This window comes from Psittacula echo (assembly GCF_963264785.1).
Source record: "Psittacula echo genome assembly, chromosome: 20".
Classification (NCBI taxonomy): Eukaryota; Metazoa; Chordata; class Aves; order Psittaciformes; family Psittacidae; genus Psittacula; species Psittacula echo.
Window position 1 is genome coordinate 4,330,249 of NC_137756.1, and position 282,929 is coordinate 4,613,177.

The 282,929-nt window shown below is 48.9% G+C and overlaps 5 protein-coding genes across 11 annotated transcripts; 4 read left to right on the plus strand and 1 right to left on the minus strand.

Moving 5' to 3' along the window:
• Positions 1-577: 577 nt before the first annotated feature.
• SLX9 (SLX9 ribosome biogenesis factor) lies at positions 578-60,949 on the plus strand (the record flags this gene model as incomplete). 4 transcript variants are annotated; one of them, XM_080632088.1, is made up of 7 exons in its annotated part: positions 578-715; positions 2,399-2,507; positions 36,972-37,040; positions 41,554-41,707; positions 45,906-45,974; positions 48,568-48,680; positions 49,065-49,181. In XM_080632088.1, 7 exons carry the CDS (start codon positions 578-580, stop codon positions 49,073-49,075), a joined length of 663 nt encoding a protein of 220 aa, XP_080488214.1. In that variant the 3' UTR covers positions 49,076-49,181. The 4 variants fall into 4 exon arrangements, with proteins under 4 accessions (XP_080488214.1, XP_080488216.1, XP_080488213.1 ...); XM_080632090.1 differs by lacking the exons at positions 48,568-48,680; positions 49,065-49,181 and adding an exon at positions 60,706-60,949; XM_080632087.1 differs by having other exon boundaries at positions 48,568-49,172.
• Positions 60,950-61,736: 787 nt separating this feature from the next.
• ADARB1 (adenosine deaminase RNA specific B1) lies at positions 61,737-119,289 on the plus strand. 2 transcript variants are annotated; one of them, XM_080632004.1, is made up of 11 exons: positions 61,737-61,869; positions 82,162-82,198; positions 88,646-88,720; positions 95,733-96,664; positions 102,259-102,373; positions 104,307-104,475; positions 104,983-105,131; positions 105,736-105,904; positions 111,836-112,017; positions 117,570-117,748; positions 118,438-119,289. In XM_080632004.1, exons 3-11 carry the CDS (start codon positions 88,693-88,695, stop codon positions 118,612-118,614), a joined length of 2,100 nt encoding a protein of 699 aa, XP_080488130.1. In that variant the 5' UTR covers positions 61,737-61,869; positions 82,162-82,198; positions 88,646-88,692; the 3' UTR covers positions 118,615-119,289. The 2 variants fall into 2 exon arrangements, with proteins under 2 accessions (XP_080488130.1, XP_080488131.1); XM_080632005.1 differs by lacking the exon at positions 82,162-82,198 and having other exon boundaries at positions 61,777-61,869.
• A 5,861-nt stretch (positions 119,290-125,150) lies between these two features.
• Positions 125,151-137,634, minus strand: POFUT2 (protein O-fucosyltransferase 2). 3 transcript variants are annotated; one of them, XM_080631989.1, is made up of 11 exons: positions 137,185-137,634; positions 136,591-136,694; positions 136,149-136,493; positions 134,784-135,034; positions 134,104-134,248; positions 133,905-134,015; positions 131,488-131,554; positions 129,271-129,396; positions 128,632-128,812; positions 127,697-127,820; positions 125,151-126,909 (listed from the first exon to the last, which is right to left on the minus strand). In XM_080631989.1, exons 1-11 carry the CDS (start codon positions 137,521-137,523, stop codon positions 126,756-126,758), a joined length of 1,947 nt encoding a protein of 648 aa, XP_080488115.1. In that variant the 5' UTR covers positions 137,524-137,634; the 3' UTR covers positions 125,151-126,755. The 3 variants fall into 3 exon arrangements, with proteins under 3 accessions (XP_080488115.1, XP_080488114.1, XP_080488113.1); XM_080631988.1 differs by having other exon boundaries at positions 136,149-136,464; positions 136,626-136,694; positions 137,185-137,540; XM_080631987.1 differs by lacking the exons at positions 136,591-136,694; positions 137,185-137,634 and having other exon boundaries at positions 125,151-126,613; positions 126,725-126,909; positions 136,149-136,453.
• A 3,388-nt stretch (positions 137,635-141,022) lies between these two features.
• On the plus strand, positions 141,023-163,553 carry MCM3AP (minichromosome maintenance complex component 3 associated protein). Its single transcript, XM_080631985.1, has 24 exons — positions 141,023-141,142; positions 143,440-143,579; positions 144,067-144,264; positions 144,482-144,750; positions 145,230-145,392; positions 145,949-146,109; positions 147,697-147,941; positions 149,184-149,374; positions 150,319-150,419; positions 151,410-151,541; positions 152,111-152,224; positions 152,737-152,889; positions 153,810-154,007; positions 154,313-154,381; positions 155,153-155,287; positions 155,686-155,839; positions 156,298-156,556; positions 156,915-157,012; positions 158,045-158,435; positions 158,578-158,835; positions 159,571-159,700; positions 160,617-160,823; positions 161,441-161,591; positions 162,069-163,553. Exons 2-24 carry the CDS (start codon positions 143,499-143,501, stop codon positions 162,225-162,227), a joined length of 4,017 nt encoding a protein of 1,338 aa, XP_080488111.1. The 5' UTR covers positions 141,023-141,142; positions 143,440-143,498; the 3' UTR covers positions 162,228-163,553.
• Positions 163,554-190,086: 26,533 nt separating this feature from the next.
• Positions 190,087-196,102, plus strand: FTCD (formimidoyltransferase cyclodeaminase; the record flags this gene model as incomplete). Its single annotated transcript, XM_080632108.1, has 14 exons — positions 190,087-190,140; positions 191,114-191,297; positions 191,552-191,680; positions 191,840-191,928; positions 192,140-192,319; positions 192,408-192,545; positions 192,830-192,961; positions 193,561-193,622; positions 193,950-194,082; positions 194,202-194,363; positions 194,951-194,994; positions 195,066-195,204; positions 195,747-195,842; positions 196,016-196,102. The coding sequence occupies 14 exons, from the start codon at positions 190,087-190,089 to the stop codon at positions 196,100-196,102; spliced, it is 1,629 nt and encodes a 542-aa protein (XP_080488234.1).
• Positions 196,103-282,929: the final 86,827 nt, after the last annotated feature.

The window sequence follows — 282,929 nt, forward strand, 5'->3', positions numbered from 1 at the left end:
CTGCTGTTCTAACTATGGAAATAACTTCTGGCGGTGTGTTTCAGAGTTCGTTTCTTGTCCTGCCACGCACCTCGGTCTCTGCTTAAGGCTACCAAGAGGCCTCGACTCTTTCAGGGGCTTACACCAGGTCTTAACTGTGTTGCAGAGCCTCTAGGTTTAACCCAACCACACTCAATGACACCCCGCGGCTGCTTCCAGGAGCCACGGGAGGCCTGAAGGCGATTAACCCCCAGGCTGCCCATCAAAGTGACCGGTGTCATCTAAGACGCCACCATTAGGCTTCAGAGTTAACGGCTGCAGGGTGGGCTGGCTTGGGCGCCCATATGTGGGTTGGAAGGGACCTTAAAGCCCATCCAGCTCCAACCTCTGCCACAGGCAGGGACCCCTTCCACTGGAGCAGCTTGCTCCAAGCCCCTGTGTCCAACCTGGCCTTGAACACTACGGGACCCCCAGGCCGCCGGGGCTGCAGCCGCTCTGGTCCCGGTTCCAGCCCTCCGCTGTCGGGGCCGCCCCGCGGCGGGCGGGGCCCAGCTCAGGCCTTCCCTTCCCGCCTCCTTCCTTCCGCCGCGCCGCCGCCATGGTGGGGAAGGTCAAGCGCCCGTGGCTGCACCGCGCCGCCCCCCGGCCCTGGCCCGCCAAGGATCCGCTGCCACTGGCTGAGCCCCAGCCTGGCTCCGGCCGCGGCCCCGGCGGCTGGAATGCGGCGGCGGGCAAGGTAACGGGGAGCGGGGCGGCGACACGTGGGGCCGAGGTATCGCCTGTCACGATAGATGGGTCTGGCCCGGCGGCTGAGGCCGTGCTCCCCGCCTGCACCGGGAAGGCCGCAGTTCTGTTCGGTCTCTTGAGCTCTTGGAGTCCCCACACGGCGGCCTCGCGGCTGTCCTGGTGTGGCCTCACAGGGTCTCTGAGGGCACCCTGTGGGCCTGGACGTGGTGAAGCGCTGGTGGGAGCTGACAGGGTCTTCATAGGGGCAGGAGTGAACTGAAATGATGACACTGGCTTTGGACAAGGGCCTGTAGGGACAGGCCAAGGGGAATGGCTTTAACCTGCCAGAACAGGGGAGACTGAGATGAGCTCTTAGGCAGAAGCTCTTCCCTGTGAGGGTGCTGAGGCGCTGGCCCAGGGTGCCCAGAGAAGCTGTGGCTGCCCCATCCCTGGCAGTGTTCAAGGCCAGGTTGGACACAGGGGCTTGGAGCAAGCTGCTCCAGTGGAAGGGGTCCCTGCCCATGGCAGGGGTTGGAGCTGGATGAGCTTTAAGGTCCCTTCCAACCCAACCCAATCTGTGACGCTGTTTCCTGAAGCCTGGTCTCCTTTTCCTGCTTGGAAAAATCACCTTACACCCTTAATGCTGTGCTTGCGGCCTTGAAGCCGCCGTGGCACTGTGCTGGGCCTCACACCACTTGTCAACACACTTCTCATGGCGATTAAGGACACTGCTGGTCGCAGCAGGCAGAGCAAGGGAGCCTGAAGCTTCAGGGCTCCAGTGCGAGGTCCTGCTTTGCACCACCAGCGTCCCCGTGTGCTTCTCAGCATCAGCCATGGCGATGGATGTGCCGTGTGCTGGTAGTTACGGCAGCCACCAGCATGCGGTGAGAGTGGAGGGGTCGGGCCTGCCTGGCTCGTTTTGCACTGGTTCCCTTCAGTTCCAGGTTAGGGCAGGTGGAGATGAGCTCTTCATACACAGTCATTTAGGAGGTTTGGGCCATGTTTGGCTTCACCAGCTGTGGCATTAATAACGCAGTTCAGGTTAAAGCTGGTTGCCTCCCCCAGTCCCCCTTCAGTAAATGCTTTTAATGCACCTACAGCTTTCCTTTTAAACAGGGCGGAACAGACTGTGCCATATACAGCTGGTTTTATACCACTATGAAGTTATGTGTTAGTGCTGGGAGATACTGCTAGCTAAAATGATCGATTCCAAGCCAACCAGAGAAGCTACTGCAAAGCTTAGGACTTAGAGAGCTATTGCATGCGTAAAGGAACTAGATGCTGAAGATTTGGTTAAGTTGCTGGTAGTCACTGAATCTGCTTAATGTCCACTGGTTTAGGATTCAGGCCCCTGATCTGCTCATTTGTTGCTTATTTGTATTGTCATGTACCTGTAATAAATCTGGCTTTTCCTAAGGATGCCATTCACATTAAGTCCAGAATTCACTTGAGTCAGGTGAGCTTGGGTTGAGGCAGAAATCTGTTAGGAATAAAACAGTCTGAAGCATGACTTTGTGAAGCTGTCTTCTGTGTGGAAGAGCCTGGGGGGGCTCTGGCCAGTGGGGTGACTTACTCACCCCTGCCTGCTCAGAGGCACCCGCCTGCCTGGAAGGTGCTGGGGTTGCTTTTTGTTTTAATGAACGTGTCTCGTGGTGTTTGTACTGACTCCTGCTTCATGTTCCTTTTGGATAAGGACTGGGAATTCTCAACGTCTGCTGTTTTTTCCGGGCTGAAGATTGACCCTGATACTCTTGTCAAGAAGCTTGACTTGGACTCCAGAAGCGTCATTTCCTCCAGAACAGGTTTGTTGTTGTATTGCGAATGAGTGCGAGTGGTTAAGTTGTGAGCAAAGACACCGAAGACTGTATTCTGCAGTGTCTGTCAGAACTGAACCCAAACCACAGCTCCCTGTGTTCCTGCAGGGGCTTTCCCAAGTGGTTTCTGTTTGGGATTGGAGGAAGCAGAATGGCATATGTGTGGGGTGGGGAATTAGGCTCCTGGTCCTCAGGGGCTGAGAGGACAGCGGAGCCCAGGCTGTGAGCTGATCTCCAGGCTTCCTCTGCAGCTGCTTCTGCCTCACCAGCCGCTGCCATTCATACTCTGTTTTGCCAGCTAGTTGCTTGTTGTGCATCAGCAGTGCTTTACCCACAGCAGGCTGATTGCCACCCATTTTCTCCTGTCCATTAGTGTTTCTAGATCTTCTGGCAGGAGAGTTCAGCTCATCAAGGATTACGTGGAGTAAGAGTAGGAATGGTGAGGTAGTGATAGAGGCTTTTGTTTCCTAATCCCACAAGGAAATGCTCCCTGCTTAGTGGCAGACACAGCTTTGAGTCTGAAACTGGGTTTCCATTTCACCTCAAAATGGAAACTGATGGCACACTAATCTGTCCTGGTGCAGAAGACATGTGGGACTCACAAATACCTTGCTTACAAACTGAATCTCTTCTTTCCATGCAGATTAATACCACTACAGTGACTTTGTTTTCATGTCCAGGGCTGCAAAGCAACCCAGTAACCACCTCAAGGCTAGCGGTTACGTGAGCTGCAGTGGCCACAGCCCATCAGTCACATTTAGTCACAGTGTGAGGGAATGGGAAGGTTGTGTGAGGACGCGTTTGCTGGGGATGCTTGCCCTCTGCACAGAAACCTTTGTGAAATGCCTTGTTTTCCAACACTGAGCTCATTGTTTGTACCTCTCCTGGGAAAAGGACATGTGTGCATACATGTGTGCACGTAAACATAGCCATCTCTTTAATTAAGTGAGCATGTTGAGGGCTGACAGCCTGCAGTCCTTGTCTTTCACTGCAGGCTGCAGCTGCACAGATCTGCTTTATAAATAGCTCTGTGCCTCTGGTCCCTCTGCAAGTGCTGATAATGCAGATGTGTGGTGCCTGACTACATTTAACCCTCTCTTGAGGCTGCGTGCTGGCTGCCTGCAGCGATGCTGACCCCAATGCTTTGTGCTGCCTTGCACTTTCCAGATGATCAGCTAAAAATAGCTGTTTGTCTGGAGGCCCAAAACTGCAGCTCAACGAGGCAAAAAGTGGTTTGATTTTATTCTCAAATCTTCCCAAGCTGCTGTGCCCTTTCTTTTTGTATCATTCTGGAGCCATGTGGAGGCCTTTTCATTATGGAAATCAATTCATTTTTTGTGTTAAGTCAGTGAACTGTAACTAGACTGTGCATACAATAGCAGACACCCTGGAGTTAGAAAAGAGATTCTAGACAGGCTCTGCTTTGTCTCCTGGGACCCCTGGTCAGCTGAGGCCCTGTTCAGCAGCAAATTCAACTTGACTCCAGCCCTCATCCCCGCTTTCCTCCCACCCCCATTAGCTCTGTGCACAGGGCAGGAGGGTAGGATTCTCCTACACATTGTTATATTTAGATTTAATAGCAAGACAAAAAAATGTCTCTCTCCCACTTGCATTTCAAGCTCTGAGAAGGTCAACTCGGCAGACTGTAGGTAGGCTTTATTTCTCTGTCTCCTGTGCTTTTCACAGCTGAGGATTTTATTCTGCCCAGGAATGTGTGGCAATTGAGAAAGCTGGTATCTTTGTCCTCCCTGTGTGTGTGCTTGCACTCCTAGGGTTGCTTCACATTATCTAAGGTTACTGGTATCTCTGTTTTGTGTTACAGTCTGGTCTTGTGCTGTGACACTTTAGGGACAGCCAGGAAGACATCAGTGTGGGCTTACTGAGGCTTGCAGGGCATAAGTGAAACAAGGGATCAGTTACAGGGGTTGGACCTGGCAGGAAACACTCTGGGTTACTCTGCTGGCTGCTGTGGGTTTTCGCTCTTTTATCTCTCCTCCTTAGACCCTGCATCCCTCTGCTTTTGGAGGTGTAGTTCCCAGAAAGCCAGCATCTTACTGCATGCTGATAATGCTTTCATGGCATTGCAGCGCAAAGGTATCTGCACAAGATATTTCCTTATAGAAGACATTTGACCATCCTTCTACTATCCTGCCATGTTCCTTTCCCCACTTGGTCTTTCACATTTTGGCTTTGTGCTTGAACAGGGGGACCCAACTTCTGTCTTGACAGAGCCTGAGCACCAAAGTTATGTGCTCTGGTGTGCCTTCTGCTAACTGTGAAGCTGTCAGACATGGAGCTGGCCTAGAAGGATGTGTGAGGTTGAGAGATTGCTTATTGCTGGAAAAGGAAGGCAGAATAGGTGGTGACATTGACTTGTGGCTTCACCTGTCTGCACCCCCCATACTGTTTAAGAGAGGATAGTGGCTGGCTGAATCAGTAGAAGACACCTGGAAAGCCTGCCTGGTCTCCTCAGGGCATGGTGCAAGGACAGCAGTTGCTCCTGAACGAGGTTGAGGTGGTGGTATAGGGGGAAGAGCAAGCCAGGAGCACTTTCTCTCTACCTTTTGTCCCTGTACCTTTCCTTAATTTCTTAAGTGAGGTTGGCTGTGGTTATTCTGAGGGAAGAGGGAGAAGCATCCTTCTCAAGTTGGAAAGTTCAGCATCTCTAGTGAAGTTAGCATCTTGGTTAACACAAGTGATTGTATCTGCCTGAGCAGGTATGTGCTGGCGCTGAGAGGAGATTTGGGAGGATAAGCTGGTGGTGTTGGTTCTTGCCAACATTTTCCTGAGGATTCCTGGTACAGCTGGTGGAGGCAGGGTGCCACACTGGAAGTATCTGCTGCTCTCGTGGTAATGGTCTTGTTGCTTCCCTTAGATACAAGGCTGATTCAGTGTGCTTGTTTTGATTGGGGTGAGGTATCAGCTTAGGCTGTTCTGGCATCAATGATTCTGGCTGCATGAGAGGGAAGGGGTGGAACCGTCATAGAGAAATGGAATTAATATTTGGTGAGGCTTGCATGTGTGATGGTAGGAAGCCAGTGGTCCAAGATGGGAAGTATTTTAGTATGGGGAGCTCTGAGCCATGTCATACTGCAACCTGCTGCAACTACTTTCTTCGGCTCTGCTTCTTGTCTTTAATCATTAGCTCATCTCAACACCAGATTCCGGATGACTTCCACATGCTAATAGGTAACAAAAGCCAGCGACATCGCTGTGAACACTGGAGCTAAGTCCAGGAGCTTGCTCAGTGATTGCTTTCCATCAGTGTCATTTACTTAGTCACTGACGTAATGTAAATCAAATGCTTTGCCATAATCTAATCCATGCAAGGACCTCTGCTACTAGTGTGAGGGAATAAATCTCCTGTAGCATGGGAATTAAGTGCTTCCAAGTCAGTCAGAACTAACGGCCTGTCTTATGGGGGGGTGTGTGTGTGTTTGCTTTTTTCCCCTTTTTTCTTCCCTTTGTTTCTCCCTGCTTTAGGTTTCCTTCCTCAGTATTTGCCTCCCGAAGCAAAGGCCTGTTCAAGCGTGACTCTGGCAAACCAGTTGCCTGGGAATGTCTGGGGTTTTTTGGAGCAGATGATGAACCAGTTGTGGAATGGGATGAACAACTAGACTGGCATCTTCCTGCTTTATTTTCAGCTTCTCCAAAAGGGCACTCTGACAAGATGCATTGTTGAGAAAGCAAAAGGGCAATGGCAGCAAGTGCTACCAGGTCAGAATTGCTTGCAAACCCTTCGCTGGTCACCTTGGTTTCTGAGGTCGTGCCAAGAGTAGCTTTTCCTGCAGATTGCTTTAGCTCCTCCTGTGCCACTGGTGAGCCAGGAAAATGTGATTTGATACATGGATTAAAGCCATTTGCTGCCTCTGGCCCCAGACCAGTTAAGGGTCCCTAAGGACACCGTAACAGTAGGTTTAGATTGGACATAAAGAAGACATTTTTTACAATGAGGGTTGTGAGGCTCAGGCACAGGGTGCCCAGAGAAGCTGTGGCTTCCCCATCCCTGGCAGTGTTCAAGGCCAGGTTGGACACAGGGGCTTGGAGCAAGCTGCTAAAAGGTGAAAGGGGGATTAGACTAAATGATCTCTGAAGGTCTCTTCCAACCCAAACCACTCTGCGAGTCTGATTCTGTGCCAAGCCTGGATCTGCACACTGGGATGTAAAACTAGAGGGGACTTCCAGGCATGCTGTAGTATCTCCATGTTACCTCTTTGTATCTTGAGAGTTTCATCCTCTGGTGACAATGTCTTGTAGCATGGGTTCATCTGTCAGTCGCACAGAGGGGAGCAAAGGAGTGAAATTGCTGAGTATCTGGCAAAGAAGGAAGTCCCTTTTCCTGCTGAAGAAATGCAGAGACAGGAGAGAATAAATCAGGGCAAACAGGAACCTGATAGCTTGGAATTGCTGGAGTCTGCAAGCCATGTACAGCCTTGCTTTGCCCCTTTCTTACGTACTCTTGAGTTCCTTTTCTTACCAAGCCTTCCTCTTCAGAGTCAATGCTTATGTCCTTCTGGTTTGCACCTCAGCTTCTGGTCTGGTGTTCCAGATTAGCTGTCCCTCTCACATATCTGCTTCCTTCTCTTTGGGCTCTGCAGCCACTTACCCAATTCTGTTCTCCTTTTGTAGCCTCAAGTGAGAAGCAGAAAAGCTGTGGTTGGTTGGTGTCATGGTCCTGCTGTGCACTAACTTCATGGGACATGATCTACTTTTCTGGTTTTTGCTTGTAATGGGTCGTGTGCCACAATCCAGGTGAGACCCTTCCTCTTCAGCATCGCTGTTCCTGCAGTGTCTGGACTCAGCGTTGCCACTGCTGTGGATGCACTGCTGTGTTGCTTGAAGAATTGCAGCTCTGACAGGATGCAGACCTTTGTGTTCCATAGTTTATTCCTTTCTGTTCATAGAATGATAGAATCACTGGATGTCTGTTTGTTTGTGCCCTTTAAGTATTACAGTTCTTCCTCTCCTGTCCTCATCCCTGATGATGTTTCTCCATGAAATGCTTCTGTGCCAGTCCTGGAGCTGTGCTGTTGGTAGGAGCGGGTTACTTCTGCTGGGAAGATGTTTGCTGTGTTCCTCTGCAGTGCATGGTGTGAGTCTGCCCTTCTGCTGTGTCTAATCCTAGCACTGTCCACCTTCTTCAGGCAGATTTTTAGTGATGTGAACAGAGGAAAGATGTTGGCACCCTTTCTATTGCCTTCATTTTGGGCTTCTTCACCTGCTGGACAGCATGCTGCTTGCCATCCCCTTCAGCTGTGCCTTCCTGGCTATTGCGTAGTGCTGGCCTCGTGAAGCTGGGAGTTCCTGTTTGGTTTGGAGGTTATTTTGTTCTAATGAACACATAATTTCTGAATACCAGTTTTAAGCCTTTGCTGCTTTTTGGGGTGTTTTTAAATCAGCTTATGGCGGTCGTTTGCCACGTCCGCACTGTGGAAAGCTGCTGCATCTTCACAATTGCACTGCTGTTGCTTTTCTTCAGCATCTCATTCTGTGCTGGCAGTTGTCATGCGTGTCTTGTGTTTGTTTTGGAGCACCCTGCTCAAGCTGTTCCCCACTGTAACACTCTTCAGACGGAGAGGGGTGCAAACTGACGCTGACAGCGAGCGGCCTGCAAGGAGCAGCTGTAGCATCTCCAATGTGTGTGTAAAATGCGACGTGCTGTGCTAGTCCCAAATGACAAGATGTTCCTGCTCCATCTGTCTCTGGGCAAAGCTGCCCAGGCGTTGGTCTGTGTGAATTTGGGGAGCACTGAAATGCTTTCTCTTAAAGAGGTGTCAGTCAGATACCTATTGGTGATGCCCTCGGTGGTGTGGCACTGAAACGATTTTAACATAGAAGGCTTTGGTTTGGAAGGGACCTTAAAGCTCATCCAGTTCCAAACCCTGCCATGGGCAGGGACCCCTTCCACTAGAGCAGCTTGCTCCAAGCCCCTGTGTCCAACCTGGCCTTGAACACTGCCAGGGATGGGGCAGCCACAGCTTCTCTGGGCACCCTGTGCCAGTGCCTCAGCACCCTCACAGGGAAGAGCTTCTGCCTAAGAGCTCATCTTAATCCACACTCCTGTGGTCATGCTGAAAGCACCTGCCTGCTTACCTGCAATGCACTGCAGTATTTCTTGTTAGAAAATAATCTTTTTTGTTTAACATGCTTGAACATCTCTGTTTGGCACATGGATGCTGCCCTAAGAGGAGCGGCTGCTTGAGTGGCATTTGAGCTGGGATTTCTCATTCTCATGGGTGAGGTGAATATCATGTCTTTCAAACTGGGCATTCAATCTCCATTATCTGTCGTATCTGAGAAGTTGTGGCACTCAGGTTAAGGTCCTGCTGACTGGAAAAGGGGAAATACAAGCCCCAGATTTAAAAAAGGAAACAAGGAAAACCCAGGGAACTACAGAGCAGTCAGTCTCACCTCAGTGCCTGGGAAGGTCATGGAGCAGAGCCTCCTGAAAACTATGCTGAGGCACATAGACAATAAGGAAGTGATTGGTGACAGCCAACATGGCTTCGTGAAGGGCAAATCATGCCTGAGAAATCTGGTGGCCTTCTACAATGAGGCCTTGGAAGTGGTGGATAAGGGAAGAGCAACTGATGTCATCCACCTGGACTTGTGCAGGGCATTTGACACTGTCCTGCACTACATCCTTGTCTCTAAACTGGAGAGGCATGGATTTGACAGGTGGACCACTCGGTGGATAAGGAACTGGCTGGATGGCTGCACGCAAAGAGTTGTGGTCAATGGCTCAACGTCCAAGTGGGGACCAGTGACAAGTGATGTTCCTCAGGGCCACGGGGATCCTGCGAGGGCTGGAGCAGCTCTGCTCTGGAGCCAGGCTGAGAGAGCTGGGCTGGTTCAGCCTGGAGAAGAGAAGGCTCCTGAAGGGGAGACCTTAGAGCAGCTCCAGTGCCTAAAGGGGCTACAAGAACAAAAGGGTGTAGGTTGCAACATCGTGCTTGGAGTGGGAATCCTACTGGAATCCTACTGAAAGCCAAAGGTGCCTGTGTCTTAAAAATGATAGTAATTTCTGTTAAAAAAGTGAAAAATCCACACTGCTTAATAACACTTTGACATTTACTGTGCAGTGTGGTGCTGGCTGTGAGAGGAGCTGAATGAAACTCCACTTTAATTAGTCAGTGTAATTAAGTGAAAAGAGCTAAATGAGTGTCTGAAACTTGCACTGCTTCAAGTGCTTTGACTTCCCTTGTGCAGATAGAGCATTTCCATGTTGTGAGTGCCTTCTGCCAGCTCATGGGCATCAGTTGTGTTCATATTTCTGAAGTTAATGAACATTTTGTTTCCTTCCCCTTCCTCTAGCTGGGGCTAAGTCCTTCTACTTAAAATTAATGTTTTGTTGTTATGTTTTTAACTGCTCCAATTAGCCAGTGGTCATGGATACTGAGCACTACACAAACACAGGAACGCTTTCCAGAGTGGCCAAAGCTGCCAAGATGTTTGCAATCTGCTCCAGAGGGAGGAGGCTGTTGGTAGTGGGAAGAGCCTGAAATGAGTCTTAGGAGCTTGAACGATGTGTCAGATCCCTCTAATTTCTTATGGATGGTTCCTGTGGTGGCTGTGTCATGCTCCCCGCTAACAGTGGTAGAAGGTACGTGCTTGCCTTGGAGCAGCCTTTACATGTGTTTCTCCTTTGTTTCCGGAGAAGAGAAGGCTCAGGGGGGACCTGATGGCTCCCTACAACTGCCTGAGAGGAGGATGGAGCCAGGAGGGGCTGGGCTCTGCTCCCAAGGAACAAGGGATGGGACAAGAGGAACCGGCCTCAAGCTGCACCAGGGCAGGTTTAGATGGAGCTGAGGAACAATTCCTGCCCCAGAGGGTGCTCAGGCATTGGAAGAGGCTGCCCAGGGCAGGGCTGCAGGCACCGTCCCTGCAAGGGTTCACACCCCGTGGAGACGAGGCCTCAGTGCCATGGGTCAGTGGTGGCCTTGGCAGTGCTGGGGAATGGTTGGACTGGATGAGCTTAAAGGGCTTTTCCAACCTGGTTGGTTCTGTGATTCTATGGCTGTGTTGAAGCTGAGTGGGTGAAGAGGAGGAGAGGGCTCACTGAGGAAATGGGAACTGCTTTGGTGAGGCTTCTGAGGTGTTGCTCTGGGCTGTTCAAAGCCTTCCTGCAGCTCTTGTACAAATTGAGTGTTCAGGCGTGTGGTTTTTAGGTCAAATGGGTCAGTCCCTTGTGCCGCTGAAGGGCTTGCTGAGGTTGGGGTCACTGTACATCCTGGCCTTCCTGGCTAGGTGTGATGGGGCATGGCAGTTTGCATGTCGTGCTGTGTCTTGCTCTGTGTGATTATGAGTCCCAAAGCTTTCAAAGGATACTAATCTAGCCTGGTATTCTGCTAAATCAGTTTTAAATGGTCAAACATCCTTACTTAACGCAAAAATAGATCAGCCCTGCTTAGGAGGGTACTGACGCTGCAGTGTTACAAAAGAGGGTTGTGAACTGAAATCCATGCCTTTGCTGTTCTGATGTTACAGCTTTGGCATAATCGAGTTATAACATTATAAATGCTACAGAGAGAGAGGGAGGACGCACTGTTCTGCACTGGTGGCAAAGGGCTGCACCCAGCACAAATCCCAGTCATGAAAACCTCTCATGGGGCATGAGGAGAACAGTTTAACACTGCATGACTTAAGGAACTGAATCCCAAGAGGGATGAAGAGCTGCCTGTGGAGAAGGCAGATTGACAGCTCTGGGAGTCAGCACCCTTCACTTGTCACCAGCATTGGTACAGAGTTGTGTCAGGCTGTCAAAGGTGTTTCTGAAATATGTGTCCTGGGAGTTTAATATTTAATAGGTGCTCTAGTTAGAAAATTGGTGGAGCCTGGTACAGTGTGGGTGAGATGAGAGGTCTCCTTCTTCTGGGTTGCCCCTTCTGGCTTGCCTTGACGTGCTTCTGTAGTGCAGAGTGAATCAGCCTCCTCTTCCCTCTGCTGACACCCCTGGGAGATGCCCATGTGAGGAAGCCCATTTTGCTTGGCTGTTTTTTCCCAGGGTTTCTACACTAAGACTGTCATCTACATAAATCTGATTTACCGAGAGATACATCTCTGCTAATGTGGGTCTTACCTGGATGACAGGGTGAGTGTTTAATGGTAGATCTCCCAAGACTTTATGTCTATAATTCAAAGTGGGATCTATAGATTTATTCTATGCAAGTTACCCTTTACTGGAATAAAGATCTAGCTTGCCTAAGGTTTTATTTGTTGTTTAAACTATATTGTCTGTTCATAGGGGCACAGATAACCCTTCAGTTACAGCACTGATGGCCCACAGGTTGCAGTTACGAGAAAACATGATACTCTGCTGGAGCTCTTCTCCCAGGCCACCACTGACTGCAGTGCATGTTTGAGAAATAGGATGTGGTGCTGGTTCCTGTGCTGAGGGCTGTTTTGCTCAGCACAGGGGTCCTCAGGATACAGAGGATCAGAGAGTCTTTGTGAGCAGTTTATGGACAAAGGTTTTCTTTATGCTTGGGTCAAAATGTGTGCAACACCTGAAGATCTGTTTACCCAGTTCACATGTGGCATAACTGATAAAGGCACGTAATCTGGGTTTAGCTTTTTAGGCAAAGGGTTTATAGGAAGAAAGCAAGGCTTTAGGGGCTTTTGTTGGGGTTTTTAACACCGTAAATCTCAATGGACACTGTCTAAGCTAAATGTACAAGAAAGCTGGAGAGGGGCTTTGGACAAGGGCCTGTAGGGACAGGACAAGGGGAATGGCTTTAACCTGCCAGAACAGGGGAGATTGAGATGAGCTCTTAGGCAGAAGCTCTTCCCTGTGAGGGTGCTGAGGCACTGGCCCAGGGTGCCCAGAGAAGCTGTGGCTGCCCCATCCCTGGCAGTGTTCAAGGCCAGGTTGGACACAGGGGCTTGGAGCAAGCTGCTCTAGTGGAAGGTGTCCCTGCCCGTCGCAGGGGTTGGAACTGCATGAGCCTTAAGGTCCCTTCAAGGCCAAACCAGGCTGTGATTTTATGACACTTAAGCAAGTCATTCCTCCATGTTTCTGTTGTGCCTCTGTACCTGTAACAGCATCATACCCTTCTGTGGCAGTGCAGCATATGGTCTAACTCTGTACCATGAGGTTACAGAATTTTCTCTGCTAGGCTGGATGAAGAGATCTAACATATGAGTAGCATCCAGACAGACCCAAGCAAGGGACGCAGAAGTTGAATGCAGCAATGTACTTGGGAGGTAACTTTAGAGGGAGGATAGTCCTTGTGGAAGCTGCAGCGGTGAGCTGATAAACCGCCTTGTGTCCTGAAGGTCGCAGTTAGGAACCTTTCCCCTCCTCCGTCTATTTGAGGAAGGAAGGAGAACGGAAGAGTAGACAGCCATATACTCTAAGCTCAGGAAAGCACAGAATAGGTCGTGTGTCCATCCAGATGGTTTTTCTGCATGTTTGCTGTGTAGAAGATTCTGTCTTGCTCCAGCTGTGACTGCATTGCTGACAGCTCTGCAGCAGAAGAGGCCGTGCCTGTAGCAGAACAGAACGTTTCTGTTGGAGTGCTCTTTTTCAGATGTGAGATGTGCTCATTAGAGGGCAGCAGCAGAACTCTGCCTTTTTCTAGGTCAGTTCTGTATTTTTGAAGGATATTTTTCTGCTCGGCAGGGCACAGAACCCAATTTTCCAGTTCCTCCTTCAGTTTTTCCTAGTGCACTGTGTGTATAAGCCAGCGATGCTCACATGAAAGCGTTAGCCAGTATAAAGTAACATAGAGGAGTTGGAGTAAAAACCCGCTTCTTGGAAGCTTGGAATTGTTGCAGGCTCAAACGAAGTGGAGCTCCTCAAAGCTTAAACCGCAAATGGCTAGCACCATATGTGGAAAAGCAGCCAAGTTGCACAGCTAACTTGTTTTTCCCTCAGCCTAATTCTTGTGTGACCTATATGTCCATATGCATCTATTGATTTGTTTGCTCTACCCCAGCTGCCGCTGCCACCTTTTTCTGCTCGAAGAAAGCGTTTAAGAACCAGACTTGCTTCATCTGAGAGTAAGCTTTAAATGGGATCTGATAGTACTCTGTATTGTAAACACTAAAAATAATTATGGCCCAATGTTTAAAGGCTCAATGAGGCTGGGATTTGGAGCCCAACATCACAACACTTAAATGCATTGTTTATTATGTAACGGTGATAGGAGAAGGCTGTAGTGTTGTTTGATGTTGCAGCTTGTGTGTTTCTGGCTTCGGCACGTCCAAATCCTCACCAGGAGCAAACGTCAACAGTGCACAACTTCATTGCAATGTTTTGGACACTGTTGACCTTTTCTGGGGGGCGTGAGCTGCTTCCAGGCAGCTGGAATAGCAGGAAAAACAGATTCAGCATTTCCATCAGCAGCATCAGCCATTGGTTTCCAACAGATGGCTCTGATTTTGCAAGGGCCTCTGTGGAAGTGAAACTTGGAAGAAAATGAGTATTTCAAAAGATGTCCAGATAGGTTTTGTACCTTGCGCACCTTTGGTGTGTCCTCCCCTTCCTGAAGCTCCTTGGCCTAGGGCAGTGGAGCATGAGGATTGGCACGGGGAGACACAACACCTTCTTCTCTTTCCCAGAATGTGTTTGGTGTTATCACATCCTGCGTATTTCCATATCTCCCTCTGCCCTACCTGAAGGAGCACGTGTCCCCCCATAGGGGCACATAGCTGTAGGTTCCTCAAACGCTGGGGCCCCAGCCCAGCAGGGTGTACTTGGCTGCTGCTTTCTGTCCTACGTTATTTTTCAGGATGGCAGTATCCAGGCCTGGAAACCACTAAGATGGATCAGCCTTCTTGATACTGGCAAACATTCCTGGTGCAGTGGCTTGGATCAGTCCCACCTCCTGGGGAAGTCCAGATTGTGCTTTGAACTCTCACTTTGGGATCCACTGGCAAGCTGGCATTTCTTCGTGTCTTCGCTGCGACACCTCAGTAAAGGAAGGTCCTCATCAGGAAAGGAAAGCTGAACAAAGCCAGAAAAATGTCTCACAGTGCTTGGCAGCTCTTGCTCCATTAGGTAAATTTAATACCCTGTCAGTAGGATAAAAGAGAAGGACGTGGAGCTGCTGGAGCGAGTCCAGAGGAGGCCATGGAGATGCTGCGAGGGCTGGAGCAGCTCTGCTCTGGAGCCAGGCTGAGAGAGCTGGGCTGGGTCAGCCTGGAGAAGAGAAGGCTCCTGAAGGGGAGACCTGAGAGCAGCTCCAGTGCCTAAAGGGGCTGCAGGAAAGCTGGAGAGGGGCTTGGGACAAGGGCCTGTAGGGACAGGCCAAGGGGAATGGCTTTAACCTGCCAGAACAGGGGAGACTGAGATGAGCTCTTAGGCAGAAGCTCTTCCCTGTGAGAGTGCTGAGGCGCTGGCCCAGGGTGCCCAGAGAAGCTGTGGCTGCCCCATCCCTGGCAGTGTTCGAGGCCAGGTTGGACACAGGGGCTTGGAGCAAGCTGCTCTAGTGGAAGGAGTGCCTGCCTTAGGACAACTGGATGAGCTTTAAGGTCCCTTCCAACCCAAACCACTCTGTGATCCTATGACCTAACACAATATCTTGTTGGGGGTGCAGGTGTTCTCAGCAGCTGTATTTTAGGCATGGCAAGCCTCAAAGACTACTGCTTGGGAATGGGGGGCTAGATTTTTTGTTGGAGGAACCCTTTCTTCCCAGGAGCGATGCCCGACCATGTTTCCCTGTATGTGTAGGGATACTGAAGTGTAGAGAGGTGAGGGGACAGGTAGGTCTCAAGGCTCTGGTTGGGTGCTATAGTCCCAGACCCGATAAGATCAAGGCAATGCCCGATGTCTGGCAGCTCTGCAAGCTGACAGCAGAGAGTGTCAGAGGAGCGACTACCAGGGTTTGGTCCTTCCCCACCCCCTGTTTACTTCTTTCTGTTCTTGCAACACATCTCATGGCTGCACTGGGTAGATGGGGCTGTGATAAGAGCACCCGTTGATGCCAATGCAGGTGCAGTGTAAGTGCTGTTTGCTGAGGCTTGGTATCGTGTTTGTGCTGCTGGCAGGATGAAGAGAGCATGAAGTGCAAAGTGGTGGAGCCCTGGAGTCACTGAAAACCTGCTTGCTTTAGAACAGATTCTACCGGGAGAATGTTGTTCCAGGATGTTCCTGTCCTGCAAGTTTTGAATTGAGAAAAGGGGAAGAAGTGAAGGGATAGAGATAAAAAATAGCTTCTGCTTCTCCTGTAGGAGCCCAGATCTTGATTTTTCATTTTGATTAAGATTTCATCTTCACTGAAGTGAGCCAAATGGGCATATTGGAGCAGAGTGGCTTGCTCTAATTTGAGACTTGTTTGAAAAGAGGGAAATGGTCTTGTGTCCCTGGCAGAGTGGTCAAGGCCAGCTTTGGCAGGAGATGAAGAATGCTGTAGGAGGTCTGTAGTGAGGTAATGTTCACCGTGGTCTGTCGAGGGGCTCGGTGAAGCTGCAGGATGGTGCCTGTGTGCCCCCGCGAGCCAAGCAGAAGAGGAGCAGGGGACTGGACGTGAGGCTGTCCAGGGGAAAAGATGCTGTGGGAGTGTTGTGCGTTGCATAAGATGGCAGAGCTGGTGATGATATTGGTGCCTCAGGGCTTTTGGGCGCTCTGAAGTGTTTGCTGAAGCAGAAGAGCAGTTGAGACAGCACAAAAGCGTCAGCCACCAGAAATGTCAGAGGCTGTAGGAGGAGGTGAAGCCATGTTTGGACCAGTTCCACTTGCAGGGCAGTCTGTGAACCCATGAGGAAGGAAGGAAGGAGCCTTGAGGTGCTTGGGTACCTCCTGGAATGAGTGTTTTCATGGGTTGGGCTCATTGGAGTGTGTAATCACCATCACCAGCACAAAAGAAAAGGTAGTTCACAGTGTCACGTTGGAATGCTAGAATTAGTAAGGCCTTTCAAGGTTAGAGGGCTGTTACGATCATGCAGTCTTCATGCAGACACTGGGTCAACTTTGCTTGTGCTTTAGGGGCTTCTGCTTGGCATCTCCAGTCCTGATCTCGTGGTGTAGCATTTCCTTATGAATGGTAGTCAGTTTTATAGTGCTTGTTTCTGGGCAGGACATAACTTGTCAGCTCTTTGAGCTGGGAGGGCTGTGTGCTCCTGATGGGCAGGAGTGGGTACGTGGGTGCAACAGACACTGACCTGCAGCGGGTGCTTGGTACTGGAGCTGAGTTACCTCCACCATAGAATCACAGACTGGCTTGGTTGGAAAGGACCTCACGATCATCAATTTCCAACCCCCTGCCATGGGCCTCACATTAGACTGTGACTCCCAAGGCTCTGTCCAGCCTGGCCTTGAACATCATAGACCAGAGGAGCATGGATTACATGCCTTGTGCTTCCCCAGGTGATTATTTGTCTAGTTCCATTCTACAGATGCCTTCCAGTTTTGCAATCTGCTCTTTGTGCTGCAAAAAGAGGGTTAGAATAGGCAGAGAGGCTCCAGCAGCTGATCCTGCGTGCTGGTTGTTGCCCAACTACGTGCAGGCAAAGCTAAACAGTGAGCTGGGGGCTGGAGGTCAAATACATGTCACAAACAATTTGGAAGGCTTTCCTGGGTGCCTCCTTCTTACTTTATGTTAGCGTTGCAGTCCCCTGTGCGTCCAGCTGTTTATAAAGCCACTTAGAATGCTAATGTTGTTGGAACCGACTCATTTTGACCGGGGTTGAGCTAGTAATTCTTTGATTATGTAAATAATAAGTCTGCTGGCATTATCCAGGCTGAGTTGTTGAGCTCTTTTCAATGTCTAAATCGAAATGATCTTGTATGTGTTGACTGAGCGGGCTGTTGGGTAAAGGAAACGAATGTGATTACATTTAACGCACGGCTCCTCAGTGCTATTAGATGCGGTTGGACTTTCCTGGTGCTTCTGAACTGTTAGGTGTTGGGGTTTCCTGGAGTGCAGGAGCTGCAGATGGTGGGATTAACTCCTTGACGCAGGGCTGTGCAATAGATGGGGAGGGGGAGGGTGCCACATTAATCTGCCACGGAGACTTAAAAACCAAAGGCGAGCTCTGACGTGATTAGGTTTTTCATTTCCCTATCAATGCACGGAGTGTTGGGAGTGGGGAAACAAACCGGCACCGTCGGGATCCTGAGAGCAGGCATGCTGAAGAATCCAAGGAAATCTGCCAGGAAAGGGGAATTAATCAACGGTTAAAATAACCTAGTGGAAAATTTGCCTAACGAGCTTTGAGTAAGTTCCAGAGTAATTACTGCAGGAAAGCTCAGACTGGAGCAGCAGAGAAGTATCTCTGGAAACTCTGCTCCTGCAGTGCCCGAGTACTTCTGGCTCCGAATATGTAGGAGGTGATGCCAGGGTTCACTGACCTTCTTTAGCACATGTGCCTCACCTCAAAGGAAAAGCCATTCTCCAGACTGGATATCTGAGCTCCTAACAGTGTCTGCGGTCAAATGCAGTCCTTTCAGAGCATCTGTGTTTATCTGTAGATGGGTTTTTCAGCACTGATGGTAAAGGCATGGAATGCGAGCAGTGATTAAATGGATCTGAGCTCTCTTGCCTGGAAAAGATGATGGTCTGGGAAAAGTGATGCTGGTGAAGTTTAGTAAGGCATGATTGCCACAGAGCTGAGGAGATAACTAGACTTGTTCCCAGTCCCTATCTTCTAGTGAGATAAGTGGGAGAGATCAAACTAGGAGATGCTGGGGTCAGGATGGGAAAAGATCCTTCAAGGAAAAGGCAGTTAAGTTTTAGGACTTCATGCACTGAGGTGGTCTGAGTTTCTGGTACCCATGTGGGCTTCAAAGCAGCTGGTCAGATCCCCAAAACAAACATACATTGGGGATACTACATGTGCACCCGCTCTATACTTGGGCATTCTTTGCTGACCCCATGGGATACATGGGTATTGGCTTGCAGGAAGCTTTGGTCAGGCCTGGTATGTTCTTAGCCCAGTGATACTATTTACTAGTGGTGAAGCTGGACGCCGAAGCTCAAGTCCTCAAAGTGCCTTCTGTTAAAGCTCTGTGAGGGTTTTGTGTGTAGCTTCTGTTGATGCTTGGCAGGAGCAGTGCTCGCTCACTGGAGAGAGCGAAAGGCAAGGAAGGGGTTGTCCAAGGCTGTTCCCAGAGAACTTTATGTTAGGCTGGCTGAATCCCTCGTGCATGTCACATCTTTGATGGGGCATTGGCACAGGCTGCCCAGGGCAGTGATGGAGTCACCGTTCCTGCAAGTGTTCACAAACCATGTAGATGAGGCCCTCAGTGCCATGGGTTAGTGATGGCCTTGGCAGTGCTGGGCAATGGTTGGACTAGATGAGCTTAAAGGGCTTTTCCAGCCTGGTTGGTTCACTGATTCTATGAATGTGGGGTTCCTGTTGTGTTTGCAACCCTGGCTTGCAGTTGCGGGTGATGTTCTATCTCCTAATCATGCAGATGCTTTAATCACATCTATTGCATAACTGGTCAGCTGGGTTCGTCATGCTGCAGAGGGGACTTTTCTTACTGAAACACATGGGCTGCAAGTCTTGATTTACTTGTATGCCTGTCAATCTCCAGGGAGCCTTAAAGGGGAGGTATTCCAACGAAAACCACCAAAAGAATGGAGGCTTTCTGGAAATGTGCAAGAGGGATGGTGGAGACTTTTCCTGCATTCATCTGTTCTGCTAGTTAGGCTTTGCAGTAATGCCTGGAAGAGACATGTAGCCACACATGTCACAGCAGCAATACTCTTGTCACCCTGTGTGCTGCGAAGGATCCTCATGTTTCCCCCAACCCAACAGCTCCAGTGGCTCTTTTGTGTCTCCTGAAGCTGCGGACACCTACAGCTGGGGATGGAGGCAGGGGGATGCCAGTGGCACTAAGCATTGCCAAACCTTACTGTTTCTCTCCTGATCCCAGTCCCAAATACATTCATGCAGCAGTTCTGCCCTTTGGCTATTTTAGCATAAAGTTGTTTCTAGTGCAATTTAAAAACTGAAATGAAAATGTTAAGAATCTGACCCTGCATAGTTGCCTTTAACACAAATCTGTGGCAGACCTGCTGGAATTGAGAGGAGCTGAGTAAAATGTTGCAGGGGTACAAGCTGAGCTTTGGGGGGGTTTTGTCCTTTCTGTCTGTAGTGCTCTTGTAACTGGCTGAAAACTGCTAAATCCTCCCAGTCTGTTTCACAGTCATTAGTCTGTACTTACTTTCTTCTCTCCTGCTCTTCCTGCTGGCCTTTGGATCTACCATGGAATTAATTGGTGAGGAAAAAAAGAACAGGGAAAGAAATTTATCCACTGCATATGGCAGGAGATTGCTGGCAGTGCTGTCTCAGGTTAGGTGCAGATAGGTAACACACAGCCTTTCTGTAAGGTAGAACCACAGAACCAACCAGGTTGGAAAAGCCCTTTAAGCTCATCCAGTCCAACCATTCCCCAGCCCTGCCAAGGCCACCACTGACCCATGGCACTGAGGCCTCGTCTCCACGGTGTGTGAGCCCTTGCAGGGACAGTGACTGCAGCCCTGCCCTGGGCAGCCTCTTCCAATGCCTGAGCACCCTCTGGGGCAGGAATTGCTCCTCAGCTCCATCTAAACCTGCCCTGGTGCAGCTTGAGGCCGGTTCCTCTTGTCCCATCCCTTGTTCCTTGGGAGCAGAGCCCAGTCCCTCCTGGCTCCATCCTCCTCTCAGGCAGTTGTAGGGAGCCATCAGGTCCCCCCTGAGCCTTCTCTTCCCCAGACTGAACCCCCCAGGTCCCTCAGCCGTTCCCCATCACACTGTGCTCCAGGCCCTGCACCAGCTCCATTGCCCTTCTCTGGCCCCACTCCAGCACCTCAATGTCTCTCTTACAGTGAGGGGCCCAGATATGAGGCATCTCCTCCATGTTTCTTGTTTCCAGATAGGGTGTGCAGGTTTTGTCAGGAAAATAAGGCCTACAGCCAGGACTGGAAACATCAGCTACTGGGGAGGAGAGGAGAAATTACAGTTAAACAAGGGTGGTGAGGCACTGGAATGGGTTGCCCAGGGAGGTTGTGAATGCTCCATCCCTGGTGGTGTTCAAGGCCAGGTTGGATGAGGCCTTGGGTGCCATGGTTTAGTGTGAGGTGTCCCTGCCCATGGCAGGGGGGTTGGAACTAGATGGTCTTAAGGTCCTTTCCAACCCTAACTATTCCATGATTCTATGATAAACAGGGCAAGAATATAGCAGACAATAGAAATGCTGACTCTGCTGGCCTGGAAGGAGCTGTTTGGAGACCCGGTGGGAAGCAGAGGCAGTATCAGTTGGAAAGAGGGAGAGGTTGGATTAACTAGGGCGGCATTGAAAGGCAGAACTCATCACCAGTTAATCATGCCCCACCTGAAAGCAAATAAGGTGGGGCAATTCCTCATTGTTGTTCAGTCTCACCCAGGATCAGGCATTGGGGTAAGAACTTTCTTCCTGCCCCTTTGTGCCAGCAAGAGATGTGCTTGGTTAACCTCTCTTCCTGGAGCCTGGAGCTTTGCTGTCCTGGGCTTGTGATAGTGGGAAGCACAGCAACTTGTTCAGTGCTTCAAGGAGAGGTCAGTACAAGCTGCTGTGATGAGAGATTCCCGCTCTACAGTGTGTGCCAGGACTGTGCAGCAGTTCAGGTCTGGTTAAACCTCAGACTTCAGTCTGTCAGGGTGATGGTGTGTCACATACTGCCTTGCTTGGTCTCTCCACCACCAAGCTGGAGGCAGGGGATGTCATTCAGTGTCAGTGTGCCTGCGCTCCGGCTCCTCACTAGCTGAATTCATCACAAACTCCCAGTGTTACGTGAGGTTACATGGAAGTGGGGTTCAGCCCATCCCAGAAAAGGCTGGAAGGACACGAGGCTGCCCAGGCTGGTTAACAGTGGTGAATAGTAAATGGTCCTCTATGGTCTTCTGCCTGACCCCTCACAGCTGCTCCTAAAGCAGACTAGAGAGTTTTTAGGCCTCTCCTGTGCTTCTCTTCCCATTCTGTTTATTGGCTTATTCCACAATTCAAGCTGTGTCTAATTCCCATGTGCACATCCCAAGGGAAGTTTGTCTCATGCTCAAGTCTAATTAGTGGCCTCGTACTCCTCTCTGGCTATGTACTCTGGGCCAAACTGGGCAGTGGGGTGGCTGATGCTGTCCGAGTGATTTTACGTGTATCCTGCATGTACCCTGTATGTGCCTGGGGCCAGTTCTGAATCTGCTGGTTTGTCCTGTTAGAGTGCTGGGGTGCTGACATACCAGAAGGAAGGAGCCCATTGCTGCTGTCTTGTAGTCTGGGTGGCCTGATCTCCTACCAACATTGACCTTCTGGGTACTGAGATGGCAGTGTTGACATCCCAGTACTCCTACAGCGAATAGGAAAGGAAGAGGCAGCACCCAGCTGATAAATCTGTAGCTGGAAACATTAAAGGAGAAGGTGAAACTGGGGAGGAAGAAAGCTATTTCAGGCTATTGATGAGCCGGTATTGAAGCAGGTCAAAACCTGCCTCTTCGATGTTGACCCAAAAGCTGTTTATGAAGCCACTTCTGTTGTGCACTCCCAGGCTGCTGTCAGGGTGGGAATTGGTGCTGGAGTGTTTGATGGTGAGGTTTGTTTCTTCCCCTCCTTGTCTGATGGTGAGCAGGACACATTTCTATGGTTCCAGGGCCTGGGCTCCTGGCAGCATGCGGAGAGCGGAGGAGAGACCTGCGCTCTGCTTACAACAGATGTCCTCGTGTCGTGGCAGCTCATCTCAGAGTAACTGAGGCACAAGGCAGTAGTATTCCCAGACTGCAGTCCTTCATCCCTTTTCTTAGTGTGAATTCGGTAGATCATTGAGGGGTTTCTGGTCTGGGCTCTGTGAAGGAAACTTGAAAACAAACCAAGATCTCCACTCATCAAACTCTGTACTTGGTTTCCAGCTGCTGGAATTCCCCGGTTAGATCTTTATGCCAGAGGCATGAAGCAATGATTTTCAGGTTTCTCTTGTTTCTTGGGGTTTGGTTGGTGCTGTGACTGCTGAACCTCTTACTGTGACAAGATATTCCCCACCTTCCCAAGTAGCTTGGTACATGAGTTGGTGTACCTCGTCAGAATGAAAGGGTAGCCAAGGTGGGCAATTCCCATGGGAAAAACCTGGGGAATATAGCAGTACTTTCCTCAAAATGCTTAGATGAGCACTTAAAGCTTCCAGTGCCTAATAACTATTACAAACCACAAACTAGTGAGATGAAGAACTATTAGGTTGTAGATACCAGCAGTGCCAACTCCTTGGAGCACATCTGTTCTTCCAGCCCCAAAAAGTTCCGCAGGCATTCCCTCTGCCCTTGCTTGTGAGCCCATCTGGGGGACTTGGAGTGCTTGTGTGCTCATTCATGTCAGGCTGGAATAAAGACAACACTTGGCCTAGAGATCTGTTGCTACTGATAAATACTAACTTCTGTTTAAAATAGATGATGAGCACTTTAGGGCTGAAGTCTGAAGATCAGTGTGACTGTCTCCAACACCTTGCCACTGCTCAAGAGGAGGAGGCCTGCTTCCTCCTCCCTGTCGTCCTGACCATGTGTGCTCCTGATCTGGTTGGGCTCACTGAGCTGGTGGAAAACTAACCTGGATGGCAGTGAGTGAAGTTTTCCTGCTGGAGCTGCGCAGCAGAGCTGGGGCAGGAGGCTGTGGGGCAGGCATGGTGGAAAGCTGCTGCTCTTGCAGCAACAAGCTCTTAGGTAAGCAAAGCTTAACCTGATGTCTGGCTTGCTCAAACCCTGCGCTGCTCTGCGTTGGAATCTGCCTGCTGTTGTCTCTGTGCCAAGTTTCCAGATGTGATGTGTAGATATAGTATGGATACTGCTCCACTTTGCATGTCGATCTTTCCAGAGGAAGCAGCCCTGGCTGTGTCATTAACTGACAAGTCGATTACAATTGATTTAGTTTTTTTTCACTCCAGTTCCATTAGACGAGCAATCCAATATTGCATCCAGTATTCCCTGGAGCAAGTCAGCACCTTCCAGACCTCTTCCCTGCTCATCAAACCACACCCGAGCATCCTGCCAGCATCACAGTAGAGCTTGAGGAATATGTCTGCACAGGCAGTCTCCTCTTATCATAGAATCAAGGAATGGTTTGGCTTGGAAGGGACCTTAAAGCTCACCCAGTTCCAAATCCCTGCCATGGACAGGGACACCTTGCACTAGAGCAGCTTGCTCCAAGCTCCGTCCAACCTGGCCTTGGGCGTTTAGTGTACATGAATGTAGATGCACTCTTCTTCATAGACTTGCTGGAGACTTAAGTTATCTTTCTTCCATCTGCATTAGAAGGAAGTTACTGTGAGTCTTAATGTGAATACAAAGCCTTTGTGCAGCAGCGGCTGCTCTCGCTGTGCTGATGGATGCTTGCTGATGGATGGGAGCAGTCCCTTTAACAGTAGGTGGGGTGTTGGCACAGGGAGACCTTGGAGTGGTGTGCTGGAACTGTTGCCTGTGCAGGCTTGTAGTGCAAGAGGCTGTTGGTGTGCCAAGAAGGCAGATTTACTGAAGGAGAGTTTATTAAACTATGTTAAGGCTCCTTGTGCATAGTGTAGCAGAGGCTGAGGACTGCATAACCTTAGGTGTGGCTGGCTGCACTTCAGGCTTTTTGGCTGTTGCCTGACATGTTTTTCTGGAGCATGTGTTTTGGTGGAATCCCAGCTTGATTGTAGATGCTGAAGCAGGGGAGTCTTCTGAGGGGGGAAGGCAGAGGAGGAACATTTCAGCTTCCTTGTCACCCCTCTGCCGCTGTGCTCTGAACTCGATGGGCCACGTAGCAAGGTGGTCCTTCCTACAGACTGAGCATCCTCAAGGCTGCTTCCCGAGAAGCAGCCGTGTTGTAAAGGCATCCCAAGATAGCTGCTTGCCGTGGAGAGTCAAAGGAATGCATTCAATCAGGGCCATCCGGCAAATCCCTTTACTCAGGGTTAGGTTGACAGGGACTAAAGGGCTCCCCGACTGGAAGACAGTGCACACTTCAGACACTGATAATAGCAAATCTGCCAGGGAGAGGCAGGGAAGCTGTCAGCCTGGAGCAGTTCTTGTGTGGGTCTTCAAGCGTTTTCCTAAGATTTATCCCAGTTTCACACATGTGCTTCCTTTGTGTCCTTGTATTTCTGAATGCCTGTGAAGCACACAGGACTTCAGGAAGACATTTTAGGCAGCCTTCTCTTAGTTCAGGCAATTTCAAGTCCTTGTCGCCATTGGAATAGTGGCTGTCACGGGGAATGGTGGGATGCAGTGGTCAGGCTTGGACATTACTGTTTAAAAAGTACTAGGTTTGGATTTTCCTGCAAAGCACTCATTTAATGAGCAGGGTTATTTCTGAAAGGGAAGGCCATAGAATCCCAGCCTGGTTTGGGTTGGAAGGGACCTTAAAGCTCCTCCAGCTCCAACCCCTGCCACGGGCAGGGACACCTTCCACTAGAGCAGGTTGCTCCAAGCCCCTGTGTCCAACCTGGCCTTGAACACTGCCAGGGATGGGGCAGCCACAGCTTCTCTGGGCACCCTGTGCCAGCGCCTCAGCATCCTCACAGGGAAGATAATGAAGTACCTGATACCCCTCTAGCAAACTAGAGACTGAGAAGGTAATGGTGGGGCAATCCTCTCATCTCCCAGCCCTTCTCTGCCTTCTGCTCTGCCTCTGAATACTCAATTCTTCTCCACTGATGAGAGCTTGCCCAATCTGTTCCTCGTGTCCCCCATGGAGAAGAGAAGGTTGAGGGAGCAGCCTCTTCATGTCAGCGGGCTGGGAACAGAAATGGCCTCCTGCCTTCCTGAAAACACCTCTCTCCCTGTCTACCCCGGAGGGCTTCCTGTGTGCTTTGGGTTTGCTGTGACACCAATGGCCTGGGAGCCCTGCCCTTGTCTATTGGAAGACAAACCTCACTCTACTCTTAATGGTGACTTGAAGATGTCCAGCTTCCCTTAACAGCCTTGTTTCCACCTCTTCCCTAGCTGTTCCTGCTTCCCCCCTCTCTGGGCAACAGCTTCACCCTTATCATTTTAAACTGTCAATTCAGCAGTTTTGACATTCATCTCTTGACCTTCACAGCTCAGTTCTTCCTGCTTCCCTGTGAAGACATCTGTGATGTGATCTGTTCTCTCCATGCGGCTTGTGCTACTGTTGAAACTCCTGTACATGTCCTAGTTACTGCTGTTCTGGGGATGGTTTTGTTTCGACCCTGAAGTTACGTATCTTCATTGTCTGCTCAACTCAATTTCTGGCTGATGTTGTTGTATTGCCTGGAAATATAATTAAGTATTGATCACAGTGCACTCCGCAGTCAAATTAGTTAATATATTAATTATGTGTAACAGTAATTCCAGCGATGGTTGTTACCTCCCAGTGCAAGTAGCATCATGTGTGCGTTGAGAGGAAGGGCACAGAGAGACCTTGGGATGGAAAAGCTGCGTTTGCCTTTGGTTTTGCCTTTTTATAGTTGCAAGTCCCTTGGCTAGTGGTGGTCTGGGCATTGCTGGTTTGCTGGTCCTGTTGTTTTTTGCCTGTTCCTGCTAGTTATTGGCTGCTGGTCATAAATTGCCAGAAGAAGCCTTACACCACCTCAGTGGTTCCTGCTAAATCCTCTCGTCTGTTGGGAGCCAGGCTGCAGTACTTCCAGTTAACATCCCGCCTTCTGGGGGCCTCCTGAAAAACAGCAGCATCTCCCTTTCTCAGACAGAGCAAGTGTCTGTCAGCAGTACCAGAAGTGCTGAGTCCTGGGATTCCTCCTGCCTCTTTTCCTTTATCTTTATCCAAGGAAAGATCCAGCTGCAGCTCTTCCTACTGACCGCATCCCTGCCTTGTCAGGCAGTTGAGGTGGAGGTTCCTGCAGGCACTTGTTTCACCAAGTCATACTGGGATGTGGTCCCATTGCCCATCCTGACCCATTTCAGCTGAAAGAAATCATTTCAGACTATATTGTGTGCCTGCATCACTCCCATGTCCTGCTTTTCCCAGTTGTGGGAGGGGAAAATGGCTTTAGATGCTAAACCCGGAGCAAGGTGTCATGGTGAAATCCCAGCTGGCAACTAAGTTCCGCACTCCCCCCTTCCTCCTTCAGTGGGATGGAGGGGACAATTGGAAAGAAAGGTAAAACCCATGGGTTGAGATAAGAACAGTTTAATAATTGATATGAAGTAATATAATAATAATAGTAATAGTATTGAAAAGAGAGACAACAAAGAGAAAGAAGACCCAAGACAGATAAGCGTGTTATCAACATTACTGACTAAATCCAAACCACACAGCACTGTACCAGCTACTAGGGAGGAAATTAACTCTACCCCAGCCAAAACCAGGCCACAAGGAACTGAGGAAAACGCAGTGTTTCTACCAACAAACTCCCGAATCCATGAAATACATTGTCTGGAGATGCTGAGGGGAAGGTGGGACTCCAGCAGCAGCTCCACAACTTGTTCTAGGATGTTCTAGGCAACCTTCAGTGCACGGCTGGGCTGCTGCCAGTGCTGCAGTGGCCCCTGACAGTGACATAGCTGTCTGCCTCAGGCGTCTCACACTCTGTGCCTTTGCAGTTCCTCTGAGCATCTTTAAATACTTTAGTTTTTCCCTCTCTTGCCTTTTGTCTGCCCTTTCTCCCCCTCCAGCACCCCATCAGGCAATGGCATTGGCACTGAGGGAGATGCAGCAGAAAACACAGAGCAGCCCAGTTCTCTGCTGTGTGTTTTGAGGAGAAATACCTGCGGTTAAAACACAGGTATAGCGAACATGAATATGGGTGAATGTCAGTTGTGTCCAAATCTCCCATGCACCACTTGCAGGAACTACAGAATTGTCTGAGGTGTAGGGTGGCTTCAGCTCTATGCAAATGTTCAATGGTAAGATCAGTATTTTGGATGGAACAAGTCTTTTGTCTGCAGTCCCATTAAAGAAGCTCTTCAGAAACTAAGGAGGGAAGTGAAGACATTCAGGTGGGAAGAAATCTGCCTGTTGTCAAACCTAGGGAAGGAGCTGGGGAGTGATTTGCAGGATCACCACAAAATCATTGCATTGAGAACGTAGTAACAAGTGAGCAGAGCAGGCTCCTCTGAGGAGCTCAGAGAGCACGTATGGAGTGGTAGGTAAGAATATACATGTAAGAGAAATGCCAGGTACCAAAACAAGTGCAAATTATAGGAACCAGTGGCAGGAAATGGAAAACGTTCCGTAGAGAATGCCCGTTTAATTGTCTCGTAGCTAATATACAGCTCAAAGAGGACATTAAAGTAGATTGATGCTTCCTGGCATTTTGCATAGATGACAAGCACCAGGTAAAATCAGATTGTATACCACTTCCAGCTCTAGAGCTTTCATCGTGTCACACTGCAGAAGGTATTGAACTTGTCCAAGGACAGTGTAGGCAAAGGCAATCTTATGAGCAGGAATGGAAAGGATATTTGGGGGGAAATCTCTTTAAAATAGAAACCTGCAAGGCATTGTCAAAAAGCATAGGGGTGTTTCACTGCTCTGTCTCCCTTAGTAAGCCCTGCGGAGAGAATCTGCCCGTTGATAAATACGGATTACTTGTGGGCTCAGAATAAATCTCATTCTAGATGTTTGTTGCTGTTCAAGCTTTTTATAGGGTTTTATATTTGATTCTTCCCACTGCTCCCCACTGAAACTGCAGTATCCACACAAACATCTCTTGTGTCTGGATCTGTTGCTAAAATACACATTTTCATCCCCTGTGGAAGGGGCTGTGCTGACTGTCCAGGCTGCCTTGTGCTGCAGGTTCCCTGGGGTCTGCTGCAGTGGTCCCCCTTTGTTGTGGCTGTGGTTTTGTATGAACCTTAAAAGTACTTGCTGCAGGAGGTAGACAGCTCAGAAAGACACCTCCGCATGCCCCCAGTGCTTTGTGGTTTTGGGTTGTGATGGCAAACCTGTGAGTCATTATCGCCTTATAGATGTGTGCTGAAGGAACCTGGTTGCCAAGGTGACTTCAGATTCTGGTTTGGCAAGGGCAGGTATTTTCTGACAAGGGAGCCACAGATCTGTGTGCTTTCCTTGCTGCACGGAAACTGAGGGTGGGCTCACAAAGGAATCATCATAGAATCCCAGACTGGTTTGGGTTGGAAGCTCATCCAGTTCCAACCCCCTGCCATGTTTTTACAAGGGCCTGTAGGGACAGGACAAGGAGGAAAGGCTTTAACCTGCCACAACAGGGGAGACTGAGATGAGCTCTTAGGCAGAAGCTCTTCCCTGTGAGGGTGCTGAGGTGCTGGCACAGGGTGCCCAGAGAAGCTGTGGCTGCCCCATCCCTGGCAGTGTTCAAGGCCAGGTTGGACACAGGGGCTTGGAGCAACCTGCTCTAGTGGAAGGTGTCCCTGCCCGTGGCAGGGGTTGGAACTGGATGAGCTTTGAGGTCCCTTCCAACCCAAACCATTCCATCATTCTGTGATTCTATGAGAAGAGCATAGTAATGAGGCTGCTTGCAATCCTGCCTTACTCCCTGACTGACCTGGGCTGCAAATGCATGGGCTGCTGTGAAGTGCTTCATGCCCCAAGCTTCTGTGCTACTTCCCAGAACAGTGTGAGTGCTGGCTGAGAGGAGGAGGAGGAAGCTTGCTGGGCTTCCATGACAACAGAGGAGGCCACTTTACCTGTGTGATAATGCTTAATTGCAGTGTACACCTCACCAGCTTTCCAACCTGAGAGCTGGCAGAGATGCACTTGTTCATGTTTCTTAAGGAATATCTTGAGCAGATTAGACTTGTATCCCTTAGGTGAGGGGGGCAAATGCATTGTGGGTCCAGGCTCCCCAGTGCTGCCTCAAGCAGCATTTGGCCTGAGCTCCACTGTCTTGTACTTCTTCTACATGGATGATGAAAGCCAAGCAAGCCTGCTTGGTTCTCCTCTCTCAGGTGCCTCAGGCCATGAAATCACCCTCAGAAACTGGCTAATGGGTTTCTGTGCTAGCAGTAGCGAGGCAGGTTAGAGATGGTTGGGTTTCTTGGCTGAGTGTGGAAAACAGGAGGCTTTGCTGCAGACCTACATCTCCTTGGATCAGCTTGATTACAAGAAGGCTTTGCAGTTCACTCTGCCTCACGTGCAGACACGGCAAATCCTTATCTTCTGTGGCTGTTCCCTGTCTAATTTGCTGTGATGAGAGAAGTGTGTGCAGGAAGGACAAGATGGCTTGTGATGAAACACAAAAGAAATCTCATGAACTGAGCTGCTCCGATTGTCTCAGATGTGCTTTGATACCCTGCTCCCTTTACTTTGCTCCCAGGTTTCCATTAGTGCCTTTCTTGTATTACCTCCATCCTGCTTCTTTTCTGTTTGGCCTGGGTGACCAGTTGCAGCAGCAGCACTTGCTGAGAGCTGCTGCTGGCCATACAGTTCACTGTGGTGACAGGTACTTAAACTGTTTATGGGGCTGCACAGAAAGCAAATACATGCCAGAGGAAGCGAAGAAGTCAGCCTTTTCAAATGTGCCATTCCTTGACAAATAAGGATATCTTAACTTGTGCTGTGGGACTTGAAGGTACTTGTGGAGGACTTCTTGCTGCTTTGTTGGAAGAAATGCACACACACTTGTTGCATGTACATCCCCCTGCTTTTTGTTTCTCCCTGTGGACATGAAGAGGGGTAGGGGGGATTGAAATGGCTTCTCTTCAAAGCAAACTAATTCTCACAAAGCTGGAAACCCCTGTGTCTTACATAGTCCCTGACATGGCATGTGTCTCCCAGGGCCTCTGTCTGCGGGTGAGCCTTTCTGCCTTTGTTCCATGGGGTTTGAAGTACTACAGCTCAGGGAGTGCTGAGAACTGTTTTGTTTTTCTGGGTGCAGAAAAGATACGAAGGGAAGTTAAAACTCATCCAGCATCTTTTCTTGCAAAGCTGTGTTGAATCCAGGCAGAAGCTGACCTGGCTGGGTGGTGAGGATGCGCTGCTGGGGATGCTCTTTCTTGCAAGTGATGCGGAGCTCCCGCACTGGTGCAGTCACATCCTCAGCAGTTGCGCCTGTTGCCAAAAGGTGTTTTTCTCTGAGCAGGGAAGCATTTGAGGAAGATGTGAGGAACTTCCTTCAGTGGAAGAACAGCAAGGGAGTACTGCCCAGCCTGCTGAGCACAGAAGTTGGTTTGGCTGTTGCTTGTTGTAGTCATCCAGTCCCCCAGAGAAGGGGCAGCCAACTGTGCAAGCGGCAGGAAGAAAGGGTGCTGAGTGGTACCACCTGCGTTATGCAGGCAGAACTACGTATCTGCAATGTAATGAGGACAAATCAGTTTGAAGGTAAAACTATACCAGAAAGGGTACTTTGTGCATGCAGAGTTTCAAGAGCTCTAGCAGATGTCAAATGGTTCATCCCCTTGGGTTTGCTTAAAGCCAGGTTTACTGAAAGATGAGTTCAGTGCTTGGTTCACTTTGTCTGCTGTAGGCAAGTCCTCCTCCTGTAGGTGCCAGCCAACATTCCTACAGCTCCTTTGTCTCCTGTGGCTCCTAATGCTTGTCTGGCCAGGAAGGGGAGAAGTAGCACGGCGTGTCTGATATCAGACAGTGGCACTGTCTGTCTGGTATCCTGTGTTTCATTCTCCCTCTTCAGTCTCACCACTACCCAGTGACTCAGCAGGATGTGCCAATAGTAGATGCACAATTTCTTTTCACTTCTTTTTATGCTAAACTTTCCCAAACCAGCAAAATGCATGTGAAAAAAAGCATTTTGGTGTCCTGGACTGGGGATGGGTCTGACCTAATTTGCTCTCCTCCAGTGTGTTAGCAGCAGGACGGAGGTAATATAGGAAAGGCATTAATGGAAATGCAGAAACAAAATGAAGCAGGACGTGGCTGTCCTGCTGTCCCCAGTTGGTGTTTCTGCCCTAAGGAGGCTGCGTGTACAGAAATCATGGTGGGGTATTTCTCCCTCTGACCCCACAATGTTTGTACCCTGCGTGTGTTTTACGGGGAGGATAACTCCCGAAACAAGCTGACCTTCTTCTAGCAGCAAAAGATAATGTTTCCCAGGGAAGAGCCTGCAGGCTGGCAGATAAGATGAGCTCCTTGTGACAGCCACAGATTCTCCATCAGGAGACTCACAGTGGTTTCTGGGATCTCCCTGTGCCATGAAGTGGCAATACCAAGCACCTGCCTCAGACAAGGCATTTCACAGTCCTTGTGGCCCGCTTGGGTCAGAAATCCAGGTTCCCTGAGACATGTCACCTCTTTCTGCCTTGGTTACGGAAATAACCTTCCAGCTGCAAAAGTAGCTTTAAGGACAGCGACACACGAGCATCCTCTGCGTGCCTGTCAACCTCCATGCTGGATTGGGCACGTGGGAGCACCAGCGACTTCTGAAGAGTGAAAAACGCCTGGGGCAGAGGAAGAGAAGGTACTTTTACTTAGTGGCAGGGACTGAGTGTGCCTGTGGCACTCCAGACATTGCTTGGAAGGACAGACTTTGTCTCTGGAATTGCCTTTCACAGGTTGCTGTGCAGATTGTGACTTCCCCATCACCTCCTGAGGGGAGCTGCTCCCGCTCCATGTGGCATGTCACTTGTGTGCTGATGCAGCTAACTGGAGATGAGTCTTGGCTCTTCTGCAGAGGGAGGTTTTGTGCCCTTGTGGTAGCTGGTCAGGGCCTGGGGATGTTTACCAGGCCTGACAGAGGCATGACCTTGGTGCGAGGACGTGAGGCACACTACTCCTCCGGGTCTCTGATGGGAAGCTGGGCTTGGGAGTAGGCTCTGCTTCAAATACCATGGGGATCTGGGAGGGTTGAGAATGCAGATCCCACTTTAAATAGGATGCCTTCCTCAGAGGGGGCAGGAGGAAAGCCTACGTGTTAGTGTAACGATTAAGCGTGAACAAAAATAATATAGCTTGTTTTGGAACACAGAAAGCAAATGCTGTATCCATGGTGAAGCGTTGCTCTGTCCCAGCAGGGCTGTCATCTCTTCCAACTCTGGTTCCTGAGCCTGCTCAAGGTGGCAGGGCTTGGACTGGGTAAAGCCTCAACACCCCCCTACCATGGGCCCTGTTCACCACATACGAAGCTGTCTCCAGGGGCTCCTACAAGAGCAAGGGGGAGCAAAAACCCCAGAGATCCACCCCCTGCTTCTGTCCTTGCCACCTCCCACTAGTGATACGGACTCCCTGGACACTTGTGCATCAGGGAGAAGTGGAGCTGGAGTCACTTGGGTGGGAGCTGGGAGCAGGGCAGAGCACCGGCTGTGCTGCTGGGCATCTGCAGGGCCTTCTCCCTGGCCTGTGTTGTCCCTCAACCTTCTTCCCAGAGGAAAAAGACCTGGCCCAGGGTGCCCAGAGAAGCTGTGGCTGCCCCATCCCTGGCAGTGTTCAAGGCCAGGCTGGACACAGGGGCTTGGAGCACCCTGCTCTAGTGGAAGGGGTCCCTGCCCGTGGCAAGGGGGTTGGAAGTGGGTGAGCTTTGAGGTCCCTTCCAATCCAAACCATTCCATCGTTCTATGGTTCTGTGACCCTCAGTGGTTCTGCACTGTCATCAGTCAGGTCGCACCATGGTTGTGTTCACCCCAGGAGCCTGTGGTTCCCATTTCCCAGGCCCTTTCAGTGGACAAAGATATGAGACAATTTACAAGTGACACAGTCTAATTTCAAACAACCAAACAAAACCCCAAACACCCCCAGTCTTCTGCTTTTGGGGCATCCTCCTTGAACTTCAGTGAGCTCACCCCACAGCTGTAGGCATAAGCTCCTTTTTGCTGCTGTTATACAACTGAGGCTAAAATTAACACAGCTGTTGTTATTTAACTTCGATTTATACCGTACCCTGTTTCGCCAGAATATTATGTTTCGAGCAGCAACAGCTTTCCTGGCTTGTCATCGGAGTTCTGGGACTAATACTTAATACTACGTGCTGTTTCTTAATAGCTCATACCAAAGCGGGGACTTAATGCTTCACTGCAGCCTTGCACAAGGGGAAGCAGATGCCCAGGGCTGAAGGACCCTTCTCTGTTCATGTAGCATTGCACAGGCACAGGTTTATTTGCTGCTTCTGCTCATAGTTGATACTTCTGTTCGTGGCTGAGTCGTCAATGTGGTTTCCTGGTATGGGAAGCCTGTTTTCACCCTCCCGCTTGTGGGCTTAAATAGTGGGATCTTGGGACGGCTTTAACGCAGTCCGGCTCCTTTCTGAATGCCTAGAAAGGATCAAATGAAGAATTCTGAGGTCAAAGAAGTCCTTTATGAAAATCAGTCGTATATATATATATAAATATGAAGAATTTCTTTTTTCAGTCTAAGCTGTCCTTTACCAAATAAACCCCTCCACCTTTCTCCTGTACTCCAAAAGCCAAAGCTGCTGGTCCACCAGGAAAGCAGGATCCTGACAACTGGGGGGGTGGTATCAAACGCTTGATGTGTAGGAGGCAAAAAACCTATTGGCTTTTATCATCTGTTTGTAGTTGAGATGTTTTGTACCGTGCAGATCAGAGGGAAGAAAAAACACATCCTTGCCAAAAGGAGTAATTGTCAAGTTTAGAGGATGTGAATTGCCCTCCGCTGGTGCAGGAGGGGTTCGCTCACCTTTCTTCCTTGAGCCGGCTTTCAAAGCCACGTGCTGTTAAATTACACGTGCAATGGGTTGGAGGGGGGGAACCCAAACCCTTGTGATTTCACAGGAAAATAATTAAGCTGGAGCTGCAGCCTGGCTTTGATCTCAGTGGCGCTTGGAAGCTAAATGGAAATAAAAGACTACCTTGGGGACAGCCCGTGCTGTTATTTAACCAGCTAAACTCTGCCTTCGCTGCTCTCCAGTGGGTTTCCAGTGGCTTTGGCACTCGGCATCATCACTGGAAGCTGCCAAACACAACTTTGGCACCTGCCAGCAGCAAAACAGCCTCCGCAGAGGTAGGTGGGGTACATAAAGTGGAGGTGTCCGGGGACAAGGCAGCGCAGAAGGGCAGAAAGTGGCCTCCCCATGTCCCTCTGGTGATCTGCTGCTGCCAGCCTAGCCACCGGCCACCAGTCCTGGCCTGCAGCGAGGCTGGGCTCCTGCCAAGGAAACAGCTTTTGTGTTGCCTTAAATATTCTGCTGCTGTTTGGGAGGAAAAATAAAGAAAAGGGAAAAAAACCCCTAAATGTGAGTTGCTGTTGGTACTGGAACTGGCCAGCTGGCTGGCTGCTTTATTTAGTTGTGTCCACCAACAAATCCCACTGAGCGTTCTTTGCCCAAGGGGGTAAGTAGCTTGTTTTCAGATCAGGGGGCACATCTCCCCGGCTGAAAGCTGGGCAGGCTCGGGCAGCCCTTCAGAGAGCATCGGGCACGGTTTTTGTTCTGGACTCTGGTGATTCATCTGGTTTTTATCCCTGAAACCACAGCAGTGTGGGGTGATCGCATTCTTCCCTGTGAGGGTGCTGAGGCGCTGGCACAGGGTGCCCAGAGAAGCTGTGGCTGCCCCATCCCTGGCAGTGTTCAAGGCCAGGTTGGACACAGGGGCTTGGAGCACCCTGCTCTAGTGGAAGGGGTCCCTGCCCGTGGCAGGGGTTGGGACTGGATGAGCTTTAAGGTCCCTTCCAACCCAACCCAGTCTGGGATTCTATCTTTGAGGTCCCTTCCAACCCAAACCATTCCATGGTTCTATGATTCTATGACCTGGGGTTTGGTTATTGGAACATGCAATTACTTGTTTTAGCATCTCCTTTGATACCACAGCAAACAGATTGAGGAAATTTGCCCTTAACATGATGAGATACTTGTCTCTGTTATTGCCTGGTCCTATGGAAGAGCGGGGAGCTGTTCTGGTCTGGGTGCAGCAGGGTTCCTGTGCATTGGTGCTTTATGCAGGAGATGGAAAAATGAATAGCAGCATCAGTCACGTGCAAACCCTTCAAGACATCCGTGAGCGTTCTAAGTTAGTGATGGTTTTATTTCAACCTCTTGGGTGCATTGATTGTAGCAACGTGTTTTTCTGGGACTCGAGGCAGTGAAAGCTACAGCTTCATTCTCTGTGCCCTATAGAAACTGATAGATTCATAGAACCACAGCCTGGTTTGTGTTAGAAGGGACCTCAAAGCTCATCCAGCTCCAATCCCTGCCACGGGCAGGGACACCTTCCACTAGAGCAGCTTGCTCCAAGCCCCAACCACCCTGGCCTCAGTTCAGAACGTGGTTGTGGTTATTGGCTTTATGAAGAAGTCCTTCCCTCCCCAGCAGGCTTGTTCTGATCTTAAGCCACTGAAATGACTGAGTTAGGATACTGTGTTTGTTTAAATCACCTTGAAAGGTTTGCAGCTTCAGAGTTGTCCACAATAAGTTATTTTCAGAGTTGCATTGAAATCCTTTCTCCTGGTTCTTCTGGGGAGAAAATGAGTATTTATTTTCTTTTCCAGGCTTAAGAATAAGGGAAGAGGAGTGGTCTTTGGGGAGCTTGTTCCTCCACTGGCATTCCTGTAGCAGTATTCCCAGCACATTTCAGGAGGGAAGTTGACTAAAGTCAATTTTGGTTTGAACACCAGAGATAAGATAAAATTGTATAGCGTCTGCAGCGGGACTCTGGTAAATCCGTTTGTGACGTTACTTTACTTGGTGCTGGATCTCAGCCACCAACAGCTGGGTTCAAGTACTATGTTTGGTTAGAGTAGGCTGCCTGCTATAACCTGCTTGAAAAGCTGTTTGTAATGGGCTGTTCCTTAGGGCTGCCACAACATCTGGGTGTTTCAGACCCTTTGCAGTCCTTCCCCTGCCTGACACATGCTGTCCAGGCAGGCATTGAGGCTGTTGCTCGGGCAGAGGGATGCCAATAGCCATGTCAGGTCACCATTCCACCTCCTACATAGAATCATAGAATAGTTAGAGCTGGAAAGGACCTTAAGATCACCCAGTTCCAATCCTCCTGCCATGGGCAGGGACACCTCACACTAAACCATGGCACCCAAGGCCTCATCCAACCTGGCCTTGAACACCACCAGGGATGGAGCATTCACAACCTCCCTGGGCAACCCATTCCAGTGCCTCATCACCCTGACAGTAAAGAATTTCTTCCTTAGATCCAATCTAAACTTCCCCTGTTTCAGTTTGAACCCGTTACCCCTTGTCCTGTCACTACAGTCCCTGATGAAGAGTCCATCCCCAGCATCCTTGTAGGCCCCCTTCAGATACTGGAAGCTGCTCTGAGGTCTCCATGCAGCTTTTCTTCTCCAGGCTGAACAGCCCCAACTTTCTGCATGTCTGCAGTCCGTGTTTTCCTCTTTCTTAGCTTTATCAGCCTGAGTGTTTTCAGATTAAAACTTGCTTCTTGCTCCCAGTTATGGGACTTGTAGGTCTTTCCATCACTTGAGAAGAAGCACCAGCTCCCAGACCAGGTTCATGCAGGACACTAGGCAAGGGTGTCTCAAAAAGCTTATCTCAAAGAGCTACTTGGTCTGATCTACTTGCCCATTCCTCATTTCTTAACTGAGAGCAAGGTGGGTTTGATTGTTCAGGTAGAAGTCGAGGTGTAGCTCCCAGCCTGCCTGCAGCCTGCCCAACCTGCCAGCAGGTTCAAAAGCATCAAGGGCTGAATGGTGCCTTTGGGAAGAGCGCAGCACTGAATCAGTGTGCAGAAGCCACGTCTCATGTCTCTCTTCTCTTCTAGGTTTAGAAGAAAAAGCAGTTCTTTCCAAAAAAGAGAAAATGAAGCTGAGGAAGGAACGATGGCTACAGAGTAAGTACTCCTTTGGAAAACAGCGCTACTGCAGGCATCACTGTGGAGCTGTTGGATCTCTCTCTGTGTGGGGTTTGGGTGGCAGTGTGGGGTTTGGGTGGCAGTGTGGGGCAGTGCTTCCCAGGACCCTTCACGTCCGCCCCATAGGACATGGGGTAAAACTCTCCCAGCTGTTGTTTAGCCACTGAGATTGAATCATTGCCCCAGATCTTCCTCCATGTGTAATATAAGGGACTACATAAAGCCTTTATTTACCCAGCTAGGACACTGTTCCCATATAGGTTTAGCATGTTTCTCTACCTTTTAAAGTTCTGGTACAGATGTGAGTAGCTGTGTAGTGGAGCTCCCCATCCCCAAGGAGCTGTGGGGACGGTAGGAGAGCTTGGAGCTGAGCCCCACCAGCTAATCCAAGCCTCTGTGGTGAAAGCCTGCAGTGGGCCCTTCAACCCTTCTGTAAGGGAAGTCTCTGGACACTGCTGTCTGTGTTACTGCTCTTTCCCATGTGCCACAGGTCAGTGAACCCACTTACCAGTCAGTCTGGCTGTGAAATATGAGCTAAACAAAACCAGCCCACAGCAGAAATGTTTGTGTTTCCTGTGGGAAGCGTCTGTATTTGTGCTTCAAGTGTCTCAGCACAGTAAAAGACGATGCTGTGCTACCCATTGTAGCAAAGGGATTCCTCTTGCCACCTGGAGCTGTTCTTGGGACAGGTTTTTTCCCTTAACACCTTCTTGGTCAACAGATTTGCTGACAGACTCTGTTTGGGACTGGGATGTGGCTTTCTGCCACACCATATGCTCTCTGCTCCTGAGGTCTGAGCTCAGGTCCATCAACCTGTGATTTCGCCAGCTGCAGTGAAGTTATCTCTGTCTCCTTTGAAATAAGAAGGGGATAATTTAGCACCATGAGTGTGAAGGAAACTCCTCCTCCTCCCTATCACCAACCAATGAGTGCCTTTGTCATCTGCAACCCTTGTGTCCCTGTTGGACACAAAGCATAGGTGGCTGCGCTAGTCCTAATGTCTGACCTGCCGCCTGCAACTGTGATGCTCCTAAGAGGAGAGGGCTGCTGGAGCATAGCTGAGCTTATAGCCGGGCTTGTACCAGGTGCCATGGGGGAAGCCATGTCCTCAGTAGCATGTTATGAAGGAATCCAAAGTAAAAAGGGTACATGGGACTCGTGTCATCTGCAAGAAACAGAGGGCATGCTCCTGCAGTGAGGTGACAGCGCTGCTCCCATAGGAAAAGCCCAGGAGCAGGGTACCTGCTCTCCTCCACATAGCCCTTTGTAGCATCAGTCTTTCTCACAATAACGTATGTTATTTTGTCCTTGCTGTGGCCTCTTTCCTCCTCTCTTGGCTCTAAACTCACTAAGCTGAGGGAACGCGAAGGAAATGCAGAGGCTTTGCTTTGAGGAGAACTGCAAGATGGAAAAACTTCAAATTATCTCTGTCTTAAAAGATACTTGGTGTTAGAAGTGCTTTACAGACACAGAACTACTGAAATTGCTGGCTCCCTTACCTCCCCCTCTAAACTGTGGCCAGTTAGTTGGCAAATCCTAGCATTCCCTGGCAAATGCTTTGTTAAGGGTAGCAAATACCCAGGGATTTGTGCATGTAAAGTCAGGAAGGGTTAGTACCAGGTGTGCAGCTTGTTATTGAGGCAAATGGCATAGCTGGAAAGAGCCTAGGTAAACATCATTAAAGAAACTGGTATTATTAGCTGATGGAGTGAAATGAACTGGTATTTCCAGAAATGGAGATATTTCAATGAAACTTGGCATTCTGACGTTGTGACCTTAAAGAGCTGGAGTCAACTGAAACGCATTGATTTTTATTGGATGCAGATAACTCTGCCAGCTCTTCGTGGCCTTTGCACCCCAAAAGAGAGCCCAGCTTCGGCTGGAGAAGTTGAACCTTTAGGAAAACATCCCTGTTTCCCTAAATCTTCCGAAGAGTTTGTTGTTTCTTCTTGTCCCAGAGCTGCTTTTGTGACGCTGGATGCCAAGACCCTGGGAACTGAAGTTCAGCCCAGTAGTGCAAACGCAAAACTTGGGAGATTTCTCCCATTCCAATAAATAATCTCAGGAGAGACACGAGAGGGGGGGGGAAAAGATTTGTAATGCTTCAGCCATTAGAAGTATGCGCATTTAAAAATACATCTATCTCATGGCTCCTCAGACGAACAAGACTTCATAGGAAAAGAATTTGGGATGTTTGCGCAGAATCAGGTGTCTGATAATTTTGAGCGCACTCTGTTTATGAGAGCACGGAAGGAGTCGGCTTCATAAAGCCAGACCAAAAAAAGAAGTGATGCAGAACAGAAAGCTGGGTTCTTGGCAGGGATTGCTGTCAGGAGAAGCGTTTGCAATGCAGATTCGTCACAAACAGCCGTGAACAGCAGAATTGCGCTTCGTGAGAAGCTGGGGCTCTTCGACGCAGCCAGGTTGGGGAGCGAACAAGACAAAGGCATTAAAGCAACTAGTTGGGTTTAAAGTTCTGCTTTCTGAAACGTGGGCGGCAGGATTAGACCCAGAATTGCAGGAGGCATCTTTCCTGCGGTCTGTAACTGGGACTGGCTGCTTTCATGTTCGCACCAGAAATACCTGTGCCGACTGGTCCTGCTGCTGTAGCCATGCGGTGTTGGAAGCTGTTGGCCTCCCTGTGTCACCAGCTTGGCCCCATGGCCACTGGCACTGTGCTTTGCCATAGAATAACAGAGTCAACCAGGCTGGAAAAGCCCTTTAAGCTCATCCAGTCCAACCATTCCCCAGCCCTGCCAAGGCCACCACTGACCCATGGCACTGAGGCCTCGTCTCCACGGTGTGTGAGCACTTGCAGGGACGGTGACTGCAGCCCTGCCCTGGGCAGCCTGTTCCAATGCCTGAGCACCCTTTGGGGCAGGAATTGTTCCTCAGCTCCATCTAAACCTGCCCTGGCGCAGCTTGAGGCCGTTTCCTCTTGTCTTGTTACCTGGGAGAAGAGACCAGGACTAGCTCAGCACTGAGGCTCATCCTTGCAATACACTTGTCCAAGACAGTAAACAGAAGCCACCTCTTCTGCTGCAGCCTCCACTGGATGCACGTGGAAGAGGTAGACTCCTCCATCATGTATCTCTTGTACTTGTGGATGTCGGGGAAATGCAGTGGGTTTCCAGGCCTGGTGATAACGTTGCAGAAGGAAGAGGAGCTCATGGATCCCACTGAGCACTGACTGTTTCTGAGGGCATCATCAAGGCTCTTATTGGACAAGTTGGAGCATCTCAAGGAAGACCTTAGAGCAGCTCCGGGGCCTAAGGGGGCTACAAGAAAGCTGGAGAGGGGCTTTGGACAAGGGCCTGTAGGGACAGGCCAAGGGGAATGGCTTTAACCTGGCAGAACAGGGGAGACTGAGATGAGCTCTTAGGCAGAAGCTCTTCCCTGTGAGGGTGCTGAGGCGCTGGCCCAGGGTGCCCAGAGAAGCTGTGGCTGCCCCATCCCTGGCAGTGTTCAAGGCCAGGTTGGACACAGGGGCTTGGAGCAAGCTGCTCCAGTGGAAGGGGTCCCTGCCTGTGGCAGGGGTTGGAGCTGGAGGAGCTTTAAGGTCCTTTCCAACCCAAACCAGGCTGTGGTTCTATGATCGTGGAGGTCAGCTGGTGGCTTGTAGCAGTGCTGGGCTGTTGTGGGCTGTCTTAGAGAAGAACATGTTCTGCTGGCGCTCAGCCCGGTGGCTGCTGGCTCTGTAGGGCTTGGGCAGCCTGTTTCTACACCGAGGAGCCTCAAGGACTGAGGCAGAAGCTTATGGCTTTAGGTGCTTCTCTCCCATGGCCAAGAAGGGAGATTGCTCTAACATGTGTAGAGCCTTGTGTGCCCACAGCCTTGCTCAGAGCTGTTGCAGGGAGACTGGTGAACATGGTCTGCAGGAAAAGCCAGCGGCCTCTGTGTCTGCACTTGGTGCAGTGCTTTTCTAAGGGCCCAGTTTATCCAGCATCTGACTGCTTGAGCTCCACCTTGAGTCGTGAAAGTGAGACCTTGGCTTGCTCCAAACCAACTAACCAACTGCAGTGAAGTCCATCTGCTGTGCCTGTGCTAGGAGACCATTGTTTGGTCCCAGCAGCAAAGCAGAGATGGGGCTGTGACTGTTCAGTGCTGCACGTGGAGATGTTTGGTTCGTCCCTTCCCCTCTTGTTTCTTTCTCCTAATACCATGCAAGGTGTCAGTGGGGTTTTGTCCACCCCACAGCTCCTGCGCCATGTTGCTGTGTGCAGTGAACAGTGCAAGGGATGGAAACAGTTCAGACAAAATCCGGCTGGGAATTTCACTTCCCGTGCATATGTCAGTAGAGATATATAGTTAGCAGCAAGCACAACAAGGGAGAGAACTACCCAGCTGCAGTATTCTTCATTCTTTCCCTGGTTTAAATGAATTCTGGCTTGTTTTTCTGTCAGTGGTGAAGCAGCCTGTGAATTCCTTAGCTCAAGGGTTATCTCTTGCAAACGCTTCCCCTTCCTCCAGTAATGTCCTGTTTCTGATTTAGAAATAGAGAGTGTGAAGTTAGCCAAGCAGAAGCAAAAAGCCGAAGCGAAGCGGAAAGCAACACCCGTGGTGGGAGACATGCAGCCACTGATGGAAGCCCTGCCTGAGCTCTCTGAGCTGACCACCGGTGGCAGGGGCAGGAAGCCACCCAAGAGGTATGTGCCATTTAGGGATGGGCTGTGTATTTCCCTTCTTCCTGCAGGATGGAGCGTCCTTCAGCTCAGCTTGTTGCTGCAGCCAGTGCAAGCTCAGTGCCAATGGTCAGAGAACAGGGCCTCGTTATAAATGCCGTTTCACCCCTTTCCATGCTTCACTTGCTGCAAGGAAAAAAGCTTAAATGTATCTTCTGAATCTACACCTAAACCGAGAGTTGTATCGCTCAGGGACGGCTTGGCAGAACTTCCAGGCTTGCTTCTGTGGCAGTTCAAGCCCTTTAAGCAGAGATTAACACTCTGGCCAGACTCCTTGTTCACTCTGTTGGCTTGCAGTGTGATCCTGGACGAGAATAGAAAGATGGTGTTTCTGTTCTCTTTATTCTACTGAAAGAGAAGGGCTATTTCTGATCTCTTAACACCCACAAGTCAACCATCCCAGCCAGCTGCAGGGTGGGTTCTGGCTGCCCTTATGTTTTCTCTTTTTTAGTCATGGAGTGGTTTGTGTTGGAAGGGACCTTAAAGCTCATCCAGTTCCAACCCCTGCCACGGGCAGGGACCCCTTCCACTAGAGCAACTTGCTCCAAGCCCCTGTGTCCAACCTGGCCTTGAACACTGCCAGGGATGGGGCAGCCACAGCTTCTCTGGGCACCCTGTGCCAGCGCCTCAGCACCCTCACAGGGAAGAGCTTCTGCCTAAGAGCTCATCTCAGTCTCCCCTGTTCTGGCAGGTTAAAGCCATTCCCCTTGGCCTGTCCCTACAGGCCCTTGTCCCAAGCCCCTCTCCAGGTTTCCTGCAGCCCCTTTAGGCACTGGAGCTGCTCTAAGGTCTCCCCTTCAGGAGCCTTCTCTTCTCCAGGCTGAACCAGCCCAGCTCTCAGTCTGTCTGCAGTGCTCTGCCTGACCATCCAGTCAGTGTTAGAGCTGCTTTTCCATCTCCTAGTGCAGAATGAAAGTGCTCTGTGTGCTGCACAATCACTTGTACCTCCTTTCCAGTTGCTCACTAGGGGTTGGAACTAGAAACTTGTTTTGACGTTAATAAGCAAGTATTTGGATTAGAGAACAGCCAAGAAAAAGGCTGTCTGGCAAAACATCCGCTTCTTTAGTTGTAGGTCCAGGCTGGAGATGCCATGAACCCTCTTGTGACTTGCTCAGTTCCCCAGCAATGAACTCTAACCCAGGTGGGGCTCCTACCTACAGAGCATGGCTGAGTTAGCAGCTCCCTGTGCTTCTGGAAAGCCACTCCTCAGACAAACAGCAGCTCTGAACCTTGCATCTAAACACGGGAAAATATTTCCTCCCTTAACTTGGCTTTCAATTCTTTGCATAGCATTTTTTCCCCTTTCTGTAGCCATTCAGTCTGCCTGAGCCCTCTCTTGCAGTGGGAATGAGCAGCAAAAGTGCACGCAGAGGTTTCCAAGTCTTGCAGAGCACTGACTGTTGGTTGGATGGAGTTCTGGGCCAGGGCACAGCCTGAGCCTAAAGGGGTGACTTTGCCCTCTTTCTGTGGCCATGTGCCACAGCCGCATGTGGCCTCTGACTCCAAGTGGTGATCAGAAGTCATTCCCTCTCATCATTTCCCCCCAGCCCCCTTGTTGCCTGAGCTTCTCCTATCCAGGAGGGTGGCTTGCACAAAGTACATCTAGGGGAGTGAGGACAGGTAGGGTCCTTCCTTTGGGAATTCCTTTTCTGGGTGTTTGCATCATCCAGTACAAATACCCTGCAGCTGCAGTTCTGGACCAGCTCACAAGGTAGAGTAGAGCTGGAAAGACTCAGAGATGGCTGACAAGGATGACAGTGCAGGATCTGGCACAGTTTGGTGGGACTAAATGAGCTGGGGAGTCCTCAGCCCAGACAGGAGATAGAGGCAAAGAGCTTGGGAATGTAATAGTCTGTAAAATCAAGTGTGATGTGGTTAGGAAGTAACTTGTTCATCTTCTTTTCCAGTATGAGAAATAAAGCACATGGAACATAGCTAGCGAGTAGGCAAGCAGAAATCTCAGTGCTCTGCACAGCTCCTTGCTGCAGGATGTGGTGGCTGAGGGAAGCCTGTGGTGAACCTGACAAATGCAGTGAGGAGAGCTCCATGGAAGGTTACTGCATGTCTATAAAATGCAGCTGGCACAAGCTGCAGATGCTGGAGAGGGTGTAGCTATTTGCTTGCCTTGGTCTTATCTGTGTCTGTCCGTCTGCTGCAGGACGCTTCGAGGCAGAACGCTGGCCAAAACAGCCCTTCCAGCTCTTCTGTAGTATGCTTCATGGCAGAAGATGCATGGCACATTTGGAAGCATTCAGTGGCCTTGCACAGATCTCCAGCCTGACATCCCCAGAGCAGCTCCCCTGAAACAGACCTCCTGCAGCAGGGTGGCAGCCCTTCTCTCCCTTTGGAAGCCTGAGCACAGGCTCCAGCTCTGGTTTCAATTTGGCTGCAAGGCTCTGCTGTCTAGAAAGCCCAGTGAGCCTGTGGTACAACACAGGCGAGAAGCCCATTGAGAACTTCAGGACTGTCCATCACCAGTTGCTGTGGGCACAGTGGAGGTGGCAGATTGGCATTGCCTGTGACATGCCAACCAAAAAGTAGCCCTTGGTACATGGAGGAGGTACAGGGCTGTTCTTCCCCCTTTGCTGGCTTCCTGAGCTGCATGAGGATGTGTGTGCTTCAGTGTTTGAGATAATCAGAGGAGGCTTTTATAGGATTTGAATCATTACATAAATGGAGGGTAATACTCTGGTGATTTGTCAGCATTATTAATAAAAGATTAGATTCTCCTGGAATTTGATCCCCTGCTGGGTAAGAGAGCATTACAGTGAAGGTTTTATTCTGTTTTATAATGAATGAAGGCAATGAAGTGTCATGAAACAGGGCTACTAACATGGTCCAAGTGAACAGGCCCCATCCTGGTGGCTTGATAGGGGACATTCAGGCAGAGCCTTTCGAGCCTGCTAGGCCAGTGGGGCGGAGCTGTTGAGTGGAACTAGAAAGCCATCAAGAAGGGACTGTCATGGTGACTTGTGGCAAGCCCTTTCTCTGGTGACTATGGGTTGCCATCCAGCTTGAGAAGGGATTTCTCTGTGCTTCTGGGAGGGATTGCAGGCAAACTGGGACAAGTTGTTCCTGTGCTGAGCAGTTAATGGACATGAAGACAGCCGAGATGCTTCTTGCTCCTTCTGTGTCTTGCAGTCCAGTGGACACAGCAGTGTGATGGGAGCTGCTCAGACCCCTGGAGCTCTGTGTGCTCTTGTTCCTTGTGAGCACTCAGGCAGTGCCAGGGTGACCTTGAGGGGTCTAAAGGGTACAGGAGCAGCATGCAGGCATTGATCTGCCCTTTCTTGGACAGGCTCTGTGCTGCGCACCCTGGCTGACATCCATTTCTCTGGATGGGAAGGGAGCTTTGATGCTGGAGCACACTGTGCTGGGCTGAGGGTCATCTGCCTGGACTCATGCGAGGCATTTGACACTTACATATGGCATCCTTGTCTCTAGACTGGAGAGGCCTGGATCTGATGGATGGACACTGGCACAGGGTGCCCAGAGAAGCTGTGGCTGCCCCATCCCTGGCAGTGCTCAAGGCCAGGTTGGACACAGGGGCTTGGAGCAAGCTGCTCTAGTGGAAGGTGTTCCTGCCCATGGCAGGGGATTGGGGCTGGATGAGCTTTAAGGTCCCTTCCAACCCAAACCAGTCCAGGGTTCTATGCTTCTGTGATCTTAAAACATAAGTAACAGCTGATACCCCAGTGGTCCCACTGCAGGATCCGAAGCAGGGCTGGAAGTTTCTTCTTGCTGAGCAACTGTGACACTGTGTGTGCCTGATGTGCGCCAATGCTGGCACCCTGCATTGCTAGCAGGGAACATGAGATGTGCAGAGATGGTGAGGGGAAGTTCCATGGCATCTTTTCTCTAAGCAACAGTATCAGTTTGACCTGGAGGTTAGTGATAAGCAGAAAGTGATCTGGGCACAGAGAGCTAATGACCAGGTCTAGGCGTAAGTGATCTGATTTTAATTTACCTCCTGCCTGTTCAGTCCTGACTCCTAAGTTGTGGTCAATCTGTGTCAATCTCCATTACTGGCTGCCTAGTGAAATAATTGCCTTTCAGGACAATTTCCATACAGGACAATCCCTGGGCTCTTCCCATCTCCACAGCAGTTGCTAAATTAACATTCTTCTGTAACACTCACTCGCTTTGTTTGTTCTTTCCACAGCCATGTAAAAGCAAAGGCAGCGCCAGCAGACTTCTGCCTGATGAAGCAAGCTCAGAAATGCCAGCTCTTGTAAGTATCCAGTTATTAGTATCCAGTCCCTGCTGAGCATTATGGAGTGGTTGAGACTGGAAAGGGCCTCTGGAGGACATCGGGTCTAATCTCCTTGCCCACCAGGGTCATCTAGAGCTGGTGGTCCAGGTCCACACTCACACAGCTCTTGAGTATCTCCAAGGATGGAGATCACACAACCTCTCTAGGCAGCCAGTTCCAGTGTTTCAGGCTTGCAGTCCTGAAGGCCTTAGAAGAGGTGGCAGCTTTGGTTTTTTTCCCCTTTCCATACTGCAGGATGTTTGTGGGTGTCCTTCTGGCTTAGTCCTTATTAGACTTGGTCAGTTCTAAATGGGTTCAGCCTGTTTCTGCTTCGGTCTCATGTAAAACTTAAGCTAAAAGAGCAGCAGAAGCTGCACTTGCTCCTTTAAGTGTTCACTTTCACTCTCTCAGGGAAAGAAAGTGATGGCTGGGGCCTCCTGGGCATGGTCTCTGGGCTTTCAGGACAGCCCCCCCCTAACTGTCATCTTGTTCCTCCTGGCCACAGTTGTAAGTTCTGGCTTTACCAAATGAGTATGTCTGTGCTGTGTCCCTCTGCGTGGCACGGCCAATGTGGTTATCAGCCCGGTGGTGGATCCCTTGCCTTGGCTTGCTGAGTTGGAGCTGCAGAATCCAGCTGTGGTTGAGTCTCTTATGACACCAGGCCCATGTAGCTCTAGCTGATACCCTTCAGGAAAGCCTCCTGTGGTGGTGTAGTTGAGGAGCTCCTGGAACTCTGCACAGCATCAGGAGCTACAGCTGATCTGTCAGAACACCTCTGGGATGCTGACTGACATGTCCCTTAGGAGTACAGCTGTCCATTGGCATCTGCCAAGCCTTTTCTTCTAAAATATACCACTAAATGCTGTGGAATGACCCCTGGACTTGGTCTGACAACTCCTTATTCCGCTGTATAATCTGCTGGATATCTTATACTGGCACCAGGCTTCAAGAGCCCCCTCAGCACAGCACCCCTGGGGCTGGGCACTGACAGCTGGCAGTGTTGGCTTTCTGTGGACCTTGTTTCTAGAATATCTTGTCAGTTCTGAGCCATTCAACTTCAAACTGAGACTGAGGAGAGCAGCCTTCAGACCCCAGCACTGCTCTCCAGCACACTCTGAATACCCCCCTCTGTGTGGAACTGGTCAGTGGCTATCCTGGGGTGCTTTTCTTGTTCGGTTCTCCTTTTCTGGAGAAGTCCCTCCTTGCTTTCTTGCAGAAACCCAAGGATCATGGCCTTGAGTGTCACCAGTGGGTCTGATTGTGCTAAAACTCATGGGTGAGGAACACTGCTTGAGGAGGGACTTGTATACTTGTATTGGGGGGCCTGTAAGGATGCTGGGGATGGACTCTTCATCAGGGACTGTAGTGACAGGACAAGGGGTAACGGGTTCAAACTGAAACAGGGGAAGTTCAGATTGGATCTAAGGAAGAAATTCTTTACTGAGAGGGTGGTGAGGCACTGGAATGGGTTGCCCAGGGAGGTTGTGAATGCTCCATCCCTGGTGGTGTTCAAGGCCAGGTTGACCCTGACTATTCTGTGATTCTGTGATTCTGTACAGATCTGCAACAGAATAGGCAACCACCACAACCTTCTGTCTCGGCAAGATGGTCCCTTGTGTGCCCCCCTCCTCTCCTCTGCACAAAATGGGGCAGAGGCACTGAGTATCCTACCGGAGTGATCTGGGAAGTCTGTGCTGCTTGGGAGGGAAAAAACTGGGAGGAAGGTCTTGAGTTTGCTTTTCCAGGATGTTAGGTAGGACTGGAGGTTCCCTGAGCCTCCCCTTCCTGCCCCAACTGCCACAACCTGAGTTTCAGGTTTGGCTTCTCTTTCTGTTCCAATGACAGGGGCAGGGCTGGTGTTGAAGGGAGTGAAACTTAGCTCCAAGCTGAAGAGCACTCTGCTGATCCACAGCAACTCCTGAGGATGTGGAGATGGGTATCTGCCTGGGCTATGGAGAGCCTGGTAGCCTGTGAGAGCGAGATGGGAGGCTGCAGTGGATGTGACTGGTTTATGCACTCCTGCTCTGTTCTTATTCCTCCCTGCTTGCTTGGTTTTCAAGACAAGGCTATTTCCACAGCAACCAGCCATTGACCAAGCATGCAGAGACAATTCTGTCATGCTCCTCCCATGGTGGCTAACTTAGTGTTGCACACAGTATTACCAAGCCTCTACATTGAGCAATAGAGTCGGTAGATGAGCTCTTCAAAGCAGAATCTGCTTCTGTGCTAGTGCAATCTGTAGTTGTTTTCATTCCTAGTGATTTACCAGATACCCAGTCTCTTTTTCCTGATTTACTAGGGAAAAGCTCCGAAAAACCTCATTTCTAAGTGATGCTGGACACTGCTGTGATTGTTTCTGTCTGTGTGGCATGAGATCAAATCTCTGGCTCCTGTGAAGCTGGCAGCAATTTGAGCTTTGCCCTTGGGTAAATGGGCTTTATTTCTTAAACTGTTTCTTTCTGAGGCAGTTCTGTCTCTACAGAAACCCACTGCTTTATGAGTGCCTCTCTTACCTGCTCAGTTCCTTTCGCATGAGGCACTCAGCATGTGTGTGTTCTTTTTCTTTCCTCAGAGAGGAGGAAGTGGCTCGGTTTCACGAGGTCATCGCCAATCCCAGCTACAGAGCCAACCCCCTCCTGGCCATCAGTGAGCATCTCTCCAAGAGGCTGAGGCAGGAGGAAGGAGGTAAACCCCTCTAGAGTGTTAAGCTGGGACCAAACGTGCACACTGGAGCTGGTGCGAGGGCTTCAGGCTGCAGAGGAGCACATCACTAACGTGACCTCTCAGCCACTTCAGGCCCTGGAAGCGGCCCAGCAGATTATTAAATCCAACAGCCCTGTTTTCTGTCTGCAGGAATAATGCAGTTCTCTCCTGACAGTGGCAGCTGCTCCTTGGCAAGCAGCCTGCAGAGAGCAGGGTGATCTGTGAGATCTTTGTGCAGACATAAAGCTCCCTGCAATGTGTCTTGACACCTCTTTCTCTTGTAGCAGGCACAATGTCTTCAGTTGTGCCACTGGCAACATATCTGTTTTCTGTCATTTCTCTCCCCTTTCTGACACCTCTGACAAGAGAACCTCTAATGCTCTGTTGGTATGGTTCAAGACCCCCAGCCCTTGAGCCCAGAAGGCTGTTGGAGATCTGTGTAAAGACCAATGCTGCTCTTCAGAGACATTGTTTTATGGGAGAACTTTAGCTTTGGAATAAACACACTTTCACACAATACTCAGTTTGCCTTATTTTGGTAAATACTAATAGAAATATGAACTTATTTCCATCACTGGTAAAATGACTTAAAAGAATATCTCCTGTCCATGTGTACAGTGAAACACCAGACTGCTGCTGCAGGCAAACCAGAAGCCATGTGAAATCATTGCAGATCACATCTAACTCATTGACTTGCTTCCTGTGGGTGATGCTGATCCTTTTTGGCTTGGGTTGTGTTCCCTGCTCTGCTTGCCCTATAGGAAGCATCCCAAAACATGTCCTGGCTGCAGGCTATGGGCTTCAGCTGGTCATTTCCATGCGTGGCTTTGGGAAAGGTGAGGCTTTTCCTTCTACCAAACTCCAGTGAATTTTCATGGGGACGGCTGGAGGCAGCGCCGTTCCCTGTTGGAGATGATCCCGATTTGACACCCCAAAATGTCAGTGCTGTCTTTTGTGAACCATACAAGTGTTCTGATGCTTCTTAACCTTGGAAGTGCAACCAACTCTGAGGAACATCTGAAACCTTTAAGAAAGAACATTGAAGCTGGAGCTGACCCTTATGTAAGTTAGTGCCGAAGAACAGCTTCAGTGAGAGTGGGGGGCACCTTGATCACACCTATCTCTTGGGTCACTAGTAATGCTCCTTTTTCTCCCTTTAGGCTGGTAGAGGCCACATAGAGGAGTTGGCTATGTCCCATCATCCACCCTGTTGCTCTCAGGCTGACAGAGAGCTGGCAGGGCTTTCATCCTTTTTGGAAGGTTGGAACTGGATGATCTTAAGGTCCTTTCCAACCTAAACCATTCCATGATTCTGTGGTCATCAGAGCTGAGAGGCAAGCACTACTGTGCTGGAATGCCCTGCAGGACCCAGGCTCTGGGAAGCAGAGGGTTGTGGTTGGGTCAGACATCTCCAGGTATCTCCCCACCTCCTGGCTGGTTCCTGCTTGCTCCCTTACCGCTGTCTGCTTGTGTTTCTTTGAGGCCACGTTGGATCTTGACATCTGAACGTCAGCCCTGCTCATGTTATGTAGGTTGGGCACTGCACTGGAGAGCTGCACCTTGAATGGGGTTGTGCACTAAGGGCACCTTCTGCAGCCGCTGTCGCTGCCAGTGGCTCCCAACAGCCCAAGATATGACTAAAACTTGGACCGAGGGAAGGTGTTCTCCCTACGCCTGATCTTTATCCCTTTACTCTTAGCTACTTGTCTCCTGAGAAAGGCACCATCCTTGTGCTTGAACGGAGAGGGAGGTGAGAGCTGAAGAAGGTCAAGACAGCCAAGCACAAAGGAGGAGGAAGTTTGCTCCTCTTGTTGGTGAACAGCACACTCGGGGATGGAGAAGTGCATCTGGAAGGCAGGAGGCAGAGAAGGCAGCTTGCAGGGCAGGGTTGAGAACTTGTGCTGCTTGTTTTCTGGTCTTTGCAGGTTTCTCGTTGTCTTGTGGTTTACAAAACACCCTCCTAGGTTGTGCACCGTGGGTGGGATCATATCCCTGCCCTCAGAGCTGCGTGCGGTACATCATGACTGTGCTTTGCAGTGATCAGCCAGAGGGCTGATTGCATTTGACAAGCACCAGTTTCCTGGGGACCATCTGTTTTCCACAGAGCAAGACCAGCCTTTCAAGCCTCTGGAGAGCTGGATTGTCCCATGCACCTCTTAGTAACTTTCTCTAGGGTGATAACAAATATCAACTCCTGCCTTCCAGGACCACTTAATTCTCTGTTCACAGTCGTAGAGTGGAAGCAATGCCTGGATGGCCTGAATTGCAGTGTTAGGGGAGGTACTGAGCTGGTAGAAGGGCTAGGTATAGTTAAGATCTAGGGTAGATGTTGCTGTGGTTTATGTGCCAAGAGATGCTGCGAGGGCTGGAGCAGCTCTGCTCTGGAGCCAGGCTGAGAGAGCTGGGCTGGGTCAGGCTGGACAAGAGAAGGCTCCTGAAGGGGAGACCTGAGAGCAGCTCCAGTGCCTAAAGGGGCTGCAGGAAACCTGGAGAGGGGCTTGGGACAAGGGCCTGTAGGGACAGGCCAAGGGGAATGGCTTGAACCTGCCAGAACAGGGGAGACTGAGCTGAGCTCTTGGGCAGAAGCTCTTCCCTGTGAGGGTGCTGAGGCGCTGGCCCAGGGTGCCCAGAGAAGCTGTGGCTGCCCCATCCCTGGCAGTGTTGGATGGGGCTTGGAGACCTGCAACAGCAGGTCTGGATGAATCCCAGCCTGGTTTGGGTTGGAAGGGACCTTAAAGCTCATCCAGCTCCAACCCCTGCCACGGGCAGGGACCCCTTCCACTGGAGCAGCTTGCTCCAAGCTCCTGGGTCCAACCTGGCCTTGAACACTGCCAGGGATGGGGCAGCCACAGCTTCTCTGGGCACCCTGGGCCAGCGCCTCAGCACCCTCACAGGGAAGAGCTTCTTCCTTATATCCAATCTAAACTTCCCCTGTTTCAGTTTGAACCCATCACCCCTTGTCCTATTGCTGCAGTCCCTGATGAGGAGTCCCTCTCTGGCATCCAGCACTCAGCTTTGTTTCTGGCTCCAGTCCTATCCCTTCAAACCATTGGGAGCCAACAGAACTGAAACTTGATGATCTGGGAAGCAGAGGGGTGACTGAGCACAGGGAGGTGTTGAGCTGGGCAGGCCCACCTGGTCCAGCCGGTAGCTGGTGGCCCTTCATCTCCATGCCCAGCATCGCTCGGCTGTGTCTGTCTCTTACCCCTCTGTTTGAAATTGTTGATCTCCTGGGTCCTGAGCTGCAGTTAAACATGGGATTGTTTGAAACCACCGTTCCCAGCCTGCTGCAGGCACCTCCTGCCCCCGCCAGCCTACCAGTTGAGCAGAGGACTTAAGATCTGCCAGGAAACAGGCGTCTGCAGCACTGAGTCGCCTTCGCACTTGGCGCGTGTTCAGGAGGATGAAGGCTGCCGTGCCAACTTTCCCGGTTTTGTTTGTAAGATAGCAGGTTGGGAAAAAATAGCTCCAAGGAGTGCTTGTGCCAGAGGGGAGGGCAGGAGCCTCCCCAAGCTGCTCTGCGCTGACTGGAGTAAGCAGTGAATGCACCACACTGCAAAGAGCTACTTTCACAGCTCCTTCCTTCCTCGGTGGTGGTTCTGCCTTTGACGGCTGTTCCCAGCAGCGTGTCTCAAAGCAGAAGCCGGGGTATCCTTGTCCATCTGGTGGTATCCTTGGGTATTTTCTGCTACACACGAGGCACTCAAAGAAGCAGTGGGTGGATGGGGATTCTCCTCTCGCAGCAGCTCAGGGGTAGAGTCTTTGGTTTGCAGGTTGCAAAGGGAGAGGTTTTTATAGCAGCTCTTGCAGCTCCTGTGTTTCTCCTCGGTTCTGTGTGTGCTGGGGCAGAGCTTGCAGCAGGGCAGCAGCGTGTCTCGCATCAGCACAGTGAGTCACAGGCCTGGCTCCAGCCTGTGTTCTAACCCAAGGAAGTCCCTAGTGTGAGTATGTAACTGCCGGCTCCTTCCTGCCGCTCCCTGGTTTCTCTGCCCTGGAAAGTTTTCCTTACAGCCCTTGGTCGAGTGAGTTCCCTCATCCCTTCGCATATGGAAAATATGACTTGGGCCAGCTCAGAGCACTTCTGTTCTTCTTTACTTCTTACAAGGCCAAGTGCAAGGTCCTGCCCCAGCGTTGGGGCAATCCCAGCACAAACACAGGCTGGGGGAGACCGGATGGAGCAACCCAAGGGTACGCACCTGGGGGTGCTGGTCAATGAGAAGCTCCCCATGACCCGGCTTCAGTGAGCGCTTGAGCCCAGAACCCCCCCCTGTGCTGGGCTGCACCCCCAGAGCGTGAGCAGCAGCTCAGGGAGGGGATCCTGCCCCTCTGCTGTGCTCTGGGGAGATCCCCCTGCAGCCCTGATCCAGCTCTGGGGCAGCAGCACAAGAGGGACGTGGAGCTGTTGGAGCGAGGGCAGAGAAGGCCATGGAGATGCTGCAAGGGCTCATTCTCCCTCACCTCGCGTGTCACCAGGATAGGTGTGAGCAGGAGCTGAATCACACCCCAGACCACGGGAGCATCTGCCGGGGACCCGACTGGCTGTGACTCAGCCTGGGCATGGCTGTTCTTGCTGCAGCCAGGGTCCTGTCATAGAATCACAGCCTGGTTTGGGTTGGAAGGGACTTAAAGCTCATCCAGTTCCAATCACCCTTCCTAAGAGCTCATCTCAGTCTCCCCTCTGGCAGATTAAAGCCATTCCCCCTTGTCCTGTCCCTACAGGCCCTTGTCCAAAGCCCCTCTCCAGGTTTCCTGTAGCCCCTTTAGGCACTGGAGCTGCTCTAAGGTCTCCCCTTAAGGAGCCTTCTCTTCTCCAGCCTGGCTCCAGAGCAGAGCTGCTCCAGCTCTCTGCCACAGATGCTTCTGCCCATTCAGGGTCTGGATCCCAGCACTGCAGCCACTGGCAGGAACCCCTGTGATACCATGGGGGACAGGAGTGGCTCCCCACCCATGCAGGGCTGATGAGCCACCCTGAGCAGATCCAGGCAGCCCTGTATGGTAATGGGAGCAGTTCATGTACAAATCACAGCGGGTTCAGGCAGGGTCACCAACACACCCTATCTGGCACGAAATGCCGATCGTTAGAGCAGAGAGAAACCCAGAGATTATACTTTATGCATCCTGCTTGGAAACAAGTGATCTGGAAAATCCCGGAGCGCTCGGATGCAAAGGTCTAAATCTTAACAACGCTCCTGGCAAGGCTCCTCTGTGTTCGCACTCTTTAACAGCTTCTTCGTAAGGAATCAGTCAGTTTGGTGAAGGACAAAAGCCACCACAGAGATCCCAGCCCTGCTGCTTGGACAGCAGAGCCCCATCAGCAGCATCACTCTAGATGCTGGTCTCAGTTGGGTTGCTGGAGCTTCTGCACCCAGTGAGGTGTCTGGACCACAGAGCTGAGCGTTGCAACCCCGGCTGCTCAGGGACCAAAAGGCAACCATTTGTTTTTGCATGGTTTTGGATCCACTTCCTTCAGCCTTTAATGTATTTTTCTCCCATCTGTAAATCATGTCACCCTCAAATCTTCGTTTCCTTTTGCTACAGGTCTAACTTTGTTACATCAGTTTGTGCTTAGGAACTGTAGCCTACTTCAACACCTCGTTTCCTTTCCCTTTGTGGATGGAGGCAGTGCTTTTTCATGTGAGAAGCCCAGCCCTGATCACTGCTATGCACCAGAACCAGCACTGCTCATGTGCCTCCCTTCACCACTGTGCACGACAAGGGCAGGAGGGGCATCCCAGAGGCTTCATGAAAACAGACGTTTCATGGCCAAGCATCTGCCTATGGCCAAGCTACTGGTGTCCAGGTCCCCGGTGCCGCGCTGAGGGGATGCTGCTTCCATCCTGGATCGCAGCTCTCAAGGGGTGATGGCTGAACAGGATTAAATTGCTTAACACAAAGCCAGGTTTAACACTTCCCATTGAAGGAAGCCACGGTTCAGAGAGGTTCAGCAGTCACCCGGATGGTTACCGCTATCCGATAGTTGGGAGATGTTAGCATTGCAGGGCATGGTTTTCCCTTGCAAGCATGGGGATAAAGGTGATCCAATTACCCAGGCTTGATGTGGATTTCCGACCAGCATGTGGCAATGCTCTTAAGCACTTAAAGAATGCCCCAAAGCTCTTACAGTGGGGTGAGAGGTAGAGGCCTCCTGGGATTAGTAGCTGCTGGAAGGTCAGGGAGCAAAGAGCAGGACTGCATCTGTCAAGAGAGTCTGCCCCATCCTGCACCTCCCTGAGCACCCAGGACCCAGCAAGGTGATGGCAGGATGCGCACCAAGGGCAGTGGGAGCAGCAGGCAAAGGCTGCCACAAACAGGCTGTGATGAAACTGTCGCTTCAGGGCAGGGATGTGAGGGTTTGGGCTCAGGGGCGAAGGCTCAGGGAGGTGCTGATTCACATTGTGCAGCGGGGGGTGAAAGGAGGAGTTGCTGGTGCCTGATGCCGTCTCCTCCCAAAGGCAGGGAGCAGCTCAGATTTGCATGCAGTTGTATGTGCTGAGGTTCCTGCTACGGCTGCAGGAACAGGGCTTGGGTTAGTTTCAGATGTACCCATGCTGTAGATAAAGGGCAAAAGAAGGTTTGGAGCAAGCTGCTCTAGTGGAAGGTGTCCCTGCCCATGGCAGGGGGTTGGAACTGGATGAGCTGTAAGGTCCTTTCCAACCCAAACCATTCCATGGTTCTATGATTCCTGTGGTTTAATCTAGTGTGGATTCTCCTTGCAATCAAGCAAGCTGTGGCCTGGGAGATGGAGAGAAAGGTGTCAGTGAGGCATCTGTAGGCATCTGTGAGGCTGCTGTAGCTGTTTGCTGGGCTGCCCCATGAGCGTATGGGATGCAGTGTGCTGTGGAGGATGCTGGCAGCACAAAGAGCAGCATGCAACACCTCATTCACTGCATGTTCCCAGGACAGTCGCCTTAGTTTCAGTGGCACAAGTAGGAGAGGAAGCTGAGACAAAGGAATATCCCAAACAGGAAGCTGCTGGGAAGGGAACAAATGTCAGGGCCCCAGTAGGTGAAGGCAGATGATGCCAGGATATCCTCCCAGGGGAAGGAGATGGAGGAAGTGATAACAGCCCCCGCGCTCATACCGCTTTGACCCACGCTCATGGACAGATGGACGGCAGGAGGTGCCACGAGAACAGACTGAAAACCTCATCTTCATTTGAACGTGCAGATGCTTTCCCAGCTTTAGCAGGCACTGGGATGGGGCTGCAGCTGATCCATGCTTCCCACAGCCTGGCCGGTGTTTGATGGGTTTATGAGTGTGTCAGTGGCGCCACGGCCCAGAGATGAGGCTGGAAGAGCGGTGCCAGGCCAAGGAGACGTGAGTGTTTGCAGCTATGCTGGATATATTTCATCCGAGTGTGTTTACAGCCAACCTGGATCCGTTAATCTCTGCTCAACAGCGAGGAATTCAACAACACTCCACTGGCTCTAGCAGCCACCACCGGTGTCCTGAGCCTGTTCAGTGGTTTGGAAGTGGAGAGGTGGGAGCAGCGCTTAACTCTTACAAAGCTGTTGATGGTTGTAGCAAGGTGGGGTTGGTTTCTGCTCCCAAGGAACAAGGGATGGGACAAGAGGAACCGGCCTCAAGCTGCACCAGGGCAGGTTTAGATGGAGCTGAGGAACAATTCCTGCCCCAAAGGGTGCTCAGGCATTGGAAGAGGCTGCCCAGGGCAGGGCTGCAGTCACCATCCCTGCAAGTGCTCACACACCGTGGAGACGAGGCCTCAGTGCCATGGGTCAGTGGTGGCCTTGGCAGTGCTGGGAAATGGTTGGACTGGATGAGCTTGAAGGGCTTTTCCAGCCTGGTTGACTCTGTGATTCTGTGACAACAGGAAGGATGCTCTGCTTGGTCCAGCAGCCAGCACCCAATTCAGGGTGCTGGCTGCACCCCCCAATTCAGCTCAGGGGTATGTGCAGGTCTGGTAGCACCACCCTGCCTGCAGACCCTGCTCAGGGCATGGTGAAAGCACAGGTCTGCATCTCAGCATTGGCCAAGGGGCTGCACAAGCAGGTGACTGCAGGTGGAGCTGCCAAACTGCATTGAATCATGCTCTGGCCTTGGAAATCCACGTTCCAGACCATCCATAAAGCAGCTCTGTTGCATACTGCCACCTGCACATGTGTAACATCAGTCCCATAGGAATAAGGCAATGCAGGCACACACATGATGTGAAGTAGGAGCTGGGTCTCGGCAACCAGTGCCAGTTACACCCCAACCAGTCTGATACCTCCATTGCATGGAAGCCTCAGCAGCTGAGCTGGGGCCACGAGGAGGGTGTGTGAATAATCAGAGCAGGGATGGCAGCTGTGCTTCCCGGGTGTGCTCCTGCAGGCAGGCATGCACTGCCCTGGCGAGGATCCTGTTGTGCTTCCATAGGACAGAGAGCTGGCCACCCATTGCATAGTCTGGGTTAAACATCCTCCTTTGGCTGAGTCCCTTTGGAAGCAGGGTCCCCAGAACCAGCTGCTGCTCCATGAAGGATCACATGGCAACAGTGAAGGGAAAGTACCAAGCTTGGATCTGCTGTTTAGAGCTGTCTGGAGATGCAGTTTCTGTTGGGTTGGTGGCATGGACAGGATGGAGGAGGTGACAGGTCCGGCAGTGGATCCACCATGTCCCACAGGTCTGGATGAATCCCAGCCTGGTTTGGGTTGGAAGGGACCTTAAAGCTCATCCAGCTCCAACCCATGGGCAGGGACCCCTTCCACTAGAGCAGGTTGCTCCAAGCCCCTGTGTCCAACCTGGCCTTGAACACTGCCAGGGATGGGGCAGCCACAGCTTCTCTGGGCACCCTGGGCCAGCGCCTCAGCACCCTCACAGGGAAGAGCTTCTGCCTAAGAGCTCATCTCAGTCTCATTGCTCATGGGCAAGTTGCATGCAGGAGATGGCAGCGCATGACGTGGAGGGCACATGCAGACAGAGCCATTAAAGGCAGCAGGAGGCTTCAGCTGGAGGTCAGACACAGCAGCAGGGCAGGATTGCAAGACCCAATTCCCTGAAATCACTGCAACACTTCTGGGAAGATGGCTCATTGGTGCAATCTGTGGCTCTGGCGAGCCCACAGTCACCTCAGCTCTTGAACCCCACAGCCCTCAGGGACTGCCAGTGCTGCACAAGCCACACTGGTGACGCTGGTGGCACATAAGCTGTGGCTGGGGAATGGTGTGGGAGGATCAGCCTGGTCTTACAAACAGCCTAGGATTTCCAGTGCCCCAGGGCTCTGATGAGAAAGTTGGTGTTAAAAAGCCATAATTTCATTAAAGTTAATTTACCAAGAAAATGCCAACACAAGATTTGGATGAAAATGAGGGAGAAAAAGAGCAAATGGTTTGGAAAAATGTGAGATTTCATAAACACCAGCAACTGTGTCACAGCTCAGCGCTGCTCAGGGAGCCACTGGGAAGCTGATGTGCAGTGGAGTCGGGCTGGATGTGGAACTGGGTAAGGACCACGGGAACACCCTCATTCCTGCCCCATTTGCCCAGCGTGAGCCCTTGTCACCCCAGCGGTGATTTTCCTCTCCAGTTCAGGGCTGGAGCTGGAAGAGACCCCCCGAATGGTCCCTTGGGCCAAAGTGGATGTCCCTGGCTACGTTTCTGGCTATCCAACACCTCTCAGCCTCCTCCAGCCCCGTGGCTCTGCTATGATCTTCATCAGTGATGCCTCTCAGCCTTGTCCCCCCCAGCTCCAGCAGTGGTTTCCCCAGCATCCTGCGAGGACACAACCGCTTTGGTCCGTGCCGTAGAGGTGGAACTGAGGAGCGCAGCTTTGTTCTCGCCGGCTTCACTGCTCATCTTCAGGGGGCGAGGAAAAGAAGAAGGAGTAGCTGGTGTTGAATGCCGGGAGCCAAAAATAAACCAGGATAAAGAGACGCAGACAGGCGTTCCCGGAGGCGAAGGCTTCGCCAGGCAGGAGCTGCCCACCGCGAGCAGGGCAGAGGCACAGGGTTGTCTCTGAGAGGGAGGAAGGGTAAAAATAGATGGGTGTTTCCAGCACGGGCTTTTGTGCTGGTCCTCTGCACCCTCCCATTGAACATCCCTATGGGTCCTTACCCTGCTGGGAGTGACTGGGGAGAGGGAAGAAGCCACGTGGGAGCCTGTGTGACAGTGACACGAGTGCTCTGGGGAAAGCACGCCAAGTTCTCAGCACCAGGTTTCAACAATACCGAGGTGGTTGCTGCAGCAACGTGCATAGGGTTTGTCTGATTGGTGTCTGTGCAAGGCCCCTGCCATGGCTGGGCACAGCCCGCTGTGGGATGGATGGGAGATGCCAGAGGCGCTTCCCACTGGCACATCTGTGGGTTGAAGCCTTAGAAAACTATTGGGTTTTCTTTAAATATCTTTTATGTCCTTAAATTCCCTTTTGGATCCTAATTGCTTTAAGGGACAGTTTCCTCTTCTGGCAGCCACCCGTAGGTCTGTGGGCAGCCACAGCAGGATGGCCGTCAGGACATCAGGAGTTTCCCCACCTCGCTTCCCGGCACGTTTGGCTCAGCGTTGGCTGCTGCAGTGCTGGGTGTTCCTCTCCTGCGTGCAAAGGTCAGTGGTGCCTGCGTTCTGCTCATGTCAGTCAACAGCAGGCAGGGACTTTGAGCTCATCCGTGGTCAAACTTCGTGGGTTTTATTAACTGTGGGTGGAGAAATGCATCTCTGCTTGGGCAGGGGGGTGGGACGGGGGAGCTGCTCCAGCTCCTCTAGGTACCTCTGGTACTCTCTGTATCTTCAGTCTGGTCTGACCCACTGCGGAGAGTCCTGGGGCTGGTGCTCCCCATGGTCCTGTGTCCCATTGAGCCTCTGGAGGATCAATCTCAGACTGGTTTGGGTTGGAAGGGACCTTAAAGCTCATCCAGCTCCAACCCCTGCCACGGCCAGGGACACCTTCCACTGGAGCAGCTTGCTCCAAGCCCCTGTGTCCAACCTGGCCTTGAACACTGCCAGGGATGGGGCAGCCACAGCTTCTCTGGGCACCCTGTGCCAGCGCCTCAGCACCCTCACAGGGAAGAGCTTCTGCCTAAGAGCTCAGCTCAGTCTCCCCTGTTCTGGCAGGTTAAAGCCATTCCCCTTGGCCTGTCCCTACAGGCCCTTGTCCCAAGCCCCTCTCCAGGTTTCCTGCAGCCCCTTTAGGCACTGGAGCTGCTCTCAGGTCTCCCCTTAAGGAGCCTTTTCTTCTCCAGGCTGAACCAGCCCAGCTCTCTCTGCCATATGGGAGATGCTCCAGCCCTTCTGAAGATGTTTCCAGCACTTACTCTGCCTGTCACTGATTTCACATTTAACACCTCGCTCTTCTCTCCAGAAATACCCGAGTGCAGAACAGCCATTACCCCTTTACCACGAAGAGCACAGCTTTCATGGGGGTGCAGCTGAATCTACCAGCTTGCCCTTTGCTCCTGGGCATGGAGCCTTTGTGGCTGGATCCACCTCCACCCTGAGTCCTCCCATGATGTGTAGCTTGGAGTGAGGGTGTCTCAGGGTGGGTGATGCGTGATGGGTGACTGTCTGTCGCTGCACTCCAGGCACATAGGTTGCAGTATATAATGTTTAATGTGGCTTCTTAGAACGAAACGTATTACCCGAGGGCAAATTAAATCAGCTGCTGGTTTATTTAATAACTCTGTGTGTTCACTGGGTAACCTCAAAAGGACAGGAAGCTGGGAAAGGCAGACTTGTGCTTGACCAGTCGATGTCTGTGGTCAGCTGCGGCCGGGAATGAGATTCTGGGACGTGATGAAGTGCTCTGAAGGACAGAGGAGTGATAGTGGCCATGCAGAGCGAGGCCAGTGCTGCATCCTGCTGTGTCCTGCTGCATCCTGCCGCATCCTGCTGCATCCCACAGGCTGAGCTGCCTTTTGAGACCTGCAGATGCCAAGAGCAAAACACAAGCCCTTGCTCAGAAGCCTGCTCCCCAGGTGACCGCACGCCTTTGCTCTCAGCCTTGCTGCCACAGCCAGACCATGTGAGAGACGGGCTTTCAAGTAATTATTGAAGCCTTTTTGTGTCCTCTCTTCTAGGTTGAAGCCTTAATTTACACCACGAGCTGTGAGATACACGCGGCAGAAGCACTGATGAACTTGGCTGCTGGTGTTTGAGTGGAAAACGCTGTCTGGCCTTCCCATCTTGGCGTGGTGGGACACAGACGTAGACAGAGGCTCAGTCCTTGGGTCCTACTGGCTCTGAGGACATGGAGGACACAGGGAACCATTTTTCCTCCCCTCTTTTGAGCCAATGTCAGCATTTCTGCACCTCATGACAAAAAGTGACCATTTGGAAAGATAAACTGAAGACATTTAGGTCTAAAATGCAAAGCCAAAGGGACAAAGGCTCCTCAGCAGTTTGTATGCTGAACATGATGAATGTCGTGGTGGGTGCTCAAACAGTGCTGCAAGTAGGCATCACCTCCCAGTTACAGTGTCCCTGTGGGGCTGTTTTAACACTTCTTAAGCTGCTGTAATCACTTCAACTGTATTTTGGTTCCTGCTTTAAGTATTTGCTATGGGCATCTTGCTTGCAGCCACCCCAGTTTGGTTTATGCCACTGGGCTCCCCAGACCGTGTGAGCCAGGCTGAGCGCAGCGCCAGGCCCCAGCAGCAGGTGACAGCAGGGTGGCCCTGCCCTGGATGAGGAGCTGTGCCCAGCATCAAACTCCTTGCTGAGGCTGCTCCTGGCACACACCGCACTGCATGGGAGGGTGCGGGCACCAAGCCCAGCACCTCATGGAGCCGGCTGAGCCCTGACACAGGGCTTGGTTGGGACGCAGGTGGGGGTAAAGCGGCCAAACCCCAGGCCCTATCCCTGCCTCTGCCCCTGCCTCACGCTCTGCCCCAGGCCCAGCCGCTCTCTGCCCACGCCCGCCCCGCCCAATCAGCGGCCGCCTCTCCCCAGGCAGCCTATCCGCGCCCCGCTCCGGCTGCCGGCTCCGCCCCTCCATCTCTCCGCCAATGAGAAAGGCGGCGCTGCCGCGGCCCCGCCCCGCCCCGCGCGCGGCTGGCGGGCCAGGCGCGGCCTGCACGTCGTCGGGGGCGCGCACGGGGGTCGGTGGCGCGCAGGCGCGCTCGGGAGCCGGTGTCGGCGGCGCAGCGGGGGCCGCAGCTCGGGGCTCGGCTCGGCCGGGGCTGCGGATGGCGGAGCGGCGGTGGCGGCGGCGGGGCCCGGGCAGCGGCGCGGCGCCGGGCGAGGTGAGTTGCGGGTGCTGCGGCGGGAGCGCCCCGCGGGACCTGTCCAGGTCCTGACGGGGCGGCAGGTGCCGGTGCCGGTAGCGGCGGCCGCCCCGCACCTGTTGATGGCGGAGGGGCGGGCGGTGCTGCCCGGCGGTGCGGTGGGGCGCAGTGCGGCGGCAGGGCCCGGCCGTGCCCGGCGGGCTCCCGGGCGGGGTGACCCGGCCAAGGGGCCGAGGCGGCGGCGGCGGCGAAGCCATTTTGAAGGGGGTGCGGGCGCGGCGGGAAGTTTGGCCCCGGTGCGTGCCCTGCCCGGGGTGCGCTGCCCTAGCGCGGGTAGCGGGGCCGGTGAGCGCGGCGCCGCGGTGGCCTGGCCGCCCTCCGCTGCTCCCGGGGCCGACGTGCCCTCTCCGGTGGCTGGCTCCCCCCCCGCCGCCCGCCCTCTGCAGTGGGGGGAAGGCGGGCGCGTCCTTGCGAGCGGAGCTCGGGCGTGAAATGCGGGTTCACCTCTCGGCGCGTTCCCCCCCCGGCCGCTTTAAACACCTCGAACCCCGCTTTATTGTGCCGTGCCATCTGTTGCTTTGGGGTTGGGTTTCGTGCTTCCCCCTCGATTCGGGTGGGTTTAAGGCTGTGCTGGAACAAAAGTGTGGCTGCAGCGGCTTGTGCAAAAACGTAAAGTCTGGTTTGGGGAAAAACACGCGGTTTTAGGGATTGAGGCGCGCTGGGATGCCCCCGAGGGGTGTCAGGCTGAGGGGTGGCTGTTGCTGCCTGCATCCAGCCCCGCTGCCTGTATCCGTCTTTGCCTTGTCCGTCTCCAAACTCGAGAGGAGTGGTGGGAGAGCCGGCTCAGCCTGATGAAACCACAGAAGAGATCCGTAATGGATCGCCGAGCAGCCAACTGCAGCCGTGCTGGTCCCAGGAAACACGCTTGGCCTGGGCTTTTACGTAGTTGTTCAGGCAGATACATCTGCGTGCAGGAGCCTAACGCCTTTATTTGTCGTGTTTATCCCATCTCCAGGAGGTTCTTCTAAGCAGCAGGGAAATGCAGTTGATGTTTCTGTGTTGCGCTGTTGGAGTCCCAGGGCTCTGAATGTGGGGCTGCTGCGCGAGGGCTTTTGGCACTGTTTGTAGCATGTTTATTCCTCAGGGAATCACAGAATGGTTTGGGTTGGAAGGGGCCTTCAAAGCTCATCCAGTCCAACCTCCTGCAGTGAGCAGGGACACCTTCCGCTAGATCAGGTTGCCCAGAACCACATCCAGCCTGGCCTTGAATGTCTCCAGGGATGGCGCATCCACACCTCTATGGGCAACCTGTGCCGGTGTTCTACCACCCTTATTGTAACCAATTTCTTCCTCACATCCAGCTTGAATCTGCCCTCTTTTAGCTTAAACCCATCACCCCTCATCCTATCGCGACAGGCCCTGCTTAAAGTTCCAACTCCCCATCTTTTCCAAGGGTGAATGAAAACTTCCTGTTTTCCTGGAGCATAAACAAGATCCTGCTCTCATTTGATGTCTCCCTTTGGCACGCACAGAGGGTGATGCGCTCGTGGGGCTCACAGGGACACGCTGCTTGCTCAGGGAGCGATCTGTCACCCCAGTGTCGCGGGAGGGAAGTCGTAGCATCATTCTGCAAGCCCTTTGGCTGGGCAGTGGCAGCGGGCCAGCCCCCAGTGCACAGGAGATGTTTGGAATAATCAGTGATGGACTGCCCTTTTACAATAACTGTTTGGGTTTATCTAGCACTCAGTTGTAGTGATATCTACCTCTATAAATAGGCTGGCCTCCTGTGTAATGAGTCTCGTAGTATAAACAGCCGTGTCTTCAATGACTGGTGTTGCTTTAAAGATGGCCAAGACAGATGCTTTTGGGGGGGTTGCCAATTTCCCTGTTTTAACTTTCTCCCTTCAGTGAATAATGTGGTTCTTGGCCCTTACAGCAGGATGACCAGGGGGAAGGCTCAGTACAACCCTTGCTGCTCAGAGCTGGCGCAGCTTCCCACTGTTCCTCCGGCAGCCCAAGGTCGAGGAGGCCTGTCTTCTCCATGAGACTCCTGCTCTGTGCACAGCCACCTTGCTGGAATCATGGGCAGCGCTCAGCTCTGACAGGTGACGGTGCACTTTTGCTCTGGGGCACTGTTAATTCAGCACAGAGCTCCCTCAGCTACATTTATACTGGGGCAAGCAAGAGGTGATGCTGTCCGTGCTGGTGAGTCCTTGGCTTTTGTGTGAGGAGGAGAGAGCAGCTCGGGTGTGATTATGGTGGCACTGCTTGCTCACCCTGTGCTCAGTGTCACCTTCTGGGATGCTTTCCCCCTGTTTGCTGCATGAATTCACAATTCCTGCTTTCAGGAAAAGCATTGGGCAAGGAATTCTCTCGTGTTTTGCCGTGCAGTTTATCAGGGCGTAACAGATGAGCTGTGGGCCCTAACCCCTCCTGCAGACGTGCTGGCCAAGGTCTCTCTGACATGGCTTGTGTGTGAAAACACTGGCTCCTCAGCTCAAGGGAAGGCTTTCCAGCCTTCCTTTCTCTTTTCCAGCAGGAGGAGAACTTGCTTTATGAAGCCTTGCTTGTGTGAGCGGACATTGCGCTCAGCGTTTGAAGCAGGAGGTGTCTCATAGCATAGCTCACACTGTGCTCACAGACCTCAGGCTGGGTTTGAATTTGCTCTGGGCTTGTTCAGATTTATCCACTCCAGTGCAAGTTTAGTGCCATTTTGTGGGCTGTATGTGGTTTGGGAATGGAAATGCAATGCCTTTAAGATTTCAGTGCTCTCGTGCTTGCTGTGAGCATGTAAGAGTGCCTTTATCTTGTTTATTATATGCAAACGGTGCTTATTTTCTCTTTTAAATGCCAGCTGTGTTTTGGCTTAAGTGAGTGAAACCTTCTACATGGCTGGGCTTAAGACAGGACATCATCACTGTGTGGGGCTGCAGCCAGGTCAGGCTCTGCTGCTCCCCAGCAAACTCACTTCTGTGCTTGGCATACCCCACACTGGTGCCTTCAGTTGCTTGCAGTCCCCCAGGTCACGTATCCTGCATGGGAATGGGAGATTCCTGTTGAACAGGGTGATGGCAAATGCTCGTGTGGGAGAGCCGTGGTTCAGACCAGGAATATAACATGTCCTTGTAGCAGCTCAGTGTCCATGCTTTCTGGATGTCATCTGTGACTTTGGGGATGGCAATGGTGGGTGAAGAGCGTTCCATCGGCTGAATGAGTATGTTGCTGCTTCTGTGTGCTGGGAGGATTTTAGGCAGTGCTTAAAGAAGCTGAAATAGGCTAAAATAGACTGTCTGCAGGTGCAAGCAGCGAGCATGGCTTGTCAGGGTCATGCCTCTTGTGTCTGAAGTCGGTTCAGGGGGTGCAGGACCAAGTTAGGTGAGGATCTTCATGCTGATCTTTGGGGATCAGAGGACGTGCTCTGATGCAGACAGAGACGCAGCACTTGCTGTTTCTGCTACTCCTGAAACCAGTTCAGTGCTTGGCACCTTTGAAACCCTGTCCCTCCAGCTGCTGTACTATGGATTTCAGTTTCAGCACCAAAGATTAGAACTATGGTTTGGGACTGTATTTATCGGTAGAAGCTGTTATTTATGTACCTTGGCTTTAAAGGAAATACCTTCATAATCTAAACGTTGTGTGACTGCAAAAAAGAGCTCGATGAATGATTATGTAAGCTAATGAAATGGCATTTTAAAGCAGGTTTCTTTCCCGTTTGCATACAATGTGGATGGTTTTTTTCCTCCTTCTTACCATTTGACAACAGAACGCATTATTTCAATCCTATCAGTGAATGGTTTTTATGTGGTAGGTGTGAGAAATACTTGGTTTTGCAATTTGAATCCCTGAGGAGAGCATCAGCAGGCTCTGATGGTGAGTGTTGGAGTGTGTAGCTGCCCAGAGCAGTAGCACATCTATGTAGCCAAAACATAATAACTAAAACCAAAGAAGAAACCCACGTAACTGATATTACTGTTGTCTTGGAGTGATGCTCTGGAGCGATCCTCTCAAGGATATCTGGTTGCAAAAGGGAATTGGGATCTCTTTACACTCAGCCTTTGTGCTTTGTTATGGGTTTATATCTTCGTGGGTTGTGCTGTTTGGTTTATTTTTAACTTCATTTCAATGTATTGATGTGCCTTGTTTCCTTGGGGAAAAGCCTCCCTGACGCTGTAGGGTAAGGTCTCTTTGTGTTCCTGCCTCTTAAAGTGAGCCTGCTGTCCGTGCTGTGCAATCAGGCTTGCCGCCTGCTACCTCGCTGTGTTTCTGAGCTCAGTTTCCCATTGCATAAGCGCTGTCAACACATTGACAAGCACATCAGTTTTGACAGGAGGGTAGAGATGTCACAGGTAAGTGCCGAGAAGATGCGCGAGCACAGGAATCCGCGTGGAGGAAACTCAAATTAGTGCTCTGCTGGGAGCAGAGCTGTTGGCTGAATGCAGATGTATTGTTAGACATCAGAGGATCTTTGCGGTAGGGAGACAAATCAAGTTTCGTAAGGAGTTCCAGTAGACACTGAGTGTTCCTTTACTCTTCCTTTGTGAGAGTGGGGAGGAGTGATCTGATGAGTAATCCTGCGTTGCTGTAGGTAAGAGAAGAAAACAAAAGGGTTTGGGTACAGGCCTTCACCCTGCCCCTTGGGGCTGGGGAGGGAGGGAGATGAGTGGGTATTTTTAATGTCACGGTAAAGGCATTTGTGGTTGGCCTGATAACGGTGCCACGGATTCGCTGGGGCCAGGATTTCTCTGGCAGAGATGCACAAGGCAGCTCTGCTTGGGGATCACCCTTTTCCTGCGTGCATCAATACACATGTAACATACGTATGCAGATATTCTTGACCGTTTTGGTCACTCAGGCTTTTCCTTTTTGAGGCCTCCTGAAACAGGAAAATGTATTTTTTCATATCCTCTTTCTTTTAAAGAGATTTTAACAGAATGGAGCCGTGTTTGAGCCTTGCAGGTGAGAAGCTGAGTATCCTGAGCATTGTCATTCAGAGACAGTGCGGGAGGCATACACCTTATATTGAATTTAAAGGGAAATAGAAGCCTCCCTCGTTTGGTGATGAGTTTGGTGCTCGGTTACTTTCCTTCAGATGTTCTTACATCGGATTGTGAGGCAGCCTCAACTGGAAGTCTTTTTTTTTTCCCTAGTTTAATCTGTTTAAGTTTGGAGATTGGCAAATATAATTAGTACCTGCCTCTGCCATTCTGAAGGGCTTCTGCTGAAAGGATCCAGCACGTCTAAAATTAGGTTGGTTTTTATTTGGGTTGATTTACTCAGCTCCTCGCCTTTATTAGCCAGTAAGTCTTGAAGTTTAAACTGCCTTTTTCCTTGCTTAATTATACTCCAGTGTTTGGGCACAGTCTGCTGGGAAACAGAGGGGGGGAAATAGCTTTGACTTCTTTCTTTCCATGCAGAATTTAGGGAACTCTGTTTACAAATGCTCATCCTGGGTCAGAATAAGTTTTTATCTTTCACCTCAAATGTTGAGCACAGGTACTGAGTACTTAATAAAACATGAAGGCTTTATAGGATTCCCAATAAGAGCGTAGTAGAAGCTTTAGTTCGAAAGCATGATCAGCCCTATGTTTTCATTACTAAAGTCTGCAAATTCAGATTATCATAGAATCCCAGCCTGGTTTGGGTTGGAAGGGACCTTAAAGCTCATCCAGCTCCAACCCCTGCCACGGGCAGGGACCCCTTCCACTGGAGCAGCTTGCTCCAAGCCCCTGTGTCCAACCTGGCCTTGAACACTGCCAGGGATGGGGCAGCCACAGCTTCTCTGGGCACTCTGTGCCAGCGCCTCAGCACCCTCACAGTGAGGAAACTGAATGTGTTCAAGGCCACGTTGGATTCTATGATACTAAGGAAAAAATGTTTCCTGGTCAAAACCAGGCTGTGGTAATGTGTTTTCAATGCTGCTTTTGCCCTTAGACTTGGATGTTTTTCACAGCTAAAGGTAGAGGATCAGTACAGGTCTATTTACGTCTCTGAAAAATGAGAAGAATGAATGTAAGCTGATGGCTGACCTGTGCTTTGTTAGTGAGAAACTTGTGATTGAGCCATGGGGAACTGGGTTTTATGTCCCTCCTCTGCTGCCCGAGCTTGCTGTTGTTGCACACAAGTAGCTCTCACTGGGAGACCAAAGGAGGAGGAGATAACTTCTGTTTTGTCAGGTGCTTACTCATGTTTTTTTATCCTGATAGGCTTTGGTCAAGCTGGAAGGAACTTTGTAGCATTGTGTATTTTATGTGTTTTCCACACTATGGAAATTAGGAAGTTTTATGTAGGGAGAGATCTCTTTTGGGATAGCCTCTTAATCCACATCAGAAATAGCATTTTCTCACTTCGCTTTTGGCAGTTTTGGTAGCTGAAGCTTGTCATCTGGTTGAATGTCCCCTTTTGGACAGTGACTCTATGAGGGTTTGCAGCCCTTTGGACCTGTTGCTTGTGGAGCCTGTGGAAAGCCTGGGTGGCATTTTGAAGCTGTGGAGCCAGGCAGCTGTAAGTCTCTGTCATATTCCATGTTGAACCGGAGTCATCTCTTCCAGCTAGGTTAAAACCATAGAATCATAGAATAGTCAGGGTTGGAAAAGGACCTTAAGATCATCCAGTTCCAACCCCTCTGCCATGGGCAGGGACCCCTCACACTAAACCATGTCCTTAAGCTTTTTGGAGCAGCGCTTCCATTTTCTCAGCAGCATTGGCTTTGATGTCTTCCCTAGACCTGCAGCCCCTCTCTCGGTTACAAGCACTCTTACAGCCAGCAAAGTCATCACTGGAGTGCTGGGAGCAGATGTGCTTTCCTGGGATTTGATGTGTGTAATACAGGCATTCTCGTAGTTGTATTTTTACAGATGCTTTTTATCTCCCGCTGCTCACCAGCGCCAAGTGGTGTTCCGCAGTTTGATGCCATGTGATAACGGTGTTTTGATAACAAAGCAGAGCTGGAAATTAATGCTTAACTGGAAGCAGGGATCCTGGCGGTTGGGTGCTGGCTGTGTACCCTGAAGCACGTTTTACTCGGCTTCAGGAGCGTGCTTTTGACAGCCTCCTGCTTGTCTGCGCCTCTGTGCTTCAGAGCAGTGTGGGACCATGGGCTCCCGCACGAGTGCAGAGATGAGCTGCAGGGGCACGCTGGCCACCTCTGTGTTTGTGACTGCATTGTGCCTCAATCACTAATGAGCACTCAGACTTAATCAGAAGCTAAATTGGGACCCTGTGCTGAGTTTGCAGCTCTTAAGAACGTGAAGCAGGAAAGTGCTGCTGACTCAAGTGAAGGCATGTGGAGGTCTGCTTGGGAGAGCGTGTGCCTGTGCTTTTGGCAAAGCGCTGGCGGAGGGGAAAGTCTCCCACACTAAAGAGCTTTCAAGAATATGCAGAAAATCCTCTTTTAACTCTGTAAGCTACGTTACATGCTTGGACTGGTGGGAGCTGTAGCATCCCCGCTGTCATGAGAACTCTCGGGTCCTTCCAGTACACTAAAGCCTTGATTTTCCTCACATCTTTGAACCTCTTTGCAGCAATCTGGGGAGCTAGCTTAACCCCAGCTCTGCTGTTTTTTCCATGCTGATGATAATGAGTTGGAAATGCTTCCTGTCTGTGCCAAGGGTGCAGTAGTCTGAAAGCCTTTGGGTGGTTTGTCCCCGCTGGGTTGATTTCTGTAGACCTTAGCAGTGATGGATGCAGATGACGAGGGACAGGAAGCACTACTGCAGCTGGGTCTGGGTTTTTTCTGGTGCAGCCTAGTTTCTCTTATCCCCTGAAAGCTATTTTTAGTAAGTGGTTGGGGTTTTTTTTGAATCGAGAGAATAATCAGTATTTCATTCACTGCCCTTACATATGCTTAAATATAGTATTTACATAATCTTCTTATATGCTTTTCCTCCTGCTGCTCCGGAGTCCATAAAGGAACCAGGTTCACCGTTAATAAGATCTATGAATGAACTTGCCCAGAATGGCTCTATTGGGCTGTGGCTCGGATTTATTGCCAAAATGATAATTTATTTATGCTGCTGGAAGATGGCGTCATTCTTCATGCATAAACGGCTTCTTCTGCACCGGCCCCGTCTGTTTCCTTTGCTGCTGTCAAGAGTAATTTTTCCGTGTACAGATTCCTTGGAATCTGTGAAACGGGGGGGGGGGGGGGGGGGTTCCTGCTTTGAAAGCAAAACGACTGATGGCAAACTTCGATATTTTCCCTTCTAGGCAGGTTCATCGCCTTGAAAAGGCCGAGGCGGTGATTGCCATCTGTCCGCCTCCCCGCGCAGGAGGTTCGCAATACCTCCCCTCGGGCCTCAAGCCTCGCTGAGCCGTCGGGAAAGCGGCAGGGAATGAGGCTGTCCCGCAGCCTTCCCCGGTGCTGATGCTGCGGCGATGGAGGGAGCGAGGGAGCTCTCCGTGGTGCCGAGCGGGGCCGCGGCTGCCCGGTCCTTCCTTAGGAGCCCTGCACGGAGGCTCCAGCCTGCCGGTTCCCTCGTATTCCAGCGTTGGAGCTGTGTGTGGCATGGGAGCAGACCTGATGTCTCGCTTTGGATGTAGGTGGCTCACCCCAGTTTGCCAGAGGTACCAGGTCTGGTTGCTGCATGCAGCAGATCTCATGATGATCCTCATGCTCCTGGGAGCTTCAGCACGCCAGAAATATGAACTTTGAACGTTAGGCCATGGAGATGGGGTAAATATAATATACCCTAAGTAAATACAGCTCGTGTTCCTATAATTCCATGTTCTTTTCTCCCTTCACTGCATTTCAGCTCACGATCGCTGGCTTTTCTGTAGCTCACATAGTGCTCAACACTGTTAGAGTGTTCCCAGCTCCACTGTTCATTTTCCATTTCCTTTGGCCTCCTCGTGCAGTATTCCTTAGGCAAAGCTGCCTGCTTTTTGCGTAAGGTCAGTCTGGTCCAGCAGTCAGGAGGTGAGATCCCAGTCCGTGAACCACGATACTTCTGAGGCTGGTTTTGCCAGCCCTGTTATGAACATACCTGGGTTCTCTCAGCATTAGAGCCAGAGAAGCTGTGGCTGCCCCATCCCTGGCAGTGCTCAAGGCCAGGTTGGACACAGGGGCTTGGAGCAAGCTGCTCTAGTGGAAGGTGTCCCTGCCTGTGGCAGGGGGTTGGAACTGGATGAGCTTTAAGGTCCCTTCAACACAAACTAGTCCATGGTTCTATGATTTGTGATGTCCTGGCTGGCTCCTTCAGCATTGAAAAAGTTGTCCTTTGCTCTAGTTTTGGTCTTTTGTTCCTTGCCCATAATTCATTCAAGACTTTTACTTGAAAGAAAAGTTGGCTTTCCACTCTTAAGCAACCTTCTGTGACAGCTGTGGAACGTTTTCTAAGTAGCTGCTCCTGCTTGCGTTGTGTGGAAGAGCCAAAAATAAAGCATTTGATTCTTGCAGCGAAAGCTTTGTTGAGGAATATGGCTATTGACTTTTATTCTTTAAGGTCCTTTCCAACCTAAATCATTCTGTGATCCTAGGATTCTCTTGCCAGGTATCACCTGGTCTATAGACAGCTTGTATGAAGCAGGCTGCTTTGAATCCTATAGGAAAAAAGCCAGTATTTTGAAGGTCATAGCTTCTAGGCTGTGATGGCAGGAAGTAGGGAAAGGAATTTTTCTCCTGTTATCTTCAAGTGTAACATAGCTTCTCACCATTAGGGAAGGTTTTGGCTTTGGCATTCATGCTTCTCCCTGGAATGCATATCTTACTGCCTTCTTGTGGTTTCTTGCTTAGGTTGAGTACATTTGCTATAATCCAAATGGGACATAAGTTGTATTAATCAGGACAGGGTAATTCCTTTTCCTGGGAAGATGTAGGCATTCCACTGTCCATTTAGCTGCAGGCTTGCTTTGATAAGGAGACCCAGAAGAACAGCTAGACATTGGCCTGCCCTAACAAAATGTGAGTGAATTGTTCAGTATAGAATACAGCACTGCCTCTGTAAAAGTATCTCCTGCTCATGCCCTTTACCTATAACCATGTGTAAGTCTTAACTATACCCATAACCCGCTTTTTGCATTGGGGAAGGTTGACAGTGATGGTTCTGAGACTGGTATAGGTCCCTCTGATATGGTTGTCCTGTGAAATATGGGCACAGCCCAGCCCTCTGAGCAGTCTGGAAACGTCATCTCCCCCCACGTGTGCAGAAGTCTGGGAAAGTGAGTATAAATGTGTATTTTTACCTCCCGTGGCACTTACAACACATGCAAACTCCTCTTGCTGGAGCAGTTTGCTGGGCTTCAGGTGTCCTTTATCCTGGCAGCACTGGTAATGGACACTACTTAATTGCGTGGTGCAGAGGGATAGCTTGAATCAATGACTTTTGGAGCTGTGTTAGGGTGCTGCTGGTATGTTCATTGGAGGTTTTCATCTCACAGAGCTCAAGTCTTGGTTTCTTGTTTAGTGTGCTCATGTCGCTTAGGTTGTCCTTCAGAGGAAAGCCAACTCCCTGTGTTCCTAAATCAATAGCTGCTTCTTTACACCGCAGAAGAGGTGTGTAGTATATGCATGTATATGAAATACATGAATATGTATAATGTTTTATGTTGGATGCTTTGTCCAGAATAACGGTTTCAGTCTAAAAATAACTCAGATGCAGTGGAACATTACTAAAGTAGGTGCATAATCTGAATTGCACTCACTAACGTGGCTTCTTCATGTATGGACTGAGATACTGTTTGCTTTGGTGGCTGGGGTGGTCTTAGTGTGGCTCTTCCACTCTGCCATTCTGTTGTCATGGACTTGAAGCAAGCTTGATGTCTTCCCTGTGTCTGTGTGCCAGGGGAATGGGGAGTTTCCACCCTGGTGCAAGAGCATTTGCAGCACAGCAGCAGTGCTCATTCCTCCGTTCATCTCCTGCCGGTTTTAATTCCTTCAGGACCTATTTAGACCTTATGTGCGTGTTGGTGTATGTGTGGGAAGTGGCAGAGAAGGAGGAGGCCTGTGGTGGTGGTGCAGCTATGTCCATGCCCCGTGAGGTGGGGAGGATGGCAGCAGCATCCCGTACCACAGCAGGCAGCTTGGATGCCACCACACTGCTGTGGTTTTGGCTGCAGTGGAAGGAAATACAACCAAGAGATGTAGCTCAGCAAGGTGCCCTTTGTCCCCACCTTTCCATCCTTCCTTCCATGGCCAGCTCCTGCCCTCCTGGGGCCACTTGGAAATGCTTTCTGAAAGGCTGCAGAGGAGTAAAGGTGCTCATGGCTTAATGCAGCGAAATCCCTGCTCTGCCATCACTTGCAGCAGGTATAATTTTGCCTGAAAAGCATTGATTATTTCTTGCCTTCAGACAAAAAGCCTCCTTTGGTTCCGTGCAGCGCTGCCTTCCAGGACACATAATTGCTTCCATTTCTTTCTCTCCCTTCTGTATTTGGAACAGTCGTACTCTGATTTGTGCTGTTAGAGCAGCTCGTGGGAGGCTTCCTTTGAATTCCCTGTGCCCTGTAGTCCTTCCCTACTTGCCTTCTGCTTTGACATGATGCTGATTTGCAAGGGATGGCAAAGATGGGCAGGGTCCTGTGTGTGATTTTGCCGTGCAAGATCACAATATAAATAATCCTCTTGTATTGGTAATTTCACCCCCCCTCCCCAAGAGAGTGTCCCCTCTGGCAGGACTCTGGCCTCTCTCCTTTTGAGCCCTTTCAATCTGGTGGCCCACAGAGATGCTGCGAGGGCTGGAGCAGCTCTGCTCTGGAGCCAGGCTGAGAGAGCTGGGCTGGGTCAGCCTGGAGAAGAGAAGGCTCCTGAAGGGGAGACCTGAGAGCAGCTCCAGTGCCTAAAGGGGCTACAGGAAAGCTGGAGAGGGGCTTGGGACAAGGGCCTGTAGGGACAGGCCAAGGGGAATGGCTTTAACCTGCCAGAACAGGGGAGATTGAGATGAGCTCTTAGGCAGAAGCTCTTCCCTGTGAGGGTGCTGAGGCGCTGGCCCAGGGTGCCCAGAGAAGCTGTGGCTGCCCCATCCCTGGCAGTGTTCAAGGCCAGGTTGGACACAGGGGCTTGGAGCAAGCTGCTCCAGTGGAAGGGGTCCCTGCCTGTGGCAGGACGAGCTCCTGGATGAGCTTTAAGGTCCCTTCTAACACAAACCAGACTGTGGTTCTGTAAAGTTGCCATCGTCTCTGCAGAATTAGTTAATTACGATGATGTTATATCAAATACTGTATTGATGTACAAGGATGCTGGGGATGGACTCTTCATCAGGGACTGTAGTGACAGGACAAGGGGTAACGGGTTCAAACTGAAACAGGGGAAGCTTAGATTGGATCTAAGGAAGAAATTCTTTACTGAGAGGGTGGTGAGGCACTGGAATGGGTTGCCCAGGGAGGTTGTGAATGCTCCATCCCTGGGGGTGTTCAAGGCCAGGTTGGACAGAGCCTTGGGTGCCATGGTTTAGTGTGAGGTGTCCCTGCCCATGGCAGGGGGGTTGGAACTGGATGATCTCAAGGTCCTTTCCAAGCCTGACTATTCTATGATTCTATGATCTATATATACAAGTGGTGTTAACTCTAACTCCATCCTTTCCCATCTGACTGCTGGTTACTGTTACGAAAGATGTGCCATTTCTTGACAGGGGAACATAGTCCAGATGAGGTCAGTACTGCTGCTTCTAACCAGTGTTTCCCTGATGCACTGCATCTCCAGTAAACTGAGGATTCATAGTTTGACCACTGGTGTCCTCCCAAAGCTCGATCTCCTGCTGTTGCTCAGCAAGGCTTTCTTTTTGGCCAGTCTTACTTAAGAGCTGCCTCTACTAATATATAGAGGAATCAGTTCCCATTGAAAGCGGGGGTTTTTTTACTTCTAAAAATCAATTTTTGCATCTTCCACCAGAAGTATTTCTGCAGCTTTCCCAGTTAGCATAGGGATAAGGCTGCTAATGAATCAGCAAACCACATTTGTGGGTTCAAAATGAAGTCCCGTCACAGGAGAAGAAGTATAGACTTTACCACTATGTAGGGAATACAGACACTGACAGCATGGAAGTACTGAGGTTGAGGAGCTGATGTGGGAACAACAAAAAACCCCACCAGGGTGTTGTAATTACACTAAATTGTATTAAAAATAGCATCTGAAGGTCAATATGTGGAACTGAAACACCTCTTCTCTCACCCAGTATTAAAGCTTAGATTGGACTAGCTCGCGGAGGGGGGAAATGAGACTTACACTTCTGTCCTTTTACTAAGACTAAAGTTTCTTCACCCCTCTTTTCTAACATGACTTCTAGTAGCTGTTCCTGCCTATAATTCTGGGGGCAACTACTATTTAAGTACCTATAACCTCCTGCTTTCAAGGAACAGTAATGAATTCGGAAAGGGCTTCTGCCTATAAATGCACAAAGGGTGGAGAAACCATCCCCCAAAACCCATATGGAAAAGGGCAGTGTTTGACATAAGAACAAAGAGATTTGCTAGCTAGGAACTGGAAACGGTGTTTGCTTTGACCTGTGGTAGTTAAGTCAGAGAACTGGTGTTTTCTCTGTTAATCAAGGGGAGAGTCAACCCCAAAGTTCCCATGAGGTTATAAGAGGCTTGTACTTGGAGAAGCGAAGCTTTGGTGGCAAAAGCCTGATCTTTGTGCCCTGCCATTTCATTGTTTTGGTTTATGGGATCAGCTGGATCCTGTATTAGGGGGTTTTGCTGAGCTCTGTCTTCAGTCTTAAACAGTGTATTTTGTGTTTACCTCTGTTTTCACAGAGTCCCAGACTGGTTTGAGTGGGAAGGGACCTTAAAGATCATCCAGTTCCAATCCCCTGCCACAGGCAGGAACGTCTTCCACTAGGCCAGTTATTTAGTAGGTATAGTAAGTGTAGGTATTTCTACTCATTAGCCTCATTTCCTTTGACTATCAGGAGCAACTTTTACTATTCAGCAAGAGATGTTACAGTATCTGAAAAGGTGTTTATCTAAACTCAGAAAGACAAATGAAGATGCATGTATGAGTTACCTACTGACAACTCAGCCTATGGAGCACTGAATCGAATTCATCTTCTGCAGTCTCAAGTCACTGTCTTGATACATTCACAAGTTCTGGTCCAGTTGCCCTCAGCTGTGGCTTCTACTCAACAATCAGGACACACAAACCTTTTCCAACCTTTTCCTCTATGCAGGTAATGCAAGCCAAGGGGTTGTTCAGGACATGCCACCCTGAGCAGAGCTTGGGGCATGCCAGCGTCCTCCTTCTTTAGAGAAGAGATTCAGAGCAGCCCTGCAGAGAAGGACTTGGGGGTGTTGGTCGATGAGAAAATGAACATGAGCCGGCTGCAGTGTGCGCTCGCAGCCCAGAAAGCAACCGTATCCTGGGCTGCATCAAGAGGAGCGTGACCAGCAGGTCGAAGGAGGTGATCCTGCCCCTCTGCTCTGCTCTCGTGAGACCTCACTTGGAGCATTGTGTGCAGTTCTGGTGTCCTCAACATAAAAAGGACTTGGAACTGTTGGAACAAGTCCAGAGGAGGCCACGAGGATGATCAGGGGCTGGAGCACCTCCTGTATGAAGACAGGCTGAGAAAGTTGGGGCTGTTCAGCCTGGAGAAGAGAAGGCTGCGTGGAGACCTCAGAGCAGCTTCCAGTATCTGAAGGGGGCCTACAAGGATGCTGGGGAGGGACTCTTCATCAGGGACTGTAGTGACAGGACAAGGGATAACGGGTTCAAACTGAAACAGGGGAAGTTTAGATTGGATACAAAGAAGAAATTCTTTACTGTGAGGGTGGTGAGGCACTGGAATGGGTTGCCCAGGGAGGCTGTGAATGCTCCATCCCTGGCGGGGTTCAAGGCCAGGTTGGACAGAGCCTTGGGTGCCATGGTTTAGTGTGAGGTGTCCCTGCCCATGGCAGGGGGTTGGAACTGGATGATCTTAAGGTCCTTTCCAACCCTACCTATTCTATGATTCTATGATTCTATTTCCTGCTCTCCTCCTGCCCTATCCAGTCTCTACTGGGTGTTTCCCTTGCTGGTCTTGTGAGACTCAGGGATGTATTACAATTTCTTGAGTAAGAAGGTGGTAAGTACCATTTCTGCACAACGTGGCTGTAAAATGTCTAATGTTCTGTGATGGCAAACACTCTGCCCACACACCAGAGTGGTGATGAAAGTCAGATTTTACACCATAAGTGTGGTTGGTGGTGGTTTTTTTTCTAACATGCAGATATTTGATATTGAATAACACAACTACTCTGCAAGTAGTTGTTTCAGGTTTGAATCACGCTTGGGTTAGAGAGATCCCAAACAGCCAGCTGCAGCCGCTGGATCCAGAGGAAGGCTTCCAGAAGACTGACAGAGAGTGGAGCCCTCTCAAGAGTTAACTTGAAATTTATCTACTCCATATGATAAAGTTCATCGTATTTGTCATGGGGGAAAAGCAGAAAGGTGATTTTAGAAGTGAAAGGTGATGCTTTCATGTTCTTAGAAGTCCAGCAGCTGGTTCTTCCAGAAGCACTGCAGTGATACACGCATCCAGAATCCCACCATGGGAATGCAGGCTGCTGGTTAGACTTGAGTGATAAACACGGGGTGCTTTGAGTTCAGCTTGCCGAGGCTGCTGCCGTGTGCTCACCGTGCCTGCTGTGATGGTCCGAGAGCAGGCCTCTGTGGGGAAGTAGACCCAGTGTAAGATGCAGACACAGGTCTCTTGGCTCCCTTTTCCTTGCAAGGACCACCATGTGCCTGCGGGTAGGTCAGAGTCCTTGCTTGTGGCTGAGCCCCAAGGTTGGGCTTTGAGAAGAGCTGCAGCTGGGCTGGGATGCTGGGGGAGACTGGTGTGTGCTGGGATGGGAGTGATCCTGCGTGCAAGGGAAGGATACAAGTTACGGCTCTGTGCAGCCTTTGGCAGCTCTTCCCTTCCCAGCTCCCTTGGGGCTCTATCCCTGCATCGCTCTCCTGCAGTCTCCAGCTCAGCCTGGAGCACAAAATGGGCCTGTATGTACAAATAGGGAAGCAGGGAGAAAGCAACTGACCCGGAAACGTGATTTCCAGCTACTCACACCCTGAGCCTTTGTTTGGGAAAACAACGTGACTCATTTTTCTCCCACAGGCTCTTAACTTCCCTGTGCATGGAGTTCCTGTCATGTGCAAGGTAAAGCCAAAGGATTAAGGAGCTTTGAAACCCTCCTAATGTTAAATGCATAACATTTATTTGAATAATAATAATAGTAATAACAATAATCATCATACTATAGCAGGCACGGGCAGGGACCACAACCTCTCTGGCGGGGTAGGGTGGCTGCTGCTGTTGGGTGCCCGGGCTTTTGGTACACACACGCAACCCAGAGCTTTTGTTTCCTGGTTTAATTTGTGCTTCCTGGCTTTTTGTGCGCAGTGGATGCAGTTTCGTGCTGTTTCTCCCGGTAGGGGGGGAAGCTGTTGGCGAGCTGCAGGCTCATGGGGAATGGTTAGCATCGGGATTCAGCTCAAAGGCTAACCCCAAAATGTGCACAAACAGTATCCGTGTTAAGCCCTGTTTCCAGCCTGTATGTGTTATCTCGGCGTACGCTTTCTATTGAAGTCGCAGCACCCTCTTCTGCTGTTTTATCTTCTTAGAGGTGCTATAACCTGCAATCAAGTTGCCCTCTAATCTTCCACTGATAAAGCTAATGCAATTTATCGGCTGGGCTACATAAGATGCTTTTTCCTGCAGTTGTTTGTGTGTGTGGGGATGCCTGTGCCCCTTGGATCTTGTTGGCAGGAGGGGGGTTTAATCTCCTTTGTGTCATTTGATCTCTGTCAGGTAACCTTGGTTTCTGTCACAGCGAGCATGCTTCATCCCACCTTTGCTCATGGCTGGTCCATCTCTCAGCTTGCTGCAGCAGGAGGCTGGAGGGAGCTGACAGCAGCACTTTGCTTTTCTCCTGGCATCATGTGTTTAAAAGTCTCTGAATAAAGTGTGTTGTGGCGGAGGTCCTGAAGCAGTGAAGTCTGTGGGGAGTGACTTCCCATAGTAAAGGCTAGAGAAGAGACTCATACATCCTTAATGCAGGGTGCGATCTCACAGTTTGGAACACTTGTTAAACTCGGTGATAATTATTTTGCATCTTTTACAGCCATTGATTTGTGAACTCTAATGTTAAGCTATACAATCATAGAACTATGGAATGGGTTGGGTTGGAAGGGACCTCAAAGCTCCTCCAGCTCCAACCCCCTGCCACAGGCAGGGACACCTTCCACTGGAGCAGCTTGCTCCAAGCCCCTGTGTCCAACCTGGCCTTGAACACTGCCAGGGATGGGGCAGCCACAGCTTCTCTGGGCACCCTGTGCCAGCGCCTCAGCACCCTCACAGGGAAGAGCTTCTGCCTAAGAGCTCATCTCAATCTCCTCTCTATCATCTAAGGCCATTCCCCTTGTCCTGCCAAAGGGAAGCATCTATGACTTGTGCAAGCCTTGAATTACCCATCTGCCTCCAGGCAGGATGTGCTGGAGATGAGAGGTTCATCACTGTCTTTTGTAACATAGTGTTACTTCCCTTTCTTTCCAGTTTAGCATCTTCACTGGTTTAAGGTGTCCCAAGTCTCATTTTTCATCTCTACCCATCTTTACTGCTCCCAGTCCTTGAGCAGTGAAGCTGGCTTTGTCAGCCCACGCTTGCCAGTGAAGGGGGTTAGTGCCAAACTACAGGCTCTGGGCTGGAGCCTGCTTCACAGGGGCCTTTTCTGCTGCTGACATTGGTGTGAGCCACAAGAACTGGGGACAGAGCCATCCTCTGCTGAATGAGCACCCTTGGAGCCCTCAGCTGGCGTCTGCCCGCATTGCCCTGCCTGCTGCAAAAGCCGAGTATGATGGAGATTAAAATAGAAGTGGTTTTCTAAGCAAGAAAACATAAAGCATCTTCTTTCCTGAAGCTGAGAAGGAACGTGGTGTCTTAAAGTTCAGCATGGCTGTGCCATGCAGAAGAAAGCAATACCCAGCTCTTGCTCTTGGACTGCTGCAGTTTGCCAGCTAGAAAATGAAGCGTTAGAGAAGAAACGTCTGGGTTTTCCCTATAGATACGTTTTTAAGCTGGACTTTAATGCTGTTCCTTATGCCTCATGCCTGTGGGCTGGTTCTTACCCTGTAAAACTGCCCACAGCTGTCAATATATAAAGGCTTTTTGTACTTAGTTACAGTAAACTTAGTTTAAGTTCCAAGTCTCATGAATTCTGTTTGTTTGAAACTCAGGGAATGATTGACTGGGGTAATACAAGGAATAACAGTTTGTGAAGCAACTGGATGTTGTAATAGCATAAAAACCTAGTTAAAAACTACTAGCAATTTGTTGTCTCAGGTTTAATTATGACTTTATTTAAAGCAATGCTCATTGCTTTAAATGAAAGAAAGAATTATTATTAGAAAGGGAATTATCAAAAACTCTTTAAAAATAACCCTTTTTTTGGTGCCACAAATATCAGAATTCCATGTCAAACATTGTTTGTAGCTTATATTCCAAGGGTTTGGAAGAGGTTTTAGTGGATATAGGCTGCTAGGTTGGGAAAAATTAGAGGAAATGGTAAATCATTGCGCTGTAAATACAGTATTCCCATTTGGTGGGCTTGAGTGTAGTCTGTTGCAGCACGGGAAGCTGACTGCAGTTGAGGCTGTGTTGGGCTTTCCAGGTATTTTCACTACTTCACGCTAAAACCCAATTATTATTGGCATCTTTTCCAGGATTATTGGAAAATGCCACCATGAAATGTTGGGAAATTGAAATGTCTTTGGAAAAAAAACCTGGAGACTGAATTAATGCAACTGTCACAGAATCCCAGCCTGGTTTGGGTTGGAAGGGACCTTAAAGCTCCTCCAGCTCCAACCCCTGTCATGGGCAGGGACCCCTTCCACTGGAGCAGCTTGCTCCAAGCCCCTGTGTCCAACCTGGCCTTGAACACTGCCAGGGATGGGGCAGCCACAGCTTCTCTGGGCACCCTGTGCCAGCGCCTCAGCACCCTCACAGGGAAGAGCTTCTGCCTAAGAGCTCATCTCAGTCTCCCCTGTTCTGGCAGGTTAAAGCCATTCCCCTTGGCCTGCCCCTACAGGCCCTTGTCCCAAGCCCCTCTCCAGGTTTCCTGCAGCCCCTTTAGGCACTGGAGCTGCTCTAAGGTCTCCCCTTCAGGAGCCTTCTCTTCTCCAGGCTGCCCCAGCCCAGCTCTCTCTGCCTGGCTCCAGAGCAGAGCTGCTCCAGCCCTCGCAGCATCTCCATGGCCTCCTCTGGCCTCGCTCCAGCAGCTCCACATCCCTCTTGTGCTGTTGCCCCAGAGCTGGATCAGGACTGCAGGGGGGGTCTCCCCAGAGAGCAGCAGAATCTTCTAGTATACGGTATTCAAATATCTTGTCAGATCTCTTCTTGCTTAAGTTATCCAGTCCGGTTTAAGACACTCTTGATGCATCCATCAGTTTGTATTGTCTCGCTGCGTAACTTGTATATAGGGAAGGTTTTGTAGGGTGCCAGCACCCTCTTGTGGGCAGTGTCACAGCGGAGGATTTTTGGCTTCCCAAGGTGCAAATACCCGAATCCTTTACCGGTACAGGTGATGCTGGCACTCTGCTCAGCTGTAACGCTGTGTGTTTCTCTGCAGGTTGTAGCTGCTTGACTGAAACAGCCTGTTCCTTTGGGAGCAGCTTCTGGGATTTGCTGGGCCGGTTTAGAACAGTGTGAGCTGCACACTGATGAAGTCACGTATTTTCTTATAATTAGGAGGTTATCTACAAAAATAAAGCCATCTGCTCCTGTTGGAACAGCCGGCACTCTATGTGTATTCATGGAAATAAAGACAGTTTCTTGTATTATTAGTCCTTCCCGTTACCCTGTATCCTCCTTACCCTACATCTGCCGTTTCTTTCCCACCCCATTGCTGGTACTTGAGGGATCTTCCAGTTTTGCCGTCACTGATGCCAGCAGCGTCAAGAAACTGGTGTTTGAAAAGGGGGTTGTACTGGAAGGTGGTGTTTTTCCTGCGGGATACGTTGCCTGTGCTAACACGGAAGCTGATTTTAGTCTTCAGCTATTACTGGCCACAGTTTTTGCTGACCTTTACGGCTCGAAGGTGCCGAGGTTGCACATGGTGTTCTGCTCGACAGCTGCTTGTACTGATGGGATGTTTCCCCTGGCCCCACGCATCTCCAGTCTTGATTAACTTGGTTTCATTACTGTTTATTTTTCCAGCTGGGAATGTCCACAATTGTTTCTTCCTCTCTCTTTGCTGGGATTACAGGGGAGGTGGCTCTGGGACTGTGGATGTGCATTAGGTACTGTTTGTTCTTGCAGAACCAGCAATTTGTCGCTTTTAAGGTTTGAGTTGCTATTTGTCATGCGCTTAAATCTGGAAAAGAAACAAATCCTGTGTTTCCTCTTTTTCCAGGTTGCAGGATCAGCATGTGTCTCTAACAGTTAAAAAGGTAAGCAAAGCTCTTATCATGATATTCTTTGTGTTCTGATTGCCGCATTCAGATCAGAACTTGGAGCAGGGGATTCATCTGAATGCATTTAAAGAGCTCTTTTAAACTTTATTACTCGTATAAAACTGTTGTGTTTGTCACCGAATCCCTTCAGTGGATCAGTCCAGTTCAGAAACAGGAAAACACTGTTAAAATAGCTCACTCTGTTACAAAACATGACTTCCCTTTCTGCCTGCAGATTGGCCCCAATAAAACTTCATAATAGATCTACATTACAAGCCAGTTTACTGCAGAATGCAGCTATAAACATTGTCAGTTATTCCTAATTTGGGGCTAGGCTCTGCACTGGGTCAAGGGAGCAAGAGGTGTAAAATCAGTTCTTTGGGTCGTGTGGCAGTAGATGGTGCTGTTGGAGTGGGTTTCACCCCCCGAGGAGCTGACCTGCAGGCTGAGGCACACGGTATGGGGGCCCCTGGGGTGCCTGGTGCCCCAGCAGCTTTGTGGTTTAGGTTGGCTGTGCTGAGCGATGCTGAGGCTGTAATTAGCCTGTAACAGTGGTGGTGGTTGCTGTAGTTTAGCTTCAGTATTGCTGCAGTACACGAAACTTGAAGCACTCATAGGATCATAGGCTGCTGCCTTGCTTTCTGCAAAGCGTGCTGTTTGCTCCAAGGAGCAAAATGAATTCTCCCTAAGGAGTGTTTTCCCCCTTTTCCTCTCTATCAGTGGTGCCTTTCCTTCAAGGCTGTGTAGATACAGATACCTCACCCTCCACATAATCCACGTTATTATAATATCCCATTATCCCATAATGTCACGTGTTGCTTTTTTTGTTTGTAAACAGGCTGGGAAATGCCACAGTTAACGTTGGCATTGGCAAGTCTCTTGTTCAGACCCAGCATACAAACCCTCATCTGGAAAATGTGTGACTAAAACATTGCTCTGTAAGATTTCCATAGCTTTGTATTCCTGCTCTTCAGGCAGCGTCTGAAACTGCCTGAAGAGGAAAAATTACCAAGGTCACTGAAGGCGTTTGGTTTCATGCATTGGGATGTGCAAACTTCCCCTTACTTAACGTCTCTCTTTGTTTCTGAGATGCGCATGAGGCTGAAGCCACACCAAAGAGTTGCCCTCCTGTTTTAATAACAAGATAAAGAGGAATTTGCCTTTCCACACTGAGTAGTGAGGATGTCTTTGCTATTGTCCTTCTAAGAACACTGCCCTTCCGTGTCCCTTTGACTTACGGAAGGGTTAATTGTCACACGTGCCTCTTGTGGTGGGTAGGGATGAGCTGCAGCTTTCATTCATTGGAGCATCCTGTGCTTGGAGCAGCTGGCCTCAGCTGGGTGAAGGGATCTCAAGGCAACACAGGGGCATTTTGAGGGTACACCTCTGCCTCGTGAGGGGTGCTGGTGGTGACCGCAGGGCTGCTCATGGCACCTCCTTTAGCTGCGGCGCTCAGCATGGGGACCGTCTCCAGCGCGCTCCGGCAACGCTGCAAACGCAGGAGGAGAAGGCGACGAGCAGAGCGGAAAGGTAGAGTTTGAATTGCTGTGTGCTCAGAACAGGGTATGGACGGGGGCTTGTACTGTAGGCATTTTCAGGGGAGGTTTGAACCTGTCATTGCTAAGTGCAACTTTAGTTTGGGTTTATAAGAAGTATTTGGAACAGGATCCTTCAGCATCTCCCAACATTTCCTTTTATTAGCTTTCAGAGTTTGGAAGGAGAGCACTTTTTAACACATATGAAACATATCTAAAGCTGCAGCTTTCTGACTTCTACTCTCTTCTGAGTTTGGCTCATCTGTCAGGCTATGTTTTTCTTCATATATGCCATTCTCTGTTAACATAAAACGTTGGGTAGTTGCTGTATTTTCCATTCAAGGTAATCTAGTTTTTTCCATGATGATGAGGATAAACCATGGCATCTGTTAAGAGCCTTTTACAACTTCTTTTTCTTGCATTGAATACACAATATTCAAACAAAAGAAACACAAGTTTTATCTCTCTTGTACTCACGTAGCACATCCTTGCTATAGACAGCATTTAGTTTGAAATCTTTCAGTTAGTTTCTTGGGGAAATAAAACAGACACTGTTGTAGTCTAAGGTTGCAGAGTGTAGTGCTGTGCAGAATCCCTTGGCTTCAGTGAGAAGGTTGAGCCATCAAGTGGGCTTGGGTCTGTTGCTCCATGTTAAAGGCAAAAATTCCCTCTGCTACACTAGCGTAGTACAGTTGAAACCTGAGAGACATTGAGGTGCTAGAGAGGATCCAGACAAGGGCAATGGAGCTGATGCAGGGGCTGGAGCACAGTGTGATGGGGAACGGCTGAGGGACCTGAAGGGGTTCAGTCTGCAGAAGAGAAGGCTCAGGGGGACCTGATGGCTCCCTACAACTGCCTGAGAGGAGGATGGAGCCAGGAGGGGCTGGGCTCTGCTCCCAAGGGACAAGTGTAGCTATGGACCACATTGGGAGCAAGTTTGGAAGATTAATCTCCAATCAATATGTGTATGAAAAGTGCTGAGAAATTCTCTGCCCCAGTCAGGTACTGTGTCCTGCATGTTACACATACTGTTTGGATGCTTTTTGCTAGGAGAAGTAGATGTTATTTGGACTTCATGAATAAGTATATCTAATTCATTCATTTAAAAGTTGAAGGAGGTGGTTAGAAGTTAATTGTAATGGAAATCAGTGGGGTGGCACTTCTCTAAAATGCACGCGGTTGTCTTGCTTTAGTGATGCGCTTGGAATAGGGAGTCATAGGGAAAGATACACAGCTTCCCAGGATAGCTTCCCACCTCTGCTGCTCTGAGAGACTTCAAGTTTACTTTACAGCTTGCTTTAGGCATCAAAGTCAAACCCGAGCTGTGGTAGGCCAGTTTTGGAGTAGGATCAGTTGAGCAGTTGTTTGCCGAGCAAAGGGAGGAGTCTCTGGATCCTTGCAGAACCCATGCACCAGGAATCTGTATCTGTTAGTATGTTAAAATATGATATATATGTTAGTAGTTCTTTTTCTAGCTCTTCCTTGCCTGGGAAGGTAGGTATGCCTGCAGTGGGAACGTATGTTGTTGAGTTGAAATGTGATGGGATCACATAGGCGGCATAGATTCCACATAGGTGGAACCCTTCCTGCTCTATGCAGGGTGAGTTTTGGTGCTTAGATGACAACATCTGAAGAACCAAAGCACTGGAAAGTATGGGCTTACTAGTCTGGGGTCTGTGCTAGGTGTCTCCTGCAAGAGAGCAGGTCAGCAAGCAGAGCAACACGGGAGGTGATGGGCTGTTGCAGTGCTGGGTGCTGGAGGAAGGTGCTGAGCACCACTGACTGCTCTCAAGTGTATTTCTGTATAAGGAAAGGACTGGGAAAAATGCGTTTATTCATTATATACAAAGAAGAAATTCAGACTCACTCTTAAGCAAATGTGGTTAAACTGTGAAAGGACACATCATTAGGAAATGTGGTCAGACAGCTAAGTGTTGTTTGGTTTATTACTCTTCGCATCACATCTCTTACATACCTTATAGCTCTTCTGTCAACTGTCCTTCTTCCAGGCTATGTTAACTGATGCTCCCAAATCTGTTTAGCACGTTCATTTGAGTTAATAATAATAAAAGGTATAAATTCTGTCTCATATGAGCTTCAGTAATGCCACCAACAGTCTCCGTTAACTTATACACATAGTGATGCAACTGGCATTCCTCTTTACCTATGCCTTCAGGGGTTTTATGCTTTTCCTCTGCTTTACGCTGGAGAAACAGGATGGTCAGATGTGGGGAGGTGGTGCTGAACCCCGACTCAGAACCCAGCTCCTCAGGAGGGTTTCTCTCTGAGTCTGGGGCAGCTGAACACTGTTGTGTGTTCTCACCTCTGTAGTAACTCAGCATTGTCCAAGCCTTCTGCCCATGAGCACAGAGATGCTGCAGAAGTCATTGGAGCCAGTTTGATGGGGTACCTAAAGTGACAATTACAAGCCCTGTTGATTACGGTCAGCTCATTTCCTCTTGTTACACCGGAGTTGTGCTGATGCTATACAGTGCAAATGTGGCAATGCAGCTTTAGTACTTCAGTATGAAAAAGGTCTCTTCATACTGTGCTGCAGAAATAGTCACCAAGGCTAAAATGAATGGGAAAATGAAGCGAGGTCTGAGCCTACCTTACAACAGCCCATTAATTTATCCTGAACTCACATGCTTGGCAAACGGAACATCTTCTTGAATACAGTACTTACAGCAGCATCCCACCTTTTTTCACACATACTTGCTGTGCTTGCATTTTTAAGCGATGAATATGCTTTGGTGTCAATGAATAGTTAAAAAGGTTCTTATTCATCACTTTGGTTTTGTTGTCTTCGCTGATAAGTTCAAGGGAAAGTGCATTAAGTCTTCATACTTGCTTCAGTTGCCTGTTTTAAAGCCCTGGATGTGGTTAGACAGGACATACAGTTTAGGTGGTGGACAGTACATGGTACTAGCAGGGGTTGTTTGCAGACTAGTGAGCGTCCCTTTCCTAAATTCAGCACTGTGTACAGCAGGCTGGTAACACTATGGAGATGTTGGAGTTTGATTCTGGTTTCAGAATGCCTCGTTAGTCCATGCTTGCTATGAAATAGGTATCATCCCGATGCAATACAATCCCAGTGCTTTCACGGAAATGCATAAACTTTGGTTTTCATGGGCCACAAAAGAAGTCACCTTTTTGTAGGCACCGTTTTTTATACCTCTTTGGCACACCTATTGACTGGTGCTGGTGGTGTCTGAGCTGTGTATCTATACAGAATGGGTGCTGCTGCTGCTTCTATTTCTGTAGAGGAATGTTTCCTCTTTGCTGCTACACCAAAGTGTGCATTAAACAAGGGAAGTTTAGATTGGATATAAGGAGGAAGTTCTTTACTATAAGGATGGTGAGGCACTGGAATGGGTTGCCCAGGGAAGTTGTGAATGCTCCATCCCTGGTGGTGTTCAAGGCTGGGTTGGATGAGGCCTTGGGTGCCATGGTTTAGTGTGAGGTGTCCCTGCCCATGGCAGGGGCTAGAACTAGATTATCTTAAGGTCCTTTCCAACCCTGACTATTCTATGATTCTATAATACTGTCCATGATACACATCATAATCGGGTGGATGATAGTATTAGTATGCCCAAAGTCATAGACTTACTGATAGTTAATTAGTGTCAGAATCAGCTTTCTCTATGGGAATAGCAAAGCAAATTTAAGCAGCTTTTATAGAGCAAACGAAAGTAGCCTGGTTAGTAAAAGTTCTGCTTGAATTTCTAATCTCTTTAAGGCAAAAAAGCTGATTTGCCTTTCCATCTGCTTTAGCCAGGACAGCAACCAGGGCTGAGAGATGCCCAAGCTAGTGCTGCTGCAGTGGAACCATGGCACACTTTGGCCTTAAAAATTGATGTATTGGGGGAAAAAAATGGAATGGATTGTGACATCTGAAGTATTTCCAGGTGTGATGGGGACCTGGATCAGACAGGGCTGTGATCCTGCCCATCCTGCCTTGAGCTGTTGCACTGACTAGTGGCATAGGTACTCCTGCATGTATCGTGCTCACGTTCGGGGCATGCACTAGCACAATGGCTCAGACCTTCTCAGATGGTGTCTTCTTTCCAAAGTCTGTTGCTTCCCAGCTGGGACTGAGGAAATCTCAACAACTCAGTGTCTCTGCCTCTTTATTTGTGGAGCACTCCACGAAAATCAAAGTAAAGTGCATCCTGTCCTCCTTTCCTCCCACATCCTCTGTGAAATCATTGTCTTCAAGCCGTAGGTGTTTCTTATGACTTTCTCTGGAAAATAACTCTCTTCCTTTCCCAGTTCTCTCACTCATCCCTTCTTCCTCGGTGAGGATTTCTGTTGTTCATCAGTTATTGCTGGCACTTGGGTACTTGGCATTGATGTACCAGCCCCAGTGACAGTGAGTCTAGGAACGGGTGGTACTGCAAGAAAAGCAATAAAATACACGTTTTGCTTGCTATGGGGCCACATCTTTCAGTTGTTGATGATCATCTTGGTTTTGGGAGGGATCTTGGCTCAGTATTTAACCAAACCAGACATTCATCAGTTTGGTGCTGGGTAAGAAGCTGCACCTGCAGTGGTCTGACTGCTTGAATTGTCTGTGTGGTGACCTGCAGAGTGGATTGGATGTTGTTTTCAGTTTAACCACCCCCAGAACAAACAGCAGTGAGCTAAAGTAGTTTACATACTCTGTCAGATCAAAAGCGTTGCAGTTCCTCATACAAACCCCCAAATTCTTGCAAACCTGATGGAATTTGCCATTCTGCAGAGCGCGCTTCAGCTGCAGAAATGGGCACTTTGGGGAAATAGTGAGCAAAACCCACGGGCAGCCCAAAGCAAAGCCAGTGCCCAGGCTGCTGCTTTGAGAAGAGATTTAATACTTCACATGGCATTGTCGGTACCTTAAAGCTGAATTATCCCACTCTCTCTTTTCCAGACAGAAGCAGTCTCCGCCAGCCAAGAAACCAGCAAAAGTATTTCACAATGGATATAGACGATGAAGAAAACATGAGTAAGATGTGTTCATTTGCACAGTAATCACTTATGTAGTTGTGTATGGAGGTGACTTTTTCTCCTGAGCACAGGGATGGCTGTGAAGAAACTTGGGAAGCACAAATTTGCTTCTTCATATGTTTTAAACCATGGCATAGAAGAGTGAATCAGAGCTTTTGCCTTAGGTGTGTTTTAAATGGACATGATGCTAGTCTAGTTATACCTTGTGTCTCATATTTTAATTCCAACAACTGACTAATCAAGGAACATACATCCCTGGTTGGAACCAGCAGTGAAGAAGAGAGGGAGAATCCCAGTAGTGCCAATGCCAAGGGGGAGGGACCAGTCAGAAGGGAGGAGTGAGATGAAGGAGATGGAATTTAAGTGTATAAAAAATGAGGGGAAGCAGAAATGGAGGAAGGAAAATCAAAAGGAGGAGCTAGGGGAGCTTGCGTGGCTCATTATTCTTATTCAATACTGATTGTTCCAGCCCTGAATGATTGAAGCGCATTTAAGCATAGAAATAGTCAAGTATAGTGATCATCTTGATGCATATGCTAATACAGTACTGCTAACAGTACCGTGGTATAATTAAGATATCCTGTGGAGAGAAGTGTTCTCACTAAAGCATACAAAGATTTGAACTATTGTTGGCTTTTTAACTCTCTTTTTTGATGAATAAGAGAAACGTTCCATTGCTGCTTGCTGACGTGTTGTGCCTGACTGTAAAAATATGCTATAATAACAAATGTGCTCCTCTTTCGCCTAAGTGACCATGGCTAACCAGCGCATCACTGGCAAAGCCCAGCAATGTAGGAGACCTTGGAGCAGAAGAGTTGTAGTTCAGGCTGAAGGGGTTACAGACTCTTTTTATAGGGAGATAAGGAAATTAGGTTATTGTGTTTAAAAATACAAAGCCAAAAATTAAACATCACCACCCCAAACCCCAGAACTCTTCTGCTGACGAGAAAGCATCTTCTGTTCTTTGAGTGCAACAGTGAACTCAACTGGAAGATGCTAGCTAACACTTTCTTTTCCTTGCTATAAAAGAAATGATTTCATTCCTTTAGCTGTTTCTAAAAGTGGTCTCCGTAAGGAGGACCCCATAAAATGCAAGAGATGGAATTGAGTAATTCACATAAGAGTTTTTTTTGATGTAAAATGTCCCCTTATCTCAATAAGGAGTGTATCTGAGCATGTATAGAAGCTCCTTTGTAAGCTGGAGAAAACATCACTTTACAGGGGCATTCTGTAAGCAAAATAATCAGGTTTTGTCTGCTTTTGGGTTGGTTTTTTTTGGTGTGTGTTAGTGCATCCCTATGGGAAAGCATTCACTGAACCTTTTGTCTTAGCAGGAGCCTGGGTCCATGGAACTGGGAGCCAGAGGTTTGGGACATGCATTGTTGTCTCCCAACCACTGTTGTCTCCCAGAAATACATTCTGAGTTGTCATCTTTGCCATGGTTTTGAAAGGGAGCTACAGATACCAATGGTTACTTGGATGAGCCGGTCAATAGGAGGTGCCAGATCTTCCTGCATCTCTGTGCCCACACGAACGTCATGAATTTGAAGTGTTAAATCATCAGATTTGAGGGGGAGAAATCCAAGGTGAAAGGAGAAATCCAAGGTGAAATCACTGAGTTCTTCACCTTGGTTTGTGCAGAGATCCTGTAAAAAAATTAATAATGCTGTATTTTTGTGTCTCTGAAGGTTAAGAAGTTTGGTATCAAAAGTTGCCTATTAATTTGTTACTGTCTTATGTAACTCCTTTTTGGGGAGGTATCGTCCGGGAGAGGAAAGTAGGCATAGGCAATATTTCTAGCCTGCAGTTGCGTAAATAGAATTGCTCTGCAGAAGCCAGAATTAGCTGAAATCTTGGTTCAGCTAAACTGTAAGACAGTGACAACCTCCCTGCAGTCCTGATCCAGCAACAGCACAAGAGGGACGTGGAGCTGCTGGAGCGAGTCCAGAGGAGGCCATGGAGCTCTGCTGCCCCATCCCTGGCAGTGTTCAAGGCCAGGCTGGATGAAGCTTGGAGCAAGCTGCTCTAGTGGAAGGTGTCCCTGCCCATGGCAGGTGGCTGGAACTGGATGAGCTTTAAGGTCCCTTCCAGCCCAAACCCTTCTATGATTCCATGATTCTACATTAATATCCTGGATAAAATGCAGTGTGTCGGACTTCAGTTTTTAAGGTCTTCCTCCTTTATCCTTTGAGCATAGAGAAGATGTTACAAGAGATTTGGGAAAGATGTTTTTTTAGAATGCTTTGATTTGGTTTTCTGTTGCTTTGCATGGAGTTCATGTCTGCAGCACTCTGAACACCCCAGGAGCTTGTGCCAGAAGCCATCTGCCTATGATCTCAGTGCCAAATCACTAGAAATAACTGGTTTGCCAGGTGTAAATTCATGCTGTAATAACCCTTATCGATTATTACAGGCAAGGTAGCAGTGGGGCACTTCGGAGGACATTTGGGCCACTAGCACGTGGCTGTCCTGACCTTCCTCTGTGATCATTTTCCACCTTTTTCTGAAAGGATGCTTGGAAGAGATCACATGGGATATTTTTCTGCCTGTTGTTTATGCAAAAATGACTCGATTTGGAGTTTCCCAGGCAGTAGATGAGAGCAGCAGTATAAGGGATAGGTAGAAACATCTTTCAGGTCAGCTAAGAGTAATCTTCATTTAATTAAGCGTGTTCCAGATCAGACAAAGCAGGGAGAGTGTTGTCTCTCAGCAAGCAGGTAAGTTCCCCCATGGATAAACCATCTTAATTAGACAGTGTTTAATTACAGGGAGTAAACCCAGAAATAACCCAATGCACTCAGATGGAAGATTTCATTCTTTAGCGGCATGAAAACTTCATGTGCCTCTTTCCTTCTTGAATGGCACTCGGGTTTGGCAGCCTCTCAAACAGGATTGCAGGGTCAGGACTTCGCTTCCACTGACATTGTTGTCCTATGATCCTGTCAGCTATGATTTTTACTAAGGCTTCTTCCCCAGACATCAGTGAGGCTGTTTTGAGTGATTAGAAAATAAGCCAGTCTTATGAAAAATGCCTTATTCCTCAATCAGGGGTAGTATTAATGTTTATGAAAACAGGATCCCATTATGAAATGTTAATATCTGTATTAGCGTTGAAGTATTGCATACACAGCAGCCACGGTGGACCTCAGAGGGCTCTCTAAAGCATTCACTCCTTGAAAACTTCCTTAAAGACTGGAAAACACGTAGACTGGACAGTGTATTTCAAACCTAGGGTTAGGCTGGTTTTAAACCTGGTTTAGGGTAGGTGAAGAGATCCACCAAGACCGTGTAACCTTTCTGAGGCCAGATGCATGATGTTAACATATGGTCGCTTGCCAACCCCTATCAAAGTTCAAGGTAAAAGGAAAAAAGGTAATGCAGAGCAGACATATTGCATGTTTTATAATTCAGATGGGAACTTCTCTGCTTCCAGCTCTCTCCTCTGCTTTATCCTTTCCGAGAGTGTTTTAACATTCACAATTCCCATTTTCCTGCCTTATTTTAGCTGCGATGCTGGCAGCACAAAGCTTAACACTGGTCTCTGAATCAGACCAATAGACTTCAAAATGATCTAAACTGGTTTTTAGAACACATATGGAGTGGTGGTCTACATCTGCCATGACCTCTGCTTTACAGCAGCCTAATTTCACTCCTTCTGAGTACTGGTGCTCTCAGCTTGAGCTATGATGGGGTCCTGAATCAGCCACAGCTTTCAGGGGATGAAGGTGCCTTCCTTCATGCTCCTTGCAATGAGTAAGAGACTCCCCAAAGTCTTGTGGTCTCTAAACCAGCATATTACCACAATGAAGAAGCCTGCAGAACAGAGCATGAAGAGTAAAGGTACAGAGCTGTGGGTCTGCTGAGAAGAGGATGACCTCGGGACAAGGCCTCCAGTGTAGAGGAGGGACGACAAGGTTGGAGACCACTGTAAAATCATGTGCAGGACGGGTTATTTAATATTAGAATCATCAAACTGACAAAACAGCAAAGAAAACCCAATAAGTGCATTAAGTGAGACTAGAAGGTGGGGGTTCAAAGCCAGCAATGGGAGATATTTTCATGCAATGTGTAATGTGTTGCCTGGGATACTGTGGATACCAAGGGTTTTATGGGGTCTTGAGAAGTAGATAGACAAATCTCTGGGGGAGAAAACCCCGTTTGTGGCTCCCTGTCTTGCTCTCTGAGATAACCCAGAGCTGTGGCTTGTTCTGGGGAAGGGCTGCTGTGGCCTTGCTCTGCTTTGATACCCTCTCTTAGGGTCTGCTGGTGGCCCTGTCACAGGCAAGAACGAGTTAGTAGAGCTGTTCTTAGCTTCTCTAACAAGGTGAGATGCTTGGGGAAAGGGAGAGCTGTTTCTTGACAGCAGAGAGAGGCTGGGCTGGAGGAGTTACTCCATGTCTGAATATGGACAAGATTAAAGGAGACGACTCCTCTAACATTGCGATGATAGCTAATCTTTTTTGACTAATCTGTCGGATCTTCTCCAGCCCTAAGGACCTCACCACTGCTGGCCAGGACAGGCTAAAGGAAAGGTCCAAAAGCGCGTCTTCACTCTCAGCCTGCGAAGGAGTTTCTCTTTCTTGCAGTCCAGTGGCTCTGTGGGTTGAAGCAAACCCAGGTCCTGGTTCTCCCAGAAAGTCTTTTCCTTCCCATCACATGCAAGGCTTCGATTTGGATCACCTGCATAATACAGAAACTTGCTCACCTTCACGGTCCCTGCCTTGACTTGGGCTCCTAGCTCCCTGCTTGCTTTCTCTCCTAGTTTCTCCCACCCTGCAGGTTCTCAAAGCTCACAAGCCTAGTAGCTCTCAGGCAAGGAGTAGTTTTCTTCCCTTCTTCCATACTGAGACAAGGTAAGCGTGCAAGTTTCTTTCTTGCTTCCTACAAGTCCCCTCTCCCTGTCAGGGCATCATTTCCCCTGCCTGTGTCCGGAGATGGATTAAGGAGCTCCTCCAGTGCTGTACTTCCATGAAGAAGTTCAGGGGGGTTGTTATGGGGGGTTTTAACATTCAGCTGGAGTTGTTCAACTCATATTTTCCTCTTATGGTTTCCACAGGCACTTGTAGGAGTCTTCGTATAAAAAGAAAGATAAAACCAGATTTAGTGTTAACGAAATTACTACTGTTTAGTGTAAAAGTCATATTGGTTGATGGCACTAGCTGCCACGAGTAAGAGCAATGTTCCGCAAATGGTAGTTTAGATAAGATATAATTTTTGGAGATGACAGCTTCAGATAAGAAACTCACTACAAGGAAAATTTAAAATGTCACTCTATTATCCTTAGATTCCTTCACCATATATATATGTATATATAAAGAATATATATATGTGTATTGACAGTTGTAGCCCTCTAGTAGGCATTCCGCAGGCAATATAATTTGCGGGTGAATGTTACAAGAGATATTCATTAAATTCAGCAGCTTTCTAGCAATGAAATGCTTCAGAATATTGAGTGTTTTATTCTTGGCTGACTTTAATTGAATTGGCTGACTTTAATTCATCGTTCAGTACTGTACCATTTGTTGTGCTGTTGTGATTTAACAAAATGCGTTCCTGCTCTGGCTTTTTCTTTTGATCTCTTTCTTCTTCTTCTTCTCCTTCTTTTCTCTTCGAGCACCGAAAGGAGTAACCTATCGAGCTTTTGCTGGAGGATGTTATAAATGAAAATTTAGTAACCATTCCATCAGCTTTGTAATCTGGGTGAAGTGATGTGTGCATGGTAGGGGCTTCCTAGGGAGGGCTTCAAGTGTGGCTGCAATTTGTCGCTGTGAATGAGAGCTTCCACTTGAGTTGACTCTCATCTCAATCCATACTTAGCATCTAGTTACAGTGTAGATGTAATATAAAGAGTTAAGGTTTTGGAACAGAAGAGTTAGAAATATTTGACCTACTAGATCTGCCTTTTCATTCACAAATGCCAGCATAAAGCACAAATCATTAATCTCCTTATTTTCTTTAACAGGGTGAAAATGAGGTCCTTGCAGTTCTAGCAACTAGAATTCTTTAAACATATGTCTGACATACAACACCGCCAACATTCTGCTTTAGAAAATAATTCATTAAGTTAATATTACAATCCCACCCTACATTAAAACATCACTGGGATTGCTCAGCTTTTGTCACACGTGTTGTGTTCTGTGTGGCCTTAATTGAGGATCCTTATCATGGTGTTTGTAGCTGTGACAGCAGCCTTCTTCCTTTGCAAGGAAGTACAAAATAGCTTGTAAATGACAAATACAAGGCTTCTTAATAAAAAGCTGTATAGAAATACATAATACTTTATATATATGTAAAAAGTAATATCTAAAGTAGCCTTGTGGTGATGCTGGCACAGTGGGCAGCTGACATTCCTGAGCAAATGGGGGTGAGGTGAAACGAACATCTAGGAAAGGTGTAAAACCAATTAAATTCGGAAAATCCAGAGTAGCTAAGGAGAACCAAAAGCATTCAAACAGCCTCCAGCCATGGTGCCTACCAAAGAGCTGCCTGATTTTTCATGGCTGAGGTTTTATTTATGCCATTTTTCAATTTGAGCACCTAAAATCACTAAGAAAAATGTGGCACAAAGAAAATCAGGATAAACTGAAACTAAATATCCATCTCCTATTACTGGTCTTAAGCATTCGTTTTATACTTTACTAGGGGTTCTTTGTTTTATAGGCGGATGCTGCTATTTCTGGTTTAAAACACTCTTCAGGCCAAACACAGCGTGTCAGTAAAAGTTTTATTCCAGCATGATTTAAATGCAGAACACCAACAAAACAGCTGCGGTGCTTTTTGCTATCTGATCGTATCAAACGTGTAGTTGGAGAATCAATCTTGAGTGTGTTATTTCTCGAGTTACCGACGTTTCCGTGCGTTGTTATCGTGTCTGATCGTGTTGCGAAGCTTTAACCTGTGAGCACACATCACTTAACCAGTTACAAAGAGAGATAAAGGAATCTATAAATTTTGCATTTACAAGATCCTGCACCGAAGGCATTGTAAGTTACTCTTTCTGGGCACCACAGGTTCGAGCAGCACCGACGTTAAAGAAAACCGCAACGTGGACAACGTTCCCCCCAAGGAGGGCAGTGGGCAAGGTGCCGGGGAGGGGACACAGCTCTCCAACGGTGGTGGCAGCAGCAGCAGAAAGCGTCCTTTGGAGGAGGGCAACAATGGCCACTCCAAATTTCGCCTGAAGAAGAGGAAGAAAACACCCGGCCCCATTCTACCAAAGAACGCCCTGATGCAACTTAATGAGATTAAACCCGGTTTACAGTACAAACTCCTCTCCCAGACGGGCCCAGTTCATGCCCCCATGTTCGTGATGGCAGTTGAAGTCAATGGGCAGGTATTTGAGGGGTCTGGCCCGACAAAGAAGAAGGCCAAGCTTCACGCTGCCGAAAAGGCTCTCCGGTCTTTTGTCCAGTTCCCAAACGCTTCAGAAGCCCACCTGGCAATGGGGAGGACTCTGTCGGTCAACACGGATTTCACCTCCGACCAAGCGGACTTCCCCGACACCCTTTTCAATGGGTTTGAAACACCCGTCCCTTCCGATGCTTCCTTTTACCTGGGGTCCAACGGGGACGGGTCCTTTAGCTCTAGCGGGGACTACGGTTTGCCATCGTCCGCCGTAGCCAGCAGCCTTTCCCAGTCGCCTCTCCCTGCACCATCACCTTACCCCTCGGCCAGTGGGAAGAACCCTGTCATGATCCTGAACGAGCTGCGGCCGGGGCTGAAGTACGAGTTCCTCTCGGAGAGCGGGGAGAGCCATGCCAAAAACTTTGTGATGGCCGTGGCTGTGGATGGGCAGACTTTTGAAGGCTCAGGAAGGAATAAAAAGCTGGCAAAAGCTCGTGCCGCTCAGTCAGCCCTCGCGTCCTTGTTTAACATGCAGCTGGACCAGACCCCATCTCGACAGCCCATTCCTAGCGAAGGGCTCCAGTTACACTTGCCACAGGTGAGAAGCCCTTTGGGTTTTGTTGATGTCTTTGGGTAATGGCCAAGAGTAGCCAAGTCATGAGTATTGAGTCAGCTTGAACAGCATTTCTGCTGTTTATTCTGCTTCTGTAGATGTGTGTGCACGTGTCTGCATGTATATATATACACATCTATATACATATATACCCACACATCTATATATATGTTATATATACATGGATGTATGTATATATATGTTATATATATAGATGTATGTGTATATATATGTTATATATAGAGAGATATGTATGTGTATATATACCTCCCATATGAAGACAGGCTGAGAAAATTGGGGTGGTTCAGCCTGGAGAAGAGAAGCTGCGTGGAGACCTCAGAGCAGCTTCCAGTGTCTGAAGGTGGCTATGAGGATGCAGAGAGGGACTCTTCATCAAGGACTGTAGCAACAGGACAAGGGGTGATGGGTTCAAAGTGAAACATAGAAAGTTTAGGTTAGATATAAGGAAGAAGTTCTTCCCTGTGAGGGTGATGAGGCACTGGCACAGGGTGCCCAAAGAAGTAGTAAATGCTCCATGCCTGGCAGTGCTGAAGGCCAGGTTGGACGGGGCTTGGAGCAACCTCGCTTAGTGGAAGGTGTCCCTGCCCATGGCAGAGGGTTGGAACTGAAGGAGCTTTAAGGTCCTTCCCAACCCAAACTATTCTATGATTCTATGTATATATGTATTAGGTGATTTATCTACTTATGACTTCTGACAGTTGAATGAACTCTTTGTCTTCTGTGGGGACAAAGAGGAGACTTTATTGCTGATGCTTTCAGCCTTGATCATGTCACATAAGAGAGCACCAAGGCCAGTGCAGTGCCAGCCTGGATTATAGTTTGTGCTGAGGAAAGCTTGACTCACATCTTGCTCATCTTGGGCAGCAAGGCTTTGAAGGAGTTCAAGTCAGAAATGCTGCTTTGAGTAAAACTATTATTTGATACAACAGTTTTTAGCAGGGAAGAAAATCATTCTGTTCTGCAAACTGAAGCTGTTGGCATGAACAGAGGTGAATAATGGTAGTCAAGGACAGATTAAGTGAGGCAGTTGCCACATGTTTCAAGGGTCTAAATGACACATTTGCAGTGCATGTATCCAAGACTCATGGTTAGGTAGTTGACATCTAAGGGATCGTGCTCTAACCTAGTTAGTTAATAAGCATATCTAAGTTACCTAGACAAGTAAATATTGAAGAGAAATAGTTTAAATCAAATAGTTGCTGATCTAGGGAAGGTACCAAACATCCCAGACATTTAAAGTAACTAGAAAGGAGTAAATTCCATTTTTTTTAGTGAACAGAAGTTCTCCCTTATTTGCTTGCTTGTGTTTCTCCCTATGACACTATAGTGATGTTTGTTCAGCTGCCCTCTTTCTACTTGTCTCTCGGGTCTTTTTGATGATATTGTATGCCTGTTTAAATTCAAATACTCGCCTTTGACTTTTGTAACATTCTGTGTATTTATTGAGATAATGCCAAGGCTTTGACCTTTTCTATCTCAAAAACCACGGGTTTAGATTTCATGAAAACGATGAGATGCTGATCTGATTTGATAACGTGGGGTTGAAGAGTGTAAGTAGATGTTGTGACTATTTAAAGTATGTTCTGTTCTCAAAATGTATGGACCACATGCATAATGTAGGAATTCCTAAGCATCCCTGGATGCTTTGTTTTTTTAATGGTGCAAAATTAATGCGTTATTGATGGATGTTTTCTTCATTTTCAAATCTAGGATCGTGCTATTTCAGGTAGTTACGATTTCTTCCGTAGATCCAGTCATTTCAGCCTGCATTTTCTGCTGTGCCTTGAAAGGCAGGTTTGGCCCCAGGCCCCTGAAAAGTTCACTGCCAGTAATTTATGTGTTATTGGTTCTTGAATCAGTAAAACAGTGACAACTGGAACCAGAACAGAGAAGTGGGAAGGAGGAGAAGGTGAAACGTGAAAGAGGAGTCATTCTAAGAGGGTAAAGTTGTTTCTCTGCCTGGTGTAGAACAGCTTAAACTGCCTCTTTTCTTTCAGGGATTTCCATGGACTGCTGTCAGTGCTGGGTTTTTGAGCTCCTTGCTATTGCCAGGTTTTCACTGAGTCCCAGGTAGAGCTTATGGGATGCTCAGTGCATTTGAGCCTCAGGTACAGTTCTAAATGACAAAAAAGCAACACATGCAAGCACAAATCTTAATTTTTCCCAGCTCTCCTACATTGACATTGATACCCAGATTGTGTACAACGAAACATGCCCAGGGATACTTGTGTTTCACCTCTTGTAGGTGGGCACTGATAAAGGCTGCTCCAGTTTGGAGGAGAACCCAATGGGCTTTAGGAGTAATGCCAGCAATACACTGGGTGGGAAGGCTGCTGGTACTGCCTCGTGTAGACCCGATTCCAAGTCAGTTATTTATTGAGAGGCTTTTGAGGAGCTTGTCATCAGGATGTCATCATCCTTTCTGCACTTCACTGTGTTGGATCACACTGCTTTTAAGTATAATTAGCTGTCAAGCTACTGGAATGATATGAGGTCTGGTACATATTAGTGATTTTGGTCTGGTATGTATTAATCACAAAATCACAGACTGGTTTGGGTTGGAAAGGACCTTAAGATCATGCAGTTCCCACCCCCTGCCACAGGCAAGGACACCTTCCACTAGGCCATGTTGCCCAAGGCCTTGTGCAACCTAGCCATAGTTAATGATAATTAATGATTAATAAGGATTATGTTAAGGGTTATTATTAATGATTAATAAGGGGTTTAAATGTGTGGTGTTTTCAGATTTATATGTCTATAAATCTGAAAGGTTTATATTGATAATATATTTATTTATATATATTATATATATATATTTAAATCCAAATAATAAATGTTTAGTGGAAATAATAGAAGTAGAAGGTGTCCCTGCCCGTGGCAGCGGGTTGGAACTGGATGAGCTTTCAGGTCCCTTCCAACCCAAACCAGCCTGTGATTGTACAACACAGCGCGGTTGCGCTGATGGAGATGCTGGAATTGACTGCCTGGGTTGCAGGTTCAGCACTTGCCTGTAGCTGGTGTGTTACTTTGTGGTGCCTCAGGAGAGAAATCAGTAGAGCAGAGTTGAGAGGAGAGATGATCCCTGCTCCAGTGGTGGTGGTGAGTATCTGCTGCAATGCACATTGGTGATCCCACACCTCCCGACAGCCGCAAGAGCTCTGGGGAGGATGGAATGCAAGCTCTCAAATGGTACGGAAGGGCAGCTGACATCAGGAATCAGTTTATAAAATGGGCATAGGTATAACTCTATGGTCTGTAAAGTTGGTTATTGAGGTGCTGATCCAATGGCTTAATACTTTTAAAACCAGTCTCTGCAAAGCGAGCTGCCTTTGGTTCCACCACATAGATAATCACCAGCGTTCATCCAGAGTGGTCTCTGTGGCCTGCCAAGGTCTTCCTTCAGCTCCAGAATCCTTTAAAGCATGGATGGTTGGGGGGTTCTACAACACTGTTGCTGCGAGATATGTATTAACCAAAATCAGTCTGTGGATTCACTGTGACTTCATCAGAGACAGGAAAAGTGCACCCAAAGTAGCTTTGAGCGCACGTGCCTTAACGAGTAGAGTGTCAGCTATTTTAGGTCTTCCCTTTTTGGCATTACCCAACTTTGAACAATGATGTAATGCAGGAGTGGGGGTAGAGGAGCTGCGTGTTAGATGTTAGGGCGCTCACTGGGAAGGTGAGACACGAGCTCCATTGCTGTTCCAATTAATGTTTATACATGTGAAAGGGAGTCGAGTCACAATGAGAAGTTAAAGATCCCTACCCAAGCCAGTCAGTGCTCTGAGCTTGATGTGAAGACAGCTTCAAGTCCTTGGTTTTGAGATGGGGACAGCAAGGATGTCATTTGAGGCCAGAAAGTCTCATAGCTCGTGCTGCAGTGGTGTATTCGTAGCCTGCCTTATTCCCATCTCTTCCATGCTCTTAAGGACTCTTAACTATGTTAATGTAACGGGGAGAAAAGGGTAATGCTTCTAATTTAGCATGTGAGCATTCTTATAAAAGACTAAAACCTTAGTAAGTAAATCTGTAGACATTTAATAGTGTTTGTACTTCACCACCCCTCTGTTGTTATGCAACTTGAGTTGCAAAGAGAAAAAGAGAAATCTTTACTACATCTGCCTATTTTCTGGCAGTGATTTTCTTCCTCCTGTGTTGTTTGAATCTCTAGTGGCCATTGTGTCTCGCTTGAGTTGTGCTTAGTCCTTTCTTATCAGCCTCTCCAGTGTCTGACTTTGTGTTCATTCAAGCGCTTCTTGGTTTCCTTGCCAGCAGCTTAGTTCCACACTGCTTGAGCTGCAGCCCCGTCCCATCCTTCTGTGCCAGCTCGCATCTTCCCAGGGGGACTCGCTGTGTTCTCACTTGTATACCAACACCACAGTTTCTTGTGTGAAAAAAATGATCATTTTGGGAAAAGCTAATGTGCCCACCTTGTATGCACTTTCAGTTCTCGCCTCTTGATGAGAACCTATTGAAGGCAGTCCTGGTTCCCCCAGGGAATGGGCGACCACATGGTGTAGATCAGCCTCCGTTTGGCTGGGTAGGTTGAGGATCTGTGTAGTGATTTACCTATGTTTGGTGACCTGGAAGGATCACAGAATCACAAAGTGATTCCACCTAGTGTGTAACTTGCCTTCCTCAGCAGCTCCCTTGGGAACAACCAGCTGTGCTAGCATAGATTGCTGTGGGGTTCAGTTTCTTTTCAGGTGAAAACTCGAGGATTTGAGTTTTGGCTCATCTTCTCTAGCTGTTATGGTTCCAGCTTCCTTAAGAACAACGGGTGAGGTGAGCTGCAGTGTTGAACTGAACCCTTGTTCGATGGGAGCAGGACTGCTGTTTTCAAGTGTTCCTTACTATTAGAAGTTAGCCCCCGTACAGCCTGATCCACATTGCTTGCAAGATACAACAAGGCTGTGGCTGTTGTAGTTCAAGTTTTCCTGAAGGTGAAAGAGATAAACCCTTCCTCATACTGAGATAGCTTATTTGGGGTTATATGATGACGTCTTCTATTCCTAGATTTATGTGTGTCTTGTAAAAATGAGGAAGAGGAAATGTTGAACCAGTGTGGAAAACAGACTTTTATAAGACTTTTAACATTTATATGACGGGTAATGAATGTGATTGTTATCAAAAGCTTACAATGTTGGGTTAAGGAGCCTGGTTTTTGCACTTCAAACTTCTTGTCAGGTTGCATGTTGAGGAAACTGAAATGATGCAGTTTGAGGTTTGAGCATGAAAGTAGCGACTTATCTGTCTGTCCAGTTGTTCTCCTCAGCCTCAAATGTTCATGACAATATGAGCATTAGGTACTTTGATGCTTGGCTTTGGGCTGTCTGACCCTGTTTTAATCGATGTGGAAGAGCTGCGAGTGCTCAGGATGCCTGAAAATCACATCCTTGACGTCCTGCTGATGCCTCCGTGTTGTCTTCAAAGCGAACCATAAAAACTCCTTTGATTTCTTGTGTCAGATCAATGAAAAGTGCAAATCTATGACCTAACGCTGCTGTGATGTTTACGGTATTTGTTTGTCTAACGTGCATTTCTGTGTGGTCCCACAGGTTTTAGCTGACGCTGTTGCACGCTTGGTTGTAGATAAATTCAGTGATCTGACGGAAAATTTCACGTCTCCACATGCACGTAGAAAAGTCCTTGCTGGAATTGTCATGACAACAGGTAAAGGAAAGGTCCCGTTTTTGCCTGCTTAAATCAGAGAGCTCTCTTTGCGTTCTAGGAAACTCCCTTTTTGCCAATCAATCAGTATTGAAATACACTTTCCCAGTTTAATCTTCAAGGTGCACTAAATAGAGCAATGAAATCTTAGCTGAAGTTAATTACAGGAAAATTAGAGCTGCAAATACTATCTTATGCCTGATTCAGACATGTAAGATAACTTAAGGTCTACGAAATACTTGTATCTTTTAAGATCTGACATTAAATCTAACATGAATTGTACTGCAGTGGTCACACAGATGGTATTCTTGGGGTTTGGCTTCTCTAGTAAGAAATGATGCTTGCTTCCCAAGGTTTTTAGGTTTTGCAGTTTGTTAGAGTTATTCTTGCTCTGTTTTATTCTTAGTGCTTTCTGTCTCAGTCATTTTAGTCAAAACATCTGAAAAAGCAGCTTATGTTTTGGCAGCTGACACCATCATGTATGTACAAGCAGTAGGAATGTTGTAGTTCTGACTGCAGGCGGGAGATCTGCCAGTGAAGTTCTGCCTGAAGCTGATCTGCGACCACCCAGCTGCTGAGCTTTCCTCACACTAAGATTGCTTTTGTTCTTCAGTCCATCTGAACCCTTAACTGGACATTCATTTTGGGCCCATCATGAAATGATTCTGGAAGCCCAGGCTGGTTTGGGTTGGAAGGGGCCTTAAAGCTCATCCAGTTCCAACCCCCTGCCACGGGCAGGGACACCTTCCACTGGAGCAGCTTGCTCCAAGCCCCTGTGTCCAACCTGGCCTTGAACACTGCCAGGGATGGGGCAGCCACAGCTTCTCTGGGCACCCTGTGCCAGCGCCTCAGCACCCTCACAGGGAAGAGCTTCTGCCTAAGAGCTCATCTCAGTCTCCCCTGTTCTGGCAGGTTAAAGCCATTCCCCTTGTCCTGTCCCTACAGGCCTTGTCCAAAGCCCCTCTCCAGGTTTCTTGTAGCCCCCTTAGGCACTGGAGCTGCTCTAAGGTTTCCCTGGATCTCCTAAGGTCTCAGCCTGTTCCAATTAGTTGTGTGAGTCAGATGGATAGTGATAACTGTACAGCCTTCCCATGCTGATTTGGGCAATCCCAGCCCTTTCCTCTTGCAGGGATGTTTGTAGGGGCCTCCTCCAGAGCAGAGAAGTCTGGTTTAGGTAGATAACTATCATAAGACATCCATGGTGGGCTGATCCTGGCCAGCAGTCAAACCACCAGTCCTTGCTTGCTGCTCTCTCCTGGGGCATGGAGAGAAAAGGTAAGGAGGGCAAGAAGACTCATGGGTAGGCAAACACTGTAACCTCCAACACAGAATCACAGAATCAACCAGGTTGGAGAAGACCTTTAAGATCATCCAGTCCAACCATTCCCCATCATTGCCAAGGCCACCACTGACCCATGGCACTGAGGGCCTTGTCTCCACGGTGTGTGAACACTTGCAGGGATGGTGACTCCACCACTGCCCTGGGGCATCCTCTCTTCCTTTCCCTGGGCTCCTGTTTATTCTGTAGTATGGAATGTTTTAATACCAGGAACTACACTTGTAGAGGCATTATACTGTTGAAAAGCTTTACAGTGTTTTAATCATTTAAACATCTTCATTCCATATTTTTACCTTTCCTGTTGTTGATTTAATACACTTCCATAACATATTTCTGCTTTAATAAATCAGTGACTTTCAGATATCTAAAGTCACTGTGAATATCTGCAGAGGTAGCAAGGAGGCACATGCTGGAAACTAGCTGGGGCTCAGGAATAAAGCACCATCTTCATAGCCCAGGCTTCAACAACTCTTCCTGAAGCAGCACTTTTTCCCTTCGTGTTTTCTATTTCTAGCTAGTTTAAGTTCTGCACTAAGATGATTTGTTAGATTAGTTGTGATTTTAGTTGCATCTTCTTCCTGAAACTTTCTTTTGCAGGTACAGATGTGAAAGATGCCCTGGTAATAAGTGTTTCTACAGGAACAAAATGCATCAATGGTGAATACATGAGTGATCGTGGTCTTGCATTAAATGATTGCCATGCAGAGATTATAGCTCGCCGGTGCCTGCTTAAATTTCTCTATACACAACTTGAGCTTTATCTAAGGTGAGCTGGAGGGAAAAGAAAGCTGAGCTGATCACATGGAACTGGAAAAGTGTCTGTGGGAAACATCTATGAACATTTCAATGTGAACCATTTGTTCCATTGCATTAGGATGTTTCGTTTAGAACTCAGGCTCTTTGCCCTAAGGTTTGACTTAAACACAACACATATTCAGTTAGCTGTCAATCATGAGATGGGAGGACAGAAAACATCATTGGGAATCATTTTGGAAGCTCCAACTATGCAGATCAAAACAACCTCAAGTGAGCTAATGGGTGGTGATGTTTCATGCTGTTAAGTGCCTGAAAGCTTTTAACATCTGGGGGTGTCAAGGGCTCTATATTTCCTGTCATGGTGGTCTTTTCACTTTGTTAATTGTAATACTGTTACCTTTATGCTACACAATTTCCAGACACCCTGTGGTTGTTTTAATGCCTATTAAGACTGCCCAGTTTATGGTTCTTTACGTGTTCATGTCAGTTCTGACTCTGGCTTTGTTCTCCCTTTCAGCAATAAAGAAGATCAACAAAAATCCATTTTTATCAAGTCGGAGCGAGGTGGATTTAAGCTGAAGGAGAATGTGCAGTTCCATCTCTATATCAGCACATCTCCTTGTGGCGACGCGAGGATTTTCTCCCCCCATGAAGCAGCACAAGAGGGTAGGACAGCAGCCCTGCTCCGGCAAGGAGGTTTAAAGTATTCTTTGAGCATGTCCAAGTGGTACAGTTAAAATGTAGGTGTCTTCTTTCCTTTTAGCGTAGATGTGTGTTTAGACAAAGATCTCTTCCAAACAAAATCTGAGCTGTTCTTCCTGTGTGATAGAAGTGCAGTGTAGACTGATCCACCATGTGGTCTTGAAGAGGCTGAAAGCCAGCCGTGATATGCCAGTGAGTCAGCAAGTATTTGTACAGAACTAACCAAACCTTTTCACTGTTTCCAGCTTTTAACAGTGGTTTTCTGCCTGCCCCTTTCTTGAGCTGTCGGTTAACTTTGTTCTAATGCTGTAATACGCAGAACAGAATTGAAGAGCTCCCTGCTGTGTATTGCTCCTTTGTGGAAAGCTTGGGCTCGTTGTAAGCGTGTTTTAGAAGACCGTATCTGTGAGAGGTGTCTGATGCTGTAGCTCGTTTTCAAGGAGAAATAGAAATTCTTATGCGAGCCAGCAGGCAAATTCCTTTAATTGAGTCCTGTTGTTGTAGTGCTGTCTGTAAAACACTGAGAACGTTCCTCAGCTGACTGTAAGTGATTTTTTTAATCATTTAGATCAAGGGGACAGGCATCCGAACCGCAAAGCAAGAGGACAGCTACGGACAAAGATAGAATCTGGGGAAGGGACCATCCCTGTGCGCTCCACTACCACCATCCAGACGTGGGATGGTGTACTGCAAGGAGAAAGACTACTTACCATGTCCTGCAGTGACAAGATAGCGAGGTGAGACATGGAACGATTGCTTTCTTTGTTATTGCTTTTTATTGCTGAACAAGGAGGGTTGCATGATACCTGTAGTGAATGGGCAGGTTCTTGATTTGCTTATTTCGCTGCTTTGATGTAGCATGGGGGTGGCTTTAACTCCAGTGATAGAGCTCTGGTTCTTCACCTGCACTTGGTATCAGACCTTTTGCTGGCTTCAGAGGCAAGGTGATATCATGATGTATCATTTCCAGCCACTTCAAGTCATGACAGCTTTGGTTTGTATTTATATCACTAGGAAATAGCAGAGGAATGCCTTTTTATCCCCCTTCTCCTGAGAGTAGTAAAGCATTAGTAAAACAATGCAATAAACACATTAGTTATATTTGGATAGCTTCCTCTGATGATATACTTCCTTTACCTCCTCCCTGGCAGTGTTCAAGGCCAGGCTGGATGGAGCTTGGAGCAAGCTGCTCTAGTGGAAGGTGTCCCTGCCCGTGGCAGGGGATTGGAACTGAATGAGCTTTAAGGTCTGTTCCAACCCAAGCAATTCCATGATTGCGTGATATCAAAAGATACATACATTTTGCATGGACAGATGTAGATTTGGATCATTTTATAGAGAGAAAAATTGTTCCAGTTTAAAAAAAAAAAGATGGGCACTTAGAAATTGAAACTTTAACATTATTTTAATTTAAATACTTTTATTACCATTAGAGATTTGGTTTCCAACAGTAGTGCTTTTATTTCTACTTTATCCAGTTCCTTCTTCTTTGTCCTTTTTGACAAAGACTGTAAGATTTATTCTTTTTGTTCAAAACCATAAATGGACAAATATCATGTCTCCCAAAATAAGTTTACCATTAGTGTCCTTTAACAAGTATCAGAACATGGGAGAGTTGCAGCATCTTGGAATGAATCCATGTGTTTGCAGCCTCCGTGTTCTTGCAAAGCAGATGAGAAATGAGTATTTCAGCTGATGGTATTTTAGTTATATTTTAATGAAAATAGCTCGGCTGTTTCGGCAAGTCACAGTTGGCCTGAGTGTATTAATTTGCAGCTGTTCTTGTGAACAGCGTATGCCACATCAAAAATGCAGCAGGAAGGTTATGGAGTCACTTGGTTCCTCGAGTCTTGCCTCAAGTTATCAGCATCTCTACTGAAGGAAGACGTTTTACTTTAGTTTAAAACTAAACATAACTGGATAGGGCCTTTCAGAAGCCAGGACAGGTAATGCTGCAGAAATGCCATTTCAGGTTCTTTTAGGATCTTTTCCATCAAATCCACCAAATAAATTCCCCAGCTTCACGCCGGGGACTTCTCCCAAGCACCCCGCACGGTAATTGCGCCCCATTCAGTTGATTTCTTTTATCCCATCATCCTTGCTGTTAGTGCGAATGACAAAGAAATGAAGGCAGTTGCCGAGCTAGAACCCATTTGACTATTTTGTTGATTTTGTGTGATGCAGAACAGACTCATCTCTCGCTTGCCTAGCTAGCTGTCACCTCTCCTTGGGGCTAATGGGAGTAATTTTGTTTGTGCCAGTGAAGGAAGCAGATAGAACCCCTTGACACAGAACACAGACTGTATGACGGGTAAGGAGGCCCAAATTTTCCTACTCTTTTTTTCCTTTTCCTTATTTTTTTACATTTCCCTGACACTTCTGACCGTGTTTTGTCCATTTTACCTTTTAAAGAATGCATTGCTCTGGAGTGTCCGGCACTCAGCCCTCCAGCATGCCTGAGCCCTGTGAATTTCCACTGTGCTTTCCCAAAGCTTCACAGTGCCAGCCTGGAGAAGACGTGGGTAAATTCAGGGTGCAGGATTGCACAAGCAGGAAAAGTCTTGTATCTGAACAGCCTCATCGCTGTGGATTATATGTATAATCCAAGCTGTTATTTCCAGCCTCTGAGTGCTTTGATGCAATGTGCTGCTGAGCACCCTCCTGAGCCTGGTAGGGACATCCAGGAAAACCATGGAATGGCCATGAGTGTATTCCCATGTGGGTCAGAAGCACTAGAACAGGATTATCCTGGTGCATTAGTGCCTAGTGGCTCTGCAGTGTGGTGTTAAGGCACTTTCTGTGACCAGAGTAACTGTTTTGAGAGATTAATATGCATGCATTTGTTTTCAATGTATCCTAAACTCATTCTATGGTACTTTATGATGTCTGGTTTTGTCATCCTCCTTTTGATGTGTTTTTCCACCCCTATTCATTTTAAGCTACTTGGCTTCAAATAATTACTTAAATTCTCATGAAACATTCCGAATGGAAGTTTGTAACTCAGTCTTTCTCTTTGAAGTTGCACCAATACATCTTAAAATCCTATGCATGCTCACTAAAGGCTGCATGTTCAGCAGCTGTGTCCATGCCCATTCATCTATCTTCAAGTTTAAGAGTTACTTCCAAGTGGCAAGCTCCATGACAGAGTCAATGGAATTTCTGGACAGCAATAGATGGAGCAGTTCTCATTAGTTCTTAATCCAAGTGACACTGGCCCATGTGAATGTATTCACTTGGATATTCTTCCCTCTGAGGGTGGTAGATGCTGGAACGGAGAAGCTGTGGCAGTGCTCAAGGCCAGGTTGGATGGGGCTTGAAGCAACCTGTTCTAGTGGAAGGTGTCCCTGCCCATGGCAGGGGTTGGGACTGGATGAGCTTTAAGGTCCTTTCCATCCTAAACCACTTTAGAATCCTATGATGCGTGGTGGCTGCATGACACCTAGGCAAAAAACCTGTGGGGAAGGGGTAGCAAAGCACTACCCAAGCATCTAAATAACTAGAAGTAGCATCATGTAACCTCTCAAACCAGTGACCTGAGTCTTGACCCATGCTCACTGGGGTATGGAGCAATGCAAGAAAAGCTGGGACAGGTCAGAGCTGTGTGGTTGCCAGCCCAGGAAGAGCTACAAGAGAAAGCAGATTCTCTTGGCTGTAGCTGCAGATGTGACCTCAGGATAAGTAAAAAGATGTTTGCAGGAAGTCGAAGACCATGGACTTTGTGCACTTACTGATTTATAGTGCGAGCCGCTGACTAAGCCACTTGACGTAGAAGAAGCTCTTAATCCACTCCACATAAAAGATGTTGCTGCCTGTTCATTCTGTGACTCATGAAAGGCAAGGGCTGGTCATAGAGATGCAGTTAATCTCTTAAGGAAACAAAGAGAAATCGGATTTAAAATCAGATTGCAGTCAGCTGAATGCAAAGTCATCTCTGCTCCTTCATTCTGCCAGGTGATGACCCAGCTAGATGGGTTCCACAGCAAGCAGGCTGCCCAGCCTGGGTCTGAGTTGATACCGAGCAGCAGAAGTGTCCCTGCATATGAATGATGAGCCTGTGGAATTAGTGGTGGGAATGTTGTCTTCTGTAGTCACTTTCTTGAGCCATCAAATGCTCCTAAATGGGCACTGTGCTGTGGCCAGGGTCTGTCTGCTCTAACGCAGTGTAGCACAGCAACAGGAAAGGTTCATTTCCATGTTATAAACTACATCTGCGCACTGGAAGGTTGGAGTTTTAAGCTAGATTTCAGTTGTTTCAGTTCCTTAACGCTTTCCTGGTACTGTTTTTAATGTGCAGAAAAAAGCCTTTGGTTCATTGTTGCACTGGGAAGTCAACACTGACTTTAATCAAGTTTTCTGTGATAGAGTTTGCTTTTTCTGCTGGTTTCATGGTTTGAAGTGTAATACTGAATTTGGCTACAAAAGAAGTTGTGGCTTCAGTAAACGTTTAGTACCAGATTGACAGCATTTGTTCACATGCGTTCTGACAAGCTGTGCTTGTAAACTGGAAGGATGAGGGAGTTTTACCATTTCAGGAGGCAATCGATGCCTGTGGCCTTTGGAAAACTGATGCGTGGTATTGGTGTAGCTTCTTCTCAGTTTATATCTAGAAAGGTTGTTTTTAGTATACATGCTAATGGAAGTGAGAAATTACTGCTTGACAGAAAGAAGTACAGTATAAAAAAGGAACAACAAGACATACATCCCTCCCTTTTGACTCTGTTACAATCTGCATTTGGGTTTCATGTTTACTGCTGCATTACTGACAGTTTCTGATACAAGTATACGGTTCTATAGCTAAGTATATGTTCTTTTATTATAACAATTGACATTTAATGCTATTCTATGAAGCTAATCACCATCCAACCCTGCCTAATAAATAGTGAGAGCTTGAGGTTTTGGTTGTATGAATGGTTGCTGCAAACCTTGTCCTTGCAGCCACTCTATTCTGTGTCCACAGTCCTCCTCTTATAATCAAAAGAGGCTTGCAAGGCTGACTACAGCTTTCATTTTCAGTGCAGAGAAGGGCACTAAGTAACTTGTCTAGAGAGGGGCTTTGGACAAGGGCCTGTAGGGACAGGCCAAGGGGAATGGCTTTAACCTGCCAGAACAGGGGAGATTGAGATGAGCTCTTAGGCAGGAGCTCTTCCCTGTGAGGGTGCTGAGACGCTGGCACAGGGTGCCCAGAGAAGCTAGTCATGGTATGGTCCTTAGAGAAGCGTCTTGCTCCTGGGAAGCAATAATTTTCACTTGATCTCTTTGCTCTCACGTCTGGTTGCTGATTGCCTTTTCAGTGCTATACAAAATAGGCCTTTATTCACTGTGAAATCTGCTGTATTTTTCATTGGCACAGTGTTTTTATTCATTAGGGCCAGCCTTTTTAGTGACAGGTGAGTAAGCTAGAGCACGCTGCTCCATTTCATCCTCAGTGAACATACACAAAGCAATTGTTTCCTTGGATTCCAGTTTTTCTTTTGCCCTTTTTTCCTTTCAAACATTCTCGTAGTTCAGCTTTTGCAGTGGTGAAGCAGTTGTGTAGGGTTCCTAGCCTGAGCTGTGCTGATGTATAAGCCGTGCCATCGCAGCACAAGCTGCAGGAAACACTGTTAGCAGCATCCACATTCCCCGTTTCCCTAAAGAAACCTTGCTGCATGGTTTAGGATGGGCCTTTAATAAGGACAAACCATTCAGTATGAGTGTGAGAGCTTCGATTGTGCTCTGTTTTATTCAAGCACCAGAAGAACTTTCCTGCTGCTTGTGTCTGGCTGCTGCAGTTGTACTCAAGTGTGCTGTTCTCATAGGGCCAAGCTGCTTGCAGGTATACCTCAGAGACAAGGACAGTGACAATACTCCGCAGTAAAGCCTCTTTGAGGTTTGAGAAGGTGCTTTGTATGGCTGTTAATGCAGGCTGAGAGCCAAAACTTGATCAAATGAACACAGCTACAAAAAATCCTTCTCTGTTTTGCTCTTTTGCTTGCTAATATCCCTGCCACCAGACCTGATTCAGTGTAAGTCACACTGGTGCAGACAGGGATCTGTGGCTGGAGTGAACAAAGAGTATATGCGCTCTTCTTATTTTCAGGTTTCAGAATCAGTTTTCTCCCTGCCCATGGATATTGCAAGCAACTACTTATGTCCTTCCTGGCAGCAGGATGTGGGCAGTTTGGCTGGGGTGTTAAGGGCAAGCTTTCCCTTATGGTGCTGAGGTCTTGCAGACACAATCCTTGTGTTCTGGAAGGATGGTTTGCCTGCTGCCAGGTGTCTTTTGGAGGCATCAGCTACTGTTTCTGACTGAAAATGTCACAGTTTGGCTTTCTCTGATTGAAGTATCCTGTCTATCTGTTTCTGGCATTAGGTTGCTGGAAAATGCATCACCAGATGTGTCAGTGGGGAAGTAAAGTTGAGACTGCTCCTGAAGTGGATGCTGACAGTAGACCTGTTGCTATAGGTCATCTTGCTCAGGATTTCATTGAGCATCCTATAAGCTGATCTCTGATACTCTGGCAAGTGTCACAGCTATGCTACCACAGTCATGTGCTGGTCAAGAGGAAGGGTTCAAAGTCTAGCCTGTTGTGATTGACTGCTGTTATGTCTGGCAGATGTTCCTTGTTCCATTAAAAAGAAAGTGTTTTGTTTTGTTTTGTTTTGTTTTGTTTTTCCCTCCCTCTTAGGTGGAACGTATTGGGTATTCAAGGAGCCTTACTTAGCCTCTTTGTGGAGCCAATTTACTTCTCTAGCATCATCTTGGGGAGTTTATATCATGGGGATCATCTATCCAGAGCCGTATACCAGAGGATAGCAGAGATAGAAGATCTACCACCTCTTTATACACTCAACAGACCTTTACTTAGTGGCAAGTATCTAATGGAGAAGGCCGTGCCGGTAACTAAGTCTGTTCCCGTAGCAATGTGATTTTGCAGTTCTCAAAACCTTGCAAATTATGTACTGTGAGTAAACTGCTTTCTGATTACAACAGAGAAGTTATGTTCTAAACCTAATATAGATACCTGGTCAGAAATACCATAACATCTTCATGAGTTAAAAGGTGGAAAGAACCGGGGTGTGAACCTTTGGATGCAGGTTCACATAATTGCTCTCTAGAGCATGCCCTAGCAATATGAGGCAAGTTGAACACCCTGGCTTAGTGAAACCTCTTCCTACCCATGAAATAACGTGTTAGCTGTCACTGTTGCTTCTCTTGCCATTGCAGATATCTGTTGAACAACCACATCTTTAATCAGTATGTCAAGATAGACACGTTTGATTCACCATTTCTAGATCTATAAGAAACTAAAAATGGATGGGGAGAACGTCTCAGCTGCATTGGTTGTGTTTTCTTTTTATCATCAATCTGTTGGATGCAGCATTAGCTTTAATTCGCATGGCACCCAACTTGTTTGTGTGACCCCGTAACCATAATACTGTCATTTCCACTTTGTGGAAGGTTAAAGTAATAAAGGTTAGAGTATTAAATATACCTGTCAGACAGCAATATGGCAAGCCCCAGACAGGGTAGTTAGTGGTTGTCTTCTGCAGTTGCTGGTGAACATTTAAATACTGCTCTTTGGCTTTAAGCTGATCCTAGGCTCTAGTGTGGCTAAGAGGAATGGCAGTGTTTGAATGAACAGGTTGTAACTTCTCATTGAGCTGTGACTTTCAAAGGGAACTTTGGAAGTGTCTTAAATCCTCGAACTGCTAATTAAAGTAATGCTAAACCTGAGATTTCTCATCCTCCCTCTCGTGGGCATTGCTTTATTCTGTAGGACTTGGCTTTTGGCATGTGTCTGTTTGTTTTCCAGAAGCAAACAGATAACACCCCCCAGTAAAAACCCCACCAAACCCAAACCCCCTCAGTATTTTAAAGCTTGTTTCAAATTTGACGTTGACATTGAATTTTTCCAATAGATTTAAGGAGGGATTTAAAGAGGATGTTGAATAACGAGCAGTTCTTTAGGTAAGCAAGGTAATGAACAAGATGTCCTGAACTAGTATGCGCAAAAGCGTTAAGTAAAACTTTCTCCTTGTATTAGCAAGTAAGTAACAGTTAAAAGACTCACCGTACCAATCATTTAATAGTAGTATGGGCATAGTAGCTGGCGTATGATCTGATTTGGGGGAATTTGGGTCCAGAGGAGGGCCACGAGGATGATCAGGGGCTGGAGCACCTCCCGTTTGAAGAGAGGCTGAGAAAGTTGGGGCTGTTCAGCCTGGAGAAGAGAAGGCTGCGTGGAGACCTCAGAGCAGCTTCCAGTATCTGAAGGGGGCCTACAAGGATGCTGGGGAGGGACTCTTCATCAGGGACTGTAGTGACAGGACAAGGGGTAACGGGTTCAAACTGCAACAGGGGAAGTTTAGATTGGATATAAGGAAGAAATTCTTTGCAAATGCTTCTCTTATTTACCTTGTTAAATAACTTAGTGTCATCACCCATCTTACTCACCTTGGCTTTTCCCCCAACACACGCTTTCCAGATCTACACAGAGCTTGAGGGTCTCTATCTGTGTTGACTCTTCCCACGTAGACCATCTTCATCCAGATGTCCATTAAGTCTGTTTTTAAGGCAGACATTGAAAAGACAGGCCTTCTGCTCCCTGGGCTCTCTAAGAACTAGTGTCACACTGGCCACCTCCATTCTTCTTTGTTGAGTCTTTCCCAACATTGTTGTGTTTCCATCAGTGCCCAGCAGGGCAGAGTTGTAGTTCCTGCAGCCTTCCTGCTGTAGAGATCGTGTTTATGGACTGGCAGTCCCTGGCACACCTCTGATCTCCTTTAGAATTGGAGTCGTGCTGGCTGCCTTCCGTCCTGCAGAACTGATGCGGTTTGTGATGAGAGGTTACGTACCACGGCCGCTGTTCCTGCTGCTTCATCTGTAGTTTCCTTGTTGGAAGCTGAAGACTTCAACCACCCCAGCAAGGGTGGTTATTAGGAATGTTCATGCCCCAGCACTCCTCTGACTTCTGCCTACGTTTGCAGTTTTGTTTTCTTTCAAACAGAAATAAACCCTTCAGCAGAACCTTTGGTGATTTTTCCGGCTGTTTCCTTGGTACCTGATCCTCCTGTTCACATTGGTGGTTTTCAGCTCCCTGTCTCCTTTTTAATGAAGTTTTTTGGAGCTCTGTCCTCAAAGAACCTCAAGCTTTATTATTTATGTAAGCCCTGGCACAAAGAGCTATGACTTTTGCTTATTATTCCCCATTATAATGGTATTCAACAGTAAGTTCTGAGCAATGTTCTCTAAATAGCTTAGTTTTCAATTAAGTTTCAATATCAATTTTCAAAGCAGAGCAAAATATTTTACTTCCTATCCTAGCTTTCTCTCCCATTACTAGTTTCAGCTTATGTTCATATGTAGGTTTTGAGGGGGAAGATACAATCCACCTGAAGCGTTATCAGATGCTTTGCTTTTGAGATGACCTTTATTCCTTGTCAATGCTACCCGTGATCCACCTTCAGGGACTCTTTTGCTGTCTCTCCAGGGTTCATGCACATCATGAAGCAGCTGCGCAGGGTGTTGTTATTTTAGGCTGTTTGACATTCTCTGTAAGAATGTATTTAATTCATCAAGATAACCTAAGGAATGCAATTGTATAACTGCCATGGAAATGTGCGTACTGGATGGTCAGCTTCCTTGTGGTTTGCTTGTGTGGCTCCTTGTGATGATGTCTGAGTAGCTGATAGGGCTGTGGTGTATGGAACAAAAGCACAGGCATCATTAGATGAAAGAAAACCCATGGCTGACCCGCTTGGCGTGTGGTGGCAGCTTCTTAAGCCCTCTTGCCTCAGTAGTTTTTGATCCAGAGTTTTGTCAGCTTGGTTCTGTTTCACGTGAGCTTCACAAAAGCCACCTGAATTGATGTGCTCTTGAAGACTCAGAGCTGACATTCGTTTTCTGTGCACCCAAAGTTGACAACGTCTGAGGTGTTTGGGTGCAAGCCTTGTGTTGTGTAGCTCGTGGAGTAGTAGTGTTTGTACTTGAGTGGCAGAGGACAAGTTGCGTTGTGCGTGAGCAGCTCCAGTTTACAGGAGGTGCGATGCACGTGTCCATTGCCAAGCACTCAGAAGGACCTCAGATGTTGTGGTGAGGACTTCTTGACTCTCATCTTGTCGTAAAGCCCTGTTCTTGTTGGGTCTTCCTCAGGTATTGCTTGTGTGATGTTCTCAATGGTACCTGCTCTCCTGGGTGGGTCAGTATGTGGATCCCACAGCCCGATGTACAGATAGCTGAGTATAGGTCCATGGCATCCTGGTGTATTTTAGCTCCTGGATGCATCTCTCCTAAAAGAATCCAGAAAATACCTCTTCAGGAAACTTCTGTTCCAATTCTTAATTTTTTTTCATCTTTTATTTTAAGAGAATGAGGAATAATGGAGTTATTTTTTTATTATTTACTTATTCATGTAATTACTGGTTATCAGTCACAGTGACCAGGTTGACATAAACCAAGCATAAAGACACAACAGCTTCAGGAAGTTCAATGTGATTGATACTTCAAAATGCTGATTTATGAAAGGAGGAACTGATTGTGGCAAGCAAACTGAATGTTGCTGTGTTGCTCAGACCGCGTAGGTCTTACATGAGACCTGGCCTACATGAGCCAGTCCTGTGCTCTTTGTGTATTAGATTGCATTTCAGATATCAGCAAGAAAGACACCCTGCTGCAACACTTAGGTTCAGTTTATACAAGTTCACTAGATGTTATGAAGTGTAGGGCTTAGCAGAACCTCAGAGTACATTTGAAACAGGCTCTCAGTGAGAGTTGTGCTAATGTAAAAATGGGATCTTTACTTACTAGAGAGAAAAACTTGCCCTGTTCCTTTGCTCTCCCCTGGTGAGAAAACTGAGATATCTTAAAGGTGGAGTTTTTCTGCCTCTGTAGAATCACAGAATCAACCAGGTTGGAAAAGTCCTTTAAGCTCATCCAGTCCAACCATTCCCAGCACTGCCAAGGCCACCACTGACCCATGGCACTGAGCCCTCATCTCCACGGTGTGTGAGCCCTTGCAGGGACGGTGACTGCAGCCCTGCCCTGGGCAGCCTCTTCCAATGCCTGTAATGTCTGCAGGATCAAACCTGATGTGTTCCTCAGGTTTTCCATTGCCCACACAACCCAGGCTTGCAGCCCTGGGTGCTGCTTGTGGGTGCAGAGCACACGCAGGACAGGAGTTGCCCGTGGATGGCAGCAGCTGCCATGATCTTCAAGCATGGTACGGTGGTCATTATATATGGTGCATCTCTGCAGTGCTGATGTCCTTCACCCTTGGGTTAGGCTGCTGGTGGTTTTGCTTCTCCAGCAGCAGAGATTTAAGCCATAGTTGAGAGGTGTTGCCCAATTTAATATCTGAGCAAAAATGATCTGAGTCCTGTGGTTCACCATTTGTAGGCACTGTCAGTAGCAATGGGCATGTGGAATGCGGAGGCAGCTGAAGCACAGCTGGATTTATGCTGACAGACCAGTTCTGGCATTCTGCAGAGGGTGCTGGGGATAGGGCTCACTCATCTCAACTTGAATGCCCACAGCATCAGTGCTGCTGCCTGTGCTATTCAAGCCACGTCCCAGCGTCATAAGGAGGAGGAGATGGATCGATAGATGGATAGCTTTTAAAGCAGTTCACTCAACTGCTACTCAGCTGTAGGCACCTTCGTGCCTTGGTTTGTAAGGCATTCTGCTGTCCCTGCTCTGACCTAACTCCGTTCTTATGAGGGAAAGTGAAAAAGCACATTGTAGGCGCTTCCAAATCAGCACAACCTCTCTGAACAAGACTGCAGTCCAAGGCTGCTATCTGAATTGTAACTGTGTTTAAACATGGCCAGTGTTTCACACTCACTTTGAAATAAGTGACATGCACCTAGGTTTTTACAGCAGCAGTGAAAGGGAATCAAGTGGAGAGTTACAGCTGCCAAAACCTCACAGTATCTGCTCTTGCCTATGCCCAACTCATCCCATGACTGAGTGGGCTCTGAGAGCAGTGATTTCTTGTGCAGGAACAGCAACTTCTTTTCCCTGCTTCATGATTGTTGTCATAATAATTAGTTCATTGGTTTGCCCTATCAGCAAGACCAGATCCTCCTTAGATGGCTGTGGCGAAGTACCCATGTTAGTGTCCCCATGGACCCTTGCCACAGACCTCTTCATGAACCCCTCCGCTGAGGAGGCTGGTTTATCCCAGCCCTGCTGGGAAGGACAGGAGGAGAGAGCACTTTAGGCAGGATGAGAATGAGATGTGCATGGCAGGATCTCCAAGGTTAGTGACAAATCTACAGGAGAATGCCCTCAGAACAAAAGATGTGCTTGTAGGGCTCTGAGGGATGTGATTTCATAGCTCTGCCTTACCCATTACTCCCCAGTAAAGACGAAACTCCTGAGTTGGTATTTCTTGTTGCCATTAACCATCACTTTTCTTTCAGGTATTAGCAATGCAGAAGCCCGTCAACCAGGGAAAGCACCAAACTTCAGCGTGAACTGGACAGTAGGAGACACTGGTCTGGAAGTTATTAATGCTACAACCGGCAAAGATGAAATGGGTCGTGCATCTCGCCTTTGTAAGCATGCTTTTTACAGCCGCTGGATGCGTATTCATGCAAAGGTACATGTGCTGGAGTGCTGGGGTTTCCGCTGCTTAATTCCTAATCAAGTATCTTCGAGTATTCAGAAGCCTCTTTCTGAGCCTGTTTTAAGCTAAGCCTGATGTTAGCTACTGCTCCATGTAGTCATGGAAAAGAACAGTGGTGGTTTGGAGCTTGTTCTTCAGTTTGATGATGTCTGATCCAACATACATGCAAGGATCTAATAATGCTTGGTTTCTAGCTAAGTAAACAAAGGGTGCTATCTCCTCTGAGCTTGCCTTCTCATTTTAATGTATTGGGAAGGATAATCCCAGTTGCATTGCAGTCCAACCTACTGAGGTTCTGTCCTCCCACAGAGAAAAGCTACAACAAAGGATCTCTCGGTGGCTTTTAAATGTTGAGATCGCTTCCACCAAAGGAAGACAATAACCCAGAGAAGGCAAAAGGCAGGCTAGTGGTGATAGTGGTCAGGGCGGCATGGTGCTTTGGAAGAGGCAAACAGTGCAGTTGGGTGCTGGGTACAGAGCCCTGATGGCTGGAAGGAGCAGTGTTGTACGTGTCTGCCTTTGAACATTTGCTGTAGCAGTTCGTTATCTTGTTTCAATAGTGGAGGGGTTGTTAATAACTCACTAATAACTAATTAATCACTCATTAATAACTGTTTGGCTTAATAGGCTTTTGTCTCTCTTCCTTTCTTTTGTCCGTACAGCTTTCCTCCAGCTTGCGCTCAAAGATCCTCAAGCCTAACCTGTACCACGAAACCAAGCAAGGAGCCACTGAGTATCAAACTGCCAAAGAGTGTTTGTTTAAAGCATTCCTGAAGGCAGGACTTGGAGCCTGGGTGGAGAAGCCCATCGAACAGGATCAGTTTTCTCTGACGGTTTAATCCACAGGCTGCACATCACTTTGGAAAGGGGGTTGTTCTGGAAATTCCAGGTGTCCAGCGTTGCTTTCTGGCGTCTCCTCAGCCGTCAGAACATCTTTTATCCTGTTTGGAGTTGGGTTCTTCCTTTGGTTTTCATTTGAAACTTCATAGCAACTGGTTCTGTTTTGCCTGGCTGTGGAAACTCCACGCTGGTCTGACCCATCCTGTCTTTTGTTACGGGAAAGTAGTTTCTGGTGTATTTCTAGGAAGACTTTCACTGTAGAAACCTCGCGGTAAGGCTGCTCCTACAGGACACGGCAACTCATTTTTTCTGGGTTAAAATCGTTTCTTTTTTAAACCCAATGGCATCAAATGCATGAGGAAGTGGAAGTTTCTCCAGGTTTTCCACCACGTTTTTAGGAAGTAGCTGATTTTTTTCTTATCAAAGAAAATAGGTGACAAAGCTGAGTCTGCTCCTCCCTTAACTTGGTTTTGAACTGCAGATATTTGTAGCCTGTAGACCACAGAGCCAGAATGGAGTCTGGACAGCTAGTTTTTCCCCACTTCCTTGCTCTTGAAAACCAGCTGCTGAGAATCTCCTGTCTTTGATGTATGTATTTATTAGTCTGTGACCCAGTTTTTAACATGCAGCTTTTTATTCTGTTTTTAAAAATACATTTCCCTCCCATTTACACACATTGTGAAGTCGTCATGGTGTATTTTTTACCACTGGAAACTGGAAACAGCAGAATAATTCTTTGTCAGTTAAGAAGTTTAGTCTATAATGTGCAGGAACGTGTTTAGAAGTAGGTGATCTGTATATCCCAGGAACCCATCACAGTACAATCCTAGCGGTAATATGACAACTTGAAAAGGAAATGGCTTATTTGAAGGGCCTGAATTGCCAAAACCAGGCACTTCCTGGGTATTAATTGCTCTCCTCTTGGAAATCAGAAGTTCTTGTATGGACAAAAAGTTGTTAAAACTTCTTTCCTGTGTTACACCTGCTTTCACCCAACTTGCTGTGTCTCTGGGGTTTCATTGCCTTTTGTGTTTACATGTGTGATGGTCTTCATGGAGCTGATTAGGTAAGTTGCTCTCAAAACGGGCTTTCGTTTGCTTTGATGATTACTTAGAAAGGTGTAGACACTTCTGCTTTATGTAAAAATGTAGGATAGAAAGGAAATATTGTGAGATCCGTTCGATTAACTGGTGTAGAGAAGGCATTTTTCAGAACACTTTTTAGAACCTGATATTTAGGGGCGGAAGAGACAATGTCCATTATCGCTCCTCTGCTCACATGGTGTGTGTCCAAACGCTCGGCTCATGCCCATCCAGGTAGCACCTCTGCTTTCCGAAGAGCATCTCAGAGATCCTCCATCAATCACCTTTGCAGACCATGAAGGTGATGCTTCGTGACATGGGAGCCTGCTTGACAGAACCCAGTCGGTGCTCCGCTGCTCCTGCTGTTGGGTCCTGTCCCTCTGCTCTACTGCCCCTTGCCTGTGCTGCACAGGACATCAGATCAGCGGGCTGGTCCGTGCTTTGGAGTCGAGTCAAGGGTTACTTTTAGACCCACATTGGGTCAGAGATCCAGTTTAGAGTTGTGCCGGTGCATCTGCAGAGGCAGTGGAGAGGAGCTGTGGGTCCCTTCAGCCAGCTTCACGGGCAGAGGCTGTCCTGAAGCTGTAACTGGATTTACTGTCCCTCAATCCCAACACCTCCCGGGGGGGTTAGCAAGTACTTGGGGTGTTGGAGATGTAAAGCCACTTGTACCAAGCATGAATGCCAAGAGATGTGCTGCCTCATTACTGCTCAAGTAGGAGCCCATTTCCAATCTGAAAGAGTGATCAAGCCTGAAAATCACTCGTGCATTAGTTGAAGGCTCTGGGTTAGTGTCTTTGGAAGTAACACACTGAGGTTCAGACAATGCAGTTTTGGTGGTGTAATGGGTAATAGCTCTGGGAAGGCCAGCAAGGCTGTGGCTTACTGATCCCCTTGGAAAAGTCTGATGCTTCCAGATGGCTCTTCCGGATGCCGCAGGACCGAACGTCACAAGCTGCAGTAGACAGGCTGTGTTCATCCAGCTTCCTCCTTGACTTCAGCCACCCTGTCCACTCCTCATTAAACCCCGAAGCATTCCCCTGGCCTCTGCAAGCCTGACAAAGCTTTTGTCCTCCTCATCCGACTGAAGCTTAGACTGACCTATTCTCAAGGTAAAGGGGTTCTAACCGTATGTGGTCAGATTTCGCGCACCTGCCTTTGAGATCAACCTTGTTCGTGGTGCGGGAGTTGCGTTGGTGGCTGCAGTTGGGTATGGGCAGGATGGAGCTCACATCGTGTGCTGTTCTTAAAGTCATTACTGAAGTTCTGTGAAACACCCACTTTGAAGGGGCTCAGTCTATTGATAAATGAAGCCTGTTGAGAACCTCCAGCCGGTTACTTTCACCCATCGCTCTGAAGTGCTCATTCAAAAGTTGGTGTCTCTCTGGATCGTCTGTTTCTTTCGATGACGAGGAAAGTATTAGCTCAAGCTATTTTTTTTATGAAGTCACAAATATGAGCAATATATTTAAGTATTATTTATAGACATAGTTTTTTAAACTGTTCTAAGGAACGACTGAACTGAAAACTGTAAAAGGAAATAATGTTCCATGCCAAACCCTTTTGATGAAGGAATGGTGTCAGGTTATTTATGAGGAATGAGTTCTCTTGTTTATAATTCCGGGATTTTAAAAAGTATAAAGTTTTCCAGGATTGTATGCAAATCTCTATCTGTCCTTTGGGAGTCAATAAAGTACTGCTTGGCTTCCTTCACTCGCTTCTTCCTTTTTGCGCACCTCGTACGTGGCAGGGTCGTGCTTGCTGATGCTCCCGTGTTCCTCACAGATTACTCTCTCCGAGCAAGAATCCAGTGATTTATACAGTGCCCAGTGACTGCAGAAGGCAAGGCAACTGCTGAGCTTTGTTGTGGCTGACCTTTGGGAGCTGCACGTCTCCATGGTGGGTTGGGGTCTTGTCTGAAAAGCCTGGGGTGGGTGGGAGGGAGCTGGCTTGCACTGGGACCTGCAGTGCTGCTCTGGGAGCTGCTTTGCTTCTTTTAAATGTGTTCATTTTCCCCTTCTCTTTGCATATGAGTGTTTGCCTCAGGATCTTCAAACGACTTAAAGCAACAGGTTCCGTGTTGGTGAACACTTGAAATCTAATTGCAGGTGTTTTTCTCCAGGTGACAGTCTGGATGAAGTCTGTAGGTTAGTAAAATAGATCATTTTAAACATAGATGTTTGAAATATATGTGTTCCATGGGATCGTTTTAAGAAAACTTGGGTCTAATGTTGAACACTTGAAACACGGGTCATGGCTGTACTCAGGACCTGGCAATATAACTACAGATCGTGTCTTACCATTTGAGTGTGAAGTGTATCGTGTGTGGGACCTTGTTGGCAACTGTTCCCCCAGCAGCTCAGATGTTCTCACACTCACAGTGCCCACCCGCCCTCATGTAGTGATGGTAAATGTGACTCTCTGGGCTTAGGAACATCCAGCAGGGGTTTCTGTGCAGTTGGCAGGTTTGGCCTCCTCACCATAAAGCAATCTTTTCATGACTGGGTACTGGCACAGGTTGCCAATAGAGATGTGGATGCTCCATCCCTGGAGGCATTCAAGGCCAAGCTGGATGTGGTTCTGAGCAACCTGGTCTAGTTGAAGATGCCCCTGCTCATTGCAGGGGGTTGGACAAGATGAGCTCTGAAGGTCTCTTCCAACCCAAACCATTCTGTGATCCTATTCTATGATCCTATTCTATGATTCTACAGCATAGGAAACTCAGGAGTAGATGATTTGTGTGTGCCTGTACTCTGTATATCCTCTGAAGTGGCTTGTGGCTGAAAGCCTGAGGATCTCTGAGCTGGTATGGCATTTCTGTAGTCCCATTCTGGGATGCCTGAGTACTACCTGTCTGAGGGAAAAACCCAGCTCTCACCCTGTTCTCCCACTGAAAGGTGCTTTATTTCAAGCTGTTGGTTCATAGAGCTTGGTAGCACAGAGCAGAGCATGTGTTTGATGGAGGAGCAGCGCTGCCTTTTGAAACCTGGAGAGGGGCTTTGGACAAGGGCCTGTAGGGACAGGCCAAGGGGAATGGCTTGAACCTGCCAGAACAGGGGAGACTGAGATGAGCTCTTAGGCAGAAGCTCTTCCCTGTGAGGGTGCTGAGGCACTGGCACAGGGTGCCCAGAGAAGCTGTGGCTGCCCCATCCCTGGCAGTGTTCAAGGCCAGGTTGGACACAGGGGCTTGGAGCAAGCTGCTCCAGTGGAAGGGGTCCCTGCCCGTGGCAGGGGTTGGAACTGGATGGATGAGCTTTAAGGTCCCTTCTAACACAAACCAGCGTGGGGTTCATCTGTGATTCCAAAGCAGGAATGATGGCATGGGATGGGATTTCTGCTCCCTCCTGCTCTCTGCTGGAGAGGCCCTTGGGCAGGGAGTGGAGAGCATGTGGCACATGAATTGTCTGCTGGCCAGTGGGTGCTTCTCAGCCACTGCCTTTCCCGGAGACACTGCAGCACAGGCAGTCCCACCGGCTCTATATCCAAGGCTTTTAGGTGTGTTGGACTTGCTGCCATTCCCGTAAGGAAACAAGTGGTCTGAAGCACTTTCAACAAGTTTGGTTTGATCCCCCAGGGAAATGCTTCTGACAGGACAAATTCTTGCCCTGGTTCTGTTGAGCTGGTTATGGCCAGAACGATGCAAACCAATCCAGGCTGCAGAAACAGGCAGTGGCTGAAAGCCTGAGCCTGTCAGAGCTGCTGGAGAAGAGGTAGGACCCGGATTCCTCCTTGGATCATGTCAACGTAGAGTGGTTTTCAGAACCTTTGCAGCCAGAGGCCTGTCCTGTTGCCCATTAACTGTGCCAGCAGTATTTGGATGGTTATGGGGTAGATATGTTTTGTAGGTACATGGTTATGTCTGGAAAAGAGGCACTAAGAGCCATGGTGTCAGTACCGAGGGCAGAGGGAATGATGTAGAAGAGTTTGTGTTCTGTGGAGGGACAGATCCACAGCTGAGGGCGCTGCAGTGGTTTGGATGTTTTTAATACCCTCAATATTCTCATACCCGTGCAAGTTTTGTTGTCATTTGGCTGAGCTGTCTTTAACAAATTTAGGATCAAATGTGTGTGTGAATATGTATTTATACATCCAAATATATAGATCTTGCTGTATATTATTTGCATTAAGCAGTTACTCTTCCCAGTCTTCCTGTGTGACAGTGTGAATACAATAGTTTTACCTACCTGGTATAAGGATATTAAAGGCTACTCTCAGATAACAGCACAACCCAGCGATTATCCTAAGCAATGACTGTTTTGCGTATTACCTTGCTTTGTTTAGTTCATGTTTGTATAAAGATTGAAAATATAAAGAGCTATCTCCTTGCTAAGTTTCATCATTGTTTCTGTATGGTGCTATCGCTATGGAGCACAAAAACCCTAAGGGAAACGTCACAAAATGCTGTGCGTGTCCTTAAGGTTGTAGTGTTGGTTACGTCCTGAAGAGCTAAGGGGGGAGTAAGCTGAGGGCAGAGTGCTGAAGCTGCCAACCTGATCTCTGAAACTACAGCTTTTGCGAAGGGAAAGCAGGGGATGGATGGAGGGGTCCCGGGCTTGGGACTGCACAGAGCAGCCTCATGTGTTGGAACTGAATGAGTTTTAAGGTCCCTTCCAACCTGAACCATTCTGTGATTCTATCATCCAAAACCTGGGCTCTGAATTGCATTTCCAGGCTTTGCAAATGCCCAGAATCCTTGTGATTCACCTCCTGGTTTGGGTTGGAAGGGACCCTAAAGCTCATCCAGTCCCAACCCCTGCTACAGGTAGGGACACCTTCCACTGGAGCAGCTTGCTCCAAGCCCCGTCCAGCCTGGCCTTGAGCACTGCCAGGGATGGGGCAGCCACAGCTTCTTCAACAACATCTTCAATTCCCTGCAGGAAACTGTTTACCAAAAGAGGGAAAATCACTCCTGCCTCAACACCCAGCTCTCAGCAACCAGTTAACTTAGTCCATAGGCACTATCATCATTCAAAGGCAACCATGGCTGCTTTGATTGGATTTATTCATACCCGCAAACCCTACTCCAGTACTGGTTGCAGGAGAAGCTGCTCTGGTCCAGCATGGATCTGGAGACACGGCTCTGCAGCTGATCCCGGCCTAGTCTATCTCCACGTTCTGACAGAAAGGTGATGCTGGCAGCCCAATGGCCAAGAACAGAGCCTGTATTAAAACCAAACGCAGCAGGCTCCTACCATGGCTGTGCAGAGTTCCCCTGTGGCAGGGTTTAGCAGCCTTCTTCTGGACTCTCCTGTCTGCCTACATCCTTCTGGCAGTGGGGGGCACTGAGATTTACCAGTCTCCCAGTGCCAAGGGCCACGAAAGCTGTGCTCGCTAATGCAGCCTTGCCAGGACACTCAGATTTTATCCAGGTTACCTATGCTGGATCCAGGAGACAGCAAAATGTGCAGTGAGAAAGAAGCAGCACAGACAAACACATCACATGAAATGCTACAAAGCTTTTTATTGTCATACTGAGGTATACATAACACAGAAGATGCCACCGCCGCTTTCCGTGTGCACAGGTTAAAGGAGAACATTTGACTTGGTGGAAAAAGGCACTGCTTTGAAGGAATACAGGGGTAAGAACAGGAGACCTGGTGCTGAGACTGCCCGAGAAGTCTGCCCAGCTTCTGCTGCACTCGCACAGGAGGAAGTGACAGAATTGTGTGGCAGCATGTGGGAGATGTCCACGGCAGGACTGTTCCATGTGCTCCCACTCAAGGCAAGAGGAAAGAGCAAAAGGGTCCACTGGCAGTGAGGTAATTCGGTAATACTGACTTTAAGGAGCAGTGTCTGCTTCACCTTTTGAAACCTGTCTCCTGGTCCACTTTTGAGAAAGGTTTGTCCTGCTTAACAGAGCTATGCAGGCCTGCAGGGTGAAAAGAGCCACCTGAAGCACAGCGTGAAGCAGAATACTGCCCAGCAGCCAATTCTACAGAGCAGGAGACTGCAAGAGCTGCAACAGATACCCCTACAAAGCCCTCCTCACACGGGAGCTGCATTTCACTTGTGGCTGGTGGTGTAGCAGAGGGTTCTTCCCCTGTACCAACAACCAGCATCTCCATCAGAGCACAACCTCGCCTACCACGTTCCTGATGGCTTATGCACATCACCTCAAGGCCCAAGGACCTTCCCTGTCTGTGACTGTCCTCAGTTTACTCCTTTCAGTTTGTGCAAGGGAGAAGTGCAGAAAATCTCTTTGCTGCATCACTGGGACAACCCACGTGACTGACATGGAAACTTCCCTGCTCCCCAGCAACCCATCACCCTCGCTGACCTGAGCAACTGGATGAGCCCAAAAGGGTGCTGACATCTGCATCAGTGCAGCTGAGCAGGCTGTTGGAAGGACTACGATGGGCTCAAAGAGTTTCCTTTGTGAAGGTAAAACATAGCAAGAAACAGAACCTTTCTTTTACCAGCCTACAAGCCCTACATCATTCAGACCCACTGAGGCTGCTGTTAATGCCGTTGGTATTCAGGTCAAAACACCTCCTCCTTTTCTTTTATCAAGCACTGACTGCATTGGACAATTTAAATGTTCACAAAATACTGCTCGAAGAGGGAAGATTTCCCCAGAGAATGACAGAGTTTCCACACAACCTGCAGCTCACGTAGTGCAGGTCACAAAAGAAGATGGGGTTTTTTTGCCATCAGAGAGGCAAACAGTAAACAGGACAAAAAATAAAGACAGAAATAGAGTATTTTAACTCATAAAAGTTAAAACTGCCCCTCTTCCTCCTCAGAACTCAGTGATTTACTTCGTTTGGTACCTGGTTTCAGGACAAAGTTTTACCTCTCAAGTCTCACTTGCAGTGTCTGGTGGTTGTCTGTTCGTGGCTATGCCAGGTACTGGATCCCAGGCTGACTGCAGTTTTCTTGCTCCCATCCCTGCCTAAGAAGGTGAGTATTGCTTGTTCTTCAAAGCAAAAAGATCAAGTAACCACCAAGAAGAGGGTAGAGGACACAGCTGTAGTTTGGTTAAAGGGAGGGATTTCCCTGGGGTGTTTCCTTATTCTTTTGTGCTCACCAGTGCTGAAGTCCTTGGAATTCTCTGTATTTTAGTACACAATTTTCCAGTGAGTTGGCTGCTCACAGTTTTTCTCCTTTTCGCCACAAAACCGGTTGTAAGTTGTTTTTGGATCGAATCCCAAGATCTCCCTTTCCTCATGGATCCGGAAGGAAAAGGTTGAAACTGAGGTGCCTATAAAATACCTGGGAAAAGCAAGCAAAAAGAGCCTGTGAAGGAGCAAGGCTTTAAAATGGAAGTGATTCATTTCACTCCAATAAACTTTAATGATCATTGAAATTATATGAAAATGAAATTATCAGATGTATGATGTATAAACACATAATGTAACTGTTATCATAGAAATGTAGACTGCTTTGTCTAGAAGGGACCTTAAAGCTCATCCAGCTCCAACCCCTGCCACGGGCAGGGACCCCTTCCACTGGAGCAGCTTGCTCCAAGCCCCTGTGTCCAACCTGGCCTTGAACACTGCCAGGGATGGGGCAGCCACAGCTTCTCTGGGCACCCTGGGCCAGTGCCTCAGCACCCTCACAGGGAAGAGCTTCTGCCTAAGAGCTCATCTCAGTCTCCCCTGTTCTGGCAGGTTAAAGCCATTCCCCTTGGCCTGTCCCTACAGGCCCTTGTCCCAAGCCCCTCTCCAAGTTTCCTGCAGCCCCTTCAGGCACTGGAGCTGCTCTCAGGTCTCCCCTTCAGGAGCCTTCTCTTGTCCAGGCTGACCCAGCCCAGCTCTCTCAGCCTGGCTCCAGAGCAGAGCTGCTCCAGCCCTCGCAGCATCCCCAGGGCCTCCTCTGGACTCACTGCCTTCTTCACCAGCTTGGCAAGCCTATGACCTATTAGACATCTATTATAGGTGTAAATCAATTATATAAAATCATGCCGTTTTTGATTTGTAAACAACTACATCTGGATCAAAAGCAATACTCAGTTTTGTGACACTAAGATTTGGTTCCTCAATAAAGTCAAATTTGCTACCTTGCATGTGCACAGATCCACTGGTCAATCACAGCCAAGCCCCCATCTTTGTAGAGCTCCAGCTCCTCCCACGAGGGTTCAAATCTCACCATCTCAGGCAGCAGTTTCTTGAGCAGTTCAACCTCTGGAAAAGGAAAAGATACAAATCTATTTGGCATTGTAAAGAGCAATTTGCTGCTGACATAAAATGTGTTCAAGGAGACCCTCGGTGGGCAGTTACAAAGCAAGAGAAACCAAAAGCTCCCTTACAATGTTTGCCAATGTCAGAGTATTGCAGAGGGAGAGGACACACTGGGGCAGGAATGTGCTGCTGAGAGGAGCAGTTCTCAAGGGTGGGGAAGCCTGCAAGGGTACACCACTAGTCTTGCTGTCTAATCCTACAGGGTAGTTGTACCAAGAGGCCTTTCCTGACAGCAAGCTTCAGATTTGCTATTGCCAATGCCATGCCCTGCAGGGTTACTTTAACATCCCACATTGAAACAGATCCTTAGATATTATGAGGAGGGAGATGCAGCCCTGGGATAAGGCCTGAGAGGTGAAGCCCACCCTTGGGGGTGTCTAAGCCTTGGCCGCTCACAGCCTAGTGTGGCACTGGGGGAACCAAGGGGAAGGCTGGGTGGTGACTTCAGAGGACCCTTCCCACCAGCACATCCAAGACTGTCTGCAATGCTAAGGAAGAAGGTGAGATGGAAAAATTGGAATGAGGAACAGGCATATTCAATTCCGAGTTTCCCACTGTAGAGACCATCAAACCTCCTATAGGGAACACCAAATGAATGGTATTCAAGCTGGAAGGAAGCAGCTGCCCAATCCTGTTCAATTCCCCATTCAGTGATGGAGGCACACGAAGTTCCAGTCATTTATGAAAGCAGAGTGGTGATTGCAGCCCTTGTTGTCAAAAGGTATCAATCCTGAACTGACTATAACCTGCTTACCCTCCTCGACAGCATCAGTGGCTACAAAAACTCTTTCAAGTTTAAGCATCTCCAAGAGGCTGTGGATTTTCTTTACAGCTCCTTGCAGGGAAGGCACGTCTTCTCTGTGACCCCAGATGAAGTCTTTCCTTCTGAGATGAACCCCAAGGTATGGACCACCTAGAGCTGTGCCCATCTTAACCTAAGAGAGAAAGATCAATAAGCCCTAAGACTCAAGACCACCACTATTCATTCACACTGAAAAGGCCTGAATCTCTGGACGTGGCACTGAATTACACCAGCTGCAGAAAGTAACTTGGACGTGTGGGGTAGCGGTATTTTGGGACACATGGTGATGTTTTGACCATGGCTGACCTGCATTATGCAAGAGAAACTAGAGTGTGAAACCTTTGTATGCAAATACTGCTCTCCTTGACCACATCCCACGAGAGCAACAGAAACCTGGCACTCGGAAGTCTCCATTAACTCATGTCACAAGGGAGAAGAGGGTAAGTAGAAACAGGCACATCCACCTCAACCTGAGCAGGGAGAGCCAGATTCACATGGCTCTTCCAATATTCCCTGCAGTGTACAGCCAGGAGTACACAAATGAAACAAATCATTACATTTGGTACGGGAAACAGACTGCTGTGATTTTACCTTCATCTGTGTCCAGTCCTCATTGTAGTGAGTCCTGTCTGCCTCATCGGTGGACTGAAGGTGTTTGTTCCTAAACTCATCTCCTGCTACACGGAGGTGTTTAGCAAACACCATGCTCCGACGGGTCTGTTGGAATAAGAGCAGATGTGGAGTAAGAAAAAGGGAGAGCTGAAAATGACTAAATGGAGATGGTTTCACATACACAAAACTTCCAGGATGCAGTTACTTCTGACACATCCATACAATACTACAAGCAGCAATTTCTAACCTTTCGTCTGAGCTTTGACTGTTTAACCCTACTCATAACTATGTTTATAACCAGCACACCTGTCTGACCCTGCAATACAGTAGTTATTTACACAACAGAACCTAATATACCAAATTAAACATTCTAGCAATACACTTCACCTTTGGAAACACAAGCTGGGCAAAGACTTCAGCTGGCAAAACACCTGTGAGACAAAAACCACCTATGGCAGGGGGATGGATGTAGATGATCTTAAAGGTCCTTTCTGACACAAACCAGTCTATGATCTATGAACGTGCCAGCCTCTTTTCACCTTCTCCCAGAGCAGCTGTTTCTCAATATGCCAGACTCACTGTGGCTGAACTGGTTTCTCCAGACCATTCAATAAGACACAGAGCAGTTTAAGGCTTCTCTTAAATCCATCACACTGGTACCTGGAGATCTATGCCCCTCTTGATATTTAATGGAATTAAAAAAGCCTGCTCTTCTAGCATCTTTAAAGAGATCAGCGCTGCTTTTCCAATTCCAAATCCTCCAGCAAAACATTTATATTTATACATTTTATATTGTCCCTCCCCATGGCACGGGGTTGGAACTGAATGACCTTAAGGTCCTTTCCAACCCAATCCGTTCTATGATCCTATGATTCTCTATCGAGGGAGGATGCACACAGTGTCTGCTGCAGAATGCTCACACTGCAGTTCAGAGACATTTTCACTTCTTTTTAGAACATGTCAACACAATACTCCTGTCAAGTCAAGCCTTTGGGTACCTTACCTGAGCTATGCTGAACCTGCTATGCCCAAGGGGCAGCAAACATGTACACAACCCATGGCAAGTGCAGTGCACTGGGAAGGACAATGAACATCTTTGAATGCTGTGCTTGTGTCAATCACCTCCAGACCTGGCTTGTTCCAATTTGTCAACTTCCTTGAGACAAGAGGGCATCCTTCAGCAAGATTAACAAGAACCTCAGATGTTATCCACAGAGTTACTGAGGAAAAAGCCAACACCAAAACCCATGCAGGTTGTTAAAAACTGAAATAAAAGAAAGAGGCCTGTTTCTAGTGTTAAATAATTTTGAGACAAGTTTAAATCGCTGAGGTGATGTTTACCAGTGCCACTGGTAAGAAATGTGTGTTATGGCTTTCACATCTGCTTTTACAGGCTCTGAAATGATACCTGGGTTGCCTTTCTCTGTTTGCAAAGTCACTTTCAATGAAAAATAGTAATCAGCAAACTACTGTTCGGTCCATTTCTGACAAAATATGCCATATACCAAGTGAGTAGTCAGATGTGGGCATGGTTTAGTGGTGGGCTTGGCAGTCCTTGGGTAGCAGTTGGAGTCCATGATCTTAAAGGTCTTTTCCAACCTAGTGGATTCTATGATTCTATGTTTGTATCTTACAAGACTGAGGTCTATGTAAGTTATCAGTAATACGAGAGTCACTTTCTCCTAGAAATGCTACAAATATCAAGCACTCCACACTGTGTTCAGTTTTGCCGTGGCTGAACCTTTCACTTCGCCTTAACATTTTTCACGGAGCAATTATTTCACCACAGACCCCTTGGCTGAGGCCTCCCAAAGTGCTCAGTGTTCCCTTAAAACCTGTGGGAATTTTGCCTTTGAAGCCAACGGGGAGACAGTTACAACAAACAATATTGAGCATGTTCAGTAATTCCTTTGAAAACTCTGATCTGCCCAGGGAAGAAACTGCACAAAGGCAGCTCCCTTCTCGCTACAGATGTGTTGTCCTGTGCCACTGAGTCTTTGGGGACAAGACACCAGGACATTATTGCATTACATTGATCCACAGCAGCCTGAAGACCATCTTTAGCATACATTGCTGAAACATAAGACACAAGTTACTTGAAAAGAAACCCAGAGCAAAACTGAAGCCCGTCTCAGTCACTGAATTGTTATCAGAACCAAGCGGAAAGGCTAGAGAAGCTGGCTGGAAAATACTCACGTTCCAATAATCTCTCCCTCCGTAGTGGTCGTGAAGAAGGTTTTCAGCTCTGTCTAACATCACTGACCTATTAAAAATTGTAAAACTGAGTGCAGTGCCCTTAGGAATTGAGCGTGCATTATGACGATACAGTTGCTAGGACAAAACACAAGCTACGATCTGTTTTCAAAGGGAGCACAGAGGGGAATGAGGGACAGGCTGCCAATCTGTTCTGTGTAAAGCACGTTGTGACCCATTACTTGCTGGGAGAGAAGGGAACTGTGCCACTGTGTGTTCCTGCTCTCCTCCTTATTAAGTGGTGCCCTTAATTCTGACCGTTAAACACAAACAAGCATTAATAATTCCTCACATAGTCCTCACAGTAGTTGCTGCTGGAGAAATAAGATTGCCAACAGGGAGAGTGATCCAAAGGGGAAAAGCGACCTATAAGATGATGCTTGGCCTCTCTGAGCATGTGAGAGCCTCTTGGAGGAAGCATGGGTTACGCTCACAAGAGTAAAACCAGAGATGATGTTTTCCACGTGTGGAATAAATTATCCTACAGAAAAACAACAGATCAAAGAAGACACAGACACCACAAGAACATGTGTTAGCACTAATATTACAATGAACAGTCTTTGCTTTTCATGAACACACACAGTTGAGGATCATGTACTGGAAACATAACTGCACTATCTAAGTTTGAAGAAGCAGGAGAGTTTTGCGTATCCAAGAACACAGGGGATGTAGGCTCAGTCTGTGCTCCAAGCACACTGAATATGAGCGAACACACAGAGAAACACTTCTGCTGAAGGGGGTCAGAGTCATTATCTGGACCTTCTATTAAAATGAGAGGAAGCAAATAACAAATCAACTTCATTTTATCACTGCTGATAATCAGCTGGACACTTGCACATGAGGCTAATCTGGAAAACAGGCCAAGTTGTGCTGGTGGAGAAGCAGCACTGCATTTAACAGGAAGCTTGGAGATGAATCAGACTGCACACCTGAAGAGTTATAGTATAGTACTAGGACCACACAACTAATTGTCTGCCCAAAAGAGCAATAAGGGAGATCAGAGAGGTGCAGGTCACCATAGCCATCAGAGATTTCACCTATCCACAGGTAGGCAGGGCAAGTGTCACAGCAGGATGTGATTAAGCAACCGCAGTTTGAGACACTCTCAAAGAGTTCCATAACCAACTGGGCAGGGAGCAGCTCCTGACATTGTCTTGAGCAGAAGCAAGATATGGCCCAACATCTCACAGTGGAAGAGCTACAGGGGCCATAACTCATCTTCAGCATCCTACTGGATCAACAATGGCCAAAGGAACGTTACTGCAGTTGCATTCAGCTTCAAACAGGGGACTATGCAAAAGTGCAGAAGTGTCCAAGTGAAGAAAACAGAAAAGCTCATAAACTTCATGAAGTTAAACAGTAAAAGATGATAAAGTAAAAGAAGAATTTGAGCATGAAGAAATAAAAGCCTTTAATCCTAATGACAGGTCTTCATTCCAATACAAAGAGAAAGGGAATTAAAGGCTTAACAAGCACTTAGAGACAGTAACATCACAACAGAAACATCTCATGTGAATTTTTGCACTAGGTGGTGAAGCTGGGAAGATTCACAAGCCAGAACTACTTTTTCCAGGGGAACTCATCAGAGAATGTGTCTCAAACCAAAGCATCCATAGGAAATGTCCAGGAATGGAACAGCAGGACAAAATGAACCAACAAATGGCCAACACCTAGCACGCGTTCAGCCAACAGTTGTCAAGTAACCCAAGGATGAAGCAGCTGCACCACTCATTCTGGTGTGCAGCTTCTTGCTTGAAACTGCAACACAGCTTTTGCTTTGCTTTAGTGTCTTCAGTTGTTACAGGGTCACAGCTGACTGGAAATACTTCACTACTGGGATAATGTTAGCTCCATCTCTCATGTAAGAGCTTTGCCTTCTTTTCCTCTGGTTATCCTCGTGGCATCTCACAGCAGAAAGACAAAGCATGCTGCTTGCTTCTCTAAACCCAGCTTGCACTATCGAGGATGGACATCACAGGAGACCAGGCACTGCACCTCGTGATCCAAGATGTGGGCTTGGGAAACACTGACTCCACTCTGTTCGTTCCCTCTTAACCCAGCATTGAAGGATAAAGGAAAGAAAGATAAACACAAGGTGGCAAGGACATTTAGCTACTGGAGAAAGAATGTGAAGGAGCTCAAGGCTACTTCCTCTTAGCTTTTAGCACTGCAGCATTTACCCTAACTTACAGTTAGGTGTTTCTTACACTGTAAATTCCTCTGTAATGCCTTTAATGGTTTATAGTAACTCAGTGAAGAAGCACCACAACAGTGACACATAGCCTGTGACCTCCCCCTGCTCTTCGCACCTGGCGATGTTTTTGTGGGCACAATACAAGTAGTAACACAAGGCAACTCACTGTGCTGAAGTGTTCTTCAAAAGGATGGGAGCCACGATAGAGGCAGATCCTTGGACAGACAAACAAGAGACATTTAGGCCCCGCGTTTCCTCGTAACCCCAGAACCATCCCCTGAAAGGGAACACAAAATACTGATTCACAGGCAAATGTCTCACTAAATACAACTAAAAAGAAGACTAAAAGGACCGCTAAACGTTACCTGTAGTACTCGTGTTTGTCTTTGGAGTACATAAGCTGATCAATGCATGGCCTTTCATCTATTTTTTCTTCCCATGTTCCTTCTTTCCATCCTTCTGCGTAGCCTTGTAGGACGTAAATCTGTTCAATAAAGGGCCCACCTGACTCTGAGCAGAAGGCAAAGCACTTGTGAGCATGAAAAACCACATGATAAAGGTATGAACTAGCACTGCCTGCAGTTACAACTCTGCTAGAAATGCTAATATTAGACTACTCTCCCCTGTTTTCCCTATAAAAGAAAGTTGTTCTGTGTGAGCCAGAAAAGCTCAAAGGGCCAGGGGATGTGACAACCTGTTACTCTCACTCAGCTATGAGTGATTTAATGTGCCACAGAGAACTGAATCACCATGGGAATGTACATTTAGAAGCTAGGTAAAACACACTACGAGGCACAGAGGTTTTCAGGGCTGTAGGTAGCTGCTGTGGGAAGACTGCCTCCAAGAAAATGACAAGTAAAAGCCCTTTTCCCCAAAACATCAGGGTTTCTTAATGCTAAGGGACAGAGATCCCTTCAGAGCTCTTGGCAGAGATGTGGCGTTTTATTTCACATATAAGGATAACAGCATATAGATAGGGATAAACCTGTGAAGAAACCACCTTAAACATTTAGTCCAGTGTAGACTGTATGATTCCATACTCTACCTGCAAGGAACTGCTCGTATTCAATGACAGGAATGTTCCTGTTGAGGCTTGGGAGATCAAAGAACTCAGACCAAGGGAGCCGGACCTGAAGGATGTCGGGGCTCTGCCAGTGATAAAGACGTCCCCAGGGAGGCAGAACTAACACCCAGTTTTCACTTTTCAGCAAGGTCTTTAGAAGGGAAGCAATGCGAATGTACACATCTCTGCGGAGGTTGAACCCTTCGGGAGGATTTACATCATACAGAAGGTATCTGCGGAGAACAAAGCAGTCTAATTACTTCAAGGAGCTTAAAACTTGTGTGTTTTAATCCTTACCCCACAAACATGCCACACAACTGTATTAAGGTGGAGGCTGTTCCTCTTTCATGAATTTGTGGTACTCAGAAGATGGAAGTGGACGAAGCAGAGGAAGGCCGTGGTGCGCACTGTAGTGGCTGGGGGTCTCCTCATGGGACACCATCAAGGTGACACACAGAACCAACCAGGTTGGAAAAGCCCTTGAAGCTCATCCAGTTCAACCATTCCCCAGCCCTGCCAAGGCCACCACTAACCCATGGCACTGAGGCCTCGTCTCCACAGTGTGTGAACACTTGCAGGGACGGTGACTGCAGCCCTGCCCTGGGCAACCTGTTCCAATGCCTTTGGGGAAGGAATTGTTCCTCAGCTCCATCTAAACCTGCCCTGGTGCAGCTTGAGGCTGTTCCTTCTCGTCCCATCCCTTGTTCCTTGGGAGCAGAGCCCAGTCCCTCCTGGCTCCATCCTCCTCTCAGGCAGTTGTAGGGAGCCATCAGGTCCCCCCTGAGCCTTCTCTTCTCCAGACTGAACCCCCCAGGTCCCTCAGCCCTTCCCCATCACACTGTGCTCCAGCCCCTGCACCAGCTCCATTGCCCTTCCCTGGACCTGCTCCAGCACCCCAATGTCTCTCTCGTATTGAGGAGCTCAGAACACAGCATCATCAGCCTTTCCTGCAGAGCGGCAGGATGCGGGCCTTCAAGGAGCAAACTCTCAGATGTCTTGCCTGTCCGGGGGCAATACGGTATGTGGTATGACTGGTGAAATGACGGGCACGTTACTCAGCCTAACTCCTGTGCACCAAACGTGAAGGTGTGAGTACACATTCAGGAGGGACAGGGGAAAAGGCTGCAGCTGGGGCCAAACTCAGAGCAGGAAAGCCCCTGTGACGGCTACAGCACCTTCCAGAAACCAAACCCAGCACCAGCAGACGATGGAAGACCTCTATATGCCCACCAGCCCACGGCTCAGGGGGACTCCCTCGGGACACCATGCAGGGAGGCTGCGCTGACAGGAGAGCCCCGGGGCCGGGTGTGCTGCGCTGAGGCCCGCAGGGGGGAACCCGCTCTTCACCTGGTGCGCGGCGCGGCCGCGGCGGCGGGCAGCGAGGAGGCGGCGTGGCCAGCGCGGAGGGCGGCGGGAGGCGGCTGCGCGGCGGCGGGCGGAGAAAGGACGAGCACGGCCAGGCCCAGCAGCACCAGCGGCGGCGGCAGGCGGCATCCGCAGCCCTGGGCCGCCATCCCCGCGCCGCGCCACGTCCGGGGCGGCCCCGGTCGCGTCCCGGCCCCTCGGGGCGGCCCCCTCAGAAGAGGCCCGCGGTCAGGGGCCGGAGGCTGGCGCCGGTGAAGCGGTTCAGCTCCTCCAGGATCTCCACCTCCTTCCGGTACATCTGCGGGAGAAGAGACACCGTCAGCGCCGCTGGGTTAACGGAGTCCGAGGCGAGCCAGGGCCGCCGGGCCAGCGGCTTCCCGATCACAAAGGGGGATGCTTTCCACGACGAGAGACAGCCGCACACCGCACACCGGTGAGGTGTGCCGGGCATCGCCGTACCTGTTGCCACTCGGCTTCTGTGTTGTGCTGGTAGCCAAGCAAATGGCACAGTCCGTGGGCTGCTGTCACCTGTGCGAAGAGACACAAGAATAAACGACGTGCTGAAAGGGGCTCGGAGCAAGCTGCTCTAGTGGAAGGGGTCCTGCCCGTGGCAGGGGTTGGAACCGGATGAGCTATAAGGCCGCTTCCAGCCCAAACCATTCTGTGATATTATGAAACTGCACCCCAACGCTGTCAGCTCCCTTGCACACACCGCACAGCCGCGTGGTAAGAGAAATGACCAGGGCTAGCCCCGTACCCCATCGTTTCCCATGTTGCCATTACTTGCAGCAGGGAAAAGCCGGTACTCTGCCCTGCAGAAGGACGAAGCCCAGGCAGTGTCCTCCCGCAGTTAAGCGAGCTTTAAAACACAGCGTTAACCTTCCAAGGGTAAACCTCCTTATTCAGCCTGGCCGGGCTAGGAAAGCGGCAGCCGCTACCCTATCCCCATGGGACACCGCACGCTGCCCTTGTCCGCAGCGGGAGGCCCGGCGGCCCCGCTGCCCGCGGCGGTGCTCACCGCCAGGACGCTGTCGAAGTCCTCCCCGGTGTCGCGGCACTGCTGATGGATGTACTCCACCCCCAGGAAGATGTCCCCCAAGTTGTACTCGTCGCGGCAGCGCGGCCGCGGCAGCTCCCCCGGCGCCACCCGGTGGAAGGGGAAGGAGAGGACGTCGGTGGGCTCCGGGCAATGCCGGTACGCGCCGTTCAGGCGCTTCATCAGCCCGTTGCCGGCGCACACCACTCCCACATCGAAGCGGGAGGCGCCCAGCGCGGCCCGCAGGGCGCACACGGCGCGGCGGAGCGGGGCACGGCGCACCGGCACGGCCCGCTGGGCGTTCCGCAGCGCCACGCTCATGATGGCGGCAGCGGTGGCGGCACGACCTTGCCCGCCCCTTCCTTCCTTACGGCCCCGTTCCGTCCCGCCCCGCCGGCGGCGCCCCGCCCGCTGAGGGGAAGCGGCCGCCCGCCCGCCGCCATGAATGCCGGGGGCCCGTTCCGCGGGCAGCTCGGCTTCCCGCCGCCGCTGCGCTTCGGGCAGGCCGCCGTTTTCGGGCAGGCCGGACCGGCCTCTGGCCTCCCCTTCACCACCGGGCCCTCTGCCTTCGGGCCGCCCATCGGGCTAGGCCAGGCGCCGGCCTTCACGGCGGCGGGCAGCGGCAGTGCCCCGGCGGGCAACGCGGGGTTCAGCTTCAAGCCGCCCACCAACCTGGGCAGCTTCCCGGGGCCGAGCGAGGCGCCGGGCGGCGGCGGGGCCTTCGCGGCGCCCCCCGAGTTCCGCTTCAAGGCGCCCGAGAGCGCCGCCGCCTTCAAGCCGCTGACGAGCAGCGAGGCGGAGAAGGGCCCCGCTGCTGCCTTCACTTTCTCGCCGCCCTGCGGCTTCGCGCCCGAGGCGAGCCCGGAGGTGACGGCGGGGGGACCTTTCTTCTCGCGTCCCGCCGCCGCGCTGGGCCGGCAGGAGGAGAAAGGCCCGCGGCCGCTCTTCGAGGAGCCGGGCGAGCCGGCGTCCAAGGGCCTGAAGCGGAAGGAGGAGCGGGAGCGCTCTCCCCGGCGGGCGGCGGCGGGCGGGCGGGCGGCGGCGGCGGCGGCACCGCCGGAGAAGCGGGCGGTGGTGTTAAGCCGGCCCCGCGGCGGAGCGCTCTTCGGCCGCATGCTGAAGGAGATGCTGCGCAGCCAGGGCCGCGGCCAGCGCGACCGCGGGGAAGCCGCCGAGGCCGAGCGGGGACCCACAGAAGAGACGCCGCCGGTCGAGGCCCGGGACGCCCCTCGGGAAGGTAGGATGGGACGGGGGAAGGTCCGTGTCACCCCGTGTCCCCCCGGGTCACCGCGCTCTCTGAGGTCGCTGCCTCCGTTCTCATAGATGCCGCCGCCGTGACCCCTGCCCGCCGGGCTCGGGGCAGCGAGAGCATGGAGGGGCTGGGGGGGCTGTCGCCCGGCGACCTGACCGCCATCCAGTGCAAGAACGTCCCCGATTACCTCAACGACAGGACGGTGCTGGAGAAGCACTTTGGCCAGTTCGTGAAAGTGCGGCGGGTCATGACCAGGCGCAATAAGAAGATGGCTATTATCCACTTCTTCGATCATGTGAGTATTGGAAGTGGTTGGCACAAGGACAGGTTCAAGTCTGAGTGCTTGGGGATGGGTGCAGTGAGAACTGCATCACTGTGGTAGTGCCGGTATGGTTTTCACTTGGCAGAAGGCTTTGTATTGTGAGCACTGTGTTACAGACAGGGGTAGAAGCACACTGAACTGCACCTAAGGCATGGTAACTACCAGAGTTCTGCCTGGTTTTAGCTGTCCTGCAAGCATCAGGCTCAGATACCAAATGGATCTTGTGTTTGTTGGCTCTTTTAGACCCAACCTGAATTACACACAGTGCTGTGCTCTTGCTTGGGCTCAGCAGCACTAAAGGTGAGGTGAACTCGTGTAATCTCTGCAGAGTGACCTTTACCTCAATGCTGAGGTGTGTGGAGGAGCCAGTTCAGAGACTGCGTGGTCTGTTCCTGTCTTCTGCTTAAAAACACATCTTTGGGCTTTAAGGTTACTGGAGCTCTTGGAAGTTTTGTGGAATCTTTGTAGAAGCCAGTCCTGCTGATTGCATGCAGGTCTTAAGTGAGAGGCTAAAACGCAGTAACCAGAACCTTATAGAAACTGGTGAATGTTTCTCTGGTGAAACCTGCGCTGCCTATTTTGGGGTGATGCTCATGGGTTTTCAAGTTTTCATGCTCTGCTTTTGTTTTCTTTCAGGCCTCTGCGGCTCTTGCCAGAAAAAAAGCAAAAGAGTTGCACAAAGATATAGTAACGTTTTGGCAAAAGAAGAAAACAAGTAAGTCTGTGTTTGCAGATAGGATTACTGGGTGATACATGAATGGTGTGCCTTCTGCTCAGTTCTTGTTTCCTCGTGTGCTAAAATGATCTCCATACAGGAATGCTAAAGCTCCCGAAGTATAATTATTGAATCACAGCCTGGTTTGTGTTGGAAGGGACCTTAAAGCTCATCCAGCTCCAACCCCTGCCACGGGCAGGGACACCTTCCACTAGAGCAGCTTGCTCCAAGCCCCTGTGTCCAACCTGGCCTTGAACACTGCCAGGGATGGGGCAGCCACAGCTTCTCTGGGCACCCTGTGCCAGCGCCTCAGCACTCTCACAGTAGAGAACTTCTTCCTAATGTCTAATCTGAATGTACCCTCTTTGAACTTGTTCCTCCTTGTCCTGTCCTTATGGGCCTTTGTCAGAAACCCCTCTCCAGATTTCTTGTTGGCCCCCGTTAGGCTGTTAAGTGTTAATATTAAGGCTGTTAACCTGTTAAGGCTGTTAACATATGAGTGATGTTAACTTTGTGCTCCTATCTAGAAGTAGGGTGATCTTTGTGGGTGTAAGAAAACCCAGTTTCAAATGCCTTGCTGCCCACTTCAGAGCTTGGTCTGGCATGTGGGCTTCCTGAGAACTGAAGTAAAGAGACCTCTGGAGTGTCTGTGGTGTTGAGCTTGCTGTTTGGCGTATCAACAGTTGCATGCTACTTGAACCAAGAAGAGAACAATCTACAGAGAACTGAGTTCAGCAGTGGGAAACCTGAATTGGAATTAGGGCAAGAGGAGATGTCAAGTTGGCTATTCATGCCCTAGGTGAATGCTGGAGTTGTCAAGTGCTTCCTTTTCCTTAGCCTTAAAAGGGCTGCATGTGTGCTTTGGAGATGCTAGCCTGGGGATAAGCTTCATCTGTCAGCAGATAATGGTTCACCATAGCTTTGACCAACCACAGACTTGCCTTCAAACAATGAATAGCTGCGAAGTTGTCTTCCTGAGAATGAGCATCGTGAAGCAGCAGCTGTAGGGGTGCCTGTTTGCCTTTGTAGATGTAACTCTTGAGAAGGCACGCCAGCCTCAGCCTAAGCTTGGGTATGTGAAATAAGTGCTTAACATGCTTCAGCAGGAGCACTGGGAGTTGTGGTTTATTGTAAGTGAAATGGATTTCGTATCCCATAGAGAGTTATGGCTTGTGAATTATGTACCAGACCTGAGAGGATTTGAATTTGGACAATGGTCAGACTTCAGCTGCTGACCAATTATAGTTATTGCTACGTGGTGTTTCACTGAAAAATACTTCTTATAGGACAGTGAAGCTGACTGGCAACCAGTAGACTTCCTCAGTACCGCTTCAAGTTGTCCTGAAAGTTTTGCATACATGTCCAAAACTGACTCTTAGTTTTATTTTCTATTAGTTTTGATATTTTGTGCTTTGAAGCAAACTGTTCAACGGTACCACAATAGCAACCAGGTTATTGTTTAAAGTGGCAAGTACCCGGCTTCATGTTTGTATGTCACTTCAGGTCCAGCAAAAAGAGAGTTTTCATCCAAGGAGAAGAAAGCAGGTGAAGATGAAGGAAGGCAAAGCAGTGAAGAGCAAAACTATCAGCATTCCCCTCTTCGAAAACCTTTAATAAGATCTTCTGGCAGCAGTGTGATACCTGGTAGAAGGTATGTCTGCTCCTCTGGGAGCCATCTGGCAGGAAATGGAGTGCACAGGGAAAAGTGATGATCTCTGTGTGCCAAAGAGTCATATTCTTGTCAGAGAGTGTGCTTCCCTTGTCTTTTCTGGTTTGTCTGAATTACAAGGTCACAAACCTTACACTTGGTCAGAAGAACACTTCTGACTGCATTTTAAGATCATTTACTTTAATCTACATATTTGTTCTGAATATTTTGTTCATCACAGCATGAGGAACAACACCTGCAATAGTGAGGCATAAGGGAATTGAATGAAGCAGGGCAGGGCCAAACTAGGACCGAGTAGTAAAGACACTTTTCTGTGGTCATGATTAAATGAACCTCTGAAATGAACAGTTTCATTTTTAGGCAATTACAGTTCTGTGGAAAGAGAACTCCCTTTTCAGAGGTGATGGTGAGTTTGGATCGTTGCCTTGTCTCACTTCAAGTGAATGGTCTTTGTAGAGGAATCTTCCTGGTTTGTGTCAGTTGCTGAAAGGGCAGGGTTGTCATCTTTCTGTGGCACCTTAATGGTGTGTCCAGTTTGGTATATACACTAATCTATACCTATTTGGTATAGGTAGTCATGTAACTATAGTAATATCTTGTGAAGGAACGAATACGCTTTGATTTACAAAGTATGTTTGTATCTGGGCCCTGTAAAATCTTTTCATAATCTGTTTCTATAGAAAACACTTGGTGATGTGGTTAATGGTGGACTTGGCAGTCCAGAGGTAATGGTTGAACTTGATGATATAAAGGTCTTTTGCAGCCTGGTTGATTCTGTGATTCTCTTTCTTCACACCAAGCAGCAGGCTAGCTCCTGGTTTAAAATGCAAAGTGATGTGCCATAGTGATGCAAAAATGCTGCAACAGCCATCTGCTTTTATCCACTCTTAAGAGACCTTCAGTAATACCAGACTTTATTGTACAAAGTTTGATGCTTTCACCACAGTCCGAAATGCTTGGCAGTGTTGTCAAGGCAATGCTCAGGATTTAGGAGGATTAAATCCTTGTGCTAGTGTTAGCTTGTAACAACTGCAGTATGTCAATACATACTTGCTTACTTGATGCATCGCCTTGTGAATAAAATACTCTTCTGAACAGAGATGTTGATGTTCTAAAGAAAAAGTGAACTGATTAAGGCTGGGGTATGCATTAATAGATTACTGATGATACATTTTCTGGTTTTAGTTCTCCAGCAAAGAAGTCTGGTCTTCGAAAGGCACTGCAGTTTGAAGCAGAAATGTTTGATTCTAGTGCTGAAGGGCAGAGCTCGGAGGCCTTGGGAGCTTCACTGTCGTCTCTTAGTAACCTGGTAGGATTAGTGGCTGAGACATCTGAAGAGAGATACCGTCTTTTGGACCAAAGGGACAAAATCATGCGACAGGGTAATCACACAAGTTAATGAGTGTAACGTCTGCTTCTCTGTTGGAAAGAAATGAAGTGTTTGGTGGCTGTTGTGGTACTGTGGAAATGGCTTTAAATAGAGTAACATGGAGCAGGCTAAGATACCCTTCTGTTGTACATATATACGTTAATTTCTTGTAAAACATGCAAAAACCTGTTTTACTTACTGCACATGTTTATTTCTTGTGGAAAGTGAATAGCAGACTGTTCATCTGTGAAGGAGGCTGTGTGGAGAGATCTGCACCCCTGCAGGCTCGCTGAAGAAAGCTATGCAAGACTGTGTTTCTCTAAATTCAAACTACTAATTATTTCAAGAGATGGCACTTTGTTTGAGTGCTGGGTTGTAAACCCTTCCATCCTCCTCTTGCCATTTCAAAGCTGAGCCTACTCTTAACGTCTTATTTTTAATATCCACAAACAGGTTTCTCACCCACTTCATGTGGGATTGGGAAATTGCCAGTGCTTAGTCTAGACACAAAACATTGAGTATCTTTTAGAGGTTTCAGTCTTCTCAATCTCAATATCTGGGTGGGACTGTAGGAGAAACTTATCCAAACAAGTGGTGCAACCCTGGGACAGGTCCCAGCGTGGGAGACCCTCATCCTTGTGTGATTCTGACCCACTCCAAGTTGTGGGGCATAGCCCTGCCCTAGGTAGAAGTAGGCTGGGAATCTCTAGAGACCTTTTACCACCAGTTCTTTCTGTAACTGTTTCTCCAGCAGTGTATTTCTTGACCAGCATACAGATCCCAGCTGTGGGGCATGTGGCATCCTTAGGCCTGTGTTGATAAACACAGGATAAAAGCTCATTATGAAAACAGACTAGTGTTTGTGTTTCCTTAGTGTTAGTTCAGTTTTATTTATTTTTCTCTTTTTTAGCCCGAATCAAAAGGACTGATCTTGGCAAAGCAAAAACTGTTATTGGTACTTGCCCAGACATGTGTCCTGAAAAGGAGCGCTACATGAGGGAGACAAGAAACCAGCTCAGTGTCTTCGAGTTGCTTCTAGGATCTGATAAGGTATGAGCCGTCTGCGTGCGGGGGTTTGTTGTTCCCAGGTCATCTTGCTGCTTACATAAAGCTGTCAGTGTTGTCTAGCTTGCTTACAGGGTTAATTCTGGTGGAAAAATTCTGGAGGTCATTTCAATAACGTCTCACAATTCCCAGTTGTAAAAGAATGAGGGTAGAAAATTGCTTTTTCACTCTGTCATGGCTTTTATTTAGCTACAGGGGGGCTTTCAGAACTATAGTTCTAAAACTGTAGGGCAACAGTTTATGTTGTCTTAAAGATTGTGAGATGGAGTCAACACTTAGGATCCTGTCATAAAAGAAAATGTATTTGCTATTGTAGCAGAATGGACCTGAACCGTTAGTGTAAACAGTGGAAAAGCCCCTTTAATAATCTGCTCCTTACTACAGTAAAGGCATGGATGGGATGAAATCCTCTATACTCCTGAAAAGTTGAACATACTCCTTGGACTTTGATTCTTTTCTCCATATCCTGCAGGTAGATCATGCGGCAGCAATCAAGGAATATAGCAGGTCTTCAGCAGATCAGGAGGAACCTTTGCCCCATGAATTGAGACCCTCTGAGGTGCTGAGCATGACCATGGACTATTTAGTGACAAACATTATGGATCAAGGAGAAGGAAACTACCAAGAATGGTATGACTTTGTCTGGAACAGAACTCGTGGAATACGAAAGGTAAGTGCTGGTGGATGGAGGTGTTTGCTAAGAGAAAACAGAAGATCATGTAATGCTGTAAAAAGTGTAGCAAAAAGCAGTAGTAATTTAAATGTTTTGAATTGCAAAGTGACTCGGAGAACAGTTGAAATGTGTTTTCCAAAGGTAGTGCCAGTTGACTATGCTCTTCACCTGTAGTTTAAAGACACACGCAGTGTGTTCTGTATCATTGTGCTAGGATATCACCCAGCAACATCTCTGCAACCCGCTGATGGTGTCTCTGATTGAGAAGTGCACTCGCTTTCACATCCATTGCGCTCACCACTTGTGTGAAGAGCCCATGTCTTCCTTTGATGCCAAAATCAACAATGAGAACATGACTAAATGCCTGCAGAGCTTGAAGGAGATGTATCAGGACCTGGCTAACAAGGGGATTTACTGCAAGAGTGAAGCAGAGTTCAGAGGCTATAATGTCTTGCTGAATCTCAACAAGGGGGATATTCTCAGGTGGGAACAACAGATATCACTTGTTTTCTCTCTTTGCTTTGTGGAAGAATTGTGATTAGGATTAAGTCCTGAGAAATTGTAATGGAAGCAAATAATCTGAGTTGCAGAGGGTTTTTTTTGCCAAAGAAAGTGTACTGTAGTAATGTTTTATTTGATATTTTCAATAGGTCCTTTAAAGAAGTTTCACTGCTTTATCTGCAGTAGAACCAAGGAAAAGGGAAAAACCATTTCATGGGCAGAGGCATACTTTGCTCTTCTGGTCAACCTTTTGCCTGCCTTCCTCCCTAGCCGATGGAGTGATGTACCTATATAATAGCATGCTGATGATGCAGGCATCATTAGAAGATTAATGCTACTGCAAGTTTAATTCACAGCCATTTGGTTTGGGCAGGAGTTGCCTGTCTTGCTTATAGCTCCTTATTTTAATTCCCTTTTGTTTCAGGTTGCAAAAGGGTTGTCTCTGTCTTTTGTCTCCACAGAGAAGTACAGCAGTTTCTTCCAGAGGTTAGAAACTCTCCTGAAGTTAGATTTGCTGTTCAAGCTTTTGCTGCATTAAACAGCAACAACTTTGTGAGGTTTTTCAAGTTAGTGCAAGCAGCTTCGTATCTGAATGCCTGTCTCTTACACTGTTACTTCAACCAGGTGAGAAAAAGGCAGATGTATGTTTTCTTAAGTATTTACAAGAAAAAACAGTCTGGGATTTTGGGGAGGAAATCTTAGCAGAAAACTTGGTGGATATTTAGCCTTAAAAATAATCTTAATTTTGCTTCTTCAGAAGCATTTAAAAATATATCAAGAGTGTTCAGCTGTGATTTAAAAGGCAAATACTAAAATGCTCTTCTTGGCTTTTTTGCTCCATAACTGTGTACAAATACATAGTATTTTCCCTGAAAATAATTGGGAAGCAGAGAAGTGAGGCTTTTGCAGAGGAAGCATGAACCTGCAGTTTCAGATGCCTTTGCAAGCTTTTTCTTCTGTACAAGAGTCACAAAGGGATATGCTCAAAATGAGCATCATCAAAGAGGAGCAGAAACTAGAAAGCAAGCTAAAGCTAAATCTGCATAGTTGTTTGTGTGGCTGTCTGACAGAGTACTGGTTTATTTTAAACATGATTTCACATTTATAGTTACACTTGATAGTAAATTTTGGGTTCTCTAACTTAGGTAGTTACAAGGCTTTTTCTTTTGTCTTCCCCCAGATCCGTAAAGATGCTCTCAAATCTCTCAATATTGCCTACACTGTCAGCACCCAAAGATGTACAGTGTTTCCCTTGGATCACTTGGTCCGCATGCTCCTGTTCAAAGACTGTGAAGAAGCAACTGATTTTATAAGTTACTATGGCCTGAGTGTATCTGATGGGTAAGTGTAAGGAGAAGGGCTCTGTGCCTCAGTGGAGTAAAAGCAGTGTTAGGTGAAGCATTAATGTAGATAGGCTGCTCCTGCTGTTTGCAACCAGGCATAGTAAAGAAGAAGTGAAGGAGAAGGGCTGGGCTCTGTAAGCAAAAGCACAAGGACAGTGATGGGTACAGATTATAGTAATCTGTTCGTTATTATAATTATGAAAATGTCTTTAATTTTACGTCTTTCCCTCAAGAAACGGGGTTTGTATCCCTGTAACTAGCATGACTTCCCATGATAGCCTTTTTGCACTTGTACATTTACTGGTTTTTACTTGGTTTGATGAGGTGACACGGGATTTCAAGGCACCAAAATTCCTTCAGCCTTCTGAAAGGTTGAATTGGGAACTCTGTCTCCGTTGGATTCCAGGGTCTTTCTCCCTGGATAGAGACATTGTGGATAACCCTGTAGAAAAAATAAATAGTTTCAGGCTCTTATCTTGCAGCTGAATTGTAGGAAATGAACGAGGATACAGTTCTGCCTTTCAGGAAACTGGTGTTATTGTGATGTATGTAGTGCAGGATAAAGGAGAACAGTGCAAACTCAGTTGTTCTGAGGATGTTGGAAGCCAGCAGTTTGCAGATAAAGAGTATCTGCCATGGAAATATGTACAGGGTAAAATGTGCTCCTGCAGACTGCCAACTTCAGGAGACTGGAGAAGACAAAAGCACATGAGCATGCCAGCCAGTGTTCGATTTCCTGTTAACATTCTGGTTTGAAAGAATGAATTCATCAGACTATAGGTTCAAAAATTAGAAGATGATTGTAGCTTTTAAAATTACTTCTGTAGAGAGCCCTGCATCTGTGATGTGGGATGTATCTGTCCGGAGGATGATCACGGGCTGGAGCACTTCCATACAAAGACAGGCTGAGAGCATTGGGGCTGTTCAGCCTGGAGAAGTGAAACTGCGTGGAGACCTCAGAGCAGCTTCCAGTATCTGCAGGGGGCTACAAGGATGCTGGGAAGGGACTCTTCATCAGGGACTGCAGTGATAGGACAAGGGGTGATGGGTTCAAACTGAAACAGGGGAAGTTCAGGTTAGATATAAGGAAGAAGCCCTTTACTATGAGGGTGCTGAGGCGCTGGCACAGGGTGCCCAGAGAAGCTGTGGCTGCCCCATCCTGGCAGTATTCAAGGCCAGGTTGGACAGAGCCTTGAGCAACATGGTCTTGTGTGAGGTGTCCCTTCCCATTACAGGGGATTGGAACTAGATGATCTTAAGGTCTTTTCCAACCCAAACCATACTAGGATTCTATGTAGTCTAGGTAAAACTACAATACACATAGTGGATAAAGGTTAAATGGAGAAAGACACAGAACAGTCCACGAGGGTGCCCAGGAGCATTAGTACAGTTTGTACGCTGGGAGGATAGGTGTGAGGACAGTGCTCTCTGCCTTCCCTGTTCTGGTTCCAGCCAAAGACTGAGATCTAGGCTACAAGGAGCAAGCCAGAGTGCCCAGTGCCTGGCTCACTTTGCCCCCACTAACTGAAAACCTATAGTTTACTGGAGCTTTGAGGATGTACTCCTGGTTTTTATCTTTCCCCAGGGCTTACGTGGAGCTGAATCGCTCGGCTTTCTTGGAGCCAGATGGATTACCCAAACCACGGAAATCCATGTTTGTCAGCCAGAAGCTAACTGTCTTGGTTGGGGAAGTCGTAAATGGTGGCCCATTGCCTGTGGTACCTCACCATGTGCCTGTGTCCAGCTTCAACGGACAGAACAAGTACATTGGTGGAAGCACCTCTGTGGATCAAGCTAGTACTAGCCAAAAATCCAGCGTGGAAGCAATAGGTAAGAGCAGACATGCAGTTTTAGATACTGCTCAGGAGCATACTACTGTGTTGGCTCTGTGAGGAGTTCTGTTTTACAAAGCAGGAACTGTTCTTGGCTCGTGGGTTGAAATTGCATGGAAATTTGGATGTAATGGAAGCTTGCTTTCATTTAAATGTACTTTGGTATCTGTAAAAGCTAAGAAGCAACCTGATTAATAAAAGACATTCCCTAGTACAGGAAACACACTAAGGGAAATGAGCAGAATTTTGCCAGCATGGGTGATAAGCAGTAGCAGTCGTTTTTCTCCTTCTCAGTAGCTGGTGCAGTGCTGTGGTTTTGACTTTCAGCCTGGTAACAGTGCTGTGATAACACCAGTGTTTTTAGTTGTTGCTAAGCGATGTTTACTCTGACCAAGGACTTTGTGAGTCTCATGCTCTGCCAGGGAGGAGGGGAAGTTGGGAGGAAGCAGAGGCAGGACACCTGACCCAAATTAGCCAAAGGGGTATTCCATACCACAGCACGTCATGCCCAGGATATAAACTGGGGGGAGTTACCTGGAAGGGCTAGATTGCTGCTCGGTTTGGCGTGTGATGAGCGGTTGTATTCTCTTCCCTTGTTATTTCCCTTATTGTTATTATTATTGGTGGTAGCAGCAGTGGTTTGTGTTATACCTTAGTTACTGGACTGCTCTTATCTCAACCCATGGGAGTTAAATTCTTTCGATTCTTCTCCCCATCCCTCTGGGAGCTGGGGGGGAAAAAAGGGGGGATTGAGCCAGCGGCTGTGTGGTTCTGAGTTACTGGCTGGGCTTAAACCACGAGAGTGAAATAACCAGGTATTTACTTCCTTCAGACAGCCAACTTTCCTTTTCAGTTTGCAGGTTTTGTATTGCAGCTGTTCACAGTGTGTGTATAAAATCATGTTGGTTTTCAAGTCTGCTGAGCATAGGGTTTTTTGTTGAAAGTACAGCTCTTCTGTGTATTCAAGAGGGGGTGTAGGTGCTGTGTGTATTTGACTTAAAACAGGCGTTTTATTAGGAATGTATATAATGTGCACTAAAAATGTTAATGTTTTATATAAAATAGTCATAAATTAGTTTCTATGATGTGACTGTATTTTTAACTTCAAGGCAGCAAGCCTCTGTTGTCTGCTTGTTTTACGATGAGGTTTATCAGAGAAGCCAGCTTTTGAAGATAATACTTTTGCTTCTACTTGTGACTGACGTGGCTTCCTTGATTTTTCTCCTCCCGCCATCCCAAGAGGGAAGAGTGGAAAGCAAAGGTGTGGATTTAGATGCCGCAGCAGTAAGAGTCCAGCCCCCAGCTCATCTTCTGCCCTCACTGTTACCTCGCCAGCTTGTGCCAGTGCTGCCTCCTCCACAGACCATCTCCCAACCTCCTGGACAACCTGAGCCTCTCTCTTCAAAGCCTCAGCCTGTCTACACAGACATAGTAAGGAAATCTAGATCCATCATGAAGTATGTGGGAAAGATCTGTGAAAATAACTAAAGATAACTGAGTTCTTAGGTTGGTTTAGTTCTCCAGAATCTGCACGTGTTATGTGTAGAATCAAAAGGAGATGCTCCTTGCTTCAGTGCTTTGGATACCTTGAGAACTTGTTTCCTTGAGCTATTCTGAAAAGAGAAAGTCTTGCATGATTTCACATGCCAGCCTGACATAGGCTAAAGAGTCCCATATGTTCAGCATTTACTTGAGAAACCTCTAAGGAGAGAGTCAGAAAGTGATAGTAGAAAGTGAATATCGTTGACTTAGTAGGTAAGCTTTGCTTTCGTGAACAATACTGAGCTGTTTCTTAATGACGCATATTTCAAATATGAGACATGACAAAGTTTCTCCTCGTGGGTCTGTGACTATTGATGTTAGATCTTGAACATGTACCTGTGTATCTGGGCTATTCCTCTTTTTGTACCTTCCACATGTTTAGATACGTACTAATGCTGAACCCGTCTCAGAGTCTCTCATTGCTTTGTAAGCTACAGCTGCCTGTTCTACCTAAACATGGCTGCATTTCAGTGAAGGTTAGACCTGGTCATTTGGAATTAAATCAGCTAGAATGAGAAAAACTCTCAAGTAAGAAAAGACGAATCCCTCTCAAAATTCACTTTTAGCTACTGTTTCCTAACATGACTTGCCCATATTTATTACAGAAAGCTGCTCCTGTTTCTGGGCTGTTACTAGCCTTTTAGGTAGTCTTAAATTTCCAGGCTGTGTGTTTGATGAAGTTAGCTTAGTTTGTAAGTAGAAACACAGATAATATTACCAATTCCAGTCAATTAAACAAGGCTGAAAAGCCTTATTCCCAATTCGCATCTGTGCCCAGGCCATCCTGAGCAGGGCTGCATCTTGCTTCAGCTGCTTCCTCTGCTGTGTTGTAGGACATCGCAGAAGTGGTGGACGTGCTGTTGCAGGAGGTCCTCAATGGAGAGTGCAGCGACGTCGGCAGAGCAGGAGTGGCTTATGTGACTGCTGCCATCTGGTAAGGAACATTTTTGCTGCTACTGCTGGGGTCAGTCGTTAGAGCTGCAATTTGCCAAAGCAGCACCATGTGTGAAGATCGTAAGAGTTAAGGCAAGGTCTGTAGTGGAGATAGCCATACTGATACAGCTGAGGGAAGAGCAGACCTTTCTTCAAATGCCTGCCACCTCCCTGTTACACACGAGCTAGGCTAATGGAAGGCTTACTGCAAACCCCTCTACACCTTGCCTTGCATGATACTCACAACACTGCTGCAAGAAGTGTGTTTTGTGGGAGGGAAGGGGCCTGAAGGGGGAAAAAGGAGTGAGTCCAGATCTGTCTGCTTCTCTGCTTCATATAACGTTTCCTCTCCAAGGCCATTGGTAGTTGTAGATGTGAGATTGTAACCAAAACAGTGTTATTTATGCCCCAGTGTTTGGACTATTGCTGAACAGCAGAGAGGCAAGGCCTTCCTTGTTTCCCCCTCTTGCAAGCCTGTGGGTAGGCTGGAGGTGTGGCAGAGGCTGGTAGGAGACACAGCAGGGACAGCTGACCTGGACTGAAGTCCATACAGTGTGGTGTCATGGTCAGCAATAAAACTGGGTTTGAGGAAGAAAGTGGATTTTCTGGTTTCCAGGGTGGCCACTGGCCTGAAACTGTCAGGCACTAGACCATGTCGGCAAGGTCCTATCCAACCTTGGCCTTGAACACTGCCAGGATGGGGCATTTACTGCTTCTCTGGGCACCCTGTGCCAGCACCTCAGCACCCTCACAGGGAAGAGCTTCTTCCTTATATCTAACCTGAACTTCCCCTGTTTCAGTTTGAACCCATCACCCCTTGTCCTGTCACTGCAGTCCCTGATGAAGAGTCCCTCCTCAGCATCCTTGTAGCCCCTTTCAGACACTGGAAGGTGCTCTGAGGTCTCCACGCAGCTTCTCTTCTCCAGGCTGAATACAGGGCTTTGAATGAAAACTTTCTCGCTTTGAAAAGAGACTTGCTCTTCCTACACAGCACCTCGGAGGCTGCTGTAGAGGAACTCGTGACTGAAGTGACAGGGGAGATCCTCAGACAAGTGGCTGGAAGCGTGCTTAATGCGGAAAGGGAGCGTGTCAAAGAGGAAAGGCGCAGAGTAGAGGAAGAGAGGTGAGTGGCTGTTTTTCCTGTGCATGGTGGGCTCTATTCATCCTTAGGCAGCATTAACAACAGCTGGTGCCACCCTGAGGCCTTGCCCAGGGGCTCAGCCCCTGTGTTTTTCTGCCACACCAACAGCACTCAGTTTATCTCACGCTGGGATTGTGCCGGCAGGCTGCCCCTTCCACACGTTCAGATGTGCTAGCTCATATTTTGGGGACCTCAGAGCCACTATGAAAATCATGGCTCGGGATTTTGGGAACTTTAATACCCACAGAGCTTCCAGAGAGGGAGGTGGATCCCAGCTATGCTGTTATGCAGGAACTTTTCCTTCCGAGTGAGCTACTTGTCTTTAACTTACTGTGGTAAGAATAAAATCACCCTATTGTTATGTGTAGTTTTGAAGGAAAACTGGCTCCATGCAAAGCTGTTTAAAGAGAAAAACTAGCTGGTGGCAACTCAAGCTGTACGTGAATTAACTGTCTGACACTGCTTGTAGCACTTGTGTAACTAAGCAGCAGGTTTGCAAGTGTAAAACTGCAATCTTGCCACTGGTGTAAATGTTTTCTCTGTCCTTCCAGGAGAAAGCAGGAAAAAGAAAAGTTAATAAAGCAGTGGAGCCAGTTGGTGGGGATGGAGTTAATGGAAGAAGTAATAAAGGAGAGTGTTCAAGAAGCTTCAACCGATGAGTTAAAGTAAGTACAACATACTGTTATGCTGTACTTTCCTGTAGGATGCTTTCCTAAGGGTAAGAATTTGTCAGGGAGTGGTAGGATTCCTGCTTGGATTTCTCTGAGGTCATCTTCACTAAGCTACTTGAGAAGGAAAGTGTAGTTGATTGTGCAGCAAGTGCCAGTTTGCAGTCATGCTGTCAGCCAGTGGTGGTCCTCCAGGGTGAAGGGGATAGAGGATTGTTTAGGGCAAAGCAAGGCTGCTCTGTGTGCTTTTTCTTCATCCGACTCCCTTGTGGCTCAGCTGTGGTCTCTCTTGTAGACCCTTTGTTAGAAGCTTGTGATCAGTGTAAAACTTGAATGACTTCTAATTGATCACAGGTCTTATTCAGAAGAGCTGTAGAATAGAAGTATGGAAAATCCCTTTCCATTGCTTAATGTGAAGGTCTTCCGTGTGTGCACCTCAGCTAATTGTATGGGCATTTGCTGCAGTCTCCACCTCACTAGAGGTCTTGGTTTGTTTCATTTTGAACTAGATGTGCCTTAGAAAAAGACCGGCAAGCCCGCATTGCTCGCTGTTCAGAAGAAGTCTGTGGTCATGTCATGGAGCTCTTTCTGGAGGATGAGATCTTCCAGATTGCTAAGGAAACCCTTCAGGAGCTCCAGTGTTTCTGCAAGTACTTACAACGGTGAGTTGCTGCCCTGTATCAAAACTGCTTTTCTCAGGAGCGTAAGTTACTACATGTGAGGAGGGGAGCACACCCTCTTGGGCTCAGCTTGGTAGGAGATTTCAGCTTCATTTTATTCAGAGACTTGTAATAATTCCTCCTTGTGGTCTTTCTGTTGGACACTTCTTTTTCTGGATATGTGGTAAGGGTTATGGGGCTGTTGTGGTGTTCCAAGGCAGAGATTCGTTCTGTACTGCCCCAGTACAGTCAGGTTGAGGTGGATTTCAGGTGGGATCTGTCACCATTAAAGAGGAAGGAGCAGAGTAGTCCCTTTTCTGTGGAACACCTCCCCTTGTAGAGTTTTCTGCCCTAAAATTGAGTTCATGTGTCTCTTCAGGGCACGTGTTAATAGTCTTCAGTGCTCCTTTTGTCTGGATGGGTTTTTTGAATGGGGCACACGGCCACCCCTTTTGGGTGCTGCATATGTACAGCTGGCAGGTCTCGTCCTGTGCATGCTCCATTTGAACTCTGGCTTTGCTGCTGTGTGTGTGCAGAAATACAGCCTGAATCCACTGCAGCATCCACATGCACCACCTCACACTGTCCCCTGGGCAGGCTTACGTGAGTGTTTGAGAGCCCAGTCCAGTCTGAAGAACGAAGATGAGAAACATAGAATCACAGAATGGTTTGGGTTGGAAGGAACCTCAAAGCTCATCCAGTTCCAACCCCTGCCACAGGCAGGGACACCTTCCACTAGAGCAGCTTGCTCCAAGCCCCTGTGTCCAACCTGGCCTTGAACACTGCCAGGGATGGGGCAGCCACAGCTTCTCTGGGCACCCTGTGCCAGCACCTCAGCACCCTCATAGAGAAGATTTGTTTCCATGACAGAACCCATTTGGTCTACAGAAGAGTTTAGTATTGTGACCTATTCTCTTCCAAAGGTGGAGGGAGGCAGTGGCAGCCCGAACGAAGCTGAAACGTCAAATGAGGGCATTTCCAGCTGCTCCCTGCTGCACTGATCCAGAAAACAAGCTGAAAGCACTGTCCCCCAGTGCAGAGTGGCCTGTAGCCATGGAGAGCTTGTGCAAGAGGATTGTAAACCTGGGGAATGGAGGAAAGCTGGGAGTCTCTTGCACAAGGTAAGGATACTTCTAGTGACAGCAGTTTGCAATCTGGTTGGTTTTTGGAAGGTAAGTTCCAAAGAAGCCCTCTTCTTCCATTGCAAATGTTAATGGTTTTGCAAAACTTAGTTCTTAAACAGCCACCAAAAGGCACTTCAGGCACAAATGCTGTGACAAAGACTGAAAACATAACTAAATCCTTCTTCTATTAGCCACCACTTTCTAAAGTGTCTGCAGTACTTCTCAGGTCTTAGTGTTCCTTAAAATTGGTTAAAGTACCTGCTTTACACCAAGAATTACAATCAGGTGTCTCTTGTTTGCAGATTGAATTGGATGAGAAACAAGACAGCACATGAAATTAAAGTTCAGCACTTCTACCAGCAGTTGTTAAGGTATGTTGGTGTTTGATCCTTGGCAAACTGTAACAGAACTATCAGAAGGTCAGCAAGGAATGGCGAATCATACTGGAGTGTGCACTGGCTTAAGCTATCTGGTCCTATTGCCATGGGTTTAAATTTAAGGAACTGGTAGATATTACGGGGTTTTTTGTACCTGGATAGGATGGGATGTAAGAGGAGAGGAGTGAATGAGCTGTTACCAGCCTGGCAGTGCAGCAGGAGGTCTGCTTTCTCATGGCTCATCATGCATTCTGGTGGTCTGTGTGTTTATTAGGGCAGCATATTGAAGCAGTGTGGAAGTGGAGCATTTCATATGTGGTCCACAATCCCCAAACTAAGGCTCGTGTATCAGATTTAGCAGCTGCAATTCTTGAAGGCACCTTCTCTGTGGTGAAATAGATGGACAATACATCTGAGGAATTGGCTCTAATTTTGGACAGTTTGAACTGGACAGTAGCTACTTCCAGTATTGCAAGATACAGTAAAGAACTCAGGTTAGATGTAAGGATGCACTGGGACAGGTTGCCCAAAGAAGTGGTAAATGCCCCATCCCTGGCTGGCAGTGTTCAAGGCCAGGTTGTACGGGGCTTGGAACAACCTGATCTGGTGTGAGGTGTCCCTGCCCATTACATGGGGTTGGAGCTGAATGATCTTAAGGTCCTTTCCAACCCAAACCATTCTATGATTCTATGATGAAAAACATTCGCAGGTGTGAATGAGCACTAAAGGGGTGTCTTTTCACAAGTTTCTCTTTCTCTTTTTAAGTGATTTAGCTTGGACTCCCCTGGATCTTGTCTCATTAATCACTGAACATACTCCACTTCAACAAGAACAGGTTTTTTGGAAGGTGATACTGGTTTTGCCAAATGATGATGAATATGTGGAGGATGATCCCAGCAGGTGAGTAAAAGAAGCAGGTTGCTGGGTCCCTTTCTCAAACAAGACAGTCACACAGAGAACAGTAGTAGTATACAGTCCTTGATGTGTTCTTGTTATTACCCTGTACCATGGGAAATTTCCAGGTGGTGTTGTTTTGGTTTGTGTTGTTTTTTCTCCAGAGTGCTGTAAAAGAACATAGCTCTAACTTACTGCAGTGGTCTGCATCTTCTCCTGACATTGTTCATTGAATTCCTTTTGCTTATACTGAAAACAGAACCCCTTGAAATACGTAGCAGTGTAGGCCATTTCAGGACATTTAATAGCTATTTAATAAAATCCAAGCAATATGAAGGTTGGGATCATGATAGATTGTGGTGTTGGAAGGGTGTTTGGTGCTTAAACTCTTTTTTGTTTGCCAGGGTATTGGTGGATTGGTTGAAAACCAAGTTTACAGGAGACAAAAGCTGGGAGAGAAAAGCTTCACATACAGAAGGTAGAATTCAAACACTAACATTATTTAGCTCGCCTGGCATGCAGGGGAGCAGAAGTATTAAAGTCAGTGTGTGTGTCAAGGTAAGTGAGAACAATTTCCTGATACCTAACAGGCTGTAAAAGCAGGATGTGCTCTTTTCCAGTAGCTTTTGTGTAGAAGCTTTTCATCCTGTGTCCTTGTCAGATGGAGAGAGATGGTGCTGGAGGGGTGGGATTGTTAAAAAGATCTGAAAAAAGATGGATTTTTCTTCTCCTTGTTTCCAATCAACTGAGTAAATACCTGCCTAAACACACTGCAATAGTTAGAGCCTCAATCAGCTCCATTCCTGATGCCAAAGCAGGTGCTGAAGTTCACTTTTGTGCTCAGCTGCATCTCTTTGACACATCCATGTTTGTCCCACAGCTCATTGTCTTAGGATTCGTGAAGCTCCTGGTAATGAATGTCGAACCTGAATGCTACTGATAGTAAACTGCAGATTTTGGTATGAAAATACCTTTGTTTAGCTACCTTATTGTTACCATCTTTGTTACTTGTATAGGTAGCCTATGGTGCGCTCTCTAACTCTGAGCTTGATGCGGCTGAGATGCAAAAAGACTTGCTTGGAACCAGTGGTCTCATCCTTCTCCTGCCGCCTAGAGTTAGGAGTGAAGATGTTTCAGAAGATGATGTTTATTGGCTTTCAGCTTTGCTGCAGTTGAAACAGTTGCTTCAGGCCAAACCTTTCCACCCAATAGTTCCACTGGTTGTTCTAGTCCCTGGTCAGGGAGATGAGGCCATAGAGAAAGAAGTAGAAGAAGGTATGTAATTATTTCTATGTCTTGTAAAAAAGCAATGTGAATGTGTCCTGGGTTGAGCTGTAGCAGTTATTTTTCTCCTACGTTTAGGGCTGCCCTAGTAGAGCTATTGCAGCCTCTCAAGCACATCATCTAGTAAATGGGGAAGGCTTTGCAAGAAATTCTGAGGCCTTAAGAACTGATCAACATGGAAAGAGATGAACTTTCTTTTGATTTCCAGTTTTCCTTTGCACACAGTATTTGATCCTGGGTGTTTGTGGGCGAGGAAGGAGGAGAGAAGTGATGCTGTGAATTTAGGCAGTGTGTGGTCAGAGGTGTGTTCTTTTCCTGTGTATGTTTGACAGGTTTTCTTCTTCTTAAGGTTTGATGCTGCAGGACTTGATTTCAGCCCAGCTTATTTCAGACTACACCATTGTTGAGCTCCCAGGTTCTATCAATGACTTACAAGGCACCACAAGGGTAAGAACAGCAGCTCACATAAAGAGATAGTTGGTTTATCATTAACTTCTCAATTGCTAATGCCCTAGAAGGAATGATTATGTCCTCAGTAGCTTAAATTACTCTCAGTCCTAAAATACAAAGGACCCTCTGTAGCAATTCTGGCTGCTGTGAGTTCACCAGTATTTTTCCATCTGGGTGAATGGGACGAAGGGATGCCCATGTCATCTCACATTTGTGAAGGATTGTATGTATCTCTCCCTGACAGCCTCCAGACACCAGCTTCTCCCCTTGCCCTTCAGTTTGGTCTGTGCTTGGCAGTAGTGGCCTGGAGAAGACTCAAAAGCCTATGGTGGAAAATGATACTGAAGTCTAAAACAGTTTTTTGTGGATGGTTTGGAAAGGCGGGAGAGAGTAATGGCCAAGAGCAGCCAAGTTGACTCAGACCAAAAGCAGCTCCAGCCCTGTATTCCCTTCTTAAGGTGTCTAAAGAAGACGCCTAAGAGAGAAAGTGAGAACAAGCCAAGCCCAGAGTGATTTCCCCCGCAAACCCTCACAGCTTGCGTCTCTCTGCAGTTAAAGGACTGCCAGGATCAGACATGGCTTCTTTGGATATAGTCCAAATCCCCCAGATAAGTTTTTGACATCCCCAGTGTCTTGCAGCAGGGAATTCCACTGCACTTGCGGTGAGCAGCCTTTTTCTGTTCCTGAGCCTGCTGCACATGAATTTAGTTTGTGACCACCAAGTTAGAGAATTACTATTGCAAATATTGGGATAATGAGAATTGATTTGTTTGTATTTTGCTGCATAGTATCTTGGATAGTGTTACATGAGCAGTGTTCAAGGCCAGGTTGGATGGGGCTGGGAGCAACCTGCTCTAGTGGAAGGTGTCTCTGCCCGTGGCAGGGGGTTGGAACTGGATGAGCTTTAAGGTCTCTTCCAACCCGAACTATTCCATGATTCTACGTCAAACTTGGGGTAGCAGGATTGAATCCTTTGTGTCCTGATCGCTGCAGACCAGTTTCCAACCGCCCATGTGTTGTGTGTTGTAGGTCTCTGCGGCTGTGGGCTGGCTGGTTTCCCAGTGCCCTGAGTCCCTTGAGCTCTGCAGTCAGACCCTTCAGGAGTACATTGAGGATGGGATTGACGGTGAATTTGGGAAGCGCTTCTACCATGACTGGAAGGAGAGGCGGTTAGCTGGCCTGCCATCTCAGGAGCCTGGGGTCATCATAGAGCTGTACAACAGCGTGCTGCAGTTCCTTTCTGATGTGGCATCCTCAGAGCACCTTTGTGACTTGTCTTGGCCTGTTACTGAGTTTTCAGAGCCTGGGGGTAACAAGCAGTTGCCCCACCTGCAGTGGAACACGACTGAGCACCTGGCCTGGCTGAAGAAGGCTGTGCTGTCCTTCCAGATCCCATACCTAGATCTGCCTCCATTAGGTGGTATGTACTTCAGGCTGCAGTATCCTTCTCTCAGGTGTGCCTGTGCTATGTTGAACTACCAGCTTGTAGGGTGGGTAGTTTGGCTTAGTCACAGATTCTTGCCATTTACTTGGTTGGTTGGTTTGGTTTGCTTTTTCCATAGCTCCTTGGCGTCCTGTTTGCCACATGATTTTCCAGTACGTGACTCAGATTGCAAGTTCTGCCCATACCCAACCACTGATCCAGTCTCAAGTGGAGAATCTGCTGAGCAAAACTTACCAGAAGTGGAAAAACAGAACATCTGGGAACACTGATGAAGATGGACCTTCTGTTGATGAGGTCCCTTGGGATGATATCTTGTTAGCCTGCATCGATCATAAACTGAGAGACTGGAAACCACCCAAACTGCGTATTAATCCCGGTATTGTATGACCTTCTACAACATGGATGGTACTCCCTGCACAAGAGTGTTTAATAACTTGACAGTGGTGCCTTTACGTATGGCAGGGAGAGAGCTGTGACTCTCCTGTGCTTACTGCACTGTCTTCTCTTTGGAATGTGCGTTTAGTGTTATGATTTGACTTGAGCTTGTGATTAAGAACTCTGTCTCTCTATGGTCAGAGTCTTTCAACGCAGTAGGAGAGGGTTTATATTCAACCTAAGGCCAGGAATTGGTCCTTTAGAAGTCAGGTAAGCTCAGGTCAGCTGAGCTGGCAGCCACCACTGGTAATGAGCACTTCCATGGGTTAATGAAGTTTGTCTTGGGTTTGTTTGCTTTCAGTTTCAAGTGTGTGGGTTGGCTTTATTTTGGTGCCCTGGTTTGCTTAACTCTAGGGAGCTTCTTTAAATGAAATCACTACTTAACCTTGAAGTGAACCTTAACCTTACTTAACCTTAAAGCGGACGTGGCACTTGGATGCACTGGAATTTTTTTAGTGAAGATAAAGCAGCATTTTACAGTCTTTCCCAGGAATCTGGTATCTGTTGGAACAATAAATCAGCTCAAGAAAACTCCTTTTTACACGCAGATTGCAACTTAAGGCTGCTTGAAAGTGAACACCCAAATGTTTCTTCACATTGGCTTAGTACTGAGTTTCTCTTCTGAAGGGGGGAAGTCTGTTCTAACATTCAGTGTTGGCTTTGGGTTTATTGACAGAAGCAGTAAGTGAAGATGGTCAGATTCGCGTGTACTTCTTCAAGGAGCACTTAAAGAGCTTCACTCTCCCTTTTTCATGGGAACAAGCCAGGCTGCGCACGCAGGAGGAAATCCGGCAGAGCCACGCAAGGTGAGGAGCATTCAGCTCTCCCTTGTGCCATCAACCAGGGAGGCTGATGGGGGCCTCTGCAATGAACAGAGTGCCCTCAGTGCTGAAAACCAGCCTGTTGGCATCCCCCCAGGATGTGCTTTGCGCATCTTGAAATGGTGTCCAAGCGTGTGCTGAAACGGGAGTGAGTAGAGTTTATTTCTACAGGGTTACTCAGCTCTCGAAGAAATGGATTACTTGAGGAGTGTTAAAAGTGTTCAAAGTGGAGGAATCCTGCCAAAGAAAACACTGCTGAGGCTTTGGAATTACAGCCTTGTAGTCTAAGCACACAAAGTAGAGGGAAAAATAGTATGATGTTGGGGAAGAGCACAGGAATGAATCATGAGCGTGTGCCCTTACAGCCTGGACCTGACAGCTCAATTACATGTTAGATGGTTTGCAGGTTTACTCTTTGGTAATTACATGTTAAATTTTGCAGTGTTTTGAGTTCAAAAGGAAGTTTTGTCCCCAGCTTGTGGGAAGACATGAGGAAAATCCCACTGCTGAGAGAAAACGCTAGCTGGGGACAGGCTGCCTTAGAGCTGTGTGGCATCAAAGCATTTGAGATCTCAGGAGTCTAGCTCACTTCCTTAGCCTTGTTCAGACAGAAGCCAGGCTCTCTCCCCTGTTGGAAGCTCAGGTGCTGCTCTGCTGTGTAGCCAGAGATACTGGGTAGATACTTCGGGGTGCATCTCAGCCCCCTGTCAGGTTCCTCTCATATCCCCCCCCCCCAGGAGGTGGTATGTTGGACCCTGGCACAAGGGAATTAGGTCATCAAATGATCAGTTCTTACTGCCTGCTGTTTCCAAACTTCAGACTAATGGGGAAAAGAAAAAAAATCAACACACTGATACCAATTTCTGTGCTTTTGTTTGGTTTTGTGGTCTTTTCCCCTCAGGTCAAGGGTGAAGTCTCCCGTCTCTTTTAAGAAACCATACAGCTTCTCTATGATGCCGAGTCAATATGGTTCTGGCATGAGCATGCTGTCGGGGCAAGAAAAGAGTGTTCCCAGTATAGATGAATTCACAGGCACTGCCTCAGCCCAGGAGCTTCTCCCACAGCGTTTGTTGGCACAGTTGCAACAGGAGAAGATGGAAAGCAGGAGGTAAGTTCCTAAAGCAGCATCCTTTCAGCTCCAGCCAGGGTTGTAATCAATTCTAAGTTGTAATAGGAAGCTGAAGTCTGACAGTGCTAGGAAACAGCCTCAGACTGTGTCTGGCTTCATCTAATTTGGTCAAGCACATCAGTGCCGTGCAGTTTCTTGCTAGCTTCTCCTTGCACCACAGGAATAGTCCAGGAAACTGGAAACTGTGGTCAGTGAAGCCACCAAACCTAAAGCAGTACAGCGTGTACAGCATCTGTGTCCTGCAGTATCACAGATACTGTAAAGTCCACTTTGGGATGTCAGTTTGGTGCCTGTAGCAATGCAGATCACAAAGCTGAAGAACTAAAGCTTTTGAGGTTGGCCCAAGGGTTTCTTGTCTTTTCTGCCTTCCTCATCAGTTGGGTGTTTTAAGGATATATGGGTCCTTTCTGTACCACAACCTTTTACAGGTGGATATTCATCATAGCAGTTGGGTATGTCTGACCGTGTTGGAAATGACTGTGAACATCAGGTTCTTCTTGCAAATACTTCTGAACCCAAAACTGTTGGTTAACCCACTTGTTACAAGAACAAAACCAGGCTGAAATTTGACTGGTGCTCTCCATCTTTCTGTCCAGGTTTGAGGAACAGTTGCACCAATATCTAGCTGAGGACATCAAGCCGCTTGGTGATTTCTTAGGTCTTCCTCTCTACCTGCCCCAGTCTCTGGTCTCCACCCCAAATGTCACCTGCCCATTGAGGAAGAGTCGTGTGTCATCTGCTCAAGAGGTAAGAAAGGGTGGTGCTGAGATTTAAGGAGTACAGGTGCCAAAACTACTGTAGTTGCAAAACCTGTAGTGGGAATTACGTTGGCCTGCTGTGTTGGGTAGACTTGGGAAATAAAGAACTAAAAAAGAACACCTTGGAAATCACTTCTTTCCAGGGCGGGGGGGGGAATGCTTTCTGCAGATCTGGAATAAGAATTCTTCACAGGTATTAATGTTTGCTGCTGGCAGTCGTAACAGTGTCCTTTGTGGTGCTGCACTTTAACTTGTGGAAAATCACTGCTGTGGGTCAGCTTCCCCCAGTTAAAGGAAGGCTGGGAACAGGAATAGAATGTGTTATTTTTGCTTCACCTCCTCAGGGGCGAGAGGTGCTGACCTCCATGGTTGTTCTGAACAAGGGGGGAACAGCCACTGAGCTGAGTTCTTTGTTGGTACTGGGTCATGTTTCTTTCTTAGTCTCATCTCTCTTCCTTCTGCCCAGGCTGGGAATCCAGAGGGTCACAAGCCTTTGGTGGAGGAGCTCAACCCCACGCTATCAGACAGACTGAAACACTTGCAGCGGCTCCTCAGAGCAAACAAGGAGGGTGAAGTTGCCTCTGAGCTTCACTTATCTGCTCTGTTGGACATGGTGGATACTTGAGAAGAGCGAATGTGTGCAGGCCAAGAGACTCAGTAAAGAAATACAGGTCCGGGTGGCTGAACAAACAAGCTCCTGTGTTTGTCCTTCTGGGAGAAGAATACAGCACATGGGGGGCTTGGGTCCTTGCACTTGGGCTTGGCCTTGCACTGAGCTGGCATGCTTTGGCTCTTGTCACCCTCTGGCTCACTGCTGAGCTTTGGCTGGTCTGGAACTCCTCCTTTTCTGCTTCACAGGCATGGAGAGGAGGCAAAAGCTTTTCTTGGAAGGCCTTAAATTGACACTTAGTGGTGATCTCTTGTTGCCAGCTCTCAATTGTGGGTAGACTTCAACTATAAGGTAGCAAGAGCCTCTGGGAGCATCAGAGGCAAATGCTCTCCATAGACACAGTCCCCGAGTTCTTGTCCCAGCTTGGTGCTTGCTTGCTCCATGCAGAAGCTGCCTTGCAGTAGTACTGTGGTTTGATACCCAGTGTCAATACTGTCATTCTCAAGTCAGTGCAACACTGCAGCTGTATTTTGTACTTTTTGATGCTCAGTGCAAATCCAGAAGGGCTTTTTTGTGCTGCTGGGCCCAAGTTTGGTTGTGTTGAATATTTAAAGCATTAAAACCAGCTGAGTTGCTTATTGTACAGATGAGTTGTCATGCTGGAAAGTGGGACAGTTCAGTAAACACCTATGGAGAACTGACTTTGCTTGTTTTGTAAGAGCAGATTACCCGCATTCTCCATTAAAAGTCTGGGGCTTTGGAAGCTGAACACCTTTGGTTTTATTTGATATTGATTCCCAGTAAGCAGTATGAAGGTAAGACTTCGTGTCTGCAGTATTCCTGTGCGAGTCATGTGTTTTTATTATTACAATATGAGAGGTTTCTCAGACAAACCCCTGCCAGGTGAAATACAAATGACCACAGCCTTGGCAGTAGCACTGATTCTCTGCCCTGCCAGAGACAAGTTGTCTGATTTGCTTCTAATTTCATTTGACATGCTCAGTAGTCCACATCTGTCATCTGCCTTCCAGGAAAGTAATGTTATACTTGTTTTTCTTTTAATAGCATTTGTATTATTTCTCTTTAGCCTAGAATAGCAACGGTAGATCCAATATGAAGTTGAAATTTTGCTTTGAGGCTGTCCATATTACATGATACTTGTATTGGCTGAGTTGCGTTAACTTTGGTGACAGGGGAAGTGGAACCAGAGTGGTGCTCTTGGATGTGTTTGACCCCAGTATGCTGCTGCTGTTCTGAATTAAAGCTCTAAAACCCCAGCAGCATTTGGGGATGTGGTTCACATGCCTTGATGTAAATGTGTTTTGTACCTAGTAAATTTTGAGTGGCTTCAAATGGGCTGTTGCCTTGTTGCTATGCAAAAGCTCCTGGTACAGGGTGCTCTCAAAGGATGTGGTGGATGATGCTACAGTTGTCAAATGTGAATCACAGAGTGGTTTGGGTTGGAAGGGACCCACAGGGCTGGGACAAGACCTGGCGTAGTCTCTGATGGTGCATGCCCAGCCCGTTGCGTTGTTCACTGCTCTGGGAAGGGAGCATCGTCAAACACAGGGCAGTATCGGGGTGTTAGCAGGGAGATGGGGATGGGATGAAAAGAGCTCTGGCTCCTCCTCATAGACACGCAAGAGAAAGACCTGAGCACTGGGGCATCCAGCCCTGCCTCCTGTCTCTGTTACCTGGGTCTGATGGCAGGTACCAGCTCCTCCGCTTGCGCACCCTGGCAGCACCGCGAGCAGTGTCACAGCGAGTCTATAGCTGGACCCTGAGCCTCAGTGTCCCATAGCACTGCCTGCAGCAGCATGACCCCCCTCCCTCGGCCAGCCCCTGACCCCAAACCCAGTGTCCATGGTGGGAGCACTGAGCCTGACCCCATCATAGGACCATGGAATCGTTTGGGTTGGAAAGGACCTTAAAGCTCATTCAGTTCCAACCCCTGCCACGGGCAGGGACCCCTTCCACTGGAGCAGCTTGCGCCAAGCCCCTGTGTCCAGCCTGGCCTTGAACACTGCCAGGGATGGGGCAGCCACAGCTTCTCTGGGCACCCTGTGCCAGCGCCTCAGCACCCTCACAGGGAAGAGCTTCTGCCTAAGAGCTCATCTCAGTCTCCCCTGTTCTGGCAGGTTAAAGCCATTCCCCTTGGCCTGTCCCTACAGGCCCTTGTCCCAAGCCCCTCTCCAGGTTTCCTGCAGCCCCTTTAGGCACTGGAGCTGCTCTCAGGTCTCCCCTTCAGGAGCCTTCTCTTCTCCAGGCTGACCCAGCCCAGCTCTCAGCCTGGCTCCAGAGCAGAGCTGCTCGTTACCATACTGCGGGGGGCTGTAGAAGCAGCTCTCACTCTCCGGGACAAAACCCCACATTCTCCCCGTTTTGTCTTGCTTCAGGACTCCGGATCGCGGTGGGGCAGAACTCGGGCCGCAGCAGCAAAAGTCTCGACGAGGGTGGGATTCGAACCCACGCGTGCAGAGCACAATGGATTAGCAGTCCATCGCCTTAACCACTCGGCCACCTCGTCTTGACACGCACCGCCCGCAGCCCCGCCCCTCCGCACCGCCAACCGGCTTCGCCTCTACCTGCGCCTCCGGAAGCAGCCGTCGGGGGGAGCTAAGGGCTCGGCCACACTTTGCTCGACGGAGCCCTCTTAGCGCAGTAGGCAGCGCGTCAGTCTCATAATCTGAAGGTCCTGAGTTCGAGCCTCAGAGAGGGCACCCTTTTTTTTTGCCTCCCGCTCCCCGTCGCGGGTAGCCGACCACCGCGGGGACCTTTTTGCAGGGCCGCCTCTCCACAGCGAGGAGTAGCGGCCCTGGAACGTTGAGAATGGAGGGAGCTGCACGGAGCCGTGCCCACGGCAGAGATCCCTTCACGCGGGGGAAGCAAAATGGTGGCCTGCCCCCCGCCATTCCCAGTTGGACGGGGCGGCAAAACGCCTGCCCTCTCTGAGGTTCGAACTCAGGACCTTCAGATTATGAGACTGACGCGCTGCCGGCTGCGCTAAGAGGGCAACGGCAGAGTGGGCCCGGGCTGGCCTTGAGGGCGGCGAGAGCCCCGCAGCGGGGCGGGCGGGACGGGAAGGGCTCCGTCGGGGCAGCGGCGGCCCCGTCCTCAGAGCGGCGGAAGCGAGCGGGCGGGCGGGCGGCAGGACCCAGCGGCCGTTAGCGAGGGGCGGGGCCGCGGGCGGTACGTGCCAGGACGAGGTGGCCGAGTGGTTAAGGCGATGGACTGCTAATCCATTGTGCTCTGCACGCGTGGGTTCGAATCCCACCCTCGTCGAGACTTTTGCTGCTGCGCGGAGAGGATGGAGGATTGGGGTGGATACAGCCTAGATTGGGGTGTCCTGCGGCACAGGGAGGGTTAAGCTCCTGCCCGGCATATGGAGACTCCCGGGCTGAGCTCTCCTTCTTCCAGTAGCAAGTGCCTGGTTGCTCCAAGTCCCATGCAACCAAAGGGGAAGACCTTGGTGACAAGGTCACTTTGGTCACTTTGGCCTTGGAAAGGGGATGGCAGGAGGAAACTGAGGAGCCCAGGCAGGAGGAGTTAAAGAAGCATCTAGAAGATCAGCCAGGTCCGGGCATGGAGGTGGCTGGAAGAGTCTTATCCAAACCTCATAGAAACCCTCTGAAACCTAAGAAATCCTTTAAAGAGACCCCTATTAGTGCAGAAAGTGGCTGCTAAGCAGTAAGACAGTAAGCCTCCAAAAGAGGAGGGTGCAACTGGAAAGCAAGGTGGGACAAATGAAGCCTGAAGCCATGACAAAATGGATACCTTGGGGAGCAAGGGAAGAGAAAATGGGAAGGGATTTCCACCAGAGGTGTTGATGAATGTGCCACTTCATTTTAACTGCTATAAAGGAGGAAAGGGGAGAGTGCAAATCCATGGGAGCACAGAGGGCGAGAGGAAGACCTCACACCACCCCAGCCCCACTTGGCACCGGGATAAGTTGGATAAGTTGCCCAGAGAGGAACCCAACCAAAGATCTGATGGATCAGCTCCTGCACCCTGCCTGTTGGTGGGATGAGCTCTCTCCTGCAGCTATACCTACTGTTTCGATAGGTCTGGGCACCCTGGGAAGGCACCAATGCCATGAGCCAGCCCCACAGCAGGGCTAAGGTACCCCAGCATCCACCAAGAGATGCATTAGCCCCGTTACCCTCAGGAGTCCCTATGGGCTCCATCGTTCCATATGTGCTGCTGCTGGCTCTCCAGTACCTACCCTGCTTCTTGGAGATGCTCCCACATCCTTTCTGCCCCACCAGGCTTCCAGATAATCCCCATCACATCCAGATCTGCCCCTGCCCTACCCTGAAATAAGCTCCTGGTAAAAGCTTGCTCCCAGACAGTGCTGGGGCAGTTTAGGCACCAGGAGGGGGCCAACTGGGGCAGCAGGGCAGAGAAGTGGGGAGTGCAGCCGGCCCTGCCAGGCCATGGGGTCACATCCTGCACCTGAGCTTCAGAGAGGGAGAAAAAGCAGCCCCCAGGCCAGGCACCACTGGGAGTCGAACCCAGGATCTCCTGTTTACTAGACAGGCGCTTTAACCAGCTGAGCCATGGCGCCCACCTGCCCCACACCATGGGGTGCCCCATGGCCAGCGCCTGACCCCATCCTCCTGCCACCCCAACACCAGGGTCACCCTGCAGCACCTATGGGCCTAGGCACAGGGTTGGGACACAGGGGACAGGGGTGAAGCATTAAGAGTGTAGAGATTTGGCAGAAAATCCCCCCCCACGCACCATGTTCCAGCCCCTGACCTCAGAGATCAGAGGCTGGGAGTAGCTGGGATTAACTTCTGGTTATCACCAATTCCCCACAGTCTGGTCACGATCAATAGGAACGGTCATGATTATGGGCTCAGGAAAAGCGCAGGTGTTGACGCAACACAAATGCAGATTCAGAATTGCCATGGATAAATTCACCGCCTGCATTCACGCTAAAGTCCAAAGATCGACAGCGATTCACTGAGCTCATATGGAAAGAATAACCTACGGGTAACTCATTAGTTCTACCTGGAATGGAGAAGCTGTGGCTGCCCCATCCCTGGCAGTGTTCAAGGCCAGGTTGGACACAGGGGCTCGGAGCAAGCTGCTCCAGTGGAAGGTGTCCCTGCCCGTGGCAGGGGTTGGAGCTGGGTGAGCTTTAAGGTCCCTTCCAACCCAAACCATTCCATGGCTCTATGATTCTATGCATCCCTTTACCGAGTATCTCATGGCCTCGTTCTTACAGGGGAGAGTCCTCTGTGTTACAGACAAGACCAAAGCCCCTGCGGCTGCAGGGTGTCCCTGGCCGAGTTCCACATAAGATCTAAACTGGCCGGGCAGCACCGCCCCGGCTGTGCCCAAAAGCAGGGCTCGTCCGGGAGTTGAACCCGGGACCTCTCGCACCCTAAGCGAGAATCATACCCCTAGACCAACGAGCCGGGGTGCGCAGCGGCACGGGCACCCCCTCCCTCTGCCGGCACCGCGGTGCTGGGGGGTCGCGGTGCCCAGGGACCACGGAGCCCCCCAGGTGCTGTTTGGGGACGGGCTCTGCCCCAGCCCCAGCCCCAGAGCGGGGATGGGGCCTGAGCCGGGATGCACCGGACACCCCGGAGCCTTCCCAGGACACCGGGGAGCCTGGGGGGAGCAGGGGATGCCCGGTGGATGGGGCTGGTGCCCCCCCCAGGGTGCCCAGGGCTGGGGCTGTGATGGCCGAGGGGTGAAGGCGTTGGACTCGAAATCCAATAGGGTTTCCCTGCGCAGGTTCGAATCCTGCTCACAGCGACAGATTTTATCTGCTGCCCTTGTGCCCACACTGGGGCCTCTGGCGAAACTGGAATGATGGGAGGGAACCAAAAGCAGCCACTGCGCCTCTTTCCTATGGAACTGCTCCTGCACCAGGAAATCTGCTCCCTGCCTCAGTCCCTAAGTGAGCCCCAGGCTGGGTCTGTGATGCCCTTGGAGCAGGTAGGACACAGACTCAGCCTCCCCTGGGGTTATCCACGTTTTGCAGACCTGGGAGAGGTGAGGGAACAGCGATGGAGAGAAGCAGGATGGGTTTGCTGAGATGCCTGAGGAGTCACCTCCCTGTACATCATCACCAGGAGAGGTGAGGGCAAAAGACCAGAGGAACAGGAGAGGGCATCCCACTGGGGCTATGAGATGAGCCCTGCTTTTGGGCACAGCCGGGGCGGTGCTGCCCGGCACAGCTGGGCAGGAGATGAGGCCTCCCCAGCTCTGCAGCTCCTGCCAACACCAACAGTGGCCCCCAGCGCCCTGCGGAAGGGACACGAGGCTCCCCTGCACCCTGCAGCCCCCAGGCAGGGCAGGGAAAGAGCCGGGGGCAGTTCTGCACAGGCTGCTGGGGCCGGGAAGCAGCCCCAAGCCAGGGGTGCTCACAGGCAGCCCCAGGGCTCTTTTGCGACAGCCAAAGGGGGTCTGGGGAGGCAAAAGGAGATGGAGATGCTGGGGGTTGAACCCAGGGCCTCTTGCATGCAAAGCAAGCGCTCTCCCGCTGAGCTACATCCCCTCTGCAGGGCAGCCCTGGCCACCCGCACAAGTGCCCTCACCCCCCCCCGCTGCCCCACTGACACCGCTCACCCTGCTCTGCGCCAGCGCCCTCCCCACAAAAACAGAGCTCAGGGCAGCTCCCGTCTGCTCTGCGCTGCCTGGGCACGCTCCAAAGGCCCTTTCCCTCCCTGGCCTCCCTCTGCCTCCTGCCCGCAGCCCCGCACCACCTTCGGCCGCCTCTTGGGCTCCATCCCCAGCACGGGGACCTGCCCCGCCACGACCGGGCACCAACGCGCCAGTGCTGGGCACCGACACTGCTGTGCTGGGCACCGCTGCCATTGCTCACCCGGGTTAACCTGCCCTGCTTAGTGCCAGGGTCCTGCACCAAAGGGAAGGCGCGTGCCCAAAAGCGGGGCTCGTCCGGGAGTTGAACCCGGGACCTCTCGCACCCAAAGCGAGAATCATACCCCTAGACCAACGAGCCGGGGTGCTGCACCCCATTGCACCCCATTGCACCCCATTGCACCCCATTGCACCCTGTCGCACCCCAACCCCTGTGACCCACGCACCTTTGGGAGTTCGGGGTGCAGTGGGGCAGTGCTTTTCCTTCGGCACGTTGTGGGAACAGGGAGGTCCCCCTGGCTCTGCCTGCTCCATGGCCCAGCAGCTGGAGGTGGCTCTGGGGTATCAGTGCCCAGCATCTCCCACTCCACCATCTCCAGCGCTGCTCTCGCTGTGCCAGGGTGGGCACAGAGCTGCTGTCAGAGCTGCGCTGCCACCACCGTGCCCGCACCATGCCCCGCAGTCCCAAGCAGAGCTGCCCACCGGGGATGTCACCCGCTCCGTGTCCTGTCCCCCGTGGGCTGTGCCTGGCAGGGGGTGCCCAAAAGTAGGTCCTGCCCTTGGGCCTCGTGTCCCTTCCGCAGGGCGCTGGGGGCCACTGTTGGTGTTGGCAGGAGCTGCAGAGCTGGGGAGGCCTCATCTCCTGCCCAGCTGTGCCGGGCAGCACCGCCCCGGCTGTGCCCAAAAGCAGGGCTCGTCCGGGAGTTGAACCCGGGACCTCTCGCACCCTAAGCGAGAATCATACCCCTAGACCAACGAGCCGGGGTGCGCAGCGGCACGGGCACCCCCTCCCTCTGCCGGCACCGCGGTGCTGGGGGGTCGCTGTGCCCAGGGACCCCCAGTATGCCCCTTGCTGGCTCTGCGATGGCCCCAGTGCAGGAGGGACGCAGGCATCCCACCGGGTTCTCCTGGCTTTGCAGTCCCAGGAAGGTAGGGGTGGCGTGAGGGAGGGTGCATCCCACTTTGCAGGAACATGGAGCAGGCAGGACAGGATGGGACAGGGTCAGTGAGGGGTGCACAGGAGCCCAGCAATGGCCCTCTGTGGGTCTGTGATGGCCCTAGCGCAGGATGGGCACAGACTTGCAGCCCTGTGGTTTTCCAGACCCAGGAGAGGTGAGGAAACAGCCATCCATAGGAGCAGGGTAGGGAGGTATGAGCCATGCTCGGTGGCTCCCTATCATTCCCATGTGCATCATCCCTGAGGAGATGATGACCATAAAGCTAAAGGACTTTGAGCCCTCAGGCGCTCCCAGGGCTTTTCTATTGGGAATGGGTGGACTTTGCCAGCCCAGCACGACAGGGAAGGAGGTGTTGGAAGGCAAAAGGAGGTGGAGATGCTGGGGGTTGAACCCAGGGCCTCTTGCATGCAAAGCAAGCGCTCTCCCGCTGAGCTACATCCCCTCTGCAGGGCAGCCCTGGCCACCCGCACAAGTGCCCTCGCCCCCCCCCGCTGCCCCACTGACACCGCTCACCCTGCTCTGCGCCAGCAGCCCAAAATCAGGGTTGCACGGCCACCCCCATCACTGCTTCCAAGGGTCTCCATCCTGGCATGGGGACATGCCCAACCCGAGCGCTTCCCCATCCCTGCACTGATGCCCTTCCACCAGCCTGGCCATGGTCCCACCATGGGCTGGGGACACGTACTGCGGGCAAAGAAGGCAGGTACCCAAAAAGCAGGGCTCGTCCGGGAGTTGAACCCGGGACCTCTCGCACCCGAAGCGAGAATCATACCCCTAGACCAACGAGCCGGGGTACTTGCATGGGGAGGAACCCGCTCCTTGGCCGTCAGTACTCAGGGAACCGGTTGGGTGAGACAGGACCCTGGGGAGGTCTTTTTGGCCCCGAGAGGTATTCACAGCTGGGGGTCCCCCCTTGCTCTGCCCTGGCTGTGGGGCTGGCACCCAGACCCAGCCCTTCACTGCAAGAGGTGCTGGAGTGGGGCCAGAGAAGGGCAATGGAGCTGGTGCAGGGCCTGGAGCACAGTGTGATGGGGAAGGGCTGAGGGACCTGGGGGGTTCAGTCTGGAGAAGAGAAGGCTCAGGGGGGACCTGATGGCTCCCTACAACTGCCTGACAGGAGGATGGAGCCAGGAGGGGCTGGGCTCTGCTCCCAAGGAACAAGGGATGGGACGAGAAAGAACAGCCTCAAGCTGCACCAGGGCAGGTTTAGATGGAGCTGAGGAACAATTCCTGCCCCAGAGGGTGCTCAGGCATTGGAAGAGGCTGCCCAGGGCAGGGCTGCAGGCACCGTCCCTGCAAGGGTTCACACCCCGTGGAGACGAGGCCTCAGTGCCATGGGTCAGTGGTGGCCTTGGCAGGGCTGGGGAATGGTTGGACTGGATGAGCTTAAAGGGCTTTTCCAACCCAGCTGATTTCACGATTCCATGGCTGTGACTGCCCCAGCTCCAACAGCTACGGGTCCATGAGGTGCAGGGTGGGCAGCAGGACCCCCAGGTGCAGGAAGCCCCCAGGCAAGGGGATGTAGCTCAGTGGAAGAGCGCTTGCTTCGCATGTAAGAGGCCCTGGGTTCAATCCCCAGCATCTCCATCCTTTTTTGCCTCCTCCAACCCACCTCCTCCACAGGACGGGGATAACAGACTCCACTTCCACCTCCGGAAGGCGTCCGCTGTGCCTGCAGCACAGCCTCTGGGCAGAGCTGCCCAGCGGTCAGCAGGTCCCTGTTTTGCCTTCTCCGCTGTCTGCAGAGCCCCTTCCCCACCCAGGAGGGGACATTCGGGGCTGTGCTCTGTCTCTTTGTGACCCCCATTCCTCACGGGCTGTGCCCGGTGGTGAGTGCCCAAAAGTAAGGCTCAAATAGGGAGATGAATCCAGAGCCCATCAGTGCCCAGTGCAGGTCAAAGACAATTCTCTTCCCTGTCCACTGCTCCCCAGCCATCAGCTCCCATGGGATGGGGGGTCCCGGCCCTCAACCTCATCCAGCTGTGGTAAAAGCTATCGCTGTGAGCAGGATTCGAACCTGCGCAGGGAAACCCTATTGGATTTCAAGTCCAACGCCTTCACCCCTCGGCCATCACAGCCTGTGACATCCCAACACCTGGCCAGGGACACCCCAACTTTGCCCTGGGATTGGTCTCTGGGGTGAAAACGTCCCCCCAGGCTGGTATGGGACCATCTGCGCTGTCCCAGTGCCCATTCACAGCCCCAGTGCTGCGGCTGGGAAAAGGGAACATCCAGGGGGATTTATTGATACCTGGGAAAAAATCCAGGCGCAGCAGAGCCTTTGCACGGGAAGGCACCACGGGGAAGCATCCCCCAGTGATGACGGGGACATAACAGGGAAGGAGGCAAAAGGAGATGGAGATGCTGGGGGTTGAACCCAGGGCCTCTTGCATGCAAAGCAAGCGCTCTCCCGCTGAGCTACATCCCCTCTGCAGGGCAGCCCTGGCCACCCGCACAAGTGCCCTCGCCCCCCCCCACCGCTGCCCCACTGACACCGCTCACCCTGCTAGGTGGTGAAGGCTGAAATCATACGTTTAAGCTGACGATAGTGTGTGTGGCTCTAAACTAACATAGTGAAATACAGCAAACTGGTCTAACTTGCTAACATGTAGGGAGTAAGGAATGTCCGGCTCATGGGGGAAGGAACATCATGGGACTGGTAACAGCTAAGGAGGCAGTAAATGATGCCAGCCTTCAAGACAGCAGAGACTGGAACAGAACAGAAGCAAGGACACACCAACTGCTAACTCAGCACTAGGACCTTGCGCAAGCACTGAGGTCATTCAGTAAACACAAGGAGGAAGGCTATCGGGGACCACCAGAAACCCCAACTCAGCAAGAAAGTGTATGTGTAATCAGGATGCAGATGTTATAAATAATGCCAGGAAATCCCAGGAATATGTAGATTACTTCCTGGAAAATCCCGGCACAGACCCTGTCCCATCCCATCCTGGCTGCCCCATGTTCCTGGGAAGAGGGGAAGGCTCTGGGGTGTCCGGTGCATCCCGGCTCAGGCCCCATCCCCGCTCTGCTGCTGGGGCTGGAGCAGAGCCCGTCCCCAAACAGCACCTGGGGGGCTCCGTGGTCCCTGGGCACAGCGACCCCCCAGCACCGCGGTGCCGGCAGAGGGAGGGGGTGCCCGTGCCGCTGCGCACCCCGGCTCGTTGGTCTAGGGGTATGATTCTCGCTTAGGGTGCGAGAGGTCCCGGGTTCAACTCCCGGACGAGCCCTGCTTTTGGGTACCACTGCCCGGCACAGCCCATGAGGGATAGGGCACGGAAGGGGTGACATCGCGGTGGGCAGCTCTACCAGGGGATGAGGCAGGTAACTGTGAAAGGAGGCAGCCATGAGGATGTCAGGAGCAAGGAGGAGGAAAACTGTGGGGCTGAGGAAGCTCAGCTTTTCTTAAGGTCCTTTCCAACCCGAACCGGTCTGTGATTCTATGTCCCATGCAGCAAGAAAGGGCACGTTTCTTACTGGAATTTTTCAGGGAATAAACACTGGAGATGCTAGTGGTTGAATCCAGGACCTCTTCGCATTAAAAGCAAGTGGTCTCCTGCTGAGCTACATCCCCCCTGCCCAGAGGGATGCCCAGGCAGGCCATAACATCCCCAGTACCACAGTGATAGCATCCAAGCTTACTAAACCAGAGTCAGCTGAAAAAGAAACCTCTGGCCACACCATGGGGTGCTGTTGGCCAGGGCTGAACATCCTCCACTGGGACAGCAGAGAGCAGGAGGGATGCAGTCCCCGAAGCAGGGGTTATCCCAAAAGGACAGCTTGTCTGGGAGCTGAAGCTCTTGCACCCCTGAATGAGAATCATACCCCTAGACTGAGCTGAGGCCCGAACCCCTTCTGCACCCCCTGCCCCTCTGTCCCCACATTGTAGGGGTGCAGCCGAGGCTGTGGTGTTCCCCTCGCACACCCAGGCCAGCCCAGGGCTTTTCCAGTGTGCCTGGGGGGCTCTGCCAGCCCTGCATGGCGGGAAAGGTGGTGTGAGAGGCAAAAGGAGGTGGAGATGCTGGGGGTTGAACCCAGGGCCTCTTACATGCAAAGCAAGCGCTCTCCCGCTGAGCTACATCCCCCTGCATCAACAGCCCCTCGCTGCTGGATCTTAGGGGTCCATCCTGCCCACAGGGATGTAGCCAGCCACGACGTGGGACCAAAGGCACTGTGCTTTGGCAGCGCTGCACTTCCCTGTACCCTTGTCATGTCACAGCCACCGGCACCAAAGGGAAGGTGCGTGCCCAAAAGCAGGGCTCGTCCGGGAGTTGAACCCGGGACCTCTCGCACCCGAAGCGAGAATCATACCCCTAGACCAACGAGCCGGGGTGGAGTGTAAGGACCTGCCCTTGGCCGCTGTGCTCCACACCCGGAACAAGGTGATGGCCCCTGGGTGCCTTCATCTCCCATCACCACCTCTTGGAGACCCATTCCAAGTGGGATGGGAATCCCTGTCCACACACAGGTGCTGTAGCACAGCCCGCACACAGCAAGTGCAGCAGTGCTAATAGCATTGCAGGCTGCGCCAGAGCCAGGGTTCCCTCCCTGGGGCACATCCAAGCCTCGTGAGCTGACCCAGGGGAGCCGGGAGGATGGATTTGCCACCGGCAGTGCAGGCAAGCCTCGTTCCTCAGCCCTGTTCTGCAAAGCAGAGGAGGAGCAGGCACCCCAGGGATTTCCAATCGTGGCTCCTTCAATCCTACACATCCAGTGCTAACAACACACACCTTACCCTGCTCACCCTTCCCTATGGGAGACGTGCAGACACCTAATCCCCAGCAGATGTGAATTAGCAGCGCGAGAACTGAGCATCTCTTGTGCTTGAAACACTCAGGACCTGCCCCAGCCCTGTGTGCTTGCAACCCAGAACACGCCACGTGCAGTGTGAGCAGCAGGTCGGGGAGGGGATTCTCCCCCTCTGCTGCGCTCTGAGGAGACCCAGGTCTGGGATTCTATGATGACCTTTTAAGCCATGGGGATTTGGTCTCCTCTTTCATTGCACTCACCCCTGTCCATCCCCAAGCACTGCCCACCCTGGTGGGAGCAGATCACAGAAGAAGGGGATGTAGGACAGTCAGGAGCAGTGCCTGGCAATGATCTGGGCTTTGGGTGAGGCTCAGTGACTCACACGTGTGGCTGGCCTGTTATTTTCCTGGGTTATGGGATTTCCAGCCCTGGGGAAGAACTGATGGAGCCATTGCCTGTCTGGCTCCTCAGGCTGGTGCAGGGCCCTTGTGTAGCAGGGACGGTGCTTTGAAAACAGGGGTGAGCCTGCGGGTGCTTGGGGTGGGATGCCCTATTATCCCAGCCAGCCAACCACTTTCTGTCCCCTTCCTAAAGCCTAACACCAAGCGTCCTCTGTGCTGTGGTGGGAAATGGTGTTGGAAACTGGTGAGCAAGGAAGAAGGGTCTGATTGGGAAACAAGCCCCATCTCAGTCCACCCTGCCCGCAGGCTCCCAGCTCCAGCGGCTCTGTCTTTCCACCCAGCTGGCTCCAGGATGCTTGTCCCCAAGTGGTCTGGCCACAGGTCCTTGCCCAATGAGGAGGATGATGGGTGCTGCCTGTTGAGGCCTGCTTGCCCTCCTGGTATCGCCCTCAGCTTGGCACTTGGGTGCTGGGGTGGGAGATGCCTTTTACAACGCAGCAAAGGCACAGGCAGTGGTTCTGGCTCTTCATCCTGCCCCACTGCCGTGAGCCACCGGGATTTCTGCCTTCCCATCTGGACGTGCAGAGAGGCCACAGACCGATGTGCTGTGATCTTGCTGTCCCAACAATTACGCAGCCAACACCGATCCCTCCATTGCTATCCCCAGCCCCATGCTGCCTGGGGCTTCCATTCCTGACGGTGCCACTCGCTTGCTGTTCACATCAGCCTTGCCTTTCCCATGACAGCTCCACACTGTGCTGGTTCCAACCCACACCATGACTTCACCCCTCCACCTGCCTCATCCATACCCACTGCCGCACGAGATACCCACTGGCTGATGCTGTTGGCTTCCCCAAGCACAGACAAACCTCAGTGAGCTCATTTGCAAGCCGGGATGTTCCCTTGGTTATATGCACCCCAAACCGAACATTGACACCCCTGATGCTGTGACCTCACAATAAGGAGCTACCCACCACCTCCCCAGCGTGTTTCCACTGCTCCCTGCTGAGCTGATGTACCTCACCATGGTGCATGCACTGTAGTGTCTGCTGCTGCAGTTGACTTCACCAAAGCAAAGGAACACAGAAAATGCAGGGAAAGAGGGGTCTCCGGGAAGCAATGGCTGCTGCTGGAGGGGGATGCTGGGTGGCAGCACGGAGGAGGTTTGCTGCAAGGACATAAGCAGGTGAGGGAAGATGGGAGGTGAGCAGAACACAAGACCCAACAGATTCACGCATGGCGCCTGGGCTGTGCTCCAGGCTCTTCTGACAAATGCTGCTGCTGCTCCTTTTGAAAGCCATAAGTAAGTGTTGCTGGGACCAGGACCCAGCTATTTCCCTCCATGGGCATCCTTCCACCCGCTCTGCATTGTTTTCATCTCATGAAAGCTGTAGTTCCCTCTTGGTCTGTAGTTCACTGTTTCTCACCAAGGCCTTTGGTAGGAACCTGTATTTTAGGGCCTGATCAGCAAGTCTGTGGGGTCCTGCCCTGGGCAAGCGCTGGCTTGGGGGGGTATGTGGTACAGTGAATTCAGGACGGCTCCCAGCTGGGAGCCACAACACCCATGGGAGACAGGGTGCCAGATCCCTTAGGATAGGGAGCACTGGAGGGCACTGAGGTCCTCACTTGCCTGTCTGCAGCAAGGCATCACAATTTTCAAGTCAAATCAAGGGCTAGCAAACAAAACAAACCAAAACAAAATCATATCCTAATAGAACCATGGAATGGTTTGGGTTGGAAGGGACCTGAGAGCTCATCCAGTTCCACGGGCAGGGACACCTTCCACTGGAGCAGCTTGCTCCAAGCCCCTGTGTCCAACCTGGCCTTGAACACTGCCAGGGATGGGGCAGCCACAGCTTCTCTGGGCACCCTGTGCCAGCGCCTCCCCAAGAATACCTACAACACCTCACCAGTGAAGTCATTCAGTGAAAAACCACCTAAAAATGCCATTGTTCATTCCCCCTGCTCCATCCTGGACTCTCCTATGATGGAAGAACGTTACACGAGCCCTGGATGGCTGCATCTTTCTAACACAGCTTTTGCTGGGAATCCAACCCTTTTCCCCATTGGAGGGTTCAGGAGAATTTTGCATTCTGTAGGTAATTCCTGGAGCTTGGATAAGAAATAAACTGATAAAGCATCCCTGGGAGAGGGCTGTGGAACCCCAGCTCTCCTCTCTTGGTGCTCGGGCTGCTGGGCAATCGCCACATGAATTTCCTCTAAATCAGGAGCACCTCTGTGAAGATCTCCTGAGCAATAAAACCAGTTGAGCTTGGGCAAAGGCTTTTGAAAACCAATGTGCTTTCAAGCTCAGCCTCATTATAGGCACTCATATGCTCTATGCAAATTGTCAGACTACCAAAACGCTTAAGGCATTAAAGAGGTTTAAATGGTACCCATGAAGGACTCTTATTCCTCCTTCCATCAGCTGAATAGGTTCTACTTGATACATGGCATCTTAAAAAGAGGCTTTACTCAATGCCTGACATCTTCCACATGCATCTCCTCCTTGTAAAGCAATTATTCTTCAACTCTCCAATGTGTCCAACTAAAGTCTTGGATCCCGGTCTTTGGGAAGAGCTCACTGTGCTGGGGCTGGGGCTAGGGATGGGGTTATCCTTGACTTCTTCTAACTGGCCAGCATGGGACCTGCAGGTCTTTCTACCCAGCAACAGAGCAAAGCTCTGAGTGCTTTTCCACTCGTTGCTGTTGCCTCTGTACCTGTAGCACACAGGGAAATCAGTTTCTTCTTCATGTCCTCATTATTATGTTTCTATACCTTCCTTGATCACATCACTACAGGTCTGAGTGTCCACCACGCTTGGTGTCTCAGAAATGTCAGAAAGACTCAAGCTGCACCAGGGCAGGTTTAGATGGAGCTGAGTAACAATTGCTTCCCCATGGGGTGCTCAGGCATTGGAACAGGCTGCCCAGGGCAGGGCTGCAGTCACCGTCCCTGCAAGTGCTCACACACCGTGGAGACGAGGCCTCAGTGCCATGGGTCAGTGGTGGCCTTGGCAGTGCTGGGGAATGGTTGGGCTGGATGAGCTTAAAGGGCTTTTCCAACCTGGTTGATTGATTCTATGATCCTATGACACCTCTGATCAATCAGTGCTCAATCACAGCAAATTGGGCTGACAAGTGTCTGCGTGTATTTGGAAGCCTGTGCTTTCATAGAGGAAACCTGGGTAACCCTGCACCACATTCCACATCACAGGCACCCCTCTTTCCCTGATGGGGCTGGGCATGCTGCTGTGAACATGGGCTGCAGGACAAGGTGTGCGCCCTGAGCCAGGACAGGAACATGGGGATATTCAGCTCACAGATAGGGCTTACTCCAGGCAAAGGCTGGAGTCACACCTATACATATGCATGCCTAGTCATGCAAACAGCAGCACAGAACAGAACGTTTCTGCTGTTTCATTAAGAGATACAGACAGATGGAGGTACACCACATGCCTCCCTGCCACCTGAGTTGAGTCAGCACATACTTATCTGCATAAGGCCTCTTTTGCCTTGTAAAGAGCAAGAATGAAGAGCCTGAAGCTTGAGGTCTGGTTTTACCCCAGTGTATCTTACGGATGTGTTGTTCTTCATCGTCATCCATAGAACACTTAAATGAGTTGAGCACAGGATAGCTATCCAAAGGAGCATCTCCAAAGAAGCCCACTTCTACCTTTTTTCCCTGACCCCACATCCATCCTCCTTAGCATACCCCCCAGATTGCTGCAAAATGCAGGGTAAAATGCTAAACCTCCATGTTCCCACCTCCTTGAGGGAACAGGCAACAAGTCTGCTCCTGTGGGAAGTCCTCCCTAAGCAGATGCTTGCTATGGGGCAGCAGGAGAGGTTTCCAGGCTGGGAAAGTTATCTTGGAGCTGGTCACAGCAAATCACACACTTATGTCAGCACAGTGAGGAGCTGAGCTGCAGAAACCCCCATTTCAGTCCAAAACCAAAGAATCCCCACTCCCAACGACAAGTTGCCTCCAGTCCAGAGGCACAAGGAACACCAGAAGACTCAGTCTATGATGCAGCATGACTTTAATGAGATAGGAGAATAAATCAGTGCAGAGTACGAGAAGTGCATTTCCAGTGCTTGGAAAAGAAATGGATGAACCCCACTCCGGGACAAGCTGATCCCTACAAGGTTGTTCCTCTGCCCCACTGCCCCATGGCTATCATCTTCCGCCTACAGCCTGCTATAAGCATTTTTGCCCAGCCAGCAGCAAATGCTGTGTAGCCCCGCAGGGTGTGACACCTACATGGAAATATAAAGCAAGGCTTAGTGAGAGAAAGGTATACATAGGCACGGTGACAAGCTCACATGGATCCCTTCCTCCTGGTGGGGGTCTGCAGCTCCCCCCCTCCCATCTGGGAAACCCACGGGCATTTCCTTAGTCCTCTTCCCGAGTCTTGGTCCTGTTCTTCGTGTGTCCTTCCCGATGCAGAGGTTCTGCTGGCATCAGCAGGAGGTGGCCACTGGGGAGACCCCTATATCCCGCTGCTGCCCAGGCACAGCAGTCCTGCCTTCCCCAGCCCGCGGGGACCACCGGAGCCCACGGGGACCCCGCAGCACCGCAGGTAGCTCCCGACGGCAGCCGATGCCGTGGATCCCACCGTTGTGTTCTGTGAGTAAGAGCTGAGGATGGGCCCGGGCAAGGTGACCACGACAGTGGGGGGCTGGATGACGGTGGTGGAGTCCCCACAGCGGCGGAAGCAGGGCTGGTTGCAGCTGGTGGCCAGCGGCCGGGGACCGCAGGAGGAGGGCAGGCACAGGGCGTAGCAGGACATTGCTCGGCAAGGACGTCTACCTGAAAGCCAGAGCCAGGGGGTAAATGCAAGGCAGAGGATGGTCCATCCCTGCTGAGCCCTCATTCGGTGGCTTCCATAATAAGAAGTGTGGGAGAGCTAGTTAAGGGGTGAGCTTGGATGGTTTAGAAACCCCAAAGGAAGGCTTTCCAAATGGGCTTCCTCCTTTCCTCGTCCCATAACTCACAGAATGCAAGGAGTTTGGTTTGAGTTGCACGCCTGGGGAAGCACCAGATGCTGAGAGCAGACCCAGCCCTGCACGATGCCTGCCTTCAAGCCAACAACAAAGCCCTCAGCAAGCAAAATGCTCCCTGAGACGCAAAACCAATACAACGTGAGCAAGCTGGATTGAAGATGAGCCAAGCTATCCCGTCCCAAAACATAAGGGACCTCTGATGCCCTTCCATAATCAGTGACGCATCGATCCCTGCATCCTGGGCATATTCTTCTTTTGGCTGAAAAGCTTCAGCAAGGCAAACCACGCAGGATGGACCTGGCTCCCTGGTTACAGGCGCCCTTACACTCCTCACTTTGGAGCAGAAATGCAACCCTTCCCCAGCATCCTCCTCCTCCACAGGCGGGAGGGAGGCAGGTAACCAACCTGGGACTCTGGCGGAGGACCGGGCACAAGGCATCCGTGAAAGAGACAGCTCAGTTGGGAAGGAGATGGAGCCCGTCTCGCTCTCGACTTACCCAGGTGACGGCAGCAGCGGCGACTGGGAGCGGGTGGTGGGGCTCGAGGCACCGTGTGGGGTTTTATAGGGTGCCCCGGCCCCGGGGGTGCGGGTGCGTACCTTCCGCCTGAAACTCCCCAACAACCGGCACTTTTCTCCTTGGAAAGCTCCCCCGGCTGGTTAAACAGTTCCCTCTTTCATCTGCCGTGTTTTGCTTCCACTTCATCCTGAGTAAGATTGAAATGATTCGGGCTACAGGCATTAATTACCTCGCTTCCTAAGGCCAGAGTACATCTGATGCCATCAGGCAGGAGAGTGTTGCAGCAGAATTTAGGGCACATCCAGCGCATCTCTCCCCACCTTCCTCTGAGCACAAGCAATTCAGCTCCTCGGTGCACCTGAGGTGAGACTGGGGATGTAGGCTGAGTATAAGGAGCATGTATTTGTGGGTAAACCTACCACAGACGCAGTCCTGAGCTCGCCTGGCTGGAGCCAGGTGTTACCCTTCTGGATCCACAGAGGGGATTTTGCCTGGTTTTGTTCTTACTCCTTACACTTGTGCTATGGGTTCTGTTTGGAAGGGATATTAGATTTTAAACCCATGCGTGCCTGCAGGTGGCAACACATCAGATCTGAGTGGTTTTGTGCGCTGAACTGATTTCTGAGGCAAGAGCCGTTCCAGCTGCTCTTTGGGTGTGCTAACAGCAGCGAGCCCGAAGTTGGCAGCCCTCCTTCCTTGGCATGCAGCGATGTTGTTCAATTAGAGGCTGTGGCGTGGCACTGGGTCTGCCTGCAGAATGCCTGTTAGATGCTAAGCAGCCGGGGAGTCGCACAAATCCCGACCTGCACTTAAATGTGAATCACCATCAAGTTGAGGAGAGGGAGTCGCTGATGTGGTCGCGAGCAGGGGAATGAGCCATCAGGCTCTAGGGGCAAGGAAAGGTTGAAGGAGGCTTCTCATTTCACGCCAGCAGAGCCTTGATGAAGGCACAAACGTCTCCTGCCCTGGAATAAACCGTGTCAGCAGCAGGGCACATGTACTATGCATGTGTGGAGCCGGGGGTTGCTAGCATCACTGTTAAAGATGTGCCCTGTGGGGGTTTGGGGGTCATTTTAGTTTCTAGGGTGAGTTGGCCTTGCAGAGCCTTGGTGACAGTGCTGAATTGTCCCTAATGGCTCCTCCCTGCCCTGCCTGCCGAGGCAGAAAAGCCTTTCAGAGGTATTTTCAGCATCATTCTGGAAGGGGAAAGAGGAAATCAGCTTTTCTGATGTGCAGTGGGGGCTACGTGCTTCAGAGGGAAGCAGCCTTGCAGCCTGCTTGGAGTAAGGCTGTGGGCTCATCAAAACCTCCTAAATGGTGATTTGGTGAGCAGGAAAAGGTGAGGCTTTATTCTAAGCTTTACCCTGCTGCTTTTTGCCACCACATTTGAGTGACGAAACGATGCCACAGATTTGTGTAATGAATTAGATTAAAACAAAATAAATCCATAAGGGAAAGAGCTCTTCCTGGAAACACAGGTATTGGGGAAAAAGGCAACGACTGGTTTTTCCAACCCCTATTTGTTTCAGGGAATGAGCACTTTCTGCTTGAGACATGGCTGTCTCTGGAGGAACCACAGCACCAAGAAAATGTCACCAAACCAAACACATCAGACCCAGCTTCTTAACTTTGCGGAGTGACCATCTCAGCCCTGGTCCTTCCTGCAGGAAAGGGCACGAGGAGAAACACGGCCCAGGACCGACACTTGCTGTGGTTCCCTTCCCATCGCCAGCCCCAGCAGCACTTTGCAGCTCCAGCTTTACCACTCTGCCTTTGGGTTTCCACCAACCCAAGGGCCAGATGTCTCTCAGACTGGCTGGAGGGTGGAAGCTTACCCCTGGCCCCAAATGTCTCCTGAAAGCCAAAGGCACATTTTGCAATAGCAACAGGCCCATTGCATCCCATCTCCAAGGAACTACTTCGTCCAGTGCACCTCCCTTACGGCTGCAGCCGACATCCCAGGGACCATTCCCATACGGTTGATGGGCAAAGTGGGACACACTGGTGCCAGGAGCATCCTGATGCAGACAGACCCACGCTGCATCCATGGAGCATCCTTGGCCACCTGTGTCCTCTCTGAGGCACCTGAGGGTGCTGTGTGGAACCTGGGCAGTGGAGCCCAGCCGGTGCTGTGGGCATCCCTGGGGCTGCAGATGATCCAGTTCCATGCCTCTCACATGTCCCCTATAATTGCCAGGTCCCCGGGTGAGCTGATGCTCCCCAGCGTCACCGAGGCTGGCACCTTCCCCCCCCAAGGAGGCCACATCACTGCACACCAGAGCAAGGGCACACATATACTGGGGCAGATACAACCCAAGGGTGTCTCAATGGAGTCAGCTTGTCTCCTTTCCCTGCAAGCCCCCGGGTTCCATCCTGCAACACCAGCACCACCATCTTAGGAGGAGCCTGCACTGACTGCTTCCCATCTCACCATCTCCAGCTGCATGTTGGTGTTTCCCCAAGGCTGTAACCCCCCCAGTGCACCAAACCCCATGCCTTTTCCACAGCAAATCTGCTTGCAGCCCTCTTTCTGGCTCCGGGGAAGCTGACAAAGGGAAGCAGAAGGGAAGCAGCTCCCAGCTCATCCCCAGAAGCACGTCCTCAAGGCATGGGAAGGAAACATGTCCCCAGGGAAGGTCAAAAAGCCAGCGCACAGCTTGCAGTGTGGGCAGCTAAGCTGCAGCATCTTCACCTTTGCCTCCAAGACACGGCATTGCTTGGCTACATCCTCATCTGTGGAAAGGGGTGGGTGTAGGGAAGGAACCAGCAGTGCTGGCACAACAGGTTTAACTAGCCGCATGGAAGCACGGGCAGCTCTGCGGAAGGCAAGGCTGCCCTCTCCTCAAGACCTCTGGATTTCAGCAGTTGAAGCCTCACAGCACGTGGGGTTTTACCTCTTCCATCTGCATCTTGCAGTAGCTCATCCTCTGCTCTCTCCAGAACCTCCACTGCAAGCACTGCTGCAGACCCAGGAGGGAGCTCCCACCCATAGCAGCTGTGCTGTGTGCTAGTGATGGTGAGGGCTGGAGCAGCTCTGCTCTGGAGCCAGGCTGAGAGAGCTGGGCTGGGTCAGCCTGGAGAAGAGAAGGCTCCTGAAGGGGAGACCTGAGAGCAGCTCCAGTGCCTAAAGGGGCTGCAGGAAACCTGGAGAGGGGCTTGGGACAAGGGCCTGTAGGGACAGGCCAAGGGGAATGGCTTTAACCTGCCAGAACAGGGGAGACTGAGATGAGCTCTTAGGCAGAAGCTCTTCCCTGTGAGGGTGCTGAGGCGCTGGCACAGGGTGCCCAGAGAAGCTGTGGCTGCCCCATCCCTGGCAGTGTTCAAGGCCAGGTTGGACACAGGGGCTTGGAGCAAGCTGCTCCAGTGGAAGGTGTCCTTGCCCGTGGCAGGGGGTTGGAACTGGATGAGCTTTAAGGTCCCTTCCAACCCAAACCGTTCCATGGTTCTATGACCTCCCTCCTGCCTCTCTCTGTTTTGCTCTGCCATGTTAAATACACGTCTGTCTCTGCACTGCTGCTCCCACTTGCTGAACCTGCTCTGGTTTGTGTTGCCCTTCAGTGCAACGTGCCGGGCCCCACGCCCCCATGCCTGCCCCCTTGGCTCCCCGAGCCCACGGGCCAGCCCGTTCCACCTCCTCCAAGAGGCAAAGCACTGAACCATGGCAAGCAGCAGGCTTGGGGGTCCCCAAGCACCCGAGAGGGTGGGATTCAAGCCCCCACATGCAGAGCACAGTGGATTAGCTGTGCATCACCTTTACCATTCGGCCACCTCATCCCCTCCTTCAGACCTTCTTTTAGGGGACCCTTTTCCCCTTTTCTGACCGAAGGCTGCAGACTGTGGCTGGTTCTTCAGAGCAGAGCAGAGCCCTGGCAGCACATCTGGCTGGACCTCCCCATGCTCCCTTCTGTCCCGGTGTTCAGAGGGTGGCAAAGGGCAAGGAGGCATTTATTTTTGCCATAAAAGTGTGTGTCCCAGGTCTCCATCAGCCCCACACCACCACTCACTCCCCCCCCCAACCTGTGTCCAGAGGGTTTTCTTGCATGATTCAGTTGTGTGAATGAATAAGGAAGATGCCGGAGAGGTCCAGCCAGCACAGGAGGTACCTCTTTATGACCCAAATCCCCTGCGTTTGGAGATGGTTTTGGGTCATCTCTTCACTGTGAGCTCCTTCCCCACAGAATGGGGTTGTCTGGCACAGAAGAGCACGGGACACCCCTGCAAAGACCCACAGCAATGCCCCCAGGTTGGGGCAGGGAGGAAAAGCAGCCCCCGGGCCAGGCACCACTGGGAGTCGAACCCAGGATCTCCTGTTTACTAGACAGGCGCTTTAACCAGCTGAGCCACGGTGCCCACCTGCCCCACACCATGGGGTGCCCCACTGCTGTGGGGTGCGCATCACCCCCTGACCCAAACTGCTGGTCTGGGGTACCCCAGCTCCCAAACCCTTCTGTGTCTCTGCTGGGAGGACCCCCAGTGCTGACACAGGGAGCCCAACACATCCCCTACCGGCATCAGCTGGGTCTTGGGGTCCCAGCCTCTGCAGGGACTTGCTGTCCTCCTCCCTTTTCCCATGAGTGCCCAAAGCCATCCCAGTCACAGTGCGGCCTCAGGGCTCAGGCAGCCCCAACGACTGCATTGTTTTGAGATGCATGAAACACAGCAAGGGAGAGAGTGGCCTGGAGTAGGTCCTCAGCGCAGCGAATGCTGGGGCACCCATGCTCACCCAGCTCCATCTCTCTGGCCTGACCCCAGCACCGGGTACAGGACTTGGGAAGGGGACAGAGACCTCCTCAGCCATTGGCACCCAGCAGGACTCCAGCTCACAAACAGGACCCTCCAGTGGGGAGGGCCCCAGCCCCAGCATCTGCAGCTCCTCTGTGCTCTCCCTTACAGGTGCATGGCAGGGTCCATGTGGAGGATCTCCGCAGGGCAGCAGGTGCTCATCCCAATTTGCTGGTTTCAGGGGTAAGAGTGTCTCTTAGAGGGAGAGAGTCCCAGGGTTCAATGAGCCCTTGTATTGGTCACACACTGCAAAAGGAGGTGGAGATGCTGGGGGTTGAACCCAGGGCCTCTTACATGCAAAGCAAGCGCTCTCCCGCTGAGCTACATCCCCCTGCATCAACAGCCCCTCGCTGCTGGATCTTAGGGGTCCATCCTGCCCACAGGGATGTAGCCAGCCACGACGTGGGACCAAAGGCACTGTGCTTTGGCAGCGCTGCACTTCCCTGTACCCTTGTCATGTCACAGCCACCGGCACCAAAGGGAAGGTGCGTGCCCAAAAGCAGGGCTCGTCCGGGAGTTGAACCCGGGACCTCTCGCACCCGAAGCGAGAATCATACCCCTAGACCAACGAGCCGGGGTGCGCAGCTGCACGGGCACCCCCTCCCTCTGCTGGCACCGCGGTGCTGGGGGGTCCCTGTGCCCAGGGACCCCGGGGCCCCCTGGATGCTCTTTGGATCCAGGAGCAGAACAGGAATGGGGTCTATGCCTTTATGCACCCCAGAGACTTTCCTGCTTCCCTGGACAAAAAGATGCCCAGGAGGATCACGGGGTGTCTGGGGATGGGGCCAATGGGGACACACACCAATTGGCAGTGAAGCCATGGAGGGGGGCTGGAGAGCCCAATGCAGACGTGGGGTATGGTTGCACCTTCAGGTGCAAGAGGAATGTGGGTCCAGCTCCCAGTCCTGCCACGGGTAAAACCTGCCTTGCTTTTGTCTGGGGCACACTGAGCTCATCTGGGATGTTACCTGGGCCATGCCTGTCCCGCATGGGCTGTGCCAGGCAGTGAGTGCCCGAAAGCAGGGCTCGTCCGGGAGTTGAACCCGGGACCTCTCGCACCCAAAGCGAGAATCATACCCTTAGACCAACGAGCCGGGGTGCTGCACCCCATTGCACCCCAGGCTCTGTGACCCACACACCTCTGGGATTCTGGGGTGCAGTGGGGCAGTGTGTTTCCCTTAGCACATTGTAGGAGCAGAGAGGTCCCTCTGCCTGTGGCTGGTCCATTAGCCATGGGGCGTCAGTGCCCAGCATCTCTCACACCATCCAACCCCAGAGTTTGTCCTCCTCTTTAAACATATAGAGGATGAAATGCCCAGTGCTTTGAAGCATCTCCCAACTATATTCCTCCATGCAGCATCCCTCAAAACCAATGTCCCCCTGTGACCTAGCTCCCTGTCAATCCCTGAAAATTCCTGTTGCTCCTTCCTTCTTCTACCCCCTGGAGACACTGACTGTGGAGTTTGGGGCTTTGGGTGACCTTGATGCCCCTTGGCTGTCGAGGGTCCTGAGGGGGGTTCTGATGCAGACAGGGGACACGTTTTTCTGGATGCAGCACCCAGCAGAGCTGCCCACCAGGGATGTGACCCCATCTGTGCCCTGTCCCCATGGGCTGTGCCAGGCAGTGGTACCCAAAAGCAGGGCTCGTCCGGGAGTTGAACCCGGGACCTCTCGCACCCTAAGCGAGAATCATACCCCTAGACCAACGAGCCGGGGTGCGCAGTGGCACGGGCACCACCACCCCCGCTGTGCCAGCACCAGGGTGCTGAGGCTGGGGCCCCAGGGGTAAAAGACCTCAGTATATGAGTTAAGTGCCTCATGTTGGGTAACCAGATCTCCCATTTCCTTCAGTTTCCCCTGGTGTTCTTTTTATCACTAATACCCCTATAGAAGCTTTCCTTATTGCTCTTCATGTCCCTGACCAGAGTTAGCTCATTCAGAGCTTTCGTTTTCCTAACTAAATCGCTGGATGCTTGGACAGTGTCTGTATTCCTCGGAAGCAATCTGTCCTTCCTTCCACCCCCTGTAGGCCTCCTTTTTGTATTGGAGATTGTCCAGGAGCTCCTTGCTCATCCAGGCAGACCTCCTGGTGGATTTGCCTGATTCCCTCTCTGGGATGCACCCTCCCTCACGCCACCCCTACCTTCCTGGGACTGCAAAGCCAGGAGAACCCGGTGGGATGCCTGCGTCCCTCCTGCACTGGGGCCATCGCAGAGCCAGCAAGGGGCATACTGGGGGTCCCTGGGCACAGCGACCCCCCAGCACCGCGGTGCCGGCAGAGGGAGGGGGTGCCCGTGCCGCTGCGCACCCCGGCTCGTTGGTCTAGGGGTATGATTCTCGCTTAGGGTGCGAGAGGTCCCGGGTTCAACTCCCGGACGAGCCCTGCTTTTGGGCACAGCCGGGGCGGTGCTGCCCGGCACAGCTGGGCAGGAGATGAGGCCTCCCCAGCTCTGCAGCTCCTGCCAACACCAACAGTGGCCCCCAGCGCCCTGCGGAAGGGACACGAGGCCCAAGGGCAGGACCTACTTTTGGGCACCCCCTGCCAGGCACAGCCCACGGGGGACAGGACACGGAGCGGGTGACATCCCCGGTGGGCAGCTCTGCTTGGGACTGCGGGGCATGGTGCAGGCACGGTGGTGGCAGCGCAGCTCTGACAGCAGCTCTGTGCCCACCCTGGCACAGCGAGAGCAGCGCTGGAGATGGTGGAGTGGGAGATGCTGGGCACTGATACCCCAGAGCCACCTCCAGCTGCTGGGCCATGGAGCAGGCAGAGCCAGGGGGACCTCCCTGTTCCCACAACGTGCCGAAGGAAAAGCACTGCCCCACTGCACCCCGAACTCCCAAAGGTGCGTGGGTCACAGGGGTTGGGGTGCGACAGGGTGCAATGGGGTGCAATGGGGTGCAATGGGGTGCAGCACCCCGGCTCGTTGGTCTAGGGGTATGATTCTCGCTTTGGGTGCGAGAGGTCCCGGGTTCAACTCCCGGACGAGCCCCGCTTTTGGGCACGCGCCTTCCCTTTGGTGCAGGACCCTGGCATTAAGCAGGGCAGGTTAACCCGGGTGAGCAATGGCAGCGGTGCCCAGCACAGCAGTGTCGGTGCCCAGCACTGGCGCGTTGGTGCCCGGTCGTGGCGGGGCAGGTCCCCGTGCTGGGGATGGAGCCCAAGAGGCGGCCGAAGGTGGTGCGGGGCTGCGGGCAGGAGGCAGAGGGAGGCCAGGGAGGGAAAGGGCCTTTGGAGCGTGCCCGGGCAGCGCAGAGCAGACGGGAGCTGCCTTGAGCTCTGTTTTTGTGGGGAGGGCGCTGGCGCAGAGCAGGGTGAGCGGTGTCAGTGGGGCAGCGGGGGGGGGTGAGGGCACTTGTGCGGGTGGCCAGGGCTGCCCTGCAGAGGGGATGTAGCTCAGCGGGAGAGCGCTTGCTTTGCATGCAAGAGGCCCTGGGTTCAACCCCCAGCATCTCCATCTCCTTTTGCCTCCCCAGACCCCCTTTGGCTGTCGCAAAAGAGCCCTGGGGCTGCCTGTGAGCACCCCTGGCTTGGGGCTGCTTCCCGGCCCCAGCAGCCTGTGCAGAACTGCCCCCGGCTCTTTCCCTGCCCTGCCTGGGGGCTGCAGGGTGCAGGGGAGCCTCGTGTCCCTTCCGCAGGGCGCTGGGGGCCACTGTTGGTGTTGGCAGGAGCTGCAGAGCTGGGGAGGCCTCATCTCCTGCCCAGCTGTGCCGGGCAGCACCGCCCCGGCTGTGCCCAAAAGCAGGGCTCGTCCGGGAGTTGAACCCGGGACCTCTCGCACCCTAAGCGAGAATCATACCCCTAGACCAACGAGCCGGGGTGCGCAGCGGCACGGGCACCCCCTCCCTCTGCCGGCACCGCGGTGCTGGGGGGTCGCGGTGCCCAGGGACCACGGAGCCCCCCAGGTGCTGTTTGGGGACGGGCTCTGCCCCAGCCCCAGCCCCAGAGCGGGGATGGGGCCTGAGCCGGGATGCACCGGACACCCCGGAGCCTTCCCAGGACACCGGGGAGCCTGGGGGGAGCAGGGGATGCCCGGTGGATGGGGCTGGTGCCCCCCCCAGGGTGCCCAGGGCTGGGGCTGTGATGGCCGAGGGGTGAAGGCGTTGGACTCGAAATCCAATAGGGTTTCCCTGCGCAGGTTCGAATCCTGCTCACAGCGACAGATTTTATCTGCTGCCCTTGTGCCCACACTGGGGGGCTGTGGAGCATCTGTCCCTCATCACCATGCAGTACTGGTGGTCCTCTTGCTGTGCTTTGGCCAGGACCAGGCTGCCCCATCCAACAGCCACGGCATGATGCTCGGTGCAGCAGATGTTTTTCATCATGTGGTATGATCTTCTCATAGCAATTAGTGCTTGTTGGTAATTAGTGGTGTAGGCTGGTGCTGGTGATCACTCATTACCCTTGTGCCTGGAGCTGCCCCAGTCAGAGCAGTGACCACATTATTTATACAAGACCCTTTTTTGGCTACAGATCAATGCTGTTAATGAGAAACCCTGGCTTGAGGAAGAGACAACCGGTTGGGTGCTGGGAACCCTTTTATTCCACAGCGGGACAGTCTGGAGAGACAAACCCACAGGACATAAGAAGCTGAGCCAGGGGCCACAGGCAGACCCTGGTACCATGGCCAAGCTGGTGGAGTGTGTCCCCAACTTCTCAGAGGGGAGTAACAAAGAGGTGAGTGAGCGCACAGAGGGGCTGTGGGGTGGGTGATGTTGGGGTGCTGATGGCTGAAGATACCTAAAGGCAGCCAGCCCCTGCTCACTTTTGATACCTGGGTGAGAACTGGGAGCTCAGACCTCCCCCTCCCCACTGCCTGCAGGTTGCTGTAGCACTAGGGGTCAAGGTGGTCCCCCTTTGGGAAGTATTGCTTGAGGTTATTGTCCCAAAATAAACCATCTGGGTTAATGGGCTTTGTGCTGGCCATCGGCCCTAGGCTGAACTTTGTCCCTGTTGAGGCAGGGAATTCAGCAACCCCCAAATACCAGTAAAACCGCTGCTTTCCCCAGGGAACAGGCTTTGCAGATCAAAATCAGTTTTGAAGCTGGCAGGGGACAGTATCCTCAGGAACAGCAATTTGTGATGGTGTCTCCGACATGCAGTAGCAGCCGGGTGTCTCTCCTCCACCATAGAATCCCAGCCTGGTTTGTGTTGGAAGGGACCTCAAAGCTTATCCAGTCCCAACCCCCTGCCACTGGCAGGGACCCCTTCCACTAGAGCAGGTTGCTCCAAGCCCCTGTGTCCAACCTGGCCTTGAACACTGCCAGGGATGGGGCAGCCACAGCTTCTCTGGGCACCCTGGGCCAGCGCCTCAGCACCCTCACAGGGAATATTTAATCTGAATCTACCTTCCACTTTAAAGCCCCCTTGTCCTGTCACTCCTTGGCCTCGTCAAAAGCTCCTTTCCAGATTTCTCGTTGGTCTCCAACAAGGTTGTTGGAAGCTGCTTTAAACTGTGGTGAGTTTGGGGCTCACTGGGAGCCAGGGGTGTCTCAGACCTCCTGGGTAAGAGCGCGATGATGGTTCCCTTGGAACCTGCATCCTCTGCAGTGCAGGGCTGCATCCCCGCTGATCATGGATGGGGTCATCTCCAGCCCCAGGCTCTGTGGTGGGGGTCCATCCACCTCAGCTCCCTTCCACTGCCCTGCAGGTGATCGATGCGCTGGCACAGGCCATCTCTCGCACACCGGGCTGCGTGCTGCTGGATGTGGATGCTGGAGCCTCCACCAACCGCACTGTCTACACCTTCGTGGGGACCCCCGAGGCTGTTGTTGAAGGGGCACTGAGCGCGGCCCGTGTGGCCGGGCAGCTCATCGACATGAGCCGGCACAAGGGTGAGCTTGGGGTGGCCAAGCACAGCACGCAGCAAGCTGGGATGGAGGGATGGTGATGGTGATGAGACCCTTGCTCATTCTCCCAACGCAAAGAGGCTGAATCACTTCTGTCCATGAGCTGGAGCAGACATCACTGCCTCAACTCTCTTTGCAGCACCAGTGCCCAGTCTGCAAAAGAGGCGTGGAAAAAGGGCCGTCCTTCCTTCTTGTCTTGATCTTCCCAGCTCCCATCCTCCTATCTGCCCTGTCTCCAGGTGAACACCCTCGCATGGGGGCCCTGGATGTCTGCCCCTTCGTGCCTGTGATGAATGTCAGCATGGAGGAGTGCATTACCTGTGCCCATGCCTTTGGGCAGCGCTTGGCAGAGGAGCTGGGGGTGCCTGGTGAGTGGGGTCCCATCACTGCATGCTTCCAGCTATGGACAAACTGCACATGATTATGATATGGAAATGGGGTTTGCTTCCAAATGGGCCAAACTGGACCCTGCTAGATGATGAACGGCCCCTTACCCGGCAGTACTCACCCCCAGCTCTCTGTTCCAGTTTACCTGTATGGAGAGGCCGCACGGGAGGAGAGCAGGAAATCTCTGCCCACCATTCGTGCTGGGGAGTATGAGGCACTCCCTGAGAAGGTGACAGCGCTGGGCAGAGCAGAGCCGCATCTCCCCAGCTTCAGGGAGGGTGCTGGGGCTGGCGGGGTCCCTTCGCACTATAAGCAGCTGGTGCAACCCTTGGGGTGCTGCTGACCATGGAGGTGGTTGTGGCAGACATCAGCTGGGGAGGGAGATGCCTGTCCCTCGACAGTGCCAGCCCATGCGCTTCTCCCTCCCTCCTGCTTCCCAGCTTGCCAAACCAGAGTGGGCTCCTGATTTTGGGCCCCCAAGCTTCGTCTCCCGGTGGGGAGCCACTGTCACGGGTGCCCGGACCTTCCTTATCGCATACAACATCAACCTGCTGTGCACCAAGGAGCTGGCTCATCGCATTGCCCTCAACATCCGTGAGCAGGGACGCGGCAATGACCAGGTACCCCCGTGCCGGCAGCGCACTGGGAGCAGTTCTGTTTGCCCCTGGTCCTCCCTGGCCATGCCTTGACCATGGAAGCTCTTGGCAGCCTGGGCGCTTGAAGAAGGTGCAGGGCATCGGCTGGTATCTGGAGGAGGAGAATATAGCCCAGGTTTCAACGAACCTGCTGGACTTTGAGACCACTCCGCTCCATGCCGTCTATGAGGAGGTGTGCCGGGACGCCAAGGTGGGTCAGGGCACCGTGCTTGTTTCAACAGGGGCTTTGCAGAGGATGTCTTCCTCCAGCCTTTTCTCCCCATCCCAAAGTCAGGCTCTGCTTTACCGCACACTTGGCTCAGCCAAGCGGCATGAAACCCACACAGGCTCAGTGCCTTGCCTCAGCTCCTCCACTGAGGGCTTTTCCATGAGCTCTTCAGGTCCCGGGAAGGGATGAGGACCCAAAGGCTGGGGTGATGGTGATGGCAGAGCAGGTAACTCTGGGGACAGCCACGTTTCTGATGTCCTCCACAGGCACTGAATCTCCCCGTGGTGGGGTCTCAGCTGGTGGGGCTTGTCCCCAAGAAGGCCTTGCTGGATGCGGCCGAGTTTTACATGAAGAAGGAAAGCCTCTTCATCCTGGAGGAGGAGCAGAAGATCAGGCTGGTAATGTGGCTCTTCCTGGTACCCAGACGAGGGTGGGATCATGACAGAAACACACGCCCAGCCTCCCAAAGTGGCCCTGAGCAGAGATTTGTGACCACAGCAGCCTCCAGGCGTGACGCTTGTCTACAGGGATGGTTCTTGGCAAGCTATAAGGGCACAGTGAGGGGGATAAGAGGATGCTGAGATGCTCTAGGGAGCAAAGAGCCCATTCTGTGAGGACAGTGTGGGCAGCAGCTCCCCATCTTGCCTGCATGGAGGCCAGGAGGGGAAGAAGACCCCCGCAGAGCTCAGGGACAGTGTGTGGCATCATGGGAAGCTGCCCCAGGACCAGCATAAGCTGGGAATGAACAGACAGGCTCTGCTTTTCAGCTGCAGGAAGGAGGGACTTTTCCACCCTATGAGGAAGGTGCTAGATAAGAGCAAGCTAATGATTTACTGGTGCTGTTCCCTGTTGTTTGCAGACCTCTGGGCTGGGATGGGCTGGTGCTGCCCGGGGTGATGGCCCCAGTAACACTGCCTAGGGCAGGATCACCCATGGTTAGTCAACAACAGGGAATGAGGATGCAACGGGACTGACGTGGCAGTGCTGCTCCTTGCAGGTGATCAGCCGGCTGGGCCTCGACTCCCTGGCTCCGTTTCACCCCCGGGAGCGCATCATCGAGTAGGGATCCCCATCCTGCTTCTCAACACGGTGCCCATCCCTACCTGGATAGAGGGGATCCTGCTGCCTGTGTCTTCCATTCAGCTTACTCTGGGAGAGGCGCCTGCACTCAGCTTCCCTGAGCATCTCTGATGGGTGCTGTGCAGGCGCGGGGTGGTCGCTGCTCCCAAATGCTGATGGTTGTGGACATGCCAAGGGGGGGACTCCCGGTGTCTCTGGCGAGGCAGCAGGAGCAGGTTTCAAGGGTGGTGGATGAAAACCTGTTGGAGAAGGGACCGCGTGGTGGTTGTGGTGCGGGCTCTGACCCACAGGCCTGCTGTGCTGCAGGTACCTGGTGCAGGCAGGAGAGGCTGGTGATGGAGGGCTGGTGGCCAAGCCGCTGGGTGCCTTTGTGCGAGCGGTCGGTGGGAGATCAGCAGCACCGGGAGGAGGCTCTGTGTCCGCAGCTGCGGGTGCCCTGGTGCGTGCCCCACGCTGGGATGGGGTCCCCTGGCTGTGCTGAGCCCTCGAGGGGAGCTGACACGGCTGTAGTGGCGGGCGATGTGTCCTGATGGAGGATTTAACTCCGTGCCCTCACAGGGAGCAGCGCTGGGATGCATGGTGGGGCTGATGAGCTATGGGAAGAGGCAGTTTGAGGCGCTGGACCCCATCATGAGGAAGTTGATCCCCACCTTCCACCAGGCCATGGACGAGCTGGCGGTGATGGTGGACGCTGACTCCCGCGCCTTCAGCGGCTACATGGTAAGGTCAGCAGCAGGTGTCATGTGGGAAGTGGAGGGGGACCAGCACTGCTGCTCCTTGGTGTCCCCAGGAAAGGGGCTGTGACCTTGGCCCAAGACAGGGCCAGGGGAAGGGACACAGAATCACAGAATGGCTTGGGTTGGCAAGGACCTTAAGATCGTCCAGTTCCAACCCCCCTGCCATGGGCAGGGACACCTCACACTAAACCATGGCACCCAAGGCCTCATCCAACCTGGCCTTGAACACCGCCAAGGATGGAGCATTCACAACCTCCCTGGGCAACCCATTCCAGTGCCTCACCACCCTCACAGTAAAGAATTTCTTCCTTACATCCAATCTAAACTTCCCCTGTTTCAGTTTGAACCCGTTACCCCTTGTCCTGTCACTACAGTCCCTGATGAAGAGTCCCTCTCCAGCATCCCTGTAGGCCCCCTTCAGATACTGGAAGGCTGCTCTGAGGTCTCCATGCATCACTTAAAGGAGGTTTCCAAGAGCATGGAAGCTCCTGGGTCTGCCCTGGCCCCCAGTGCAGGGCACGCAAGGGTCTGGGAGTGAACGGCAGCAAATCTGCTTTTCTTTGCCTGCAGGAAGCTTTGAAGCTGCCCAGAAACACCCCTGAGGAGCAGGAGAGGTGAGCAGTGCTGGTGGCGACAGGCAGACGGGGGGAGCACAGCCACACAGTGCTCATGTCCCCCTTGCCAGGCGCACGGCTGCCATGCAGGAGGGGCTGAAGACAGCCGTGAGGGTGCCCTGTGCCCTGGCAGAGAAGGTGAGCGGGCTCTGGCCTGCTCTGAAGGAGCTGGCCCATCACTGCAACCTGGCCTGCAGATCCGACATCCAGGTACAGCCCTGTGCTCACGTGCTGCCCTGGCTTGGGGCTCCGGAGGCTGCCGGGCTCCCTGCTTTTCCCTGCGAGGGGTCCCATCGTGTCCTGGCCTCCAGGGTGCATCTCTTCATCCCTGCTTCCCAAGCTGCCCGGCGGTTCTCACCCACTGACTTTACAGCAGCTTGCAGCCTTTGTTACAAGAGTTGACATCCACAAGCCCTTGACTAAGTTTTCTCCCCTCTGTGGCAATGCCATGAATCATAGAATCATGGAATGGTTTGGGTTGGAAGGGACCTTAAAGCTCACCCAGCTCCAACTCACTGCCACGGGCAGGGACCCCTTCCACTGGAGCAGCTTGCTCCAAGCCCCTGTGTCCAACCTGGCCTTGAGCACTGCCAGGGATGGGGCATTCCATGCAGTGAAATGGTTCCCACTGCTGAAAAGAGCACATCGGAGAGTGTGGGGTGGGAGTCCTGCAGCAAACGGGCCTGCCCTGCTGCAGGACCATGTGGGGGGACTGATCCAGCAGGAGAGCTCCTCGCAAGCCTCTTTCCTAGGTGGGAGCCAAAATGCTGGAAGCAGCTGTGTTCGGAGCTTACTTCAATGTCATGATCAACCTCAAAGACATAACGGACGAGGAGTTCAAGCTTGCAGTAAGCAGTGGGGATGAGGTGGGGCAAAGATGGAGATGAAGCCCCTGGGAGTCTTCATGCCTGGGTACCCCGCTCCCTTTGCCCCCAGCAGAATGCATGGGGTGGATGGGGGATGGCTGTTTTGTCCTGTTGGACACGCTGGTGAATGATGAGCCTTCTTCCTCCCCATGCAGATGTCACAGAAGGTCTCTGGGCTCCTGGAGGAGGCAAAGCAAGGCTCGGCGCTCGTGCTGATGCTGCTGGAGAAGCGGGTGGCCTGAGAGGAGCTCTGCAGTGGCAAATACAGCTGGGAAACACTATTGTCCCTGCCTGGGCTCCTTCAGTATCTGCCTCGGGAGAGCTGCCCTGCTCAGGCACATCCCAGCGTCATGTCCCCTGCTCACCTTGACCTGCCCAAGGGTGATTTTTTGCTGCCTGGGGCTCAGATCCCAGTCTCCATTCCCCTATCCCTGGGCAGAAGGAGCTGATTAGGCTGGCAGTGCCTGTGGTCAGGGATCCCAACGGAGGGGGATGGCAGGGACCCCATGGTGCTGCCTGGGAACAGATCCCAAAGTGTGACCAGCTCCTGACCTCACACATCCCAGTGTGTCTCTGTGCTTGCAGGGCTGGGACAAGACCTGGCGTAGTCTCTGATGGTGCATGCCCAGCCCGTTGCGTTGTTCACTGCTCTGGGAAGGGAGCATCGTCAAACACAGGGCAGTATCGGGGTGTTAGCAGGGAGATGGGGATGGGATGAAAAGAGCTCTGGCTCCTCCTCATAGACACGCAAGAGAAAGACCTGAGCACTGGGGCATCCAGCCCTGCCTCCTGTCTCTGTTACCTGGGTCTGATGGCAGGTACCAGCTCCTCCGCTTGCGCACCCTGGCAGCACCGCGAGCAGTGTCACAGCGGGTCGATAGCTGGACCCTGAGCCTCAGTGTCCCATAGCACTGCCTGCAGCAGCATGACCCCCCTCCCTCGGCCAGCCCCTGACCCCAAACCCAGTGTCCATGGTGGGAGCACTGAGCCTGACCCCATCATAGGACCATGGAATCGTTTGGGTTGGAAAGGACCTTAAAGCTCATCCAGTTCCAACCCCTGCCACGGGCAGGGACACCTTCCACTGGAGCAGCTTGCTCCAAGCCCCTGTGTCCAACCTGGCCTTGAACACTGCCAGGGATGGGGCAGCCACAGCTTCTCTGGGCACCCTGTGCCAGCGCCTCAGCACCCTCACAGGGAAGAATTTCTTCCTTATATCCAGTCTAAACTTCCCCTGTTTCAGTTTGAACCCGTTACCCCTTGTCCTGTCACTACAGTCCCTAATGAAGAGTCCCTCTCCAGCATCCTTGCAGCCCCTCCTTCAGACACTGGAAGCTGCTCTGAGGTCTCCACGCAGTTTCACGTCTCCAGGCTGAACAGCCCCAATGTTCTCAGCCTGTCTTTGTATGGGAAGTGCTCCAGACCCTGCTCACTGTTGCGGCCTCCAACACGACCAGGAGGTGAAACCACCACCCTTCATCCCCCGTGTTTAACAGCCCCGTGAGACCTTTGTGCAGCAGGGAGTGGGGTGTTGATGTTTCCGGCGTGCCCATGGTGACAGGCGAAGGGAGTGGTGCCGCCGGTTCTACCCGGTGTTCCATCTGGTGTCACCCCTTCCTGCTGCACCCCTTCTCCCCTGGTGTCACCCCTTCCTGCTGCACCCCTTCTCCCCTGGGCAGGGCCCCGCTATATAAGGGATGCCAAGGACAGCGATCGGGGTGCTGCTGGCAGCGGTGCTTCCAGAGGGTGCTGCAGCATTGCCTTTACTGGGAGCTTCCCTGGGTGTTCGGTGAGTGGAAGCGGCTGGAGGCATTGGCACCAGGCAGAGAGCAGGGGACAGTGGGATCATAGGCACCCGTGGGTCGGGGTGCTCTGTCCCCATGGCTGGCATCGCACCAGGACATGGTGTCCTCATCCCCTTGACATCCATGGGGACATAGGCTGGCACTCAGGCTTGGTTCATGTTTTCCATTGATGATGGAAACCACACGCGCAGGATTTGGGGTGCACAGAGGTGGGGGCAGCCCTTCTCAGGGCTGGCGCTGTCACCCAAAGGGACACGGCACCTGTTGGGGTCTGGGGGGGGATGCGCTCCTGGGGGAGTGAGTGGGGGCTCAGGGGCTGGGATAGAGGAGCTGGGTCCTGGCTGCTGGCAGGGCGATGGTGTCCCCACACCAGGAGGTGTCACTGATGGTGCCTGTCCTTCCCTTGCAGCTTGGGGGTCACAGAGGATGCCGAACCCGCACCCAGGTGAGGAGCTGTGGGGTCGGGCAGGACTGTGGGTATTACGCAGCCGTTGTGGAGCTCAGTGCAATAACCATGGGCACCTGGGGGATTAGCTGTGTACCAAAGGGGAGTGGGGCATCATGTGTGGGGAGGAGTCCTTTGGGTGCATGGGTACCCCAGCTCCCTGCATTGTCTGTCCAAGAAGAATCCCGCTCTGCTTGCTGACAACCCCCTCTTCTTCCTAGGTGGACCTGGTGGGGCGCCACCACATCACCCTGGTCCCGGTCCTAGCCCTGGCCACCCTCCAGGCCACCCTGGTGGCCATCCCCATGGCCATCCTCCGCCTGGTCCCCACCAACCGGGGCATCCTCCCCATGGGCACCCTCCTCCAGGACCCCCTCACAGCCCTCCGAAGCACCATTAAGAAGGACGAGAAGAAGCTCTCAGTGCCACAGAGGCAAGGTAAGAGTGAATCCCTGCTGTGGTCCTTCAGCCCACATATATATGCCATAGAATACAGCCTGGATAGCTGGGGCTCCCCTCTTCCACCCTTTGGAGCAGGGTGTCAGAACCTCTGTTGGTTGTTTTTAGACATGAAGACTCTTGCTTGGTTAATAAATAGTCAAGCCTGAGTCATTTCAGGTGATCCATGAAATTGCTTGAAGCCATTTGAAACAGTGACACAGCTCTGGGTGTATTAAATCCCACTTAAGTTCCTTGTTAAACCAAACTAGACCAAACCAACAAACCAAATCCCAAACACCAGATAAAGGAAAAGCAATGCTCTATGCCAGGAATAGATGCTGCAGAAAATGCCATGGCAGTGACAGGCACCATCCAGAGCAGGTCTGAGAGAGGGACTGTTAACAAAACCCCAGTTCCACCATTCAAGGTAGAAGTGTATCCTAAATGAAGCAAACCATTGGCTTCTGTCTGGGTGTAGTAGCTCTGAAGATGATTCACCTTGATGTTCACCCTTGTTGACAAAGGGCAGGACTCTTCTGGACTTTGCTTAATTGCTTGAACAGCCTTGAAAATAACAGTAAAACCCCGTCCCTCCCATGATATGCCCATAATTATATTCTCCAAGCACAAAAAGAGTGACTCCAAGCTCTAAAATGTGGTTTATAACAGCAGTGCAATAAAGATTGTGGTGATGATATTAGCAGCAGTTTCATCTTCAAGTCAAAGGATCCCAGTTGGGGTTTATTGTCCTGAGGCTGTGGTGCTGACTCTCATGTAGGTTCACACCATCACAGTCATAGAATCATACCATGGAGTGGTTTGGGTTGGAAGGGACCTCAAAGCTCATCCAGTTCCAACCCCTGCCACGGGCAGGGACACCTTCCACTGGAGCAGCTTGCTCCAAGCCCCTGTGTCCAACCTGGCCTTGAACACTGCCAGGGATGGGGCAGACACAGCTCCTCTGGGCACCCTGTGCCAGCGCCTCAGCACCCTCACAGGGAAGAGCTTCTGCCTAAGAGCTCATCTCAGTCTCCCCTGTTCTGGCAGGTTAAAGCCATTCCCCTTGTCCCGTCCCTAAGGCCCTTGTCCAAAGCCCCTCTCCAGGTTTCCTGTAGGATCACCAACACCCATCAGAAATGGTGTGAAAAGGTGATTGTTTCTGTGCTTTATCTCCCCCAGCACTCCAGCAGCTCAAGCAGCAGTCCTGACTCTGACAGAAGAGGACATCTCCTACTCCCATCACACTGAAGCAATGAAACACGAAGACAAATGCCCCATGGGAACCACCCGCACATTGCTCCACTCTTTTCCCCTTTCTCTTAGAGCTGCATTTCACCTGTTGAGTGATTTCCCTATTTTTACCTTGTAAATTCTTTTACCTGGACTCACTGTGAGACAATGGGCTCTGTCTGCTGTCTTTTGGGGAGCCCACTAAAAGAAGGGCAGTACCATGATGCTTGTTTGCAGTCTGCTGGTGTCCATGTGTTTTTTCCGATGCAATGATGCGTGTTGCTAATGTAGATCCTTAGGTTTTCCCAGCTGTAGCAGAGGGGCTGGCTGGGGAATGCCATAGCTTTCTGCTTGCTGGGCTGTATGGTTTGCCATCCTCCACTCCAAGGTAATCACTAATAGCAGTGAATTGCCTTTCTGAAGCCTCTGAGCCACGGTACTGTGGCATGCCCACTAGGAAAGGTGAAGAGCCTGGCAGTGCTTTCACCACCTCAACCATTTCAACCCAGGACTGCTCTTGCTGCTGTTTTAGTTCAATTTTGTTCATTGCCATGGCTCAAGAGGACCCTTCCTAGCCCCATTGCTGCAAGCCAGTGTGACAGCTCCTGGAGCCAGTGGCACAAGCAGGAGCAATCTGCACCCTGCGCCTGCACTTCCAGCTCTTCTGCACCCTGACCCTGGGGTCCCCTACACACAACCCGCACACTGCCCAGCGTCTCCTGCGCATCCCACCTCCACCACCTTACACAAATGCCCCCATCCTCAGAGGGTTCCCCTGCTCTGCTGTCCCATCTTGAGATACCCGAGTGCTGGATGCAAGAGGGGATGAAGAAAGTGTGGGATCAGGTGCAATGCCTGGTGGGATGGGGAAAGCCACAGCCCCCTCAAAGAGTCACAGAATGGCTTGGGTTGGAAAAGACCTTAAAGCTCTTCCAGATCCAACCCCCTGCCACGGATAGGGATGCCTTCCCCTAGACCATGTCACCCAAGGCTCTGTACAACCTCGCCAAAAGGTGGTACCTGAGGTCTCTGTACCCATGACCAGGTGAGGAACATGAAGCAAGTGAGGAATGAAGACGTGGTCTTTGTCACGCTGAGAGATCACAGGCTGGATGGGCACTGCAGGGGTGAGGAATCAGGTCCTTTTTATGTTGAGGACACCAGAACTGCACACAATGCTCCAAGTGAGGTCTCATGAGAGCAGTATAGGGCAAATGAGAATTCATCTCTGCTGTTACTGCACTTGCCAGTGCTGTTTTAATACTTCATTCTAGCAGCTTTACCATTAGAAACAGCGTTCATTAGAACCAGTGCTGGTGGTGCATTGGGATGCAGAAAGTGAGGAATTGACTGACTTCAGTGTGCTACCTGCAACCACCTCCTCTTCCTCCCACCCTTCAGCTCTTGGCTAAGGGACGACACTTGCAACTGCACCCAAGCGTTTGGCTGGGAGCTGAATTGCACGTCCTGTGACAGCTCAGCACATTTTCTTCCTGCTTTTTATTTCCAATGTATTATTTATGCCGGTGTAAGAGATAACTACAGCACTGGCACTGCTCAGCTGCACATCGTGTGTGAGCAAATGTGATAGTAAACACTTCATGCGGTTATTTGCAAACCAAACGGCAAGGGGGTTGGAACTGGATGATCTCGAGGTCCTTCCCAACCCAACCCATTCTGTGGTTCTGTGTTCAGGCAGCGCCATCTATCCCCAAGCCGTTGTACCTGCGGGTGATAAGAGTGCGATTTGTCATTGCAGGAGCAGCACAACTCGTGGCAGTGCTTAAAAAGTGCTTCTTTAGGAAAAGAAAATGGTTTCGTAGCTCTTACTTTGCAGGGTGCTTGGTGCTCTTGCGGGGTGCTCTTGCAAGGTGCTCTTATTTTGCAGGGTGCATCCATCTGCACACAGAGCAAGTCAGTGATTGCAGTGAAGCTTATCTGTGCGTGTACGTGGAGATCGGACTCAAACTGGTTCATGGGGGCTCAGCGAAGAAATCAGAGACTTATTTTGGCTTGCTCAGGGGGTGGAAACTCTCCCCTTTACCCTTTTTAATCTAAGGCTAGAGGTGGATGGAGGTGGACAACATACTGAGCTGTGTTCGTGGCTTCAGTATGGCGCCATTGACCCCTGTATCCATAGAATTACAAGAAGACATTTTGGTACGAGTGCAGCAAAGAGTTTCCTGCTCCTTGAACCTTTCTAACCCACATGTTTAGTCCCAGGCTTGCGTTTGGGTTTCTTTTCCCCCCAGATTTCTATCCCAGTTGACTGCTGGGTATGTGCCTCCCGCAGTTCAGGAGGCTCACACTAATTCCTGATGACTTTCCAGAGGGGATTCTCCAGCATCTACCTGGGAGGCTTGTTCTAGTCTAGGTGTTCATTGCATGCTTAGTAAGTTATTGGCATGGAGAAGTCAAGGGTGACTTATTAACTCTCCGGTGTTAATAATGGGGTGAATACAGCTACCAGGGTCAGATACTTATATCCTGGAATATATTTATCAAACCCTCTGCAATGTAAAACTTTATTCCTGCTTTGTTTGGGTTTTCTTTCCAAACTCTTCAAGTAAAGCTTGCATGCTTCTTCATTATCTGCCGGAAATCATGTGGAGTTGCAGTTGTGTTGGCTTGGATTCAACACTGGTCCGCAATTGGTGAGTTTCTTTTGTCTTGCTTCCCTCACACTTAAAGATATAAAGAAAACAGATTAATTCCAGCAAAGTGGACTGAAAGCCCCGTTCACAATTAACAGAGGTTAAATATGGGTGGCAGGAGCTGTTTGAGGGTGGGAGCACAACTGAACTCACATGTATGTGCTTAGGGAGACCTTAGCATCACTGAGAGCATTTTCTGCCCTTGTCCTGCAGTGAAGCCCCAGGGATGGGAGAGCAGAGCGGCTGTGTGGCAGGACAGAGCACGCCTGGAAGAGCTGCACCGTGCACCTTTTATCCTGCTGGAGACTTCCAAGCTGTCAGCTTTGCCTATGAGGGAGTTGGTAAGGTAAACCTGGCCTTAGGAAATGTATTTTGAAGGTCTGAGTACATGTGGAAGGCCAGGAAAAGAAAAGGGCATTGATATTTGCTTAACAGCTATTTAGCTACCAAAACCGGTGCATTCACTTATGCATACGCACAGCCTGTGAGGCAGTGAGGGTTCGGAGTATTCCCTGCCGTTACCTGATGGTGGTTGTATTACTTAAGTCCTTGGCAGCAGATGAAATATGGAATGAGGTGGAGAAGCAGCAGGGGTTTCTTGTTGTAGTGCAGATGCCCACTGGCAGATCTGGTTGCACTGAATGAAGATGGTCCCTTACATCCTCTTTAGAGCTCATTCCCTCTGCTAGGGTGCTTGAGGAAGTGCAAGAGCACATGTGAGCTGCCTGATGCAGCTCTTCCAAGGAGCCAGCTGTGGCTCCAGAGGTGGGGAACCTCCCTCAGAGGGATCTCTATGCTCTGCTGCACAAAGCCCAGCTGCCTCTTTCCTCCTGTTTCCCACTTCAGTGGACCTCCTTGGAGCTGGGAGATGGGCAGCCACAGGCAGAGCTGCCTGCTTTGCCTGTGCAGGACACAGAGGTGTCTGAATTGCCGGGGACAGCCTTCTCCATCAGAGGCAAAGCCTGTCCCAGGTCTGGGCAAGGAAAAGTCGTCATAGAATCACAGAATGGTTTGGGTTGGAAGTGATCTTCAAAGCTCATCTCGTACAACCCCCCTGCAATGAGCAGGGACATTTTCAACTAGATCAGGTTGCTCAGCAGCAAAGCTTTTGAAACCCATCCATCTGAGGTAGGTGCTAAACATGTCACATATCTGCCAGCCAAGCAATACTTTTAAACACATGCCGGTTAATGATGCTCTTCAATGTCCATGGCAGAGTATAAATGTCCTTCTGTGCATAGCTATAGTTGTCTACCTTTAACTGCTTCTCTTAGTGAGGTCTTTATTACTGAAAGGCCCTCAGATAACACGATGTCATTGTTAAACAAGAACCAGAACAACAGCAAAAAAGGCTTATAAACCAATAATAACAACAGTTATGCTCGGCAGTGAATAAATAAGGCGGGCTTTATGACCATGGGCTCCTTTTTTTCCCATCCAGCTGACAGCAGCATTAAATTCAACAAGGGATTTCTTAGCTTTGCTGCTGAGGAATGTTCCTGATGGGTGGCTGGAGGCTCTTGCAGTGATTTGTGTGCCCTGGTTTGGGTGCTCACTGCAGTCCTGCCTGTCAGCAGAGGCCAGCACAGACCTCTGCTGCTTGGCCACCAGCTTGCAGCCACACACTGGCTTCAGGCTCTTCTCCCAGACAGGAGGCTCTGATTTCTTTCACTCTGGAAATGGGCTTTTGAAGAGAACTATTATCCAGGCATCCGCAGCTTAAAATAATGAAACAAATCCCCATGTCACCAAGAAGTGTACTCTTTGGGGTTTAATGAAGATTTCTTGTGCTTGGCTCCCCCATGAGGGGGATGCTGTACAGTTTAAATTATGTATAGGTCTATTGCAGAATAATCAGTGCTAAGTATATATGCGTACACACAGCCCAATAAATTATGTATCTTCCCTTAATATTTCATGAATAAGAGGCATGACATGTATCGATTTCATTTAGACCCCAGTTCAAGAGAGCATTTAAACGTATTTCTACTTTCAAATCCACGAATCATCATAATGGGACTGTTCAGGTGCTATGTATCACTTGATATCTACTTAACAACCTTGCTGAATCGGAGCCATAATGATAATCAGATTAATATTTTGAACTGGTGCCCAAGGAAGCCAACGGGAGCCATTTAATCAATTTTACCAGGCTCTTGGAATAGGATCCGTTTTTTAATATATGTGTGTACATACATATATTTTTAATGAAGAAAATGAAAGGCAGAGCTCCACCGAGTGAGTCTGTGCCTGCAGTCACCTTGTGTCATCATGGGTTTCAGCAGCAATCTGAGAAATTAAAGCAAGCTATCTCAAAATGCCACCGGCAGCCAATTATTCATTCCTCTAATGCCCAGGACGTGCCATGCTGAAGGCTGAACACTCCTGCCTGCATGAGTGAGGCAGCATCCTTTGGGGAACAGGATCTCATTTTCACCTAATGAAATTGTGTTTCATTATATTTGCATTATTCCCCCCTATCTTGTCTGCAAGGTGTGGGGAAAAGAAGGTTTCATAGGTCAAAATGTTCGAAAGCATTTCCATGACACAAGAGCTTCACTGCCTCTGACTGAACAGGGGGGGTGGCTTAGCCTGGACCAGTGGTAAGATTAGGATTTCCAGCTGTTTCCCCGCACAGATGTTCACACTGCTCGTGAATCAGCTCAAACACTGTAACCGTCTACATTTTGGGCATTTTTCTTAATCTGCAGACTTTGACTGCATGCTTTGCCTTCTCTAAGACAACTGTGGAGATACATTAATGGCTTTAGTGGAGAGGTCAGAAAGGATCAGTAAGTCTGATCAAGAAAGCAGTAGCATTAAATAGCTCATCTAACATGGCCCTGATGGTAACACTAAGGAAGCTGTACTTTCTAGAACGAATCTGCCATGCAAACATTAGCACATACCTTATTTTGTTGTTTTGATAGAATAAAACCCAGGTCGCAACAGCTGTGACTCTGCTTTGACCCTTGTGTTTCTTCCCCAGGACATCCTCAGACTTCACAATGGAGAACATGGCTACAGCAATATCGTAATCTATAGGAAAACATAAAGGCCAGGCTGCAGGAGGCTGCTGCTCTGCACAGAGCCCTCAGCCCAGGCAAGGAGGCATCTCATGGCTGTGTGAAGGACATGGCTTGTTCTTGCATGTTGTACACAGAAGCTTGTTCCTTTGCGCAGGGAAGGACCAAACAGGGATAACCTAAAAGCCCAGTGAACTGATGCCCACTAGATCACCTTTTCCTGCCTTGCCCTTTTTTCCCCTCTCTCTTCAGGACATAAGCAAAGCTGGTGGTTTTACCTTCAAATATTAACAAACTACCAGACGCCTGTGCTTTTGTCTTCAGCTTTCTTGTGGATAAGAAGTAATAAAGGTTAATGTTTCCCTCTGAAAGCATCCTACATGAACCGGCTCTTACAAAACTAAGTTAAATACCCTGTGTTTTATCACTTTATTATTACCATTATTTATTAACAGCGAGCTCTTTGGGGCTTTGTTTCTTTTTAAAATACAGCATTCATAGCTCAGCCTGTGTGTTGGCTCACACATTAATATGAATACAAATATGGAGCCATCCTGGGTAAAAAGCATCACCTCTAATGGATCTTTAATATTGCTGTGCTTCGCTTCCACAAGGCGTTTTTGCAGCGAACTGAGAGCCCCAACCTTATCTTCGGTATTGAAGCTTAGGAACTGACTGCATTTTCTGCTGTAAGAACCAGGTTCTATTGGGGTAATTTCTTGTCTGTTAGGAAAATAAAAGTCATATTCAAATTGTGGTTATCAAATACCGAACCTCTGGTGGTTCCTGAGCCCCCAGCCTCAAACTCTGCCTGTGTATTGGCTCAGCTATGACTTCTGAGATCCAGAAATAATCAGACTACTGAGACTAAGTGGATTTTAGGTGGACAGGCCGTATTAATGTGATTGAAATGATAATATGGCAATGTTTAATCTATTTCCTCTCCTGCAATCTTTTTATTTCCTAAGAAAAACCCAGAGAGTTTTATTTATTGTCTCATCTGGAAAGGGAAGAAAGCTAAAGTTAATGAGTTTTCACTTACCTGGAAGGGTTTATGTGGAGTCCGCTGAGTAGCAAACATTTAGTAGGTCCCCATATGAAGCCACAACTTTCTTCAATTCAATTCAATTCAATTCTGTAGATTACATATTCCTTTTGTTTAGCTTTTAAGGAATTATTTCATCTGTCAGTTGCTGTTAAGCATCCTGTAGGAGAAAATCTCAGAAGGCAGCCATTTGTAGATACTGCCTTTTTTCTGTGGGGCAAAACACAAAGACCTGTAAGCAAGCCAATATTCAGTTGTGTGGTCTAATGGCATCAACATTTAGTTATGGGTCCCTTCAATAAAATGAATTTGGAGTCTTCGATGACAATTGTAGAATTAGATCACGCCACACCTCAGTTCACTTTGTGAGATGAGTCAAGAGCCTCGCACATTTACTGCATAAATGCCCTTTTATTTCTGCTCCGAGGTCATTAGTTGAAGACTTTTTGACAAATGGCTAAACTTGATGCCTTGTTTCAAGGACAGGTTTTTAATGGCATCCCTTCTAGCAAGAGAATTGCCATACCTGTTTCAGAGCGGCAGAGAGACGGTATAGAAAGCACTGAATGCTTAGGGATGGAGTATGAGAAGAAAAGAGAGCTTATAGAGGTCCTGCTCATGGTACCCCCTTGCTGCCTGGGAGGGAGCTGTCTGACCCCCCTGCCTTCAGTAGCTGCCAATGCCCATGACTTTGTCTCTACCTTTGATCCCATGTAGGTTTTTCACCTTCCTGGAGTCCTTTGTCAGTGAGTTCTGCAAATCAGCCATGTCTGTTCCCATAAAGATGTCTCTTGCTAAGCAGAGAATAGCCTGAGGCTAACGCCCCTGGTAGAACCTGTGTAAATCCTGATGGAAAGCAGGAAGAGCTGCCCCGTCACTGATGATAGTGCCAGTTCCTAAATCTGGGCTTAAGACTCGATCTTTAGGCGCCTGTAATGGGCAGCTTTTGTGATTTCCACTGCAAGAATTAACTATGAATTTCACAGCTGAGAAGGCACGAGGAACAAATATCAATGCTAGTGAGTGGTAAAATACGTGATCTCACGGCGTCAGGTTGGAAACCTCTATGTTCTGTATCTGCTACCAAGTTTCCGCGCAACCCTGATGTGCCCACCCATCTCCACCTGAAAATGAGATAGAAATGTTCCTATTGACCTAAAAATGACTTGGCTACTGAGCTGTGCCTCTTGGGCCAGCTGTTTTCTACAGCACCAGCATTGCATGAGCCTTAATACATGAATACCTCTAAGTGTTTGAAGAAGCGCAGAGTGAAGGTGATGTTAGAAATGCATTCGCCTGCTGGGCAGCAGCAACTGGAATACCTCAGTGCTGCAGGGTGGTTTGATGATGCATGTACTTTGATCAGGAATGCTGCCAAATGGCATTTTATTCCTACCTCAGAGCTCTATGCAGAGGGAAAAACTGAATTTCCCTGCCTGCAGGTCTTTATGCAGCTTGACCAGGCTGGGATCAAGGCCTGTTGGGGCTTATAGTGTTTGTGCCTAGTCAGGGCTTTACCAAGTGCCTCTGAAAAGGGTGAACGTGGAAGCGGTGCTACCCCAGGACTAAAGGACAGATCACAGTCTGAGCCCCACCCCAGGGCTTCAGGAAGGGGCAGCTTTCTCTTAGATGTTTATGTGAAGTGGGTTGAGTGGGTATAGCTCTGTCATGATTGCTCTTAACCTCTACATCAGGTGTGGCAGCTCAAGGACAAGCTGTGGCTGCATTGGGATTTTCTCCTCTTTCGTGCGTTAGAAAACCTTTCCCATCTGTATTTCTTTACCCTTGCCAATGCTCTTCCACTTTCCGCAGCAAATGGAAGGCGATGAATTCCCAGCCCTGCAGATCGCTTTTCTGGATTCACATCTGTGTCACAGCAAGTGTTAGACCTGTTGTCCTATGCTGATTCTGAGTTCTTTCGGGGTTGACCTTGAGTCCACTGAAGGCCATAGAAGTTTTCCCAGCATAATTAACACAGAACTTCAAAGTGTTACCTTCTTCCTGAATTGCCACTGCGTATTCCTGCAGGATAACTTGCCCTTGCCACATCATTTGGACTGCCCAGCTGAGGTTACTGTTGCTTAGCTACAAGACTCTATAATAAGAGCTCGAGCCGTAACAGAGCATGCACTGAAGCATTTCAAATACGACAAGACCCAAAGGATGCTCATCAGTGTATGTGCAGGAATATTACAGGTCCCAAATGCGGAGGTTTTAGCAACCATGACTGTTAGCTTTTAGCCAACAGAGCTCTGGTTGTTACTAGCTCAGCTTTTGCTGGGGCTTGGTTGTTTGTAGTCTGTGGCCAGAAACACTGATTTTAGGAATGTGGGTGTTTTGGGGGGGAAATTATTGAATGAAGGGCCCTAAAAGAGGGAAATGGGGTAGGAGAGGAGCTACTTGGGGTTTTCTGCAAGGAAAAACTCAGATTGCCAGAGTTAAGCCCTGGTTACTGGGCTTTGTTAGGTGATGCCTTGTCAGTGTGAACTGCAGGACGGGTCACACGTGCTGTGTAAATATTGATCTCTGTCAGCAACAGTGATGTCTTTCAGCGTTTTCCTGCCAGTCTGCATTGATGACTCGTTTTATATCTCCATAAATTAGGACTGCATTTTTGAATGCCATTGATTGCCCAGGACACATCTTTGGTTCTCACAGCAGCTACACACGGAAGACATTAACGCTGTGCTCATCTGAAAGCAGGAGAAGGTTCCTCTGATCCTCCAGGAGAACGGGGCAGGACTCACATCACCTGTGTGGTGACTGGGGCAGGGATTTGTGTCAGAAGGTAGCCAGGGAAAAGCTTTTCCTGAGGTTCAGCTGCATTCAGTGTGAGTCAGCAACAGGAACTAAAGATCAGAGCCAGCAGCTTGATGGTGCTGGACCATCCACAGAGTGAGGCTGGACTGGCTTTGTGCTTAAGGAGCGTGCTTGGAGTAACTGGCCGTGTTGGTCCATAGATGGAAAGAAACCACATCTGTGTCCACACCTCTAGCATGGCCAAAGGAACCTATTGGAAGGGCAAGTATTGCAGTTTTGACTTTCTGTTTGTCTTCTCTGTCTCCAAAGATTGCTCCTGCTGTTTGTGTTACAGATGGGAGCCCAGGGAAGCAGCAGCGTTAACCTCAGAACGGGTCAGCTCTGTTTTCTGGCAGGAAAATGACAGGAAACCTGCTATTTTAAGAAGGAAGTCCACTATGAAATGCTGTGCACTGGGTTTCTGGTTCATGTACAGTAACACAGCCCTGTTGAGAAAAGGCACAGCAAGGGTGACCTCACATTGTTGTTATTTCTTGTTATGGACGCCTATTTAACTTCAACATCTATGTAAGCAGTGAGGAACAAACCTCCCCTGTGAAAGTGTTTGTGCTTTTTGAACCCCCAGACTCAAACCCTGCAGAAGCTCTCAGTGAAACTCGTGGGGATGTGCCTTACTTTTGTAGAACTCCCTCTAGAACAAGAGGGTAAAACCCCACAATTCGTAACCAAGGGGGACTCCTTTGTGTTGTTCCCTAATAGGATACTGCATTAATGCATGGGAAACTGAACATGAGCCAGCAGTGTGCGCTCGCAGCCCAGAAAGCAACCGTATCCTGGGCTGCATCAAAAGGAGCGTGACCAGCAGGTCGAAGGAGGTGATCCTGCCCCTTTACCTCATTGGAGCATTGTGTACATGTCTGGTGTCCTCAGTATAAGAAGCACACGGAGCTGTTGGAACAAGTCCAGAGGAGGCCATGAGAATGAACAGGGGCTGGAGCACCTCCCATACAAAGGCAGGTTAAGAAAGTTGGGGCTGTTCAGCCTGGAGAAGAGAAGGCTGCGTGGAGACCTCAGAGCAGCTTCCAGTATCTGAAGCGGGGCTACAAGGATGCTGGGGAGGGACTCTTCATCAGGGACTGTCACAATAGGACAAGGGGTGATGGGTTCAAACTGAAATAAGGGAGATTCAGGTTAGATATAAGGAGGAAGTTTTTTTACTGTGAGGGTGCTGAGGCGCTGGCCCAGGGTGCCCAGAGAAGCTGTGGCTGCCCCATCCCTGGCAGTGCTCAAGGCCAGGTTGGACACAGGGGCTTGGAGCAAGCTGCTCTAGTGGAAGGAGTCCCTGCCCGTGGCAGGGGGTTGGGACTGGATGAGTTTTAAGGTCTCTTCATTCATTCAATCATTCAATGATTCTGTGAACTCAGCTCATGGGGGATTTGTGCCATAGATGTGTGTAATTCATGGGGTGGTTCTGACAGCAACAAAAAAGCCAAGGTTTGAATATAGCCTGGATCACTGCCCAGGTTTCTTTCTTACTTGGTTTCCTGTATATTCACTTGTGACTGCCTGTCACTTCCAAACCTGTTTTGTCTGTCACTTAGCAGTGGAGTTGCACCCGTGTAAAGGCATTATATGTGTACTAGCTAAATATTGGTCTTATAGCACATATTCATTGCTTGTTCCCAAGCAAGTTGCTTGTTCGCTTAAAGCAAGCTATTCTGCTGTGTTATGTCGTCTATTGATCACTCCATTTCACTTTTCACCCTTGTTCTTGTTTCTTTTTTAATCCTGGCTCTTGCAGAAAGTGATGCCAGGCCATTAGGAAATTGAATTATTCAACCTTCATATTGATTTTTCTTTACCATATAGCTGACGTTATCACGAAGGGACCCTTGCCTTGAGCTACAATGGTCCGACAGCTCTCCTCCCTCCTTTGCTTCCCTCTCCTTGCCGCCCCATCATTTCCAAGAGGAGGAGGTTTCGGAAGCCGTGTTGTGGTGTCATTCTGCCCCACCGTCAGGCTCCCCTTGCTGGCAGCCACACTGGTGATGGGATTTGCCTGCCTTTCCGTACACAAACAGATCAGCCCGTTCGCTACCAGCCTCAGCACCGACACCACGGTATCCATGGCAACGCGCCAGCCTGCGCGAGCATCCGCAGACGCCCCAAAATCCGAAATGCCGAGTGATGACAAGGAGTCGCTTCAGACAATGGATGTTTACAGGTGTCACAACCAGCTGAAATGCTTCCCTCTCCACCCGTCGGCTCCTTGATTATAATCTGCTTTACATTTGCCTTGCAGCTCCTTCGTCAGGATACGAGATGCCGGGGAGAATTAATCCTCGTTTTGATGTTATTTTCTTTAAGATTTAGATCACTGGCAGAGTTGCCTCCTGGGAATGAGCCCCCCAGGCTCCACTGCTCACATCCCTCTTTGAACAGTGCAGTTTCTTCAAATGGTAAAATCCGAAGTCATAATTGAAGTGGCCTATGTCAACCAGACTAACAGATGGAGTTGTGTGACTGCGAGGCTGAGTGGTGGTTTGCCTCATCGTATTGCATGAACTGCTGTTTTCCTAGAGTGACAATAGAATCGCAAAATCATACAATGGGTTGGGTTGGAAGGGACTTTAAAGCTCACCCAGCTCCAACCCCTGCCACGGGCAGGGACCCCTTCCACTAGAGCAGCTTGCTCCAAGCCCCTGTGTCCAACCTGGCCTTGAACACTGCCAGGGATGGGGCAGCCACAGCTTGTCCTATCACTACAGTCTGTGATGAAGAGTCCCTCTCCAGCATCCTTGTAGCCCCCTTCACCCACTGGAAGGCTGCTCTGAGGCCATAGATTTAATAAGATCCAATCAGCCATTTTGAGGGAATACTTTTACATAAGTTCATCCACCCTCTGGCATGGCAGACATGCTGCTGTGTTCACAGCCCATGGTCTTCACTGGTCCTCTGGGTTCTTCAGCTCTGCTTTCAGGAGATAACATCCAGGTGCTCAGGCTGCATTTGAGAAGCTGGATGCAGTACCTGCATCAGTTCATTAGTACAGGCACTCACATGCAAAACCATCCGTGATTCAGATTAGGTAATGGCATAGAGAGTACTGATTTGTGCAGCTAGATAACTGGGCAAATGTGTAGGCACAGGTTAGCATGGGATGTATGTGCTGCTGCTCAGGACCCCACCCGTCATCTTTCATGTACAAAGCAGGCTGTTAGAGGCACATGCTGATAATGACCCTGAGTGAGGGGCAGTTTTATAACACAGCGAGCCAACAGATAGACTTCAGAGGCTCAGGACCACGTTCTACCACGCTAAGAGGTGTCGGGGCTGTTCATTGACCAGGCTGATGCTACCCTCAAAACTAGGCTGGACCTATTTGTTGTTTACACAAGAGGCTGAATTTAAAGCTTGGTCATGGGAAAGAGCCGAACTACATTAATGCTCAACTTAAAGCCACAGTTTTGGTGAGAAAATAGCCCTTCCTTCTGTCTGCAGTGTTTCCCCTCTCTTAAGAAGTAAAGTCAGTGTTTTATTCATAGAAAGGCAAAACCAGGGCCCAAACCCCAGGTGAACTATGTTGCCCCATAATGTAGTGTTAACTTGATTAGGCTAATCTGTTTTCAGATGATAACTTAAGCTTTAGGCTTGGAAAATGCAGTAACATTCGCATGTTTAAATATAACCGGAGAAGCCTATTAAAAGGCCTTACCAAAATCCCATATTAATAAAACAAGCTAACAGTGCATCAGAGAACTGAAGAACTTCCATATGCAAGCATAGTAATAGATTCCTTCTAAGGTTTTTAGTCTTCAGTAGATACTGTTGGAAAACGTCAGGGTTTTCCCTAGAACAGGAAATGAAATCTCGGAATTAGTATACCCCTCCTGTTCAGTTTGACTGCTAACTTATACATCATATTTATTTTGAAAAGCAGCCTTTTCCTATCATACAGTTTTGCTCCAGATGCAATGGGTAAAGAGATTTCACTATTTACACCTTAATGTATGTTCTCTTCGTCTTTAGTTTGATCTTGTAGGTAAGCAGTGGATGTTTGGGGGTTTTAATTTCATTAGAAGACCTAGTAAGACTGAATGGTGCAGTAGTTTTATTCCCACAGCTTTCGGGACAGATAAAGAAGGCAGTGCTTGTACTAGTGAGAAGGTAGAGATGGCAAAACAAACAACCCAAGCTCAAGCTTGCGTTTATGACTTCCTAGCAATCATCATTCCCTGTGATAACTAGAAAACGATAAGTGCAACAAATCTTATTTTCCTAGAGAGTTTGGGTTGTTTTTCTTCTTGTGGGGATAGAACATTATAGCTGAACTGTTTCTCTGTTCCTGAGAAAATGGGTTAAAGCAGTGAAAATTGGTTTAGGTTTAGAACTTTCTGCAGCTGAATCCTGCAGGGATCAGTAATCCCCCCCCACTTCCTTTTGAATGTGTTTACAAAACCTCCCGTGAGATGTCTCTAACATGACATGTCTGACATCCAGCTTTTCCCTCTTCAGCAAAGAAGCCAGCGCCATAACCAAGATGTCACAAAGCATCAAGAGCTGAGAGGAGAAAGTAGCTGGCTTTAGGTAAATGACAGGGGAAGGAGGAAGCTCTGCACATAACCGCATACTCTGCAAGGAACCTCTAGCTGTCCCTTTTTCCCATTGGCATGTTATCTGGGGAACCTTTGCTTTCAATCACAGCCATGAGAAATGGAGATGTCCACTGGAGTGTATTCTCTACTGTAAGTCTTGTGTCCTTGCATCCCCCATAGCAGGTGGCACCAGGAGTTTGTATCCTCTCTCTGCTTTCAAATTATTCTACTTCTCATGCGCTGACTGGCTTTTGACACTAAAACCATTTAGTAAATTACAGTGTAGCTCCCTGAAGCTAATTCTTCCATCATAATTCATATGGGTACCTACAGTCCCTTGGATAAAACCACCAAAGATAGCTAAGGTCTACGAAGGCAGCACTGCTCTGGTACAAGTCCTTCCACTCTGGCTAGATCTCACCTTTGCTTCAAGCTTTCCTGTAGCAGCCTGAGGCATACATTTGCAAACAGGTAATATCTCCAAATAACCTTTAAAAGGTAAACGTTATCAGCGGGAGACAGCATGAAGGCTTTTATGCAGTAAGGAGTTTACATGGTAATATGAGCTGATGAGATACAGTTGAGTTTCTTGTCCAAAACAGAAACAAATTGAACATAGTTTGTTACTCAACACCAGGGATAGGTATGTACTATTTTCAGCGGAAGCTTTTATTTTGCTTAGAAGTTGACTATCTTTCACCTTTCTTCCCCACTGCCTCCGTCGGGCACTAGAGGGACCCTAGAGTTTTCCAACCGATAGAAGCAGCAGCAATACAGAGGCAGGAGCACCGCATTTCCCGATCACCTTAGCCAAGGTATATCTAAGCGGAAAGGTGACAAAAATACTGCTCAACCGGTTGCTGAACGTGCCCAGAGGCTGCAAACATGCCACTGGGGAAAGTGCGGGGCCATAGCCATACTTGCCCTTGTTTCATCCTCTCGTTGCTGCTCACAGCTCTTCCCATCACGAATAAATCAGAGCTGGCTTTGCCTTGGCTACTCAGTTCATTCGGATAATGTTGTGACTTTGGCACCAAGGCTTGAGTCACACTGTGCTTTTGAGAAATTAAAAGTTTCCTTCCTCAGTCTGAAGGGAAGCCAAATACCTAAGTTGCCAACAACTGCATCTCAATAAACTGTCATAGGAGCAGCAGTGGCTTGTTATTATAGAATCATAGAATCATAGAATAGTCAGGGTTGGAAAGGACCTTAAGATCATCCAGTTCCAACCCCCCTGCCATGGGCAGGGACACCTCACACTAAACCATGGCACCCAAGGCTCTGTCCAACCTGGCCTTGAACACCGTCAGGGATGGAGCATTCACAACCTCCCTGGGCAACCCATTCCAGTGCCTCAGCACCCTCTCAGTAAAGAATTTCTTCCTTAGATCCAATCTAAACTTCCCCTGTTTCAGTTTTAACCCATTACCCCTTGTCCTGTATATATATATGTATATAGCTGTATAGCAACAGAAGAACATATATTGACACAAGTACCTTTCAAACAGCATTTCCCATCTGCAGCTTCAAACAAATCTGTTCTAAATAGAGATACAGACAATGCCATTCTTTTTTCTTTTAGCAGGCAAGCAAAAATCCTCTGTGTTTGACTTACAAGACCTCCACACTGAGATCCATCAATGGATGGATCAGCATGTAAAAGCTTTACTATAAAGCTCATGGCTTGTGAAGTTATGTAAAAATCCATTTTTCCTTTGTACCCAGAAGATCTTTCCCCACTATCTCTTAGTGGGACGATGCTTTTTGATCTCTGCATGAATGTTTCTAATGAAAATACGTGCATGCATTTTAATCTCCAAGAGAAATTAAGGGAATTTTTCCCTGTCTTAATGTCTAGTGCCAACACTGCTGCTGAATATTTAATGTAAAGTATAATGTAATTTGACTGGATAATTATCTTGGAGAAAATGGCGAATGCCACGTTGTTTTTTCCTGTGTTTATATTTCATCAGCTCTGATGATTGTTTAAAGCAGAGCAGGAGCTGAATGACTAACTTCCAGGATCCACTGGCTGCTGCTGAACAGGGACAGGCTGCTACCGTCCTGTGTTTGAGCTAGAGGCCTTGGTTTCTCCATGGCACATGGGATATTCTGGGTGTTTCTCTGGATAGTTATATCACCCCTCTGGTCTCTAGGAATGTTTATGGTCAGTGCGCATTCGATGTATTGTCCATGGTGTCTTTCTGTTAAGGCATCTCTTCAAGGATACCCGGTATTTGTATGCAGCATTTGTTTCCAACAAAAGTGTAAGCCCTCCGTTCCCTTTTTAATAGTTTTAATATTCTAAGCTTTAAATAAATCTAATTTCCATTTGGATGAAGTGTAACTGTTTCTCCTTGATCAAGTCAACCGCTCTTTCCCTTTCAGGGCTCCTTTTGATTAGGCTTTATGTAAGCCTGCATTCATGTTATCTAGGTGGTGAAAGGAAGGGCAAAGTCCCGGTGCTCCATCAAGGTCTTAGCAAGGCCACATAAGCTTCCAAGGGGAGAAACAGAAGACAGCAGGGAAAAGGCACTGCTGATCATTAAGGTGCTGGGGATGCTGGTGCACATTCCTGGTGCTCCTGGAAGAGCAGAAGTCTGGAGGAAAGACTGTCTGCAGCAAACCCCTTTCCTCTGGAAGCATCTCCTCTGGATGGATATACATCACTGAGAGTGGGTAACCAGAGGGGAATGTGATGGATTTGTTCTCTTGGCAAGCTCCTGCTCCCTTTGCATGCCACGGATTTACAGATGAAATGGTCAAAGAGGGAAGCAGCAGTGGTGGGAAGTTCTCCCAGACAGCTTGAGGAGGGTTCAGGAAAGGGACTGGAAGCGATGCTTGTAGCCTCGACTCACAAACTCAGACCTTTGAAGGAAAAGAAAGTGTTCTGATTTACAAATACATAAACATATGTAACAGGATCATTTAGCATCTCCAAGTCACTTTATTGACATTAACATGGGACTGGATGCAGTCCTGATGCAGTTGAGTGATGGCCATCTGTATTGCAGCTGAAGCAACAGGAGCAATGGCAGGACCTAGGCCTTCCTGAACCTGTGTTTTAACTGCATTTGTTAGGCTAATACATACATGACATGCTCAGAATGGCTGGTTAAGAATCTGACAGACTGGATTTTGCGCCTTCATTTTTAACAAACCTTTTGGACTAATTTGTTCAGGAAATGGGAAAGGTGAGCGAGTACCATTTTCATCTCCAGCAAAGGGAACTGAAATGACGTGATTCTGACTAGAAAGTGTGAGATGAGCCAGTGCTGTAGCTCCACCACACCAGAGGCACTGCTTGATGGATGGCTTTGCCCTTGCCTGCTTTACGGAATATGGAAACAGTAATGGGTTTCCTGAGGGGCTCGGGAGGAAAGTTCACTTGGAGAAGCTGGTAAATGACAAGGTAATAGACCTTTAATTGCCAGATTCCAGGAAATGGCTGGAGACCTTGGCCCTGCAAGAGCACAATTTGTAAGTTAGGTGCTGTAAAAGTGTTTTTTAACCTATCTCACCATTATGTGTCTTCTTTCTGTAGAGGATAAAGGAGAAATTATATTGAGCTGAGACTTGCATTGCTGGAAAACCCTGGTGGAATCAGGTGAGGGACGCTGAGGATGCTTCTTTATGACGGCTGGGATGATTGAATGCCGGAGAAGGACTTTTCATCAGGGACTGTAGCGCTAGGACAAGGGGTGATGGGTTAAAACTTAAACAGGGGAAAGTTTAGATGGGATATAAGGAGGAAGTTCTTTACTGTGAGGGTGCTGAGGCACTGGAATGGGTTGCCCAGTGAAGTGGTGACTGCCCCATCCTTGGCGGTGTTCAAGGCCAGGTTGGACAGAGCCTTGGGTGCCATGGTTTAGTGTGAGGCGTCCCTGCCCATGGCAGAGGGGTTGGAACCTGATGACCTTAAGGTCCTTTCCAACCCAGACCAGTCTGTGATCCTATGACTGCCCACGGGCAGGGCAGGGCAGGGCAGAGCAGAGCAGGACGACACCCGCTCGGCCGAGCGCTGGGTCCCGGAGCACGGCGGCGGCGATGCGCGCCCATCGCCACGCAACCGCCTCCGGCCGCGGGGCCCCTCCGCAATGCAGGGGCCGCTGCGGGGCGGGGCGGCGCCGAGGGGCCGGACCCGCCGCTACCGCCGCGGCCGCGGGGGCCCTGCGGGAGCGGCGCCGGGGCGGGGCCAGGGGGGGCGGAGGAGCGGGGCGGGTCCCGGGAGCTCGCGGCGCGCAGGCGGCCGCGTCCCGGCGACAGCCCCGAGAGCGGCGGGGCGGGCACAGCGGCCGCGCGTCCCCCCTCGGTCTCTCGGCGCGTCCCGGTGCCGGCAGCCGCCGCGGCGCTCAGGTAAGGACCCTTCCCGGGACCCTGCGCCGCCGCCCCGCTGCGGGCGGGCCGGTACCGGGCGGGCGGGGGGCGGCGGCGGCGGTGGGTGCCTGTTGGAAGAAGAGAAGGAAAAGACCGAAAGCCGTTGGGGGGGGGGTGGTGGTGGTGGTGGTGGTGGTGGTTTCGCGGCCGTCGGGGGCCTCGCTCGCTGCCTTAGGCGGACTCGGGCCGAAGTTGGTCGGAGCGATGCCCGAGGTAAAGCGAGCGGGCGGCTCCCCGGTACCGCCCGTTTTACCTCCATAAAGGGGCAGCCGACTTTTGCCTGGAAGGGTTTTGAGCATCTCTAGACGGTAAAACCCTTTAAAGGATGTAACCTTCTGTCCTCTCCTGGCCCCGCCCGTGCTAAGCTCCTCTAAAGGGATCTGTGAGGCTGAACAAAGAACGTTGTGTGAGACAAGGGGGTGCGGTGGTTGTAAGCGCTTTTAATTTGCATCGGGGACAGGGGGGAAAGACATATATTGAAGAAAGACTCACGTCCTGTGCTGAGCGGGTGAGCTGCGGAGGGGAGCCGTGCCGTTGGGGAGGCTGTAACCGCAGTGAGGCGGTGGAGAACAAAGCCTTTTTATATAAGAGAGAATTATGCAAAATGTGCCTCGCTTGAGCTGCTGCAGGTACGAGCCGTGAGCATATGCAGCTCTGCGGTGCCCTAACGCTGCGCCCAATGTGGTGCTCCAAATAAAGGCTGGCTCGGCTCAATTCGTTGCATGTGTGTTTGGGATGCTAATTATGACCTGCCGTTTGAATGAGATGTGCTTTATGAAACACCTTCGGGAAAGAAGGGGGTGTGCCGCATGCCGGAAGAGTCGCTTTCTGTATGTGAGATACCAGCGTTGTTTGTTTCCCCATGCTAAGCAGGAGCTCTCAGTTTTCCTCTGAATAAAGGTATTCTCTACTTTGTTGGTGGGTTTCGATGTAGGTTTCTTCCTGATATAAAGTAGCAGGGTTTCATGTCTAAGTGGTCATTAAGGTAAAACCATGCAGTAGGATGGGATGTATTTTGTCAGTTTTACTTATTCTAGGTCTCTAGCATCCTGTTTCATGTGTTCTGTCTTTGTGTCAATAAATCTTACTCCATCCTGTCTCAGAAAACCATTTGCTGTCCAGCATTTGTGCTGCTTGTGGTTCCGAAGACCTGCCCCTTTTGTTTTCGCAAGGGTTCTTCTTCGCAACATTGAAGCACATGTCCATTCTGTTCTGTTTCTCCCCATTTCCTCCCCAAACCTTTGTTTTCTGCCTGTGAAAGAACCTGTTTCTTTTCACCTGTGCTGGTTTAGACTTGCAGGGATGTCTAGACTCCAGATCTCATATGCACCCAAGAAGAGGCTCAGCAGCAGAATGTATTTTCTATAGCTCCTGACTGGATGACGTGATCACAGCATCTCAGCGCCTCCTGGGAAGAGAATGTGCTGAGAAGGCATTACCTGCTGAAGTTACCCCTGCCATTACTTCATAGATCACTACGAAGTGATTCACCAGCATTGACAGGATGGGCACCTTCCCAGTATGTGCTGGAAACTTCCTTCAGTTAGCATAGAGACAGCGCAGTTAAGTTTGTGGATGGGTGTATATTTCTGCTGCTAATGTTCTGAAAGCGTGAGATGTCAAATGGAGCCCAACGTGCCCCTTGTAGTGCCCAGGTCTAGGAATAGCTGAATTCCTCACTGTGTATTTCATTGCACCCATTTGCAAAACACCTCTGGTGCACTCAGCAATGGGCAAGTCCTCAGGCAGTGTTTTACCAGGCTCCTGGAGCTCAGGCATTTGCTAACACGCTGAAAACAACCCCAGTGGCTTAGACCGTTCAGTGTGAAAGGTGCAAGTGAGCCCTCGTGCAGCAGGGCTCTGGGAAGAGGGGTGATTTCAGCAGTGAGGTGCAGTGGCATAAACTCTATTTCTCCTCCCCGTCTTTTACCCAAGGGAGAGGATTTGGTTAATGTAACTTAACAGGTTGTTGCACCCATATTGTGCATTGCCTGAGGGTGTCTGAGAATAAGAAGTCGCTGTTCTGTGGGGAGTTTTAGCACGCTTTGAGCATGGAGGGCAGTTCCTTGTGCTGGTAACGCGGTTCATTACGGAAAGCGGCACTTGCTGCCTTGATTTAGAGACCTGATGTAATTGTTATGGTATGTTACGTCAGTGCCCACTTAGCTGTGCTCTTTAGATATGTGCTGACAATAAAGAAGAAGTGGTAATTTAATGGTCCCTGAGGTGCTGCGCCTCGGCATGAGTGATCTGACCACAGCAGTCCCTAAATGAATCTCTGCAGTCTGTGGCTTAAGAATTCCCTTGTTTATAGATGGTTTTCCAGGATACCTTTCCTTTCAGCCTCTGTCATGCTGCTTTCTGTATTAGTTACCGTTTGCTAAACCATATACCTGCATTCATGAGAGGAAACATTTGCTGCGTGTACTGATGCCAGAGCAGGCTCTGGCCCTGTGACTCTGTGCTCACTTAGCAGTTGTCTGAGCTGTGGAAATTGCTAGAAATACCTAAACACAGAAATGGGTGGGTGAGGCCCATTGCAGGCTCTGATGGACTGTTTCAGCTGTCACCCCAAATGTGGCATTTCATGTGTGTGTTGGAGAGATTTGTGTTCTTAAAGGGGTAGGAAGAGGGAGAAGTAGGAAAAACCACTTAGGTTGCAAGGACCTGGTGATGATGTCCTTCAGAACGTTTACCTCTTTATTACTGCAAGCTCTACGAAGTCTCAAGGTACTGACAGAACTTGTAATAAAGCTACAGTGTTTGTGGGATCTGAGACCTGATCTGCCATGGTGGACAAATGACAATTAGCTTAAGAAAGGGGGAAAAAGCCCCACTCTGATAGTAGTGTCTGTCTATAAATTGTGGGTCAGTCCAAAGGCCTGAGTTCCTTACAACTCTTACGCAGATCACTGCACAGGCAGTGATTGTGCTGAGAACTGATCTGGTATAAAAGCCACCTCTTGGCTTTATTGGGGTTCCCCAAAGAGGCACTGCTGCCTGCAGGACATTGGTACCTGAAGTGAAGCTAGATGTAGAAAGGGATTGGGGAGTGTCACAGTTAACATGCACATGAATGAGTGACAGCCAGAAACAGGCTGAGAGAGCTGGGCTGGGTCAGCCTGGAGAAGAGAAGGCTCCTGAAGGGGAGACCTGAGAGCAGCTCCAGTGCCTAAAGGGGCTGCAGGAAACCTGGAGAGGGGCTTGGGACAAGGGCCTGTAGGGACAGGCCAAGGGGAATGGCTTTAACCTGCCAGAACAGGGGAGATTGAGATGAGCTCTTAGGCAGAAGCTCTTCCCTGTGAGGGTGCTGAGGCGCTGGCACAGGGTGCCCAGAGAAGCTGTGGCTGCCCCATCCCTGGCAGTGCTCAAGGCCAGGTTGGACACAGGGGCTTGGAGCAAGCTGCTCCAGTGGAAGGGGTCCCTGCCCATGGCAGGGGTTGGAACTGGATGAGCTTTAAGGCCCCTTCCAACCCAGACCATTCTATGATGATTCTATGAAATTCGGAAAGGTGTAATATCCTGGGGTCTTAGGGGTAGGTGACTTCCCAAGGTCCCTTCTAAACTGAATCATCTGACGATCTGGTTATTTTGTTTGTGTGCTACCTTAAAGTCCATGTGTATACTTGATGAAGAAATAAAATTATCTATGAGCTTATAAGTAGAATTGCTCCCTCATACTCCAGGATGCTTGTTTTGGTCCATCTGGATTTATTCAGTTGTTTAAAATGCAAGCTTAATTGCCCTTGAAAGTGAGCCTTATGCATGCTTAAAAGTTAAGCATGTTTTTAACAGAAAAGGGAATATTTTTATTGCAGAGGGAAAGAGGGTAAATTCGGGGTGTGTAGGCTCGGTGGTGGAAAACCCTCAGTGATGTTTGGTGGTGCCAAGTGCCTCCAGAGAAAGCATGGAAATGAACAACGTTCCATGAAATCCCCATGTTGCTTATCCCTCCCCAAACACACATGCACACACTAAGGGAGAGGGGTTGGTCTTAACATGTTTAAGGGTGGTGCTTTTTCTTCCATTCTTCTGCATTGTATACAGGTGTGGTCATTAGCAGCGTCTCAGCTAATCAGACAGGAACAGCATGACACTGATTTCCATAGGGTGGAGCTGACATTAGGGGATTGGTGCTGCAAACAGAGGTGGTTTCTTAAGCCACCTGCCTCAGCAGAGGAGAAGGCTTCTATTTCATGGGTAGGTTTAATCACAGGTTATGCTACTAAACTATAGGAGGGGTGGTTTAGAAGGTGATTCAGTGTAATATTCATAATTGCTTTCTAGGTACTGGAGGAAAGGGCTGATGTATCCCTGGGGTTAATTTGGGTTGCTGTGGCCACATGGATTGACTGGCTGCTGTTAAGAAGATTTGAGGTCTTGATTGACCCATTTTATTTTGATGCTAATTGTTTGCTGCTGTAGAGAGGAGAAAAGATGAGCTAATGCTGTTGCTCCTTATGGCTTTACACTCATTGCTGGTTTTCCCTAGAGCAGTCTTGCAGATGAAATTGAGCTTTGTTCTTTTGTCTTGACGGGGGAGGTGGCTGGGAGCCTTTCACGCTCATTCAGAATGATAACGAAGGGGGTTCAGTGCCTGTACTCAGTATCTTGCATCTTTGTTAGGGTGCTAATTGGAAAGGAATTGTGATGAAAAGGTGAGGCTTGGGCTGAAATATTGAGCTTTATTAAACTGCTTTGTTTGCTGTAATCTGTGAGACAGGTTAGTGCTGCTTGAGAGGTCTGAGCACTGTTACAATGCACTGCTTTTGCTTAGCATTTTTAAAGCACGTTGTTTTTCTCACTTTCTGTGGTATAATAAATATTAGGGTTTTTTAGTGCGTAGTGTCCATCTTCCATATAAAATGTATACATGTGTCTGTTCATGTAGCACAAGGGAGACAATAGCCCTATTACAAGCCAGGAGTGTGAAGTGGAGGAAATCAATGTAACCGTGTTGAATTCATTGAATTTACACCTGACTTGCACCATCTGGAAAAAGGCAATGCCCCTTCCAGCTTTGCTTTCTCACTATTGAAAATCCGGTGTACTTTTCCCCTTCAGGGAAATAATCTGTTTATCCCTGTGTATTCCGAAGTTATGGATTTGTAGGTAAAATTCAGCCCCTCTGGCAGAGTTTGCTCCTTCATTTGCAATCAGCACTCATGGGTACAGGCATCTGAGAACTGTTTCTTGTCTTGTGTTGGTCAAGCCCCCGGCAAGAAGTAGGAGGATTGTTCTGTGGGTACTTCTACAGCTGTAATGCAGTTCGGTTGCGGTAGCTTCCAGTGAGCTGAGGCTATGAAAGCTTACTTTTCTGTTTGAGAGACTTGTCATTTTGTCCCCTGCGGGAGATGTAAACTACCTTTCAATAGCTGTTTGCAAGATTAGCTGTATTTAAAGTGCATCCAACCTCTGGACAAACAACATTGAACAAAAATCCCCAAACCAAAACCAGCAGGCCAATTGTGTCAGCTAACTTGGCAGCATTTAATTATAAGACCTATTGATTCAATTAACCCCGTAGTTTCACTTTGTTTTCTAGGGGCTGGTTTCTGGTTTAAAACCATGAGCTGTCAGTTCTGTTTTGAGGAACATACATTATCAGTTAGAAGAGCTGCTTTGCCGTGCAAAACTTGCTGGTTTTACTAAGGTTCTGGTCTTGGATGAACAAAGAAAGTTTCTCAAATGAGAACATAGTGTAGGAATATTATTAGGGGTTCAGGACACAGTTAGGGTTATACTTTTGGAAGCTGCAGCCTTGGTCCAGATTTGATCCAGAGGTGAACAGAAGAAGAAGGCTGTGGACCTTCACAAGTGACCTGGGTGCTTCCATCCTGGGCCAGAAAACCAGGTTTGCTGGCTTTGGGTGCAGATCTGCAGGGGTTGGCCTCAACCACGGTGTTGTCCTGGCTGGGTCTGAGGTAGGGCTAAGTCTCTTGCTCTCTTCTGTTCTCCTCCCTTGCTGTAGAAGGTATCTTTACACCTTGTTAAGCCAGTGCAGGCAATTGCAAGGTGCCAGATCTTAAGTTCAGGGACCCTCTGGGAAAACTCAGAGACTGAGGAAAGCCTCTTTGCTCTGTTTGCTATGAAATGGGCTGAAAGTGATGTTCAAAACGCTTTGACTTTAAGGAGGGTTCAGGTCTAGATCTGAATTCTGCTTAGCCGCAGATCTGGTTAGCTTGTTTTACCTCACCACCTCTTTTGTGCCAAGTTAACTCTGTTTTCTGCTGTAGCCTTTCTCTGGCTGCCAGGTCTGAGCAGATTGTTTCCCCTCATGGAGAATGAAGGCTGCAGTGTAATGACTCCCATCCCAACATCCAACATTTGCTCATGTTAATGTGATCCCACTGTCCCCTGGCCAGCTGTGGGACAAAGAGACCCCACAGCCCCTTAAAGCCCCTGCCCTGTTTTTGCAGCTGCTTCCCCATGACCCACCAAGGTATGCTTGGGCACCCACTCCTGTTCTGGCCATGTGGTATCACTCAGAAAGCAGAGCTGCTACCTTTGTTTGAGCGACTGTGGCTTGATCAGCCATGTGCAGGGTGCCCCTTGCTGGCAAATCCCTGTCTGCTGGTGCCTGATGTGATTTTCGGGTGTCTCGAGCTGCGGGTGATGGTTGTGTCGCAGGTAGGTAGATAGGTAGTATGTGGTAGGTAGGCTTGCAGCAAGACGGTGTTGGTGCGGTTAGGTGTTTGCCTGCTTCCTTTGAGTCACGCTGAAATCAATACTAGCTTTTATTTCCCTCAGTAATCAGAAAGTGTTCAGGAAGGCTCGAGGAGGAAATCCGAGGGCTCAAAAAGGAGAGATGCAGCGGTGGAGCTGAACGAGTTTTCAAAGGAAAAGGAGAGTAGGGCTTGCTCAAGGGTTGGTCTGGGTATTTGGTCACTCGCATCCCATCCTGCTTGTCAACCTGCAGCTTAGGGTGGGAGGGAGCTGGAGATGAAGCTGGGTGTGCTGGCCCTAAGCTGCTTCCTGGCCTGCAGAATTATCTTCAGCACTCTCCCCTGCCTGCATTAGAAAATACGTGGTGCAGGGACGTAGCCACAAGAATAGGAGAGAGCTTCCTGAATTAACAGAGTCTGCTCCTCCAGATACGTGTTGGAGTTGGTTTTGGTTGCACTGATTCAGTCAGTGCGGAGTTTGGCCCTAAGGATGCTCTTCACAGGCTGTCAGCATGCTCCTAATACATCTGAGAGTTAGTGTTGATGTAGCTATGAGTCCAGAGAGGACTTGGCATTTAGGATTGGCACTAAGTGTGGCTGGAAGGAAAGTGTCAAGGTAGCTTTTTGTCCTCATCCCTGTCCTTCCTAATGTGATTGATTTGATGTCCTATAAAGAAAATCTTCCCCAGGGAAGTGATGAAGAAATGCATAAATCAGGAGCGAGGAAACTGTGTATTTATTTTGGTTTAGGGAGATAAAATATGTCTATTTCCTGAAGTAGTAAAGTTGGCAAACACTGTATGAGAGAGTCATTAAAGGAAAAAGCAAAAGAAAACCAAACAAACCGCTGTGCGTGTGAATGAACAGTTAATAACTTGATTCATTCCAAAGAGCAAGGGATAGAGTGTGGTAAATAAGAGCTTTCATTCCATGTTGTTGCTTTTCTGGCTATAAAGAGCTGGTTATACTTCCTGAATAAGACTTAGCAAAATATTGAATTTAAGCGTTTTGTATTATCCAATGCTATCTGTTACAGCATATAATAAATTTATGTGTAAGGCTTTGACTAAAAGGCATTTGGTAATATGACAAATTAATATCTATAATTTTGTATTCCACATAGCTTGCCAAAATTAGCAGCAGTGATTTATAGCTAATACTTACAGTCCTTTCGATTAGATCATTTTAAGTGGCATTGCTTAAAACACTGTCAGTGTTCTGAATGCAAGATCAGAAATACTCTTAAATGTGCCTTTCAATATGAATAGCTATGATCTTTTTGTGGAATGCATTTGAAAAATGTAGTTAAATTGCATTCACTCTTTGACTTGTTTTGGCCCACTGTACACTTCCGGCATTGTCGTTAGCACTGAGTGGAATTAATCATATATTGCAAAGTTTATTTGATAATTACAGGCTCTTGGAGGTTAGCAACACGTTTTTCTCATTTTACCTTATTTATGATATTGGTTCTACCTGCCTGAATGGCTGCATGCTGTTTCGGTGGTAATGCTGCTATCAGGATGCCAGCACAGTCCTGCCTCATTACCTGTAATTACCAACAGGCACAGAGCCAGTCAAAGCTTTCCTATCAAGTGCCCCTGCAGCCCTTGAGTCCAGTAACACTGATTTGGGTGAGCGCTGACTTGCGCTGCTGATGCTGCCTGATGTGCACCAAGCAGCTGAACTAACTTTGATTCATCAGCATGCAGGCTTTGACACACTGATAGTAAGTAAGTCAGGTAGTAGCTGCTGAAGCCTTATGGCTTGCTTTGCAATCTCTTTATGAACTTGATTCTTCTTGCTGTCTTGCAGCACAAATGGGTATGTACACTGCCACTTATGGAGAGAGTAGCCCTTGCTTTCTTAAAGATACTTGCAATGTCAGCGTTTCCTTGATGGAAGATGGGTACCTTCCTGAGCCAGCACGTATTGGTTGTTTAAAGGCAGATACTCCTTTCTTGGATGGGGTCATGAATTTTCTGTTCCAGTGATGGGGACAGAGCAACATGGTGGTGGTAAAAGCTGTACTTTGAGTAACTAACTCCTTTACACTTTGAATTAAGTGTTTTAAGGTTGATTTCCACCACCCCCCTACCCCCCAAGCCTGTTGCAAGCAGGATGAGGGAAGAAATAGCTGGAAAAAAAACCCTTGGGCAACCCTAATGCTTTCCGTACTTCAGGACACGAAGCTATATTTAATACTAGGATCAGAAAGAACTCTTTCCTCGAAGACGTGGTATTGCAGAGTTGGCATTATGGGTCGTTGCCCTGAAATAGCAATAGTCAGCACCAGGTGATCTGCTTTGCCCTTCCTGCCCCGCCATTCTCAGGTGGATTTCAGTTCTGAGGTTTTAGTCACTTGGAAGATGGGAGATGTTTTAATTCCTTTTATATACTGATAGCAGTAGTAATGTGTTTCTGAAGGGGCTGAAAGTTTCCTCTGCATGTGAACTTGTTGCAGGATCAGCCCCAGTGACATTGCTTATTCCAGCATGCAATGCAGTAACTGAGCTGTGCGCTAGGATGGGCGAGGGAAGGAGTGTTTTAGCTGTAGCGTGGGTTTGTGTTTTCCCTGGCAATGTTTCGGTGGTTTTCCCTCGCTTGCCTAAGGGAAAGGGAAGGTGAGTGAAAAATCAGTTTTCCTCCAGTGGGGGGGTGATCCCTGCATCCATCAAAAAGGTAAAAAGAGACGTCAGAAGCATTTGTTATGCTTTTATTTGAAGAATCAGCCGTGGAGACTTGTTTCAGCTGTAACCGGTTGGTTCCCGAGCTGGCGCAACAGTAGGAATAGGATTTGCCTGTCCAGGATTTCTGGAGGCTGTCGAGCTATCTCCCTGCGTTCACTTCTTTTCCTCATCCAAACACGATATAAGCAGAACTCGTGGATTCTGTTCCCCTCATGCCTTTGCAGTTGGAAAGACTGGTGTTTTTATTGCTTGTTCCAGTGCCTGCAGGCAAGGCACGATCTAGATTGAAGGGTAATCCTGGTGGATTGGTAAACAAGCCCTGCCCCATGCCTGTGTCACTAAGCAGAGGAGTAGCCCTTTAAAGAATGTTTTGAGCCTTGCAAGAATAATATCTAGCAGAAACTTTCCCCTTACAAGATGCAAATAGTCAAATGAGCAAGCAAATGTGCCTCAAGAAAAAAGGTGCTGTGTCTCTAGTCACTTATTAATGCTTCCCTTTCCATAATGGATTTACTTCACAGCATGAAAATCCTTCAAAACTGATAGTGGCATTGGGCATTTCCCCTTCCACTGTAGGTCTGGCTGCAGTTCAGTGTTTCTCTCTTTTCATTTGTTGCTTTTGAGTTTAATCATTCATTTCATATTGAAACATAGCTCTGGGCAGAGCTCCATGTAAATAAGAAACCTACTGCATGGATGAAACCATGGAAGAAGAACCTGTGATGCCCTTCTGCTGGATGTTTGGAAATGAGGAGTTGCTCCTCTTCTGAGGAGCTTGTGGGTGGACAGTGCATGGTGGGGCTCTGGGCTAGTGGTGAGAGCCTCTGGCATGTCCATCACAGGTGCACTGTTGGGTTTGGTTTTAGCTTGTCCCATTTGCTCAGATCCTGATCCACAGCAGAACTGCAGAAGCTTTTCTTGCCTTGGAAATTATTCCTGTGGGCATTTTCTGGGCACATTTCAGCCCCAAAATCATCCTCTCTGTATACACCATTAACGTGGCTCTTCCGGGTACTTTGTTTATGCCCAAGCCTGGCAAGGCAGGCTCCTGGCTGCCAGGGCAGAACAGGCGTTTCTGCCCTGTGTATCTGCTGAGCAGCAGCAGTTACTGTTTCTTATCCTACTAATTCCAGTGGGAGCATCAAGCCTGATGTTCTGGAGCTCCCCTGCACAGGCCCTTTCCATACACTGGGAGGAATTACAAGGCCTTTTCTTCTGTAGCAAAACACAGTTTTCCCCACCGTGTTTGACGGATACCCAGACAATTTGCTCCGTCATGCCCACCAACCAACCCTGGTACTTGTATATCACCAGGCTGAAACCATTCCCAAGAACTGGCTACCGCAAGTGCCCACGTAAAGGTTCGTTGGGTTTAGCCTGAAACGTGAGATGCTTTAAGCCGACTAAATCTTAGTGCAATAGCAGAGGCCAGGAGAAGCCTTCCCGTTTGGTAGCTTGAGATGCGGTCGCTCTGCAGCCAAGGCTTATCTCAGCTGGTGCTGCGCGGGTCCTGCGCCTCTTTGCTCCCACGGTGCATAGTCCTCGCCTGACCCTGTGGGAAGGCAGCTCAGGAAGTGGAGCCGGGGCAACGCCAATGCTGGGCAAAAATGACTTTCTGCCAGTCCAAGTCTCTGCAATGCTTGAGAGCACTGGGGACGGGGGACGGGGGGGCAGGAATGTGTATCTGAATCGGAGAGCTGGAAGGCATTTACCTGTCTGAAAGGCAGGGCTTTGAATGAAATTAGTGCTCCGTTTTGAAAATAAAAGTTTAGTTTTTATATATTTTTTTTGATTATTTTAATTTTGATTGTGATTTGAAGGGCACAAGACGTAGGGTTACAGGAAAAACGTTGTACTTGGCTCCCTTCCCGTGAACAGTCAGAAATACACTTGGCACAGTCTTTTGCTGGTAGTCACAGGGAGATATGTATGGTAATAAACAGCCCTTCTAGGCTTTCTGCTGCTGGCTCTGAACGTTGCTGTGCTGCAGCTGACTTGTTTGCAATAAAGCCCTTGTCTGTGCCTTTAATGAGGGACTGTCCTGAGGTAGAAATTGCCTTCCTTGGAATTAGAGGAGGAGGAGGGATGTGTGTTGAGAGGAAAAGCTAAGCCAAGGAACACCTGGCAACCAGATGGCCCCTAGCATGCTGCATCATACGCGCACCTTCATTAAGGATTATTGTGGCTGTCTCAGGGTAATAGATTTAGAAGTTTGGGGTCACGAGGAATTGGAAAGTTGTGACCAGTCACAATTAAACGTAAGTTATTTTTAGCAAACAAAGAACTGAGCCGAAAGCTGAATTAGAGCTACTTGAAATGTCAGGGCTCAATTGGGTGGTGTTTTCTAAGCGACCAACAAAAGAGCCCCATGCACTTGAGTCAGAGGCACAAAGCAGCCCGGGGTGGTGGCAGGTGGGCTGGAGACAGCGAAGCTGTGAGCAGCGGCAGTAACGTGGGACTGGCATTATTCTGCTTCCCCAAGGCAGCTGGTGGTGTGTGCTTGTCTCTGAATATGTATGCGTGCAACAGATAAGGGTTGCTCAGACCCTTAGGAGGACAGGCCTGTGTTGTTTGCACTGATTTATATGAGCCTGACACAGTATCTTCCGCTAATGTTTTCCTTGTATTTAATATTGCTTTCCATTTCCCTTTCAGTGTGCCTGCAATCCAGAAAAGGCAAACTTGAAGGTTTCAGGTGAATTATGAGAATGCCAGTAGGAAGATAGAGATTTGGGAAGAACCGTGCTGGCACACAAACCCTTTCAGCGTCGGTGGCCAGTCAGTAGCAGCAGTTGGTAATGTGGTCAGGAATCCAGGCTAGCCCTGTGTGGGTGCACAGAAGGGAGCAATGAGGAAGCTGCTCTCACTCCTACATCCCCTGTACTCGCCTCTCTACTCTGGCAGGTAAAAGAGGCATGGCAGTACTGAGATGCGTGGGGAGGTTTCGACTGGCTCACTGCTGCACTGGAAGATGGGAGATGCCTCGTTTTCAGGGAGTTGTTTCTGTGAATCAGAGGCTCTCGCTGAATCTGAGACCGATTGATACCATCCTGCTCTCTGCTCTGCTTTGAAAGCTCTTTAGGTATGTGGCAGGAATAACAAGTGAAGAAGAAACCTTGCTAGTCCGGGGCTGTGTAAACTCTGATTGCCTTCCTTACAGACGCTTTGGAGCATCCGCAGGAAGCTTGAATGGGTTGTTCATTGCTTCCGTTCTGGCGACGTTGATGGAGTAGTAAGAGCATTGCTAGCTTTTATCCTATATGCGGGCAGTATATCTTTTGTCACTTTTCATGGTAAAATATTGATAAGCACAACTTCAAAACACTTATCATTAAAACATCTATGTAATTGCTAGGTAGTGTTGATTTCAAAGCCTCTTTTGAATTTCATATGGTCAGTTCTGAGGAATCCACCTCAAAAAACGTGCTTTAAATATCACTTCAGTTTTTAGGGCTACTGCTACCTGTGGGGTTGGTTCTGCAGCTGAGATCCTTGTTGAAGATGAGCTAGCTTGCATTATGCAATGTGTCAGTACTTGTATCTTATTAAAGACGAGCCAGGGGCACCCTACCACATGATATGGGGCAGCCACATGAATATGGAGCAACTCGGTCTTGGAAGGGTGGATCAAATTGTTCAGTAGGTCTTTTCATTTTCTAATCTCTCTGCATCTGAAAGGCTATATGGTATTCCTTCTGTTACCCTTGGGAGAGAAAAAGAAATCTCAGTTCTTGAAAGCTACTGGCCTAGCTTAGGCAGTCCTTACATTAACAGTTCTTTACCCAGAAAGGCTGGAATATCCTTTTGTTGTGTGCTGATGGCGCCTTCAACCAGTGCAAAACTGCACAGCAGTAACTTGGAAAGCAAAATGGGGGGAACGTGCCCGAAGGAGTGTGCTGCTGTTGGTTTTCCCCCGAGAGGAGCCCAGCTGTCTTGAAGCTCAGATTAAAATGCAAATCCGAATATAGGCGTAATTAGGGTACTTCCTGTAGGCAGTGTCTGGAGCGAGCAGCTTCGGGTTTTGGGGATGTGTGTTTCTTTTTTCAGTGGAGAAGTGTTTGAGCACTGAATGAGGGAGAGGATGATTGGGAGCTGCGCACTGTGTTGGGAAAGTGATGCTCTCCAGCTTGGGAAAGTTGTAAGAGAACAGAGCAACGAGTTCTTTTTCCGCACCAGTCCTTCTGCTACCGTGTTTAAACCTGATGAAGACTTCAGAACGTACAGAATTGCTGTAACACGTTGGGACTAAAATGAGCCGAAGGTGCTGGACTGGATCCTGTTGGCATTTTACATGGCATTTTGCAGAGTCGGGATGGAGAGCTCCTGGGGTGCTCATTTTAGCAGGGGCTGCCATGGGCCTGCTGAAGTGCTAAAGACCTCTGTGCATTGGGCTTGCCATTGGAAGGAACCTGTATTTTGGCTCTGATGGACTTGGATTAGTCCTTCAAAGAAGTGTATCTTGCAGAAACGCTGAAAGCAGAAAAACAGGCACAAGAACCTAATTTTTGTCAGGGAATCTGGGTTAGTTGTAAGGCTGCGTGGAGCTTGCTGGAGACCTGAGCGTGTATGAAGCAGTAGGCAGAGTCGGAGTTAGCTTTTGGTTGGAATAAGCCTGGAGAAGCAGGCTGGGACTTGTTCCCAGCTGAAAACGGAGTGGCTGTGGTGGTTGTTTTTCTTCTGTTTTGGCATCTGCTTTCACACGAAATCATCTGTTGGGAATGTGATCTGTGATCACATCACAGGTGCTTAGAGCTGTCTGTGTGTGTCTGACAACATCAACATATTTGCCTGATAGGTGGTATTTAGTTCTTTTTCCTAGGAAGACTTGTAGTGTAATTATATAGGGGATGTTAATGACAGAATAGTTTCAAGACTCCAAATTTGTGCCCACTTAATAGTAGTAATTATTGTTTCTAATATTAATTTTCCTAGGGAATGCAATGCAGTACTTTGCCTTATTGGGGCTAAGTTTGACACAGGCATTCATGATCTAAAGAGATCTTAAATATTCTTGAGTTTACTGCTAAGGTCCCTTTCAGCCTGCCTTTTTGACAGTGTTATAAAGTGGCGTTGTGTTTGGTTTACTCATGGTCCTGTTCATCAGTGTTCATTCATGTCTCTGAGCCATCAAGATTAATCTTAGAAGAGTGCTTTAAAATGCTGTTTTGGTTTATGGTTTTTTCACATTGCCAAGCTTAACACATTAAAACCCCCAAAACTAGCGAGGCAGAAATCAGAGCAGATGCTTATTTTCCTTTTTCCATATTAAAAAAGGGTGTAGTTGTGTTTTGGTTCTGCCATTTGGAGTTTTATGGTGACAACTGGTGAAACCATGCTGTTTGTCAGATGGAAACCCACGTTTTTATACGCTGGATTTGAGATACTGGAAAATGCCTGGCTGGGCTAATAATGTCACTTATTCTAAGCAAATAGCTCTGCTTTCTGTGCTCTCCTGGAGTCACGTAATGGTCTGCTTTAAATCCTGTATTCGTGAATCTTGAGCTATGGCTCAGTGCTTTGGGGTTTTTTCTCACTTGAGAAGGGACTGGAATAGAGGTGACTTTCCACAAGAGCCTAATCCTGAATCTGACAGAATTTTGTAAGAGAATTACTGCATTTCTGTCAAAGTTTTAAACCAAGCCCTGTCATTTACTAGAGAATTATCCCTGTTTCGTAATGCCATCTGTTAGTTACTAAAAATTCTTGGGGAAGAGTATATATAAATATATATATGTGTATATTTATATATATATATGTATATATATAGTTTTTCCGAAGTGCTGAGGCTATCAGAGTTTCTTGCAGAACTGAGTTACATCCCTGTGAAGTTCCCTAAGGCTTTATCCATACTGATCAGTGTAAGTGCCTTGTAATAATTAGAATCATAGAATCATAGAATAGTCAGGGTTGGAAAGGACCTGAAGAACATCCAGTTCCAACCCCCCTGCCATGGGCAGGGACACCTCACACTAAACCATGGCACCCAAGGCCTCATCCAACCTGGCCTTGAACACCGCCAAGGATGGAGCATTCACAACTTCCCTGGGCAACCCATTCCAGTGCCTCACCACCCTCTCAGTAAAGAATTTCTTCCTTAGATCCAATCTAAACTTCCCCTGTTTAAGTTTGAACCCGTTACCCCTTGTCCTGTCACTACAGTCCCTAATGAAGAGTCCATCCCCAGCATCCTTGTAGGCTCCATCTGATATTCTTAGTGAGTTCTTGCTCTTAAAAGCCTATGTACGTGTATGTATAGATGCGCATATATAACTCCACTGAGCTGAATGGAGCTTCTTATACCAATACCACTGGAGCCTAATACTTGGACTATGTTAAACAGAAACACTGTCAACAGTAGGACTGTTGCTCTCAGTACAGGAGAGCTGTCACCTGGGTGGTTTGCAAGTGAAATGTTTTACCTGCAGTCAGTGTTAACTTCATTCAGTTCTGCATTGCTGGCACATGAATGACTGTGAGTCCTTCTGCATGCTACATTCACATGCTAAAGCAATAGCTCTTCTGTATATGGAAGGACTCTAAACAGGAAGCTTTTCCTATGACAGTAATGACTTCTGCAATAAGAGTAATGTGGTACTGTACCAAAGGAAAGAAGTTGTTGTAAAGAGCATCTTTGGATAGTGTCTCAAACATGGTATGCAGTAATGTATATGGAGTCGCTGTCAGTTCAGTGGAAAACTCTGAAATAGGAAGAATGACAGAATAAACTGTGCATGTGTATTGAAATATGAACATTCATCTTGTAACCATCTTTATAATCAACTGATAAGAAAAGAGCTATTAAATCATTGTATTCATTTCCTGTTTTGCCCTACTTGCTTTGCTGACACCTGAAGGACTTCTACAGTGTTTATTGATAACTTTGCCCCTCATTCTTCTTCCTTCAGTGGCTCAGTAGTGTTTTTTGTTTGTATAAACTGTAACTGTGAGGACCTCATAGGGAAGAAACAGGTTTTCTTTGTTGCTGTGCAAGGGAGGGCGTTCTGTGATGTGTTTCCCATTACAGTGGGAGAAGTTAAGCAGTTGTGAGCTGGTTGTCAAGAGACTGGTGTCATCATCAGTTGTGAGCCTCAGCTTCTTGATTGACAGCTTTGTTGTCCTTAAGGAAGGTAGTGGTCATGGAGGACTTCACCAGGATAGCAGCTCAGGCTTGGGAATTTCAGTGTGAATTCAATAGGAGAGCAGGAATAAAGGATAGGAAAGTGGTGATACGTGATCTACATCCTGTTTGATTCAGTGAAAAGAACCATGTATTATTAATTAGCATATTCTATTGAAAGAGTTTCAAAAGGCAGATTGTATGTTGTGAGAAAACCCATAATCATCACTAATACAATCTCCTACTGAGACATTCTTTACCTAGAATTACTAGAAGAGTTAAAGAATGTTTTGTTTTCAGTTGATAAAGTTAGTACAGCACCCATATTATAACAAGCCTACAGCTTTCACTGATTCTCTGTAAAGCCTGTGGGAAGGCCAGTAATAACTTGAATGAGATTGCTAGTGATTTTCAGTTATATGTGCTTTGTTTTTAGTCGTTACACCTATCAGAAATAGTAAATTAACCATAATTTTGTAGGCTGCCCTACAAGTGAGCAGCATATAGACCTTGCTAAAGTCTGAGGCTTGATTGCTGATGCATGGGGATTTATGAGGGGATTCCTTGGGGACCGAGGGCAGTGTGTAGCAAAATCAGTGACCTCTCAAGCTCTAGAACATCATCTTTCATCAAAGGGAGAAAGTGCACGTATTTCAGTGTCACTTGCCAATTGTCGCATCTAACCTGCATTGTGACTTTTAGGGAGGAGGGCGGTTTCCTGCCTGCTTGGGCCATAAATGCATGTAAGAATATCAGAGTTGGGCATTCCTGCTTCTTTACTTCACTGTAGTATCAGGGAGAGAGAGATTGAAACAATGCGGTCAAGATTCTGACCCAGCACAAACCAAAGGTAATTGACATTTCTATTTACTCTTTCTCTATATGGTATTCTACAGACTTGATAGTGCAATGACTATTAGCCCAGCCTGTAATCTCTGGACATCTTGTTATGAGTGTGATAGAGTTATCACAGTATCACAGTATGTTAGAGATTGGAAGGGACCTCAAAAGATCATCCAGTCCAATCCCCCTGCCAGAGCAGGAACACCTAGTTAAGGTTACACAGGAATGTGTCCAGGTGGGTTTTGAATGTCTCCAGGGAAGGAGACTCCACAACCTCCCTGGGCAGCCTGTTCCAGTTATGTTCCAGTAAAAGAGGTAGCAGGCTTTATAAATCTTGTGTCAATGGAAGGTACCCTGCTAAAACACTGCCCAACAGGATTTGCTATTTAGGTATTAGTGAAATCTGAATTACTTGTTGGCCATTCGTTAATTTTTAGTCATTGTATCAGAGTTTAATTTTGACAGTTTCCAAATGGGGCCAAAGCCTGGTTTGGGGTGGTTTTTCCAGGCCCTAGTCCTCTAGCAAAAACCAGGTGTCTGTGGCACCGATGCCGCAATGCATGTGAGCTCCCAGCCTCTTCATTAGGGATAAAGAGGAGCCTGTGCTTGTAGGCTGTGTTGCAGGATTAGTACCTAAAGCATGATTATGTGCTTACCAGCTTGATTATTCCCTTTACTGCCCTTTGAACAGTGCACACCCTGCTGAGGCACTGTCTTTAGGCCTTGCAGACCTTTGGGGCAAGATTTATCCTTTGCTCAGAACGGCCTATGTCAGGAGAGAATCGGGGGGCATAAATTTGGACCTTGTAAGTGTATTAACAAAAAGGCGGGTTTCAATCTGCCTTTGCAGGTTTGGCTGCTGTCGTGGTGCGCTGAGTCAAGGGATGCTCCTAAATATGCAGGGAGAACCATGTTGGTGCCAAGGGATTCAGAGAGGAAAGACATGTTTGAACGGAGTGTTTTGTCTGCATTGCTGCTCCCTTGGTCCTGGACTTCTGTGTTGCTCCTGAGGCGGGTGTTTGTGTTTGGCTGTTAGGCTGAACTGATGATTGTCAGTGAATGCTTATGGAAATGGCAGTCGCCTTCTTTGCCCTACCTCCTGAACTAGTAGTATGGGCAGAGAGTGCTGCCTTCTGGGAGACACCACTTCACAGTTCCTCTGTCCTGCAGGGATCTCGGGGTGATTTTGGCATTTCCTTCATGGTTTTGAGCTCAAGAACATTATCTTTGGGGTAGGTTCTTAAAGCCCTAACGCTCTTTCCAGCTGCGCTCTTGATAGCACCGCACACTGCCCAGGTAACCATGCAGACCTCCAGATGCGTAAATGCTCATCAGTTTGTGTCATCCACGTTAATCCCATGGGCCAGCTCCAATCAGCGGCTGAATTTGGGCCAGACTTATTAGGGGAATCAACAAGTTTCTCTTTGAAGGCCAGGCACACAAGAGGAGAAAAGGGCAAGTCTTAAATCAGTTGAATTGTTTTTATTTTCTCAGGGGCCCTGAAGCAATGTAATGTAATGCAGGTTTTTCAAAGCTGACATCACAAAATACTGGACGCGCTGCCAAGTTCCATGTGGGTGGAGAAGAAAGGAGGTGTTCTTGGTTTTTATAAACACTTGTGCTTCTATTCTCAAGGAATAAAAAAGGAACAAACTTTCCCCAATGATCTCCTGAGAACGTAAATGCCACATGAGCGTTTTGGCTAATGGCAGGAATGGCATTTCCTGTGCTGTCTTCACTGCTCGCTGCTCTTGTCCTAGTTACATAAGTTGTGTTTTATCAACTGGAGCATATGCATCGAAAACCAGTTGGAGAACTCTAAGAGTCATTTGTCACCTCCTCACAACTTCCAGCAGAATTACTCATACAGTTGCTCTGAAATTGAGTGTTCAGGTGCTCTGCATCAAAGCATGGTGAGGCACTGGAATGGGTTGTGCAGGGAGGTTGTGAATGCTCCATCCCTGGCAGTGTTCAAGGCCAGGTTGGACAGAGCCTTGGGTGCCGTGGTTTAGTGTGAGGTGTCCCTGCCCATGGCAGGGGGGTTGGAACTGGATGATCTTAAGGTCCTTTCCAACCCTGACTATTCCATGATTGGTGCTTCATCCTTTCACCTGTCAGATAAATATATTTTGTCTTGTATCTGATGATAATTAGGTTGCAAAACCTGAAACTGAGCATGAATGTCCATCATTTTCCTTAGGAAAGAACCTCACAAGTTTTTAGCTGTTAAGCTGCTCCCTTACAGGGGGAGGATTGTTGAGCTGAACTCATCCTTGATGAAGCTTCATTTCTCTTAGTGCTTGGAGAGAAATGGATTTTCGTGCTTATATTTACACCTTTTATGGTGTGCAGCATGGGAGGGATGCTTGTCACCAGTTTACACAGATCATATACTTTACAATATATTGACCAGCCCAATGGAGTGTTTGATTTATGTAACCAAATCTAAAGAAGATGCTTTTCATTCTGATGTTCCGTGTATAGAAAATGAATTGCGACACTTGTGGAAATGGTATTCAGGTCATTGTTTGTTCCTTAAAAGAGCTTGGACAGTCACTTTTTGAGTGTTTGGCAGTTCACAGTGGAAACGAAGGCTCTTTAGAGGCTGTTCAGTTAGATTGATTCGTAGTAGAAGAGGCTGAGAACTTCCTGGACTCTTAACACTGTTTGACCAGAGCTGCTTTTATCCATTGTTAAGATCCTGTGCTCTTGCGACGCCGATACAAGATGGCCCTTTAAAGATGCTCTTTAGGTCTTATTAATCGTGTTATCAAGTGCACTCTACATAAAAGGGTGCTTTGCTGATTCAGAGCTCTGAGATGCGGCAGGGCTGGAGCAATGTTACTGGAAATAATGATGATCAGCTCGGTTCCTGGCAAGTGAAGAAGGGGGATGTGGGAAGAAGACAAATTAAAACCTCTAGTCCCAAATGGAGCAGAGGACACAGTGTTTAACATAGCTGAGAGTGGTTTGGATGTGTGAATCTGAAAGGCCCACCTTATGTGAAGAAGGACTCTTCATCAGGGACTGTAGTGATAGGACAAGGGGTGATGGGTTCAAACTGAAACAGGGGAAGCTCTTAAGGATGATCTTAAGGTCATTTCCAGCCCAAACCATTCTATGATTCTGTGTTGCATATTGCTGTTTGGGGGAGTGGGGAATTGTGTAGTGACTTCAGGAAAGTATTCATGTTCTCCGAGGACCTTGGGAAGGTGAATGGAGGAGTGCATTTGGGTTTGCCTCTTTTTGCACGCCTAACCTGAATGTGCTTGCAGGTGGAGGCTGTTAGCTGTGGAGCTGTTGATCCCAGCAGGGAAAACAGCTTGCTCTACTAATCATTGAGGCAGGTAGCAGACTGCTAAATCTTGTTTGCTTTAATTGGCCTAGTAGAGCCTTTGAATCAGTGCAGCTTGGGTGAATAATGTACTCAAGATTTGTGCTGGTATCTTTGTTGTAGGCCATAGGTCTTACAATGTAAACTATTATATTACTGGAGAGATTGGTGTTGGAGTCCCTTGGGGATTGTGGAGTTGCAAATTAACTCCTCACCATTTACTCCATCAGAGTGGGTATTTAGTTTTCAGAAGCCATTCTCTTGTGAGAAAGGTTCCTGAAGCTGCTAATTGGAACTGAGGTGCAGCTGGGACTCCCAGCTCCTGCTCAGAGGAGCAAGCTCCTTTGGTGTGTTTCTTTGTCTGCTCTCGGTGATGTACTTTATATGAGGACTTTACATTGAACCTCTGTCAGGGGCGGAAAAATAGGACCAAACCCCATCAGCTTTCAGTATGGAGGAAAGGAAAACGATTAGCTTCAGATTCTTTCCCAGAAACCTTGGCAAATGATGCCTTAACATGACACAGAAATGCACATGGGTCAGAATAACTGTGCTGACACCGTGCCTTGTAGGTAATGTGGTTTGCTCCCAGTGTTCAATGTGTTCTTCTTTCTTTCCACTGTAATTAATGCTGCAACAGATATTTTGGTTAATGCTACTTTTCTTCCAAAACGAGCATTTCTGCTGTTTTGCAATGAAGTGATGTGCCTCCAGCTCCATTGGATCTGCAGTGCCTACAGTTTGTGTGGTTTGGATTGTAGAACACAGCATAGGATCTTTCCTGACAGGCTGAAAAATCAAGGTCCTCAGAGTAAATGAATGCAAATGTTTGTTTCTTCTGTGCTTGATCTGTTGTCGTTTACGTGCTTGCAGATATGGACCTTGGAGCCAAACCTTGAAGTCTGGCGTTTTCAAAAGGATCCTAAGGAGTGAAATGCAGTGAGGATTTGGGTGCACCCAAATCCTAAACTTGGTTGTACACAGTGCCATTAAATCACATGCAGATCCTGGGTGCTTGTGGCTGCACATGTAACGTGTTCCCTTGCATGTAATGTGAAGTAAAATGCTTCCCTTCCGAGCAGCTCGGTGTCTGGGTGGGTGACAGCATGGAGCTGTGTGTGCTCGGCGTTCCCTGGGTCTACTGCAGGCTCCCAGTTGTCCCAGGGGACTTGAGGGTAAGTCTTGGAGGCTATGTTGATGGCCATACCATTGATGTTGATGGCTTAATTCCCTCCATGCAGTGTAAGACCAAAGGAGATCAAGGCCTTTGGGTCTTGAGTGCAAGGACAGGATTTCTACTCAGAAGTGTGCCACTATTTCAACTCATGAGATGGAATGAGGATAAAAGCTTTAGTGGTCATATCTGGTTTTTATTGAAATAGAGAGGGAGAGAAGATGTGAACTTGTCTCTTGGTTTACTTTTCCTAGTGCTCCTTAAATTTCAGTACATTTGCATTGTGCTCACACTGTCTAATCAGCTTGCAATTACTCTTTTATTCTCTCCCCCGTTTCTCATCTCTTCCATCACCATGAGAGTAAGCATTCCATAGCAATAGGTTTTGCTGCTCAGCAAGGAGGGAGTTCTGCTTAATAGAAGTTAATTTGGTGTCTAAGGGCAGAAAAGCCCTGGCTTGTCTCCTGGATCAGGTGGTTACCTGAAGGCCACCCATCACAGGAATGTTTCGTTCTTGGGGACAAGTATTCTTCTGACAAAGAAGGATATGCAACTTTAGGAAATGGGGAATTGTAGCTACGTTAATCTCTAATATCAACCAAAGAAGTGAACTGAGTGTGCTCAGATATCAGAGTATCATTTTTCTGTAGTTAGGGCTGGGTTTCCATCATGAGGACTTCCAGTATCTACAGGGATTACAGGGTAATCATTTAGCAAGTAAAATAAAATATTTGGCCTTGGAAGCTGGCTCCTGATGTGTTCTCCGGAGGGGATTGCTTTAACGGCATCATAAAATAATACTGTTCTATTGAGATTATATCAGATTAAAGCGACGCCTAGCAGCCTGTCATCTGGGGTTGTGTCTCTGTGTGGAGAACAGCCTCCTCGAAAGGAAAAATGCAGTTTTGCTGTTGCCACTTGAAATCCTACTGGTTTGGGTAGAGCTTTGTAAAACGCATTGGTGATTTCCAGCTGGGCTTCTTTTAAACCTTCCTGTAGTTGCAAACAATCCTGGTGTCTACAGATCCCAGCTTTCACTGGAAGTGCTGGGAGGTGAAGTGCCTGGGTGGTAAATCCCAGCATGTTCCACTGTGCCCCTCTAAAGACACTTAAGGTTGTGTCCCTCCGTGCCGCTGGCTTTCAGTGGGAGCTGGCTTCTTAGTCATGCTATGACAGTTCCATGTGGGTGCCCCTTTGTTGGATGCAGATCCTGCGCCTGCTGTAGAGCCATTCTGGTTCCACTGGGGTCCTCTGAAGAGGAGCGCTTTGCTCGGGGAAGCTGAGGCTCAGGTTTCCATTGCCCTTCTTGTACCTCGAGGAGAACTGATGCCTTGCACAAAACCCGGATGATCTCCAGGAACGCATTCCAGCCTGCTTTGCAATGGTTCTCTCTTCAAGTGGTTTGTTTGGTAAACTAGCAATAGTGTCTGGCATAGAGCGCACGGCTTAATGAAAGAAAAACAAACACAGCCCTTAATATGGATTTTTGCACTGTTCTGGAAGCTGGATGGAAGTGTCCCGGAAGCATTCCAGAAACAGGAATAGCAAATCTGCAGCGTGAGTGCAGCATTTGAGATGCTGTCCCCCTGTGTTGAAGCAGACCTGGAGACTCCACCCTGGCCCTTTGAGGTGGAGCTGCTGACACAATCCTCTGTAAATACCAGATTTGAGTGTTTGTTTTGCTGTTTTTGCAATAAGCCATTTGTGACTCACTGTTTTCATTATTCATCCAGCCCCAGAGACAGAGAAATAACATACAATGAATTCGTGCACTGATAGTTTTCCATCAATGACTGACTAAATTACAGGAAGGTGAGGCATCCTCTTCCGTTTGAGGTGTGCGACCACTCAGTCCTTGGCCTCTTTGCCCGTGCTGGCACTGAAGGGGCCAGCTGCGTGGATAATGGATCTTGTGACCTGGATTCCTGTCCGTGAGCAGCTGGATTGCACCCTCAAGGAATTCCAGCCACGCTGTTTGCATGGAGGTTGGGTGGATGGAGCAGCAGGATGAGGCCTGGGGAAGAGCAATGCAGACAGGCGATGCCGTGGTACCCTCTGGAATAAGAAGCTCTTGTTTGTTCTCTTCTTAGAGCGCCTGTGCTTGTGGCAGAGGTTAATGCTGCAGCTGCTGATGCCCATTCCTGGCTAAGCTACCTGTGTCTGTAGGCTCCATCTCCCAGTTTGATGAACTAAGTTACTGTGCAGTGGTAACTCTCCTAACTTGGCTTGGTACAATAAATCCATGCGAGTGGCTGGGTTGACAGCTTGTGTTAATGGTGCCCAGGGAGCAATGACTGGGAGAGCTCCTGATGTGTTTTCTTTCATAGGCAATATAGGAAGGCCAGTTTTGTGTTTAATTTGTATTTTAAAAACTTTCTTGCAATTGAAGTCCAGCTCTCCATTTAGAGCAGGGGTTTGCATTTCAGCCTATGGAACTGCAGGCAGCATTTGCAGACTGATACCTTAGCTAGCACATAGTCCCCCTTCAGTTCTCTGGCAATTTGGGAAGGCAGATTAAAAGACTTGGGATGGTATGGATGAGTTGAAAACAAATTGGATCGGTCTAACCTGTAATTGTTGAGAGATGTGTTCACCTGTATTGTAGGACAGGACACACTGAAGGCCCTGCACTTTGCTGAGAGTAAACCAGTGGTGTCTCACAGCTGGATGGGATGGAATGTCTGACCGAATGATGCCGACAGTTTGTTAAAGGTGCTGTGGCTGCTGAACACCCTACTTCATAGAATAGAATAGGCAGGGTTGGAAAGGACCTTAAGATCATCCAGTTCCAACCCCCTGCCATGGGCAGGGACACCTCACACTAAACCATGGCACCCAAGGCCTCATCCAACCTGGCATTGAACACCGCCAAGGATGGAGCATTCACAACGTCCCTGGGCAATGCTTCATGCTTTAGAGGGTTGCAGTCACTGGAAGTGGGGGATCAGAAACACATGAGATGAGTTCCTCTTGCAGAGTTTTATCTAGCCGAATGGATCATGCGGCGCTAGACCAACCTCTCCAGCCATTCAGATGTTCTTGCTGCATGGAGACTGAAGTTCGTTTTCAGAACCTGGTAAAGATTTTGCCTTTCACTCGGGCTCAGCTTTCGGAGTCACTTAGGGAAGCTTTATCATGTTCTCTTCTTGGTAGGCAGTCCCTCTGCTGAGAGCTCAAATGATTGCTGTCTTCTGTGTGAGAAGTACCTCTGTCCCAGCAGGCAGTGTGGATAGACCTGAACTCCACATATCCCATTGCAGCTGCAGGACCTTCCGGACCAGAGATCTAGTGTGTCACTGGGAGTTACTGTGCTGTTTGCCAGTGAGAGTTAGCTCTGAACTGGAGCTTGTACCTGTGAAATACATGCTTTTGTTGGGATGGAATACACCGCATCAGGGCGCGTGCAGGTGGGATTTCAGGACAGGAAACACAATGGAATCGCCAGTATGCACTGGAATGAGTACAATGGAGGGCCACTAGGGTGATAAGGGAACAAAGAGGTATGAGGAGAGACAGAGAGAGAAATGTTTTTCTCCCATCTGGAAGAAGGGACACTCTGGGGGAATCTCAGTGCTGCCTTTAGCTACCCAGTGAAGTTATTGCCGAACTATCCTTGGAAGTGCATGATGAAAGGGCCAGGGCAAAGCATGCAAGTTACAAGGGAAACGGCAGGTAGATACAGGAATGCTGGAACAGAGACTGTGAGGGCTTGTAGGCTCTTCAGTCCCAGAGGGATTTTGAAGCTGAACTGGGTGAGATCGGGGTGACCTTCTTGGGAGAGCCGTTTGGACTAGAGACCTCCAGAGGCCCTTCCAACCTGTTTTGTTCTGTGTAAGGACCATGGCCTCTTGAATGGGAACTGATACTCAGCTGCTGAGCAACCGCAGGGTCTGTGTGGGATTCATGACCAAATAGCTGTGTGCATGGCAGCTATTCTCTCTCAGCAGCAGAGCGTGTCCACTGATCACAGGTTACTTTATCCTCCTCTGGCCAGTCTGTGGGTGACAAATGTTTTTACCAAGATCAAGCTGCTGGCTGCTGTTGTAGCTTGTGCCAAGATTAAATCTCTTCTGCTTGGTTAAGGCTGACTTTTGCGAGGTGGGATGTGAAAAGTGCGTGAGCCTGGGAGAAAAACAGAGGAGAGCAATACCGGCTTCTGGTTTGTCTCAGTACTTCCTTGGCAATCTGCTATGGGAATGCTTAGACTACAAACTATCTTTTTCTAAAGGCTGAAAGCACCTTTAAGAAGGTCTTCAAAAGTGCTTGAGATAAGCAAGACCCTTCATTTGCAGCTAGTATCAGAACATGATAAAGATTTACTGCTTTCACAATGATTTCTTCATTCCAGTGCATTACTGCACTTGGGCCCCCTGCCAGTCTTGAGCTGTGCCCAGTATCCCTTAGCAAATGAACATGGTGTGTGAACATGATATTCATGTGTCATCACCCTAATAGAGCAGGACCCCTGACATGTTATTTAATAGGTTCTGATCAGACAGAATTAGTCTGCGTCATTTCTCTATGCTGCTCTGTGCTATCTTTTAGCTTCTGCAGTTTGAGACATGTCTATAGGCTGTTATCAGGCACCGTAAAGCCACAGCTGTCCATGTCCTTGCGATGATTTACGTCTTCTGAAGAAGACTTGAAACTAGCAAACATTGTAGGTAGAATCACCCTGTTCACAGGGGCTCTCAGTGGGGTTCAGCCCCACAGATGTGAACCTTGGAGCCTCGTATCAAAACAGACCCCGTGCAGCCCGAGTTGAAAGCTTCATGTGCATTGCAAAATGGGGTTTGAGAAGATCTGCCAGGGTGTACTTCCTGAACAAATCGCACTGTGATACTTCCCCAGGACAGAGCAGCAATGCTAATCCTCTAGAAACATTTGTTTCCCATCTATCTTGGTGAATGAGAAAGGGAGCTGGAGTAGGAGAACTAAACTTGGCTTTAAAGGGCTTCTCACAAGCAACCTTACCTATAGGCAGTGTGTTGTTTAATAACCAAGGGTCTGTTTGCTTAAGCTACTGGAAATCAGCCACGAACACTTTACTTTTCTCAGTACTAGCATGTTCTTTGGAAGTAAAATGTTTGTTTGGTTTTGCTGTCCCGGTGTTGTTACTACCCAAAAAAGATTGATGTATCCTTTGGAGTTGTATTTGAATAGATGGGTCTTGAAGAAGCAAACCCAAACCAGCCAAACCAGCAAGAAAGTGAACAAAACAACTGTGTCTGGGTAGAGATGTTTGTTTAATTCTCCTCTGTGGTCTCTTTCTTACCCTTCTGACATTGCTGGGGTTAATATTAAAAATACGTATGTTAGTGTTTCCCCAACATGTAGTATTTGGGTATTGCCCCAGGCAGTAGTTGTGGTGTGTGGTGGTGGAGCTGGGGGATGCTTGAGTACCAGGACCTCTGCCTTCACCTCTCCCTGTCCTCCCTGCTTAGGCGGGTGCTGCAGGAGCTGGGCTGCTCTCCGTGGGGCTGTGTTTGGTGTCCTTAAATGAGAAACTCTTCCGAACAGAAGTCCTTAGAGTACTTATGATGCAGCACATGACTCAAGTGAGGTCCTGATTCCATCTGTGGCTCCATGACACATTTGGTATAAAGAAAATAGCATTTTATTTTCACACTTGGTAAGTTGTTGCATACCATTGACCTTTCCTTAACAGGATAAGTTTATTTCTGCTGCTACTAATTATAGTAAGATAAAGAAATAGATGTACTGCAGGCAGTAAAAGTGGCCTTCTGTGAATGGGAAATGCAACATCATTTTTAAGTGTCATGATGCTAAATGAATTGCATTTGCATCAAATAATTATTCCTTTTCTGTATTGCTGTTCCTGGTTTGCTATTACTTTCCTGCTAGTAATTATTGATTTCAGTTCAAACAGAGTAGCTTTTTTTGACTGCCTTTTTCCTATGGATCATATAATGACCAGTGAGTTCCACTCATTGTAGATTTCCACGTTCTTGACCGACAAGACTGTGCCAGATGTGCATCCCAGGATTTATTGTCCAAGAAGATAACTCATTTCCTGTGGGCCTCTGATATTCTGAACTTGGAGCTGTAATCCATGAAGCTAATTCTGAATTGGGCTTGAGGGCATAAATGTTATTGTAGCTGAGCCAGTAATAAAATTCCTGGGGGAGAAGCTGAACAACAGTTGATTGTTAATCAAGACTTGCTTTCCCTTCCTAAATAGAGTGGAAAGCAGTGTGTCCATCCAATGAGTACAGAAATCACTGTTCATCCTTCCGAAGGGCCTTCTGGTTGTAATGAAAACTGCGTACACGATTAAGAAGAACCAAAACCAAACTATTTGTCTAGATGAGGAGCCATGAGGAGGAGATGAGCAAGGCAATGGGAATGGGACAGTCGGAGCTGCCTGAAAACCAAGGGAGCAGAGGAGAAAATCAGCTTGGATTTCAGCAGCTGATTTAGGACAGGGGGTCACTGAGGGCAGCAAAACCCAGCCTGTATCAGTATTTAGAGTATGTGCTAATATGTCCCAGGGTAGCTGTTTATTATTTTTCTTGCTGGGCTCGGAGATGTTGTTTAGCTCCTAAAGCAGAGCTTTCCCTTCTTTTGTTCAGCCAGTAGAGAAGGGAAGCCTGCTGAGTTGCAGCAGGGCAACTAAAGAAATGCTTAAGTGACTCTTGTAAGCGGCATGAAAACTTAAGTCCCAATTTCACTGATGCTATAAAACTGTGCTGTAGCAGCATCTACCTGCTGCAGGGAAGTCTGCCTAGGCTAAACAACATGAAGACTGGTGGCAAGATGTGCATTGTTGTTCTGGACAACTGATATCAAAGGGGGGCAAAGATGGAGGGGTGCTGGGCACTGATTCACCCTCAATTATTTGGGGAATAGTGGAGGGGGGTGTGTGTGTGTGAGGGGTGTGTGGGAAATGTTGTGTAGGAGCCTGACCTGCTGAGTGCCATCTCTTCCTATCCCCACACACCAGGGAAATGTTTGCTTTGTTTGTGGTCCCCAAACTGCACATGAGGGTGCTGAGGCACTGGAATGGGTTGCCCAGAGAAGCTGTGGCTGCCCCATTCCTGGCAGTGTTCAAGGCCAGGTTGGACACAGGGGCTTGGAGCAAGCTGCTCCAGTGGAAGGAGTCCCTGCCTGTGGCAGGGGTTGGAACTGGATGGATGAGCTTTAAGGTCCCTTCCAACCCAACCCATTCTGTGGTTCTAAGAAGGGGGATAGCTGCGTTTGAAGGGCTGTAGAAGGTAGTTTTCTTCCCTGAGCTGGTTAGAGCTGTTCCTTACTGGTCTTGCATTCAGAGGGGCTGAAAATGTGCATCTTTGGCTAATGGTACTTCATATGTGGGTTACAGCAGCTCCTGTTTACTAGCACAGCTGTGAACTCAGCTCCAGAATGACTGAGGACCAGGTGTGAGGTGCTTACATTAGTGTTGGTGGGTAATGAGGTATGATGTTGTACCAGCTGCCCACCACACTGTACCAGACCCAGGCATTCTCTCAAGTTAATCCTTGTGGTGCATCTTGCTACTGAATAATTTCTTATCAGAGGACATGCAGGAGTTGTTTCCCTCCTGCATCAAGATGGATGTTATGGATTTTCCTTTATGGATCGTTAAGTTTCTTGATCTTGTGCCATGCTCTATCCCTACTCCACTCCCCGCTTTCCCACAGCATTGGTTCTGTGGTCCCATCCTGTTGAACTGCGCCGGATCCTGCCATTCCTACAGGCTGAGAAGTATAGCACATGGCTGGGCACTCTTGAAAAGAGACATCAGAGTAGTAAACAAGATGAATTAACCTAAATATGCCAGACAGCCCTGGACACCCAAAGAGGATGCTCAAGATGTTTTAATTTAACTATTACAGGGTGTGATTAAGTTTATATTAGTTTAAATCAGTTTGTCTTATATCTGCATTTAAAAGGGAGAGGAATTTTCCCCTCCAAATGCTGCATCTAGTTCTTTTCCACAATCTTTGAATCACAGACTTTTCTGAAGCTCTTGACATCACCCGGGTAATACATGCTGCCAAACAAGGAGCATTTATTTAGTGTAAGTCAGGCCAACCTGATAGATGTAAAGGGTGGGGAAAGGAAGGTAATGAGACATCTGTGCTTTAATCCCCCTCTGGTTGTTTTTTTGGCAGTGAGAGCTAGATGAGGAGTCACGCTTGCAGTAAGAAGTTCTTTGCTCGGCTTTGCTTTGCACTGACACTCGTTTTACTTGTGCACACGCTATGTGGTTGTGTTTTGGTTAAGACCACGTTCTAACCACAAACCAACCCAGCTGGGGCAGCAGGAACAGACTCCCTTCCTGTGCACCCGGAGCAGGTCTTAGCGATGCGCAACAGATGTTGCCCACTGGATGACAGGCATTTAAAATCAGCTGTGAAACTGGATTCGGGATTTGGCAAATGAAGTTGAATGAGGACAAGTGCTATTTAACAGTCTGTGTGCTTTAACAGGGAACTGTATTTCTGCTACACTGAACTTCTGAAAGAGAACAAAAGCCAAGGAATTCTGCTTTAACAAACAGGACGCTGAGTTGCATGTGGACTCTGGAAAGCCAGGTTTAGTCCTTGTTTTGTGTACAAACTACACTTAGGTGACCATGTGTAGCTAGTGAAGTGGCATGCATGCTGTATGATGCAGAGACCCCTGATGTAGTCCAAGACCCTGAAGTGGGGATATTAATGGAGGTGTGAAGCCAATAGCCATTGTACTGCATGGAGACTTTTCTCTTGAGGTTTGCTACTGTATAATATACTGCAGATCTTCATAGGAAAAAACCCAACGCCAAAGTACTGATGTCTTTTCTAGTTTCAAAACATTTATTTGGAGTAGAGGACAAGACATCAAGCATCTATTTGTGGTGAATTAAGGAGCACCAACAACAAAGTAGAAGAACAGAAGGACTGAATAAAACACTTTTTCCCCAGAAGGTTGCTGTGTACAGAGGAAACTCCTTTAATGGTCTGAATGTAGAATCTCTTTGTAAAACTTGCATCAGTTTGATAAAGAAATTGAGGGATTTCCACTGGGAAAACTTGAGATCTAAGGAATAATCGTAAGGAACAACGTATAAAATAGAACACAAAAATCCCCAAAGCCATGTGTTTGACTTCTGTATGCAAAAAGCAGGCTGAAGGAGAGCATGCAGAGAGCATTCTTTGCTACATCTGATGTATGCAACACTAAAAATGATTGGGAATCTTTTCACCGTTTGTCCTGTTATCATAAGAGCTAATTTAGAAAAGAATCCTAAACATTTGTGTCTGATGGACAAGTTTCAAACCCGGCATCTTCAAATTCATCTACTAAAGTAAATTCTTCTTTCAGTAGCAACCGGATCTTGTGATTACTAATAATGATCTTAATGGAAACATCCAATACAGCATTGTTGCTGTAATGGATTTTATGGCTTGGTGGGTTGAAAAGGATGGCAAACTTTCACCAGCAGAGGTTAGGGGAAGTTACTTATTGTTTATCTTTGCAAATTTGTCTGTCTTTCACCTAAACTACTTGCACATTGTTTGCAATCAGTTTAAGTTCAGAAAATCCCAGTCCCAGAAACTGAACAAAAAAAGCGAGCGTGACCAGCAGGTCGAAGGAGGGGATCCTGCCCCTCTTCTCTTGTGAGACCTCACTTGGAGCACTGTGTGCAGTTCTGGTGTCCTCAACATAAAAAGGACATGGAGCTGTTGGAACAAGTCCAGAGGAGGCCACGAGGATGATCAGGGGCTGGAGCACCTCCTCTATGAAGAGAGGCTGAGAAAATTGGGGCTGTTCAGCCTGGAGGAGAGAAGCTGCGTGGAGACCTTATAGCAGCCTTCCAGTATCTGAAGGGGGCTACAAGGATGCTGGGGATGGACTCTTCATCAGGGACTGCAGTGACAGGACAAGGGGTGATGGGTTCAGACTGAAACAGGGGAAGTTCAGGTTAGATCTAAGGAAGAAATTCTTTACTGTGAGGGTGGTGAGGCACTGGAATGGGTTGCCCAGGGAAGTGGTGAATGCTCCATCCTTGGCAGTGTTCAAGGCTAGGTTGGACAGAGCCTTGGGTGACATGGTTTAGTGTGAGGCATCCCTGCCCATTGCGGTGGGTCAGAACTAGAAGAGCTTAAAGTCCTTTCCAACCCAAACCATTCTAAGATTCCTTTATTGGTGGTCAAAGCAAAGCAAGCAATCCTGAATATTAAAGAGACTTGAGTCAAAATGGAAAGTTTTTTTGCTGGTTTTATCCAGGTAATAAAATTTCCCAAGATTTTACCTGTTGCAATCTGCAGCCAGGATATCATTGGAAAAGCGGTATTCCCATGGGCACTTTTTTTATCTCTAGAAAAGTAGATTTAAAAAAACCCCAAAATCATCATCTTATGCTTGCTTGAAAGTTTTCAATGGGCAGAAGTGCAGCAAGTCCGAAGAGCAATAGATAAGTAATATTGTTGTCAGCATGATGAGACTTCTTGGTTACAGCATAAGAGTGACATAGAAAGTACTGAGATCCTTGGTTTTCTCTTCCCCTCTTGCTTTTGCCAGATCAATTGCAAAGTATCCAAACAAGATACAAGCTCTGTGCAGCAAGATGTAGCTTTCTCTTTCTTGATTGCAGAAACCTCTTAGGTTTGGCTTGACGAATGAAGAGTGGTCAAAGAATATGGTTTATAATGCCCAGTTCTCGATCTTAGTTTGGGTATGGCTAGTACTGTGGGTCCTGTTACCCTCTTCAAAAGGGACTATTTGAACGTGTGCTTTTATTGAAAGGGGATCAGGAATTTGCATTCTATGGTCTTAGATGCTACCGTGTTTCTAAAGCTTTCTACCATAAAGCTAAGAAGTGTAAAGAATCAGGGCAACATATCCATTATCTTGGAAAGCAAGAGGAATTTTATGCACCTATTTTCTAATCTAAGAAAATTATAACTCCTTTACTGAAATGGATTCCATCTATACCATGTTTAGCATATCTTCTCTAAGGAAATCCTTATTATAGCAGATTACTGAATAATGCAGATGATTCAGAGACAGATAGGGTTAGAATGTACAGGTTAATATTTTAGGCACTGGTTAGGAATCAGAACGCTGTCCTGGACAGGTAGGAATGGTGAAAGCAAAGCTGTCAGTCCATACTGTCAGAGTTAACACCGAGTAGGATGATAGGAATGATTTTCCTGTGAAGATAAAGCATGTGGAAATGAATAAACCCCTCAGCAACCACTGATTCTTCATTTACCCCTTTCCTATCCTTCAAGGCAAGGAAAAGTGCAAACAATGTTCTGTGATGAGGCTGGTGAGGTGTGTTCCTTTGCTTGCCTCATTTATTTAATCTTTGATTTATAGTCTCAGTTAGGAATTTGCGGTTTGGTTCTATGCCTTGTCTTGGGGTTAGTACTTGCTGAGCAAATGCGAATGACAGAAAACACAGAGGCTGTGACCACAGGACCAAGCGTTGTGTGCTGAACGTGTGCTTGATAGTTGTGCTTGCCTGCAGTACTGCTGTGTTCTGCTGCAGCACTCGCTCCTGCCGTGCTATGGTGATGGCTTCCTCTGCTGTGCCTGCCTTTGTCAGCTCTCCTGAACAAGATCTCTTCCCAGTGCTCGGGTGACCTGCAGGTAAAAGCAGGTGCTGCAGCTTTCTATTACTGGGGTTGTTCTGGCTTTCAAGTCAACCTTTACCAAATGTTCTGTCCATAGGGCAGAATTACCCAGTTCTTTGGTTCAGTTACCATTACTGCTGGCGTATTTGCCTTTGAGCTGGGGGCGGCACAAAATAGGTTCTAGCCTTAAAGACATCATCAGCTCAATATACCCATGTATGTAACCATGATTGCATTTCACTTGAGTGCTCTTTGCTGGTAATTTGCTCTACTGAATGCTCTTTCTTCCGTGGTCAAGTGCAGAAGAGTCCTATCTGAGGTAATTATGGCTGTGCAGTGTTATTCGTAGAGCTTTAGCAAAAAAAGGTTTGCCTCTCAAGAGCATGTAAGATCCCATTCTTAACAATTGAGGAGAGGAGATGGCAAAAATCCCAAAACCTGTACAGAAAAGCACACATTTATATATATATATATATATAGTTTTCAAATCAGTTTTCACCCTAAAGGTTCTTGCCTGAGTGTACTAGACAGAGTCTGCCTCAATTTGTCTTGGTGAAGGGTATCCAGCTACCCAAAGCTGGTGTATGTCTCACTAATGTTATTTAAGAAGAGTGATGGAAGGATGAGTGTAGGAAGTGATTTGACTGCATCGCTGAGAGATCACAAAATGCTGCACAGCAAATTGGGAGGGGTGGACAGGAGAGAAAGCCTAAAACATAAAGCCAGTATAGTGCAGCCAGAAACTGAAATTGGGTGATCTGCCTTGCCACTTAGAGACATAGACACAGAATCCCAAGGGTTGGAAGGGACCTCAAAAGATCATCCAGTCCAACCCCCCTGCAAGAGCAGGGTAACCTAGAGAACATCACACAGGAACTTGTCCAGCCGGGCCTTGAATATCTCCAACGTAGGAGACTCCACAACCCCCCCGGGCAACCTGTTCCAGGGCTCTGTCACTCTCACAGTAAAGAAGTTTTTCCTGATGTTCACATGGAACCTCCTATGCTCCAGTTTACACCCATTACCCCTTGTCCTATCACTGGACATCACTGAGAAAAACCTGGCTCCATCATCCTGACACTCACCCTTTACATATCTGTAAACATTGATGAGGTCACCCCTCAGTCTCCTCCAAGCTAAAGAGACCCAGCTCCCTCAGCCTTTCCTCATAAGGGAGATGCTCCACTCCCTTCACCATCTTAGTTGCCCTGCGCTGGACTCTCTCCAGCAGGTCCCTGTCCTTCTTGAACTGAGGGGCCCAGAACTGGACACAATATTCCAGATGCGGTCTCACCAGGGCAGAGTAGAGGGGAAGGAGGACCTCTCTCGACCTACTGACCACCCCCCTTCTAATACACCCCAGGATGCCATTGGCCTTCTTGGCCACAAGGGCACAGTGTTGGCTCATGGTCATCCTGCCATCCACTAGGACCCCCAGGTCCCTCTCGCCTACACTACTCTCTAACAGGTCGTTCCCCAACCTATACTGGAACCTGGGGTTGTTCCTACCCAGATGTAACACTCTACACTTCCCTTTGTTGTATTTCATCCCATTTTTCACAGCCCAACTCTCCAGCCTGTCCAGGTCTCGCTGAATGGCAGCACAGCCTTCTGGCGTGTCAGCCACAACAGATTCTTTCATGAAGAATTGTATATAGCAGAGACAAACTGCTATATAATGGAAGGGTGCTCCATAGCTACAAGTGTGGAAGGGTGCAGTGAGACTGCAGTCATTAAGTCAAGTTTCCTGCAACTCCCATAAGATCCAAGGTGTGTTCAGCAGGGTTCAGCGGGCTGTTGGAGACAGAGCCTCACCAGAGGTGAGCAGCAGAACTGGGTCTTTGGCTCACATGTCCAGTGACTGAATGGTCAGCAGTGGAGTTCCTGAACTCAACCTTTGTGAGTTAAGGTGCCTGTATCTAAATTTAGGGACTGGTATTGCACTTAGGAAATAACTTTTGCTTGCAGTGTGCTCTTGCAGCTCATGGGCTTACTATACCTCTGTGGATCACATACAGGTAATTCTGCCTATGGTTTGGCATTGATGCATATGAGGAGACTGCAGCCATTAGTACAGGCTTTGCATAGAAGTGATGTGGCATCTGAAGTCCTTTTCTTGTTGTGCTGTCCTTTGCATTGCTCTGTTAATGATCTGATTGATGCTTTCTGAAGCCTGCAATTACAGTGAGCTCTGTGATGGATGGGAAGCAGCATCAAAGGATTAATGAGTTGAACTGAATATTTGGTGATTCCTTGAAGTGTCAACATCAGCATGCAACAGCAAATGGCTGATTAGCTTGATTCAGCCTTTGGCAGCCAGCACAAGGCATTATCCTGACATAGTGTGCACTTCAGCTCCTGCAGAAGGACTCAGGGTCAAACTTGGTGTGATACAGGATTAAGAAAACCCCCAGCAACAAGGCAAACCTCTTTAAAAGTGGATCCATGGCTTGCATGCGTTGCAGGTATAAATTGACATGACATGAAGGCTCAAATCAGGTGCGCTCTTGATTTCGCCTTACAAAGGAAGTAGTCATTCTTTACTCTTCAGACGTTTGTGTCGTGGCTGCCTTTCCTTTTCCGTGTGCTTTCCTTTCGTGTTTCTCCTTGAAAGACAATAAGAAGTTTGTGCCATTAAAAATTGCACATATGGGCACATCCATACTTGTGCACTGAAATATTAAGGATCGGAACACGCGTAGCTTTCATAAAGCCTTTGTTCTCTTTGATGTGGGTCCTGAATGTAATTACTCTAAGTGGCCTCTGCCTATGTGGTTAGGTTAACATTGCATGGCCTGTCAGACAACTCTATCTCGAATCAACACGTGGTCTAGAGACTTGACAAGTGTATTCTAATTTATTTAATGCTGCAGCTGTACTTGCTTGCTCCCAAGTGTTTTCCTTGTATCTCTTGGAATAAAACATCCAGAACAAAAAAGTGTCAGTGGAAAGGTTGCATGGGATCCCTTGGGCCCTGTGCTTGGTATGTCTTGGTTTTACAACTGGCTTTGTGGTAGGACCAACTGAGGTTAGAAGGGCTGCTTGCATGATTCAGGACTCCTTTCAAGAACCATGGCTTGCTGCGTCAGAGCCCAGTCTCATCTTTTGCTCCCTGGAATAGTTGCCACAGTGGTCACCATAGGTCTGCTGGAGCACCTTACTGAGTGTCTGCTTTGGGTGACCAGCCCCCTATTAAATCAGATCCCACCATTCTGAAAGCCCCTGGGCGCCTGAAAATCTCTACCATGCAAAAAGCAGGAGGTGAGTTATATCTGTAGCTGTCTGAAGTGTACCAAGACAAACTCTTTGCTCAGCACCTGTAATTACAAACAGTGTTCTGATCCTGAATAGAGGGCTTTAAAAGATCACGTTCAAAGCTGCTCATTAATTACGTTCCTGTCAGCCCTTTTAATAAAGGAAGAATTGCATTCTTTCTCGGCTGAAATACAAATGCAATAGAGATAATGTTACTTCCCAAGGACGGATTACTTCAGACTAGAATGATGCTTGTGCCCACTGATTAAAAGTTAATAAACCTGTAAAAAATGGAATTTCTAAGCCAGATTTGAATGCGTTTGCCATTGTTACTTGTGGCTGTGCTGTCTGGGTGAGGTGCCCAGAAAGCCCTGCTATGTGCCCTTTTCTTCCTCAGTTAACTTTTAGACTGGGTAGTGTTGTTAACGTGCTGCCACTGTCATTCATGCAGAGACTTGGAGGCCACCAAACCCCTGGTATTTATATATTTTTATTTATAATAATAATAAAAAGCTTATGTTAAAGGTTGCTTTAATGAATTCCAAGTTCTGTGCACTTCCACATGTGTTTCTAGTATGACTGTAGGAATAGATTGAGTGCTAGTCAGCCCTTGTAGCTCAGACAGTGCCCCTTTTGTCATGTTGCACAAAATGTTGCTTAGATTCTTCATGCACTTGACCTCAGTTACATCTAGATGATGTATCACAGACTGGGAAGGCTGTTAAAGGAACCTTTTAACATCAGCGAGCCAAATGGCTCATTTCAGGAAATACTGGAATAAAGGGTGTTTGTGCAGGCTTTGTGGCAGCCTTCTGCATACGTATTATAAAGCAGTCTTTACTTATGAGATCACGTTATGACTCCTGCCTCCTTAAGTGCATGGTATGGATGTTGCTCCATTTGGGAAGAGCCACTCGGTGTTTTTGGGTTTTCTCTTGTATTTTTAGTGCAAGCCTTCATTCTCTTTGTTTCTTGCTGACTGCATTAAGACTGTTCTGAAAATACTGGATCAGTCATTCTGACATTATCTTAGCTGTGTCACATGTTTAGGAGTTTATAGTTCAGAACCCTGCAGTGAAATGAAGGTGCAGTCACATTGTGGAGGTGAACAAACTCTTAATGTCCAAGTACGTAAAGTCCCAGTGAGACCCCACTTGCAGCACTGTGTGCAGTTCTGGTGTTCCCAATATAAGAAGGACATGGAGCTGTTGGAGCAAGTCCAGAGGAGGCCACGAGGATGCTCAGGGGCTGGAGCACCTCCTGTATGGAGACAGGCTGAGAAAGTTGGGGCTGTTCAGCCTGGAGAAGAGAAGGCTGCGTGGAGACCTCAAAGCAGCTTCCAGTGTCTGAAGGGGACGACAAGGATGCTGGGGAGGGACACTTCATCAGGGACTGTAGTGACAGGACAAGGGGTAACGGGTTCAAACTGAAACAGGGGAAGTTTAGATTGGATATAAGGAAGAAATTCTTTACTGTAAGGATGCAGAAGCACTGGAATGAGTTGTCAAAAGAAGCTGTGAATGTTCCATCCCTGGCAGTGTTCAAGGCCAGGTTGGACAAAGCCTTGGTTGACATGGTCTAGTGCAAGACCCATGCTGGGGGGTTGGAACTAGATGATCCTTAAGGTTCTTTCTAACCCAAACCATTCTATGATTCTAACCCTGCTTGTAGGTGTCCAGTGGAAGCTGCTCAGGTTCACTGTGAAGTCAGCCACCTTCTGCTCTGACCCTGTGTGAGCTGTCTGGGCATAGAGGTGCAGGTATGACACCAGAGGCTGGGAACAAAACAGCTGTGTAGGACATCCTGCTTTGACTCCGAGGCAGACATCCTCACCCTTGCACACTCCTTTCCTCATCCCCAGTCCTTAGTTTATTACGTGCCTTTGAGTTGTGGTGTCAGGGAAAGCTGTCCTACAGATACCTCCTGTGCTTCGTCCCTGGAGTAGCTTTAATTTCTGGAAGAGTGAGGAGTAGGTCCTGTTGAAAGCCACTGTGATTTTATGCTTGAAACCTGTCCATCAGGAAGCTGGAGTTTAAACTGCTCAGAAAAGTGAATTCTTTAATTTCTTACCTTTATTTAATTATTTTTAACCTAGAATGGCAGAGGCATCTTAGAGTATTCTGGATTCATGTTTCCCAAAATAGCCCATTTGAGTGTTTCAGATCTTTAAGGTTAGCACAAACTGAATTGATCTGTTGTTTAATGAAAAAGCATGCTTCCCCACATTAATCCTTCATGCTGTGACACTTTAAAACTCCAGAAGGACTCTCACTGATTTCTGATGTGTATACCTTAAATTGAACTTGATTTTCAGAAATGAGCATCATTTGGTTGCTGTTCCCCCCAGACTGTAGACTGGGAGGCATTTGGACATAAAAATAGTAGGAGCCTGTAAGACAGAGGGAGACTGTTCATTTAATGCTTCCTCTTGCAAAGCTATGATTGGCAGGGCTGAGTGTGGTTATGTGGTTTGCAAGCAGTGGGCAGTGGTGAAGCTCTGATTGACTTTGTGGGCTTAAGAGAGAGTAAGATGAGAAGCACTCAAGGATGTGTTTTAGGGAGAGAATGGGAACATGTAGGTTCTCAGGCAGCAGAAGCAAGAGAAGATACTTTTCAAGCATCTTTTCATCACTACAGAGAAAGAAGCAGCTCACGTTGTGGTTACCCCAGGCACGTATCCAAGACAAATCCTTAACTACTACGAGTCAGTGGCATTCCCTGGCATTTTGGTAGAACTGTGCTGGTCTGCCCCTCTTAGGAGTCAGGCAGTTGAGTATGGAATCTCATTGAAGAATAAAGAAGTTTGAAGCAATTCTTTCCTCACGGAAATCTTCCAACATCTTTTACGTTGTTGGTGCTAATAAATTGAAAGTTGTCTAAGCGGGTAATAAAAGGATGTGGTTTGGTTTAGTTTCACGTGCAACTCCGAAGGACTTGGGTAAACTTCCTGGAAATCAGAATTGCTACGAGGAAGACATTGCCTATGAATGAGAATAGAAAGCAGCTCAGAATTTACAGGTTCATACTGGCAGAAGTGCCTTGTCATGAGCGGATAATGAATTTCCTGGAATAGGAGCAGTGCTGGAGCCACACTGATTGCTCTCGAAAGGAATTCTTTTGTTGTTACTTATTTTCTTGCGCTGTTGGCACCCTTGCCGGGTGTTGAGTTGCTTCTTTGAAAATGTGTTTAAACATTGAAAAATGGCAAAAGGATAACGGGATCAGCCAAAGAACCAAACAGAAGCTTTGAAGTCCTTTTGCTGCAGAAGTCCTGACAGCAGACAATGTACTTTTGGTGTGAATTCCTGTCCCTGACACGGGGAGATTCAACTTGAAAGGGTATGTGGTCCATAGAGCTCCTGGGAAGCTGGGCTCTCAGCTTCCATTAGTGATATCCAGTGTGTATCTGCTGCTTTTTTGCACAGCAGGGAACATGCCTCACAGATCTGTTCTATTGGTCTCTCTTCAGCTCTGAGCCATAGATCATTTTTCATATGTAAACAATCTAAAATATTCTGGGTTTTTTAGAACTCATTACACTATAAATTTCAATGGACATAGCAAGAAGGGCTAACAAAGGTACCCCAGCAGCTGAGGAACAGCCTTATTCCAATTAGAGAGAAAGCAGGGTCTGAAATTCCTGGCTTTTTAAAGAAACAGAAGATGAATTTGTTCTTATTTCATAGTGACCGCTGTGAGCGGGCTGCAGCAGTAGGCTTTGTGTGTGAACCTCACTTCACTTGTGTATTGTCAGGGATGAGGCCTTCATCCACAGCTCCTGCTGCTTGGTTTCATCACCTGTAGGCGGGCAACCAACCAAAACTCTTGGACTGTCCCTTATCTGCAGTGGACACATCAAAGAAAGGTAGATGCCCGAGGCTGGAAGGAATTGCAGGAGATGTGATGCAGACCTTGGTTGAAGAGGCAGGTTCCCCTGGATAACCCTGTCCTGTTTACCCGATTCCTTTTGACTGTCCAGAAAAGGCGGTGTACAGCTTGAATAGATTCCTAATTTAGTTAGATTAGCCTAAACCTCTTTTGCAAGGCTTTCAGACATGTTGAGCAACTGCTAGTTTTATGCTTTGGAGGTTTATCTCCTGTGCTAAGGCACGTCTGTGTGCAGACAACAGTTAACAGTACTAGGCTGACAGCTCTGATAAAAGAGCTCTGGAAAATCCGATTGTGGAAGCTGAATATCCAGTTCACTTTGCTTTTCTGTGGGGTGTGACTTGCCTCCACTTAGGAGTCAGCACAGCAGAGTGATGTGGGCTTGCCCACCAGCTCCTCCAGTGCAGAGTGAGGTACCTGGCTCAGCCCGTTGGATCTCAGCTAAGATGTTGGTGCAAGAAGTTATGTGCTGAAACATTTACTTCTGCTGCCTCTGCTACAGCACTACTACAGCACTGATGGACTCTTCATTAGGGACTGTAGTGATAGGACAAGGGGTAACGGGTTAAAACTTGAACAGGGGAAGTTTAGGTTGGATATAAGGAGGAAGTTCTCTACTGTGAGGGTGGTGAGGCACTGGAATGGGTTGCCCAGGGAAGTTGTGAATGCTCCATCCCTGGCTGTGTTCAAGGCCAGGTTGGACAGAGCCTTGGGTGCCATGGTTTAGTGTGAGGTGTCCCTGCCCATGGCAGGGGGGTTGGAACTGGATGATCTTAAGGTCCTTTCCAACCCTAACTATTCCATGATTCTAGGATTGAGGGGCATAGCATTGGTTCTTGGATGATTCTGGACCTCGTGAAATGCTTGTGAACTCGGCTCAGTGCTCTCTTCTGGCCAGTCACATAATGTATTGCAAAGAAGTGAGCCTCAGACTGACCCCTCTGAGAACTCACTCAACCCCCTGAAGAGCAGGGCACATATGGGTTGCTCTTTTTCCACTAAATGTGCTCTACTGTAACAGAAAACTAGGTTAGAGCGGTTTGTGTTGGTTCTTTACAGGAGCAGATTTGCTGATTTTGATCATCTAACCATTTTGGGGGTATTAATAATTGATTACTGATTTATTTCAGCGAGCCTCTGGTTGCCTGTGTGGTCACCATCCTCTTTCCTCTTTACCACGGCCATGTGCCTGCCCTTGAGCAGTGCTTCAGGGCTTCCCTCCTCTCCCGTGAGCTTGCAGTGTCAGTGGGTTCATCCACTGATGTGTGGTTGGGTTGTGATTGGTGTTTTGTGGACTTTTCTTTTGCATTTAAAAGACGTTGTAGTTAATAAAAGAACTGTACTTTAATCTGTTTCATCTGATTTACCTACTTGAGTCTCTGCTTAATACTCTTTAGCCATATCTCTCTCTTCTGGTCAGCACTGTAGTTACTTATGTCCTAGTGTACTATTGCCACAGATTAGTTTACCTTTGTATCTTTATTTCATCCCCATGGAGCTTCCTTGCATTCTCTTGGCCTCCCATGGATCCCTGCTGACCTGTGCAGAATTGCTTGGAATCTGCCTTGTCTTTTGTTGAGATTCACTGCCCTTAATCTGCTGCACTTGTTCCTTCCTTCTGTTTGAATGGTGGTGTCAGGTCAGGCTCCCCCTTACCCAGTGCATCTCCTGCCTTCAGTTTCAAGCAGCTTCTCCTTCTAGCCAAACCAACTCAGTCTTCTGAAATGAAACATACCCAGGCTGTTGGAAGATCTGGATATGTCCAGCTGTGCCAATGGGTATTTAGGATAAACACAGCTGTCTTCATAACATGTGCCCCTATTGTGGTGCTGGAGTAGGCTGAAAGATGGGAGACGCCTATTGTGACATTGTGCCTATTGTGCCTATGGCACAATGTTGTGCCTATGTCACAATGGCCTATTGTGACATTGTGCCTATTGTGACATTGTGCCTATTGTGCCTATGGACAGCTTTCTCTTCCTATTGTGTGTTACTGGTAAGCTGTTAGTGAAGGCCTTTGCTAACCAGATCTGCCAGTGTGACCCCCTTGCAGGAACACCAACTTCACATTAAAGCTGATAGCATTAGCAAATGCTGCTGTAGTTACAGGAAAGGGGTAGGTAGCTTATTCAGTATAGGTGTGTTCTTTAAAACCACCGCCTGATTTTGTTACCCAGCTAGTATTCACAAGGCAAAATGCCAAGATGTAGCAGTGCTAATTGTGTTTTCTTGGAGTCAAACAGTAGGCCTGGTACTTAATTATTAGTAGTCTTTCCCTACGCGTGACCTGGGTGTTCACCACAAGCTGCATGAGTCAAGGTTGTGACTCTGAAAATCCTCAGGTTCCTAAAGCAGAAAGAAGTGATGAATGCTCCATCCCTGGCAGTGTTCAAGGCCAGTCTGGACAGAGCAGAGCCCTGGGTGACCTAGTCTAGTGTGAGGTGAGCCCATGGCAGGGGGGTTGGAACTGGATGATCTTAAGGTCCTTTCCAACCCTGACTATTCTATGAGTCTATAACTGTAGCAGAAAAGGAAATGTGTCTGATTGATATTTCAGAGCCGTATTATCTTGCTAGCAACATCATCGTGATGTAAGATACTAGGATGAGTCTGGAGTAAACACTGTGGACTGGGCCTTAAAGATGCTGGAAGCGGGCGGAGGTGCCAGGGTTATGTGCTGGTCAGAAGTATTATAAAAGAGATCCTCTTTGTACCATCCCTACTCATCTCTTGCTTTGGATATAGATTGTGAGCTCCTCGGAGATTAGGAGGTGCTGAATGGGGTTTCGCTCAAGAAGGGAATATTATGTAGGAGTCGTGAGATGATTGTGTTTTGCTGACCATTATTGACAGTGTCTGGATGAGTAGCATCTTCCCAAGGAATGCCGAATCTTTGGTGCATGACACTGCACCTAGGGGTGGGGCTGTAGACAAATCTCATTTAGCAAGTCTAGCCGGCTTAGAGCTGTTTTCCTTCTCAGACATATGGAATTAATGGGGACCACGCCTGGGCAGTGTATTGTAAGAAGTGACTTTTAATTTTCTGGTACTGGGAGGAAAGGAGAAACAGCTGAGCTTGAGGTGTTTTCCACTTTTCTCCTGGTTGCGCTTGGGTCTTTCTCCTCCGTTTACGGCAGCAATGTGCAGCACAGAGTTAGTTGGCTTCTTTTGCTTTTAGAAAGTTGTCCCTTAAAAGCAGGAGGTCGGGATGTTGTCCCGGCTTTCTGCTCCTGATTCAGCTACTGACACGTTCACTTGGACAAGATACTGAATGTGCCCTTCACTACCTTTCAGTGTAATGAAATGCTTCGTTACCAAGTTCTAAGTCAAAGGCAAGACCCCTCTTGCTTTCAGTGACAACCCCTATGCTCATGGGTACCGTGAGACGTAACAAAATCGATGTAAAGTACAAAGTACTTTTATTCCTGCTAGTGTGTATCTTCTCCCCACCTTTCTTCTTTCAAGCAGTGAGTATTTTACACAGCTTTGTTCTGCTGTGATTTTTGTTACCCATGTTCTGACAGAAGTTAATGTTGCAGGTAGGGTGTGTGCTGATGAAGGGTGATTTACAGGAAAGTGGTCCATTTGCTGGCTGTTGGCCTGAAACTGGGAAGGGAAGTCTGTCTGTTCTTCTTCCTTCTTGGGCAATTCATAAATACCAACCATTTGCACTTTATAGGAGCTTCTCCCCTGCCCAGCCTTTCCCAGGATTTGCAAAGCGGTAATTAATCCTCATTTATGCTGTTGCGATGATACTAAACTCATCGTAAGATCTGGTAGTAACTAGAGCACAGAGTAGTTAAAGATGTGCCTAAGGTCATGCAATAAACAGCTGTAGCACCAGAGGCAATCCTCCTCTGTGAGCGCTCAGCAGCACTTCCCTATTGCAGCTTTTCTGTGGTACATGATGCTCAAATACATGGTATTCAATTTATAGGTCCCATAGGTCTGGGCTGCAGCTTGTAAGCATGTAATTTTTTACTGTGCGGTGAAACTGTGGGATTCCAGGAAACACAGCTTTTGGTAACTGAAGTCACATAATCTCCATTCTTTGTTTGTTGTCTCCTTGTATTGTCAGTTGTTGCTGTTACCACCTTTTGTAATTTGAGGTGAATCATCCCCAATGAATCTAGGTACATGAAAGGTCTTCTGCCTGCACATCATCTCGTTTCTGTAAAGGAAGAAGGGGCTTACTTGTGTCTGTGAAACACTGGTCCTGACAGAAACCATCTGGTTTTAGCCTGGGTTTCAGTGGAATCTGCTTTTCTATGGATATACGTTTTGTGTGGGAGCAGGCATTCTGAAGGCCCAGGCTGGTTGGTGGGACATGGTCTGATGGATAAGAAGGCATTTAAGCTGCGATGGCAGGAGAGGTTCTAATCACTGGAAAGGAGAGTTTAGTGTAACTTTGCACATATTACCAGGAGCAGAAAAGGAAGGTATTTTGTTAATCACAAATGGCAATTCAGGAGCCTTTAAAGCATTCAATAGAATGAGAGCCTTTTCCCTTTAGCAGCTGTCACTAACTGAGAGCTTCTCCTTTGTTTCAGGTGTGGAAACCTGAACTAAAATATCCTGTGACTGACAACGTGAGGACACCAAGAGGTGGGTTTGTTTCTGTGTTTGTTCTTCTCTTCTCAACCATTGCAGAGCACTGGAGATGCTGTACGTCTTGACTTCACTCGGATGGATTGCCTGATGAATCTCTGTGGCTTGTTCAGGCAAGACCAAAGAGTTTGACTCCTCCCGTGTCTCTGCGTGCACGCGTTGAGTTTTAAACAAACAGAACGTGTCCATTTCCTGGGCTGCACAGTGAGAGGTGTTCATGGCACGGAGGTGGAAACTGAAGTGAAAATAAGAATGTGTTGGGGTTTTGCCAACCATTTTGTGCAGGTGTCTGTTTCCCATAGGGAATTTCCGTTGGCAGTAGGAGTTGAGCTGTCCAGAAGCTGTGCTGCTGAGTACAAGCACTGCAAGGTGAATTTGTGATGTGGCATTTTCCTCCTCTCACACTTCAGATTTAGGCTTCATGGTTGCCAAGAGTGGTTTATGCGGTATGCTCATTACTTGTCTGTCAGTCGCCACATTGCTCACCTTGTTGGAGGGTTTTGTTGCTCGCCTTTGTTGCAGTGTTTTATTGTGGTTGTTGATGGAATATGGCAATCTGCAATGCAGCCCAGGTGTGCAGAAATGCTGATCCCTGGGTTTTCCACTGCAGCCTGGCGTTAGCTGTTCAGAGGAAGGTTTGTGTAATGGGTGCAGACAGCTTTTGCTTATTTGAACAGCTCAAGTGAAAACCAGCTGGTAAATACCACCTTGGTTTTATTCAGTGGTTGTTGCAAGAGCAAGTATTTGGTCATTCGTCTTCAGCAATGAAAGTGCTCATCTCAGCTATACTTGAAGTTTTCAAGCACCAGGTTTATGTGGTGGCACGGCACAGCCATGATGAAGTCATGGGTTTGGGTTTGGTTTTTCCTTCCTGGAGCTAGTTCTTGCCCTTCTTTATAGGATGGGGAATGGAGTAGAGACTGGGACGTGTGTTGCTCACATCTGTGAGCTGAGGGCAGTTTCTTCTTGCTGCCTTTCCAGCCACCTCTCATTTCTCTCTTGGAGGTCATAATTCTTTTTCCTATGTCTGAAGGCATGAGTCTTCCTGCAGTGCATGTCCACAGCAGGAGGGCGAGCAGCAGCAGTATTTCAGTGCAGAGCAATAGTCTCTCTGTTGAGTATCTGAGTGCAGCGTTAGTCGCCAGCTCTGGAATACTGCATTGTGACTGTGAGGGGCTGCAGTGCAGACATACTGCTTGTGGTTTTAAGAGGCTAAATGAATTGCCACAGTCATGTAAGCTTTGTCTTGTGTGTTTGTGGAAGTCAGTGAGAGGAATGGGTAAGGTGTGAAAATGTGTCAGCCACGCTCCAGTTGTCAACGTACTTGAAATGAAATGGCCACTGTCATTGGCATTAATACCAGCTCATGGTATTAGTGCGAAAAGGTCTGGCTTTGATTTTGGTGAGCTCAAGATGCTTCTTTTTGCTGCTCCTCTGCATTGCAGATTGCCGTATTCCATCAGCAACCACAACAAATTAAACAAGATTCATCAGACAGAAAGGTCAGATGGTCGGAAGGAGCTGGGCCTTTCAAAATGGTACTGAGGCCAATCCAGTACCTCCAATGGGAGGGAGCTATTCGAGGATCTGAGCTTGAAGTGTAGACAGAGCTGTTTGGTGGATGCTCTTTGCAAAGAGCAATGGTGAAGTTGGGGAGACTTCACTCTGCAGCTGAATTCACTTGTGCTAATTTGAGCTTCAAAAGCCTTGATGGCAGGTGTTGAATGTGCTGTTGGCTCTTACTGAGAGCTCATCATGAACAGCAATGTGTGGAACCAGGAAAGTCAGTGCAGGCAGCTGAGCTGTCAGCTGAAAGGGATAGGTAAGCTGTCTGCTCTTAGAAGTGAGTAGTAATCCTGTTCTCTCAGTACCCACAATATGGGTACTTTCAGCTGTGTTTGAGCTGAATTTTACCATATAGAGATTTATCATATAGAGAAGCAGAGAGCAAAAAACCTCCTTGTATTAAAATAATCCGTTTCCTATATCTCATTTTAGTAAGCTGATCAGACAGTGAGTGCAGGCTGCAGGAGCAGCCCTGGACCAAGGCTGAATCAACACTTGAAACTTCTGAACTTTATTAGCTCTTGTTCTTCTCTCTGATAGTGTTCTTTCCCTCTTCTTCTATGTGAATCTAAGGCAAATTCAGATGATGCTACGTTTTCACAGCACGCTAAATGTTCAGCTCTCCCTTTTGTCTTGATAACCTTCCTTAGAACCCTCTCTTAACCTTGCGCACAACCTGCTTAATGGCAGAGAAGAAATTTGCACCCGTTTCTTGGTCTCAGTCTGTTGCATCACTTTCTGAACTGCCCCAAAGGACCTTCCCTCAGTTATGTATCTTGCACAAAGGAATGAAAGCAAGGTTGGTTGTCTCGTGCCTGTCCCTGCAAGCTCATATTGAATCACACAGGGCATAAAACGCAAATCCTTAAAACAAAACGTGAACTATAAGTGCAACAGTTGTGTTTTACTGTGATTCTGGGGAAAAAAATCCCAACCCAACCCAAAACAAACAAAAACATGGAATCCCAGACTGGTTTGGCTTGGAAGCGGCTTTAAAGCTCATCCAGTTCTAATCCGCTGCCATGGGCAGGGACACCTTCCACTAGAGCAGGTTGCAGATGTAGTGCATGTAGGAAATGGTTCTCAAACCTGTACTAATTCATGGTGAATTTCCATGTGTTATGAACAAAAAAAAATGAGAGAATTAGGTAATTTTATCAACAACTTGAAGACCTGCATTGCCTACCTTAACATTAGGCTCTTGTGTGTGGCTACTGGTAGCAGGAAGTGTGCTCACCCTGCTCTTCACTTGCAGAGTCTTTCTGGAGAACCTCTCTTTCCACTAAGTCTAGAAGAAGCTTTTGGTGTTTGGATACCTCTGTTCTGTTCAATGTGAGGTATGAAGGAGCTGAGTGAGCTCATGTTCTTACAAGCTCTGTAAACTGAGCTTGTTGAGCGTTTACCTCTACACTGTTAAAAGAGTGATATGAGAACTGTGATCACAGCTTATCCCATGGAGTCTTTTGTACTTCTGCCTTTAAGAATGCTGGTCTTGCAGAAGTGGTCTGCTACAGTACATCAAGTAAGTGATTGTAGTAAGGCACCTGATCTCTTGAAGCAGTCTGTCGTTCCACCAGGGTGTACTGCTCCTCTGGCTCGCAGTGTAAGATGATGCACCTCAAGCTGCTTTCTGAAGCTGCTCACATATACTCACCATTACCACTTTCTCCTACCCCACTGCTAGGAATGGGAAGTGTGAAAGGATTCAGGAATGCAAAGAGCTGCCACAGCAGAGGTTCCTCAGGAGGGTGATGCCACCTGTATGGTACAGGGGAGTGAGAGCAGTCTGCACTGCCAAGCAACATGGATGTTATCCTTAGGCCCACTCCTTTCTCTGTTACAGATTTCCTCTGTGATACTCTCTTTGTGCTAAAATAAAACCAGAGAAAGCCAGACCCACTTCCCTTTTGAAGGCCTTGACATCACATCCAGCATCCTTTGGTTTGCTGCTAAGGGCTGTTACATACCAGAAAGTCGTGGGGCAGAAGCTAGATAGACTGAACCTTGGCTGTTCGTGTTGAAGTCACAAGAAACTTGAACTTACCCCCTGCAAGAAAAAATCCAGTTGCTTGGAAGTGCTTCTTGTATTGTTGTTCCAAATGCTCCTCTTGTAAGAAGGAGCCCTCCAGCATGTGGGTCTTGCAGACCTGTGCTATGTGGAAAAGTAGGAAGGGTACCAGCATCATGCTTTCCTCCCCAGAAGCCTGTGTGTAGGATGGGGACCTAGGAGCCCATCTGCCCTGTACCAGGGAGGAAATGAAGGGGAGAGGTGTTGAATGAAGGTTGTGGCTGTGCTGTTTCTTCTCCAGTAGTGCAAGCAAGCCGGCTGGCACCCACAGGACCCTGCACCAGCTAGACCTGCAGTGTTAAGTCTGATGGACCAGATTTCGCTGCTGAGGTCAGCACTAGCGTGTCAGTATGGCACAGCAGCAGAACTGGCTCCTTGTTTGGGTTGTCTTTCACGTGCATCTGGGCATTCTGAGTACCTGTCCAAGCCTCACCCGCTCAAGTAATTCAGTCTGAGATGTAGTGACAGGGTAAGGGAACGGTTTTCAACTGAAAGAGGGGGGATGTAGATTAAATGTTAGGCAGAAGCTCTTCCCTGTGAGGGTGCTGAGGCGCTGGCCCAGGGTGCCCAGAGAAGCTGTGGCTGCCCCATCCCTGGCAGTGTTCAAGGCCAGGTTGGACACAGGGGCTTGGAGCAAGCTGCTCTAGTGGAAGGTGTCCCTGCCCGTGGCAGGGGTTGGAACTGGATGAGCTTTAAGGTCCCTTCCAACCCAAACCAGGCTGGGATTCTGTGGTTAGGAGTATACAGAAATAGGTGCTCTTTTTGAGGGCCACTTTGTTTTTCATTGGCTCAGAGTAGGTACAATGTCTAAAGATGCAGAGTTTAAACCCCAGCACTTTTCTGAGTGCTAGCAAATGCTTGAGTTAATGTTCTACCAAACACCAGATGTGAAACCCGAAAGCAGGGCCAGAAAAATATTTATTGAGGGAGTATCATCTGAGGAAGCTGTTCTTATTGACGCCAGCAGCTCTTGAGTGCTGGTGCGTTAACCAAGTAAGTGTTTGTGGGTTGTTTTGTCATGGCTAATTCTATTGCCAGCAATGTCTTCAGGATAAAACAGCAAATGGAAGGAACAGGTGGGACACGACTTCTTTAATAGGAAACAGCATATTGGAGAACTGCAAGCGTCTGCTTCTACTTAATGCTCAGTCTTCAAGTGCTCTGTGAGGCGCTTCATTTCGGTGGAATCAATGACTAGGCCAGCCGGTAGGCCTGTGCAATACCTTCATAGTTTAAAAACTCCTTCTTTTAGTGATTCAGTGGGGTAAAAAGACCTCCCTTGTGCCCTCCTGCATGCCGTACCAGGAGGCTGGGAGGCACTAAGGCGAACAGCAATTCTGATTACATCCTTTTCCATAGCAATGAGTGGGAGTTTTGCTCCTGACTTCAGTGGGAGTGGGAGCCAGGTCCTTTCTTTGTAGTGCAGCAGTGACGTCTTCTGAGACAGTATTAAAGAAGAGGTGTTATGCCCTTTCATCTGAAAAGCTTAAATTAAGCAAGACAAGTCTCTCTGGAAGGAGGAAAACATCTTTTATGAGACGTTTGCTCCTCCTAAGTGATACAGCAGGGAAACCAGGCGAGTTTGCAGGTGAATGGTAAAGACCTGGGTAAAAGTTTCTGTTCCCAAAAGCTTTTCTTGGCGTTCTGTTCTTTTTTTCCCCTAGCTGTAGGAGATGTTTGCTTTGCTTCCAGCTTTTGAGGTAGTGGCTGTAATACTATTATGACTTGAGTATCTTTTGTTATTGGTAGGGAGAAAGCATTTCAGTGTATAGCATTCAGAAATAGAAGCTTTTCTGTTACTTACAGTCCCGACTCATATCCTGTTGATAGATTTTTATCTCCATTGCTTATGTCCTCACATGTTTCTGGAGCCATTACCACTCAACATGTGATGTCAAGAGTCTTCCCTTTCTCCCATGAGGTCACTTGGGGTTTTTCTGCATTGGTACCAGCAACAACAGAACCAGGGTTAAAGCTCTTTGGTCTGGTAGGGCAGCATGGAGGGTCTCACTGCAGGTCTGCCTAGAGGGAATGTCAGGTTTGTGGCCAGAGAGAAAAGGGAGGAAGGGCATCCTGAGGGCAAAGAGATTACAGTCATGTTTCTTACTGCTGTAGGCGTAAACATGCCTCATTGCCTAAAGGCATTGCAGTATCCCTTTTAGTGTTGCTTCTCACATTGGAAGCATATGGGATTAATGGGAGCCATTCACCAAATCCTGAATTTTCAGACTTTGAAGGTAGATTGTAGAATTCAGTTCATTTGTCTGAACAATGTATAAAGGCAACAGTTATTTCACTTTAACACTTTCGTATGAAACCCCTCTGTTTTTGCTTGGAACTGATTTGCCTTTTTACTGTTATAATTATCTGGTTATTTTACTGTATGAATGAAACACATAACACTTCTGAGGATAGACAAATCTTACATCTTCCGGTACCTCTCTTCTGAATATTTGTGTGTAGCTGAAGTAACTTTGTCATTTGGCTTATAATTCCTAGTCTGTTGAGGACTGGTGTCTCAAATCCTGATGACATCAAGTCAGCCCTATTGTTGTAGGGAATGTGGTCTGATTCAGTATGGGGAATGTTAGCCTGGGAGCTGAGAGAGTTGAGCATGAATGGGACCTTATAACATTTTGACCCTGGCCAGAAAAGAGGAAAATACTTGGCTAGAGATCCATGACAGTATCAACTTATTTAACCACTGTTGCACAAAGAGCTGTTTATGCTTTTCTGTTTTTCTCCATCAGATAGGTTTATAATCCAAATGCTGTACAGCACGGTGCTGTGCATTGCTAGATGTTGATATGAATGCTGTTATCTTGTACCTGGATGCCCCAATGGCAGTTGCTTTGAGCTAAGGCTTCCAAAGACACCTCTCAACATGAGTTGAGGGGAATTGTGTGGTCAGCCTGGAGAAGAGAAGCTGCATGGAGACCTCATAGCAGCCTTCCAGTGTCTGAAGGGGGCCTACAAGGATGCTGGGGAGGGACTCTTCATCAGGGACTGTAGTGACAGGACAAGGGGTAACGGGTTCAAACTGAAACAGGGGAAGTTTAGATTGGATACAAAGAAGAAATTCTTTACTGTGAGGGTGGTGAGGCACTGGAATGGGTTGCCCAGGGAGGTTGTGAATGCTCCATCCTTGGCAGTGTTCAAGGCCAGGTTGGACAGAGCCTTGGGTGCCATGGTTTAGTGTGAGGTGTCCCTGCCCATGGCAAGGGGGTTGGAACTGGATGATCTTAAGGTCCTTTCCAACCCTGACTATTCCATGATTCTATGAACATGTGAAAACCTCAATCCTTAGTTTTTAAGTGCAGTCCTAAGAGAGATTTGGCTGTGGGACAGAATTGAAGGCAAGAATTCAACTGCTTTGCGTGCTCTTGGCTGAGCTGTTGCACTCGGCCTGCTCTTTTCAACTATTTGCATCAAAAGCTCAGAGCTAGGGAAGATACAGTGCAATGGGGATACAAGCCAGTGTGGGGCAAGGCTCTGTTTTAGTGTTTGCACTGGAGAGAGGCTTTTGGATCTGGGGCTGGTTTGGAAAAACACCAGTCAGGGGATAGTGCTTGCCCAGGAATCCTTGCTATGGAGGTGAATGGAAAGGTGCCTGTTTCCAAAACCAAACCTGTACTGAGTCATAAATGAGTTTGAACTCATAGAGGACTGTGGGTAGAGGGAAGCCCGTGTTCCCCAGCAGTGTACAGCCCACCCTGTGACTTAGGGGACTAAGGTTAGGAGCCAGAAAAATGCCATGTTACTGTGTTTAATTCCAGAGCTGAGGCAAATGGAGAGTGAAGGAGGAGCCACCTCGGAGATCCATTCCTGAAGGGAGCATTAGTACCTCCAGTTCACACATGAGAAGATGAGGCACTTCTCAAGGCATTAATGCTATCTGCAGACAGTAGGCAAGCCTGTGCCCCAGCTGGGATCAGACTCGAGTCTGCTGGGTCCCATGCAGGGCTTTGTTGCCTTTGCTGTCAAAGTGCCTGTTTCCGCTGTATGTCTTAACTAAACAGCTTACCCTGATCTAACAAATAAGCAATAGCTCTGCAGTGCAAAGAGTAACAGCATGGACAGATACGTGCATAAGCCTGCATTTTGTTTCTAATCACATCACGGGTGCGTGCGTCTGAGGCATAATGTACTCAGAAGGAGAAAATATGGACCCCTACCCATCAAGTGGGAAACTATTGTTTTGAATGAAAAGCTCTTGGTTTCCTCAAGCAAATGCAAAGGCAAGTTTCGTATGTGAGCTGTGGGAGCTGACTTGGAAAGCTTGGACTGATTCTGCCAGTAGTTTTGAATTTACAATTATGCGTTTTCATAATAAGCAGGAGCTGAAACTAAGGGTTGGTGTGTTTAAGCTCCTCGTGTCAGAATGCAATTGTGTTTGTGCTAGAAAACTTGAAGCATCAGAAGCAGATGCTTATTTATCTCTGAAATTGCTGTAACTCCATTGATTTCAGCAGACCTGCGCCCACATGTGTCTGTAACAGCCAGCAAACAGGCTCTTGAGTCTCAGAAATGCACCATGAAGATGCCGAGCAACATCTGTAACATAGCAACGGAAACTCTTTATGCTGTTCTTGTCAAATGCTGGTCTCAGAGGTTGGTGGAAATGATAAGCATATGGTGGAGAACGGAATGCCTCCTGAATTTAAAGCAGTAGTCAGTTATGGTGGTGGTGCTAGGACCCAGCTTTGAGCAACCTCAGCTTTGGTTCAGAGCAAAGGCTTGGGAAGACATCACACAGCAGCATGTCTCTGTGGTTTCTTCTTGCTTTTCATGGGATTAATGCTTCCCCTGTGTGAAGTGTGACCTTCCTGAATCCATCAGGAACTTTGCCAGCAGGGTCTGGCGTCTTTGTTTTCCCCTTCCCGGCTGTCTGGAAGCGCTCTTGCAGGCGGTGTGGGCAGCAGAAGCCCCCGTCTGCCATCCCACGGCGGGCCCTTTGGTTTTGCTATGTCTGGGGATGAAAAGGAAATGAGTTTTGTGCATGGTAGAGAAGGAGGTGCCGGGGCTGGGAAGACAGCCATGGGCCATGAGCAGGGATTATGTGTTCCTCAGGATCAGCATCCCTGCCAGGGTTAATCAGCGCCGAGGCCTGAGATCAGTGCAGCACCTGCTGCTGCTGCTTCTTGCCTGCTGTCAGGTGTCTCACAGTCTTAGGCAAATAAACCATTTAAGAAAATGAATTACTTGGCTCAAGCTGCTCTGAAATGAACAGCACCAGCTCCTGTACCAGCCGGGCAGACACCTGAAAGATGTCCTGTATGTACACAACACGTAGCAATTAGGTTTTCCCCTGGCACCTCTTGTGGTTTTCACATTGTTTGCCTATTACTTCTGCAAGGGCAGAGGGGGAGGTAATGTGAGTGTCCTAACGACTGCCTGTAATGATGCAGCCAAAAGAAGCAGAGGAAAAAAGCTTTTTGGGTGTTTTCTGCCCCTTGGGATTTATGAGGTGTCGGGTGCTGACAGAATGAGATGTGAAATTGCTTTCAGTGTTCCTCTGTCACCGTGTGAGATGGAAGGAGCAAGTCTCACAGAAGTCCCATAGCACAGAACTTGCCTATCATGGGCAATTCTCTCCCTTTTTCAGGTGGCTTTCTGGTCTTGCAATGCCCAAGTGCTGTGTTCACTCCTGGCTGGAAAGGCCAGAGAAGGATCAAAGAGGAATGGGAGATTCAGGCAGAGCCAGCTGCTGCTGGTGGGAAGACGCTGCTGTTGGGAGGCCCCAAACCCTGTTTTGTATCGTGTGGTTGCAATGAAAGCAGCAGGTTTGGAGCTGGATGGGCCTTGCAGCCTGTTTGCTGAGCCAAGAGGGTTAGAATTCAGCAGGGCAGTACATGGAGGTGCTGCCTGGTTGGAGACCTGTGGGTCTCAACGCGGGATGTAGACCCCGCAGGTTGCCTGGGCAAGCTGTGTGCTAGGTAAGTTCATCTGGGGTAGTTGCAAACCCTGATCCAGGAGCCAGGGTGTCTGTTTCCTTCATGCTGGCTTCACTCACCCTTCCTTCCATGACGGCCACAGCGGTGCTGCTCTCGGGTGTGGAAGCATCTGCTGTATTCCCAGTTGAAAAGATGAATTCTGAAGATGCAAGCAGCCCTTTCTGGGAGCAGCGTTTGTTTGGTGGATCACAGGCACTGGGCACTGACGTCGCTGATGCGGTCTTTTTAAAGCTGTAATCTCCTTGGGCATGTTCCGATGTGAACGTCATGCTGTCTGCGGCTCTAGCTGAAGCATGTCAGGCGGTGGTGTCACCTCCTTATTGTAAATGGCTTTTAGAATGCTGCTTTTGCTGCCGTGCAACCTGAATGAGTGTGTGCCCAGAAGCAACAGGTTAAGGGCTGCCTTAAGAAGACTCCTGTTTTGTACGGGGTTTCCAGAAGCTGCTTTCTCCAGCCTGTATCTGGCGATGCTGATGTTTTGAAGATGTGGGATCTTAGAGCTCGTCTCTGAGTGTGTGAATGGGTTTTTTGCTGTTATTCAGCTTAGCTATGGAGAGAAGAAAGGCACGAGAGATGCTAAGGGTAGTAACTTGCCTGTATGGTACATGTTTTGCAGGTAAGATGCAGCTGAGGCTGAAGGTTACCCATCTCTCATGGAGGTTATGGAGTGTATTTGTGGAAGAAGCAATCTGCATCTCATTTTTAATCTTTAGAATTCGTGTCAGTGCAGAAGAGAGCAGGCAAGCCTCAGACAACTTTATTGTGGTTATGAAACACGTGTCTGGGCACAGCGACTGTGATTTGTGGTTTCAGGGCATTTTTGAAGCGCATGACTTTGTGGATAAAACTTGCTCTTGTGGGATGGGGAGGGGAAAAGGGTGGGGAAGAGAAGTGGGAAAGAGAGAGGGGCATTTGGCCCAAGTGGAGTGGCTGAGAGCTGCTCCAGAAATCCTCGAACAGCAAAGGGGTATTTTTCTGTGGTTTAACCATCAGTTCAGAGCCTTTGAGCAGGAAAACCCAAGCTCAGCCCTACAGGTCTGGAAGTGCTGTTGGCCTGTCTGCAGATCCTCTTTTCCCCTTGCCAGAACCCTGTGGAGCAGGAGCAGGGAGTGGCATCTTGTAGAACTCTGTACCAGTGAGAGCAGTGTGACTCAGGCCTGCAGCCAGGTCAGTGTGGTTGAGCCAATGGCTGAGGATGGTCAGAACCTCCTTCTCTGGAATGGTGCAGGTAGACATTGCCCTGCCTCTTAGGTTGTGTCTGCCTCCATCAGGAAGCAGTATTAGCTTCCTAATTAGCTTTATACAGCAGCTGGAAGTTGGGGTTTGGGTATAGGTTCAGCAGTGGCATGTGTGGAATTGGGAGAGGTGGGAAAGCAGAGGGAAGTCTGAGATTTGCGATTGCAGGTGCAGTCATGATGCAGATTCGCAGAGATATTGGCCCGCAGTATGTTTTTCATATCAACTTTCACAAGAGCTGCAGATCATGGGAGACTGGCATCTACCTTGGGAGACGACTGGAAATGTCTCCTTTGAGCAGGGGATAAGCAAAGGTGATGCTGCTGTGCTAATGAAAGGGCTTGGGACCTGGTCTGGTCAGGTTGCTCCTGGCCTGTTCTGCAGGCAGATCGGACAAAATGTTTTAACAGTGAAATAAATCCATGTTCCTGAGAAGCAGCCTGTGAAATGTCAGTGCTTGCATTGCTAGGAAGGCTACTTTCTTCAGCTCCAATTGATAGCCCCTGCAAATACACTCTGCAAAGCTTTGTAAGGTTGTGTAGATGTTGTGTGCCTGTGGACTGTCACATTTACCACTTTGATTTAAAACTGAGTCTCCTGTTGAATCCTTGCCCTTCTGATTTCCACTGCGTTAAAAGGTATGCTGTAGACCCTCTTCTCCACCAGTGAGCAGTGGATGGGTGTATTGATGCGTTGCTGGGAGATGGGTGCTGCCCTTGTCCCCTCTGCAGAGCCCAGTCTGTATTTGTTGTACCCCTGCGATAGCATGTCTCGGCTTGGTCTTGTCTAATGCGGTTGTGCTAGATCACACTTTTAAACTGCAGGACTTCTGAGTGCTGATTGCAAACTGAACAGGAAAGATTGCTTGGATTATCAGCAGGAACACAGTAGAAGGCATGACCTTTATTCTGCTCCTGAGGGCAGAGCAGAGATTTCTGTAGCATTCTGCTTTGAAACCAATTGGTAAATAGCAGGGATGTCCTTAATCTGTAACAGGTTTAGCTGCTGAGGCGTCCCTGGGCTTCTGAGGTGCTGAAGGAGATGAGGTGGAAAAGACATTAAATGGAGACAAGAACCTAAAAGAAGCCAGTCGTGCAGAGATGTGGAAATAGCTTATTCAGGCAGGAATAACAAAATGTAGGAAAATTACGCCAAATCAAGCAGTGCAGATGAATTTTGCCTGAGCACAGGCTGTGACTATTTACCATCGTGAGGTTAGGCTGGGGATAGCGCGAGCTGCAGGGAGTGCAGCAGCTAGGAAATAAAAGTGACCATAAGGTCAGTGCTCAGAGCCAGGTAAATGAGCCATGCTGTAGGACAGGACAGGGGCAGTGCCAGAGCTCCCTGGAGATGTGATTCCAGAAGTGACATACTCTGGTGTCGTCCTTGACAAGGAGAACAGGGCTGACAGTGACGGGCTGTTCCTTATGTACTTGTTTGAGTTAATGTGGAAATTGCTGTGATTTAAAGTAGTGCAGCATGGCCTGTGTGTAAGGAACAAGGGGAAGATTTCAGGACTCTCTATGACCTTGTCGTGGTTTAAGCCCAGCCTCATGCATCATGCAGCCGCTCACTCCCACCCCCCCCTTCTTCCCTGGTGGGATGGGGAGGAGACTCCGAAGCATGTAAACCCCACGGGTTGAGGTGAGAACAGTCCAGCAGCTATGGTATAATTCAAATGCACTGCTACCACCGCTATTAATAATAAAGGAAATAACAAAGGGGGAGAATATAAAACTAAAAGAGGAAAGGAAAAGAAAACGATAAACACAAATGATGCACAATACAACCGCTCACCACCCGCCGACCGATACCCAGCCTGACCGGAGCAGCAATCTGGGCCTTCTGGGTGACTGCCCCCAGTTTATATAGTGGGCATGACGTGCTGTGGTATGGAATGCCTCTTTGGTCAGTTTGGGTCAGGTGTCCTGCCTCTCCTTCCTCACAGCTTCCCCTCCTCCCTGGCAGAGCATGAGACTGAAAAGTCCTTGATTGGAGGAAACATTACTGAGCAGCAACTAAAAACATTGGTGTTATCAGCGCTGTTCTCAGACTAAAGTCAAAAACACAGCACTGCATCAGCTACTGAGAAGGAGAAAAATGACTGCTACTGCTGAACCCAGGACAGACCTTCATTTTTAACAGCTTTCATACTTTACGGTACCTTGTGGTTTCTGTGTAGTCACATATGATGTAGGGAGGAGAGACAGCTTGCCCCTTGGAGTGAAGAGGAGCCTAGCAAACCTGAGCCTCCAACCTCCTCCTGATGGGCAGGGTGCAAAGGCTCCTCGGAGAGAGAGGCACTATGTTTCAGCCCCATCTTATATAAAAGCATGTCTTCGTCTCTGTGGAAATGGTGCTGGTTTCAGATGTTAATGCTGGTGCAGAATAAGGGGAAAGGGGGTGGCTTAAACATCTAGAACTTTAATTTGTCTTTTAATAAGAGTAGATTTCAGATCCCCCTTTTCTGTTTGCTAGCTGCTGGAAGGTGATAACTTCCATTATCTAACAGGACCTGAGTATGTCTCCTGAGCTTTCAGTATCAATTCCTTGGCAAGTACTGGGGAAAAGCACATTTCTGCATATTATAAGATACTTCTTTGCAGTATTTTTCTATCAAAATACAGAGAGGAAAAGATACTTGTTAGAGAAATGTAGGAGCAGTTGGTGCATGGTTGCATTATGAAGGATCTAAAATAGGCATCGCAGTGGCCTTAAAACCTAACTTCTAAATTCCTGGTATTTCTGACCATGTCATAGTTCTGAGAGCCAGGGCTGGGAGGTGACAGTAATGCCACATCTGGCCTGTGCCTTTGGGTGGGGAATCCAACAGCTTCTCTAGACTTCCTAGGCCAGATGTTTTATGCGTTACGTATTTAAACCTTGCCGTTTCATATAACTTCTTCCCCAGGCCAGCCCTTTCTTATTCTCTACATTTTGGCATTCCTATATCCATTGCTGCAGCCCAGTACTTGAATGAATTGTGAGTGAATGGTTTGGCTTTTTTTGAGAGAAGGCTGCCTGCAGAGCACTGAGGAGTAACTAGTGAAAGCTGCTTGAAGTCCTAGCCAGACCACAGAGCCAAATTGGGATTGTGATTGCACATCGCAGAAGCAAGCTGTCTGTTTGGAAGAGATGGAGCTATTTGTTCATTCACGGCTTAGACCTCACCATGCAACAGCAGCCGCGTTTGTGCAAATATTCACTCATTCTGTGACAAACCCACTCATATTGGCAGGTTAGGAAGTGTAGCATTTTCATATTAAAAAGCAATGGGTAAGCTTTGCCTGTAGCTGTAGACCTGGTTAAGAAATGTACTATTAAACTCAATTAGAGTGGCACGGGGGAAAATAGGTGTAATACTCCTGTAATGAAACAGCATGTAAAGACCTGAACAAATGAGATGTTCTTATTATGAATAATGCTCCCTCATGTGAGTAGAACCATTGCAGTCAGGGGCCCTACACCTCTGCTTCATGGTGTCTGTTACTATTCTGTTAACTTTGATTTAATGCTTTATGTTGGCTGAAACATCTTAATGTTTATTTGAAAACTCAGCAACAAACTTGCTAATGGACACCTTTTGCTTTGCTGGTATGGATTGAGAGGGAACGGCTTCTCCATTCCCTTTCTCCTCAGCCATACAAGATTGGAAGCTAGGTTGTCCTGTGGTAATGTGCTTTTTTCAGTGTGTGTAAAACCATCCTGTCTCTGCATGATCCATGTAATACATGGGAAAAAAATTTCCCATCTAGTAACTGATGAGGGCAATTTCCTGTAAGCTGGTTCTTTTTGTGGTCTCTGGTTTCCAGCCAGTTCTATTTTTACTGCCTTTTTCTTCTCTTCTTTTTTTCTCCCTCCCCCCCTAGTTCCTTTCTCTTTTTATTAAACAAAAAGGCTGTTTCTGTTTGACAATCTGTTACTATGATGGTTCTTATACCCAGGCAGGCTACAGTCTGAAAAGGCACCAGCAAAAGCCATGCAGGTAATGTGTATCCTGATGAACTCTAAGCTTTTGAAGCACATCATAAAGTCGCATCAGCTGATGGGAGCAGATGCAAGTCAAGCCTTTGCTGTGCTGGTCAGTAAGTGCTGAGCTAAAGCTAGGTCTAGGTGATTCCATGTTATTGTAGTCAAAATTGTGTTGTTCCTGACACCGCAAACACTTGGATTGATGTGCCATGCTACTTAGGTGAGCTAGAATCTCTGAGCACATAAGCAGTTGCTGTAGCAGGCCTGATACTTGACCTAACTATAGTGAGTAAAGCTGGGGAGACTTACATTGAGTGTGCAAGAGGAATCCAGCACTCTGAAACCTGGTGTCAGTGGAGAAGGTCTGAATGTATGGGCGGAGTGAGGAAATGAAAGGAGATCCAAGTAGAAGCACAGGAGGGTAGAGATGTGAGAGGGGGCCCATTTGAACAGTCACTTTCCATTAAAGTAAATGGAAATCTTGGCTGCAGTTACAGAAATGTCATGCTGCACGGCTTGTGTGTATTTAAAACCAATCTCAGTCTGTTTGAACTTTTTCCCAAGACTTCAGGAATCTGGGAACCTTGGAAAAACCAGCAAATGTCATGCAGGAGTGCGGATTGGAGTTACGGCTTTATGATGTTAGAAATTGTGCTTGAAAGGTATTCTGATAGCTGGCTTCCTAGAAATACAAAAGGAAGAAAGCAAGGTAATGCCATGACAACACTTTCACAGGTGATACTGTCAGCTTTGGAGTGTTTTGACCTTACTTGGGGAACATTTGGCTCTTCTTCAGGCATATTTCTCCCCCTGCCCCTTTGCAAATCACAGCTTTGGACTGGATCAAGAAAGCTGCCCTTTCTGCAAGCAAAATACCACAAGAATGCAGCAAATACATAGGGCAAAGGATGCATTTCCTAACTAAGGGACAGTGGATGTGGATTTTGGTGCTTGCAAACAGTTGCCCTGCTTTATGCCCGCAGCAGATAGTTAGTTAATTTGGAAGCTGGATATCTCTGCTTTCTCACAGATAGTAACAGTTGGCAAAAGGTGCTGAGAACTTAGCCCCAGGAGTCATCTGGCATCCGAAGCACAGTTTGTACAAGTCAGATCTAGCATCAGTTGCATTTTCCTCCCATTACATTCATTTCTTGAGTGTTTGAATGATTATGTTTGAAGTGTTTATTAACGTGGCTGCTCTGGAATGAGCACATCTGGTCCTGTGATACTGGAAAGGGGGAAGCATTTGTCAAACGGCCTTCAGGTTTTCTCTGTGGTTTCTGGGGCCCGGTCCTTCAAGGCACTAAGATACTTGTTAGTTTTCAGTATTCGGAAAAGTGTGTGCTGAAATTCCCCTTTTCCCATGTGAAATGTTGGCAAGTTTTGGTGCTACAATGACGATCATCAAGGTGGCAGATTTGAGACGAAGTGTGACTTCTGCCCTCCTGACAACGGTGCCACCATTGCTTTGAACCATCGCCTCAGCCACTTCCATTCTAGCAACAAATACTTTGGTCTGAGTGCAAAGTATCTTAAGGAACAGGAGGTGCTGTTTGTTATTGCTGAACTCCAAAGGTGTTTGCTTCTGTTGTGTGTTTGTTCTGCTTTCATTTTGCACTGAAATAACCACGAATGACTGGAAAACGCTGAGTCAATCATATAGCTCGTGCTGCAGGTGGAGTCTTTAAAGACATTTATTTCTGAAGTTCTAAACTGAGGACTGTGACCATTAAATAATAAAGCAAATAAATTTGCCTTGGAAGGTTGCTATTTCCTATCGCTTTAGTAAATCATAGGTTTTCTCCCTCCAGGAAGATAATCCAAGTACAGTCTTAATTTTCAAGTCCATAAATAGACTCTAGGGGATTACGTGCATGATTCGAGGTACAAGGCCTTTTTTATCAAGGCTAGAGCCAGAATTCTTAGTTATGAATGTTGTTGTTTGTTGTCTGCTGAAATGTCCTTCTGCTCTGGGCTTCTGGTTGTGCAGAAGGGATGTTGCTGATCTCCACTCCTCTCCTAAGAATATCAGTGTCACGGTCAGATTACCCAGATTACACCTTTCCAAGAGAAGAGTCTGTTAATGCTACCGGAGGAAGGACTCTCCAGCTGTTTAACAGCATACCAGATGAAAGAGACAATTCCCGCCCCATTGCAGCTGAAATCCCTGAAGCTTTGGATGGGCCAGGCTTGGGGTGTGTGCATCCACCTTCATCTGAATGACTTTGTTTTCCTTGGCAAAACTAAACTGCTCACTATCACCCCCGTCTTTGGGATTGCACAGATTTCTTGTTTGGCTTTAGACTGCTTTGGGCTGCCCCCTCCCCGCTCTGATTCTGAATGTTTTCCATGAGGCAAAGAAATGAATGCTCTAGGCGAAGCATACAGGAGGTATCTATGGATGCAGGTGTAGATCAGGCAGTTGAGGCAGATTCTTCAGGAGCTTGAGTACTAGCAGAGTTGGTTTTGTGCCTCTGTGGGTGGAAACCAGTTTGTGCCAGTACTCTCAGGACTGTCCTAGCATTGACTCACCTAACTGAGAAACATCAAAGGCCTTGACTGGTTGTGTTCTCCAAAGCTCCTGGTGCCTTTCAGAAGTGGAAGATCATTATCAAAGTGATGACTCACCCAAATGGGTTGCTTTATCTGTCCAGTTTCTGGCCTTTGGCCAGCTGCCTTTTAAGTTTAATGGCACCGAGTCCTACCTTCCATTTCTACCCTTCAAGTCACCCACACATGTCTCTTGTCCTCTACTTATGCAAAGCAAGAGAGGATTCAAGATGCTTTCCAGGCAGGAGAGTGAGGAAATCCTCTCTGATGCCCACTGAGTGTCAGGAAGGAGCTGCTCCAGCTTGATGCACAGTCTCATAGCAAGGAACGCAGTGATGACACCTGTGTGAAAGGCCAGGTTTCTCAGCACCCATGCAAGCCATAGCCTTGCTTTCCTGATGTGCATGTGGGGCAGTTGGCAAAGGGAGAGCTCTGCCGGCAGGAGACTTCTCTGCTAAAGCAGGTGCTCTGTGCCCCCCATTGAACTGCCCAGGCATGAAGCTTGGGACTGAGAACTGATCTCTGGGTTTCTCATCATTACAAGCCTTTTTGTTTCCTTACCTGCAGTGCATCTGAGAGTTCCAGCTTGGATCCATTTCCATTTCTTTTTTTTGCTTGTTTTTCTGTCAGCTTCTTTCTCTCATAATCCCTGTGACGGGATGTATGTTGTATAAGCTTTAGCAGGTCAGAAAACAGGTAGGTTGGCATTTGTATGGGAGACTTTTATCCCCTTTTTTGTGTTGCCCATCTTAGGACAGCAAGTTTTGTTTAATAAATAGCACATGACCCACTCATGTTTTTGTGAGCCTATAATGACGTGCAGTGTTTTATGCAAGCTATAAACCATGATACATGCGTCTTCCACTTAAAAGGCTGTGTGCACTTTCTTTCTTTGATGTAATGGGGTTGACAGCAGTGGGGTTGTTCCTGCCTCGCACCTCGATAAATGAACAGGGAGTAAAGAGCAGCACAAGTTCACACCCAGTGTGTGCTGACTCATCTGCTCATAGTCTTATGTGTAGCAGAAAATGCTTTTAGGGTACTCCTGGGGAATGTAGCAAAGTAGTGTCTCGGATACCAAGGTTCAAGATGAGGTACATGCTTAGCTGAGGGCTGTGTAAAGCCAGGAGGTTGTGAGAGGATTTGTAATGAAGGTGAAAATGGGTGTTTTCAAACCAACAGTCACTGACCTGAGCAATTAACTATGATTTATTGATTGATTGCTTGCATTTCTAATTAAACTGGACCAAAGAGTGATTTTAAATGGGCTGCTTCTGGACAAAGAGTTGCTGATATGAACAAATGCAACCCTGCTTGTGCAGAGGAGGATGGGACTAGACAATCTCCAGAAGTCCCTGCCAACCTCAAGGAGTCTGTGGTTCTGTTCCAGGGACGCACAAGGGCTTTTGCTGTTGATAAAGTGGTTTGCTTTGTGCTCTCCTTAGTTTTCTGCTTGTGCATTGCATTTGGGATGTTTCCAGTCTGTGATTTACCTCATCTCAAATTCCTCCTTGCCTTCTCCTTTGCTCCACTGGGTCCTGATTCGGATGTTGATGTTTCATCATGATGGTCTAGGAAAATGTTGCCTTTTTATGGTAGTTCTTGTATGTCTCTTGGCTGGGGGTGGTTTTTGCAATGTGAAATAAGAAGTAGGCTCCAGCACATCAGAACTCACTGTGGATGGCCAGAGCCTGGCTTTGTGTCTTGATCAAAGCATCTGAAGAGTGCTTAGGTGGAGTCTTCTTCTCCAGCCTGCTGGTGGGCTCTCAATAGTTGCTTTGCCTTTCCCATGCCAAAGCCATCCAGATCACACTAATAGTCTGGGCCTGAGCTAAGATGCTGAATGTGACTAATCTCTTTGTCCAGAGAGCTTGGGTTGAAGCGTCCTCTTAGCGTGAGCCAGGGGTTTACAATACGGGTGGTGGGTGAGTCTGATCTGACAGCAGGCGCTTAAATGATGGTGTAGACATGTGCTTAGTGTCTTCTGTGCCTCTGAGGCTTTCAGAGGACAGCTTGGCCCTGCCTGCACATCTTGCTGGCTCAGTTTTCTCTTCAGCCAATGCTCTGTGGTGTCCTAGTTAGCTTTTTCTTCCATGTACACGAAAAGTGGGTGGCTCTGAAGAGGAAACGTCTTGCTCTCCTGTCTACAGCATTTCTGGGTTAATAAATACAGATCTCATCTGGGG

Coding starts and splice junctions, on each gene's coding strand:
- ADARB1 (XM_080632004.1), top strand. CDS start 88,693: ATGGATATAGACGATGAAGAAAACATGA. Junction 96,665..102,258: donor TCCAGTTACACTTGCCACAG/GTGAGAAGCCCT, acceptor GTGGTCCCACAG/GTTTTAGCTGACGCTGTTGC. Junction 105,905..111,835: donor TGCAGTGACAAGATAGCGAG/GTGAGACATGGA, acceptor CCTCCCTCTTAG/GTGGAACGTATTGGGTATTC.
- POFUT2 (XM_080631989.1), bottom strand. CDS start 137,523: ATGAGCGTGGCGCTGCGGAACGCCCAGCGGGCCGTGCCGGTGCGCCGT. Junction 136,494..136,590: donor GCACACCTCACCGGTGTGCG/GTGTGCGGCTGT, acceptor CCGTTAACCCAG/CGGCGCTGACGGTGTCTCTT. Junction 134,016..134,103: donor GACAAACACGAGTACTACAG/GTAACGTTTAGC, acceptor GTTCCCTTTCAG/GGGATGGTTCTGGGGTTACG.
- MCM3AP (XM_080631985.1), top strand. CDS start 143,499: ATGTGTCCTGAAAAGGAGCGCTACATGAGGGAGACAAGAAACCAGCTC. Junction 151,542..152,110: donor CGCAGAGTAGAGGAAGAGAG/GTGAGTGGCTGT, acceptor CTGTCCTTCCAG/GAGAAAGCAGGAAAAAGAAA. Junction 156,557..156,914: donor AGAGAAAGAAGTAGAAGAAG/GTATGTAATTAT, acceptor CTTCTTCTTAAG/GTTTGATGCTGCAGGACTTG.